Here is a 252,415-nt window from a genome sequence, read left to right on the forward strand (position 1 = left end):
GCAGTCCACCGACCACATCACCACCACTGCCACGGCAAACAACATAGAGAATTACATTCAGAACCACTGACTTCACTTGCACAATATAAAAACCAACATAAACACAAATATACGCTAGAATTCTTAATAGAGCACTGAATATACTTTAAATATATTTTATATATTTCAGTTTCACAATACAAAACCAACAAAAACACAATATAAACTCTATAATCCTGAACACAGCATTAAATATTCTTCAAATATATGTTTTATACACATAATATACGTTTCGAATCATGTATAAGAATGTAGAGTTTAAAATATATAGATGCCCTAATTTTACAACAACTTTCAAAATTTCTATCTCTACAGTCTTATTGTATGCAATAAGTGGACTGATTCGTTTAGGGATGTCTGTGTATTCGTCGACTTATCGATGAAATGTAGGTCATGGATTCCTATTGTTAATCCTTCGAGAGTCAGAGAAGCCAGACAATGGAAATAATATATTCTTATCGCGGAGCTTATATATTCTAAAATTCGAGTGCAACGTAGAAAGCAAAAGAGAGATAATAATCGTTGGACGAAGTAAAGACAATATCTTCTTTTCTCTGGATAGAGCTCGATGGGATTGTTTTCTGTATTTTCAGTATCATTATCATTTTTATCTTTAAAACTAATTATATTGATATTGGATACCAACTCCTTCCAATTTTATTTATCCATTAAAAATGATTGGATGAGACTTCGTTCTACATGCATGATTTTTGTTTAGATTTGTTACAATTTAAAACACTGCCTTAATTTTTTTTAACTTCAATTCATTAGTAAATATTTCAGTACTTATCAAAAGTTTCATTTATTCTTAAAATTATAATATACGGCTCATAATAATGTATAACGTGCATGTTTATCGATACTATTCCATCGACATCGTCCCCTCACTGGGTTCGTTATGAATGGAAAATTGTGGCGCAATCTGTGCACTGGATCCAGATGATATTCCTGTTATTGGATTTGCTGCCCTATATACCTACAAGTGAATTGACTTTGCTTTGTCCCTCGACTTTCCTTAATCTGTTTACAAGATTATTGTGGAGTAGATTCTACGGCAGGTTAAGCTATACGCTCTTAAGCAGTTGCAATAAGGGTTATTTTTCTTTAAAAATGTACAGTGTGATGAGCTGGTGGCTTAACCTTATTTTGCATGTAAAACGATATTAAATTTCATGATTCACATCACCATTCAAACTCAGTTCTTTTTCAGCCTATAATGGTAACCTACAAGAAAATTCCATCTCATATTGTTCAAGATCTACTTTACATTATACCTACATAATTATGTTAAACTAATAGTGGACTCCTACTAGGTGGACCGACGATCTGGTAAAGGTCGCGGGAAGAGCCTGGATGCGGGCAGCGCAGGACCATTCATTGTGGAAAACCTTGGCGGAGGCCTTTGTCCAGCAGTGGACGTCATTTGGCTGAAACGAACGAATAGTAAGTAACTCTGTATCTTTTCAATGATATATATTTTACCCGTATATAAAAAGAGATTAGAACCAGACACAGCAAATGTCACAGATGGCATCTATCCTGGTTTTTGTGCGAAATAAATATCAGTCCGGAATTAACGCAGGCGAAGCGGCAGGCAAAATAATTGAGACTTAAACAGGTCAGGACTCAGGAACATAGGTATTATAGGTACGGTATATATAGGTATTAAAGGTAGGTTGTCTATAATGTATTCTAGGAGTCTATTCCGAGCCTTATCAGTCACCAATGGTGTTTGATAACGGCTGACATGGCAGGTATAACAGCTTCAATGCACGCGATTTATAACTTCAGCATTTGATAGCTGTTATAGCTATAATAGTATTCCGATATGATCTATCTGCTTACTAATAAATCGTCTACGTAAAGCTATCATAGATAGCTAGATAGCTGCTATCTTCGGACGCAGCAGCACCGTGAAGACAGCTAGGATTTGAAGTGGTCGCCATGGTCGAAATCGATCGGATGAATAAATCAATATTATAAAAGGGTCTATAGGTGCATCTATTTTGTGCAGAGGCTTTAAAAAGCGCTTTCACAAGTTCCAGTATTACTTTAACCCATTTAGGTCACCTACGTACAAAATATAATTGAATCAACGGAAAGGTTTCGATTAGATAGGTAATTAGATTTATGAAAAAAAATGAAAAAATGAAATGTTTTATTCAGCGACACAATCTCAATTCTATGTTTGTTAGGTACTACTTCATGCATATCTGAACTGAATGGATTTTGATGAAACTTTAGAATCCTATAGCTTATATCAGAAAAGGCCTTAAGCTTCAATACGACTCATCGAAATCGACGCAGGCAAAGTCGCGGGCAGAAGGTAGAGTTTTTTCAATAACTCAGTCGACTGCAAACCAATTTAAACTGTCAATTATCTCCAGTGAACCACGAACGGGTTCCGCATATAGCCTCCCGATATGAACTTTAAAATGGGATTTCAATTTCGTCCCACTGATGAGTTGGGTTTCACATTCAGGCGACTTTAGCAGCGCGACAAACGAGCTCGATAATTCCATATTATGTATATGACAGCGCAGCGCAGGATGTCCACCCACAAGGTGGACCGACGATCTCATAAAGGCAGCAGGAAGGTGCTGGATGCAGGCCGCCACCAACCGGCCATTGTGGAAATCATTGGGGGAGGCCTATGTTCAGCAGTGGACGTCCTATGGCTGAAATGGTGACGATGATGGTGATATGACAGCGGATGCTTGCCTTCGCATTATAAAAACGCCGCTGCCGCGCTACAGTCGCGCTTCTGACGCCCTAATGTGAAAGCTGTCTTAGTTATAGTTCCAAAATACTGAACTGTCCTATCCCTGACATTGACAGTGGGGCGCCACCGTCAATACCGGATCGCTGGTTCCGATTTTTGCCATGTTGGAAACCATATAGTTGAACGATGGTAGCGCCCCTCTGTCATTGAGTTTGGTGGGACAGTTCAGCGTGGGTCATCTATATGTCACCGTAAAATTGTGAATTCCGTCAGATTATAATCTGACGTAGTTAAATTACAATCTAACCTAACCTAACCCACTGTTAGTTTACAATCTAACGCGTTATATTATAAACTGACAGAGTTCACAATTTCACGGTTACATATACATCGGTTATTGTCAATTTGCCACAAAGTTACACTTTATTTGTCACACATTTGAAAATTTTATGCATTGAAAGTAAATTCGTCATAAATGAGAACGTTAATTTGTCACGATGTAATATGACGTGTGACGAATTTACATTAAAAGTAATTTAGTTAGAGGTAAGCTAGCCAGTTCCTCCGTGGTTGAGGATTCCGGGTGAAGCTCGCTTTCACCTTCGGCCTGATCATCACTTACCATCAGGTAAAATCAAGCCAAGAGCTTCCTCGTTGTGGATAAAAAAAAATAAAAATTCGACATAAATTCTCATTTAAGTCAATTTGTCACGATGTATATTATTATTATGACGTGTGACGAATTTACACATAATTTTTCTTGTGACTAGTTGATTTTATGGCAAATTGGCAATAACTCGTTAGTTTTTGACGCTAAAAATATTCTAGTAAAAATAACTTGGAACAAACATATTAAAAGAATATTTTTTGTAAAAAAATCAAAATACGCTCTCCACTTCAACTAAGTACCCAACTTCTAACTTAGAATAATTAACTAATTCCCCGACCTCAAATTATTGGAAGCCGTTGTGGTTAAGGTTAACAAAGGGTAGTTATAATCAATACTAACCAAAATAGAATCAATCAAAAATGTAGAAATATTACTCAAGTTATTACAAAAATAGTAGAGGTCAAATACATTCTAAAAATAGGCATATCATTGAAGTTATTATGGAAAGAACCGTAATTTATATTTAATGGTGCGATTGTTTTGGAATATTCAATCGTTTTAATAGTTAATTATTTTAAGGGGTTGACATAATGTAGTGAAATTAATGGATTTTATTACTTGTCTTGTCTTCTTTCCAATAGATAAAAAACCCAATATTGAAAGTTACACGTTTAAACAACTTGTCGTATCAACTAGACTTGTCTGTTGAAAGTTGAACAAACGTGTAACTTAAGTTACAATATTATTCATATTTTATGTGTCAATTTGAAAACCAGATATTAAAAACTTAATCACTCACTTGTGTGGCTCTATGGTTATAGAGTAAAGCCACTCCAGCGCGTGTTTAGCTCTACAGAATCAACAACAACATGATGTCAACATTCAACATTTTTGTAGGAAATTTTGTTGAATGTTGAGATGTTGTTGATTGTGTAGAGCAAAACACGCGCTGGAGAGCGGGCGTTTTGTTCTCATTGTAACGAGTTAGTTTCACGCCCGTATTCACAAACATTATTATGAGGTCTCACAGTGCGCGTGGACGCACAGAGTGACACATGAACCAATCACAGCGCTCTATTCAATGCTGTGCGTTCGATTTGCTTCTTCACACAAGCAAGCATCGTTTGTAAATACGGGAGTCAGTCTCCAAAGACTACTAACATTAAAAACGTTTGTACAAACATGTTGACACACCTCTGAGACCGTTTGTACACTAAGTATAAAGACATAATCCAAGCATAGCAACCTAAAATTACCCGTTCTACCTAGACAGACTGAAACCCAGCTTAGGCACGTAGAAAGCTCATTAGCATGGGATTAGTATCTCACTGCGACATCATTCTTTTTCCAGTGTACAATTATCCCACATTTTATAGTTTTATTAGAAACAAAATAAGAAAGAAAGAAACTTAAGAAAAATTTTGAAAGAAAGAAAAAGAGGAAATATAATTTTGGCTTAAGTTTACAAAAGGTCAAAACACAATTTTAACGTAGATTTTTTTAGTAAAAGGAACCAAAGAGGCAAGACAGTAAACTGAAAACTAATTAGGCTGGGTTGCACCATCTTACTTTAACTTTGACAAACGTCAAAAATATGTATCCATACAAAAAACACCAGTTATCGTTATAGTTACGGTCAAAGATAGGTGGTGCAACTCAGCCTTAGCATTTCCAAGCTAAAACGGACAGATTTTTTGAGGATTTGTACCTTGTAAAGACTGTAAACCCTTGAAGAGGAGGCTGACTAGTGACTGAGTTTCTTGCGCTGCTTCTTCTCATCACTGAGGCCCATTTATTGTCCCGAAGCAGTGGTAGGGTTAATACTGGGACGTGTAAAAGGGCTTTTTAAAAGCCTATTTGCAATAATAAATGAGTTTTATGAGTTATATTGTAGGTCAATATCATCTACGAAACAATTTAGTTGATTTCGAATTAAAAGCACTCTAAAATAAATTTCAGCAAGCACTTAACTGCTTTCTAGAGCAGAATCTGTTATTTCTAGAATAAGACTATCCTAAATTGAAACCAACCGGCGAGTCAGCATTAACTCCGTAACGAGCGCGACACAACTACCCTCAACTAACTGGAGTCTAACTACCTACATCGAACTGTTTATGTAACTTCACTCAGAAGTTTGAAGGCAAGAAGGCTTTATGCCTATACCTAGGCTTTATAGCTTACGGTGGCCAAGGACGTAACACCAGTATTTGCAAACAACTATGAGATCTCACAGTGAGCGTTGGACGCACAGGGTCCCAAAAACCTATTCATAGACAATACTTGAGTGGCTGCTGCTCTATTCAACGTTGTGCGTTGCCACTTCAGTAGCAAGTATCGGTTATGAATGCGGGTGTTAGAGCTTACCCAGACAAATGTTTCGAGAACCCAGGAAAGACGTCCTGGCCAATCAGAACAAAGAGAGCCGACTTCAAATAATGGGGGAAAAGGCTAGGGAAAAGAAGGCTTTATAGTTTATAAGATCGTCATAAATTATAGCCTATATGTTATTCTGGGTTATAAACAATAATACTGTAAAGTTTCATCAAAATACGTTAAGTAGTTTTTGCGTGAAAGGGTAACAGACATCCAGACATCCAAACTTTCGCATTCATAATATTAAGTAGGATACGTAAGAGCTACACCTACTCCTTATGTTGCCTCGAAGAAAACTAATTAATATAGGGCTTTACCCATAAAACAAAAATCATAAGGACACGTTACGATTTTGATGAATAAAGTACTAGTTAGGGGGCGTCCTTAAATTACGTGAGGCTTTTAGGGGGGGGAGGGGGTCAACGAAAACCTCACTAAATCTCACGTGGGGGAGAGGGGGGGTCTCGGAAAATATCACGTAATTTTTCCCGCAAGAAATAGAGTAAAATTGCCAGAAAACTGGGTTATTGAAGTAAAAAAAAAATGATTTTTTTATGATGATAATGACAATTTATTCCAAACCGTCTAATCAAATTAAACTAAAAATGCCTCCATCTGCATTTGTGAACACTAAAGATGCAGAATAAATGTCGAAATTAAGAAAATTCGAAATTAAAAAAAAACGTCATCGGCATCGCTTTTGCGTAATAAATTGGCCAAGTGTGTGTCGTCCCACGCGCAGTGTAGGGTTCCGTAGTTGTCTGTCGTTACCACAATATATTTCAGAAGCAAGCAATTACTTCATCTAAAGTCACTTTTCATATTTTCTTCTAAGGAATTTTTACTGGTTAAGAAATTGTATAATACATGAGTCAAATGACTATTACTCTTAAACTAAGTAATGTATCTTAACCGTTATAGTTTCCTTGAAAAAAATCATCCCCACTTTACATGCAGGGGAGCTACCCTAGAATTTTTTTTTTTTCAAAATTTTATTTTACCTTACCAAAATTACCATACCTTCACAAAATTACAGCTCCCCAGTGCCAATAGTTTCCAAGCGAAACCTCGGACAAACAGACAGACATATCGAAACTATAAGGGTTCCTTGTCAGGACTACGGAACCCTAAAAAATGACATTACATACGTATGAAAATATTATGTATTCGTAGTTAAAGTAACCAATAGTCAAATTTGACAGATGTCAAATGACAAGTGGTTAAATAACAGAAAAAAATGTTTTTTTAACAATGTTTAACTAGACTTTTAGTACATTTTTTTACTATTTGTTTACATTTTATTAATATTTTACCATTAGTAGCAAAATTTAACAATTAGTTATTTTAACTATGAATCAAAAAATTGGTCCTAGGTTGAAGCAATTGCTTGTCTTACTAAACGACGGGAAGCTACGGAACCCTGCACTGCGCGTGGCACGACACTGGGTTACTGTTTTTTTTCATATAAATCTAATATACTCGAAGCATAGACATTGCAAAATAGTCATTTTATTAAATATCACGTGAGATTAGGGGGGTGGGGGNGGTCTTCAATTTGCTTGAAGCAACCGCCACACACTTTCCTGGTTTTAGGCATTTTTGGCGAATACTAATTAAAAACGTAAGCAAATAAAAACAAAAAAAAACAAAAAAAAAATTCTCTTTACTTGGATTCGAACTTGGTTCTCACGACATTACCCGGCAGATATACCGAGCACGCCGCGATTGCACTTGTGTAAGACGACGAATATAATTGTTAGGTTGGTGAAGTTTTTTGTTTGTTTTTTGTGCTGGGTAGCTATAGTCTATCCAATATAGCTTGATTAGAATGACAGCTGCCATCAAAAGTAACGACTTAACTTTGTAGTAGCGATCAATCAGAGCTAAATATTGGCGAACGTGAAATAATTCACGTCTGACCTACAAACAATATTTTCGACGACATTGCTTCCAATAAAAATGTTAATTTCGTGTAGGTAAATGCAGCGTTAAATTACACCAATAAGTAGTAATTCGAAATCATAAAAATCAAGCTAGATTTATTAACGACGTCTCTACAAGGTTATCTCGAGTTACAAAAATGTTAGTGATGGGACATATCTATCGACAAATGTCATATTAAAATTAACACTTATTTTTTAACATATTTAGCTAAGTCAAGTTATACGTTTTTCTGGCGTTTTTTTTTTCTGAGCGGCACAGGAGCGGTCTTTGTGGAAATCCTTGGGGGAGGCCTTTGTCCAGCAGTGGACGTCTTCCGGCTGAAACGAACGAACGAACGATACGTTTTTCTAAATGTTCACTATTAAAAACCAAAAAACATTTCATTCTTAAATAATCAAACATCGGAAATCAATCACCGGTAATTTTTTGGATATTCATGGCACCGTTGCTCTAGAAGAGATGCCCACCGCCCTCTAGCGAGAGGAAAAAACCACTGAAGAACACTGATGATGATGACTACGACTTAGGTTGTACACCCTTGACATAAATTTTAAATTTTACTGTCTTTAAATATAAATTTTAATTGTCATTTTTATGAATAAAGATATGAAGAAAAATTGGGTGTATTTTTTTATATCATTTTTTCGAAAACTTATCGATACATCTATGTGAACCGTACGAAACATACCCAGCACTAGTCACATTCGTTTGACAACTGTCATTCTAATCAAGCTATATTGGATAGACTATAGCTTGTGTATTGTTTTGCAAACACCAACACAACAAGTCATAATCCGTGGCACTGATGGAATTATTTGCGTTTTTCACTCACTAGGCAATTGCTATATTGTATATGTTTACACTGTTTGATGCTCCAAATCCGTGTGATTATAATGGTGTACAGTATATGTAGATTAGTGCACTATTTATATTTTTAAGAATAAAAAAATACGGAGACTAACGCTGTGTGTCCTGCTAGGTGCAGCGCCCCCTAGCGACCCTCTATCCCTGGCCTATATCAACCAAATGGAGGCCATTTGGTTGATATAGGCCAGGGATTTTCACAATCGACAGGTAGTATTCTACCCAGATCCATGTAATTAAATTAAACATTTAAAAAAATGCTAAAAATTAAAGTCACATCTGCAAGCAGAAACTTACCTCATGGAAGTTATTCTTATCAAACAGCGCGTTTCCTAAATGTAGCTTCTGGAAGACCATTTCATTCTTCGTGAGCGTCCCGGTCTTGTCTGCTAGCAGGTACTGTATCCTGCCCAGTTCTTCAGGTATGGTGGTAGACCTCATGACCGTGCCTTCTATCTGCTTGTCGCGCTGGATTGTCCACGAGTAGAAGGCTTTGCCCATATCCAGGTTTACTCGTAAGCTAAAATAAATTGAGATTTGAATTTACTTACTCATGAGATTTTTTACTCTGTCTTAAGTCGTTTATGTATCTTGAGAGAAAGGAGAGATTTGTTGACTGAAATGGTCAAGATATCGATTCTAGAACTGTTCCTGGACTTACTGGAATTATAATGATGAGAGATGAAAACATTTTGAATGTGCAATTTCGGAAAAGGCAAAAAATATGCGCATTTCTGTGATGTTCCTACTTTTTTCTTAGACCCTTAATTATTAGACATTTATTCTTGTTGATAGATCGTAGCTACGGTTTACAAAAAAATATGAAAATAACTTACCTGATAGGAATAATATACGAAAACAGTAGCACGAATCGGAACAAGAACCCAAACCAGGGTCCATTGAAGCCTTTCAGCACGATCAAAAGGACTGAGATCATGACTGTGGCCACAAACAGCACTTTGGTCAAGTTGTTCACTTGCAGGTCCAGTCTTCCCACTTTAGATCTGGGCGCTGCGTTGTTCATCACGCTGCGGGTCTCGCTGCCTGTGAGATAATAATAATAATACTGTGCTAAATAATTTATTAAATTCAGCTGGGCTAGTTTTCGTTTTACCTTGTAATATCTCTCTACTCACGAAATACTCATATAATAATACTGTGCTAAATTACAGTTAGTACCTAAATACGGAATAAGAATTCAGCTGGGCTAGTTTTCGTGTTTGGAAAAAACCTGTGCTTGTACCAGTATGTCTTTTTTTATTACCAGTAGGCCTAAGAAACGCGCCGTGATAACTTTTATCAACGTCAAAATGTATGGCCAAAATCGATAAAATAGCGTGATAACCGCTTATCGCGGCGCGCATCTTAGGCCTACAGGTAGTGCCTGTCTATTCACGAAATACTCATAAAGGAAAAATAAGTTTCAAGTGCTTCTCATACCATTAACATAATTCGAATATGTGACTTGTTCTTGCTCCATAATGTGCAGTTATGCACATACCAGTCAATACTGTAAGATCTTGTGCACATACCAGTCAATATTCCTCTAGTGTTGTGTATATGTGCCCGTGTACCACGGGCCGGAAGACATAGGAAGATGTAGGCAGATCCCTCACTAGGTGGACCGACAATCTGGTGAAAGTCGCGGAAGTGTCTGGATGCGGGTGGCGCAGGACCGGTCGTTGTGGAAATCCTTGGGGAGGCCTTTGTCTAAAGCCTGGTCCGTGAGCACGTAGAATCCCGTCCAATGACCCCAAGCTACCCATCCTTATCGCTCGCGCGTAATTATATTGCTGTCGCGACTGTGCGACGCGCGCCGGCAGTGAGTGTGCGAGCGCGACAGCGGACGGGATTCTACGTGCTCACGGACCAGGCTTTAGCAGTGGACGTCTTTGGGCTGAAACGAACGATGTACCTGTGTATATGATCAGTCCAGTAGCCTGTCCAGATGCCACCACACTGCCACTCCACAGAGTGTTCTCAATATCTAGCGAGTCCATCTCCTCTTCGTCCAGTCTTGTGCAAGTGCCGATAAACGAATGTATGTCTTTCTCTGGCTTCTCAACAAATATCTTAGCGTTGATGTCGAGTAGGTGAGCATCGGTGGGTAGCTTTTGTGTTGAAGGCAAGGGGATTCTGGAATTTAATTGATATATGTAATTATATTTGTTATAAAAGTAACATTGATTGAAGTACACAAATGGTATAAATGTGTAAAATGTTTATTTATTATTAATTCATAAACACATAAAAGTGTGTTATATAATTAAAAAGTTTACAGTTTTTGGGACAGGTAAAACAACTGGCTGACTTTAATGAGAAGCACTTGAATTGAAGGTCAAAGTCATATTAAACGAGTTGGCACATGTATTAAAAGGTCAATTTATAATTTGTGGAATGCAATACACCAAAATTACAGATGATTTTAAAGGTGTAGGTAATTTCAGATCATCACCTAGGCCAGTGACCGTGACAATTTATTATCAAATCAAACAGTAAACGGACAATTAATAATAAACAACACATAATTAAGATATAATTACAGCTATTTTCCCAGATAAAATTCATTCACATGAATCCTCATATCAATATGTTTATATTTGACTGTATTACTGGAGCTAGTTGTATGACTAATGTTGATACAAAATAGCAAACTGATAACAACTAGTTTCCTTATAGTTTTGTTGTTACAAGTATCTCCTATGTAAACACAGTATATAACTTTTAATTTAAAACATATTGCAATTCTGACGTCGTCCCTGATTTTATTTACAGGAAAAACCTCACATGTATTATTATCATTAATACAATAAGTATTAGGGTGTCCCAAAAAAATCAGTCTTTTTTTTTCAACGCATACCCTCTAAGTCTAACTATTAGCCTGGGACACCCTAATAAGTATCACTAAATACTTTTCTTTTTTAGGCTTTGTTTTAGTGTGCTGTCTTCTAAACCTATTTTTGTTGTATATTTTAGCTTCAACCTACCTCAATTTCCAATCAATTTCTCCATCAAGCTGGTCTGTGCGTATGAATACTGTGCCCATAGTTTCATTGGTTCTTAAAAGAATCATGTCCGCTGGCACACGTTGACCCTTGTGAAGCATTACTATATCTCCAACACGGAGGGCCGATGCAGACACCTGTTCTGTGATGAATGGCCTGTATCCGTCTACAGGTGAGTCTAGTACTATTCGTTCATAACGTTGTCTGTTGACTTCTCTGTCCCTCCTTAAATAAAATATAGCATTTTTAAAATTATCTTTGTAACATGCAAAGATAGGCAGGCTTATTATAATTTCTTAATAATACAGAAAAATAAGCATTCATTTTATAGCAACATTATTACAATAATGGCCATTGAAGCATCCATCACATGATGGATGCATGAAATTGCTTTCAAGTTAGTATAAAACAATTTACGACTATTGTTTCTTATCTCATAGTGACTAAGTAGCAATTTAATTCAATATATTTTTGTACATTACAAAAAGTTACTTTTGATAATAAATTAATAATGATAAAGCTTTTTTATTTCTGAAAATATAAACATTTTACAGTTATCACTTTCTAAAGATAAAGTAATAACACTGATAGAAAAACCACACATAAAAACTTTTACAGTCTCTTATTTCAGTCTACCTTCTGGCAAAGGCCTCCTCCAACTTCTTCCATGGCTTTTACATATCAATATTTACTAGGTAAATTACTGCTTACCTAAATCTTCTAAAGTCATCAACAGCCTCCCTAAACAGTGTAACAGCCAGTACAAAACACAGCGGACCCCAATATGTGTACAAATATCCAATACGGATGCTGGGAATAAACTGGCTCACTGCCATCACCAGGAAATACATATTGAGGAAGAACTTGAACTGTTCGTACAGCACCAGAGGCAGAAATGTGATGATGTTGTATTTCTAAAACAATATAATTTAATCTGTTCATTTTTATTCTCAATAATTAGGTCAGTCTTAGAATATACAACTGATTATTGTAAGAATGGTATGAAGAGTATATTAGCATAAATCTGACATCAAATAGATCGTAATCAGTATCAATTGAGGTCATAAATACTCACTTGATTACAGACATAGTTGGGAGGATACTCTTCTTCAGGAATCTGTCCTAAATAAATAATTCTAGAGCTCAACTCTTTAGTCCGGAATCTTGAGAATAATAACCTATAAAGAAAATATCTTTATCTTAGCAATTATTAATTAAACAAAGGAAAACATTCATCTGATACGTATTGATCATCCGTACCTTGACCATAAGGATTTCTTCTTAGGCCTTGTGATAAGCGGGGTAGTTTCCATTTTTACGCTGCAAACTTGGTCACTAACACACAATGTTTAGGCATTATACAAATCTATAGAAGATCTCTAAAATAATTAATTCATGCAATAAAAATAAACGGAAAAGTTTATAAACACGAAAAAAACACAAAGCAACGTAAAGTTCTCCTCTGTTTGACAGCAAAGCAGGGGAGGGGGAGGGAAGGTATCATAGACATTTTTTGAGCTATAAACCACTAGCTGTCATGGCACTAGTGGTAAAAAACCGGTGTTAATATGATAGCTCAATTAAACAATGTATTTTTTTTAATAATTTTTAAACCCTTTTTACGGGAGTTTTTCACGAGAAAAATTATTTCGTCACATTTTCTTACATTTTTAAGCTTAGTTATGTGGTATGAAACTTGTTTTTATTTAATTTAGCTGAATTTTAGCTTGTATTTTTTTCAAACAATACCGGTTTTTTGAAGTGACGTTTAAATTTTCAGCATTGGCAAGACTGAAATAGGTAAATAAATATGGCGGACAGACATTTTTGGGTGTGTAAAATGTATTTACTGTGTTTCAGTCGTGAATAACATAAATAATGGACTTTATGTGGTAATTAACACAATACAACAGTAATCTATACAAATATAAATGAGTGTTAACTAGTTGGTGTCACGTGAGCTTTTAAATCAATGAATGTGCCTGTTGTGACTGACGAGAGATAGGAATAAAACTCCGATGCGTCGTTTCTCTCCATCAGTTTGTTAAAAAGTAAGACGCGACTTAAAGCGATGTTGTAATGTTTATTGTGGTTGTACGCTGAGAATTAATGGTTGTGTGTGTAGTTGTGCTGCCAGGTGTAGCCGTAGTAATTACATTTGCAAGGGTCTTATTAGATTCTGATGCGCCGCGACCGGCGAAGGCGCTAGGCAGTGCGTCTGTCTCTGTCATAGCGACCGGGCACACCTCCGTTGACCTATTTTCTGGTTAATGCATTGAAGCTAACTATTTATGTCTAAGGGTGTAAAGTAGGGCGCCGCCGGTTCTGGTTGCAATTATTGAAATTTGGTGAAAATTAAATTTGAATTGTGCTGTGAGTGATAAGTTGGAAATAAACTTGTTTGTTTAGTGCCAGTGGCTGAGTGAGGTGGGGAAGTGGTTGTGTGTGGATTTTATTCATGTCTGATAAATGTATTATGGAGGTCTATGACCATCAGATCTTCTGATCATCTTCTGATATGGATTTTAGAATCCTTATTTATGTTTTGAGCAGTTCAAGGATTTTTGTCTGCTTTTATTCTATGAATATTATTGAATATGAGCTATTATTACCTACATTTAGTTATCAATGAATTTAAAACAGAATGAATTAATTTATCATGATTGAAAATATGATTTCCTACATATAGAGCTCATATAGATTTTTATTTGAATATTTTATAATGAAAAGTAATAGGAGAGCATTTAAATAATATAATAACAGATAGATCCCACAATTATACATAACACAATACATTATTCTCTCACAGGCAATAAATCGTTAACAATTAGAAGAGAAAATAGCAATAAATGCCTAACGTAGCTAGAACAATGCAATCAAGAAGTGCCGTCAAGAGTTTACAAATAAAACAGTGCGAGAAAACATCAGTATGATGGAATCAGACCTTCCGCCTGGTAGCTGTAACTCCACCGGACATCTGTCCACTATTGGCTATCACACCCTGCCTGGTAAGTTTGATTTTTATTTTGAATAACAAAATTAACCATGGTATTTTTTTAAACTATTATTAAAATTAATTTATTAAGTACCTACCTAATTATTTTATTTATTTTTCCTTTATTATTTTTCTATTATGTTTTTTTTCTGTAACTACAGAGAGGCTACACAGCTATACCTTTTAACATTATAACAACAAATATAACAATATCAATGGAAAAGTAATGTTGTTATTATTCTTCAAGGATGGAACACACAATAACTCTTCAAACTGAATATTGATACACTTAATATTGAGATGACAAACCAAGGTGTGTTAAAACTACTTTTTCTATACTATGCCTATTACCTATTTTAGCTAAAAAAGCAAGCTACAAGCTCACTATACTCAAGCTAAACCATTATGTAGCTGTACTTGTAAGCTAGAAATTGTTTTTTAACTTAATCATGCATAATTTAATTTTTGAAAAAGCAACATGTTTTTTTATACCATACATTACTTATCGGTGATTCATGTAAGGATGATGGTCCATACATTTTGACTCACTTCATTACAATGAAATTGATTGTGTTCAGGAAATTTTTAATACAATATAATTACAAAATATTACACATTTGACCTGCCTACTTTGATATCGAAATTTATTTTTATTTTACTTTATTATCTGTTGTTGTGGAAATAAATTTAAAATGAATTTTTAGCTTTAAAACTGTAGTATCAATTCCTTATCATGACAAGTATCCATGGATTTATTAATTAAATTATAAGTTATTTTCTGTGATTGGTTCAATATGGAAATCAACCAATTTGAGTGTCATTCATAATAACATACTCATGCCTAAACCAGAAGCAGATTTTGTATTTTATAAATTTGTATCTAAATGTAATAATGCTGGCTATTCAAGTAGATAGTGCCATTTATAGCAGCTACTTCCCATTTTTAAAAGTTAGATTATTTGGTTTGTCAAAATCTAGCTCTATCAACTTTTGCTGTTGACTATACCTAGTTGCATCATACCAATCACTTGGTTATCTGCTGATATCATTGAGTTTTCAGTGACACTAATGCACTACAGTGCACTTTGCTGAACTGCAGTTACCATTACCACTTAAATTACCATAAATACAGGTCACTAATGAATCCAACATGCATTTACATTTACATAATCTTGCTAGGTTAATTGTGTGATAATAAGATAATAAATTGTTTCATTGCATCGAAATCTGACCACCTAAATAACAGTAGGTTTTGTGTCGATTTCATTTGATAATACTATCAGTAACTTATAGAGATATCGCCTTCTTCATCCTGTTATTGTTCAGCTCTTAATAACCTGTTGATGATACGGAGACTAGTCTATAAAAGTATCATTAATGCGTGATAATATTTATGACAAGATTTAAAAGCTGATCCCAATGGTGTCAGTGTCTCGGATCCGAGGAACGCGGGTTCGATCCTCGCTACGCCGCTGGACTATTGTGATGAACCCAATCGTAACACAAGCATATTTAGCTTACCAAAAGAGGTTACCAGCCAGGCTAAGATGCGCGCCGTGATAAAACCTTATCGATTATTTTAGACGACAAATGTATGGGCTTATCGCGTAAAATCGATGGCGTGATAAACGCTTATCGCGGCGCGCATCCTAGACCTACTGGACTATTCATTAAAAAAACAGATATGTACCATCCTAGACTGCATCTCACTTAACACCAGGTGCGATTGCAGACAAATACCTGTCTTGTCTAGCATAAAAAAAAAACAGATGAATAATTAGGTCCATTTCCAGGTCGGATGCATCATTCCGCCAGCACGCCGGCCGGCGTGGATGGCGCCGGCGGCGGGTCACGCACGCCGCCGGCGACGCCGAAAAAGGGCGGCAAGATGCTCGCCGTCAGGGTGCAAATGCTGGATGACTCCATTTCCATGTTCCAGATACAGGTATGTGGGCGTTTGTTTGTGCCTCAAAGTTAGGCTAGTACTCGTGCCTATGTGCTTTACCAGTTAGGGCTTTCGCCCACGATGACTACAGTATCGCTACTAACGCGTGTTAGTCGCATTTGCAACGCACTACAGAAGAGATGCCAACGCGCTACTAACGCGCTACAGCAGCGCGACTGCATCGCTACATAAAGTCCTTAGGGCATCATTCGAGCCCGATCTTTTAAAATTTTATACAATTTCAGTATTTGCATCACACTATGAACTTGTAGTGTGATTTAACATTTCATTCATACACCTAAGAAAAGTTTAAGGATCTCCAGAACCTTATCTGATAAGTTTCTAAATTATAAAATGTAACGAAGACCACAAGCAATATTGAAACAGCGGTTACAGTCTCGCGAATCGGTTTGTTTACTATGTTGAAAATGCTCTCAGTGTACTCAAAATATAAGCATTATGATCTCACCTCCGAGTTTAGAGTCTAACCGAGCGATACAAAGGTTAATAGAGCTGTATGTATAACCAGGCCTGTTCATCTCCGCGAGTTTACATCGAAAACAAAACACGCACGATGGCCCACCTACAGGATACTATACGACAAGGCCTCACATACGAGCGAACATTGACTCACGCACGCGTATTCTTGTGTATGATGGAAGAAAATAAAGAAAATGGTGTACTAAATACTGTGCACTATTTAACTGCCTAAATAATAATAAAAACACAGAATGTACTTTTTTAAGTTGCCTCAAGACACTGAGAGGTAAATAAGTAGTTAATATTATTCATGCTAAATCATGTATTTCCTCCGCCATTTTCCGCGGTTTGGCACCTCACGTCACATCATTTTACCGAAGTCAGCCCTATAGCTTCGGCGCAGTGCCGATCACTGACGTTTGTCAACAAAATGGTGCTTGACTCTTGAGACAGGCTAAATTACACCATATTGTTAATGACATTGAGCATACATTTTTTTAAATACCTTCGCGAAGTAAAACTTCTGTACGTAGTACTTATTATTATTCTGTGGTATAACGGCGATGGTGACAATGTCTCTCACCTGTTGTTGGTTATTTGTCCTTTATGGGCTTGGGATTCATACTACTGTGAATAATGTATGACGTAAGCGCTATGATGTTGGAACGTCCTGTGACGTGCCTTATTTTATTGTTTTGGTCTTTTATTAAGGTGCCATTACGTCATCTAGGTATATCGCCTGTTTATGACTGTTGACGAATCTAGATTGAATGGCAGTGAGCTAAGCCAAGTTTGGTCACAAAAGTGGTGCGCCAGGTGTTTCGGAACCATTTCAGGATTTTCAGGCACCTTCTATTTCAGCCGGCCCGTAACTGTAAAATTTATTGAACCTCAAAGTTGTAATTTTCCGTGCTTGTAAGACTGCTCACTTATTATTCTAAAATCCTCACTTTAAATAAATTATACTTGTAAACTTCGGTTTGTGTATAACATAATAGTATTTTAGAATATTAGGATTTATAGATGACCCACGCTGAACTGTCCCACCAAACTCAATGACAGGGGGACGCTACCATCGTTCAACTATATGGTTTCCAACATGGCAAAAATCTGAACCAGCGATCCGGTATTGACGGTGGCGCCCCACTGTCAATGTCATCGACAGGACAGTCCAGTATTTTGGAACTATATTTACGTTACTTCAGCAAAACAAGTACACCCTTACCTTACTCTACTCTTAAATATTTTTAAAGTTTTTAAAGATCTCAAATAAATGGCGCAGAGTGAGTTTCTTGAATGATGTGCATACAAAAGAATTTAAGTAAGTCTTAATTGAATAAGACAATGGCACATAAAAGTAACTTGTGGCATATAATTTTATTTTATTTTATTTGGGATAACAAACAATTGCGCAATATTGCAAATACAACTGCTGAACATATAATGAACTGATAATGTCTTGTAATAGGTGCTATATTGTTACTATTACATAATACCTGCATATTTATCATGTAAAACATGTTTATTCGCGAATAGTTTCGCGAAAACAATGTGTTGTGCCGAAATATGCGGTGCAGGCAGCCCGATGGAATGCTAAGCAGCTCGAGTCCATTTCAGACGAGTGCCGAATGCTAAAGGCTACGTTACATGCCTCGCACTGTTTAGTTCACCGTTATTTAGTGCTAAACTGTTGTCTTATTTGTTTTAATTTGGTGTTTAACCCCTGATTAAAAAGAGGGAGTTACAAGCTAGAGCTTTTGTCTCAAAGAACCAATTTCTTGGCGAGGGCTTCTTTCTTTTCCTATCGAGTGAATAAAAACAACTCAGGTTACAAAATTAGTGTCTGACTAAATGAACTGCCTTGTGTAATGAATTTGTTATTTCGGCCACACATTGATATATCCACAGAAATACACGCAGCTTTTTCACATGTTACTGTATGTATAGTGATTTTAATAAACAAAATATACTTGGGATTCTTTTTCTTCTTTTGTTTATGGCTAGCTCTGGGATATTACGGCCCATAAAGTGACCTCTCACCTTCCCTTCCTAGGATTCTAATGGTGAAAGATTTTTTTGAAATCGGTCCCGTAGTTTCGGAACCTATTCAATACAAAAATCATATCTTTCCTCTTTTTAATATAGTTTAGACTAGCGGCCGCCCGCGATTTCGTACGCGTGGATTCCGTTTTACCCCCTTCATCTATCTTACGCGGTTTAGATTTTTTCATACAAATGTTTTTTCCCGCTAATTCCCGTTCCCGTGGGAATTCCTAAGTATACTATCACCTGCCCAGGAGTATGAAGAATGATTGTACCAAGTTTCGTTAAAATCAGTCGAGTTGTTTTTGTTTCTATAAGGAACATACAGACATTTTGGCATCAGTATCGATCACTAATCACCCCCTGATAGTTATTTTGAAAATATATTTCATGTACAGAATTGACCTCTCTACAGATTTATTATAAGTATAGATTACTTTAGATATCACACACTATACTGTCACTGCCAAGTTCAATATAGACCCTCTTGGATAATTTACAACTTTATTGTGTAGTTTCTTACAGAGTTTCACCCTATTAGTATTCTCACTCAGCTCAAAGCTTCGCTAACCAGTCGAATTAGTTGACTATTTACTTACAATACATTAGCACGTAATGGATAATTTGGAATTACATTATCGGAATGATGTAAGTGAAATCGGTAGGGGTTTTCCCTGACATAAATTTGGAAAATACTAATTATTCTAATTAAACTAATGAAGCGTTTGAATGTAAGCTTGAGTTGGATACATGTGCAAGGAACATGCGAAATTCCATCATTCACTCTCTCACGCACTAATGTGAAAAAATCAACAAAAATCTTAACTATTTTTGTTGGAAAAAAAAACTCATAACTAAACTACGGCATAAAATGCCACAGTGTTTACCATCATCTTTACCTCTGGCTTTCAGGCACCAACGATCGACTGTCTTGGTGCGTTACTCAGTTTAAAGCACAGACATCTAGGCGTTAAGCTATAAATACTGGTATCTTATTTATGTGCGATTTTGTAATAATAGTGAGGATATAAGTAAGTATTTACGACTCGAACTAAACGCCTGCATTTCCTTATTGACGTGACCAGCTGAGCTAACCTCTAAACCTACTGTAAATAACCAACATCGCTTCGAAACTGAGCACAACGAATGCTTCCAAGTCAGGCGGTAAATAAATTATCAGTCAATAATAGTGCTATATTCGGATATGTTCTGTATTTTCAATGGTAGGTACCTATATTTAGCTTCACCTTCGATTTGCCGTATTTTAAGGGGTACCGTGAGAACCTGCTATATTTAACTCCACTGTGATATCTTATCACCGAGCAAACGAAGTTGGATAGCCAACCAATCTGAATGTTGACTTAACTCTGTGAATTAATTTGTTATGTTTGAAATCTTGGTTAAGTTCTGGTTAAACTGCAACATATCACATGTAAACATTGGATATTTACACTGATTTAATAGAATAGTAGTCTTAGGAACTCTAAATTATGGTGATTTTGATTATAGGTAGACTTTTTTAGTCGAATACTAATTATTTATTTATTCGCCTAGCCTTAAAAAAGTCGAAACAGTTATCATCTGAATAGTATAGAGTCCATTATCGACCCTACAAGTGTAAATAAATATTAATCTCAGAATAAATCGTCAGTTTTTACATATTTCCCATACTGAAACAGTCAATGTGCCAGTTACACCAGGAGTTATTCTCGGATAAAAGTTTGGTCGAATCGGGCCTTAATATTCTGCTAGAATCTCTAATATACAATCTGTTTACGTGTTGATTAATCCACGAATATTGATTTTGCTCAGATTATAACTATCACTCATCGTCTTGAGATTGTCTGAAACTCGCAAGTCACTAATTGGCCGAACTAATTACAAGTCGTTCTAGCACGAGCGACATGCCCAAGATATTAGTCGCCACTTAAGGCCGGGTAGCAGAGAAAATGGCGAAAATGAGGTTTTCATTTTTCATTTTTGAGGTACTAAACAGTAAAATTAAAGGCTAAGATTTTTATTGGGCATAGTTGAGGATATTTTCTAGGGCTATTAACGGATGGAAACACGATTTGATGAAGTTGACTCGATAGAATAAATTCCCAAAGTTACCTCTATTCGTTTTCTATTTATGGTTTTCCTCTATTTTACTTAGCTTCTTTTTTCGTTCGTTTCAGCCGAAAGACGTCTACTGCTGGACAAAGGCCTCCCCCAAGGATTTCCACAAAGACCGGTCCTGGCCGTTCGCATCCAGTGTGCATCCAGGCACCTCCCGCGCCAGCTTCTATTTTATGTACCTACTTCGAAAAGATTAAGTTCTCATACAAGACACGTAAAGCAAACAAATAAAAGTTTGTCAGTCACAACCACGGAAAAACAATCAATCCTTAATAGGAAAGTTACATAAAAACAGACATTGGGGAAGCGAATTAGGCTTGTTTGGTGATAAAATTTTAATGTTACAAACAATAGATAAAAACACTTACATGAACTAAACACTTTAGATAAATATTTCACCAATCTTAGAAATAACACCCGCTACGTCAGCGTGACGTCATATCGTTCGATCCTGTTGTCTCTGTCTTAGAGAGGGAAGGCACGAGAAACCGGCCGCCCCGCGCGCCGCCACACTTTGCTCGAGTGCTTGGCTGTGACGGACGTTCTCTCGGTTCAGGGACTGTGATATTTGTGACCTAGATCATTATTTCTGCCATAGGCATATTTCTTTATTGCGTTAAATTGATTTGTGGAATTATTGGTTTCGGTTATGTAATAAATCGATATCTGCTGGTGCCGTACATCACTTTTAAAAAGCACTCTCACCTCTGATCCTTAAGATCAGAAGTGGGATTGACCACGCGTTCTAACCGTTTTTGCCATCTATTTTTGCCTTAGTTTGTGATTATCAGTGCAGTGTTAAAAGTTAAGATGACCAGGCGTTCGTCTAGATTAAAAAAAGAACGTGATTATTCTCGTAAACAGTGTCGTGATAAAAGTTAGTTAAACGTCGGGTTTGTTAGAATATCGAATGCCGCCGTTAAATGAACGTGTGCATCGATTGAGTATTGAGTATCGAGGTAGGTCACCTAGGCGATGTGTACGCACTCCGCGTCGTAGTCCTATTGGGAATCGTGAATATTCACGTAGCCCTCATAGTGATTTTTGTAGGCGCTGTGACAGGTCGTACGGCCGCCGCCATAGCTCGCGCGACGATGTGTTTGGGAAATTTTTGTCGCGAATTGACTCGTTTGAGGGTGTGGTGGATTGCAACCGTCAGTGACACCGTCCAATACAATTCTGGAGCTTGTTTGTGATGGAATTGTTACGTGTCTCATTTGCGGCAGTATGGGCCATAAAAAGAGTGGCGCTGCCCATAGGAAACTAAATACGGAGNACTTTGGCCGTTATAAAATATATTCTATATTTATTCGATTCTAAAATATATTCCCAAAAATTTTGAAAGTTGTTTTAATTTGTATCACTTGGATATGATTTGTATTAGAAAGTGCTGTGAGTGTGACGCTTGAACGGAAGGAAGTCAACCTAACCTAACCAACTGCGTATTTCTATACTATGTAGCCGCGAGAGCTCTTTGGCGCGCTGTCTTCGGCGAAGTATTGCGCGCGCAGATTTTGACAGCGCGAAATACCTACTTTAGCAGAAATACCAAGCCTTAAGTTCCATTAGTTTACTTGTCGGTGACTATTGACTGGCTTGATTGTTTTTAAAACTTGTGAGAGGCAATTTGCTCCTTTATTTGAGTTGGTTGTAATTGCAGGACCGGACCGTGATTTTACGGGACCCTGGGCTAATTCTACTTTTAGGGGCCCACCTAATTATTCAAAGTATAGAAAAAAATTAGACAGTAAATTTTTTTTTTGACTTAGCTGGTGGCGCCCCTTGAATCCACTGGGCCCTGGACTGGAACCCAAAGAGCTATAGGTATGAGTGCGTTATATTCGTCGTGTCAAAAATTATTTACGTCAGGGAAATACTATGTAGATAAAATAAAAACTTGTCTTGTACACTGTCTACTTTTATAGGTGTCTTCCTTTAAATGGTTCCATTATAAATGTTTATATTAATTTAAATAATGGTGTGACAAAAGTTATTTTTATGTGCAGAAATACCTGATTATTTACGCTTATTGTATGTATTGGCGTGAGTTAAATTTTTCACGCAACCTTAGTACGGCAAGAATATGGCTCTGATAACTTAAAAAAATTACATATGAATGAACATAAATACAAGTGAAGGATTTTAAAATAAATAATTTTTCAATTACAAGAATGAACTGCCTCAGATCTTATCAACTATTGTTTATTGGATATTCCAATATAACTCAGATTTTACGTCCCCGTAAAGTCAGGAAGATCTTTTAAAAAAGCCTTTATCGCTGACCTATAGCGATGGATTTCAAATGGCATCACGTCGGCTCACTGATTGTATTGTCTTGCACTCAGCATGTAGAAAACCACATAAGATAAAAAAGAGATTTAAAGATTATTTATTCACTGAGATAGTGTGGTACAATAAATGAGAACTGATAAAAGTCTAGACAGTATCTATAATCTGTCCTCTAATCGCGTAAAATTAAATACGAAATACCTGGGCTTTACGCCGGTATTCACAAACATTACTATTAGGTCTCACAGTTCGCGTGGAAGCACATGGTGATACGCAAACCAATCACAGAGCTCTATTCAACGCTGTGCGTTCGATTTCCTGCTTCACATAAGCAAGCATCGGGCGTTATTCTCATAGTCCGGGTGCCATATTTCCCCGAATGTTTTTGTTGCCCACCGCATCCATCTTAGACCTTGTCCCTTGGGAGACGCGTGATAAATCATACCCACGTTTACCTCTGCCTTCCCACTTGAAGCTATAATTACAAGGTTACGGGAACTTTGGTGGCGTTAGAAGTTAGAACAAATCGGAGCATTGTTTGTGATTCGCAAAAGAAAAATTCATTGGGTAAAAGCTAGTATTTTAAACGTTTGTTACATTTTCACGCAAAACGTACTGAAAGGATTTCATTAGAATAACGTAATTTATTTACAACCATAATATTGAGTATTCCAACCGGGCAACATGGAAAGCATTGGGGGAGGCCTATGTTCAGCAGTAGACGCGTCCTATGGCTGAGACGATGATGATGATGATTATTATTGACTATTCGCCAAATTATCACCTTAAGTGTCATATAAGTGTTTTTCTGTGGCAAACTGTATTTCAAACGGACAAAGCCACGAGAAAAAGCTCGTAAGTCTATATTATATCTCTATACCACTGAAGTGCCGTCGATTAATTGTAGCATGAGCTACAATGCTACAAAATAAATAAAATGAAACACCGCGGCCACCGTCAGAAGACAACCACCAAGTCACAAATACTAAGGGGGTTCTTGAACGTCTCTTGAATCATCAAAAGTGAATGAGACCTCTCGCTGTAGCCAGTGAGTCGTGAATATCGTGATCGTGGCTCTGTAGACTAAGGAAATGCGATTTCAATTTTCAGAACGATCTCTTTTACTCGTACGATTTTAGTACCTACTAAGTGATAGAGATAAGTAGAAAAATTGAAATCAATTTCAATACACAGTCTTAAAACTTAAAGAACGACTAACTGTTTGCAACTTATGAAATACCTAGGATTCGGTAGCAAATAATAGCATGTTAATTGAAAATATAGGTACCTAAGTGAGGAACTAAATAATGACGATCATAAGTTGATTTCGTGTTCTACTCGTTAGTTTCCACTGTTAATGGGTAAAATGAATAGTTATGACAACTTAAATTTTACTCGGAACTTGCATTTGCCGGTTTTTCAGTTTCCCAAGTAAAAAGTTTCAGTAGCAAGTGCAATATATTCCGCCCGAACAGTTGCATAAGAACGGTGCAGTTCCGTGCAATCTGTTACAGACACCGGAATCCTTTTGGACAGTGCCAAATAGTTCTGTGATTGTGGCACTCTGAAATTTTTTCCACATTACCATTTCAGGGGTAATTGGTGACGGTTTATTTCTTTAACTTTTCTTCCTTTAAATAATGTTTAATTTGGCTCTGGTAAATTAGATAGGGTTGTGCTCGTTCGTTTCAGCCGAATGACGTCCACCTCTGGACAAAGGCCTCCTCCAAGGTTTTCCACTATGAACGGTCCAGCGCTGCCCGCATCCAGGCTCTTCCCGCGACCTCCGCCAGATCGTCGGTCCACCCAGTAGGAGGCATTCCCGAGGGTTGTGCTCCTCAGTGGTAAATTACTCCATGATGGTGGTAATGGTAGATGTAATGATTTTCTTCAGGGATTTTATAGTTGTAAATATTCTGATTTGTATTACCTATAACTAACACAATAAATGATTATTTGATTTGATTTGATTTGATTTGATTCGTATAATCTAATTCTAAAGTTCAGACCGTTATGAATGACTGTCACGTGTTATTTTTGCAACGATGTGCATTTGTTGTGGCAACAGGCCAACATGATTGCTATTATCTTAATATATGTATTGTTAACTAATTGCGCTTATGACATGACATCATTATTTCTTACTGGCGAGAATTCTAAGCTCAGTCATAAATATCAGTAAAATACTGACCCGATATTAATTCTAAATGAACTGCTAGCAGCCTTGAGGACGTATTTGCATGTCGTCTAGATGATAAAATATGTAAGTGCTGAATTCGTCTGTATACATAAATAAATAAATTATGAGATATGAATAGTAACTGGTTCATTGCTTGCAACTTAGTATGTCAGCCATTTCTCATTTGTCAATAAATTACAGGGTTCGAAAATATCCGATATTTATTATAAATATCAAAATATCGGATATTTATGATATATATCCGATATATATCAACTTTGATATATATCAATTTTGTACGAAAACCATAGCATTATTTTATTGTATTATTCATGAATACTATTGCATATGTGTTACATAAACATGTTTTTAATGTTTTTAAAACTTAAAATCAGACAAATAAAGCAAAAACATAAAACATCTTTGAAATACGGCAAAATCAACTAAAAAAATAAAAATCTTATGTCAAAAAGTACAAATACAGTAACAAATTTTAAAAGTTGATATATATCGTCAAAACCGGCTTGATATATATCGGATATATATCCGATATATATCTTGATATATATCCGTTGATATATATCCTCGAACCCTGATAAATTATACTAGGATCTGCGTTATTGAGTCAATTCAAGACTGAACTTAAGCTTTCTGTAACTCAAGTAAGACTAGTTTAATTTGTCGAACTTGTAGACTAAAAAAGAAGACATACATCTTCAGTCTTCTTGAACTAGCTGAATCAAAGATGGAGCAGCGTTTTTGATTAAAATAGTTTCAGAACTTTTAATTTTAAAAGCATACCAAACCTCAATCTCAACACAAAATCTATTCTTGCAACGAGCATTCTAATCGAGTCCATTCTGCTATGTACAGTTGTAGAATCTGTGCATTCTACCGTGCACGTTTCAGCGTTTCAGTTACGTATACCGTTTCAGTTGCGGATCGGATGTTAATGCTGAATGCTGAGCTGATAAAAAGGGCTACGAAATTGCGAAATGGCATACTTTGTTACAGTTGCACAGAATATTGCGAGTTTTGTTCAGTTATTTTTTTTTGTCCTCTTTATTACGACATGAATGGGTTCCACATTCGTGTGATCAAAACAACACATTCTGTAAAATTACGATATTTTGTTAGCCTTATTAGGTACTTTTAGTTTTAGGGGTACCAGAGTGTGTTAATCCATCCTTCACATACGAGGTAAATTGAGTTGAACTTCTGAGTACCCAAAATTCCATCATCATTTTGGTCCGAAAAAAGGTTCCAGTATGTAGAGAATCCTCTATCCGTTAGAGCTTTCGTTACGGAGCTTTAGAGCACTAGAGGGCTTTCCGATAGGCTGTTCATTAGTTACAATACTTCGAATCCACGCGCCTTATCGTAGGCAATACGGAATGTACGCCTTTGTTCACTTTTCTAAAAAATACCGTGCAAGTTAAAGTTTACTCTATGATAAGATAAACGGACAGCCGAGTCACAGGTTGACTAATGTCTTTTTTAAATAAGCTTAAGTTTCTTAGTTTACTCTAGATAGTTGGCTTAGCATCAAATTTATGTTAACTTTAACTTACAGACCAAAAGACCTGCGCTTTTCAGCCAAGTCTGAATGTCGGTTTATGTATTCAGCTATTCACGTTTTGTTTAGCCACAATGTAAAGAATTTACTTTGTCCTCAGAAAGCATTACTACGAAAACAGAATTTAGTCCTCGTTGTTTCTGAGTCTTGTGTTCTGATTCTGGAATTCTTCGGTGTATTTATAGCCTGATGTTCTGTCGTTATGTAGCCTAAGGCCTTCCAAATCCTAGGGGATCATTAATTTGGCTTTCGACTGGAACCATTTAATATCGTTGCATAATTTACGTCCATAACTTACCTGTGTAGGTTGGAACAGATTAGCTTGAAAAGACCTTTTAAGTCTTTTTTCACATGACTTTTTAATCTGTTATCAAAAGCGCATTTAAAAGTGCTTTGTAGCAAAATTATATGCAAGAAAAAACTAAGCACGTTTTTTCTGAAAATGTCAGTCATTGCATTAGCAACTCCTGCGATTAGCGAAGTTATGAACTGTCTGAAAAAGTATTTTAGCTAATTGGACAATTCAATTTTGAATTAACTAGCCCTGTAACGTTTTAGGTTCAGTTTTGCAAGTCACGCTGCCTCAAAGCTTTAGATTAGCCCAACATCAGCTGAATTCTCTTACGCTTTCTATAAAATGTTGCCGATGTTGATTGTTATTAAAGCAGCTTTTAACATTTAATCTCCCGAAGAATTCATGAAGCATGTCCTCCATGTTTGCCTTTGAGTCAGTTTGTAATTTATCCTGTGTCGCACGCAAACACGGCAGCACCTGCAAGATTATCATATTTTCCGGGCAAGTTCCAGATTAATAACAACTGTATCAATATGCAATTTAGTAGCCAGTTAGTAGACATTACTAAGTCAAACGTAATAGGAGATAATAATGGTGGCAATATTTAGTGTTATTATTAATCAAAACTTTCAATCGAATATAATTGCTAAAATAAATACTGGGCTAAAATGTTGAATAGTTATGACCTTTTGTGTGCAAATACTTTTTATTGAAATAACTTGAAAAGGTAAAGGTTGAATTGAATTTGAAATTCAGATAGTTTTAGAACTAGTTTAGTTAGCATAATCTTTACGATACTTGTTTACGATTGTTTCTTGCGATTTACTGGTACTCGTATCGTATGTTGTGCGAGTAACGTGTAAATCTCTGAAATATTTACGAAGCATGCAATACACGTTTTCTTGAGCAGATTAGCAACTCATGCTGCGTCACGGCCTTCGATCATTGAGGGCGACATGAACCAAATTACCGCATTTTTGCGATTTTTATACCTATGTAATACGTTGCTTACTTATGGCGTTTCATATAGGTACGGGAAAATTTTTCATCATCATCACCATCATGATTTCAGTCATAGGATGTCCACTGCTGAACATAGGCCTCCCCCAATGCTTTCCATGTTGCCCGGTTGGTAGCGGCTTGCGTCTAGCGCCTTCCTGCCACCTCGTGGGAACAAGTTTGCTGTAACAATTATTTGTGGAATAAACACTGATGCACATATTCTATTTGTGATTGTATTGCTATTATCTTTTCATTATCGTAGTCCAAGTTTTTTCAAGTTATTATCGCTAGCGCTTACCGGTATACATTAAACGAACACCATAAAAGATACCAATCTCAGCCCACGCCCAGTTTATTCAATCGTAGTCCAAATAAATGCGGTATTCTGGCCAAACAGCGATCGCAAGAAAACATATTAAAGGAAGATAAGGAGCACCCGGAAACTGGAACAATTTAAACAATCTGGGGTGTCTCTGGAATGCGGAGGAGTACTGTATTACGTATAGCCATAGCGAGTTCAGTCTAATTGGATTCGGCTTGGAAATTAGCCGTTTACATCACAATTGAATTAAATTTTTATAGAGACGACAATAGCGCAACGGTGGAGGTATCAGGCCCTTTTCACATGTCCCGGTTGCCGGCTATACGGCGCCGGCCGGCGCCGGTTAGCCGGCAACCGGGACGTGTGAAAAGGGCCGAACGTTGGTTCAAACCCCGCCGGCGCTGGACTGGTGAACTTACTTGTGACACCAGCATAGTGTGTTTAGTCAACACGGAGAGGCTATAACGGGTCAATTAGTAATGTGCAATGCAAATTATCATTTAATTTGACTTTTAGCACATAATAATATTAAGTACTAAGTACAGAAGTTTTACTTCGCGAAGGTATTTAAAAAAAAATATGCTCAATGTCTAACAATATGGTGTAATTTAGCTTGTCTCAAGAGTCAAGCACCATTTTGTTGACAAACGTCAGTGATCGGCACTGCGCCGAAGCTATAGGGCTGACTTCGGTAAAATGATGTGACGTGAGGTGCCAAACTACGGAAAATGGCGGAGGAAATACATGATTTAGCACGAATTATCATGAATAATATTAACTACTTGTTTACCTCTCAGTGTCTTGAGGCAACTTAAAAAAGTACATTCTGTGTTTTTATTATTATTTAGGCAGTTAATTACTGCACAGTATTTAGTACACCATTTTCTTTATTTTCTTCCATCATACACAAGAATACGCGTGCGTGAGTCAATGTTCGCTCGTATGTGGGCCTTGTCGAATAGTATCCTGTAGGTGGGCCATCGTACGTGTTTTGTTTTCGATGTAAACTCGCGGAGATGAACAGGCCTGCTTTTAGCTACAAACGCTCCTTACTATTTTCGACTGAATCTTATTACGTGGTCGGTAATTTTTCTTCGTTAATTTCCGCCGTTTCGCTACACCCCAGCGATCTGTCTCTTGGAGATAACCCGAGTTATGCATTCGCCCTTACCGAGCGTGCCTGGCGTCGCGCCAGACCTCAGAAGCCTCGCCCGGTCAGTGCCTCACTGTGTTGTTGTGCTTATTGATTGCTTCTAAGATGCGAAACGTCAAGGGACAATTCTATATTATTCGGTTCTTCTAACCGGATGTAGACCAACCAAGTAAGATCGTTTCTAACGAAGAAGCGCTTTGGCTAAGATATTATCATCATATTTTTATGACGCATCTTCACATGTACTTGCGCATATTCCCCGCAGTGCCGCTGGACTATTGTGGGGAATCCACTTATAACACATAATTAACCAATAACTTGAATTTACTTTGCAGCTATGTTCTACCATTATTTCAGTCTCGAGATCGATGTTAAAAGTTTGATTTATGACTAACAACAACTTTTCAAGTTACCTTCATTTTGAATTCCATTCATCCAATAATTCCACTCCACTTAGGTATGTTGTTCAATTTGTGAGAAATACTTTTACTCCCAAGAAATTCTCGCAGATTAAAAATCCCACTGACAAAACATCCCGAGGGGCTTCTAAGTTCACCCTCGTCTTATCTGTCGCCTGATCGTGTAGATAAGCGACTTGTGCAGGCGGCCTTATCGCTGGCGCGTCGCCAGGGTTTGTAAAAAGCCTTAGCCGGTCAGTTTTGATTGCCTCAACGATGCTGTTGTTCTTTGCTGTCCCCCCACCGGTCAATTTGTCGCTACAGTAACGCAGGGTTGCCAATATTGACGTGCTAAGTACAGTTCTTGGTAAATAGAATCACAGAATATTACGTATCACCTCAGCTCAGACATCCAAAAAGCGGGTGAGTCGTTACAACAGATGTTGATAATGTGAATCTGCTGATTTACCAAAGATTGTGTAGAACTACAATATTGTACGATTATTTTTATGTTAGAGGAATGTCCATCAGAAGATCCTAGGAAATATTGTCGTCTAATTGGGAATTGAGTATTTTAATATACGCCCCAGTTTAGTTAAAAGAATCCTTCAAGAAATAAACCGCTATAAAAGCAATTGCGGTTCTATTCAGTACTTAATAACCAACAAATTATCACTACTGATCGTCCAGCTATGCCATTATAGCCCAGACCGAACTAGCATCCCTAATACCATTGCGAGTCGAGCTCCTAATGTTAATTCCCTGATTTATGCCCGCAACTTCGTCGGCCTAGCAATACACACTCGGTGTACTATTCGATGAGGTTATCTAGTACGTAATAAAAGTTTATCTTTATTGCCCTTGTCATAAAATGGGGGGGTCTTACGTGTTCTCTTTTGGGCTACGTGTGAGATAAGCTAAGAATGTCTCGAACTTAGTGTCTTTAATAGAGAATCAGTAATGATGTATTGAGTGTATTACTATTGGGGGTATTGTTATTTAAGTTTTGATTTGGTTAACAGTTTGAAGCGACGATATTCTAATGGTGTCGGTGTTGGACTCACAGAATCGAGGGTTCGACCCGCCGCTGGACTATAGTGGTGAACCCACTCGTTACACAAGCAATAAGTATTTAGCTTTAGCACGAAAGCGAAAGGGGTTTTCTTTAAAAAAATTGCTTAATATTGGAGACTTTTAACTTAAAAGTGGAAGTTATATTGGGCGGATTCTCGAAATAACTAAAATGGCTCAGATCCAGTTCACTCAGACCTGCAGTGTGCCATAAATATTCTAGCAGTAACTTCCACTTAATAAAGTCTATACTCAGTTTTCCGATATCCACCTCCCAGGTCACCTTGAGAACGACCGTAAATAGCTGTAAGCTAAAATAAAACCGTGCCCTAATTGTTTACTTAAGAACATAGGTTTTTATAACAAAGTGGCATTAAACACCTGTATCCCTACAGGTGTATAAAGGACCTTAGGGGAATGTATTATGCATAATCATGAACCATCTCGTGATGATGAGCATTTGACTTGGTCGTCGTAATCATACGGTTTTATGGAAGTTGATCCAAATGTTACAAATTCGCCAGTAAGTACGAACATAGATTTGATAAATTGAAATCCGATAATTTTGACGTAAAATCAATGGGACTGATGCGATCTTCTCGAAAGCTTCAGCTGATAGTGTCGTCAAATGTCCCGATGACTAATATGAATTTTGATTAGCGCACAAAGAGATATGTCCCGAATTTCAAATTCCACTGCTGATTTACGCAACGTAATCATCGTTTTTATTTATTAACTCTGTCAGTGTTTGCAAACCATTCAAAAATGAGTACCTACGCAGCGTTAGATCGATTCGCCAGATGAGGTAAACAAAATGAAAAGCTTTGCATAACATCGGAAAACAATACAAGGTCAGGTGGTTTATTATACGACCACTTAAGGTAGAAAGTCCGCTAAACCCGATATCATTATAAAATTGAAATTTTACACGGTGTTCCTATCAATTTGATGAGACGGCGACCATAATAAAATTGTGTTTATTTTACTTGTGATAATGTTTTTGTACGAAAAAGAGTAAAAAGTTATGACCCAAATTCCAGACTTCATTGGAATTTTAACAGTAGATTAATCATAAGGGGCTCACACCATAAAATATCATAATACCAGCAAGTAAAACTATGTGTCATTTGAAAACCTTGAAAAGTGCCTTGACTTATTGGAGAAAAGTCCCTTGATGTGTTGCTGTGTTGGAAAACTATAATGCAAACTATTTATTTATGTGATAACCGTGGTTGATGGTGTTTACCGATCATAATAATCATCATCGCCGAAAACACTTTACAAACTCGAATAGTGAAATAGTTAACCACAAAACCTATCTGTACGGTTAATCACGTTAAACTTCTTTATCTCTGAGAAAACATTTTCACTTTGCATACTTGACCTGAGATAACATCCTTGTGGTTTGGGAAAAACCATGGTCTTTATTGACGATTAGATTAAACTAATGTTTTTGAGAAGATCTCAGAAAACCGTCGATATGAAAAAATATAATAGAGTTTATATCATAATATTTATAACAGCGAGATAAGTAGGCGAAAAAACGTGAAAGATTTTTCCTTGCAGCATTACACACACACTGACCGCCGACAGTTTGACGTATCTATACAAAGCACACATTGATCTGATAAGGACGAACACATAAAAAAGATAAATAGCGAATGGAAGAGGGGTCTTCTCTTAGTTTGCGTCATATTACTATAAATATACATTTATATTGTGTATTGACCCACCTAAATCTTCCTAAATAGGTCGGTTGTCTACGGTAATCAACGCGCTCTAAAAATTCAGCCCACGTTCTCAAATCTGTGGGCCGAGTGACCAATCATGGACACTAATGATGGCCACACGATCAGTTGCACTTGATGACTTGATTTGGGCATGCATTATGATTATCTATTAATAAGGATGATAATAATCGGAACCTTCCTGTTGATCCAATACCATCCAAATAAAATTCTGCTGTTGTGCTTCCTACATTTTTGCTTGGTTCCGAATTAAGTTTGAGTCTAAAATGACTTTATTGGGCCCAAATCAAACTACATAACATTGATTCGCTTTACACAGGAATATGCGCTGTAAACTTTAGGTCTTACACAGATTCCATTTATTACCAGACCGGATCAAAATGCTCGCTGCATATGAAGCCTGTCCCAATTATCCGGGCCAGTGGAGTATTCCGACGATTCCAACATTCTATCATTCCTATACATGTACGGACGGCAGCAGATCAAGCTATACATTTTTGTTGCAAAATAGCCCGTATCACAACTACATAAGATGAAACAATGTAGCTTGATGTGCTTCGGTACATGCATGAAGCAGGGATTACGGACGTGTTACGATTGAAGTGATCCTCATAATGGACCGAGCTCCCCTCCGCGCGGATTGTTAGACCTGCAGTTATTCTCTATTAATTCAGGTTCTAGTCTAGATTTACCGATTTATTTACATGTACATATATGATGATATCATAGAGTTCGAAGACAGTGACAGACGGACAGGTAAATTGAGTTCTCTCCACGGTTTGATTAGAATTTGGGCTTGAGAATCAAGTAGGATTGTCCGAAAATAAACATGAATTCCTCCTTCTGAGACTTCGACTGCACTCAGCATTGTAACCTCATGAAAAAAGAAAACACATTTAAACTAAAACACAAACGTAACTATAACCATTATTTTTACTGACCGGATGCATTAAGATTTTTATCTTCCGCTATTTTGAAGTAACTTTGGTAATACACTGAACCATTTATCATGAAACTATTTTCAATTTTGCAGTCCAATATATTCATACCGCAAAATATAAATCACATTTTCATAAAAATAATAGCGAACTCAATAAAATGAGCTCAGTTTCTGGCGGTTGAAAGTTTTTGGCTCAATTTAAAGGATATTACGTGGTTGACCTATTTGCGGAGTCAGTGCCCTGATGCAGGCTCGGGTTCGCGCGTGCGTTTACATAATAGACAGTGTTGCCAAGTGTTTTAATTTTTAATGACATCACAGTTAAGGCTGTATTTCGTTTACCTTGCTGTGACAAAGGCAGGAGACCCTGACGCTTCTTCTGTCTGGTGGAGGATGAACTATGATTGCATCGTTCGAAACTGGATTTGGCAAATTTTTTCAATACCTTTTTGATGTGAACCCTGTGTTTGATAGCCAGTTTTCTAGCCTTGAATTGGGTGACAAGTTTTATCAAATGATTTTCGAATGTATCCAGTCCAATCTCCAGTGAGAAAGCTTTGTTTTTCATAGATTCTTCGTTTTAGCGTTAGTGCTACTGTTCACGCGTCTCTAAAGTATACGCTTGATGTACCGCCAGCTTGCAACTTACATACAAAACATCACATTGTTGTGTAGGAGCGCTTAGAGCACAAATCTAATTTAAAAGAAGTCAATATCACATTGCAGTGACATCACGGACCTTCGATGGAAACTCTTTGTGTTGTAAACTCTCGTTTTTTGTTTACACTGAGCTACGGACGCCTCACAGTCACATGCAAACGTAATTGCTTTCAACAAGTAAATTGTATTGTGGTCCATTTATAACGGCTTGCTCATCGCGGTGCATTCGTTCAGCGCAACGTAAAAACAAAAGAGTGGGCAATATTCCGAGTTTTGTTGCGGAATAATGGATACGCTAAATAGGGAAGCAAATTGAAACGTTAGTTGTGATTGGATTGATCATTTTGTATTTGTTTCTGCCATTCTGTATGTTTCATATCACTTTAATTTCGTTACGAGCTTCAATATAATTGCCAAAATGCAGAAATTCTCTCGTATCTCTTTCTAACTGAAAAATGCATTTTACTAAACCTTCGAGTAATGTCAATACACTTCTTCCGTGTTTTCCGAAGCATAAGATGACATATTTCTGACTTTTATCGTGATGGTCACCCATCTACTCCCAACCACAGCAACGTTTGCTTTACACCGATAAATTCTAGCTTGTTCACCGTGATGTTATTTTAACGCGACGAAAGTTAATGAGTTTAGTTAACTAGCCGTGAATTATGCAATTAAAAGTCCCCATCAACCCGAGCCCTGAAGGGACAAATGTTACATATAATGGCACTTTATGTTCTCACAGTATCCAACGAGAAGTTTAAATTACGGCATGCAATTACATACTGGTACGAACGTTGCTAAGTATTAGTTAACTTGTTTTATTACTTCATATTATGTATTTTTTTCGCATTTAATTTTTAATCGTACGGAAAAAATACTCGTAAAACAATTAGAAGGTGATGGTTGATTCCTCAAAACGTTATACATTTTCCAGCGAAAATGTACAGTCACGGAATGAAAAGGTTCGTCAGTTTTCAAATTGATTCCTTCAACGAATCGCGAGCACATGTTACCTTTTGAAACTATGTTACAGAATAATCTCGACTTAGAGAAAATAATCTTTAACTGTTCGTCAGTAAAGTTCAAAACTATTCAGATCAAAGCTGTTTGACGATTTAACTTGTCAAGAAGATTATCATCATTGATAAACTAAAACCTTCTTGTTGGTTCAACCTGTCATTATCTATTAAATAAAAAAAACTACATTTTGTAACATTGCACTGATGGGATAGAAAAATAAACAAGCAAAACCTTATTCGTTAGCAAACGTCATATTTATTTAAATGTTAGCAGCACTGTTTCTTGCACGGTTATGTTGGCAGGTTTGACTCTTACAGTACCTACTGCAAGCGAAAACCGACACTAAGGTGACGAACCTTTTCATTCCGCGACTGTACTTTCTGTAAAACACTAGATTTTTACATCTAGTTTTTTCTTCTTTCATTCCCTTTTATGTGTTCTTGGCACACATTTTTAATGTGTTGTATATTTAACCAAGACAGCTTGATTGGTATTAAATTAGTTTAATTCTACGTTTAAGTGTTACATTTTTCAAGGTACGTTAATAAACACATAATTGGCAGCAAGTAGAAACACAATGGCCTATTTCTACATACAATAGTTCTACATTGCTGTCGGTCGTTATTACTTGGAATTTGAGACAGCCTGCTCTACCATATTACTATAAGAAATTATGTCTATTGGTTTAAGTTGTTTGGTAAAAATAATGGTTTGCATTAGCTTATCATTCAAAAGGTTATACTGAAAAATGATGATGAAAACGGTGGTGATGATGAATGAGTGAGATGGTCGGTAGACATTACTTAACCGTATACGATGTAAAGGCTAGCACTGAAGGAATCTCTCTCCTTTTCCTCCCTTAGTGCTCCCAGTCCTACTGTGTCTAACAAAACGTTATAGAAACTACGCACTTCGTAATATTATTATTCTATGTGGCTCTTACAGGCTCACTGTAAGTCCATTTCATCTTTACAGAGCTCGCCTAATTTGTTGTACCGTTTCGAAGCGCTCTTTCTTGTTAATTACAAACGGTTTTCGATACTTCGACGATAAATAAATGATGTTTCGTGACCGGTTAAAATAATGTTCGTTTAATGCAATGTTACTGTTGAGCTCGGCTCGGAAAATGAGATACTTTTATCGGTCTAATTGGGCCACTTGCACATACCTAGTACATATTGGAATTTGAAGGCCACTAATGCTTCGACATTCCAAACAATCTAATATTTTTATTGTCCATCGGGACTAAATTCTTTTGCAAGCTTCATAAATCAGTTGATTCATCTTGTAACCTTGTTTGTAGGTTGCAATGGTGATGTAAACGAATAAACAATAATATACTTCCTCAATTTCAATATCACCTTCTATTCAATCATCTTTCCTCAAAGAAGTCTTTCATAAGACATCCAATTCAAAGTACACAAATGACTGTTTGTCTATGTTACAGGAAATGTATGAATTCTAGGAATTGTATACTATTCCTAGGAAATGTATACAATTCCGAAGCTATTTAGGAAATGTATAAAATATTGCTTCAGAGATTTTTTAATACGCACATATCCTAGGACATGTATACTTTTCCTAGGAATTTTATAGAATTCCAATATTGTATTAGGAAATGTATAAAACTAAGCGGCACAAGCGCGGTCGTGTGATCGGGTGCCCCTCAGTACGCCTAAAATTTCCATAAGCCAAACCACATTGGCCGATAGATACTTTTAACTCACAACTATATTGTTTAGCCTGAAAGTTGTTTTCGCACTATTATACTTTTTTATTATTAGTTTTTTTGTATTTGTACTATTTTGCACCGCCTACTTAAATTCTCTGTTTTGTCTAATTTTCTGGTTAGCTGGAAGAGAATGCCACATGGCATTAAGCTCGCCTGTTGTACCACTGTTTTTTATGTGTGCAATAAAGATTTTAAATAAAATAAATAAATATACTTTGGCTGAAAAAAATATTTGCCTATTGGCATACCTTTCTTTCGGCATCACGCATATTACGCTGAAGTATTGGAAAACCCTAATTTTAACATCTCTTTTATTAAACTATTATTGGCATGAAGGTTTTAGTACTCCTGTAGCTGGATAACAAAGTCTCGGTTAGGTTAGGTTAGACTTGCGACCTTACACATACACAGCGGCCGCGGCGCGGCATGTAGCGCCTTTAAGTTTCGGAGAAAAAAAAGAAATCTTAATTACATTTCCGATTGCTGTTTAGGAAATGTGTAAATTTCCTAGGCAATGTGTCTAATATAATTTACATCACACATTTCCGGGTGATTTTAGGACTTATACACAAATCCTAGGAATTGTATACAATGACGGATTTCATACATTTCCTGTAACATCTACATTTCGTTGTACTCCCTCCTCAAATGTCATGTCTTCATTTCAGCCACATCTTACATATCATAGAACTATCATTTAATTAATTTACATAGGAAATGGTAGTCATTAAACTTTTACAGGCCTAATACCCATCTTAACCTGTTCAGTCAAACAGGCATCCGTAGAACAAAATCGAGAGCTCTAACCTGTATCGTTACACACTCGACGCGGCTATTGTCATGTCAGCCGAATGGCCACTTGTCGTTCACGTGCCATTGTCATGCTTTGTTGCAGTCGAAGGTGCTTAGCCGCGAGATGCTCTTGAGTCTCCATACCCATCATCCTAACATTTTCTACCCGTTAAGTCAAATAACTGTAAAACAAGAAGCTCTAACCGGCCATTGACGTGTCAGTAGCTCGACATTTGTCGCTTGCGTGCCATTGACACGTCAGTCGCGAGGTATGGCATTTAACTCACGGGCCATTCTTTCATTGTTGCAGTCGAAAGCGCTGGGGCGAGTGCTGTTCGAGCAGGTCTGTCGACAGTTGCACCTGCTCGAGGCGGACTACTTCGGCCTGGAGTACCAGGACACCAACAACACCAGGGTGAGTTTCTGTAATTGCCAGTGAAAGATCTGATTCCGTATGCTTAATTGCCTGTATGTTTGGTTATAGACCTCCCTGTGAGTGCAAGTACATAATTATTCAGTTACTAAAATAATGTTATTAATTTTTTTACTCCTTACATTATACTAGTTACTTAAACATATCCTAATATAGCTTGCCCTACCGTCACTTTCTGAGAAAAAAGAGCAAGTTCCCCAAATAGAAGCCCTGGGCTAAAGTAAGCTTTATTTGTGGAGTCTCATTCTCATTGAGATTATTTGTCAAGTCAATCTCATCGTGAAACATTCGCAGTACTGGCTGGACGTGGAGAAGCCGATGTGCCGGCAGCTAGGCCTGACGATGCTGGAGCCGACGCTCCGCTTCTGCGTCAAGTTCTACACGCCCGACCCTGCGCGCCTGGAGGAGGAGTTCACGCGCTACCTGTTCTGCCTGCAGGTGAGTCGAGTCTCTCGCTGACATTGTGTTCAGTACTGGCTGGTGAGGAGCCGATGTGCCGCAGCTGGGGCTGACGATGCTGGAGCCTGGAGGAGTTCACGTGCTACCTGTTCTGCCTGCAGCTGAGCCGAGTCACTCGCTGACATTGTGTTCAGTACTGGCTGGTGAGAAGCCGATTTGCCGGCAGCTGGGGCTGACGATGCTGGAGCTTGGAGGAGTTCACGCGCTACCTGTTCTGCCTGCAGGTGAGCCAGTCACTCTCGCTGACATTGTGTTCAGTACTGGCTGGTGAAGAGCCGATGTGCCGCAGCTGGGCTGACGATGCTGGGGCTTGGAGGAGTTCACGCGCTACCTGTTCTGCCTGCAGGTGAGTCGAGTCACTCTCAGTGAGATACATTGTGTTCAGTACTGGCTGGTGAGGAGCCGATGTACCACAGCTGGGGCTGACGGTGCTGGAGCCTGGAGGAGTTCACGCGCTACCTGTTCTGCCTGCAGGTGAGCCGGTCACTCCCTGACATTGTGTTCAGTACTGGCTGGAGTGAGGAGCCGACGCTCCGCTTCTGCGTCAAGTTCTACACACCCGACCCCGCCAGAGCGTGGAAACAGGAGTATAGGTCAAATATCAAAACGTCTATTAGCATCTGATAAACTGGAGATTCGTGTTCCTACAGCGGAAACTTCATGACGCGATGATGATTAGTAAGTAGTAAGTCCTTTAGAGGCACTTGTTAACCTTCTTCTGCTTCCTCGGTCCCTCACTGATGAGGATCGCGACCACATAATAGTGTTCCTCCACAGACTGCGGTCTTAAGCTGTGTGGACCTCCCTTGTTGACCTGCACGTCCTAAATATGCTTAGCTTTAGCGTCCTAACATTTTGACCGTGAACTTGGACCATTTATGAGCCTTATTTCAACTGGTGTTTTGCCTAAGGGCGAATAGTCATCAAAATATGTATTACATTCCCTCAAATTGAACTAAATGTGTGTTATAAATCAATAATCTACTCTGTTTCCCTCGCAGGTGAAGCGTGATCTCGCGCAAGGCTGCATCCAGTGCAACGAGAATACCGCCGCGCTCATGGCCAGCTATATCGTGCAGGGTGAGTTTATATTTAGCCAACTTTAAAAATGGAGGAGGTTCTCAAGGTGGTTTATGTTTTAACAGCAAACAATGTCAAGTTATCAGCCTGTTATCAAGTTCAGATGACAAGAAAGAAATGTAATTGTTTAATTTGTCATACGGCTTACGCTAAGATTGTTTGTTTCCTTTATTATTATTTTAGATTATTAGACCATCTCTAATCGTCAAGAAATTGTCATTTTGGGCAATGTGTAACGTTCAAATATATTTTTTTCTGCTTCTAATTTAATTGTTAAATTTATTTTAGTCTTGAATATGTTTGCAAAAGCGTAGTAAAAAAAACGAGACAAATAATCTTGCTAACCGCAGACATGAAGCTATCCCATTGAAGAAAACAAATGACGTCCACGTGACAACGCTACCAAGTCGTAAGGGTTGCTACACATATAAGCGGGTCGACCTTAATGAGCACAGCTGGGCGTTGAAATCGAATATAATGTAGTTGGACTTGGCCGCACATTTACAATAGCCAATGTATCCGAACAAGTGTCGCAATCACCACTGTAGTCTAATGTAAGACCATCTGCTTCAGACTCAGAGATCTTGTTTTTGATTCCCAGTGCAGGCAAAATTTTCTGCTCATTGTTGGTAGAGCTTTGTTAGTCCGTCTAGTTAGCTACCACCATCTTACTTAATTCTGTCGTCATAGCAACAATGTTACGAGCATTGTTGTGTTTCGGCAGTTGGAGGGTGAAACTCACACCAGAAATCCTCACAAACACCTAGCCAATGTGTCCGTTAATTTAGCCGGGTCGACTTTTTTGTTCAACAAATACTGCCACACCGACTATGTCTGCCCGCTTATGTGTGTAGGAACCCTAATACACGGAGATGTATTATGTGCCGGTAATTCAGCGTATCAAGCGAATTGAATAAACAGCCACGCTCAGACGATATGCAATTTCGAAACGTGACACCTAACAAAGGGTTCTAACGACACGTCTGTGTTATTATTAGGATTTTGAATTTGTATTTGAATATAGAAAGTAGATTTGTTGTTCCAAAAAGAGAAAAAAAAAATGGTTTAGATAGTTTGAGTAGATTATGGATGATCAGGTTTTTGCCATCCCATTTCTCTCATACAGAATCAATGTTTATTATTATTTTCAGTAATGCATTTGTCAAAATAGCTTATATCCTTGAGACTCCCATCTCAGATCTTAATTTTACATAGCATTTGACTGTATAAAGTTTGTTTAAAGTATTGATCTTTCGAAGTTCTAAGTGAGTCAAGTCCACGTTAAAACTCTTATGAAACCCTTTGTATTCCACTATAGCCAGCTAATGTTAAGAATAAATGTAGTCTTATGTTACCTGAGTGCCTATTCCAGCCTTTGAAGATCTAGAACAAGCAATATTGCATCACGTCACACCTTGACCTTTCTAAGCAAACTTTATTAACTGGATCACTGCAGGCGCGCGTAAATATCTAACGGACCATTCATAACGGAGTGGGGTCCCAACGGACTCCCCTGTAAGTGCCCGCATAACTGGCTTGTGAACGATTGTTTTGGGGTGTTAGGCTGGGATATTGTTTCTGTTGTTTGCCGTTTCAAATTATTCGATGTAGTGAAATAGTGACACATTACAAAGTAAACATTATCATCTCAAATAAGCTTATTCGTCTTGTCACAAATAATAAATAAATAGCTAACTAGAAGGAAAGAAAATTCTTTTATTTGACGCTTTTATTTTTACACAAGAAGCCAAAACAAAAGGCAAGATTAGAATTACACAATCAAAAGTAAATCCAATTTGTTGAGAAACTTAACAATCTATTTAGTTCAAATTAATATGGTTTTCAAAATTACTACTTATTTCCGCATACCGTTTCCACTTTACCGATCAACCTCTATCACTTTGTAATCCGTACTGAAATAACTGAGTGCGGTGACTTCGTCCCGGAGGACTATCCGGACTACACCTAGCTGAGCTGATACAAGTTGTTCCCGTCTAACATTTTCCCGTTGTAGTTGCTACAAAAGGAAAAAAAAAAAGATTTTTACTTGACTCAATACTCAATTTCTTTACCTAGTTAGCGCATTCACATTAGGTCTTAAAATTCGGGCAGTTATAAAAATGTACCCAGTTAGGGCACAGCAAGTTTTGGAAGGAAGCAACACTTTACCCATCAATCTTTATCACTAAACTGTTGCCTGGTGGTTTCATATTTTAAAGTTTAGCGAGGTGACTACTATTTCCCGCGTAGTTTCCACTTTACCTGTCAATCTTTACTAAGCCTAGGCGCAGACCACTGATTTTATGCAGAATGGAGATGTATGAAAGTGCGCACATTACACCGATTTGGTATCGGCCGATTCTTCATACAAATTAAAATCGGGCCCAACTATCGGCCAACTAAAAGTACAGGTAGTCTGCGCCTAGGCTAAGCCTTTGTTCAAGTGGCAGAATTGATGCCGCCACATTTTGAACTTTAGTGCGATAAAATAAGATTCAAAATAACAATCATCCCACCGTTATCCGGCAGCGGAGTGCGGCGACTTCGTCCCGGAGGACTACCCGGACCACACGTACCTGAGCGGGTACAAGTTCTTCCCCGGGCAGGACTCGGAGTCCGAGCGCCGGATAATGGAGAACCACAAGAAACACACGTGAGTAATAAAATAATTATTATTTCAAATTCAAATCCAAATATTTTATTCAGTACATATTACATGTCCCAATAAGCTTGCCCTACCACCACTTCGCGACAACATAATATGGGCTGGTGCTGAGAAGAAGTGGCGGAAGAAACTCAGTCATTTTTATCAGGCCAGTCCTTTAGAGGCTTTTTTCAAACAGCTTTTAAAGTTGCATATAAATAATTTGAATTTTAAAGAATGCTGGGTAAATTACTGTACTCATTGACTTATTTGTTTTTTTTTTTGTTGTACAGGGGTCAAAGTCCAGCGGAAGCGGACTTGAATTTGTTGGAGACAGCACGAAGATGCGAGTTATATGGTATGTAAACAATATGCATGGTGTTCGTGAATAAGCAAAATACAGTAGTACCTAATCTTTTAATTTGTCAACCTGTTTAAATGCGGAAGAGTTTCTGCGCGTTGGAGAACTGGTGACCCTTTTTAGAGAATATCCCAAAAATAGCTTACCCTACTTCAATTTGGGACAATCGACATCGGCTTTTGCTCAGATAAAGATAAAAAGAAACTCGGTCACTTTAGTCGTGTTAGTTACTCCACTTATAACTCAAGAACGGCTGAACTGATTTAGCTGAAAATTGTCAGGGAGGTAGTTTAGAGCCAGGAGAAGGACATAGGATACTTTTTATCCCGTTCGAAATAAAAAAAAGTCTGCTTATTTATTGCCATTAAGGCGGAACAAAGTTCGCCGGGTCAGCTAGTCTACAATATATGCAATAAGCGCGAGCTACCAGCGAGTCACTACTAGGCATGGAAATGATTGCTATTTTTCATTCATTTTCATTATATGAAATGATGATTCTTTTTCATATGATTTCACATGCGAAATTTCACAGGCAATGATTTTTATTCGCAGTGTTATAATGTAGCTCTTTCATATAATGTGCTATTTATAATTAAGTATGAATTATGATGAACGATTGCTAATTAGCTAAAATATGAAACGTAACAATATCTGTTTCATTTTATGTCACACAACAAAAAACCATTGCAAAAAACAAACAGTTTCACAGAACAGTATGTATGCAATAATCAATAACCGCGCGACTAGTGAAAAATCATTAATTTCATCTGTCTGCTATCTAATGAAATCATACGAACCACGACAAGGAAATCTAAACCTTATACCTTTGAGTTTAAAGTTCATATTTAAAATGCCCAGTTTCGTCCGTCATCACATCTCTTGTCCTTTTCTAACACGCACATGATCAAATCATTCCTTCTTACTCGCTCGGTCGCTTCGCAGAGCTGCGCTCACGGACTTCGCTCGAATGAATGAATGAAATTCATGTGATTCGTGATTTCATTGACTGTGAAATTATAGCAGTCTATGTGAAGTAAAATAGCAGGTGTGATTAATGAAATTCATTTCACATGATTTTTCACCTGCTAATTCATGAAATGTTCCATGCCTAGTCACTACTAATTTTTATTGTTTTTAATGTTTGTATATCATTCTGATATTTACTTATGCAGGCGTCAAAATGCACCCGGCCAAAGACCACGACAACGTGCCCTTGAACCTGGCTGTCGCGCATATGGGCATCGTGGTGTTCCAGAACTTCACGAAAATCAACACCTTCAGCTGGGCCAAGATCAGGAAGATATCCTTCAAGAGGAAAAAGTTCCTCATCAAGTTGCATCCGGAGGGATATGTGAGTAGACTTTGGTGTCTAGAATAACAATACATGATTAATGCGCATTCTCATAGGAATTGGAAGACATCATGTCAAATTTTCTCAATAGATTTTGAACCATCAGCTCGGATACACTACTTGCGAAGTTGATCAACCTTGACCGAATACGATTGTGTAGAAACCAGAATAGTGTATTGGGAATTTATAGATACGCGCTTCGAACCTCGGCTAACTTTCTCGTAGGTTACCTCGAAGTGAGTAATGTATTGTTCTAATCCAGGGGTGGCCAACCGGTCTATCGCGATTATTAGTCCAGTCGATCGTGGCAAGGCAAAAAATACTAGGTACATGATTGAGTACTAAACTATGGTGTTTCTTTTAAGAATTCAAGAAGTATGTAGTGGTAGATAGCCCAGGGTTTCGTTAGTAAACAGTAGATCTTATGTCTAATCAAGTTGGCCACCCCTGTCTAATCCATCGGAGATTAGAATTGCATTTTACTTTTCGACCCTGGACCAAAATTATTTATATGAACTCCAATAGGTAGACTTGAAAATTCACTCCATTTATTTTATTTTCTAGGGAGCGTACAGAGACGTGGTGGAATTCTTCTTCGAAGGTCGCAACGAATGCAAGAACTTCTGGAAGAAATGCGTCGAGAACCACGGTTTCTTCCGGTGTACCAGCGTGCCCCGCCTGCCGAGGCATAAAACCAGGGTCATATCTAGGGGATCCTCATTTAGGTATGCTGTGCAGAACAAACCGAATTTATTTATTTACATTCTTGGAGAAACGACAGTGTATATTAGTAGCGCGATGTTCTACATTAGCCTTTGAATTACACCATAATTTGGTAGAATGGTTTATTTTTGCTATTAAAATATATTCAGTTGACAGGACAACCTTTTACCATTTTAGAATAGTAAAATAATAAGGGCCTTATTACAAACAGTTAAACGCGCATTGACCACTTGTTTTATTAATTGACATTTAATATGGAAATGTCGTTTGAACACAATAAGTGATCAATACGCATTCAACTTTTTTGTGTAATAAGGCCCTAACTGGTTAACATTTTGTACAGGTATAGCGGCAAAACGCAGAAACAAATCGTAGAGTTCGTGCGAGACAACTACGTGAAACGGCAAACATTCCAAAGGTACGTCACGCACGCCCCACGCATAGCCCCACGTTGCATGACAGACAGCTTACGTAGCGATATAGCCCTCATTATCATAGTGTAGATAGCCGCTTGTAGACGTATTGTAGACCTCTGTGTAGCTGAAATGTGACATAAATGTGATATAGGAATGTAGACACTGGGTAATCAAGTCTGATGCTTTAAATGTGTATGTAATAAGTACGCTGTTAAGAAAGACAGAATTACCCAGTCTAACCGATTGGGACCGTCAAAGGCACCCTAGCAGTTTTTCGCTAAACTGCAATGATGATACCTGTCAAAATTTAGCTCCGAAAACGTTGAGTTATCGGACATAAAAAAAAATCTGTTCGAATATTAACACAAACATTCAGTTTTTTTAGAAAATTATTTTATTTAAACAGACAAGAAATATCCTGATCTGTCCACACATCCATTGTCCGCAAGTTATCGTGAACACACGTAGTCCTAAGTCAGTGAAGGGATATTTATATTTTGCGAAACATAGGATGTCTGTAAAAGTATGGTGAGTGGTTAGCATGGGCTGGGGACACTAGCTTTTGGTTTTGTCTCGTGGGCGTTTGTGTGGGAGTAACCGTTACGCGACGCCGGCCAACTCTTGCATGATGTAACGTAAAAAGTCCCTAAAAACGACTAATCTCAACTGGTTAGTGAGGCTTCGAATAGTTTGTATATCGATGGTGACTAGCATTCTCGAGCATGCGCTGTATCCGTTGAGACTTCGCTTCTTCCAAGTTACCACGGTCGTGGCGGCGGCTGTGACAATCGGTCGGAGGATGGTGTGCTCGGTCAATTTTAGGGATTTTTTTAACTCTGGGTCTGCGCTCCACTGTTATCCGTTACCGACATTAACTTCTACCTATCTAGCGATTGTATCGCGCTTGTCGAAGCAACGAGTTTCACATAGCTCTCCGTCACTTTTTTATAGATTCACAAGCACTTTTGAAACCACCTATGTGTGTATAGACTCCGGTGATATTTTAATAAAAAAGTTTTTTTTTGTAAAATAAATGTAACCCTTCCTGCACTGCACATTGTGTCGAGTTGTCTGAATGCCCCATTAGATTTTTGTCTACTCTCAATTTGTAAAAATGTGCACACGATGTGGGCTCGATTTTGTTTATTTCAGAAGTTAAAGTTGCGTGTATGTAACGTGAACGTTATGTAAACGTGACGAAGTTTAACATTCGAAATGTAGTAATTTATTTTTTATTTTGGGTTTTATTGCGACGACTCAATGTCACAGTCGACGTGTCACCTTCGTTTGATTATGTTATCAGACAATAACTACGTCAGTTACTTGTGGCTTAGCTGGTGGTTTGTTTATAGGCCACGAACACCATAGATACAAGAATTTTGAATGATTTAAAATATAAAGAGTATGGCCCAAGACCTGTTGATTATTGGGAAATGAAATTGAATAGCGCAGGCCCGGTTGGTTTTCTTTCTGATAACCCACCAAAGTATGTAATACTTTATTTTGATCTAAGGGATAGCACAAGCACATCCATTAGACAGTAAAAACGCTGCTTCGGGTTTCAATGGCAGAAAATAAAATTGGTCGAAGCGCAGGATCTATTGTCTTTTTGTATTAATTCAAAAAGTATCGAACGGAGTGCAGGCCCGAGCAATGTCTGGTCAAACATCACAACCTATTTATGTTAGTGCGCAGGCCCGAAACATTTTCTTCTTGGGGTATCAAATGTCAGAGCGCTCTTTTGAATGCTGAGTGTAAATTAATATTGTATTGTATATTTCCTTTTCACCGGAAGGCACTCTAATTTCATGCGCAATTTAAATATTATAAAGGTATCGCGAAACCTTTCGCTCTTATAAATACGTGAATAAATAAATTCGTCATATTTAAAACAATAACGTAAAACGGATTTACACTCGGCGTTTTGAATAGCGCCTCAGGGAGAGGCATTTACAGATAGACGTCAACTTTATACTGTTGTGACTTTTTCAATGCATCCTACATACTTATTTATCATCCCATTGAATTCATAATGTAAGTTGGCCTGTACCGAAGTTCCTGTATAACAGAAATCAAGAATCGCTTTTGGATTGGAATTGTGGACGACAACACAGTCATAAGTGGGATGCAAAGGAAAGGTTCACGCGATCGGACGGATTACTAGCAAAAGTCCAACACATGTGCATATCGCTAAATGCGCACTTTTCTCAATAATTTAGAGGCTGAAGTGTATGTATTATAATAATATAGAAAAATGCGCATTTTGCGAAGTGCATATTCTGCGTCAGACCCGGCCAAACATGCATAAAAGGGCCAATGGTCATACTCATAAAGTCTACCCATAATGCAGGTGTGACTTGTCCTAGAAATCCGATCGGGCGTCTAGAACGTTGCGTTTACCCGTCCGGGAGTTAGTATAGTCGGGCTTGCTCACGGTTAGGCTAACCAAAAGCTGGTGTCACCATCCTCTGCCCGATGTCGGCAGGGCGGGGTCGTTCCGCGCGTCGCGCTCGGCGGGCGGCTCGCGCGCGTCCGTGGCGCCGCCGCCGCTGAACACCAGCGTGTCGGCGCACCCGCTGCTGCCGCTGCCGCCGGGCTCCGACGGTACGTACCGCTGGCTAGCTTGTGCTGTGGGGTTTGACGCAGTTCGTCCTATGAACATTCGCGGTTCCATAAAAGATACCTTTAGTCCCCCATCCAGATACATTTACGCCCGTTTCCTATATTCAATCCTTGTCCAAATCCGGATCACAACTGTCAAATTGAATTCAGTTTTAGATTATACTAGCTGACCCGGCGAACTTTGTTCCGCCTTAATGGCACTAAAAAAGCAGATTTTTTTTAAAAAAGTATCCTATGTCCTTCTCCTGACTCTAAACTACATCCCTGACAATTTTCAGCTAAATCGGTTCAGCCGTTCTTGAGTTATAAGTGGAGTAACTAACACGACTTTCTTTTATATATATAGATTTCCAAAATGTTCGATGCATTTACACTTTAAAATTGTTTAAATAGTCTTATAAACAATATAAAAATGTAAAAATATCAAAAACCGCAGATATTTTGGCCAAAAACATATTAAAATTTGACAGTTGACAATCCAAATCCGTCCAATTTGGATTAGGATTGAATATAGAAAATCCAGCATTAGTTGTTACATTTTTGACCTGCAAATTGAACTGTTGTAAGGTTATGATGACTAAAGTGGTCCCCCACTCTCAGATAAATGTAGTTGTAATTGTAACATTTTGACTTACCTGTTGACCATTTGCGAATGAGACCGAATGGTAATCGGACCACTTGCATCTGCGCGGACAAATTAATACGAATGGAACGAATTGCGTCAAACCCGTGCTTTTATAAGATCCCAATTGAATTTTGATTTTTGCAACAAAGCTTAGGTTAGTAGAGGCTGTCCGAGTCAAAGCAAATTACAGATTTTTGTCTTGTGAAAGTACGCACATTACACTGATTTTGGTATCGGCCGGTTCCCCATACAAATTAGAAGCCGACCAAACTATCAGCCGATAGAAGTCTGTAGTCTGCGGGGAATTAACCATCAATTGATTGGCGTCCCTACGCTTCAAAATGGTAACTTAAAATCGTTTGTCCAGCGATTTCCCTGGAGTGGGACAAGCAGCCTCACTACCTGGAGGCCTCTCTGATGATGAAGGGATACAGCGCGGAGGAAGCGCGCGCGGCGGCGGAGAGGGCGGCCCAGCGACGCACCTCGGAGGGCGCGACTCGCCCGCCTCTCGCAGCTACCGCCTATGCCACCACGAGGGACAAGGTATGTGTATGCTTATTTTTAACGCTATCACTTAACGGTCGATAGCGGACTAGAGCAAAATCTATTAGTAAGATGTCTGTGATAACTTATTTACTGTGTAATATTAGTTTGATCTAGCTACATAGTATTTAATGTTAGTAATGTGAAAATATGTGTTCTCAAAATTAGCATTATTTTTATGTTTGTATGAGTATGTAATACCACCTAAATGTACTCTTTAGTATGAGTCAAATATAATATGTCTTCATAATATTATGATTATCATTTGTGATAAAAGAAAAATACGGAAACAGACTGTACCTATATCTTTAGTCTGATAAATTGTAGAGAGCTCACACTATGTAGACCTACATAATGACTCTTCACTCTAGCCAAAGCTTAGCAATTTATTTCCAAGCACTTGACAATAGCATCTGTTTTTATTTGTTTCTTTCAGCTGTCAAAGCTGTACTGCAGCCAAATCGTAAGGCGCCGAATATATTGTCTTTTTTCTCTCGTCTCTAAACTCCATCGGTGCTCATTTCTGTCCTAACAATCTTTCCCTTATTTAATGTTGCCCAATCAAAAGTGTAACGTATGTCCTTACAGAAAATAGTGACGAAAGTTTGTCATAGACCAATTTAAAGGTGATGGTTCCGCTACCTGACGAGCAAATATTGATTGAAAAGATTAATTATGAAAAAAAAAGAATGTATTCATGGGACCGATAGAAATTAGTTGCTCGTTGGCGTTGCATATTTTCTTTCATTTTTTGTAAGGACACACTGAGCTTAGAAAATATACAGTCGTGGTCAACTAATTAGGGACGTTATATGACTAAAACACAAGACCGTCTCTCCAGTCCCAAAAAAAAAATCTTCACGAGGCTTTGTAGCTTGTGATTATTAATAACAAGTAATTTGGCTAGTAATCTAAATATTTAAAGGCCAGAAAAGAAACTAGCTAGTTGCTATCGATATTTTTAAAATAAATAAATCATTGCCACCTACACATTTATTGACATAGGGATGGACAACTAATTAGGGACACGTAACACTTTCACTGTAAATGTAAATAAATTGGAAATTATTTAAGTGTTTATTACATAAAAAGTTTTCATTAATAAATATAGAATACAAAACAAAATCATCAAACGTATTTTTATAACCAATATGGTTGGTTTTGTTGGTTATAACCATTTGACATCGGCGCGGCATGGATGCAATCAAATCATTACAGGTTTCTAAAGAAATATTATTCCAAATACCATTAAATGCCACGAAATGCTGATTTTTAGTGCCAGTACGTTGAGCTGCAACTTTTTCCTTCGTTTCATACCATAAGCTCTATAGGGCTTAAGTCTGAGTTGTTTTCGGGCCAATCTAGTACCGTCACTGACTGTTGCGCTAGGAATTATTAAACAGAGTACGCGGTATGTTTTGGGTCGTTATCGTGTTGAAATGTTCATGAGACTGGTAAGAATCCTTCAGCATACGATAGCATCGTTTTCTCCAATATTTATTTGTATTGGAATTGCTCAAGTTTAACTTCAGTTCTTTTTATAGGTTACACTCTATGTCCAGAAAAACAGTCCCAGATTTTTATTTTGCCACCTGTATGTTTCACCTGCTTCTTCGTTTACTTTGGTATCATTTCGGACTTTACAGGTCGTCGCACGTATTATCTGTCATCGGATGAAATAAGATTTATCTTGATTTCATCAGAAAACAGCACATTTATCCATTGAGCAAAAGCCTAATGCCTATCTTTCTTGCAAACGCCAATCTTGCTTCTTTGTGTTCCATCTTTAGTAGTGGAACTTTTCGAGGAACTCTTCCTACAAGCTTTGCCTCCACCAGTCGCCTTCCGACGGTCCTCGCAGATACTCCAGCAGTCGGTTCTGGTCCAAAAATCTCGCTCTTGATCAGAACGAAACCCTTAAAGGGGTCTCTCTTTGCGAGAGTGACCATTCTGCGATCCATCTTGTGGGGTTGTTTTTATTGGCCTCTTCCTTCTAGGCATACTTTCTGTGGTTTCATGATTTTGAAATAAGCCACTGCATCGTAGATTCATGTTTTTGGAACATTTCAGATGATCTGCAATTTACCGGTATGGCCATCCACACTGATAAAGATTGTTTATAACTTAGCGCATTGTTGCTTTTCTTTCAGTCCATTACCTTTAATAATTTGATGAGTTTTTAACTCGCAAGATAAGAATATCGCTTTTCAAATTGACGCCGAAATTACAAATGAACAGAATAAAAGTTATTACTTTTTATTTTTTTAATTTAGAAGGAAAAACTTAACCGTCCCTAATTAGGTGGCCAGACCGTCCGTACCATAATTACCGATTCATGTGATTTGATTAAGATTTTTTATTAAGTTAGTAAGTTTTTTTGTTGTTATTGTGTACTGTTAAATAGAGTACTTGATAGTGAATATGTTTACAAAGTAACAGCCAGTAATATTGAATGAAGCTCACAATAATAGGATATGAACACTTAGTATTGCTTAGTATTCTATCTGTCCCTAATTAGTTGACCACGACTGTATTTGATTACTGATGATACCAAAATATTGTCAACAGGTATTGGTAACTACTTCAAAATATTTGATTGTGCAACATTTTTCGGGTGAAACACGGTTCATGGGGCCATTAACGATCACGTCCATGGAAACACTTTTCTAAAATTTTATTCCACAAGTGATGAAAATGCCACATTAAATTTTCTAATACATTACTTATTTTTTCTATCTATTGAGGTGCCAATGACGATTCATATCGTAGACATAGAGACAAGATTCTATTTTATTGGTTGGTGTTGGTTTTGCCGCGCATTTAAAATAGTTATAATTATTTAGTGCCAATTAAGCGCTCATTATTTTGGGTAGTCTTATTTTCGTAGTTTCACGCTAGGTGTTAAAGGTGCTCCTTCATCGAGTGTGTTCGAGTGTAATGTAAGATTGGATTTTCATTACATCCTAAAGTCGATCGTACATTGTTACATTAGTCGTGTAAGGCGCACACCGTTGATTTTTCGTCGGCCGATAGTTTAGTCGGGCAGTTGATCAGTATGGGCATTAATGGGAGTGCGCACACTATGCAGATTCGATTTGGCCGATAGGCTAGTTTCCAAAAAAAATTTTTTTAGTCCGTCATGTTTAATTTAAAAAAATATTGGACACATATATTTTTATTTGTCAATCTAACAAATAATTACATAGTTATGGTGCGTTGCAGTTCCGCACGACGTCACAACGTGCGGCACTTTTATGCACGCATTGACGTCACGGGCCTCTACTTATGAACTTTGGCGCGCTTTATCTCTTTAAATTTTCATTAGTTTGAAAAAGTGAAAAATACGTGTAGAGTATTTTTTGATAAGTTAACTGACGGACTAATTAAAACTCTTGCTTTTTGACCCAGGAAACATCCCTATTCTTCATACAATTCAAAATCGGGCACAACTATCGGCCAACTAAAAATCAACAGTGTGCGCCTACTCTTAAGCGACAACAAATGAGCATCGTCATTAGCACCTCTGTATAAATGTTGTACGAGCACATCACCGCACGTGACGCGCACCGCCCTCTGTGTCGCCATGGCAACCGCCGCAGTGACTGACGCGTGACCTTCCGCAGGGTGCTCCCGAGCTGGTGACCCGTGTCGAGGTCAACCATCGTCCTACGGCGGATTCGCCTCCGCCTCATCAGATGACGACACCATCGGTGAGTTATAATATTGCAATTTAAATGTGAAAAATTATAACCTCATAAATCTGTCATAGCGGATAGTCATGCGTAATTTTTATATAAAAATAAAAAGGCGTTGTGCAAAAACGACGAAAAGCTTATCAGTTTGTTTTAAGAGCTTTTTATAACGATTTGAAATCAATGAATTCAGTTACATGAAACGGTCGTTTTTAAATCATTCCAGGGTTCTCCGGAGAATACATGGAACCTGCGGAGTTCGGTCGCGAGTGGCCGCGCGCGCGCGCCCACTCCGCCGCCGCGTGCCCCGCGCCCCCGCCCGCCGCCAGGTCAGAGCCCCACAGCCTCTCCCTGCCGCGCGCGCCCTGCCGCGCCCGCTGCCACGCGCCCTGCCGCGCCCGCCGCGCCCTCTAGCGCCTACCCCGACTTCGTGCTGCCCAAGCAGCGCTCCAGCTTCCGCGAGTCCTCCGAGCGCCTCGAGTACGAGCTCTCGCAGACCAACATGTACTCCGCCTGCCCCTCCGCGCGCTCCTCGCGCTCCGGCGGCTCGCTCGCCGCCGAGGACGGCTCCGCGGGCCCGCCGCCGCGCCGCCGCAGCGCCTCCTGCCGCAACCTGCGCGACTTCAGCTTCGACGACGCCGGCCGCGCCAAGCGCTCGCACGCGCGCAGCGCGCTCGCCTCGCTCGACTCCTACCACGCCACGCGCCGCGTCGACTCGCCCGTCACGCGCTACGACGACGCGCGCCTGCTCGCCTTCGCCTTCGGCCGCGGCTCGCTCGACTCGCAGCGCGAGCTCATCGGCCGCGCCTACTCGTCCTCGTTCCCCGGCGCCGGCGGCGAGCCGCGGCCCGAGCAGCCCGCCTTCCCGCGCGCCGGCTCGCAGGACGACGTCTCGCACGACAGCTACGAGGTCATCGAGCGCTCGGACGACGAGTCCGAGCACCGCCGCTACGCGCGCGTGCGGCCGCGCTCCGACGCGCTGCGCACGCGCTCGTGCTCGCTGGACTCGGGCAACGACCTGCCGTCCGACGACGACCGCTCGCTGTCGCACCTGTCCGAGTGCGACGACCGCGAGCCCGAGCCGGACGCCGGCGTGGGTAAGTACCGGAGCGACGACGACCTGCCGCTCGACCCGTTCCTCATCGACGACCCGCGCGTGTTGCCGCGCGAGAAGCTCTCGGTCCGCTCCGACGGCAGCTTCTACAAGGAGATCAAGCGAGCGCTCGGCTCGCGGACGTCCAGCCAGGAGTCGAGGAGCGAAATTTACGATTCGAAGTTATCGAAGAGCAGCGCGGAATCCAGCAAGAAATCTCGCGACAGCGTGTACCATACGGACAGTAAGAAATCTCGCGAAACGCTCAAAAGTAAGAGCTCCGACCGCTCCGGCTCGAGGACGTCGAGTCAAGACTCGAAATCGGATTACTACGATTGTAAAAAGAATTTATACGAACCCGACGAGATAGGGCTGCGTCGGCGTAGCATTACGAGTGTCCAGAACGCGTACATCGATCCGTTCGAGCCGATATCGCCGTCTTCTAGTCCCGATTCTGCTAAAGATTTCTATGACACGCAGTCTACGTTCATAGGCATGGAGAAACCCGAGTACGGTGAAAATGTTAGAACCTTATTTGATAAGTCGCACGAGGATTTGATAGCTAATCTCATTAACTCGCCTAATTACTATCACATACCTACTCCGTACTCGACGTTTCCCAGCAACACCAAGCATAAGGAACCAAGTCCGATGCATTCTGCTAGTTTGCAAAATGTGGAATTGGACTCGTACGCTCACTATTCAGACATAAGTCCTCCTAAGAAAGTAGATGAAATATCTACTGAGGAGGAGGAAATGCATCCACAAACTACACACATATGGCCCGAGAAAATAGCTGGCCTCGATACAGAAATCGAAAGTAGTAGAGCGGCAAAAATGCATAGCTATCAAAGACGTCGTTCTTCTGACACTGTGTTCAGTTTCGACAAAGAAAAGATAGAATCTCTCACACGTTCGACGAGCAAAGAGAATGCTCCAAATTCTCACCTCGTAAAGGAATCTTCTAATGAATCTGACGTGAACGTGCGTGTTCTACCCGCCATGGACAGTATCGAGTACACGAAAAACAAAGTGAATAAAGCCGCCTTACAGTCCGGCACTCCACCGATACTGCAGTCAGAGTTTGATAAAAATATGCGAGGGAAAGTCCACACTCACATTGTGCGGAAAGAAAGCTTGAAAGAGGAATTGATGGCAAAAACACACTTTGATGAATATAATCCGAAGCTTATTCTGGATACTAGCTCCAGTAGCCGTTTGGCGGACACCGCTGTTCCATACACCCACCCTACTGTGGAAAGGACTAAAAGTGATCCGAATAGTCTTGCCAATCGGCCGCGCTTCAGTAGTGTCAATTCACGTAGACACGTCTTGATGCATCAAAAGTCAATCGATTTAACTCCAGCAGAATCAAGTGACGAAGACTACATATTCCGTCAGATTCCTAGCGCTCCACCGATCGCAACTAAACGGTCTCACTTTGAGTTGCCTTCAAGGCTCCCAGATCATGTGCGTCCACCTTTCGATTTACCAAAGAATTACTTTAAAGAATTCGACGCGTTCAAAGCTGGATTCAAAGATAACAAAAAGGTTGTCGATGACGGTTATGACATACCATACGTATTGCATAAAAGGCACGTTATGAATGGAACGGCCCCGTCTCCAAACGACGACAAGAGACAGCCACCTGATATTATAATGCTTCCGCCTCAGAATGGCCGCCACATTGTCAGCGCGCACCCTAGGTGCAAGTATCACGATCATCCGAAGTCACCTCGGTCTCCAAAGTCACCGAAGTCGCCTAAATCTCCAAAATCACCAAAGTCGCCCAAATCTCCGAAATCGCCAAAGTCGCCCAAATCGCCAAAATCGCCAAGAAACAGTATCCAAGTTGAACATAGTTCCAAATTCTTGGAAGTTGAGAGTCGTGACTTCCTGTTCACGCAAAATATAGACTTGTCTAAGGTGGATCCGATTACATTAGAAGTCGATAAGAGTGGACAGATGCAACACATGCCGAGTCCTAAGCGGGATATCACTAAAAATCTTGATCCGGTTTTGCTTGAAACTCTGAATTCTAAACTCAGCCAGATAGAAAGCGACTCGGCTACGAGCTCCAAAACTGACAGCATCAGACAGGAACCTCAGTATCCACATGATATTAAGTTCACTATTAACGGTCGTAACGTGCAACAACCGCCAATAGGTAAAGAACAAAAGTCAATGACAGCTGCGGAAAAACTTCGCGCTGATATCAAATTGAAATCTGAAAAACTGCCTCCAAAGAGAGGTCCAAAAGGTCGAGGTACTGGGAAAAAAGGGACCGGTGGTAAAATAAAAACGAAGAATAGTAATAAGATTCGAATTACGTCTTTTTCATCTGACGATGAGAGTGTGGATTCAGATGATGTTTTCGGTACAACTGAAGCTGCTCCAAAATTGGAGTTTTCACCCCCGCAATCTCGAAAAGAGTTAGAACCTATACTTCAGCATGAGTATGATAAAATTACATCGGGAGCATGGCATCGTGGTCAAACTATGAGTTCGACTGAGATAGAAGGGTCACCGCCTCAGTGTCGTAAATTAGTAGAACTTGAAGCTAAATATAATCCTCAAATACTTGACAGTGTCAGTGGGAATGCGACCGAGTTGCGACGTATATCTGAACGTTCAATTTCAATTCCGAGCTCTGAAGATGATGTTGCAATTAAAAACGTTCCAGAAATTAAACAAGTCAGTAAAGAGAGTTCTACATGGGAGTATAACGATAACATCCCCTCTCCAATATTAGAGAGTACTGAATTTCTCAAATCAGATGACGAACATTTAGCTGACATGGAAATTCAGAAAGTTACTGGAATACGTATACAATCGGAGGAGAAGAGCGAAGCTTCAAAAGATGACAAGAAAGATAAGCTTGATATCAAAAAGAGTTTACGCGATGAATTGATTTCGCCGATGCTACGTAAGCCTGGCGGAACACCTATTCTTTTCGCACATGCTCGGTTGAACTTATCAGAGGGCTCAGTATTTTCTTTGCAAAGACAAAAAGCAACTCAGAATTCTCCAACAGCTAGTCGCAGAGCTAAAAGCTTGGACACGCCTGTCATTCAATTACACAGGCTCCCGCCTATGAACGCGTTTTCTTCTAAAGATGATACCGTTGAAGATATAAACGAAGAAGGTGAAATACTGGAAGAAAAACCTCTGATCGACGACAAAAACAAAATGCCAACTGTGAAAAAAGATACAATTGAAAAGATTGAAGAAGTTGAAGAAGAGTCTCAGCAAGCAGAGCAAGCTGAAGAAATGAAATCTGTTGTTATAGATCAGGAAGAGTTGCAACTGTTAGAAGATTTAGTAGCTCAGCGACGGCCGAGGTCTTTCAAACGTAGATATGATCTCACTAAATTGTCATCTCAAGCCAAGTCACCGTCTCGATCGCCAATGAGTAAATCGCCTTTATCGAGATCACCGATATCTAAATCGCCTTCAAGATCTCCAACGTCTTCTTTGAACTCACCTAGAGGAAGTATCAGGAAATTATCAGACCTTAGTGAAGATCAGATAGTGCCCGATATTGAGAGAATTAAGCGTAAAGAAAAGAAGAAACTTACTCTCAAGCCTAAACCAGATGAGAAATCTAAAGGCACAAGCAAATTAAATAAGGGAGGTTCACTAGATACTAATGCCACGAAAGTTAAAGCTTTACAAACGCAAAAATCTTTGCCTTCATCACTCAAAGAACGACCTGACTTTTTGACTGTGCCTCCTCTTGATATTGCGCGTGCCAAGAGTCAAGAGCTGGAACAAATCTCAAAGAAAGTTTCCAGAGAGAAATCGAAGTCGTTAGAAAAAATGGACATAAAACGAGGAGGTAGCAAAGAAAGAACTAAATCGCAAGAAGACAGCGATACTGAAATTGCCAAACGAAAGGAGAAGCAACAAATGCTCTTTGAAGCGGCTTTGAAACAGACAAAGACACTTATAAGTCCAGTTAAAGATACTATGCCGCCATTCCCACCACCAGAAGACAAAATTCTGGTTAAGACCGAAGGGGACAAAATAATAATTGAAACAAAAATTAATAGCAAGGCTGAAGACCACGTTTTTATTGCAAAATCACCTAAAAAGCTCGACAATAAATTAACTGGCAAGATCAGCAGAAGCTTTGAAGATCAAAAGACATCTAAAACTAATAACAAAATAAATAAGAGTATGGATGATAAATCAAGCCAATCTCTAGAAGATAAGTTTGATGATCTAGCTGCCTTGCAAAAATCACCGAAAACTTTATCTAAAAAGCAAGAAATAAAGCAACAAATTGAGGGTAAAGTTGTTTATCAGAAAATGTCACCGAGTGCCAAGTCTAAGAGCTTAGACAGAAAGGCTGAAATTCATCTCGATTCAAAGACAAAGTCGAAAAGTTTGGATAGAAATTATGTTACGCCTACATCGGCTTTGGCAGAAGGTTCAGACAAGCATTTCAAACAGGAAACTGTTAAAGTTGATGTTCATCCTGTAGTACAAGAAGAAGTTGAAAAAGAAAAGGCAATCGAGCAAGAAACTAAAGATGTTTCTCCGTCTCATAGCTACAAAGAAAGAACAGAAGATGATTCGTCTATGGAATGGATGACTAATTCGCAAAATACTGTTATTGAAAATGATACACAGACCGTTATTATAGAACGCCGTAAAATGGATATTTACAATAAGCAGAGAGAATTGCAGGAAAGTAGAAGTAATCAGGATGTTCATGAATTGGTCAAGTCAGAAAGAAAACCAGAAGTCGCTCGGTTGACCAGTGAAGAGGAATCGTTGACTGAGGTAAGCGAACTCAAAATGTCTGACGAAAGCAATATGTTAGGTATCTCTTTACCTTATATCGACGCTGATAGTTCGTCTGATCAAGATCAAGGATCGAAAAAGGATAAGAAAACTAAATTATCGCGCGGCCGCAGTGACGACACTGGGTCCTGGGTAGATTATGAGGAATATACTGTTGAAACTGATTTGGCTTTGTCTGACACAAGTAACAAAACCGGCAAAGGCCGAAAAGCTCTTGATACCCAAGGCACGTTTGATGAATCTTCCGCAAGCTTAGTGGAGTTCTTGAAACAAGAATCGATGTCACAAGTGTTTTCTGAAAGTGAAACCGACCGTGAAGGTAAAGTATACAGAGATCCATCAAAAACTACAGACCTGACTCTCAAATGGAAAAATAAAAATAAAATTATTGTCACTCCGCCGCAAGAAAACAGCCCTACTATTGAGAATATACCATTTATAGATTCGAGCACTTCAAAATCAACTAATAAATCTGAATCTGGTGAACATACTGGTAGTTCTGGTAGCGATAAGTCTCCCACTGAGCAAAAACCGGATCAGAAAGCTCTACTTACAGCTAAATTAAGGCGCAATGAGTTATTAAAACTAAGCGCTGAACGGTCAAGAAGCTCGGAGTCTACTTCTTGGACCAGTATTGAGAAAGACGTGAGTCCTTCCAGCGCAAATATTAAAGGAAGCTCCATTGATGATGAATCCAGTGTGAGCTGTTCTATTGCTAGACCGTTGGGCATATCACAAGATATAGAAAAATTAAATAAGAAAGACAGGGAATGCTTGGAAGAATTGAAACAAGCTATGGAATACGGCGAAGAACATTTACTGTCGCAACATACGTTATCCAGTGATCATTCCAAATCAAATTCAAAATCACCATCACCAATTCCAGAACTTACACGTATTGAAAGTCCTCGTAGCCCGTCTAAATATGGCGCAAGAAAATCGCCGACTCCTACCTTGGAAAAACAAGGGCAGGTTGATTCACAAAAGGCACCAACTGATTCAGATTCTAGTTCTGAGAGCATCGATAAAACTGTCGAACGATTATCTCGACCGAGAAAAAGTGGATTGGATAAAATAGGAAAGTGTGTAATTGAGGAATCTGAGTCAAGTCAGTCGGCTGCTTCTAAAACATCAGACTTGAAAAAAGAGTTACAAAAGACAGTAAAGAAAACTAAAATTGCCATCACAATATCACAAGAAGATCAAAACACAACTATCGACTTTGACGATGATGGTAATGTCATAACTTCGTCATTTGAACGCGAATTAATGAAGAAAAGATCCCTTAAAGATACTGATCAAAAAAGTTCATCTAAATCCAGTATGGATACGACGACAACGACAACTCCATCGAAAGGATCGCTGAGCGTTGATGACTCATCTTCGAGAAGAAGGCGACTTGATGATCAAAAAAGTTCTTCTAAATCTAGTATGGATTCAAGGGGCTCTCTCAGCGTGGAATCACGAGGATCGTTTGAAACTACAGAATCTACATCAGGTTCACTGGGCGAGGCTTATCGTCGTGGTGAAGAATTGAAACCAACATGGCGGCCATTCTTTGGTGCTTCGGGAAGTGAGAATAGTACAAGTATAGAAGAAGCATGGATACCGCAAGACCACGAAGGTTATGAAAGCATGGCTCTAAACAAAGAAGTATTCGATCAGAGGTTACTTGATGACTTCCAAACATTTTCGAAAAATCCGCCTCTATCGTCCAATACTTCTAAAGATTCTACAGAAGCTGATTTTACTGACGATCTTAATGATTTTCCAGTGAATTTCTTGTATCCTGCTACTTCTTCTACATCATCTGATGTAGTTATCGGGTATGGCCAAAACTTTGGTCGCACGTTATCCAGAATTTCTGAGCGTAGTACTGCGTCTGAAAAAACTAGTGCGGATGAAGATTCGACGAAAGCTTGCTCTCGGTCTGAAAGTATAAACGAGGAATCGCTGAATTCTAGCGACCATCAAGCTAGTTTGAGTTCTGATCCTCCAAGCAATGCTAATGTTGCGTATATCTCGGATACTGATAGAAGAACATCAGCAGAAATGCCTGACATTCCAATAGATCAAACGAAAATAAGTGAGATGTACGCTGAAACCAAGAAAGACGTAAATAGAGACTCTTTGGAGCCCAAAAAAGAGTCAAAAACTTCTCATAAACCGCCAACTAAGCAGTCATCTGCAAGTGAGAGTCAAGATTCAGAAGATTGGCCTCTCCCTGAGTTGCCTCCACAGGTTGCTATCAAGCACGGTAGTGATGGCAGGCGTGACTCCGGCAGTGAGCATTGGCCACCTCTGCCGCCGAACTTATTGGAGACACCTATTATTGAAAAAGTACATATTTATTACATGAGTAATGAACCAGAGCAGGCTACCAAGGTCACATTACAGTCTGAAAGCTCCAAGGGTCATATAGGATCTGATGATGATAGTGATACTTTGAATAACGATGATGATTTAGAAAAAGATATTCCGGAATCAAAATCTGAAAAGTCAACCGAACACAGTGATTTATCTTCACCGAAAAATATTAAAGTCATACCTTACGATCAGTCCAGTTACATGGTGGAACCTTTAGACAAGCATGATGAATCGGCGTGTCATAAAGGGGTAGTGCCAAGTTATGATAAGTCTTGCTTGAGTGGAACCATCAGCAAAGCAACTTGTCTTATGGGGGATATGGGGGCTTGTTGCACGCGTTCCGAGCATAAATCCTTCGCCATAAAGAGTAACTTGGAAGATAAAGTTATCATAAATCAACCACAAAAGTCTCCCACAAATCATAGTCCTGTTTTCGAAGACGATCATTTATATGCGGATGACGTTTTCGGAGGCGACAGTAAGTCGCTATCGCCCGATTTTGATAAAGGCTTCTCACAACTAGGTACTCAAAAGTACTCATATGGGTCAAATAATTCTGATACATCTATTGATGATTTGCTATCACAATCGCAAACGAATGCCGACGACACAGTACGGGCCGTGACTAAACTTAGTACTGGTAGCGCTGGCACCTGTAAAAGATGTAGTCATAGTAGTCATTCGGAGGAAGAAACCAGTTCGTTTGGTACTGATTTAGATGGGACTGTAAAAATAGGTTTGCCTCCAAAGAAATGCACTCATAGCTCCCATTCAGAAGATACTTCTATATGTCTAAGCATATCAGAGTGGTCCACTGGAACTAACACTGTTCGCCAATACGCGAATCTTTCAGCTTCAGAGAGTATTTCAGCTGTATCCGTTCCTAAAAGTGAGAAATCTGATAATGTTTCTGGGAAAGTGTACACATCTTCTCGTGCGAGCAAAAAATCTGAACAAAAGCCGAAAATCAGTTCTCAAGGTGAAATGAGTTCCAAAAGCAGCAGTTTAGATAAAAGCTCTGAAAACATAAAGTATGATAAATTGTGTAGCTCGGAAACAACTATATCAAGAAAAGGTATAGACAGTAGTTCAGGGACCAAGAGTGACAGCACTCTAACACTGGCTCAATCCATATCAGATTGGTCAGCTAGTACCAGTCATACACTTATCGCGACAGCTCGTGAAGATCAGCATGAAAATGATAACACTAAATCTGACCATACTATTATATCTGAAGTCGTGCCAAATATTGAGGAACCAGTCGACGAAGAAATCCCAGTAATTAAAGAGCCATCGCCAACGAAAGAAATGTTTGAAACGAAGGAACCAGTTCTTAGACTTACTGCTTCATACACCGGTAAGACTGAAAAATCTTCATCAATTAGTTACAGTGATAAGTCTGATAAATCAAGTTCAAGCTCACTGAGTAGTTTGCAGAAACATACAAACGGTGTGCTTCGCTTTGACCAAAGGCTCAAGGGTTTCCAGACAGGCCAAAATGGAGATCGTTATCAGAAAGCACCACCGAAAAGTATGAGCTACGAAGAACAGGGCCACAGATATATGAAACCAACAGTACGTTGTCAAAGTGAGGATAGTGGTTTCAAACCTTACGTAGTGGCTCCTCAACCTGAGCTCGACATCGACATGCCTTCTCAACTTTACAGCCAAGAAGAAAAGCACAGTGAACGGTATCAAAGTCAGGAATTTTCGAATATAATACGAGAAGATGGCAATCACTTCATGAGGTCAGACTATAAGCCGTTAGCCAAACATGCTAGTTATGATGATAAAACTTTATCGAAAAACCAAATAAAGGAATATAAGACCTCGGCACAATATCGCAGTAAGCCGAAGAGTTGGTCTTTCCATGAACATTACCTAGCATCGTCTGAGTTGCCAATGATATCAGTACCAGAGTTGCCTTCTATTCACAGGGAAGTACAAGAGAAAAAGTCGGGTGAAAGATCTGGGAAGACACCTCTTTCCCGCTGTTCGCCTTATTATTCTAGTAGCTTAAGTTCCGAGTCTCCTCCGATACAGCCTCTGAAAACACCAGTCAAGAAATCGCTTTTGGTCAGAAATATTTCCCTAAAAAGCCCTCCGAGTGGCAACGATACTGATAGCTCTTTAGATGTCATAAGAGATCCCAGAGAAAGAATGAGAACGTTCCGACGCAAGAAGCAGGTTACGAGTGCCAGGAAGAGACAGGAGAAAATACAAGATGTGTTGGAGGAAGATTCGACTAAAAGTCAATGTTCTTCGGAAAGTGACAAGTTCCACGGTGGACAGTATTTGGCAGTCGAAGATACACTACGGCGTATGGAGAGTTCCGAGTGTTCTGATAGCTATGTGCCAGAAGTGGAATCTGGTTCCTCAGAAGTTTCAAAAGATTCCAAGAACTATGATGTACAAGAATCTGTTAGTTATTCTGAAGATGAGGGCCAAGCCGAATACGCAAAATACAAAAGTGCCAACTATGAGGCTCAACAGTTTCCTATCAGTATAACGCCAGTTCAGTTCCAAGGTTTCGGTTCTTCGGCCGATGAGGATGAAATGGGTTTCCCGCGATTTGACAGATTGGGTCGCCTGCGTCATCCTTACCTCGATTCCCAGGAACCGCCTTACGTACCGGAGGATAGCCCGCCCAGAGTTTCTTATTCCAATAAAAGCAGCCGTCAGTCATCCCTGAAGAGGACCAAGTCAACCGGGTACCGTCAACCCGAAGAGTTGGGCGAACCTTCGGGTCAGCATCAACCCCGTGTTTACTACGATGAACAAAGCGACCGGGATGATTCTGACGATTACGCTTACCCGATCGATACGATAAAAAGAGCTCCGAAAATGTCTAAATCTGGCAGCTATCTCTTCGAGCGTGGAGAGTCTGTAGCGTATTCTGACTCGGAGTTGCCGCACGACAAAGACGAGTACGAGGAGTACCGCGGCAGCCCGTACCCGGAGCACTACGAGGAGGTGGACATGTTCCAGACGCAGGAGTGCTACCCGCAGTACGAGCACGAGCTGGAGCGCCGCGAGGGCGACGAGGAGCACTACACCCGAGACCTGGACCAACGTTTCAGTTTGAACAATGTTGAGAGGTTTTACTCTAGCCACTACGTAGACTCGCAAGCTTCCAGCGATAGCCCGGAGCAGAAGTTCGACGTGTCGACGCTGCCGCCGCCGCTCTGCTCCGACGACGAGCACGAATAAACGCACTGAAGCAATCTTAGCTTGATCGATTAGTTTGTCGATGTCACCCTCGTCTTGGATGATCGTATGTGTGCAAGCGTCCTACTTATGCGTTTCGATTTTGAATTCTAACTAACGCGTTTAATTGTTACATTGATATTATTAGGGTACCCATTAAATATTTACATTGTCATTTTGAATATTTAGATGAAAATTAATAAAAAAAATATTTAGTGCCAATCCCGATAGAGCAACCCTTTGACTAATCGTGTATAATGCGAACTTATACCTACCTACTTTTAGCTTATTAAGTATTTAGGTGTAGTTATGTGTACTGATTGAAATATCTTAATATTAGCATCTTATTCACGAACTTCTGGTCAATATTAATATTATAATACGATTTGAATTGTCTCTATTAAAATGTTATTCATCTTCGTTTTTTACCTTGCGGCTAAGCTGAAAGGTATGCACTAAATAATTATGCATTTATTATAAAAAATAAATTATGTTAGTTGAATTTATATTAACATAAATATATTATGTATACGGCTGTGAGTTAATTTGTGTGGTGGGATCCTAGATCAAAGTCTTATCAATGAGTATTATTGATTTATTGCTTTAGTCGACTTTCTAAATTCGAGTCAGTAATAAACTTATTCGCATAAAGTGGAATATGCCACTATTACTAAACAGGTTAAATAAATATTTTTTCGACCATATCGACAGTGTCAAAAGCACCCTTGTTGCTCTACATGCAAAAATTGATCTGTGATTCTAGTTAGAAATTACTGTCTCGAATCAGAAATCCGATGAAAATTAGTAATGGCAGGTCAGTTATTTTAAGACGCACAAAATTCTTAATTTTTGTTAAAACATCGGAGGGTAACAATATTTAAGAAAAATATGAAACAATATGAAAACAACTATGTATAAATTGGAATACTTTAGAAAAGGTCGCTAGACTTGCAATAACACATTCCCTTACGATTATACCGCTTGGAAATTAATTTAATCATCAATTAGACTAACGAAAACATAATGGGATCTGCAATCGTGCCAAATATGCTCAATTTTTTCCACCTTTATTATTATGATAATTTTTAAAGGGTTTTAACATATTTTTGTCTTACAATAAGGTAATGGTAATCGGAACTATGAACATTTCATGTTGTGCGAGTGCGTAGTGTAAATTGCCAGTCATCGAAATGAACGATTGGGTGTGGATTGTTTGTCGTTTCTTGATCTCTTAATTTAAGCTTCTTTATTTATAATGGAATAAATTACACAATATTACTTGCCTTTTTAGATTTGTTAAACTGAGCGAGTGTGCGGATGATGGATTTATCAAATAGTTTATTTTATTGATAAGCAAAATGTTGCGTACTTTGAGCGAAGCATCGATTGGTTAAATTTGGCTTAAAAGTAACGAAAAATTAGACGAAATTCTAGCTTAGAAGCTTATTTGTTTAAGCAAATAGATGTGACATCAGTTTGGAAACAAGTAACTTAAAAAACTTCGGTTTTTATTTAGAAGGGTGACACTAGTAAAATTACTATTGATGTATGCTGTTTTACTTTACATGGCTTCTGATTTACTAGTTATTTCAGGCCACTTTTTGAATAAATTATGGTTATGGCAATGCAACCACCAAAGCATGCTATTGTTGATGCCTGCAGGGCTACTACGAAACGCTGTTTATGTAGTTTCGAGTCTATCTGACACCGTCGCTCACACTGGCATCTCGCTTTGCGTGAGAGGGATGGCAACACTCGAAACTTCTGATAACGTTTTTCGGAGTAACCCCGCAGCTTCTCAAAAACATAAGTAATGTTCCCAACGCGTTATAGTGCCAAAGCTCTACACGACCGAGATCCTCTCCAATTGCTTCTCATCCTCACCCTAAATCATTAAGTATACAAACCTAGATAGACCTTGCGATGAAACTGCCATTGTAGCTATGTAATTCGGTTACTAAAACTGTTTCCTAAAATATTCTAGTTAGTCATATACCTAATAATATAATCCACCTCTTAGTTCGGACTTAAGAAGTAAATCAATGGGTAATGTTAGTATATCGATAAGTAATCTAAACTTGCTGCTCCTAATTCACAATAAATCAGCAATATGTAAATGTATAAAATATTAGTTAATCGCCCCTGATTTATTATTTCGCAGATAAAAGCTTGTCGCGACATCAATTTTCATTTATTTCAGCGAACTCATAAAATAATGTATACAAGATGGTCCATAAGGTGACCCGTCATTATTTTTGCTACAATAATTTGCCAATTTCATTATCCAAATGTTTTATTTCTATTTCAATTACCAAGGCATTCATTTCGACATAAAATACCAGCAATTTTCGGTACTAGTTCGAATTGGGTGTTGAATTGATAGACGTGACTTAAACATGAGTATTGTAGTAAAATAGCATAAATCAGATATATGAATGTAATATCTAGTTGATTTAGAATCGTAAATGATCAATTTATTCAATTGGCTGTAGACAATTTAGACGAATGCAATGTCGGTATAGTTTTAAAACGGAGTATTCTTTTCATCTTATACAGGGTTAGTTATAAATTAAAGATGAAAAATATTATAATTTGTTAGTCACCATTACCGACAAAGTGTTGTTTTATGTTGATTATTATGTAGTAGTTAATTTAAACTTATTTTATTGAAAACGGTGTTTGAAGTTTATTGAAAGAATTTATCCCTCTGAGTGCTTAACGTCAGCGTATGCTGCTAAAAGACAATGCCGGAAATTGGCGTCTTTTTTTTCGCGCGGCCATCGACCATACTTTGTTTTTTGCTCAGAATACAGAACAAACCAGAAGGAGTGTTCGATAACATTTCTACGCGGCAACTTGTGTCCAAAATACTTCCCCTCCCGCGCCCCTCTACCCCCTTTAGTGTTACTAGCGCCGTGTGACACCCCCATTTTTGGGGTAAAATTATGTAATTTTTTAAAGAGATGTTAAACAAGTAAAAAATAAGTAAGTGAAATAAGTACACACGGCCAGTGTTAACTATCCATTTCCGTTTTTGCTCTCGCTCTTATCAAATGGTGATTCTTTGCGATAGAACGAGACGACATGACTGGCCATAGGCATAGATAGTACCTACCTACCTATGAATTTAATTTTTACTCCGAAGTAACTAANTATACTATACCTTACAAAACTTGCGCACAAAAAGCAAATCTAGTATGAAAATAATCAAACTTCTAATGCTCGTAACTCAGTTCAGACTGAGTTTAGAGGTATACATGTTATTGTAAGTTTGGTTTATTACACTATTTTGTAATCAAAAAACAAAGTTTGGTCGATGGCCGCGCGAAAAAAAAAAGACGCCACTTTCCATACAAAATCTGGCATTGCCATTTCAACCTCGTCTTCCCGTTGAATTATTTTAATGTTTAATAAGAAATGTGTCTAGTCAAATACCTAGATAGTTGGAACGTGCACTAAATAAAATATATTTTATTTTAATTTTGTTATTAAAATGTCAATTGTACAAATGTTAAGTATTATTAAGCTTGTCTTTTTAATCTGCCTTTACGATTGATAGTAAGACAGGGAACATCCTTCTGTTACAATTACAATCAATTCACTATCGGATTTTGATCTATAAAAGTGAAGCTACTATTTATCGTTAAGGGCAGTATTCTAAATTATTATTGCAGATTTTAACTGTTGTTGGATTCGTTAGTAATTTTAAATCTTCTCATGTATAAAATCTCGAAATTTAATCGTGATGATCTAATGTTGTATTTCGCTCATAATATTCACAATGTGACCAAGCCGACGTTTAATCAAAAACATTTATTCGTATGAGCATCGAGTCATCATGATTGAACTTGCAATGTTGTTTTATAAGTTTTAAGGCTGCGTTCGATACCAAACCAATTTGTGCCAAATCATCGAAATTGTGATCCTAAACGCAGCCTTTCCTAAAATTGCAGATATAATTTTTGTTGTCTCGAATAGTAGTCGGTTTTCTTATGCACGTCAGTGGCGACTAGTTGTGTCTGTCTGCCACTGAGTGCAGTGTTCAATTAATGAAAATAAGCTAAATGTGAACGCGTGTGCACGAAGCAATTTTAGACTATTAGCTATAAGAGGTCGCGACCTCCCTAGTTAGCGCAATAACAATCGGTTTAAAGAATCATAGTGTATAAGAACTTCGACTTTTCGATTGAGATTGTACAATCCGAATAGACTGTAACGTTACGATTTCATTCATTGTTTTAATTTGTATTGTATATCACGTATTTGGATATTGTTTCAAGTGTTGAAATGTTACTTCCTTTTTTGAATTTATATGTGTAAGTGTACGGTATCCCTGCAATACACGACGCCGGCCCCCGCGGTCGGGAATAGTTAAATGAATAAATAAAAGTAAACTGATATCGAGATGTTTCAATGCAATGTTTTACATTTTTGTTCTTTAATTTCGGCCCAATTAATTATTCAAATTGTCAAGCTGCAAGGAATAATATGTAAGTTGTATGTAGCACAACACAATGCATGCTTATTATGATTTCTGTATTTTTTATTAATGCACTTATTTGTTATTACCAATAATGTTTTTATGCATGATTAAGATTTTTTTTCAGGTTTTTTAATTATTTTAGTTTTCTTTTCAGGTCTCGCTTTCCTTTCTTATTGTTTTTTCTTATTTATTCCCTTTTTTCATAGATGTTAATTATTTCACGTTGTATCCTTATATCTCTGTAGTCATAGATGGGATGGAGATTTAGTTATCTGCTACTTTATTAAAGATGCAGTATCAAATTTGTAAAAATATTAAATCCTTTACATTACCGTTGAGGTAGCGCGCTAATTTGTCCTGAAGATGAATTGCAAATACAGTTTTGTTCCCATAGTAAAAGTGGTTTATTTTTATGTGAATACCACTAACTTATTGCAGTGGGCGTAGTGTGAGTTTACGTCAAACGCATTTGATATCGACTGCGTAAAAAAGCGACATTAGATGTATGAAAGATTGTACAGCGCCCCTAGCGGAAACTTTAAAGAACTAAAATTTTCATACATTTTTTTAACGCAGTCTATATCGAATGCGTTTGATGTAAACTCACACTACGCCCCCAGGTATCTAAATCACCACACCCAGTAGTATATTATTATTATTATGTCAATTTATATTTCTCAATATTAAAGTGTATTTTTCTATCACAGACGAGATATCTCCGGACGAAACAGAAGAGAACACGATATCATCAGCGAGTCTGTGTATGTCGCCGACGCCGGCTGAGAGAACCGAGGCGCCGCTGTGTGCGTCAACGCCACTTGCGGTCAAGTCGGGCACAACGGGTGCCTTGACCAACGGCCATGATGCAGTGGACAAGGCCAGCTCGGACGTCATCAACGGGAATGTCAATGGTGAGTTTGAGAACACTATATCATCAGCGAGCCTGTGTATGTCGCCGACGCCGGCTGAGAGAACCGAGGCGCCGCTGTGTGCGTCCACGCCTCTGGTGGTTAAGACGAATACAATAAATGCCTTGACCAACGGCCATGATGCAGTGGACAAGGCCAGCTCGGACGTCATCAACGGGAATGTCAATGGTGAGTTTGAGAACACTATATCATCAGCGAGCCTGTGTATGTCGCCGACGCCGGCTGAGAGAACCGAGGCGCCGCTGTGTGCGTCCACGCCTCTGGTGGTTAAGACGAATACAATAAATGCCTTGACCAACGGCCATGATGCAGTGGACAAGGCCAGCTCGGACGTCATTAATGGGAATGTCAATGGTGAGTTTGGAAGACGGAGATTGGTGGATTTTAATGGGTAGCTTTCTCTCCTGGAGGAGAGAGCCTTACATCACCTGACGAAGCTCACAAGCCCAAGTGATTCGATCTCAAACACTATGACAGTTTATGTTCTTCGTTCGTTCATTCGTTTCATTAGTTCACCAAATGTTTCTTTTGTTAAATTCTACCCTTGTCGAAAACGTCCGTGTCTGTTGTCAATAGGGATGTTTCCTGGGTCAAAAAGCAAGAGTTTTAATTAGTCCGTCAGTTAACTTCAAAAAATACTCTATACGTATTTTTCACTTTTTCAAACTAATGAAAATTTAAAGAGATAAAACGCGCCAAAGTTCATAAGAAGATGCGTCAATGCGTGCATAAAACTTCAACGCACCATAACTATGTAATTATTTGTTAGATTGACAAATAAAAATATATGTGTCCAATATTTTTTGATATTAAACATGACGGACTAATAATATTTTTTAGGAAACTAGCCTATTGCTTAGGGTAACATCATGAAAAAAAGTTTATTTTGAATTGTTTCAGTAAACATAGTCTCAGAATCAACATACAGCATGGACGTTTTGAGCGGAGGTGAAAGCGACGCCGGTGACACGTTGCAAAGGCGGAATAACAACAACAATAGGTAAGAATTTCTTCAATAATTTATTGACACTGTATGTAAAAAAGATGTACAGTCACGGAATGAAAAGGTTCGTCAGTTTTCAAATTGATTCCTTCAACGAATCGCGAGCACATATTACCTTTTGAAACTATGTTACAGAATAATCTCGTGTTAGAGAAAATAATCTTTAACGTTCGTCAGTAAAGTTCAAAATTATTCAGATCAAAGTTGTTTGACGATTTATCTTATCAAGAAGATTATTATGATTGATAAACTAAAACCTTATTGATTGAACCTGCCATTATTATTTCTATTAAATAAAAAAAAACTATTGTCAATTGGTCAATGTCATCATTGCATTGCACTGATGAGATAGAAAAATAAACAAGCAAAACCTTATTCGTTAGCAAACGTCATATTTATTTAAATGTTAGCAGCACTGTTTCTTGCACTGCTATGTTGGCAGATTTGACTCTTACAGTACCTAGTGCAAGCGAAAATCGACACTAAGGTGACGAACCTTTTCATTCCGCGACTGTACAAATGTAAAAAACATTGGTTGCAATAATTCAATAATGATTTATTTTGTTTCTTTTTGTCAGCATATCATCAAACCTGACGGCGGCGGTGCGTGACGGCACGATAGACGCGGCGAAGCGTCGCGGCGCCGATTTGACATACTTCATAGCTAAAGAGCTGCTCATGACCGAGCGCACTTACAAGCGGGACCTGGAGCTCGTCACTGTGGTGAGTTCTGGAACGGTGACGTCACATTCACAGTGTTTAAATATTGTGTTAGTGCGTGTAATAACAACAGAGTACGATATGACCACTCTCAGTCTTTCTGGTGTCTTGTATTACAGGTTGTCTCAACCCATATCAAGCACCAGTCTTCACAATAAGTAATATTGTTTAAAAATGCGTTATATTGTTATGTACAATATGTAATTGAAAACTTACTTGTGAAGAAATTAATAAAGATTTATTTATTTATTCCGTGGATGTCGTAAGGGATGTCTAAAAGAATTTGCAAACAATAATCAAGTTTCCCTGCCAAAAGGGCAGGGCCTATCTACTAAAAGTCTGGCGGTGTCATGCGTTAGCCATATGAGTTGGGAAGGCAGATTTTACTACTTCTAGCATTCGGTTCGCTCCGTGCAGTCTTACCAAGTAAAAGGGGTCTAGAAATAAAGAAAGAAGAAATGTTTATTCAGTATCATCAACAATCAGTCTACGTCCCTTCTTGCGTCAGTTTTCGAAAGCCCCGGGAGGAGCAAGTTTCACTAACATGTTGGATATCAGGTTGGACTGTGTATCTGTGAGCACGTAGAATTTTGTCCAATGACCCCAAGCTACCCATTCTTATCGCTCGCGCGTAATTAAACCTAAAAAGGATTTAGGACGCTATTTGGATCAAATATGTAATTGCTCAATAATGAATAATAAATAAATAAAATAAATAAAAATAAATTATGTTGCTGTCGCGCTCGCACACTCACTGCGGGCGCCCGTCGCACAGTCGCGACAGCAATATAATTACGGGCGAGCGATAAGGATCAGTAGCTAGGGGTCATTGGACAAAATTCTACGTGCTCACAGACCAGACTATAGTGTGAGTTCACATCAAACGCGCTCACTCAAAAAATGACATTAAATGTATGACTGATTGTACGTACAGCGCCCGTAGCGGGAAACCAGGGTTCGAAAATATCCGATATTTATTATAAATATCAAAATATCGGATATTTATGATATATATCCGATATATATCAACTTTGATATATATCAATTTTGTATGAAAGCCATAGTATTATTTTATTGTATTATTCATGAATACTATTGCATATGTGTTACATAAACATGTTTTTAATGTTTTTAAACTTAAAATCAGACAAATAAAGCAAAAACATAAAATATTCTGTTAAATACGGCAAAATCAACTAAAAAAATAAAAATCTTATGTCAAAAAGTACAAATACAGTAACAAATTTTAAAAGTTGATATACATCATCAAAACCGGCTGGATATATATCGGATATATATCCGATATATATCTGATATATATCTTGATATATATCCCTTGATATATATCCTCGAACCCTGCGGGAAACGTCCAAAAACTAAAAAGTTCACTAGTGAGCGCGTTTGATTTAAACTCACATTCAGCCCACTGATATCTTAATACCTCTTACCTTTGCTTGCAGTCGTGGTCGCGTCGCGTATCATCTTTAGCGGCCCGCGGGAGCGCGAGCGCGGAAGCGGCGGGTGCCCTAGCACGCGCGTGCTTAGCGCTCGAGCCTCTAGCACTGGCTTGCGGTGCGCTGCTGGCGCGGCTGGACCGCACGCTCGCCGCCGCGCACGCGCCGCCGCACGACGAGCTGGGTACGCTGTTTATTTATTAACTTAGCGCGCGCGTCTATATAGTCTGGTCCTTGAGCACATAGAATTTTGTCCAATGACCCCAAGCTACCCACCCTTATCGCTTGCGCGTAATTATATTGCTGTCGCGACTGTGCGACGGGCGCCCGCAGTGAGTGTGCGAGCGCGATAGCAACATAATTACGCGCGAGCGATAAGGATGGGTAGCTTGGGGTCATTGGACAAAATTCTACGTGCTCACGGACCGGGCTTTAGCACTCGAGCCACTAGCGTTGGCGTGCGGCGCGCTGCTGGCGCGGCTGGACCGCACGCTCGCCGCCGCGCACGCGCCGCCGCACGACGAGCTGGGTGCGCTGTTTATTTAGTTACTAGCGGCCGCCCGCGACTTCGTAGTGCTTGTTCACGTAGGTACGCGCGGGCGCGGGGGCGGGTGCGGGCGCGGGTAACGTTGCGAGCTCGTGTTCACATTAACCACCAGGCGTTCGCGCGAGTGTGACGTGCGCGCGCGCACGCCGCCGCTAGTTTGACATGAACACACACAAACATCTTCACGCGTTGAAATTACCGCGAGCGCTCCGCGCGCGCCAGTCGCTAGCTTGCCCGCTAGTTAGACCGCACCTGCGTTTCGTACGTGAACACTTGGAATCACTACATACAGTCGTGGTCAACTAATTAGGGACGTTATATGACTAAAACACAAGACCGTCTCTCCAGTCCCAAAAAAAAATCTTCACGAGGCTTTGTAGCTTGTGCCTATTAATAACAAGTAATTTGGCTAGTATTCTAAATATTTAAAGGCCAGAAAAGAAACTAGCTAGTTGCGATCAATATTTTTGAAATAAATAAATCATTGCCACCTACACATTTATTGACCTAGGGATGGACAACTAATTAGGGACACGTAACATTTTTACTGTAAATGTAAATAAATTGGAAATTATTTAAGTGTTTATTACATAAAAAGTTTTCATTAATAAATATAGAATACAAAACAAAATCATCAAACGTATTTTTATAACCAATATGGTTGGTTTTGTTGGTTATAACCATTTGACATCGGCGCGGCATGGATGCAATCAAATCATTACAGGTTTCTAAAGAAATATTATTCCAAATACCATTAAATGCCACGAAATGCTGATTTTTAGTGCCAGTACGTTGAGCTGCAACTTTTTCCTTCGTTTCATACCATAAGCTCTATAGGGCTTAAGTCTGAGTTGTTTTCGGGCCAATCTAGTACCGTCACTGACTGTTGCGCTAGGAATTATTAAACAGAGTACGCGGTATGTTTTGGGTCGTTATCGTGTTGAAATGTTCATGAGACTGGTAAGACTTCTTCAGCATACGATAGCATCGTTTTCTCCAATATTTATTTGTATTGGAATTGCTCAAGTTTAACTTCAGTTCTTTTTATAGGTTACACTCTATGTCCAGAAAAACAGTCCCAGATTTTTATTTTGCCGCCTGTATGTTTCACCTGCTTCTTCGTTTACTTTGGTATCATTTCGGACTTTACAGGTCGTCGCACGTATTGTCTGTCATCGGATGAAATAAGATTTATCTTGATTTCATCAGAAAACAGCACATTTATCCATTGAGCAAAAGCCTAATGTCCATACTTTCTTGCAAACGCCAATCTTGCTTCTTTGTGTTCCATCTTCAGTAGTGGAACTTTTCGAGGAACTCTTCCTACAAGCTTTGCCTCCACCAGTCGCCTTCCGACGGTCCTCGCAGATACTCCAGCAGTCGGTTCTGGTCCAAAAATCTCGCTCTTGATCAGAACGAAACCCTTAAAGGGGTCTCTCTTTGCGAGAGTGACCATTCTGCGATCCATCTTGTGGGGTTGTTTTTATTGGCCTCTTCCTTCTAGGCATACTTTCTGTGGTTTCATGATTTTGAAATAAGCCACTGCATCGTAGATTCATGTTTTTGGAACATTTCAGATGATCTGCAATTTACCGGTATGGCCATCCACACTGATAAAGATTGATTATAACTTAGCGCATTGTTGCTTTTCTTTCAGCCCATTACCTTTCATAATTTGATGAGTTTTTAACTCGCAAGATAAGAATATCGCTTTTTAAATTGACGCCGAAATTACAAATGAACAGAATAAAAGTTATTACTTTTTATTTTTTTAATTTAGAAGGAAAAACTTAACCGTCCCTAATTAGGTGGCCAGGCCGTCCGTACCATAATTACCGATTCATGTGATTTGATTAAGATTTTTTATTAAGTTAATAAGTTTTTTTGTTGTTATTGTATTCTGTTAAATAGAGTACTTGATAGTCAATATGTTTACAAAGTAACAGCCAGTAATATTGAATGAAGCTCACAATAATAGGATATGAACACTTAGTATTGCTTAGTATTATATCTGTCCCTAATTAGTTGACCACGACTGTATGTTTGATATTTCGTCACCGCGCCCGCCACCGCGCCCGCGAGGCAACGTGAACAAGTACGTACGCCTTAGCGCGCGCGTGTTTAGCGCTCGAGCCACTCGCGCTGGCGTGCGGCGCGCTGCTGGCGCGGCTGGACCGCACGCTCGCCGCTGCGCACGCGCCGTCGCACGACGATCTGGGTATGCTGTTTGTTAACTACTTCGATAGCTTATCCGAATATGAGTTCCCCAGTGTCGTCCAGGCACAACACAATCAACAAAACACAGAAACAATCGAACAGGTACCTTGTCTGCCGCCGCGCTGCTGGTAGGTACTCTGTAGGATGCCGCCGGCCGGTGGTTAGGGCTTCGCCCGGTGTCTTCGGTGGTTCACTAACTTCAAGCAAAGTACGGTGGAGGCCTCACACACAAAACATTTCCAAAAAGTCACCAAATTTCACATTTCCGTTGGAGCACACAATAAGCGTGGCACTCGCGAAGCCGGCCCAGACGCGAGAGAGCGCGTTGCATAGTTTTCGTTCGTTTGCCGTCGTGGAGCGCGGCGCTGCTGGTAGTCGCGCGCGCTCGCCGTGTAAGTTTTGGCGGGACGGAGTTGGCGGCAGATTTAAATAGGTCCCGCGCAATCGTACCGTGCTCATTGAAAGCATGTGTGCCTGAACACTGTTTATTTAGTTATTTATAACAAAACCCCACTTCAAACGTGATTTTCAACCGACTTCAAAAAAAAGGAGGAGGTTCTCAATTCGACCCGTATGTTTTTTTTTTTCTATGTTTGTTACGCGATAACTCCGCCAATTATGAACCGATTTAAACCATTCCTTTTTTCGGCGTATAGGTAATACCTCAAGGGTGGTCCCATTTAAATTTAATAATAGAAAAAACAACCCCCAAGGGTGGAAAATTGGGGATGAACTTTTTTATACGCAATATCTCCGCCGATTATAAAAGGGTTTTATTTTTTAAAAAAGTTATTACAGATATACAGATCCTCGGACTTGCTTGTTACGGCGCTTCTACTCAGCACTTGCCAAAAGTTTGTCTCAAAGCGCTGGTAGGGCAAAAAAGAATGAGACATGTATAGGCTCCTTAAGAGCATTTGACGATTTGTGAGCACTAATTTAATTAGTCTATGCAAATAAAGATAATTTAGATTTTTGATTTTGATCTACAGCCATTTGTATTTGCAGTAACATATTTTACAACTAGCATTAATTAACTTCCCTACATTAGCAATGTGGATGTGTGTGATCGATTTGAACGAAATAATAATATTGTTCACAGATAACGAGGAACCGGAATACAGAAAAATTGATGAGTTACTACTAGAATACCTTTCGAATACGTATGATGTAAGTACCTTTTGAAATCAGTCACAGTATAATTTCATAGAGTAGTGACAGGATGGATTATTAAGGGCCTCCGCTAAAACTAGCGGGTGTACGGACGAAACGGTACGCATCCGACGCGTGCGCAGTCTAATTTTCGGTACAGAAATGAGCGCGGGGGCGCCCGCGCAAGTTTTGGCGGAGGCCTTAAGATCTTTTATGATGTAAATGACCTTTAAGCTTCTTGTACATGCTAAGGAATTTCACCGTGTCTGCTGCAGACAAGACTAGAATTTCGTCGGACCTAGCTACGAAAAATTGTCACACAGTGTCCGCCACGTGCTGTATCTCGCGCAGACAAGAATTATTTCTTGGTCAGCGCCGGAGCAATGTGCACGGTTCGTGTGTAGAAACGACACGAATTTTTGCGTAGGCCCAGCGACATTTCTTAAGGTTCAGCCAAACCAACGCGATCACACGCGATCAGCCGGCGCGCAGCGATGGCGATCAATACATTTAAGTCTGATCACCATCGCTGCACGCCGGCTGTTCGCGTGTGATCGCGGTGGTTTGATTGAACTTTTAGCATGTATAAGCGGCCTTTTTGATTTAAATTCCCTTCCAGGCCTACACGCAGTACACGGAACGAGTGGGCACGCTAGTGGGTCTCGTGGAGAGCGTGCGGCGAGTGGACGCCGCCGCCCGGCAGGAGTGCGCGGCGTTCGAGGCGCAGTCGCCGCTGCCGCTCGCCTGCCTGCTGCTGCGGCCGCCGCACCGCGCGCTGCGTCTGTACACCGTCGCCGCCGGTACGTGCGGTCTTAACTCCTACCACAGAATAATAATAAGTACTACGTATAGCTACACGCAGTACACGGAGCGCGTCGGCACACTAGTGGGTCTGGTGGAGAGCGAGCGTCTATACACCGTCGCCGCGGGTACGTGTGGTCTTAACTCTTAACACAGAATAATATCTTCTAAATATTAAAAGGAGAAACTGACTGACTGACTGACATATCAACGCACAGCCTAAACGGCTTAACGTAGGCACTTGAAATTTGGAAGGGACGTAGCTTAGGTACCGTAGAGGTGCACTAAGAAAGGAAATTCCCGAAATTCCCACGGGTACGGGAATTACCGGGAAAATCCTTTTGTATGAAAAATCTAAACCGCTTAAGTTAGACGCTTGAAATTTGGCATGCAGGTACCTTAGTAAACTGAAAGCTTAGTTATAACAGGATATTGCAAAATTCCCACTGGAACGGGAGTTAGCGGGAAAATCCTTTTGTATGAAAAATCTAAACCGCTTTAGTTAGACGCTTGAAATTTGGCATGCAGGTACCTTAGTAAACTTAAAGCTTAGTTACAACATAATATTGCAAAATTCCCACTGGAACGGGAGTTAGCGGGAAAAAACTTTTGTATGAAAAAATCTAAACCGCGTAAGATAGATGAAGGGGCTAAAACGGGATCTACGCGTACGAAGTCGCGGGCGGCCGCTAGTAAGTACTACGTATAGCTACGCTCAGTACACGGAACGCGTGGGCACACTAGTGGGTCTCGTAGAGAGCGTGCGGCGAGTGGACGCCGCCGGTACGTGTGGTCTTAATATCACACTAATATCATGGTATCACCGTCATAGCACACTTATCAACCCGGAAAGGGATCAACACTGTTGCCTTTCGCCGCACAGTAAACCGAGGCGAGGCGTTTACTCTATTGTATTTATTTATTGTTTTACCAACAGGGTGCAGATGAGTGTGTGTTACAGTACGGAATTTCATACAAAGAACACTGACCGCCTCGAGTTAATACAGTTACGATCCGTTTTCGGGTTGATAAGTCCTTTAACAGTTGACACCACTGGCGAGTGACAGGACCTTACTCTATAGTGGCGATGGTTTGGTGAGAGTAAATGCGATAGTCCTCCTACCGCTTCAAATCTTACCAGTTGGCGCCAATTTTTAAGTCACGGGACATGACCTTACTCTACGGTGACTCCAACTGGTTAGGCCAAACAAGATAGCCCTCAGTCTCACCGTCTCAAGGGGGAAGCAGTCGGCTTATAAAAGTTCAGTCGCCTCTGCCCTTCATTCAAGTGTTTACAGTCGAGGCCATCACTGAGTGCGAAATATCGAATGAATGAATCGAATGAAGCAGTTGACAGTTGCTTCAAATATTGGCTTGTGTTTGTGTGAGTTTTATTAATCTAAGCAGTAAATAGTATTACGAGCCTTTTTGTTTGCAGAACTGTACGCAGCCGTGGGTACGGCGGCGGCGGCGCAGGCGTTGGATTTAGCAAAACGCGCGGGAGCGGCGGCGCGCTCGCAGTTACGTCACGCAGAGAACCACGCCGCACTCTGCCAGCTGCAGCGCGACATAGTGGGTATGGCTCGACGCTACTGACTCTTGGACATGTTCCTTAGGCTTGTATCACTCGCAACTGACCACTGAATACGGCAGTTGGTATCTTTAGCTCGCGTTATCGCTACTTACCGCTAAATATTGCAATCGATATCGCCACTCAATTGATATACTTATTAGACTTGTGCTAAAGCAGTTGACATGTACTGCATAAGCTTGCTCTACTGACGCCGATTGTGGCAGTTCATCATACCACCGTCCATTTTCATCTCATTATCATCATCATCTCAGCCATAGGATGTCCACTGCTGAACATAGGCCTCCCCCAATGCTTTCCATGTTGTCCGATTGGTAGTGGCCTGCGTCCAGAGCCTTCCTGCTACCTTTATCCACCTTATGGGTGGACGTCCCACGCTTCCATCCCACCCGTCCATTTTACTTTCTGAATATCCTGCATACTAACAAAGTGCATGGAATATAATTACATAATTCTGTCCACTTGGATTTTGATTTTTCATAATCAATACTTACATAGATTTTTGATTTTGTTTTGCAGGTTACGATAAACTGCTAGTAGCTGATAGAGAATTCGTCAGATTAGGCTGCGTGTACAAACATTCCACACGGGGACTGCAGCAAAGAATGTTATTTTTGGTAAGTTACTTAACCATAGTCATAGTTATTCACATTGTTTATTACTCACGTATGGAAGTGTATTTTATGTTTCTTGTTGGCCCAAACTATACAATTGATTTTATGGCTGATGATTAGAACTACATCAGTATTAAAGCTCGATGCTGCTCGAGCAAAAATAGCTTTATTTTTCAAGTCATTAAAGAACACATTGGCAAGATAATGTTTAATGATGAATAAGAACTACATCAGTATTAAAGTTCGATGCTGCTCGAGTAAAAATAGCTTTATTTTTCAAGTCATTAAAGAACACATTGGCAAGATAATGTTTTGTTTCAGTTCAGTGATATCTTAGTAGTGGCGTCTCGAGCGGGCGGCGGCCATTTTCGAGCGCACTCCGCCATCCCTCTGCACATGCTAGTGCTCAAACATGCCGACTTGCCGCATTCCTTCGTGCTTGAAGGTATGGGCACATTTAATGTTTGTAATTTGACCTTTACGGCCCGGTTTCTGAATTGATTTTAGCTTGAGCGTGCTCATTTGATACTAAGGTTTTAATTTTTTATATTACGTTCATGCTTAAGTAGAGTACGTGCAAGCTAAAAATCTATTCAGTAACCGGGGGCAAGTATCTGAAACTTTACTAAAATATGAACTCAGAAGTTATTTTGAAAGATATTTAGTGGTTGGTTTGTTACTTTCAGGGGAAGATGTTCAACTATTGATTAGTACGAGTAATGACCAAGAGTACGCTGGGTGGACGCGGGCGTTCGATGAAACTATAGCAAATGCGCATGAAAACCCTACGGAAATAGACACGGAGTTAACGCCTTATGAGCACGATATGGGTAAGTGTAGACAAGAATATTGTTGTTATTCAATTCAATATTAAATTTACTAATTAAAAAGTTGGATACGTGGTCACAGTAATAAGATAGTAGGTAAAAACGTGTTTTAGGCAATTTAGAAAAATTGCTGAGGACCTGGAGCAGCTTTATGGCTTTATGGACGTCTATGATATACCTATGCACTACATTAATGACTTGGAAATTTGATACCATCAATCAACTTCATAGATTTTATAGATCAAACGACATCATTTATTATTAAAAATGCACTATATGCCACAGTTCTATCTACCCATTTTTGGTCGTCTCGTTCTAAAGCAAAGAATTTCCATTTGGCAAGAGCGAGAGAAAAACGGAAATGGGTAGCTGGAACTGTTGGCCACTGTACTACCTCTTTGATACTATTATCAGAGTAAATACAAATGAGTAGGTCATCTTCATAAAAACGCCCGAGCGCGGTTTGTATGTGAGCGCGCCAATACGTATGCGGCGCGCACGCACACACTGACAAAATTTAGCGTTGATTAGCGGGGAGTTGCCCCGAATTTTGTCAGTGTGTGCGTGCGCGCNTTGATTAGCGGGGAGTTGCCCCGAATTTTGTCAGTGTGTGCGTGCGCGCCGCATACGTATTGGCGCGCTCACATACAAACCGCGCTCGGTGCGTTTCTATGAAGATGACCTACTTATTTGTATCTACTCTGCTATTACTTGCGCACGAGTTATGCATAGCTTATTTTTATTGCTATATGACCTAGAAATAAGAATAACAACAAAAAATTGTTCTGAATTTGCTTAATTGTGTAAAAAATAGAAAAATTCATATCAATGAATGTATGAAACATGAACATAGAGATGATTCAATTTGTTGCCAAATATATTTTTTTCTTTCTTTCTTTCATTCTTTCTAATTATTAAAACATACCAAACATCCGTTTAAGATTCATTCTCACAAGAGAAAATTTAAAATAGAGTCCAAATATTTATTAAAAATGAAAAGTTCTAATTTCCTGACATGTTCCATAGAAGATTGTTCGCATAAAAATCTAACCCTATCATGCTTTCAGGTTACTGGCCTTGGTAACGTCGTCTCTCAAATCTCACTATATTTTGATAAAAGCGTGCCCCTTGTTCTTGCGAATAAGCCCCCATAATTATTTATAAATAGATATATCCCAATGAGAATGGGACGTGCATCTTTAGAGACATTCTACTATGAAGATGGAAAATTCAAATCCCTATAACTTCTTAAAAAGCAAATATTTTCGATTTGTAATCGCACTTTTTTATATAAATTTGCTTATATAATCAGAATATAATAAGTAAAATCCATGCGCAAAAAAAATTTTTTTTTTGTTTACCGGTATTATTTACGTGTTCATTGCAGCGGAGGAATCGTTGAGCGCAGGCGGCGCGGGCGGCGGCCTGGCGCACGTGTGCTGGCATCGCGCCACGTCTCTCGCGCGGGATCAGCTGCACCTGGCTATGCGGGTAAGTAAACCATTGTTCAGAGACGACAATGGGCTTCTATTTTCAGTTGAATTGTGTCAAAAGCAGAAAGTTCAATTCTAACTTCTAATGATTACATTTTCAAGGTAAAAGTTGAAGTTTTCATTTATTTCAATTAGGTTTTTAAAAAAGCAGTGAAGACACCTGAAAACGTAGAATTTGGAGCGTTATTATTATTAAGCCGTGTATTTGCTATGTTTACCTAAATTCGCATTCACAATGAAGTATGATTTTAATTCTTAAAAGACGTGATCTTGTAGGTCAGTATCGACGAGAAGCTTATAAATAGCTTTTTTCTTATAATTGTCTCTTATTTTTTACCCAACTGCGCCAGAAGGAGGGTTATTTATTTTCTAAAAAGGTACTACTAAAGTCCGGTTGCCGAGCACATAGAAATTCGTCCAATGACCCCAAGCTACCCACGAGACGGTGCGACGCGCGGCCGCAGTGAGTGCGCGAGCGCGACAGCAATATAATTACGCGCGAGCAATGAGGAGCTTGGGTTCATTAGACGAAATTCTGTCTGTACGGCGACCGGACTTTACCTACTTTGGTACAAAAAACATTAGTATTTATTTATGTTCCCTCCCTGCGCAGACGCAGCTGTCGGGCTACCTGCTGCGCAAGTTCAAGAAGTCGCCGGGCTGGCAGAAGTTGTGGGTGGTGTTCGCGCAGTTCACGCTGTTCTTCTACAAGGCCTGGCTCGACGACGCGCCGCTCGCCTCGCTGCCGCTGCTCGGGTAAGTTACAGCTTTTGAACATACTCAATACAAAAGGTCTTACAGAATATAATTAGATCACCGTGAACCTACTAACTACTACTGTCTGAATATCACCTGCTTAGTGAATGTAGGACTATTTTCAAGGAATGCGGGTTTTCGCGAATGAACAATCCGCCAGATGGCAATACGTAGACACGAGGTCCAAATGCTGCATGATTGGTTATTTTTGACATGACATTGATAGATATGTCAAAATCCATCAATCACGCAGCAGTCAGACCCCACAGCCACGTTCCGCCATCTAGCGGATCTTTCATTCGCGAAAACCCTCATTGTGAAGAGCGGATTCAGGATCATGGACTAGAATACACGTTTTTCCCGCACTTTCATACATTTTCTGGGTTGTCCACGTCCGGCTCTGGTCACGATTCTGGCCGCAGTGGCAGGCAATTAACTAGTAACGTAACGTAACGTAACGATTAAAAATAGTTAAGTAATGTTGCCCAAATACGGCTTATAAGTTGTTTTACAGTTTCCGTACCTAAAAAAAATCATCATTGCAATTCACTGATGAAAAGAAACAGTAGGTACCTACTACCTACAATACTTATTACATACAATTCGTCACATTTAGCTTGACTTATAAACACGACTTATGCAATTTCATTGTATATGTTACGGTTAATGTGATAAATTGAAAATTATTAATAATAACCGGTTATTATGAATAATTCCCGAGAGTCGCGGTAAAAGTGATAAATTAATCACATTTAACAGTGATTATTTAATAATTCAACCTTAGTACTAACAAATTTCATAAAAGAGAACAACATCTTGTGTACGTCTTCGTGTACAGCCAAACTTTTGAACGTTTTGATATCATATATTAATATAATTTGGCATAATGAGTTTGGAATGTTTCTTGCATAATATTACTTTTCCATGATGCCTATAACATAATGTTTTGATTTAAAGTGAAAAATAGGTTAAGGTGCGGCGGGGGTGGCCCTTGGGCCGCCTAAGCCGCCTATTTAGTTTTATACACACATAAATGACCTCATATTAATCACATTTACCAAATCATGCGGTAATTATTCATAATAACCGGCGATTATTCATAATTTTCACATTTATCACTTTGACCGTAACATATACGGTGATTTGTTACTAATAGTCCTGCATTTATTTGTTGGTCTTTTCTGGTTCTGCAGTCTTGTTCATCTTTGAACAATATTCCTACAAATAAAACATTTCTCTTCACAGATACGGCGTGAGCGCACCGAGCGCGGGCGACGGCATCGACAAAGACTTCGTGTTCAAGCTGCAGTTCAAGAACCACGTGTATTTCTTCCGGGCAGACAGCATGTTCACGTACAACAGGTAGGTAACTTATTAAATTTGTTGTATGTAGAAGACAACTCACAACAACAGGTAGTTGTTGTGAGTTGTCTTCTACATCGTCACGTTATCATACAATAGGTAACAAACTTCTTAGGGGTCGACTATTTCAGCTCCAGTCAATAATTCTAATTCGTTCGAATTCAGATCGTTACCATATCAAATCGCGTTTAGGAGACAATCATTACCCTTATATTAACATTATTTTATTATTACTTGATGTTTGTTATTTATTTATATGAATAAACCAAAAGATACAATTTGTTTCCGCAGATGGGTTGAAGTCTTGCAAACATCGATGGTGCAATCGGATCACAATTAGTTTTAATATCGTAAAATAGTATTATTCAATGTAAATGTTTTGTCACATTCTAATTATTTTAAATGTTCGCCAATAAATTATTAATATACAAAGACAATACAAAATATTGGTGCCATAGCGATATATTATTCAAATGTCTATCAAAATATTTTATTAGATCAATATTATGCATATAAATCTTGCCCCCTTTTATAGATTTTACGAAATTCTTGAATAAAATCTTGATGTATTGAATTAATATATTCACATGAAAGTGCCTTTATAGCATTATTTAGTCCAGATATTACTTTGTTGTATTTATATTTATTTAAGTTCGTATATTAGCACTAGTTTGATTCCAGCTAGTACCTTATTTAGATGAATTTACTGAAACGTGATGTCACACATTAGGTCTAAGTGTATGTGTTCCATTTAAAGGAATTTGTCTTCGTGTAGCAGCTGTGGGAGTTTATATTTTTTCATTCGGGTTTTATCTTGTTGACTATATTGCAATAAAAAAAAAATTTAAGTTGGTACATAAATCGCCCACCAAATGAACTTGGCAGTGCTACAAATGAGTATTTTAGGGGTAGTAAAGGTATACAGTACAATTTCGTGTTAAGAAAAGTGTGTAATGAACACAGACGAAAAGGTATAAAAATAAATTGAGTTGAGAGAGTATAGCAATGCCCAATGCTGTCATGTCATATTCTTGTTCATACATTTTAATATTCCGGAACTGTTGAGATAAAAGAAAAAAGAGTATTGGAAAAAATCCATTACATCGATATACATCGTGCGTTTGAAGTATTTTTGAGTTCATTTTATGATATTAGCAGCATAATTTGTGATATTTAACGGCAATAAGGTCACATGACACGTGCCAATGTTTTTGATATTTTTGATGACGGAAGAATGAGTGTGGGTATATTTTACCCGACACCTACTTTATGTTTATTTAAAAGACTATGATGAATTGATAGAATAAGCAATAATAAATGTATTTAAATACTGGAGCTAATTTGGGGATTTTAATCGTAGCATTTGTTTCTAAAACGTTTTTGGAATTGTGTAGCGCTTGGGAAATAGCAATCTCTATAAATTAATACATAAATATGTGATGCTTAACAGTAATACACGTACCTTAGTAGATGAGTGGTAATATTTTTATAAATTATATTCTCCGTCTCGGTGCGGTTAGATTCGCGGGCCAAATCTTTGCAACTGTAATAATATTATTATCATGTGATATATGTTTCCAGCTAGATCCACATTAGACTAGTGTATGTTGTTCATCTCAACAAGTGATAGCGATTTATTAATTTTATCAATCAAGGATGTGACGTATTTCCAAAGCTATATTAATTAGTTTTATATTACGAATTATTTATAATTATACCCGTAAGTTTCATATTTGTATTCCAACAGTGTTTATAAAACGATTGGATGAATGAAACGAATAAAATGCTGCGTTCGAATTCCATGTTTTATTTCATAAACGTCAGTTTGAAGAAATCTTTAGTTTAATACCTATAAAATAATTTGGCTTTGGTAACATTAATGTATATATTTTACTTATCGCTACAACGGATGATATAATTAAAACAACTATTACATGTTCACATAAACTTTCCAGATCTGAAAATAATACTATGTACAATATGCAATGTAAATACAGCGTATTATACACGCACTGATAAAATATGCTTGAGATCATTTTATCTTTGGCATCGCTTACTACTTTTGGCTAAATACTACTTACAATTATATCTTTCATACTCATATCCACAACTTGTATTCATTCTGTACATTGTTCTTTGTGTATTCGAGTTTCTGTAGAAGCTTTGTGCGATTTATGTGTTATACAAAGATAAGGTAATTGCACACGATGCGTTGCGGCGCCCAACGGAAATATGTTGCTACATTGGCGGTCAAAAGCATGACACTGAAGTTACACCAATCATAGATTTGGATCTGTGTTATACACCTTGCGTCATTGTGACGTGTGTATAGTAATAGATTGCATCAATCCTTGGTGATTGGCTACTACAAGACTGGTTTGCATATTTGAAATCTATAGCTATCAGAACTGGCCAAATCTTACCTTTATACTCTCGAGTGTCGGCCACAGCACAGGCCGCTAACATAATTCATCATCTCTTTTTGGTCCCTAACATCTAAGGGTTCACAAGTTCTGACCGTAACACATTAAGCTCTAACAGTAGATAAGCATAAAGCAATATAATATAAACAGCGTCGAACATAACGTCGACGAAATGTTATAAAAATAGACAAAAGCCAAAAATGCTTAAAATATTTACAATAGTGTCTTCTTTTAGAAGAGTTTAGTTAGCGTTTTCCTTTGCATCCCCTTTAATAAAATAGTACATACAACTTAATATCGAGTACGTAATTATATTACCGACATAGATTTTACAATTTATTTACAACATGGTACATACGATTGTACTTTTATCTACATATATTAAATGCATATTTTGTGCTTAATTCTAAATACATTTCGAAAACTAAAATTATTTTGTGCAAACACAAATCTTATATAAATATTCTCAAATAAAAAATATAAGGTTTATCTTTGGGAACGTTCCATACTCTGCAACATTAATATTAATCGGTGTACATAGAAGAATCATGTCATATATGTATCTGTTAAGATATTTTCGTCTTTAATTAAAATAGTTCACATCCTCGTGGTGACAGCGTCCCCGTTTTCCTTGTGTTCGTCATCCAGCTGTTCCTTGCTCCGCTTGTCCTTGTTCCGGCTGCGGAAGAAGGACGCGGTGGTGACGGAGCGGAAGCGGAACGAGCCCGGCGCTCCGTTAGCGACGGAGTTCACGGAGCCCTCTTTGGAATACTGCTCGCGAATCTTCGGAGATTTGTCTCGCGGCCGCGTGCGGTAGGAAAAGCTGGCCGCTTTGAGTCTTGCACCTGGAGACAATGGAATGTATTAAGGCTCTGTTCAAGTAATAAAGTTAATGTCAAAGTGAACCATTGTTAATGGAAGCTGCAATAGGCGCTCAATAGAGCCCACGCTAGCGTCTATGGTATCTCTTATAAGTTCTGAGGCTCAGAATAGTGCAGTGCACGATGCTTGTATGCTAAAGACACGCAGATGGAGCTCCTTCCCTCTCTCAGTAGGAAGTAGCCAGACAAGTTATAGCGATGTTTTACATATAGCCTCAGCTTGGCCAGTTGTGTGCACAATGGCTGCTGGTTGTTGGATAATGTATGGCGTGAAGAGGACGATGGAGCTCCTCCCTTGTAGTTCCACTGCAAATATCTAGGTGAGGTTACTAAATCTTTGTTTTGTCATCTGTTATCCGCTTCCGGGAAGTCGAACCTTAACTTCTAACTCCTCTTATGTTCTTTTGATTAATTTCATTGCGAGTCCAATAACTGTTAAGTTTCCCCCGAGACAAACTTGACTTTCAAATACCCAACCCGTTTTTATTGGCGGTCAAGCTGTAGATCCTGGCTGTACAGGAGTTGCAGCAGTCGGAACGACACGTGGGACGTAAGTCCCATACTAAGATCCAATTTATTTTGTAACTTATTATTGGTATCGTTGGATAGAGCTCGTTAAGCACTTTCAGGATCCAGTTTTTGGACATCTTGTATAGTTTAGAAATAATCGAGTGAGATCACTTATCCTTTCCACCCTGTAGAAGAGGTATGTGTTTAGAGCTCGCACGAGCGCACGCGCAAGCTTAGCCTAGGTCTTACCTAGCCCCAGCTTGGGCGGCTGCGCGGCGGGGGCATTTTTGCAGACGAGAGACACTGTATGGCGATGAAGTTCTTTCCACAATATAGTTCCACTGTGAGTAGCTAGAAGAGTATGTGTTAGAGTCTCGCAAATTTCTCCGTGTGCATCGAAAAATGAGCAGCGCATGCCTCCGTCACCCGGAGGTGATTGCGATTTCAAGACGATAGGCACTATATGGCGATGAATCATATAATTCCACAGTGAGTAGGTGGACCGACGATCTGGTGAAGGTCGCGGGAGGTGCCTGGATGTGAGCGGCGCAGGATCGGTCTTCGTGGAAATCCTTGGGGGAGGCCTTTGTCCAGCAGTGAACGTCTTTTGGCTAAAACGAACGAACGAGTAGCTAGAAGAGGTAGGCCTGCTCCATATTATTATAGTTCCACTGTGAGTATGTGTTACCTAGCCTACCTACCTACCTTTTCCTTAACATAGCTCCACGGTGAGTAGCTAGAAGAGGTATGTGTTTAGAGCTCGCACGAGCTAGCCTAGGTCTTACCTAGCCCCAGCTTGGGCGGCTGCGCGGCGGGCAGGGGGGGCAGGGCGCGTATTTGAAGACGAGGGGCACTGTATGGTGATGAAGCTCTTTCCACAACATAGAATAGGTATTACAACTATTCCCACCTCTCGTTCCCACCACTGCAACTCCTGTGTAGCCAGGATCTACAGCTTGACCGCCATAAAAACCCAACCAATGAAGGTCAAGTTTGTCCAGGGGGAAAGTTAAACTGTCATTGGACCCGCAACGAAATTAATCAGAAGAACATAGGAGGAGTTCGATAGAAGAGGTATGTGTTTTGAGCTCGCACGAGTGTACGAGCAAACTTAGCCTAGGTGTTACCTAGCCCCAGCTTGGGCGGCTGCGCGGCGGGCAAGCCGGGCAGGGCGGGTAACGCGGGCGCGTGCGGCGCGGTGGGCGTGTGCGGCGCCGAGATGCTGCTGACGAGCGGCGGCGCCATGTCCGGCCGCCGCACCACCATGCTGCTGGCGTGAGGACGGATGCCCAGCTCGATGTCGCTGGGGGAACGAGAAGTAAGTAACCACTAGATTCTGATGTCTTCTTAATTTGTTCATAAAACTGATTCCCAAAGATAATTTAACGAATTTAGAATACGAATTTGTTGCATCTGATAGCAAGATATTGAAATACAAACAGGATCGAAGGACCAAAAACACGTGTCAATGGGCCTAAAAGTATTATTCATCCATATTCCAACATTAAATAATATACACCACTAAATATTTATCACCGAAAAAATAATTCTGGGTAATGAGTTATTGATACTGATCCCATTTGTGCAAAAAAAAAGTTAAATAAAGTGACTCAAAATTTCCTTCTAAAATTGGTAATTTATGGACACCGCGTCGCTAGCACTATTTACGTGCGATACTGTAACACTTATTAAAATTGTCTAAGTTACCTAAGTATGTAATAATAACACTGGAAGCGTGGTCGAGGCGTGAGCGAGATGGACAGATCGATGCAACGTGCGAGCGCGTACGACTACTCTAGCGAGCAGCGGAGTGACAAAGCTGTGACGCGTAAAATACGGATTAAAGAAAATTTAATAAAAAAATTAACTTTATGAAAAACATTTCTTATTCTTTTGCTTTAAATTTTTCACACGTTTCTACATAACCTGTTAAAATTTTTTCGGTGATAAAAATTTAGTGTTGTATTCTAGTCTATCATCATGTTTCCGTCTCCAAAATTCACTTGATTAACAAACTGGTTTAATTATTTTTAAATAGTATTAACCAGAAAAATTGAGGCTAGATGATTTTTTCAAAAGTATACGATAAGAATTCAAAAATTACAACATCTTTGTTCTAAAATATCTGTGCTCCTGAATTTCACTTATTTTATTTAGACATGTTAAAGAAAATTAAGTAAAATCAACTGAATGAGGTTCAAACTATGCTTTGCACTTACCCAGTGTGCGGCCCGTGTCTCGTGCGCGCGCGGCGCAGCTCGGAGCGGTGTCGCGGCGCGCTGCGCGTGGAGCCGGCGGCGCGAACGCTGCCCGCGCGGCTTGTTGCTGGGAGAATACAGGCAAGTTCATTTGCATTGTTTTTTGACCGGCTGGGTTGCTGCACCATCTTACTTCAACTTTAACAAACGTCATCATCATCATCATCATCATCATCTCAGCCATAGGACGTCCACTGCTGAACCGTTTCAGCTCGTAATGACAACTTCTCAAAATGACAACCGGGGCGCAAAATGTCCACTTCTCGAAATGACAACTTCTTAAAATGTCAACTTCGCTCAAGTCTCAGTCAACTACTTGTTGATATTTTATTTTCATTATTTCTAGAGTCTGTTATAGTTCTTCTAGAGTTGTCGTTATGTGAAGTTGACCAAATGCGAATTTGTCATTGTGAGAAATAGACATTATGAGTTGTCTTTTAGCGAAGTTGTCTTTTTTTAAGAAGTTGTCATTTCGAGAAGTGGACATTTTGCGCCTCGGTTGTCATTTTGAGAAGTTGTCATTCCGAGCTGAAACGTGCTGAACATAGGCCTCCCCCAATGCTTTCCATGTTACCCGGTTGGTAGCGGCCTGCGTCCAGCGCTTTCCTGCTACCTTTATGATTTTATGCTACAAACGTCAAACTCCATACAAAATACATCGGTCACGTTGTAGTTACGGTTAAGGTTGGGTGGTGCAACTCAGCCGAAAAATGGGGAATAAAGTTCTGAATAATGTGGTAACTACATAGTTAGACAAGAGGAACATTCTTCTGCCTGGGAAAGGTGAGTGATGCGCTTGCGCATCTGTACTGTAGCATGTTGTAGGTAGATGTTGGCGGCGGCTCGCGTACCACTCTCCAATCTATGTCAGTATACCAGATGCAGTAAGCGAATGAGAGGAATAGAAGCTTTGTCGACGCTAGGGAAAGTTGTCTGTGGCTGTCCACTTACACATACATAGTCGTTGCAGCTACTGCATCCAGCGGGTGCGTGTATATCCTCTTGTGAGCCTGTAGCATAATATAGATAGACGATGGAAGGGAGAGAGCGCGGCGGTACTTACAAGTAGTAGTAGCAGCGGCAGCATCCAGCGGGTGCGTGTATATTCTCTTGCGCGCTTGCAGCATGGTATACACGATGGCAGCGAGCGAGCGTGGCTACCGGTACTACCCACCACGTGTGCATGCGGCCTAGGGACGCTAGGGGACAGTCCTGTCTGTAGCTGTCCACTTACAAGTAGTAGTGGCAGCGGCAGCGTCCAGCGGGTGCGTGTATATCCTCTTGCGCGCTTGCAGCATAGTATACACGATGGCGGCGAGCGAGCGCGGCGGGGCTGACGCGGCGGCGGGGCGGCGGCCCGCGCGGCCCTGTACTACCCACCACGTATGCATGCGGCCTAGGGACGCTAGGGACAGGTAGTTGTCTACTTACATGTAGTAGTGGCAGCGGCTGCATCCAGCGGGTGCGTGTATATCCTCTTGCGCGCTTGTAGCATAGTATACACGATGGCGGCGAGCGAGCGCGGCTACCGGTACTACCCACCACGTGTGCATGCGGCCTAGGGGCGCTAGATACAGTGCTATGTCTGTTGTAGTTGAGCAATGATCCACTTACAAGTAGTTGTAGCAGCGGCAGCGACCATCGGGTGCGTGTATATCCTCTTGTGCGCCTGCAGCATGGTGTAGACGATGGCGGCGAGCGAGTACCCACCACGTGTGCATGCGGCCTAGGGACGCTAGGGAAGATTCTATGTCTGTTGTACTTGAACAATGATCCACTTACAAGTAGTAGTGGCAGCGGCAGCGCCCAGCGGGTGCGTGTATATCCTCTTGCACGCCTGTAGGACGCTAGGGAAGATTATATGTCTGTAGTTGGACACCTAGTGGACACTCACAAGTAGTCGTAGCAGCGGCAGCGTCTAGCGGGTGCGTGTATATTCTCTTGCGCGCTTGTAGCATAGTATACACGATGGCAGCGAGCGAGCGCGGAGGCTGATGCGGCAGCCGGTCCTACCCACCACGTGTGCATGCGGCCTAGGGACGCTAGGGATAGTTCCATGTCGTGATCCACTTACAAGTAGTAGTGGCAGCGGGTGCGTGTATATCCTCTTGCGCGCTTGTAGCATAGTATACACGATGGCGGCGAGCGAGCGCGGCGGGGCTGACGCGGCGGCGGGGCGGCGGCCCGCGCGGCCTCTGACTACCCACCACGTGTGCATGCGGCCTAGGGACGCTAGGGACAGTGCTATGTCTGTTGTAGTTAAGCAATGATCCACTTACAAGTAGTAGTAGCAGCGGCTGCGTCCAGCGGGTGCGTGTATATCCTCTTGCGCGCCTGCAGCATAGTATACACGCGGCGGCGAGCGAGCGCGGACACACAAGGTGCAGGAGTCGAATGAGAAGAAGCTTTATGGACGCTAGGGAAGATTCTATGTCTGTAGTTGTCCACTTACAAGTAGTCGTAGCAGCGGCTGCGTCCAGCGGGTGTGTGTATATTCTCTTGCGCGCTTGTAGCATAGTATACACGATGGCGGCGAGCGGGCGCAGTGACCCGCGCGTCCTCGCACTACCCACCACGGTCTGTAACTGTCTACTTACAAGTAGTCGTAGCAGCGGCTGCGTCCAGCGGATGCGTGTATATTCTTTTGCGCGCTTGTAGCATAGTATACACGATGGCGGCGAGCGAGCGCGGCGGGGCTGACGCGGCGGCGGGGCGGCGGCCCGCGCGGCCTCGGACTACCCACCACGTGTGCATGCGGCCTTTGCCTTTCACTTCTACCCCGCCGCGGCTTTCTAGCTCGAAGCCGCGGACTTCTAGCAGCTGGGGAGGTGAGAAACAAAATCATTTTATGTTAGAGTCTTCGAAGCCACGATAGCCGAACGGTGAAGGGGTCGGACTGGCCGACTCGTGATTTAGCTTAGTACGAGGAGCTAACGGGACTAATAAATCTTAAAAAAAAAAGAGTACAACCACCTTGGTAGGTGTTCACTCCTTTATGTACTGAAATTACCAGGTGGTAACATGTAAGTGTTACCGTATTTACGCTTACTAGATGGCGACATTATCGAGTGGCTAAGAAAATGATGTCTGATGAACTAGAGAGTATACAACATGGAAATGACTATTTAAGTGCACATGACATAGTTCTAGTTACTACCGTTTCAGTTTCAGTGCTCACATTATGGCGCCACTGTCATGCCTACTAGCCAGTGAATGAGCTCTAATTCGGTAGCAAAAAAGAGGAACAAATGGGCAAAAAAGAGAGAGAGAGTTGTGGACTGCTACAACAAAGCTGGCTCTCAGAAGTCAGAAGGCCTTTTGGAGAAATGGGATGCGGTGATTACAAAATCGCAATTATGTTACCTGCTTGGTGTACTTGGTGACCTGGATGCGGTCCATGAGGCCGGTGCTCTCCATGCGCGAGGCCTCGTTGACGGTGTTGCCCCAGATGTCGTACACCGGCTTGCGCGCGCCGATCACGCCGCCCACCAGCGGCCCGCAGCTTATGCCTGCACGAGTATACAGGGTGTTAGGTAAATGGGTATATGAGCCGACACTAGCCCATGTTAACATGGGTATATAAATGGTATGGTGAAGTCAGAAATTTGATATCATCATTTTAAATTTTTTAATATTCATACAAAATAAATTTTATAAAATCCGATTTGTATGAAAATTAAAATAATAAAAATGAAGATATCAATTTTCTGACTTCACCATACCATTCATATGACCATGTTAACATGGGCTAGTGTCGGCTCATATACCCATTTACCTAAGACCCTGTAGAGTAAAATAGAGATGAATGCCGCCACGTGTTATGAACTCATTCAAAACAAGATATTTTGGATTCATGAATTTTGAATAGAGATGATGCCGCATTAGTATACCCTATCAGTAGGCATTCAAAATTACCAAAAGAACTTGACATACATTTTGATAAAAAATTAAAGTGCGTCGCGATGAGCGTTATCACGCCGTTTTATCGATTTGGCCCATACATTTTGACGTCGATAAAGTATATCACGGCGCGCATCCTAGCGCGCGGCATGTCCAGAAGTGGAGGATTTTCTCTAAGAAAACGAAAAAGAAAAGAAAGAAAAATTCTAAGATTGCATTGTTTATTCACTGAGATAATGTGGTACATTAAATGTGGTCTTAGGTCACAGAGAAGTGCAGCTTATCTCACCAGCGTACTTAACTGGCATGTGAATTTGTGCAATGAAGAATGAATGAAAGAATTGTAATCTTTGCTCAACACAACTTTTTCGATCTACTTGAATGGAAAAGTTGCCTTTTACCGTGATGTAATAACGTTGGCACATCTGAAGAGAGCTCACATTATAAACATGCTACTTTTGTTAGTTTAAGTTGAATACTGACCGACTCGGAGGCGGAACTTGTTGAAGCTGTGCTTGTTGATGTCCTCGAGCGCCTCGCGGATCGCGAACGCGTAGTCCACCAGCGCGCACAGGTGCTCGCTGTCGTCGTCGCCGTTCTAGAAGCAAAGAAAGTGTACGTCCCACTGTAGCAAACCTTTGTTTGTCACCTGTCATCCGCTTTGCAATGGAGGGAAGACGAACCTTAATTTCGAACTCCTCCTATGTTCTTCTGATTAATTTCGTTGCGGGTCCAATGACAGTTTAACTTTCCCCCGGGACAAACTTGACCTTCATTGGTTGGGTTTTTGTGGCGGTCAAGCTGTAGATCCTGGCTACACAGGAGTTGTAGTGGTGGGAACGAGAGGTGGGTATAGTCCCGTCCCACTGTAGGACATATGACTCATCCCAACTGTGGGATGACTCAGGCATACTCCGCCACGCCCTAAGGCCTACTAAGTAGTCAAGAAAGAGCAAGCGTAAAAGCCGAGACCAACTTATAACGCCCCTTGCGCAGTAAGCAGACGCTTGTTGTGCCTATGAGCACGTCACGGTTTACATATTCTTTATTTACTTTATTGTAATTTTATCTGTTCAACCGTATCTGATTTTTAGTGTTCCGTACCTCAAAAGGAAAAAACGGAACCCTTATAGGATCACTTTGTTGTCCTTCTGTCCGTCCGTCTGTCAAGACCCTTTTTCTCAGAAACGCGTGGAGGTATGAAGCTGAAATTTATATCAATTACTCAGGTCTACTGTCCCTTGAAGCTGTGAAAAAATCAAACTTCTAAGCCAACGCAATCAAAAGATACAGCCGTTTATGCCGCAAATTTTCGACACTTGCAAGGGAATCAAAACCTACAGGGTGCTTCCCGTGAACTCAGAATCTTGAAATTTGGTACGAAGCAACGTCTTATAGCATAGATAAAGGAAAAATTACGAAAACCATAAATTTTTAGTTACATCACATAATATATTTTTTTAAAATAATTTTAAACTTACTACCCATTTCCTCATAAACGCGTAGAGGTATTAAATTGAAATTCATACCAAATACTCAGGTCTATAATACCTTTAAGCTGTAACAAAATCAAACTTCTATGTCAACGCAATCAAAAGAAACAGCAATTTAAGCTGCATATTTTGAAACTCGCAAGTACTCGCAAGGGAATCAAAACCTAAAGGGTACTTCCAGTCGACCTAGAATCTTGAAATTTGGCATGAAGCAACGTTTTATAGCACACATAAAGGAAAAATTCCGAAAACCTTAAATTTTTAGTTACATTACAAAATATATATTTTTTAATAAATATAAACTTATTACTTTTTTCCTCATGAACGCGTAGAGCTATCAAGTTGAAATTCATATCAAATACTATAAAATAAAGGATTACTTAAACGATAAAGAGATCCAGGCGCGGATCCAGCCCTCAAAAAAGGTTGTGGGCACAGCCACCAAAAATGAGCAAAGTAAGAGTTGGATTACTAAATGCCCGGACATACATACATGCCTATCGATCTTATCAATAGATCATAATAAAACAAGCAAATTAGGGTTGTGGGCATGCCCACAGTGCCCACAACGGTGGATCCGCGCCTGAAGAGATCTTTGTCTTAAATTTATGCTCCTCCATCTTTCCCCATTGTAATGTTATGAATTTCATTTTGCAATAAAAATACCATAGTTATGACTCGATTGTCGTAATGAACGAACTTTGTAAACCTTGCAGGTTTGTACGGAACCCTCGGTGCGCGAGTCCGACTCGCACTTGGCCGGTTTTTAAAAAATGATGTAGAGCGCTTCGTATTTCCTGCCTTAACCGTTTTTGGATAGGATTATGAATATTTTGTGATATTTACCTTATGATTGGGATTCAATCCTGAAGCTGCCATATACGTGGCTCCAATGGTTTTGATCTTCTCTATGCTTTTGAACCTCGGCTGCATCAGCAACTTGTCGAAATCAACTGAACCAAAATATTTAAGGAATAAGTAATGAACGAACTAGGTATTTCAAAACAAATGATGCAAATTAATGATCCAAAGGAAAATTTATGTCCGGAAAAGAATGCCTCCAAATGTACGACAGCACATCAACCTACACCCAGCGGCGTCTTATCTCGTTGTAATACATGCTATTTTGCAACAAAAAATGTATAGGTTGATGTGCTGTCGACTCATCGACTGTACCTATTTCAAGAGAAATACAGTAAAGTTCAGACGGCGGCATATCAAGATGAAGATGGCATCTTACATACCTGCTTCTAATAGGTACTAGTTTGTAAGAGCAGGGCTACTCCGAAACGCTGTTTACGTAGTTTTGGGTCTATCTTTCACGGTCGCTCATGTCTGCACCTTGCTTTGCGTGAAAGGGATGGCAAGATTCGAAACCTCTGATAAAATTTTTCGGAATAACCCCGCTGAACTGTATAGCCTACGTTGATTTTGCTGTAGAAGACGAAAATAATGTAAAGAGTGTAGTAATAGAAGAGTTGCGATTGGTACATTACAAATAATCTCGTTGAGCAGCCGCATGCAGTCCACGGCCTTCTGCTCGGAGTAGAACTCGTGGAAGTTCGGGATTCCCGCGAACATTACGCCCACCTCGTCGCGCCACTGCGAGTATAGCTCCTAAGGAACAATCACACATTATGGTCTGACTACAGCAGGAATACTACCCTACAGGAGCACTTTTCTTTCTGCAAGAATACTGTCCTTTTTGCAAGAACACGACTGCAAAATTTATCAGAGCAAATGGACGATTTGGTCTGCTCTCCCCATGCTGGGCTACTAGGGCCTGATATAGCATATATCTCACATAGTTTTCAATCACGGAATCCGGGAAGAGGCGGTTCTATTCTTCTACTCTGCTGAAACTACACGGCCATGGACATTAAACAATTGGTTGAAGTTGAAACATGGGTTAAAGTTTATTAGTTACTACATAGTTTCTAACATGATAAAACAAAATTTAGCTCACGAGAGTCACAAGTTTGAGATTTTTTCAGGGCAAACAGAAAAAACATCCTACACCGATGAAATTGAAAAAGTCACCAACATCAATAGAACCACTTACATCTGGCGCAGACTCCTTGCTCAGAAAGTGGTTGACCACGTGATCTGGAAGGATATGCTTCAGCAGATGCTTGTTGGTCTTCTGCGTGTCCTCCATCTCGTCCAGGTCGGTCTCGGCCTGCAGCTTCCAAAGGAAGTCCAGCCGTGACGTCACCTCGATCAGCCGCGCGTGGTACACCACCATCACCAGGAACATCACCATTAGGATCAGCATTTGCACGTAGAATTTGAGCGGCCTGGAATAAGTTGCGTTCATAAATCAAGCTTTTTCTTCAAAAGACTGAAACCTCTACCAAAAGGACTAGTGCCTAGTATTGCGTTTACTCTAAAGCTAGTGAACATTATGTACACGTGCTACCATACTATTATAATCTAAACTGAGTTCTAGTAATTGTAAAGGATAATGATGGTAGGCTTCTGCTAATCTTTTCATGCTACCAGTGTCAACCATCTTAAATCTCACATGAAGTGATTGTTTTCACGAAATATCTACTTGTGATGCAATAATGATTGCCCATCACCAGACTGAAATAATTTTCATGGCTAATGGATGGTGATTCAACAGCTGTTTCTAAAAGTGACTGTTGCAGCAGTATATTACTTACGCTTTGATATAAACTATTCCGCTGATATAAATACGTCGGTGTAATGCAGCCGGAGCCCACAGAGTACATGGGAAAGAAAGAGAGAAAGAAAAACATTTATTAGACAGACACGAATCACAAAACAAAACAAGGAACAAAAATGGAGAACAAAAATTTAAAAACAAATAATGATAAAATAGTGACTTAAAAACAATACAACCAAATGATGAACAAAAATATAAAAGGTGGGTGTGGTGAAATATACTTTCTATGTTCCGACTTCCGGTAGCACCACTTAATATGACCGATTGGTGATTGTGCAATTTAGCAGAGAGTGATAAAGTAAAAACACTGTTTCTGACCCAGGTTCTGCTTTACAGTCCATTGAGCGAATGATTGGATTTCAAATCAAAGGAATTTAATATTGCCCGATCCCCTATTTGTTGGTCAAGACTTACGTGGCAGTGTTTTCGCTGCTGATGTAATACACGTCGTAATAGTACAGCAGGAGGCCGGAGTACATGGCCACGTTGACGATGGCCAGGCAGGTCTTGATGAGGTAGTATAGCTTGAGGATTGAAGTCAGAGCCACGAGGCAGAGGATCCAAGTGAACACCACATATTCGGGTCTGTAGCATTCGCCCGGCACCTCGCGGTATTCGGACAAGAGCGTTGGAGTCGTCGCGTTGGACTCGTTGAGGATTTCGTTCGTGTAATTCACGCTTTGCGGGAACGATGAAGGGCACACGTAGAGCTTTACTGTGCTGGAAATAAAGTAAAATGTTGTATTTAAAGCAACTGTCATGTTTTACTAGCATGGCAAAGAAATCGTCTTGAGGTGTTGAATGAAATTGTATTAATGTATTTCTTCTATCCCAGTCAACAATAGTGGATGATGATGACAAAAAATATATTTTTATTTGTAAATATTTAGTCTATGTGGGTTAATTATTTGTATTATTCTTAATTTCCTCTCGCATTATGTTGAAATGTTTATGAAATTTATTGAGTTAATTGAGAAACTAAATGGTTTGTCAGTAGGTATACTTAATTACTGGATTCAGAGAGAATCACCATCTGGCATGTGCCATTGATCATCGTTGTTGCCGAATATAGAGAGAAGTCGCCATCTTTGGGTACAGCTGTTGATCATCGCCCCATCATGGCGCCAGGACTGTGGTCCTGTAGGACTCACCTAGATATCCTGGTGTGGGCACTAGACTCACCTGGATATGGACATGATGGTGACGAACAGGCAGATGTGTATGTCGCGGCGCAGGCGGGAGCCCCCGAGCGCGGCCGGCGGGTTACCTACGCCATATCGAATGACAAATGATCGAAAATCAAAATATCGAACACGTTTCATCGAACGATCAGAATATCGAACGATCAAAATATCGAATGATCAAAATATCGAACGTTCAAAATATCGAATTTACAAATGATCGAACGATCAAAATATCGAAAACCAATTAGGTTTTAATTAAATTTCACATGATTAATGTAAATAAAACATCATTAATATACACATATTTTTTATTCTCCACTATAGGGTACCATAGTCAACAAGGAACCCTTACCTCCATCTTCCTATTATACTATGCAGCATAAGATCGACTTTCGATATTTTGATCGTTCGATATTCTGATCGTTCGATGAAACGTGTTCGATATTTTGATTTTCGATCATTTGTCATTCGATATGGCGTAGGTAACCCGCGGCCGACACGCTCGCAAGGCGCGGGCAGGCGCCCGGGAACTCTTCTGCCATTACTGATACGAACGCAGCGCTCAGTGGTATCATCATCGCGCCAGGACTACAGGACTCATTTTGGTTATTCTTACCGTTAGATAATTCCTGGCAATTAGTGGTGATTGAGTTTGTTCCGGCGTTTCTTCTCAGCACTTGCCATATGTTTGTCTCGAAGCGTTGGTAGGGCCCAAAAGATAAGGTGACATGTAAAGTGCCCCATAAGGGCTACCCTTTCTTTTTTATATTTGACGTTCATAAGTGCCACTTGTGGTCTAAACTGAATAAATAATTCTGATTTTTTTTATATTTTTGATCACCTGGAGATGGACATGATGGTGACGAACAGGCAGATGTGTATGTCGCGGCGCAGGCGGGAGCCCCCGAGCGCGGCCGATACGCTCGCCAGGCGCGGGCAGGCGCCCGGGAACTCTTCTGCCATCACTGATACGAACGCAGCGCTCAGTGGAATCGTCATCGCCGCCAAGATTATCACGATCTCCATGCAGCTGGACGGATAAAACACTCCTTTAGGGCTAGTTTTACTGACAAGGTTATTCCGAAAAACGATATCAGAAGTTTCGAATGTTATCATCCCTCTCAAGCAAAGTGAAATACCAGCATGAGTGACGGTGATAGTAGACCCGAAACTACGTAAAAAGCGTTTCAGAGTAGCCCTGTAGATCTTGAGTTTTAGATAGTTAATTGGGATTTGGGAGATATGAGAGTAAGTGACTATGTTCCATTTCATGGATGGTGGTGAACACTTTATGAATCAGTTTTTGTGACCTCTGAGCTTGTTATGATCCCAAATCCTAATGGATTCTAGGATAAGGATAAGTTTGTTCTATAAAAATGCAATAAGTGGTTGACTTAAACCGTCGATTCAACAACTCATTTGCTCACGAAGCTGGACACCTAATGTATATTGCAGTCAATCACAAAGCTATTTTAATGTACTTATTGATTTCAAAAAACAGCACTAACTTAAAGTGCATGACGCACTGCACGGCGACGATGAACAGCCATAGTACGAGGCAGCACATGACGTTGGACTTGAAGGTGCGCTCGTCGAGTCTCGCGAACCTTTGCTCCAGCTCCGCGCGCCTGAAGTGTAATGTCCACGCCTGCATGTTCGCCACGCGCATGCGCCGGTTGCTGCTCACCTCGATCGAGTGGTTGATTATGTCGTCCTCCTGTAGAATGTCGTCGAGGAATGTTGTTGTGACAGTTAAGAGTACATTAAGAATGGATATCAACTGGAGGAGATACCTCCTGGCTGGTCAGCATAGAAAGATGTATTTATTAACGGTATAAATCGTATGATCCATTCGATCTTAAACTACGCAACGGAGTAGAGTGGTTCAAGATGAAGGTTTGGTTGTATACCTAATCGGTTAAGGTTTATTCAAGGTGTAAAAAAAAATACAAATTCAGGGTCGAAAAAAATCTAAATGGAAGAGACCTCCCCCATCCCTGTCTGTCCAGGGTGGCCAAAATTTCCATCTGCATTTGGTAAATTAAGGTGGGAAGTGCTTTAATATGCAGTTCTATTTTTTAGCCTCCACTAATACTTGATGATGAAGTACTTAAGAAAATTTCAGGTTTAAAGAACGAAGAAAAAATATAAAATATATTTGGTGGTCTTGTAAGATAGGTCTTCCGCTTCCGCTGATGTAGGCATCAGCAGACTCACCTCAGCATCAGAGAGCGAGGGCACGTCTCCGTTGTCTTTATCCTGGCTGAGCTCGTCACTGTCGCGCCGCTTTCTACAGCGGACCACTCCCGCGGCGGTTGTCGTGTAGTACTGTGGATAAATACAATATGTAGGTATAGAGCTCTTAGGTAATACCTAGCCAAATGGCCAAGCGTATACAACAAGAATGTTTAGGGAAATGAAAAATGGCTTACGTTTTGGAAAGGCATCTCTGGCGTCCAATCGGTGGTCATTTCGTCGTCTATGCCGCTGCTAGGACGTCGCGAGGGTTCACACAGTTGTTGGCTTTGTTGGCTCCTAGGACACGATATGTAATTTAATTTAATTTCTTTTTATCCATTAGATACGAAGGATTTTCGAGCTGATTACGCGTATTGCTTACTAACGCATCTAGCGCGGTGCCTAGAGTGAAATTGACTTATTTAACTTCGATTCAGCAGTCTTCCCACTACCCTCTATGCGTATGATGTTGTGTAAGTCGTAAGCTCACTCAGACTACGCAGTCTGGAGGGAGGGAAGTAGTTTAGTGCTTTATTTCCTAGCTAGATTATAAAACCTTTTTGACTAACAAGGACAATCTTTTTGGAATATTCATGAGGGTTCTGGCTATGCGCTATGAATGGACTCACCCAGCCTTTGACCTGTTTCTGGTCCGTCGCGGCTGTTCCGAGCTCTTGATGAGGAAGGTGGTGAAGTCGTGCTCCTTGAGGTAGGGGTCGCGCGAGCCGCCGTCGCCCGGCTCCACCTCGAAGGCGCCGTTCAGGCATTCCAGGGTGGCCGACGATATGTGGACTCGACTGGGTGAAAGAAGAATACGTAACATACGATAAACAGAATTGTGATAAGCTGTCAAAATGCAATTTCGCATTAGAGACACTATACAGGGTGGAAACGTTAAGTGATCTCACTCGATTATTTTTAAACTACTTATACAAGAAATCGAAAAAAATACACTTTATACTGTGTTTGGTGGTTGGCTTAAATTTAGTATGGAAGCTGGAAACATTGAATTTTCGGATAGATCCAGTTTATTTTGTAACCTATTATTGGTACCGTTTGATAGAGCTCGTGAAGCACTTTCAGGATCAGTAATTAGTTTTTTGATATCTTGCATAGTTTAGAAATAATGGAGTGAGATCACTTATCGTTTCCACCTTGTATAGCGTCTTTCAAGCGTTGTCGTCTTGCCAGAACCCGCGCCGCTTCGACCGTTTCGTGCCGCAAAGCCAATGCTGAGCGATTGCCAAAAGCTGCCAAAGGAAGACTTGGTGCGCCACATCAACGCTGCACAGATGCGGGTGAGACGACGTCGTTAGAAAGACGCTAGTTTATCAACATGAAACTATGACGTCATGATTTGCTTCGTCAGTTGACCATTAACAAGTATTTAGGATTTTAAATATTGATATTATGAAATACAGGCTAAAGAAGTGTTAATACATACCCAGGTAGTCCTCCACTCTCCATGTGATTGGCGACGGTGACGTCATGCGACCACAGGTCGAACTGCCACTTCAGCAGACCCAGCACGCCGCACAGCACGGTCCCGCTGTGGATGCCTATCCGCATGTCCAGGTCCACCTACAAGTAAGACTTGCAGGTACCAAGACATCATTCGCAGTTATAGCTTGGAACATAAAGCAGCGGTTACACGTGCTATCGTATCGGTATACTACAGCAGGTCCTGCGCATGACTGAATCTGAGGTATGGGAGTGGCACGGGAGGGTGTTTCGTGACGTCAATCAAACGTCAGCGAAACTTTAGATGTGCTTCAGACTGTATGCGTTAGACGTCATATTATGTCACCCCACCCGTGCAGCCGTGTACCTCATGCATTCAGTTATGCACGAGACCTGTAGCACTACGTGCCACAACCAAAGAACCCGCTCATTCAGAAGCATCAGTAGCCCAGCAACTAGCTGCGCCACCATGAGTGTACCCAGCTTCTAAGCCAGGGAAGGGGTAGCCTGACTCAGGGTCGGGCAATGAATTTGCTGGTTTTTAAGGACATACCATTTCCATGGGGAAGGGGCAGATGCCTTCGAGCCTTGCTTACCTGTGCGTTGTACCGCACGTCGCGTATGGCGCGGATCATGTGCAGCCCCATGTTAACGCAGCAATGCGCGTGGTCTTCGCGCGTCTCCGGGAGACCGCTCACGCAGAAGTAGCAGTCGCCCAGTAATTTGATCCTCAGGCAATTGTTTTCCTACAAAACGAGGGCGTTTTTAGTTGATTTTTCTCTCAGAGCTGTCTAGACATCGATTTAAGGAAGAATATCAATTATAAGATGTTTAAAAATTAAACTCACCGACGCCAATCGATCAAAACGAGCGAAAAGCTCGTTTAACAATTTCACTAATTCTTGAGCACTGCATTTGCTTGATAATTCTGAAACCAATAAAGGAGTTTCAAAAACATTGAATTAGATACAAAATAGGGTATATTATAATGAATTATGATTAAAAATGACTTGTTTAAGAATCCTACCAGTAAATCCTTTGATATCGGCATAAAGAATGGAGACATCTTGATGCCTCTGTATGTATAAATTGTTGAACTGCTGCTCTTGAAATTCACCCCTCACTCGAGAAACGTGATTGTATATTTCCCGAGCCAGAAAGTCTGGTATCACTGCAAATAGGGAAATAAATCTTAGTGGATTATAAAATGAAATAATATCATTGAGTTTCAGTAATTTCTTATTTGAAACTTGTTTTCATTGAAGTTTTGCTTACCACTTTGGAACAATTTCCACTGCCGGTCACTTTCCCTCTTCGTTCTTTGTCTGGTGACCATGGATCGGTGGGTTTCCAGAAATGCTTTCCTCTGGCCCCAATCGGCGAGGTACTTAGCGTACATGCCAGCAAAGTTAACAGCACTGTATAACAGTGCATTGCTGACAAGCAGTCTCATGCCGCAGGAATGTGCCTGATAAAAATCAGAAAAACATACAAGTTTAGAAAAAGAGTTTAATCATACCTCTCGTTCCCACCGCTCTGCAACTTACAGAAGCTACATACGTAGCTAAGATCTACTTGACGGATAATACGAAAAAAAAAACGAAATTAATCAGAAGAATATAGGAGGAGTTCGAAATGTGACAAACAAAGATTTAAGTAAACTTTAAGATATATGAATATGTAGTAGAAAAAGCTGGAAAAGGTACCTAAAACCCCAAAATACTATAGGACTGTCATCCATCTTAAAGAGTGTGTTTGTGAGTCTTTTACGTAAGATTTAATATCATCATCAGGAACCTACCGCCAAAGTATTTTTATCCATAATCTCCTTTATCTCCACGGCGGTGGCCAGGACATGAGCCACCGAAGACAGGACCCCGATGACGATGCACCATCCAAGAGACAGAGGCAGCATCGCGTACGGCACGAACACGATGAACAGCATGTACCATACTTGGCTTTCTGGCGCGTCGAAGCCGATGCCCTGCCCGCCCAGGCCTGGAAATACCAAGGGAACATTGGAAAATTGGGGAAAGTTGTTACAGCAAGTAAAATTGAAACAGCAAGTAGCAACTATGACGGTACAACCATAGTATAATAATAAGTACAGTAGTCCTGGTGTTCATATTGAAATATACCAGAAGACTTATCATAAATAAAAAACTTAAGTGAATTAACAGTATCTTAACGGTTAAAAAAGCAACAGACCTGTAGTACCTGTATGCTCAAGTTTCGGTTAAATCTTAATTTGTATATGAAAGATGGTATAAGTTTAATAACTGTAGTTGCTTATAAAGTAAATCTACCAGTGTCAAATGTGGACTAGACCAGTGTTCCGCAAAATTTTTGTGTTCAAGGTATATCTAGGAAAAGGAAATTTTTTGGAGGTACTTAGACCACACATGAAAAATCAATTTTTAATTAATTACCTAATTAGTTCTTACCCTTACTTACTAAAAATAAGTGATAATCTTATTTTTCCGAGGCACACCATCTTAAGACCACGGTACACCATTTGCGGAACACTGGACAGCAAGTAAACAGATACGTGCATTAGATCAAGTAGGTATCATATTATCTATCTAGGCCCTCTTACCTTGTGCGATGAGCAGTATCCAGGTGGCGGCGGCGGCCCAGTGCAGGTAGTTGTTGGCGAAACAACGCCACCAGCCCAGCAGACATACGCCCACGTTCAGCCACGAAAACGCCACCGTCCATGCTATCCGGTATGCGTCTACTATAGATTCTGCTGCTGGAATATAACTCTAAATCAAAATCCCTTATTGCATAACAGCAGTATTTGCGCCTCATGATCACATCCGTAGGAGAACCAGAGTGACTGACATAGCCCGCAGAATCGCTAAAATCAAGTGGCAGTGGGCGGGGCACATAGCTCGAAGAGCTGATGGCCGCTGGGGCAGGAAAGTTCTTGAGTGGCGACCACGAGCTGGAAGACGTAGCGTGGGCAGGCCTCCCACTAGGTGGACCGACGATCTGGTGAAGGTCGCGGGAAGTACCTGGATGCAAGCGGCGCAGGACCGGTCTTTGTGGAAATCCTTGGGGGAGGCCTTTGTCCAGCAGTGGACGTCTTTCGGCTGAAACGAACGAACGAACGAACGATCACATCAAAGTTCAAACTAAGTTGATTATTGCTTACTGACCTGAGAACACCATCGCAAGTCCCAGCAGATGACAAACTTTTATTCGGCAATAGTTTAGTCGGGCTTTTTGTATGCGTAATCAACCGATACCAAATCGGTGTATCATACACCGATATATAATACGAATTTTACAGTTGATAGTGATTTACGGTATGATCAAACTATCGGCCGACAAAAAGTTTGTAGTCTGCGGGTTGTGATAGTGTTTTCAGCTTTAAGTAAGCAATAGGTAGTCAACTTAATTTGTAGTGTAGAAGGGAAAAATATTCCCCACGACACTACTGGTGGTTTGGTAATGGGGTGGTCAGAAGGGGATGTGATCATGATGTGCGTCTCAACGCAAAATAATGATGTTCAGAGTTAAATAAAATTAAAGAAATGAAATATTTTATTATGTTTAGCTTCGAGGACCATTAATCCTTGATTAACGTCTAAAACCTATTTCTGTTTTCTTTAATAAAAAGACAAATCAACAAGGTGAAATTATAAAATAATAATAGAACTGACTAAACTTACCGTTTCCTCTATTGCTTAACGTGTAAATTATAGAGAGAGATATCTGAAACAAAAGCACCCCCGTAATTAAATGTACACAAATCGTACATAACTTTATGGTTAATGTTTATACATACATACTTTGAGAGCTAGGTCCACCACGTTGACCATGATGAGGGACTTCTGTCTTTGGCGTCTGGAATACCTTTGGTATGATGACTCCACTGCTTCGTCCTGAAAATTTATTGCTTTTTTACTTGTAATAATCACACTAATATTATAAAGATGAAAGTTTGCGAGTCTGTATGTTTGTTACTTCTTCACGTCTAAATGGATGGAGCGATTTTAATAAAATTTGGTATGGAGTTAGCTGACACCCTGGATTAACACAACGGCTACGTTTTACCGCGGGTAACACCGCGGGGCACAGCTAGTCTCATCATAAAAAGGAGCTGCTTAAGTTGCTCAATTAGGTATATCTTAAATAACCACGAAAATATAGAACAAATTCTTTTTAGATGCTTTGCGTATAAGGAGGAATAGACGGCAAACCTACAACCAGAATAAATTACCTACGCCAGTGGATATTTGCTCAAAAAATATACGATTTTTGGATAACTTTTCCTTACGCAAAGATTTCTTACCTTAAAACTATTTGTGAGAGAAGGCCAATATATTCCTTTATAGTATCGCCCCGTCCGTAGAATGCCTTCCGTTGATACTAAAACAATATTACAATGTTATTAAATTATTACATCAAAACTTTTTTAAGCATCGCAAAAACCCCCTTTTTAAAAATCTAATTAGTTTCTAATCTTTTCTTTTCCATAATTTGCTTTTTAAATCACAATATTACTCTATACCACTGTGCGGCTATTTTTTTGAAAAATTAATTAGCAAAAAAAGTAATTAAGAACAGAGTTGTTTAAAATTTATGACGTCTTTTTTATTTCCCGCGAGATTCGTTTGTTACACAGATTAGAGAAACAAATGACTGTCGGTAATAATTTGTGTGTAAAAAAAACAAAGTGATGTGGCCAGTTACATACCAACAAAAAGTTCTCGCATGTTTTTTATTATTGCTGCCAGGAATAAATTATCTTTAAATACTTTTGGTCATCTGTTACTACTACAGCCCTATTTATTTCCTATGTTTATTTCTGAGAAGAGATTGCTTGCTCATGTTTTGAGCTAGCATTTTTAGTACTGTAAGTGATGGAATAAGATGGGAAATAAGCATACATTACCTGGATCTTTATCTGTACCAAATGTGCGTATCCCGTTCGACGAATCATCGTCGCTAATGCGGTGCTGGAAAAGAAGAACATCCATTATGAATATTATGATAGGTTCTTACTTGTATTGCTTGTATTCAAAGTTCAGAAGAAAATGTGGAAAATATTTTGTAATAATATAAAAAGTACATAATGTAGAGATACTCGCGACAATTTTCTTTTACTTACTAGGTATATGTAATTTTTGTTTGATTTTACTTCAAGAATTATTTGGCCAGGCGACTTATAAAAACAATGTTAATTTACACTCGTAGGTGACATTAATCGTGTGTATTTTCTTTATGTGGAAAAACGCGACATATCATCCTACAATAGCCCAGCAGCGGCGGGATTTAAACCAGCAGTGGTCCTCGGATCTCCACTATTGTCTACTGTCACTATCAAGTATACCTATACCACCTGTTTGGAGACGCGTCAACTTTTATTCACATCTAATCCGTTAAATAACAGTCAAGTTTGGATCTGTGGGCTGAGTGTGAGTTTTCATCAAACTAGTGAGCGCGTTTAAAAAATGTATGAAAAATGTAGTTTTTGAACGTTTCCTACTAGGGGCGCTGTACGATCCGTCATACATTTAGGCTGAGTTGCACTAACTTACTTTGACTTTTTTATTTGTGGCAATCAAACCTCTCTGGGAGGTTTATTTCTGCCAATGTCGAGTGAAAAATATTGACATAGTTATCAATAGAACGTGGGTGTTTCAGTTCTATTGATTTTTCATGGATTCCGTGGAGTTAAGTATGCCCGTAAGCAGGTTTCGAGACGCCACCGGGTCCAAAGCGGGTTGTTCATACGACAACCCACTCGACACTCGATGCGCGCTCAAATTCGAAGTATTTCAATGTTTTTTATAATTTATCACTTCACTGCACTTTAGAACACAAAATAACACCAAATTTGTACACTAAAGTCCATTAAATAATAAATTGAAACCATTAAAACAGATCGACCATGCTTCCCGTTCAACTACCCTCCACGGAATCCAACTTTAACAATAACCGGTGCGTTTTGTATGGACTTTGACAGATTTTTGACGTTTGTCAAAGATAAAGTAAGATGGTGCAACCCACCCTTTACTCTGAGTTGCATTACCGAACTTTGACAGTAAATTTAACGATAACCGGTGCGTTTTGTATGGAGTTTCACAGATTATTGACGTTTGTCAAAGGTAAAGTAAGATGGTGCAACCCACCCTTAATGACGCGCGTTTGATGAAAACTCACACTAGGCCTGCTGATTACCTGGTCGTCGGGCGCGGAGCAGCTGGCTCCGTCCCCGGGGAGCCGCTCTCCGTCGGGGGGGCGCGCCTCCTCTCCCTCCCCCTCCCGCGTGCCCTCGCCGCACCCCCGCGTCTGTTGACAAACAAGTGACGGTCAAAATATGTTTTTTAAAACAAACTTTTTTTATCTGGCCAGTAAACTTTCATTCATTTATTAGACTTGCTCTATGATACCATGATATTGTGTACATTTAAATCGGTCAGAGTACAACAATAGTGTTTAATCTTATTTTTTTAATCCAGTCTGTTTAGGATAACGGATAATGCACCAAATATGTACCAATTCCACCCATAAATGCCTATGGAAGATCCTCATTACCTAATTACTGATTTTGTAATGAAATAAAAGTAACTTTTATTATTTAAAACAGAAGAAAGTGAATTTTAATTTAAGTTAGATCATGGTGTGCTACGACGCTTTCTCGTAGTTCCGTAGACGTTGAGTCGTAGCGTAGCTCGTACTCGTAGTTTCGTAGACATTGCGTGGGCTACGATCCTCGTAGCCGTACCCGTAGCTGTCATAATAAGTTTTATTTCCTTTTTATGTTGGCCTGGTAATAAATCACATACATCGTATTATGTGCAGGAATACAGTGGGTATAATGAATTGATATACAGGATGTCCCAAAAAGTAGTGTCAAGCCGAAGCCCAGAGGTAGAGCATCACTAGGGCTACTCAAATCACCGTGACTTTGGTAGTTTTCGAGTTATGATTTTTATTTACAACATACAGGATTTTAGTTTACATTAGTGTTATGGATGTAAATATTTCTGAATCAGCTAGGCCTAGTATTCATCTAATAATAATAAAAAAATCAGGCATGTAACTTGACTATTCGCGCCACATTGACCAAAAAAGTGCCTAAGCACAGAAATTTAAAACAATCATAACTCGAAAACTATCAAAAATCGTGGAACATACATGTGGGTGATTTGGATAGCCCTAGTATGGATGCTTCGGCTTGACACGACTTTTTGGGATACCCTGTATTGTTCAGACGATGGCCTCTGGCGACGCCCACGGGTTTGATAATCGCATCGCTATCTGTGTAAACGCATTAGAGCGATGTCACCGCGTTATCGCCTCGTATCTGAGTACAGGGACGGACTGGCAACACATGTACATTGTCAGGTTTATTTAATAGCATCATAATAAATAACCAATCTCGGTACATCCATTAGTGGAACGATTTTGAAACGTCATCTGGCAAAAATCGGTATTGATAGTTATGGCGCATTTTCATTAGTCGATAACTCGTTCGGTATATACAGCATGCGGGGATTCCCCCAATTGCAGGCCCTGTGGCATGCGTTCCAGAAATCTCCCGCACGCCGCATGCGGACCCTATCGACTAGTGAAATTGCGCCATTACGTTGGTTATGCCTGTAATATTGAACACTTAAGCGTTGTCCAACTTTACACATAACGTTGTATCTTAACAACACTGTTTAAAGTCTGTTATATTGTTTTAAATTAAAAAAGAAGCCGATCCACCCCATGTGATTGCCATCAAAAGCAATATTATCTTCGAAGATATATGTATAATTCCGTGCTTATAAAAACTACTAGCTGTGCCCGCGACTTCGTACGCGTGAAAACCCGTTTTCGCAACATTTTTCATTGTTGCTCTGCTCCTATTGATCGTAGCGTGATGTAAGTATAGTCTATAGCCTTCCTCGATAAATGAGCTATCTAAAACTGAAAGAATTTTTCAAATCAGACCAGTAGTTCCGGAGATTAGCGCGTTCAAGTAAACAAACAAACAAACTCTTCAGCTTTATAATATTAGTATAGATATTTCATTTCAATATGGTCATCCGCAAAGTTCAACTTTATGCAGAACAAGCCATAGGGTGTAAATATAGGTAAATCTTACTTGACTGCGAATTAGCATTTCAATATTTGCCCTCCATTAGATAACACCTGATTGCGGCCCTGCCCACATGTTCTGTCTGATCCAGCTTGATAAACCTTTGCCGAGTCTCGTTTATTTACTCGGAAAATCAAGAGCACCATCAAGTGGCGACATCTCGCTACAAATTATGTACCACAGTCAATTATGGTTATCTTTTACTAGTTAAATACGTTAGGATAACATGAATAATCTATGTTTGAATTAACTACAATGATTCCGCATTTCTTTACTAATATTGTAAATGGGAATTTTGTATCTTTAATGTCACGGGACTCTTCCCACCACTGCAATTCCTGTGTAGGATCTACAACTTGACCGCCAATAAAACCCAACCAGTGAAGGTCAAGTACTTTAATCAGTCGGCCGTTTGGTGTAGTGGTTCGAATCGGACTACTATTCCGGAGGTTGCGGGTTCGATTCCCGCACAGTACAAACATTTGTGTGCATGAACATATTTGTTTGTATTGGACTGGGTGTTTTCTATGTATAATATGTATGTATTTACAAAAAAAAAGTATTTAAGTATGTTTATATCCGTTGTCTAGTACCCATAGTACAAGCTTTGCTTAGTTTGGGGCTAGCGGCGTAGTGTAAAATGTCCAAGGATATTTATTATTTATTATTATTATTTATTTAATGTCAGTCTTTAATATGATGGTACTTCAAAGGAGGACCGAACGAACCACTTTGGATGAATTTTGCTACAAGCTCTACTCGTCGTGAAAGTATAAACTCGAGATTCTTGCTCAAAATAAAACTAAGAACCTCTAATAAACATACATGTCACACCTGAAAGCTCGTACGTAGGTACTAGATGGAGGTGAGACATGTAATGCTTGTCTGAGACGTGATTGATGTTCCAAAGATCACACTTTTGAGAAAGTATTTGTAAAAATACGAGTATATCAAACAGGTAACATATTTTATCACTTTCCGAGCATTTAGGTGTATACCTTACATTACTTATTATAACCTTGTTGCAAATGTTTCGCATCATAATTTATTTGATACTTACCTACTTACTTTTTGTTAATTAATTATGTTAATTTCATTTATTTCCAAAAATGGATAAAGTTAAGTCATTAAGAGGGACGACAGCACGTCAAGCTAAGCACTGTGCCTTCATGAAGTTGTAATAAGAGCGAGTTTGCAACAAAAATAGTTTGATGTGCTGTTGACTGTACAAAAACAAAGGGTCCCCCAAGTAACAGAGCAAGCCATTTAGTTACTGCAAGCTACAATAAAGCTTAATTAAGGAAAACGGCACGAAAACTTTTATTTGCTATCGGCCAGACAAAAAAGGACATCGGGAGGAATCTCGCTAAACAAACAAACCTTACTGACCAGAGATACACATAAGGGTGTGACTACACAACTCAGTCGATAATGAACAAAGCACAACTACGTATTTCTTAAATCGTACTTACAAAAAACTCACAAAACTCATTTATTTTTGCAAATAGGCTTTTAAAAAGCACCTTTACACGTCCCAACGTTAATGGACCGACGATCTGGTGAAGGTCGCGGGAAGTACCTGGATGCAAGCGGCGCAGGACCGGTCTTTGTGGAAATCCTTGGGGGAGGCCTTTGTCCAGCAGTGGACGTCTTTCGGCTGAAACGAACGAACGAACGAACACGTCCCAATATTAATCCTACCACTGCTTCGGGACAATAAATGGGCCAGTGCTGAGAAGAAGAAGCAGCGCAAGAAACTCAGTCACTATTGTCAGCCTCCTTTTCAAACATACATAAAGGTAACAGGATGGCACTGGACGCAGGCCGCTACCAACCGGGCAACATGGAAAGCATTGGGGGAGGCCTATGTTCAGCAGTGGACGTCCTATGGCTGAGATGATTGATTGAAACATACATAAATTTTATGTAGAGGCGGAAAAAATATTATACATTCCTAAACTTTTATAATTGTTTGCCTACTTATTAGAAAAATGCGTTTTGTTGCACGTCAATTGATTGGTGTTAACTGCCCAAAGCCTTCTAACTGGGTATTTCTCATCGCCACGGTTCTCATCGTCACCTTCGTGGCAAATTTTATTTTTAACTTATTTCAACTTTTTGTAAACAGAAATTGTAGCGCTTGATGTAAAGAGTGTATTCTCAATAAATCAGTCAAATAGTGAGTCTCGTTTGGAAACTTTAACCAATCCCATATGAGCCCAAAGTGAGGTCTTTTTTCAAGTCACATTTATTGTATATGTTAATCGTATATTAAGAAATTAAATGTGTTTTTCTTTAAGGATATTTATTGGGCTTTCAAATAACACCAATATTGTTGGGGCACCATGATCTGACTTCACCATACCATTTATATGCCGCTGTTAACATGGGCTAGTGTCGGCTCATATACCCATTTACCTAACACCCTGTAGTTATTTTATTACATTTATGTAGTCTTTCTTCTAGACTAGACGAATAGTCGTCATACAAAGTGAGGCAAAAATCATGTCAATCAAAGTCATCTACATACGATTTCACTAACGTTTGACTTTGTTTACTGTGAAAACTTATGGGAAAAGCGAAGCCAGTGATCTAGTTTGAAGTGCCTCACTTTGTTGCGCTTACTATCTGTCTAGACTAGACTTTATTAATCTAGGCACGTAGTCGTCAATAAGTACTCGGTGTAAACCCATCCTAACCGACAGAAGCGATTCCGTAAACGGTCCCTAAAGGTGGTCGTTGGAGCCTGCCGAAGTGCCGATCCTCCGAACCGCCGCCGGCGGAGCCTCGCATTTTCCGCCTCCTTAGCTTTAGTAAAAGATTCGTTGTGTGGGTCGAGGAAAAGACAAAGACTTTCCATTATTGAAACTGTGGGTATTTATTCGAAACTCAAATATATGTATAACCATTTTTACCCTGTTTCACATTAAATGTGCTTCCCAAGCAATAAAGTGAATTAAAAAAAAATAGAATTACTTGATATTATTATTGATATAATATGCTGTGATTAAATATTTCAGTAGGAAAAAAAATTAGAATTAATTAAAAGAATAAAAATAATTAGGTACAGAATTTCAATTAACATTTATAATGAAGCATGTTATTTTTGTTTTCTCGAAGAAGAGACAGAATGGTTAAATTATTCGTAACGGCTACGAATATCTTCATACTACGAAGATACTTATTTAAACAGACTACGATGCTACGATCGAGTCTACGTCCGCTACGAGTCGTAGTTCTCGTAGAACACTTTGTTTTTTTCTTTGAGTTTTACTTTTACTATTAAAAAACAAACATTTGTCGGTTTTTAGGTCATAGTCATGTAAACCCGTTGGGGACTCGTCCATTGAGCACGAATTTGAATTTAAATGACATTGCACTTTCACAAAATTTAGTTAATTAGAGGCATGGAACTAATATAAATTGGCTTGAACTAAACCTGGTCGGCAACTAATTTAGCTTTAACATTGTTAGGCTTTGTTCACTCCGACATTATTCTAGAGCATTTTAAGCTCTATTGATTTGTAAGGAATGGCATGATCTTTTTAAGCTTGCCGAGTTTTCTATGTACTCGTACCTATTTATTTGGCTTTTTTTCGCTTGAGCTGTCTTTTTATATTTTTTCTTGAGTAGGTACCTACAACCGCGTTAAATCATGACAAACGATCGAAAATAGAGAACCCATCCCATATCAAAGTGTCGCACTAGCCCGAGACTTTTGGTGTGTTTAAATCACACGCTTGAATAAGCCTCTCCATCGCTTTTGGCCTTTATCTTTACAACAAAGTTTTTCGTGCAACTTGTGCAAATGTTTATGTACAATATTCAGAACTCGAGTTTGTGTACAATTTTATAATAAAGAGCTGATATTCATTTCGTTATTAGTAACTTAACTTTTATAAAGCTCTAACTTTTTGGGAATAAATAAAGCATACTTGTAAGTAACGTCCGTATTCACAAACGATGCTTGCTTAAGTGAAGCAGCAAATCGAACTCACAGCGTTGAATTCAGCTCTGTGATTGGTTCGTGTGCCACCCTGTGCGTACACGCGGACTGTGAGACCTCATAGTAATGTTTGTGAATAAGTACGGGCGTAAGACAACAAGAAGTATTTCTCATTGATTTCTGGTTGACAACAGATTCCAAAAACAATACTTAGCTTCTAAAAAACTGAAAAATTGTGGTCACGATTCGATGCAGTCGCATAATAGGTATATTCTGTTTTATAAAATCTTAGCAACAAAATGCTCACGATATCGAATCAGTGCCATTTAGCGATCTATTGCTCGTGTGTGAACGCTCGCGAAATATTCTCAGTGCGAACACACCTCAGATCATAGAAGATGTGAAACGGGGGCGTGGCGCGTGTCTCCGCGATATGCCCAGAAACGAACATCGGCCGCGTAGCTAGGTTAGTCGCGATTCAGTCGTACTAAGGAAATGTTCTCCGATATTTTGGATAATGCGTCGTTACGTGCAATAAAACAAGTGAAACGAAGAACTACAGGAACAATGGAGTCATTTACTACATGTAAGTATTGCAAATCCATTGGTATTTTGCTTATAAATAAAAAAAACTAAAAATTTTTACGAACGAATTCAGTGCCGTAACAGTTACTGCGACATCGAAATCAGTGGTGATAAAAATTCTAACACACTTGTACATTGACGATTTAGTTAGCAACCACTTTATGTCATGCTCAACTACTGCGCAATGTATTTAATTTCTTCCGATATCCACTGTCGTGTGAAAATACACAGTACGGCCGCATGTGCCGGTCGTAACATAGTGCCGTGCTCGTGTTCTAATGCGGTTTCCTATTATCGTTAAATAGAAGTAAATTATAATTTTCTATTTTGTAATTTAAAAAAAAAATGATGTGTTACTTGCGATTATAAGATTTTACAAAAAAAATAATAACAGCAGAAGTAATTAGTAACTGTCAACTATGTAATTATTATAAGAGCTAGTTGAAAGCCTAATTTGCATTTTGTGAAACCAGTTTCGAGCCTTGCCCCTAGCGATTTAAAGTATCGATATCTTGTCGACTCCATTTTATCTTTGTTCTCTCACTAGCATTTTCTTAGTGTGCGTCACGTAACGCGGCCATTGATTGGCCATAAGGCACGCCTTCTGGCCAATCACAGCACTTTTAAGCCGGTTGCACATGTTGTCGTAGACTCACAGTCGCTTTGTTTTTACACAGTTGAATGTGTGTGTGGGAGCTGTGGTGGGGGAAATTTGGGGACACTGGTTCTCGTTGTAGTTACGCGCGACTTCATATCTATTCTCTTTCTATGATCTGAGGAACACACCGTAACATCGCGGGGGCCTACTGGGATTTACATAAAGTTCATTATCGGCTTACTGTTTGGATAGTTGCATATCCAAACACGTTATGACGCACGTGATAAACGTATTGGGTTGGAATCCTTTTAGGGCCGTATTACAGAACGAAGCTCGAAACTCGGTTCAATCTTGAGTATAGATTGAGACTTTTAGTTATTAATTATAACTCATATCATGAGATGTGACATCCTGTAATACCCATGTTTATGAATGAATAAATGATTATGGTTATGATAGAATATTACTGAGATGGAATTGAGTTTTTAACCGACTTAAAAAAGTAAAAGGTTCTCAATTCGAGTGTATGTTTTTTTTTCAGCACTATTTTGTAACAAGGACCATAATGTATCTATCTACCTACTACGAGTATAACCTTTGAGTGGGGTGGTTTTCGATTATATTTAATTTGAAATTGGTATGAAAGAGTCTATAATTAACTTTGAATGATTTGAAAAATGTTTTTAAAAACTTATTTAATACGTTTCAGCATAAAATTTTGTACAACACTAATGAAATCCCAAGTAATAAGACCCTTTACACAGAATTACGTACATTTATACATGTACACGTATATTCTGGCTAAACGAAGGATTTGGCACGAAGATTATGGCGTCTCCCAGTGATCTCGAAAACGAATCCTATTTAACTAGGGTATCCACAAAACAAGCGAGCTTTAAAAACAAAAGCCCGCGCTTTATTTTGCTTTTTGGATCTTTTGCACCTTTTGGATTGAAAGGATTAAACGAATATCAAGAATATCACAAAAAATAAATGGTCGATGTCCTCTTTCCTTTAATATCTCGCAAAAGATGATGAAAATAAGCACCATCAATGTATTGTATATGAAAGTCTTGCAGATATCATAGACATACTACAAGCACAGATCAGGAACTGGCTGCGTTCCAAAACAGAAGAAAAACACCACACAGAATGGAAAATAGCGAAGGATGCAGGCAAACAAAAGATGCGGTTCCGGACATATCGAAAAAGTTCTCCCGCAGCCTCACCAGACTAAACAGGGACAGCATCCGCAAGGTCCTGAGTGTCATAACCGGACACTGCATGCTAAACAAGCACCTACACAACATAGGTGTTACAGACAGCCCACTGTGCAGGGGGTGCATGGAGGCAGAGGAAACACCGCAGCATGTGCTCATGGAGTGCAGTAGCGTGGAAGAACAACGGGCTCAATTTCTTCGATCACCATCGTCGCTACAGGAGGCCTGCAGCAGCCTAGACGGGCTGCTCGCCTTCTGGGGGGATCTGGGGTGGTTGGAGTAGGAAGATAAACCACAAATCGCGCACAATGGCCCAATCATGAGGCTAAGTGCGGTATTCGATTGCCCTGCAAAACTAACTAACTAACTATCATAGACATAATGTTATCGATTATTATTTAAGTAAGTTCTATGAATATTAACCCTGATCCGAATTAATTTATATCATTTTGACGTACATCCTGAAATATAGCAAAATTTTGGTCGCCCCACCCCCTACCATGCCGTCTCCTAATCACGCCAATTAAGCAGTTGGATTAGTAACTTAAATTATAGTATGTTTACATTTTACGCGAGGTGGGTACAGTCGACAGCATATCAGACTAAATTTTTGTTGAAAAGTCGCATCTATTGCCACTATACAAGGTGCAACCTTTAAAGGAGGTGTTTACCTTAATGTGATATCTTCTATACCTAAGAGACACGTTACTGGCTTAATGACTAAAAGAACAATTAGCAAAATGCCAGGACATTTTGCTAATTGTTAATTAATTTTATTAAGTACTTACAAAATTCGCATAACGTTTTACACATTTTCAAAGTATAACCACAGAATATTATTTGACAAATCTTTTTATAATTTAATTGAATATTTTAATGTAATGTAATGAATAATTTTATAATAACTGACATTGCAAAATAATAATCCAATTAATAATTAATTATGTTTTTGACAATTTATATTGTACGTCCGAAATGGATAAATTGTGTACTTTAGCATTATGTGCCTTTTATGTAACACCACTGTATCAACACAATTAACAATAAATGCTTATCTTATCTTATCTTAATAATAATAAGTACTGTATAACATAACTTAATTATTTATAATTATAATTTTTAGAACGCATTACAAAGTAACAGTTAAGTTTAGTTATTAGGTATACATGTATCAACAAATAGTTAAGTTATCTAGGGTTAATTAATTCGGGTGGCGTCTATTGTTGTTTTGGCAAAGCCAATACTAAAATACTGTAAGTCTCATACTTTTTAAAATATCTTGATGCAAAGTGGAGAAATTTTTTTTACAGTGTTTAATAAACACCCCGTATGAGAGGCGTACTTTGGTTTCCAAGAGCCCGTAGGGAAAGGGTTAATGTTAGTAATGAAAGTAGCTACCTACGTACTTCTTAGGTAGGTATCCATCCTAGATCTATATGTATATTAATGTAGGTAACAATTACCTACTTATTACCTACAATAATAAACAGATAAACACATTAACGAGCTGATTGATTGTATAGGCCATAATTTTTCGGTTATTGCACATTATCACAGAACATTAAATTCCCCGGCCTAGCACAATTAGCCGCCATTCACGTCACGGGCAGATGACAAACGTCAATAACACAAACTGGCCGAAGGCTTGGAAAGAATGAAGCTAGGCTACAATACCAATTGGAGCAGATTCATGAAATCTAGGTTAGTCTTAAATGGAACGCAGAATCTTGGAATGGCATTCGCTTTTGTTGTGCTATTCTTTAAATTTTAACGTTATTTTATCATATCGCGACTTCGTACGCGTGGATCCCGTTTTACTCCCTTAAGGGTGGAGTTTCGTAAAATCCTTTCTTAGCGGATGCCTACATTATAACATCTACCTGCATGTTTGAGCCCGATCCGTCCAGTGGTTTGGACTGTGCGTTGATAGATCACTATGTCAGTCAGTCAGTCACCTTTGAGTTATACATGTATATTTAGACTAGTGATAGGAAACTGGAAATACTAGACTTAAACTTAAACATTTAAAGTTTAAACACTTAAATCAGAATGATGACAACAAATTACACTACACGGTGAACTCTACCGATAGGTAAACAATATTCATTAATTCTCTGATTCACACTTTATGTATAAAGTGTGATCATTATTCAGTTCTCTGATTCACGTTGATACGTGTGCCACATGTCAATAACTCGATTACTTTCCCCTTCATCATCAAAATATGGATGTGGTTTGACGTAATTTATACAAAACAAACAAGTTAGTGGGTTATCCGTAATGACAAATAATGTTGACTATTCCCGAAAACACTATGGATCGCGCGGGAACTGGCGCCGTAGATAAAGTTATTTTCCGGCTTTCCGCAGTATTTATATGACCGAATGTATGGATGGACATTTTCGTTCGGATTTTGCGAGTGTCCATGGACGCAGATAAAATATTTTATTGTTACCATTGTGTGTTTTTATTGCCGTAGATAGTAGGTATTTAGTCAACTTTACTTGTAAAATACAATAGTAATACTCATTGCACTGGAATCTCTGTCTAACCGCAACTCTATAAGCGCCAATAAAGATTGACCTTTATTAAGGGATTCCAATCAAATCATTCGGCTTTCTTCTAATAGAACAATCCGATCTCAGGTTGAGAATAAGCGGGTATTCGTGGAATTCCCGTTATACCAGAACAAAAGCCCACGTCAAATATCTGTTCGATTCCCGTTTTTGTCTTTTGTGGGAGCTTTTATAAAGACGGGAACAAACCATTCAATACTTGTTTCGGGTTTATTTTTCGCTCCGAACTGAGCGGAGCTTATGTAAATAATAGAGGCTTAAATGTATTGAGGTTTATCTTACGACTTTACTCGCTTAAAAATAACTACTTTTCGTGACAAAGGAAATAGGGTTTTACCACTTATACCTACGGTTTTATGAACGGATGAGATTTATTAATAGGCTCGATTAGTTTTTTCCAAATTGTACCCATGAATGAAGATCTTCATTCATTCTAATGTAGGTAAATATTATATGTTCTGTGTAAACACGAGTTTTCTTTTTTCGGCCCAGGAGAGTATATTTTTCTATAGAATTTCAATTATTTAACCCAGTTCCTGAAATTAAAGAGGCAGATAGAATGAATAACAGAATTTTTTACCATATTTTATTTACATTGCTTGAGTCGTATGGCGTCCCCTATAATATATATATTTTTTTTTTATAAAGACGGAATATACGGAAAAGCTACCTCTATTTGCATCGCAGAAATAACCCCCCATCGGGGTAGTCGATTAAAAAGTGGGTTGTGTACATTCATTGATTGATGACGGGGCGCGTCTGTATAGAAATAAGTCTGTGTGCTTTGGGGTCTCTGTAATTAGCCGCATATACTGCAGAAATGGGTTTGCTTTATAAAGATGCTATTACTCACCCTTGGACATGTGCATACATTAGGTCATGTTATATTAACCACGCCATGTCTTTTTTATGCAAGTCTGAATCACATACCTTCCTAGACAAAGTACCTAACATACATTAGAGGTAAATGTTTCATCCCTGCATTTTTTGTAAATCAACTTCGCTCTAAAGCGAAAGCGAATTAATGCATCTGTTATTAATGCTACTTGGTAGATGGCAGGTAGATCCTGACGGTAAAAATATCTTTGGACAGTGGTGCATAAGTTTCTCAAAGATGTATCTATCTTTGTCATTCCCATTTTCTTGGCACAGAGGGAAAGTCGATGCTGAACTTTCATTTCCTATTTTCTTCCTGATTGTGTGTTGGGTCCAAGAACAGCTTATAACTTTTCCCGGGACCAACTTTACCTGACACTACTAGAATTTATTGACGGTCAAGATGTAGATCTTGACTACGCAGGACAGAAGTAGGTGGGAACGACAGTGGGAATACAACCGTGTCGAGCAATTTGTACCATGGCGTTGTGGATAAAAAAAAAAAAAAAAAAAATTCACGATTGTGGAAACCTGTGGGCGAGGTCTTTGTCTAGGAGAGGACGGCATTTGGTTAAAATAAACGAAAATGCTTGCCAACCAATACTAAAATGTCTGATCTACATAAAATATTGTCATCACTATCAAACAAGAAAGTAAGTAGTAACTTTTTTTTGTCCTACAGCTACTTACTACTTCATATTTTTTCACTTGACCTTCTTTATCAGTAAATAAATCCACGCAAATGAGTCTAGAAAACTCCAGCAAGTTTATCAAGCGCTTTGACGAAGCTTTCCCTCGAGAGGCCGGCCCTTCGTTATTGCGGCTGGAGCTTAAACGAGAGCTTTGACAATGCAAATTGATCGACGCGATTCCTTTGGTTTTACATATTGCGGGGTTTGGGAATATCATTATGTTGGATCTGTGATTTTTGGGAGAAAGATATTCTGACTACTGGGATTTTTTTCAAGCGCCGTTTATATTAAAAAATTTATGAGACGCGTCTTCGAGAAAAAAGTATAAGAATTTCTATTTTAAAAGTTGTTAAAGAGCGATTTTTTTAAGCTGTACTTGGGTTCATTTCCAAGTTTTAAAAATTGTTTCAAATTGAGAAATCATTATTTGTAAGTGTTCCCTTAATTTATGTTTGACTAGCTGACCCGGCGAACTTTGTTCCGCCTTAATGGCAATAAATAACGGGATAAAAAGTATCCTATGTCCTTCTCCTGGCTCTAAACTACCTCCCTGACAATTTTCAGCTAAATCGGTTCAGCCGTTCTTGAGTTATAAGTGGAGTAACTAACACGACTTTCTTTTATATAATACTAGCTGACCCGGCGAACTTTGTTCCGCCTTAATGGCAATAAATAACGGGATAAAAAGTATCCTATGTCCTTCTCCTGGCTCTAAACTACCTCCCTGACAATTTTCAGCTAAATCGGTTCAGCCGTTCTTGAGTTATAAGTGGAGTAACTAACACGACTTTCTTTTATATATATAGAAGATAGATAATGCTTTGTGATTTCATCAACCTTACTGTCAGAGCGAAAAGATATGATTTAGTAGTTACGTACCTTCACTTTTGATGTCGTTAGTGTCCGATTGAGCCTACTTACCTCAGTTGCTACAGCTCACACAATGAAAAGAAGCTTCGGTGTCAGATTTCATAAGTCGCCATAAGTCGTCCAAATCATCTTTCCCCTTCGAGAAAAATCATGGCTATTTTCATGGTGCCGAGAGGACAGAACCCACAATGGCGGATATAAATCTTATCAGGGACTTAATCTTGCCCGGAACCGATATACGTAGGGGCATGTCAAGGTAAACATGGTACCTTATTCGGTTGTAAGAGATGCTATTTTGCAACCAAAATTTTATGTGCTGTCGACTGTATTCGAAAAGACTATCATTGTACATAGTATTTCCCTTTGTATTTTATTTAACACTCTTTCTGATTACACTACAATATTTGCATTCATACGTATTTAATTTAAGCACTGTCTACCTGGCAATGGGGATGTTGCCTGGGTCAAAAAGCAAGAGTTTTAATTAGTCCGTCAGTTAACTTATCAAAAAATACTCTACACGTATTTTTCACTTTTTCAAACAAATGAAAATTTATAGAGATAAAGCGCCCCAAAGTTCATAAGAAGAGGCCCTTGACGTCAACGCTTGCTTAAAAATGCCGCACGTTGTGACGTCGTGCGCAACTTCAACGCACCATAACTATGTAATTATTTGTTAGATTGACAAATAAAAATATATGTGTCCAATATTTTTTGATATTAAACATTACGGACTAAAAAAAATTTTTTAGGCAACTAGCCTATTACTGATTGTATTTGTAGTTACTATAATGTAAGTACCTATTTTCTACTGAAACTAACTTAAAAAAGTTTGAAGAAAGTAGGTAACAGTCGAGATCACTTTAATGATGTGAACAATGTAAAGAAAATAGGTATAGGCGTAGGAATTTCTAAAATTAGCCAGCGATATTATGTTTATTGAGTTTGAAGTTACAAATTGAAGACAAGGGTACTTCTTTGCTGTCAAAGATCCTTACAGAGAGTCTTTCAGAGGCATAAATGTTACTATGTCGAATTTAGTTTATCAGAAAGTGATAAGAATGTCGATGTAAAATTCTCAGACGTTCTCAATATGTAGAGCACACTATAAATGCTAACGCCCGTATTCACAAACATTACTAAGAGGTCTTACAGTGCTCGTGGACGCACAGGGTCACGCATGAACCAATAACAGAGCTCTATTCAACGCTGTGCGTTCGATTTGCTGCTTCACTTAAGCAAGCATTGTTTGTGAATACGGGTGTAAGACGTTTCAAATTCGTATCTGGTAGATGTCATTGTAAATTATAAAGCTTATACAGGGTGACTTATTTGCCAACTCACCGGGCAAATAGTGGGCAAGAGAGTGGAAATGGGCGGACTTGAAAGGGAACTATACGGTCCGCTCGTCCATGAGTAATGACCGAGTATAGGCACAAAAAATGAGTAAGTACGCAAAATAGGTCATTGGTAAGCAGACATTGTTCTAAAAAGGTCCCGTTACAATCAAATGGAAAATTGATATTCTTTTTATCCGACTACGGCGAAGCCAAATGGAAAGGTTATGAGTTTAGTAGTAGATATGTTATTATGTATGTTTTTATATTTATGTATATTGCTCTATAGCCGGCCGTTTGGTGTAGTGGTTCGAAACGGACTACTATTCCGGAGGTTGCAGGTTCGATTCCCGCACACAGTACAAACATTTGTGTGCATGAACATATTTGTTTGTATTTGACTGGGTGTTTTCTATGTATAATAAGTATGTATTTACAAAAAAAGAAAAAAAGTATTTAAGTGTGTTTATATCCGTTCTCTAGTACCCATAGTACAAGCTTTGCTTAGTTTGTGACTAGAAGCGCAGTGTGAAATGTCCAAGGATATTAATATTTATTTATATTTATATTTATATTATAGCGACTAAATATTCATCCGATTTCGATTAACGTTATTATGGCCAGGGTAACAGCCGAATGAGTCGAAATAAAGGATTTTTTATGTTAATAATGTATAATTATGTTTTATCTAATTTATCCGTGTCGAAAAGCTATTTTATGCTTCTTTGTTTGTATGTTTACTGGCATTCTAATTTTCCAACAGTAGCTTGTCAGCTTATTCAAAAGTTAAAGTTAATGCCTGTTTAAACTCTGATGTCTCTGTTTTCTTATTAAGACTGCTATTAGAGTCGTCTAGTTTCAAAACCCGCTAAAACGCTCCTGCAACTAATTTCTGTTTATATCTCTAAATGATGNCGAATGCCGCCGTTAAATAAATGAACGTGTGCATCGATTGAGTATTGAGTATCGAGGTAGGTCACCTAGGCGATGTGTACGCACTCCGCGTCGTAGTCCTATTGGGAATCGTGAATATTCACGTAGCGCTCATAGTGATTTTTGTAGGCGCTGTGACAGTTTGTACGGCCGCCGCCATAGCTCGCGCGACGCGACGATGTGTTTGGGAAAATTTTGTCGCGAATTGACTCGTTTGAGGGTGGATTGCAACCGTCAGTGACACCGTCCAATGTTTTTCTGGAGCTTGTTTGTGATGGAATCGTTACGTGTGTCTCATTTGCGGCAGTATGGGCAATAAAAAGGGTGGCACTGCCCAAAGGAAACTAAATACGGTGAGTGCGGTCCTACAGCGCGACGCGACTGCGAAACCGTCAACGTCGACACCGGATGATGGGAGGAGTAATAAATAGGCTTGTGTAGTACATGTACTATGTACTAATAGGAAGCAATTTCTTTAGTTCACTTTAGTACAGCCGATCACGAATAAATAGGTGTGAACGAGACGTTAAATTGGTGACAAGCGCGCGCGTGCGAGATGGATCCGGCTCTGTGAGTGTGTTGCGAGTATTTTGCGACATTGTACTTAAAGGAAGAAGCCGTGGCTGATGGGGAGCAGGCAGCGGTCGAGGACGCCGCACGATCAGGAACGGCCGTCTTAGAAATAACACCCGCTACGTCAGCGTGACGTCATATCGTTCGATCCTGTTGTCTCTGTCTTAGAGAGGGAAGGCACGAGAAACCGGCCGCCCCGCGCGCCGCCACACTTTGCTCGAGTGCTTGGCTGTGACGGACGTTCTCTCGGTTCAGGGACTGTGATATTTGTGACCTAGATCATTATTTCTGCCATAGGCATATTTCTTTATTGCGTTAAATTGATTTGTGGAATTATTGGTTTCGGTTATGTAATAAATCGATATCTGCTGGTGCCGTACATCACTTTTAAAAAGCACTCTCACCTCTGATCCTTAAGACCAAATATATTAGATAGATTTGATCTATAAACGATCAGTGAGATAGATTTGTTTGGAATAATCTATGTGTTTGACTTTTTTTACTTCGTTTGTTACCACGATTTCACACACAAGCAGTTTTAGTGAATTTTCATACAAAGTTAATTTGCACCTTCAACTTAACATTTCATTTGCGTCTGTTTGCTGAATTGGATACCCACTGAAGTAAATGAACCAATTTATTTTGGGACGGTTTCATATTTACCTACATAGCTCATGTAAGGAAATTTACGTTGTTTGCTACGTGATTACATTATTGTTTAAGATTAAAAGAAAAAGTTAAACTTTGTGATGTAGGTACGCATGAGTTTACACATGACAAGATAATAAAAAACACATGTTAAATGTAAACAGTGTGTATGATAAATAGTCAACTACATTCCCCTACAATAAATCGAGGCATTACCTACATCTGCCCCAAACCTCCCCAGCTTTACCCCTGATCGTGCGTGCCTCTTTACATTCATATCTGGTAAATAAATCCACTTTGCTAGCCGGGTAAGAGGTTTATAAAACCTTTTAGCAAGCGTACCCTGAATAAAGTTCCAGAAAATGCGTACAGCCAATTTGATACAGTCTTGTATATTATGAGCTCATTAAGCGAAGCTTGATTTTTGCTTTGTATTTATCTGTGTATATGGCGGTATGTAAGTAGAGTTGATTTTCCATTTTTATAGTTACTAAGGAATCCGAAATTGATCATTATGACTGCTTTAAGCTATCAGCAATGTCCGTCCGAAAAAAAGCTGCCAACTGCCGTCGTAGTTCATCACCAAGAGACAGCGCTATTTTCGACTTTCATGAAAATTAAATTTTTTAGCAATACCTACTCAAAAATAAATGATATAGTGTACATTTTAAATATAGGACATGAACTGATACTGATCTACCATCATGACCATCCTAGACTGCATCTCACTTAACACCAGGTGCGATTGCGGTCAAATACCTGCCTTGTCTTGCATTTAAAAAAATCTGCAAGCCTGAAGCAGAAACAATGACTACATAATAATTATCACAAAACACAATAACAAAGAAAAGCGTTAATGAAAAAGCTAAGCCTGGTCTATAATTACGGCTCTAGCGTCTAGTTTCACTCGCCTCTAATTAGTCACATGTGTAACCCGAGCCAGGAACTGGGACTGTTCTCAGCTATAGCACATAAAACTATACATTTCTGTTCGAAATTAGCTCCTAATCCAACTCCATAAGGTACACAAGCTAAGCTTGATGTTTCTACATAATTCAGCTGCAAACTGTGAGGTGATTGAAGAGCTCTTCAGTTTTATGCGCACGAAGGCAATTTTGCAGACCTTTCTGAAGTGGTACAGGTGTGGAATATTTATTGACACTCGTACGTTAGGCAGCGGGCACACAATGCATTTTAAATGGTATTCGTTTACTCTAGTTTAAATACGGAAGTAGTGTCAAATTCAGTGATGTGACATAGATAAATGCATTAAAATAATAGTTATGTTCGTTTGTTTCAGCCAAATGACGTTTACCAACTGCTGGACAAAAGTAACTCCCAAGGATTTTCACAAAGACCGGTCCTACGCTGCCCGCACACTCATGTATTTATTTAATTTAACATATTCTTACTTGATTTTCGATGTCACAAAAATGTTGGTGTAACAATTTAAATTTCAGATAACATGCGCTGCTGTAGGTATAAATAAGTGCTGTTTATAAAAAATATTATGTAAAATCTATGAAGATGTTTTTCTATTGTTTTTGATAGCTCAATGTTTTTTCCTTTAATCTTCCTAATTGGTAGCACTTTAATACCACCTGTATTTTTCATGATTCTTCCATGAAATATTTTTCAGAAACAAGGATTACAGAGGATTTAGTACAACGTTCCCTCTAATTAGCATCCTTAGAAAATAACAATTTGAAGTAGTTGGCTGAGCACGTTTCTATTTTTACCGTGACCTTAACCCTCAGACGGTCCATGGGGGTGTTTTCGTAAACATCCCTCTCCAAGTAAATCACAGAAATAATAACAGATCGATACTCGTTTTGAACAATCGAGTATTCGTACCTGTGTCGTATAGTGGAGATTTAAGCCAGTGGCATCATCACAATCATAATATTAACTTTTAATTCAACTAAATTACATAATAAATGGATTCGTAGGAAAAACATTATTGTCTAGGTACATTACATTATTTTGATAAAAATAGTTTTTTTTTCTATTTATGTAATACGTGCAGCGGAGGCTTGAGTTATTGAATAAAAGACGATTAATGATTTTTATTGCAAATAATTAAGTTAATGTATGTACTTATATACTTCCTTATAAGAGCTTCCTTTATTCTCATTTATTGCTTTTAGCCTAGGCGCAGACCACCGACTTTTAGTCGGCCGATAGTTGGGCCCGATTGTAATTTGTATAAAGAATCGGCCGATACCAAATCGTTGTAATGTGCGTACTTTCATACAGCTCCATGCTGATTAACAGCCGGACCCAACTATTGGTCAACTAAAAGTCGGTGGTCTGCGCCTAGGCTTAGCACAATATCGTCGTAAGCCTACTGATTATAATTTTGTGTTTATTATGTATGGCCCATTCGAATTTGCGTGCTTCAGCAATTCCAACCACAAGGGGCAGAATGGTCAATAAGTCGCTAGTCGGTGGATTGTCTTTGATCGAGTTAAGATCTTGGAAAGGCAAAGTTAAGTGAGTATATTTATGCGTGTGTGTCACGGGCAAATATTTATGTATTTATTGAAGTAATAGATTAGAGACGTTGTGCAATGAATTGTTATTGGGTTTTATAAACTACTTCAGACCTTTTTAACCTGCCTTCATTAGAACGTACTCAATTGAACGGGCGTTCGTAAACATACACTTATGAAATGACGTAGTTACTATATGTATGTATGTAGGTACTAGCAAATTGTAGCATCTGCACATATATGTATAGTTCCGCATGGTAACCATGTCCTAACCACCTAATCCTAACGGTATACGAGTATTCGTTATGTAACCATACGGTTACCATACGGAACAAAGGTTGAATGGTTAAGCTGTATTTAGTTCATACATGCATACTATCCCGTTTTTCCGCAGTAAGTAAGTGGATAATGTCATCCATTTCTAAAGTTTTATCGCAAAAGTCATGCTTATCAAAAAGCTACACTTTTAACTGCCCACTATCTGGTTTATGAGTAGTAAGCAAGGCTGTAAGAAAAGGGCTGAAATGTTAAAGTAGGCATCACGGAAGAACAATAGACTGGCGTTAGCTATCTCTTGAGCTAAATCATGCTCAAGTGGCCCAGGGCCAGGGTTACCATATTTCTGATATTTCCCGGAAAATCGGGAATTTCAGAAATAGAATGTACCTACTCGTAAGTCGGTATTTGTATGGTCTAAGGCTGAGTTGGAACACCTAACTTTGACGATAACGGTGAAGTTTGACAGATTTTTGACGTTTGTCAAAGTTAAAGTAAGATGGTGCAGCCCAGCCTAAGATGCAAATATAATAGTGTATGATTATTTGCTTATCATTTCATTAATTAAAAGAGCATTACTATAATGGCTGATTTTATACACTTAATTCTGGCATTTAATGCCAAAGTGGTCAGTTTATGCTATACGAGTATTATTATTGTTATTGTTTTCTTATATCTAAGAATTAGAAGGAGCTAAGGGAACTAATGTCAAGAAGTATCTTATAGTCGACCACTCTATTCGAAAATTACAAGTACCTATGTGTCCAACGTTCTAAATTAATATTATTATGCTGGTCACCCGAAAGGCCGTAACCAAAGACAAAGCGAATAAAACCCCAGATGTGAAACATCGTGATAAACGGTGCCTTTTTATGATGTTCCCTTTTTGCTGACTACGATCTAGTTCGCCCTATAAACATGAATGGCATTTTTTGCATACTTTTGCGGCTATGAACTTTTAATTTTGCAACGAAACCCGGGACAGTCCGTTCTTTTTAATATGGAAAGGGTTTCTGAAGATTTTCTGGCCACATTAATGTTTTTCTCAATGACAAAGCTAAATTTTATTTCAGATTAATTTTCTATCGAATTTTACATTTACACAATACATTATCGAGTATGAAATTCCATTAAAAATACCTACTGGAACAATGTTCTGGAGTTATACTTATTACACGCGCAAAACTGAACTGAACTATTAATAGGAATTGATACAATATTAGGACAATATTCTGGAGTTATACTTATTACACGCGCAAACACTGAACTGAACTGAACTATAAATAGGAATTGACACAATATTGTTAATGCATTACGGCCATAATGTTGATAGAAGCTAATATGGGAACACCATTATCAACTAGCGCTGTATAACAGCCACTTAGAAACCGCTTTAACCAGCTACTATGGCCCCACTTCAATAAAATTGCGCTTACGTTCAACACATGATCTATTTTAGTTTTACCACAGAATAATAATGTGGGTATTACCAGGCCTGTTCATCTCCGCGAGTTTACATCGAAAACAAAACACACACGATGGCCCACCTACAGGATACTATTCGACAAGGCCTCACATACGAGCGAACATTGACTCACGCACGCGTATTCTTGTGTATGATAGAAGAAATGGTAAAGAGAATGGTGTACTAAATACTGTGCAGTATTTAACTGCCTAAATAATAATAAACTTCTTTAAGTTGCCTTAAGACACTGAGAGGTAAATAAGTAGTTAATATTTTTCCTCCGCCATTTTCCGCAGTTTGGCACCTCACTTCACATCATTTAACCGAAGTCAGCCCTATAGCTTCGGCGCAGTGCCGATCACTGACGTTTGTCAACAAAATGGTGCGTGACTCTTGAGACAGGCTAAATTACACCCCCCACCATGGGAGTTGGCGGCTGGGGTCCTGACCGCCGTCTACAAATGGAGGGCGGATCAGAGAGCGCGAGATGAGCGTCCAGCCCCGGAGGAGATAAACGCCGTAAGGCGTGAAGCTCGCGAGGCCATGTTCCGTCTGTGGAGAGAGGATATGGCCACAGCAGAGTTCGGGCGCTGATCATTGNAGTAATATTTAATATCTTAACTGTAGAGTTATTCACTTCATTATTTTCTTAATGGCTCTTGGCATTCTAGTTGTAGTGGATGTCAAATTGACAATAGCTGTCAGTTCTGTTAATTCCTTCACAAAACACTAGCTACTGGCTTAAATACCCAAAACTGGCAAGAATTAGGCATGGGCCTAATAGACCCAAAGGGTCGAATATACTTGAAACTCGAGATAAAATAACTCGTTTTGTTACATTATTTGGTATAGGTTGCAAGTTAATTGAATAATTCAAATTGTCGTTTTGGTTTGACCATTGAAGTCCTAATATTTTGTGCAAGCTATCCCCTGGTTGTCCGAGTTGGACGCTTTGTGATGTTGTGCTTTCTGTTTGTGTAGGTAGTGCTGAGTTGCTTACGTAGATGAAAGTTGGCTGTGCGCAGGACTCTGTCTACCTCCAGGGCGACCTGCGTGATTCTGTGCTCATCGTCACCTGAGAGAAGTAGGTCATCAGCGCAGAACTGCTCCTCGATCGCTGCGGCCGCTGCGGCTGCCACCGGCAACTCGGCTGACGACCGTGCTGCATCTGGAAGTTGTTGCAAAGCAGTGCGAGTTTCTTGTGCCAAATGCAGTAAGCAGCGTGTTGCAATTGCAATGTGCGGCGCAGGTTTCAGCCCAAAGCTGAGTGTTGTTAATTTGAAAGTTTGAAGCTCATGGTGAGGCTCCTCCCTCCACAGAATGCATTGCAGAGGTTGTTGATCAGCATTTATGTGTATGCAACAAACACATAAATCCCACCAAAAACATTCTGTAAAAAACTAGCCAAGTCTCGATGGAGCTGCTTGTTTATCTCTAAAAAGTAATGAAATCTAGACAAAGTCGTGCCAAGTCTATGGTTCCTTACTGCGAATTCTTTATTATTATAGTTAATGTTGTGTGACTTGGCCGTATGGCTTATCGCACGGTAGCACACGCTGCAGCATGTGCTATTGCCGGAACCCCTCCATGGGAGTTGGAGGCTGGGGTCGTGACCGCCTTCTACAAATGGACGGCGGATCAGAGAGCGCGAGATGAACGCCCAGCCCCGGATGAGATAAACGCCGTAAGGCGTGAAGCTCGCGAGGCGATGTTCCGTCTGTGGAGAGAGGACATGGCCACAGCTGAGTTCGGGCGCCGATCATTGGACGCTCTGGGTCCGGTGATCAACCAGTGGGTAGAGCGGCCGCACGGTTTCCTCACTTACCGTATGGTGCAGGTATTATCCGGGCACGGTTGCTTCGGATCGTACCTGCATCGCATCGGGAGAGAGGAGACCCCGTCATGCCACAAGTGTGGCGCGGCGGCGGACACGGTGGAGCACACCCTCGCAGTCTGTCTAGGCTGGGAGGAGCAGCGCCGTGTCCTTTGTGCGGTGGTTGGCCAGGACCTCTCACTCCCGAGAATGGTTACCGCTATGCTCGGTGGCGACGAGGCCTGGGAGGCCGTTGCCTCTTTCTGTGAAGATGTCATTTCGCAGAAGGAGGCGGCGGAGCGGGAACGCGAGGACGACCCCTCTGCACCCCCGCTTCGCAGACGGAGGAGGGAAGTTAGAAGGCGGTTGTATGACCGTTCGCTTCTTCCTCCCCTTGGTGGTGGCCAGCCGGCTGGAGACGCGGGGGCGCCTCCTCCTGCATTGCACAGGCTACCACCGCCGTCGGACGGGATTGGCCTCGTGGTCCCGGCTAATCCTGTCGGCCCCCCATTAAGTGGGGGCGTGTTGGGTCCCGCCGTGTAGGGCGGGACGTCCGCGGAAGGCGCCTTGGTCGTTTCTAGTACCCAAGGCGCCGACCACTATGCGGCAGAGGGAACACCCCAGGTTTTTAGTGGGTTCGAGCCCCACATAACCTGCCGTCCCCCGGCGGTAGGTATGGATAGGCCATTTTCCTGGGTAAAAAAAAAAAAAATGTATGCAACAAAACATTTTACGTATGTCGGCGTTAATTACATATTTGTGCAATTGAAAACGTAATAAAATGTGATTTAGTGTATCCTGTTTGATTGTGCCCTTGTGCTATGATTGATATGTTTGGTAATCTTGTCCCACTTATTGTTGAGGGAAAAGGCCCTTGACAACTAACACTGTCTCCAGCACTCCATCCCATGATATATGCTGCAGCTACCATCAAGTAACATACGGATAGGAATATAATAGGTCTTTCTGGATATCTAAATCTATCTATGTCAATTAAAAAAGTTAGAACAGTAAATAAACAGCTCACAGTGCATAGTGTTGCCTAAATACCAATCCACAATCTTGAAAAGATTTTTTCATCCTGACTGAAAAACATGCCATTACATGGTGCACCACAATCATGTTCAATCTTATCTCCAACCTTCAGAGAATATTCCAAATCCAAACTCTTGGGTACTTTAAAATGTACAGGACAAACAAATCCATAATCTTTTGCACTATGCAGTTTAGTAGGATCCCTTTCAATATTCGATTTTAAATCTACTTTAGGTAGCTTGGTTTCTGTAGGTTTCTTTGATTTATGTGTAACATTATTATCACCAACACATATGACATTTTCATCTGTAGCAACCGGGAACCTTGAACATTCCAGATTCTCTGGCCATGGGAAGCCGTAGTCTATCATCAGTTGGTCGCAATTGTGTTTCGCGGATTCACATAAATGACGTCATGGCAGTATAGGAGTATCCAAAATTGTGCAAACAGGTGCATACACTGAACACAAGAAGAATTTGAGGTCTGGAGAACAATTTATTTTGATTAATGGTGTGAACTGATGTACTTCAGGTCCAGCATCTTCTTGTTTAGCATGATNGGGAACGCGAGGACGACCCCTCTGCACCCCCGCTTCGCAGACGGAGGAGGGGAGTTAGAAGGCGGTTGTATGACCGTTCGCTTCTTCCTCCCCTTGGTGGTGGCCAGCAGGCTGGAGACGCGGGGGCGCCTCCTCCTGCATTGCACAGGCTACCACCGCCGTCGGACGGGATTGGCCTCGTGGTCCCGCCTAATCCTGTCGGCCCCCCACTAGGTGGGGGCGTGTTGGGTCCCGCCGTGTAGGGCGGGACGTCCGCGGAGGGCGCCTTGGTCGTTTCTAGTACCCAAGGCGCCGACCACTATGCGGCAGAGGGAACACCCCAGGTTTTTAGTGGGTTCAAGCCCCACATAACCTGCCGTTCCCCGGCGGTAGGTATGGATAGGCCATTTTCCTGGGTAAAAAAAAGGCTAAATTACACCATATTGTTAATGACAATGAGCATTCATTTTTTTAAATACCTTCGCGAAGTAAAACTTCTGTACGTAGTACTTATTATTATTCTGTGGTATTACTGTTATTCTCTGAATCCATATCTAATGCAAATTGAACCATAATTGTAAGAGCATAATAATTTTATCGACCATGTGGATAAATCTACTTAGGTTTGAACAAAGTAAATGCTGTAGTGGAATCCCTTAAATGGTACTAAAGTAAAAGGTTTTTATTACTTTTCATAAGTTGAATATATCTTAACGTTTATGGGATGAGATAGGAAAAAATTTAAGATACCTACTTATTGTTTTCATAAATTCAATCTAAGGTTAACCTCGTGGCAATCATAATTAATATTGTCGACCACACTAGAAAATAGAGTACCTACACAAAAAGAAGCCAATGTTTATTTAAGTATAGCTTTGTACAAACATATCCCCAAACGCAAATTCGCGAAAAAAATGGTTTTTAATAGCGGGACTACTCCATAACGCGATTTCCATATTTCAGTCGGATCTAATTTGTTGTGGTTACTTATCCCGGAATTCCCTTTGAATGAACGGGATGGACAGCCCCAAAGCAATTATATTCGGGTACGGTTCAAAGATCAAGATTTGCAGAACATGTTTGCAAAGACCAGAGTAATAAATATCATGGCGGTGCAATCAGGGGAAAAAGTCAGTTCCCCGAAGTCAATAGGAAAAAGTAAAAAGAGTAAAATCCTGGGGCCCAATAGGTACTCACCGTCTCGTACCCTTCGACTGAGCAAACAATTGCAGGTCAATTGTAACTCGCGCCTACAAACCTCCCTTCCTCTTTGATAACCCAGGACAAAAACTACAGTTAACTCATTTTCATGAGAAACGATGCTAGTCATTTCACCAGCCACCACGTCACGACTAGGTATAAATGTAGGTTTTACTTCTGAAGTCAAATCTACAATGTAGATGTTTGCTTATTGATTGCTCACTGCGATTAGGTACCTTATCCTTTCTTGAAATACTTGAATATTCTTAACTTATGAGTAAGTTATACTCGTTTTAGAATAAATAAAATCATCATTTTCCGTTTGTGGAACCAAAAAAATCTATACTAATATTATAAATGCGAAAGTAACTCTGTCTGTCTCGCTTTCACGCCACCACTGAACCGATTTTGATGAAATTTGGCATAGAGATAGTTTGAGACCCGGGAAAGGACATAGGATAGTTTTTATCCCGGTTTTTGAAACAGGGACGCGCGCGATAAAGTTTTTCTGTGACAGACAAAATTCCACGCGGGTGAAGCCGCGGGCGGAAAGCTAGTATTTTAATATTATCGTTGCAAGATACGACGATTCGTATAAGTAGGTATCTTACGAAATTACTTTTGAGTGTGATTTTGTCTTGGCTCCAGCGATTCATAATATTAGACGCTGTTATTATTGTACTTACCTATTTATGTACATATGAAGATAAATATTGAACATGAATTACAGAGTTACCTACTCAATAGGTCTGTCTACCTAAGTATAGAGCTTTTGTCTTTTTCTGAGAAAGCCAGTTTCTACGAATATTCAGGTATTTAGGTGGGTTATTCTGTGGGCTGGCTGTTGTATTGCAATGTTTGAGTTGGCCCATCGGAGCGAGGACAAGTTTGGTTTGTTTAGTTACGCTCGGGGTGGACAATGTACTATACAATGTAAGTACACGTGTAGCCGCCATTGTGTTAACGAATGTCGCAGATAGCCTGATTTGTATCGGAAAGTGAAGGTCCACGTAAAGCTTGAGGCAAAGCTATAGATGTCGTAAAATCTTGTTTGGTTTTATTTCAATTGCAGAAAGCTGACATTTTAAGGCCCGATTCGACCAAATTTTTATCCGAGAATAACTCCTGTGGGTCTAGACAAAGTGCAAATTATAATCGCAAACCAGTCGAAAAGTGGTCGAAAAGCCCCTTTTTTGTATGGAGTTTTGACGGATTCGATTTTCGATTCGATCAAAAATTGCGTTTTGTCTAGGGGGGCTGGTATAACTGGCACATTGACAGTTTCAGTATGGGAAATATGTCTAAACTGACGATTTATTCTGAGATGAATATTTACTCTTGTTGGGTCGAATCCACCCTAAGGCATATAATACGGAATCAATTCCACCCACATTTTGCTTTATATTTCATGTCTAAATTTTCGTGTACATCAATCAGGATTCAAAGTTTTATACTTTTTACGTATACCTTAGGTAGATCTTAGTTTATTTTCGAATCGCGGTTACACTAGCTTAAGTGACAGGTTGTATAACTTTTGACTGTTGTTAAAGACTCACGTGTTCAGTGGTGACATCTTCCTCGCCGATTCCCGACGGCAGTTCCACCATCGTCTCCAGCCAGTTGCGGCCTGAAACAAATCATCTACATTAAAAATGCCTTCATCCGGTTTACATAATGTACATCATATACAGTGCGAGCGGCGCAGGACTGGTCTGTGGAAATCCTTGGGGGGAGGCCTTTGTCCAGCCCAGCAGTGGACGTTTTTCGGCTGAAACGAACGATTCAGTGTATATTTAGTAAACGTTCATAATTTATGGGATTAAAGGTACGATTTCGTAGCTGACTGCACGCAGTAGCAGCAGACGACATGTCGCCGCGACACGTTACTTTCTATGAAATACTTTCAGACGACGTCTCGCTAGCAACGAATGCTTTTCATAAAAATACATAGAAACTAGTAGTGTCACGACGACACGTCGTCTGCTGCTGCTGTGTGCAGTCGGCTTCGAAATCATACCTTATGAGTCATCACCAATGACAGCATGTAATCTAGTTACCAAAGTAAAGTGAACTTCCTGTAAATACTTTGTGCTCTTAAGTGAATTGTGCACACAAATTACTTTTCAGAATTATTTGCCACGCAATTTCCTTATTGCTGTGGCACTTCCCTTTTACCCTTTGATGCGGAAATTCCTTGAGATTTCCGAGAAAAGTTTTCGTAGAGTCGATCTATTACAACACTCAGGAACTTTGAGAGTTGTAACACAATGGTGCTTGATAGAAAAGGTCTGCAGTGAACAAACTTCTAGTTTTAAAAGCACTTTTACACGTCCCAATATTAACCCTACCACTGCTTCGGGACAATAAATGGGCCAGTGCTGAGAAGAAGCAGCGCAAGAAACTCAGTCACTATTATTACTAGGCTAAATTCTAAAGTAACACTGTTTGTCTGCTGATACCTTTTCACGCTGAAGCCTCTGAATCGATTTTGCAAACATAGTTTGGGACCCAGGAAAAACATATGCTAGTTTTTACCTCTATTCACGCGGGTAAAACCCTGGGCAAAAACTATTTTAGAATAAAAGATACTTACCTATATCACAGTTAGTTGAAACAATTTTATCTGAATCATTTTGAAACAACGCTTTTTCCCTAGTTAAGAGTAGGTAGTTGTTCCAAAGGCATTTAGTCAAAACCTAGTTTTAACTTGTTTTCACTAAAACGGGTTTTAACTGTGACACCTATACTATGTAGTCATAGTCATAATGAAACATGTGCCAAAAAGCGTATCCTCAGTATTAATCGTGACAGGCTAAAAGGCATTGTCGCTCAGAGTCAGTTTCAGCGTGTCCTGTCCATTCATTACGGTTAATGCATTCCATATGAAAAATGTTGGCAGACAATGATACGTCAGAATGGACGAAATAAAAGCGTGGATTTGTCGGGCTTTCAAGTTGAGGTGTAACGAGTGACATGGTGTTATATTATATCGTGCTACGAAAACTAGGACAACTATGGCAATTGGATCATTCGATGCGCTGGCAACATATGTAGAGACCGCGCGTGTTATAATAAAAAGTATTCAATATATTTTGCGATATGTTTTTTATTAGGATGTGGCCCTTAGGCCCAGAAAAGACGGTGAAACGCAACTGGAACGAAACTGCAACTGCTAGTTACTTTTGAGTTGCATCTAAGTTTCTGCCATAGCGTCCGTTGAGAGACCACACATGACGCGACCAGTTTGAAACTTTCAGTTTCAGTTTCATTCATCAGAATCATCACAAAGTTGCAGTTTCGTTGCAGTTGCGTTTCACCGTCTGTTCTGGGCCTTAGTCTACAATCCATGGAACCATGATATTACATAAATGTTCGATGCATTAATAGGCTTTATTGGTAGAGTTTAGATACGATGGATCCTTGGGGTAAAATCGCGCCGTTCTTATGTTAGCGATGGATTTCCAACAAAGTAATGATGACATGTTATTTTTCGAGTAGCCTGAAATACATGAAATAGTCTAACTAGGTTTATCACCCGCCCCAGTGGTAAAGATAAACACTCCCACACCCTCCATTGTACGCTAAACTGCAATTTTACAACTTTCGTTTTAATATTAACTTGGTACTTCTTTGAAGGCAGACGACGCGACGCAATGTTGAAATGTAGTTATGAAACTTTGAATGCAAACACGTGTTTACACTCAAACTTTACATTTTGTTTTGTAGAGTAAAGCAACAGTAGTACGAGTATTAGGTCCGGCATTTATAATGTGTTTTCAAAATATTTATCTAGACAATTTTGATGACGAAACTTCAGTTTTCCCCACAGTGTGTTTTTACCGTAATAGGCTAGTTGCCTAAAAAAATTTTTTTAGTCCGTAATGTTTAATATCAAAAAATATTGGACACATATATTTTTGATTGTCAATCTAACAAATAATTACATAGTTATGGTGCGTTGAAGTTGCGCACGACGTCACAACGTGCGGCATTTTTAAGCAAGCGTTGACGTCACGGGCCTCTTCTTATGAACTTTGGGGCGCTTTATCTCTTTAAATTTTCATTAGTTTGAAAAAGTGAAAAATACGTGTAGATTATTTTTTGATAAGTTAACTGACGGACTAATTAAAACTCTTGCTTTTTGACCCAGGCAACATCCCCATTTCCTAATTCGAAAAGGCAATATGATATCGCCTAGAAATACAATGCATTGACGATTTTTCATAAATATGTTATCCCCGACAAAGGGAAAATTCCGCTTCTTTCAAATTATATCAAAACATATGCTGTGCACACATATGGTAATGTCTCTCGAAAATCGCGATATTGATTTTTACGACATCACATTTCTTTGTAGCAAGTGGCACATAAATATTGGTTTCCGAAATCGCACCGGCATTCACTGGTACGGTCACAATCGATTAGGGCATTGCGGTGAACCTCACCACATCTGAACTAACATTTCGGCACAGTTTACCTAATTTAGTTACTATTTAGGTAGCCTCCATAACCACAGCTAAACACCGTTTGTTCTGTTTGTGTACTGCGGTTGTGCTTAGTGAGCATTAGGCTTTATATTTATATTTTTTAGGGATAGTACATTAGTAGAGCTACCTCCCCTAGCAGTTTGATTCACCCATTCTGGGACACCTTGTATGTCCAACAGCAAACTGTTATTTGAACTTGTTAAAAGCAACATTTGTCAAACATTAAAATTTATTTTAACGTTTTGCAGAAGTTGTGAAAAGTAGAGTATTTTCCATTAAGATAAATCCCTCGCTGCACTCAGGATTCAGTTTTTAACCTAGAATCCTACGCTACATTAAACTCGGAATTCAAGATGGCACCTGTAACCTAATTATACCCTTAATGCACAAAGCACAATCTACTTAAGGTACAGTAGATACAGGTATACGTACAAACGTTGTGCTCATAGTACTTAGAAAATTCATTGTTATTTATTAGGACTTAAGCTTCTTATTGGTGTGGACCAATGCGTGCAAATCGCCATCGCCGCCGGCGCGATCAAAGGCGAATGACAGGTCGCGCGACCCATGACAGTTCACGCGACCTGTCATTTCCCTGTGATCGCGCCGGCGATGGCGATCAGTGTGCCTACCATGAGTTTACGTTAGGTGTGCTCGCTAGCGACTGCGTAAAAAAATGACATTTAAATGTATGACATTTTGTGCAGCGCCCCTAGCGACTACTTTCAAGAAATAAAATCTTCATAGAATTTTTTGACGTATTCGCTAGCGAGCTCACCTAACGTAAACTCATGGTAGGCACACTGCACACGTTGGTTGGTGTGATTGAAGCATTAGGCACTTGCATAGTTTGATATGAGGAAAATGTTATACTCGATGCGTTATTTTACGTCAATTCAAAATGCGTCAATATTGTTATTCTATTTTATTAAACAAACTATACCTATAGCAGTTGTTAATATTGGACAGGATTACAGCCTGAACTTTCCCGTCGATAGCTGTTAGCTGTCTCTATGTACCTAACAAAATATTGTCTTTTTCCTTATGAAAAGATAACAAACAAGGAAGGAACAACAAACTAGGAACTGATAACAGAGATCTCACTAATTAAAAGACATAGCCACTAATTAAGGAACTATCTATACCTTAAAATATGTACCTACCACCTTTACGTGAGAATTTTTTTAGCATTTTTGTACAATTTGCTCGTATATTATGTTAAAATTCAATGTTCTATTCTACGTTACTAATAGTACCTCATTAAGTGGTAATAATTAACATAAACTAAAACTATTATTATACATATGTACGAGTATATGCTATATTCCGGCAACCCAGCGTGTCACGGCGACTCTTCCTCTGTGTACCTTACTACAAAACCCTAAAACAACTTGGTTGTTTGTTTCCAAAGACTAATAAAACCGAACATAAAAACAGAAATGGCTGTAAAAACACTTATTTTGCAACAATTCATCGGCATTACCGCGGTTATACAACGATTTAGTCGCCATAAACCGATTCGACCGCACAAAAAATAATATTGGCCACCAGATATTTATGGTGTTTGTCTGTTTTCGCGTAAACCGAGTGAAACATTACGCTTTTATAGGTTGATTGATGTCCGACAACTCGATTTACAATGTTGTAAAAGCTGTAAAATCATGTATGGTTTCATAATGGATTTTCGGTTGCTACAACAGCAGATTTTACATCCGTTTGTTGGTAAAATATGAACATTCTAGTGTTATAAGTATCTAAGTTTCAAGTAATAATTGAAATAAGGAAAAAGCTAATTTTAACTTTCTCCTTAATCCTGTTTTCACCGGTTGTTTTTTGTGTAACGTAAAACAAATATAATTAATGCTAAATATAGACAGAGCGATCAAGAACAGAGCGATTTATATCCAAATACTTTTAAATCCATCCGCTTTGTATCAATTCAAAGGGCATCCAAATTTAAACTTGGTGGAAACGAGTCTCGAATTCTTTTCGCCTTTTATAAAAAAATATACGATTCATTTTTAATTACTTAACTACGTTTTACCAATTCGGACGTTAATTTTACCTTAAGATTTAAGATAAATATTACAATTAGATTAATATTACCATTTGTTATTTCCTTGTGTACGTGTTTGTCTTGTTATTTGTACAAATAAATGAGAAATTTCCAAAAAAATTTTGTAGTATGATGTGCAGTACATCTGATCAGACAAATAGCTTTTAAAATAACTCAACAGAATAATTTGTTGCCGAACGAAAACCCAATCAGCCCGGTTAATGAATCTACTATCCGAACGATTTGTCATGGTTACTGGTTACTATACAATACTATACCATGCTAAGGCTGGCTACACAATTTGGCCCCAATGTTGGTCTCAAGTTCACTTTTCCAACGTGTAGATTTAGAAAATAGTATTGGCACGAAAGATCCACACTTTATACCGGCGTCACACATTGGATATTATAGTCTAGGATCCAATAGGTACACCAATGTAGAGTCTTGGCCTTACGTTTTAAGGGCGAAACACACTTATCAACTCGGAAAGGGACCGTAAGTAACCTCGGTCAGTATAATTATTCTTTATATGAAACTCCGTACTGAAACATTCACTTATCCACACCGTTAACGTAAACGCCTCGCTTCGCGACGAAAGGCGATACGTGTACGGTGTTGATCCCTTTCCGGGTTGAGAAGTGTGCCTTTATGTCCAAAGACTAATTTACACATTTGGAGCCAATTCACGTATAGTCAATGTGTGGCGCCGGCATTAGACCAGTGGCATCAGGACCAACGTTGGGGCCAAAGTGTGGGGCCAGCCTAACGTTAGTCAGTTCGTCTCATGGTAACCAATCAAGGCGCTTGTTCAGCCGCTTACAAACCATTCACTGGCTTTATTTCATTGGGAATGAAAATGAAAACTATCACGAAGGCTTTCGTGCTACATCGAGTACTTAGTATGTCTATATCTCTTATGTGAGAAATAAAAAGCTTATTTGGTTAACAATACAAAACACAAGTAAAATATTCTATGTAATAAGTATAGATATTTTCTTCAGTGAAATACGAGTAAAAACGAAGAAAATGCAAGCTTCTAGGATTTTCTGTGCCCCTAACAAGCAAAATACACCATATACAGAAACTAAGCTATTAAAAGTAGGTTAGCAACGCGTTTCAAAGGTCTGCCTGCCTCAAAAGGTTCATTAATTCAATTAAATAATTCACATACTTCAAACGTTTATTCGCTCCGTTCATTTTGTTAATCACGAAGAAACGCTCTCGTCGTTACCTGATTTATTATTGAGTGACGTCACACGTGAAAACTTTGGAATGTTACTCGTAAATTCGTAACAAATTAAAATTCTTCACTAAACAAAAGGGAAATAACTTACTATTTATAGTATTATACCTAACAATAAGTGTAGACTTTCATAAAGTTTCAAGAGTTAACCCTTAGCTAAGGTTAACCTTAAAACTTTCAGTCTTTACACGTTATCCTAACACGTTTACGGTCTGAAAAGTCTTAAATTGTAGAGAACTCTTATCTCTAAGAGTCCATAAAGGTTCTAATTTTAGCCTCACAAAAAACACATTTAGAATAGATATAAGATGTCTAAACTTCTTGCAATTGTATTTGTTTTTAGAATAAGTAAGTTCAATATAAGAGACTCGCCACACAGCAAGCGCTTCTTACTTTCTCTAATGTTTACCTTTTATTAAAATAAATGGGTGTAAATATGTATAATATGTATGTATTTAATAAAAAAAAAGTATATAAGTAGTAAATCCGTTAAGCTAGCACCCATAACACAAGCATTGAGTTGCTTACTTTGGGGCTAGCTGGCGCTGTGTGAAATTGTCCAAAGATTTATTTATTTATTTATTAAAAAACTATAAGCTTAAATCGTAAAATATGTTTTCTTTTTCTATGACTGCGCGCGTTTACGGATAGTGAACAACCTTGTTAAGCCGCCGTGCGCACGCTGAATGGTCCATTTGCTTCGTTCGATTAATTGATCTCATTATAGAGCAGACTTTTAACTTCATAGCACCATAAAGTATTGTTCTATTAAGAGCGTTTACGCGAAGCGCGGCGTTTCAAGGGGCATCATTGGAAATGATTCGCGCGCGGCGTTTTTTAATAGTTTTCAAATGTATATAGCAAAACAATAACAATGAATTATATATCGTTTTAAAGTAAATATTTTAAAGAAGATGTTATTTTATTATATTAAGCTATTTTTATGTTGAATTAAAAAAGAATAATGGTGTAAAAAACACTTTGATTTTTGGGTATTTCACGTTCTTTGAATTTGTGATTTCTTATTGTAAAATGCTTAAATCTAAGAATTTTCTCAACTAACTAGGTTGCCTAAGGACCTATGCTATAGGATAAAAATGTTTGTTATATCGTTTTCACAGTATTTTTATAAAAATTTCAGCTTGTAAACTGACGCTAAAGTGGAAATTTAAAAACCTGTGTGGACTTATCTTGATAGAATTCTTAAATACTATACTAATCGAAATATTTTCTCAACTAACTATTAAGACGACGAAATTGCCTAATTATTTATGCCTATAACATATTTGTAATGTAACTGGTTAATGATTGTAACGGGTTGAAAAAGTACTGTTTTTGCACCAAACGGCGTAAACGGTCTTAAGTTAAACCACATCTCTTCTTTCTTCATCGTCGCTAGAGGAGACCGAAGTGAGTTGTACAGAGGAGAGTAATTGTGTGGGGAAATGTATTACCATATTTAACAAAATACCACACAACCTTGTCGAATTGCCAACAAACAAATTTATGATACATATAAAAAATACCCTTATGTCCAAAAGGTACTACAAGGTTCGAGACTATATTGATGACAAGGATGCGTGGTCAGTTCAGTCTGCACATATTTGATGTACTTAAATTTGACTATTCTTACCGTTAGATAATTCCTGGCAATAAGTGGTGACTGAGTTTGTTCCGGCGTTTCTTCTCAGCACTTGCCATATGTTTGTCTCGAAGCGCTGGTAGGGCCCAAAAGATAAGGAGACATGTAAAGTGCCCCATAAGGGCTACCTTTTCTTTTTTTATTATTTTCTATTGACGTTCATAAGTGCCACTTGTGGTCTAAACTGAATAAATATNGGGGCTCACAGTTTGAGCAGGACTTAAAATAATGTACCTAGATAAAATTAGGTGATACAATTATTATTAAAATACTAAGTTTTCATTCATTGAGACCCAAGAACAGTTGTTAGTGTGACTTTTTTATTTATTTATTTTTTTATGAAAGTATCTTACTAGACGTTTAAATTCAAATAAAAAAATAATTATGTATTGTTTGTTAAACACCTGTACCTTTTTGAATAGCTAATGAATCAAGGAACTAAATTCTGTAATTTGTACACAACATTCCATACATTTTTTCTTGGAAATTCTTCGTTTAAGTACCTAAAACATATTTTTTTTTGCAAAATAATACATGGTTTTTTAGCTTTTACTTGAGTAATGATGATTCTTTCTTGCAAATTCTAATTTAAAATGACAATCTTATTATTTAGCTATCCGAATACAACAAAAAAGTTAACATTATTCCGTATTCTTCATTGCAAGGGTATATTTTAACATAAAAACTGGAGATTTTTAAAAAAATACTTAAATCTCGAATAACTTGGAAATGAACAAGTTTCGGACATGGTGTCATATGACTTAAATGACTGCAAATAAGCTCTACTTTAACCCCTTTCAAGGAATGTATCGCTTTACCTGTCACCCTGTATTTAAACACGTAGAACGTTACGGTCATAGTAATTAATTAACTAGTAATTCTTAACTATCAATTAGTAGAATGGTATGAACACTGGCAGGTGTTGAAGCCGATAAAAAACGTTTACCGTACCAATACAAATAAATTCAATAAGTTAATATTATCTAAGTAACGGCAACCACTCGACCGTACAAAGCCAAACATAAATTATTGCACAGTTTTTGCTGCACTTATTTATGAGAAACTGCACGTAATAGAGCTTAGAGTTATTATCTCTTTTAACTATCTAGGCGTCAAAAATTCAAGGAGAATGCAAAAAATAATGCTACATTAAACAACAGTCATAAATTATTATTACTATGTGTTTTAGTATAGTAGATACTACATACCTACGCCTAAACCATGATTTATTGAAGTTAATCTTAGAATGTTATAAGTGTATACTTTGCACATAAATAAATCATTAGCGAACATTATGCTCCATGTTTTGGATTTGATTGTGTTTTTACATAAGTCAAACGCCTTGTAATTTTTTACAACGAATGTGTCCATAGGTCACTTAAAAATGGTGCGAGTGTCGTTCCATTACTGTAAGGAGTAGAATGAACCAGCAAACCCGTGGGCGTAGGGTAGTTCATAAAGTTTTGACAGTCCTACAATAAAAGGATAGATCGAAGTTGCTATCGAATTTGCTCAATCTTGTGAAGTTGAAAATGTTTACCGAGCTACAAACAAAAAGGAGAGCAACCTTTGAGGTGCTTTGAGTATCTAATGCCCTTTTTCACTATCAATACCTAATTTTAAGTGACCCCTTTGAAAACAAAATTCATGTTATGTGTTACCATAGGGGTCACTTAAAAATTAGGGATTGATGGTGAAAACAGGCATGCGATCAATATCCATCTTAGGCAATCGGTTATTTGTGTCAACAGATTCAATAAATTATTGTATTGTCAACCAACTACTCTATCCATTAATCCAAGTCTTGAAACATTTGTGTTGGATAGTATTTCAAACAGTAGTTAACATCAGAATTGCGGGGCATGGTCAAATAAACAAGTGAGATTCAGAACCAAAAGTACGCGAGTCCGACTCGCACTTGGCGTTGGCTTAGCACAGTTTTATATTACATTTTCCTTTGATACAACACCTTCCTTGCATCCTACGGGAATTCCGTGCACATAAATTCCCGGTATAAAAGTAGGCTGTGTCGTGCCTCGCGGGAATTATGTGGCTTTCTTAACGTGACATATTACTTAGCACCGGACACGTTTTATAATTCCAGAGATTGCCCCTGCAAACATTTATGTTGGTATACGCCTACGAGTATACAAGTAGGTAAAAATATTTAAAAAAATACTATTATTATCCAATGTCCAACAGTGGACGTCATTCGGCTGAAACGAACGAACTAAATCTACGAAAGTGTAGTAGCCTACTACAATCAAATAATTCCTCATTAGTGTAGTTACTACAATTTGATTGTATTGATTAAGCTAAACTACTGGAATAATTTGAATAATTTGTCATGCCCTGAGTGCCCAAGCAACTGCACTCAGGAGGATTTGATGAGTGCTACTGACAACGCCACTCTTGTGGCGGAGTTTTGGGCTGACACTGTGTAGGTTTGTTGTCGACACAAAAAGAAGAAGATTTGAAAAATTCTTTCACCATTAGAATCCTACATTACCTGATGCACAAAGGCTATAGAATATTTTCAAAAAGGGCGGTACGAAATTTGCCGGGTCAGGTAGTGTGTAGGAACTTATTCCTATAAGCGAATTATATTTTAATGGTCTATGGGATTTTACATTCTTTCAGGTTTATCCAACTTTTCTCTTCGTCAATTTTCCTCGGACTAAGTAACACATTGAAATTACTTCTTCTTAATACCGAACTACGAGAGAGTAAGAAAGCTATCTATTAAAATTAGTGTCATTAGTAGTTATTCAGTTAAATAATAATAGTCTTAATCTGATCCAACAAAGATAAAGGTAAGTTTTTCTGTTCCCGCCAAGTTTCGCCGAGTAAATTCAGAGTCTGCTAGTTCGTAAGTGAATGTAAATTGTTTCTTTCATCAGCCAGGTTGTTGGACAGCATAATTTGAAAGTTTGTTCATCACTTTGCGGATTATGGAGACTGTTTTACAATAACAGCGCGAACGGCTTAGCTCTTAGCTCACCGCACGGAACGAGTTTCGCTGAATTTTATGGAAATCCGTAACGTGGACATTTGAAAATTAATAACAGTAATGGATACCGTTTTTTAACAAATAGGAATTTTACTATTGCGCTTCAGAATACCCAGTATATAAATACTGAGGCTGGGTTGCTGCACCATCTTACTTTAACTTTGACAAACGTCAAAAATCTGTCAAACTCCATACAAAAAGCAGCGGTTATCGTTATAGTTACGGTCAAAGTTAGGTGGTGCTGCACCACCTAACTTTGACCGTAACTATAACGATAACTGGTGCAACTCAGCATTAGTAAACAATAAAAGCTATGTCACTGTAAATAGTTGGCCCCAGGCATAGTTGTGCTAAGGGGAATGGTAACGGATGAACGAACATACTATTATAATAAATAGACTTTCGTGTTTATATTTTAACTGAAATATAATTACAAGGTTATCATCATCTATTGAGGTCAGTAAACAATTTTTGTAATTTTTCCGCAACACTTTTATTTTTAAGCCTTTTCAGGCTGGATAAAGAGGCAATTTACTCTGCTAAAGCCGGGGACCCTCCCGTTCCAGTTATTAGCGGAATTAATAAGCGGGAAGGGCAGGAGGCAGGAAACTGGCTTATTAACTGACAAAACGAATTTTAATTTAATCACCGTAAAGTTGAAAGTCTTTTGTAATTACCTTGTTTGCGGTTGTCCGGAGACGGCATGCTCACGGGCGATGCCTCGACCTGGAAAGATAATGTGATTTTGAAAAACTGCGACGTTTTAAAAGATTTTTTACGTGTTCATAACAAAGAGATACCTTTATATTACTGTCCTATGTAAATCATCAAAATGAATGTAATGCCAACTCAACTGTTCAATGAGAATGGATGAGGGAACCTAAAATTTAAGTTCCATTAAACGTACGAGTATACGAGTACGTGGGACACTATTTAAGTTGTGAGCCTAACTATGAAAACAAAGTAGTTTATTATTAAAATGGTATTGATTGCGTTTATTGGTATTGTCTTTCATGATTTATGTACTTTTTAATGTGTCCGAAACACTTTTCATAGCATTTTTTCCACTCAACTTGAGGCACCTCCAAAGCATGGTTTTTGACCGCACCGACAGTTGCTTCTGGCTACATAAATCGCTGTTCACGCATTTAATTTTAATATTTGGGTACCAAAAGAAGTGTTTAGATTCCAAGCAAGAATTTTGTAGCGTTGGACCTGTTTATTTCATATTTTAAGTGTTCAAACAGTGGCGTAGCTTGGGGGGGGGCAGGGGGGGCCATGGCCCCGGGCGGCATATGAAAGGGGGCGGCGGATAAGAAAAAAAACATTGCATGAACAAGAAAAAAAAGGTCGACTATGTCTACGTTGAGACTAACAAATCTAGCTATACAGGCAATTGAAAATGAGATACAATTTGATATCGACGATTGTGTAAAAGATTTTGCTTTGAAAAAAGCACGAAGAGTACATTTTTAATCTATTGTTTTAAGTAATAGTAACAAAAATATTTAAGGAGCTTACTTACCCCTCTAAAACTTGCGCCACAGATAATCTTTCGTGATTTCTTTTGTTACAAACCGAAATAAAAAAGTAGTTTGTAAATAGTTAAAGGCATATCTAAGCTACTTTTAAAACCGTGTATTTATTATATTCTGCAAGTTCGAAATTCAAAATTAGCTAAAATGGTAACTTTTAGCAGTAATTAAATCTGTAACTTGCTGCAAATATCTAATGAATTCAAACAAATTATTTTAAAAAATAGCTTCGATACATATTATAAATTTTTCAAACCACTTTTTTAATTTCGGTCTATAACAAAAGTAATCAAGAAAAAATATGGTGGCGCTGGTTAGCTAGGGTACAACCCTTAATAATATTAAGCACATAATTATGTTATTCCTTCTAAGTTCAATGAGCACTATAAGCTTTTTAAACGTATTTATCAAACATTTCCAAGGACTAAACGACACAAGCGTCCTATTGAGCGTTTGAAAAATTTTGTGACATCCAGCGAGAAAAAAACGTATTAACCATAATATGGTCATACAATAGATTATTACTGCTAGTGGAATTAATGCCTAGGATTATCTCAATCATACGATATATCACATGACGAGGTTTCTCTTCCATTTTTCTGACAACATCAATGTTTTCCGCCACTATTAGTCATTTTGGACGACTTTCGCAAAGTTCACTGGTGAGCCAATGACATACAATATTATACTTCTTAAACTAGCGTTTTACAATGGTAAAGAACAGATCTTTATCACCAAAAGTGAAATTTAGCTGACCGCTTCAGTTTTGTATTGATTAACCACGTCGAAAGTCATAATAAATCTTCGCGCGAAAATTTCCGCAAGTCAATTCCATGTTTTTGTAGTCAAGATAATTTTCAATTCAATGTTAATAGTACAAAACGTGCTCAAATGATAAAAAGTTTTGAATAAGGTTGTAGTCAAAAATGTCAAACTTTTCATTAAAAGTATCAGATGTTGTCTAACAACACGTTATGTTGTCGAGGCTCACAACTTAAATAGTGCCCTAGTAAGTACCTAATATGATTTATGATTTTTCAAAACTGTTTCCCTGAATTTTCGTTAAAATATAAAACCCACGACCATACATAACAATTTTTAACCATTTCCTATATTTCAAGAAATAGCGTTTTTCTGTAGAATAAGTAGAGGAGACCTACAAAGAAAGAATTTTTCATGGGTATCATTAGCTAAGCATTAGCTTTACAAGTATTTACATAACTTAGCTACCACATAACGTAGCTTCTTTTAAGATAGGCACAAGTAAAATGACTACATTTGTTTGGACTTCCACTATTTTAATATTTAAAACTGTGTAAGTAACGCTTAGATAAATGAATTTTTACTAAGTAGGTAAAATAATTACCATTTTTCTTCACGTTTTAACTAGACATTTTGAAAATTAAAGGTCTTTTAAATTATTTGTATAAAGTGGTTTCGTGTCTTCTTAAGGTCACAACAAACCACCTTTAGCTCATTAGATTTAATAGCTCAGTAAGTTCAAATTATTCATTCTTTGGACTTTAAGAATAAGATTAAAATGGGGTGGGAAATATATTCCCCCTGCCATGTCAAAACTTAATATTAGATTCACAAAAGGACTGCTGTGGTATGATGTGCTTGACTTGAGACGTGCTACTGTACCTCTCTCAACTGTGTACAAACTATTCAGATTTATTCTACTTAACTATGTACTAAGTAACCACGAGGGAAATCATTTGGTCCGCTTTTAGTAAAACAGAAAATTCATCTACCTACAGTTTTGATGAACAAAGTTAGGCACTTAAACTCCAAATGTATGTAAAATAAATTCAGAGCTCGAGACAATTAATAGTTAACATGTACGCGTTAAACTTCAATGTAAAATTATTTAAATGTTTGCCGATAATAATTGAAAAGGCTTAATATTTAATAACCCCAGGGATTTTAATTATAAACTATGACGTGTGTATTATTAAACTAGCTTTTGTCCGCGGCTTCACCCGCGTGAAATTTAGTGTCACAAATCGGCATAAATTATAGCCTATATGTTAATCTGGATTACAAACAAGAATACTGTAAAGTTTCTACAAAATCCGTTGAGTAGTTTTTGCGTGGAAGTGTAACAAACATGTTAACATCCAAACATCCATACCTACAAACTTTCGCGTTTATTAGATTGATGAAGATGGCAACTTGAGCTTTACAGCACGGTTAGAGCAAACAACACATCCTCCTTATTAATGACTGACCGGCGAACTTCGTACCGCTTATTTATTTATTTATTTACACTTTTGCACATACAACTGTACAGTGGCGGACTTAATGCCAGGTGGCATTATCTGTCAGTCAACCACAGGTCGAGTTTAAAGTTAAAAGTTTAATCTTTAAAATGGTGCCACTTTTATGTTACTAACAAATTAGTTAGTACACAAGATCGCGTGGAAACAATTTCATGTAAGTGATTCCATACTTTTGCTCGCGAGTGTAGGGTTAATTATACCGCACTTCATTAAAGCTGTCGATCGTGGTCGAAACAAATGAACTTATTAGCAATCGTTAAAAATAGAGCGATCAAGACAATAACTGTCACTTAACACTAACGAAGTCGTAATTTAGACAGCATAAACAATTTAAATTAAATTAAAACACCACAAAAAAATGATATTATTGTATGACTAGCTGTGCCCGCGACTTCGTCCGCGTGGACTAATGACTTTGGGTAGGCACTTTTAATAATTTAGTCTAATCCTATTTTACAAAGGCCTATGTTCAGCAGTGGACGTCCTATGGCTGAAATGATGATGATGATGATGATGATTCTACAAATAGCTTTTGCCCGCGACTTTGTCCGTGTAGAAGTCGAAAAAGTTCTCATAGGATTTTTAAATGGTTTTTAACGTTATTATCTAAATGTTTGAATACTATTTGATCGTTTAAACACAGTGAATGATTCAATTACATAAATTTTTAATGATACCTTTTCACGGCTTCGCTCTCAAGAATGTTAACGACCGTCAAAAGCACGTCGATAGATGGCGGTCACTAATTTAGACTTTGATTTGCTCGTTTAAACACAGTGAATTATTCAATTACATAAAATATCTTTATTGACTAAATTTTAAATATTATGAACAGGTTCTATAAATGTAATATTTAGTTCCTAATTAGGACTAATGATACGTTTCACGGCTTCGCTCTCATGAATGTTTACGACCGTCAAAAGCACGTCGATAGATGGCGTTTTTAAAGATATTTCTCACCTCTTAACTATTTATTGAAATTTAGTTTGTCACATATCGTCATAAATTGTAGCGTATATGTTAGCCTGGGTTATAAATAATAATACTGTAAAGTTTCAACAAAATCCGTTTATTAGTTTTTGCGTGAAAGAGGAACAAACATCCAGACACCCAGACAAAAAGGTTACAGTGAGCCAACCATAAAAGATAGACATATGCTGTCGCGGACTTTTTTGTAGAACTTTTAAAGGGGAAAATCCTATCATACATAATTTATGCGAAACTTTAACCGTTTACGCAGCGTCAGCTCTCAAAAGGAAAAAAATCACTGATTTGAAACATTCTTCATTGGTGCTCCGCTCCTAGTGGTCTTAGCGTGATGATATATAGCCTAAAGCCTTCAGGGATTAACGGACTATCCAACACAAAAAGAATTTTTCAAATTGGTCCAGTAGTTCCTGAGATTAGCGCGTTCAACCAAATAAACAAACTGTGATTAATAAATTGCGCCACTACAAACCGTACCAACAGATGGCGCTGTTACGATCTTACTATGGCAAACTCCACCGCGCATACAATCCTGCATCGCGGTGACGAAGTTTTTTACCCTGCCCAGTATATATAGACAAACCAAGATAGTGTAAAATAGATGCACTAACACCATAGCTTCCTTATGGTGGTTGAGCGTCATGTTCCACAACTTCAGCTTTATAATATTAGTATAGACAAGTAGATTATTCCGTTAAAGATATCTAAAAATAATTGTGCTGATATTGAAGGTTACCTAAATTTACAACCTGAATACATTTTAATACTAAGCGTGCCAGTTCATCATGGTGAGATGATGACTACCTGATGCAAACACTTGAATAACTTTAGAAACTATACGTATCTATACAATTTAAAGAATTATCCTACAACTCCTAAGCATTAAAGAGTTTTACCTTCTATCATCAGCTCATCAATATGAGATGATAATTTCCGGGGGCAAATACTTGAATAATAATAAAAAAAATATGAAAAATGAGCCCTCGATTTCCCTAGGATCCCATCATCAGACCCTGACTTGGTGACAATGGACCACCTCGGGAGTCCACTGCTGAGACGGAGACCTTTGCTGCCGCAACTCTGCTCACATTATTTCATTTCTAATTGTTATTTTTCTTTATTTTTTACTAGCGGCCGCCCGCGACTTCGTGCGCGTGGATCTCGTTTTACCCCCCTTCATCTATCTTACGCGGTTCAGATTTTTTCATACAAATGTTTTTTCCCGCTAACTCCCGTCCCCGTGAGATTTTTGCAATATCCTGTTGTAACTAAGCTTTAAGTTTACAAAGGTACCTGCATGCCAAATTTCAAGAGTCTATCTTACGCGGTTTAGATTTTTTCATACAAATGTTTTTTCCCACTAACTCCCGTTCCCATGGGAATTTTGCAATATCCTGTTGTAACTAAGCTTTAAGTTTACTAAGGTACCTGCATGCCAAATTTCAAGCGTCTAACTTAAGCGGTTTAGATTTTTCGTACAAAAGGATTTTCCCGCTAATTCCCGTTCCCGTGGGAATTCCTAAGTATCCTATAACCTGCCCAGGAGTATGAAGAATAATTGTACCAAGTTTCGTTAAAATCCGTCAAGTGGTTTTTGTTTCTATAAGGAACATACAGACAGACAGACAGACAGACAGACAGACAGACAGACAGACAGACAGACAGACAAAAATTTTACTGATTGCATTTTTGGCATCAGTATCGATCACTAATCACCCCCTGATAGTTATTTTGAAAATATATTTCATGTACAGAATTGACCTCTCTACAGATTTATTATAAGTATAGATTTTGAATGTGCATATTAAATATTGAATTATGTAATCTTATTGAACAATGTAGGTATGTGACTTTGTGTGCAGCAAATAAATGTTATTCCTATCGAACAAAAAGATTTCGGAAATCGGTTCATAAAATTGACATAGTTCTACGGTAACATACTTTTACTTACATAAAAAAAAAACATGCACTGTAATTGAGAAAATTCTCCTTTTTTTAAGTCGGTTAAAGTATAAATTCAGAGATAAAGCTAGTCTAGTATGTAGGTAGGTACTACGTTATCACAAAGACAACAAAAGGCTCTTCATTCCTAATAGCTTTTATAAACATTCCTCCACATGCCAGGGCGAGGTGAAAGGAAGACATTATATCACGTTAGTTCTTTTATCTTATCGCCCCCACTTTTTAGCTTTCAAGCAAGTTCAATTAGAACATCGTGAAAGCTCTTTGTAGAGCTTTTAGTGGTGTGCGATTGAATTACGATAGTAGATCCGGTATCGATGTAAGTAAATAGATTTGTTATTTAGACGAGAATTAAGCTGCTGTAAGTTATGACGGAATAGTTCATAGTGATTGTAATTTACAGTGATTTCAGAGAACTGAAGAAAATCTGTGCTGAAATCAATACAATTTTGGGTATATTTTTAACAAGCTTCAAAAAAAGGAAGAGGTTCTATCTTCGACTGCCGAATATCAGCTACATTTAAATAGAGAACGGTTTCATCCACCAAAAAGTTAACATAAGTAATAAGCGTTAATTTATATTTACATTCATCTATATTTTACTAGCTGACCCGGCGAACTTTGTTCCGCCTTAATGGCAATAAATAAGCAGACTTTTTTAATTTCGAACGGGATAAAAAGTATCCTATGTCCTTCTCCTGGCTCTAAACTACCTCCCTGACAATTTTCAGCTAAATCGGTTCAGCCGTTCTTGAGTTATAAGCGAAGTAACTAACACGACTTTCTTTTATATATATAGATTAATTATCTCTATACGAGTAGCACTACCTCTGGTAACGCAGCATCGCATTGGCTTTTACCCCTTGTAGATAGTTGACTAAAATTTATCGATACTGTAAGGCATCACGTCACTAGTTGGCGTCATCTATGTCTTGGAATGTTATTGGAAACGTCCACTTACACGTGGCTAATGCACGGGACATATAGCCTGACCAGGAACATAAAAACCCTCGCCATGTTGCGGAAAACTAATGGTACTAATTTCTTTTAATGGCAACAGTAACTGAAAACTTCATTGACATNTGGACAAATAAAGTTATTATTATTATTATTATTAAAATAACTGCGGTTTTTGATGTTTTTACATTTTTATATTGTTTATAAGACTATTTAAACAATATTAAAGTGTAAATGCATCGAAAATTTTGGAAATATAATCTAAAACTGAATTAAATTTGACAGTTGTAATCCGGATTTGGACAAGGATTGAATATGGGAATCGGGCGTAAGAGCGCTTTCACATTTAGGCGATTTAGCAGCGCGACAAACGCGTGACAGACGCGCTGCTGAAAATTTTATACTATGTGACAGCGGATGCTCACATTATAAAAACGCCGCTGTCGCGCTGCAGTCGCGCTACTAACGCCCTAATGTGAAAGCGCTCTAAGCTAAAGCAGGCCTGTTCATCTCCGCGAGTTTACATCGAAAACAAAACACGCACGATGGCCCACCTACAGGATACTATTCGACAAGGCCTCACATACGAGCGAACATTGACTCACGCACGCGTATTCTTGTGTATGATGGAAGAAAATAAAGAAAATGGTGTACTAAATACTGTGCAGTATTTAACTGCCTAAATAATAATAAAAACACAGAATGTACTTTTTTAAGTTGCCTCAAGACACTGAGAGGTAAATAAGTAGTTAATAGTGCTAAATCATGTATTTCCTCCGCCATTTTCCGCAGTTTGGCACCTCACGTCACATCATTTTACCGAAGTCAGCCCTATACATATAGCTTCGGCGCAGTGCCGATCACTGACGTTTGTCAACAAAATGGTGCTTGACTCTTGAGACAGGCTAAATTACACCATATTGTTAATGATATTGAGCATACATTTTTTTAAATACTTTCGCGAAGTAAAACTTCTGTACGTAGTAAAGTCCCATCAAGATCAATCAAGCTTACAGTTTAGGTGTAAATATTATTTTAACATTACAATCTTATGCTTCAATTTTAGGAATTATTTAGATTGTCAATCTTCACAAATATCATTATTTAGTCGCATATTCAAACCTCCTAATTATAACTCCAAATAATTGAATTCCTACAAACCAATTTTACAGTTTGCCTACCAAATTGCTAGCTCTCGCAAATATGGCTTTATTTGCCCATGTTCCTTATAACTCGGTTATTTTAACATAATTTGGGGGAATAACTATATTTGGTAACAAGGGAACATAATTAATGATTAAACGAACTTACCAAGTGAAGTTCTATCATAATTATACGAAGCACCTCGTCCGAAGAGATAAGTATCCTGAAATTAATATATTATTATTCACAACATGTAGTAACGCATATTAGTTACCGATCTTGCACTATGGTTGAGAGATAAATAAAAAAAAAAAAAAAAAGAACTAATTTTCCGCTATGGTCACCCCGGCCTCACCAATCCGCCATCTTATATTGTCATTTAGTTTAGAGATGTTGTGATATTACCGAAGCCCGTATTTTTGGNAACTTTCTACCCCTTTTTAACATAGTTATTGTGTGCATTAAAATAATAATATAGTGCATTGAAATGCACCCCCTAACTATGTTAAAAAGGGGTAGAAAGTTATTACTAAATGAATTTAAATACCTAATAATAAGTAAAATAATAATAAATATCCTTGGACATTTTACACTGCGCTTCTAGTCCCAAACTAAGCAAAGCTTGTACTATGGGTACTAGACAACGGATTGTATAAACATACTTAAATAGTTTTTTTGTTTAAATACCAATTTTAAGTTAATTTTAAATACCTAAATACATAATATACATAGAAAACACCCAGTCCAATGCAAACAAATATGTTTATGCTCACAAATGTTTGTACAGTGAGGGAATCGAACCCGCAACCTCCGGAATGGTAGTCCGTTTCGAACCACTACACCAAACAGCCGACAAATGAAATGAAAATGTAGGCATACACATTATTTTGTTCATCACCTGCCATAAATCCAAGTGCTGCTCCAACAGATTTACTGAAGACCTGAGTGCAATTCTTCACCCGCATTTTAGGTATCAAGTCGGGCATAACATGTTGAGCCGTTAATTTTGGTACTAATTTTACGCCTTGATATGCAGGTGACTTATTATATAATGCCACAATATGGCTCCATTTCGCAGTGCGTTCTTTCCCATGCAAAGAGTATTTTAGGTTTTTTGTTATTAAATTGTTCCTAATACCCTTGATTAAGTGTGGTGGGTCATATATGGGAAAAATTTGAGCATTTCCAATTTCAAATGTCCCCTCTAAATTAATTTCATTTTTTCTCAAATAACTTTCTTTAGTTTGTTTAATTAGGGCATTGATGGCTGCCACATTTGAAGTGCCTTGGTCACACACTGTGGCCACGACTTTTAAGCCAGTCTCTTGGAGTTTAATTATTAATTTTTCAATTTGCTCTTTTAATACTAACGTTTTCGTGCTTCCACTGCAAAAATAGTAGGCCAAGTGCTGTTTATATTTTTTAAATATACCTCGCACCATAAAAACTAGCACATGGTCGCAAAAATCTTTTTCAGTGCTTGTGCCATTGTCAACAAATCCAGATAATTTGTCTTCTGTTTTGTTAAAGGAAACACCTGGTCCAATCGCCATTTCGTCAAACAACAGAGAGCAATATTTAATGATTAAACGAACTTACCAAGTGAAGTTCTATCATAATTATACGAAGCACCTCGTCCGAAGAGATAAGTATCCTGAAATTAATATATTATTATTCACAACATGTAGTAACGCATATTAGTTACCGATCTTGCACTATGGTTGAGAGATAAATAAAAAAAAAAGAACAAATTTTCCGCTATGGTCACCCCGGCCTCACCAATCCGCCATCTTATATTGTCATTTTGTTTAGAGATGTTGTGATATTACCGAAGCCCGTATTTTTGGGTCGGGTTTCGGGAGGGTGATGGATACTTATCTCTTCGGACGAGGTGCTTCGTATAANACTGTACTCAGTGTTGCACTATCAAATGCAATTGACGCGCCTCTATGTCAGGGTTTTTATGTTCCTGGTCAGGCTATACCTACTTTTAATTGAATTGTTATTATGTGTTTCATTTAATTACTTAAAGTGGGCAGTCATAGTGAGTTAAAATGATCCGTTGAACTGACGCACATCAAAAAAACTGTCAGAGTACAATTAATTTTAACTTAACGATCAGCTTTTGGATGTAGTCTACATCAGTTTAACTGCTCGTGAATTGTATTATTTTTTTCATTTGTGAATTACGAAATTGAATAATATTTTTTTAAATTATAACTTAAATCCAGGTCTACTAACAGATGTCATTCAGATTTAGTGTTTATTGACAGAATGAAATCTGTTACCAACCGGGTAACATGGAAAGCATTGGGGGAGGCCTATGTATGTTCAGCAGTGGACGTCCTGTGGCTGAGATGATGATGATGATGAATGAAATCTGATTGGTTATTTAAAACATTTCTCCGCTCCGCCTTGGTAGAAACAGGACTTTAAGGTGTCCAAAGTGTTGTTTGAAATGCAAGAAACGATTTTCAGTAAATATCTTATTACAATTTTAAGAAAATTGAATATTTTTTGGAATTGTACATTTAAACCATTTCTGCGGAAGTCGAATATTCGAATTAACATGTGCGACGAGTCGCCAAATTGGGCTATTACGAATTCGCGGCGTAACCCCGCTCGCGACTCCTGTAAACGAAAATTAGGAATGGCGGAAAACCTCAATCACGTTAACATTTCGTATGTTGGCGGATGTAAATGAAGGTGTCCTAAGAAACACACTTATTGACTGTATAATTTTTGAAACCATAATTTTCTAGGGAAGGATCATAACTGTTTGTTTGCTTGATTTAGATTTTACGATGTGTTAAATTTAACTGATTTTATTTGGGTAAGTTGTATAGTTTTTTACAATTAGAAACGAACTTGATATCATTAATCTCAGGGTTAAATTCTAATAGCTTTTTTCAGCGTTTTACTAAGTATTTGCTAAAAGATTCAAATTTTACGCATATAAGTAAGTAAGATAGTTACTTAAGTATTTTCTGTTTCTTGCAATATTCAAGAATAAAGATTTCTGAAAGAGAAAGAATTTACAAAAATGTGAGAACATACTTAATATGCTATGAATAACAAACTAGTTCTCGCTCAAACATAAATGTTTTTATCTCAAATAACGACAAAAATAAAGTTGAACAACATGACAAACATGAAATAATATAAAAGTTTTGCTTTCTACTTCAGTACATAAGTAACTTATTATTATTGTGTATGCCGAATCCATCTAAAGACGAACTATAACTTCTCACAAAGATAGGTAACTACATTTCCACGAATAAAACGGTTCGATGCCGACAAAAAAGATTCACACAACTATTGAAATAAGAAAATAACTGATAAAGTATTCAACCAAGCATTCGTGTTAACATACAAAATTGTATCGCTCCACATCCACACGTCGACATTGGACGGAATGTATTGGTAATTATTTTTACGAGCTCTAATTGCGTAGTTACAGAAACAATAAAGTTGTTTATTAGGCAAATAAACGGCACTTACGTATGTCTTCCTGGGACGTACCACAAGTGATGGGAACATAGTAAACTCAGTCCAGTTTTATTTAACTAGACTTTCTGTAGCCTGTACCGGACAGGTAATGATGGATTAAAAAAATGCTATGATATTATATTTCATAGTTCCATAAGCATTTAAAAAATATACATGTAACTCATATCAGATTCTATGAAACCATCTGCATCATCATGAGTAACTGCAATGTCGCATCCGCTATCTTCAACTAAGTCACTAGGTACCTAATGCCTATGCCTAACTCCCGTCGTCCAAGGAGCCTGACTGAACCGGCTTAAATACAAACCTTCTGTATTCAACTTTATTGTGGAGGTATCATTACACAAATGTTCTTGTGATCTAAGTTAATTGCTGACTAGATGTGTGAGTAGACCATTGTTATTGGAAAAATATTTGTTTCTCAAATCTCCAAATATCTATACCTGAAAAGTGCGAATTTCCCGGCAGCAAAAGTTGCGTGACATCAATCGGTAGTACCACAGTAGTACTAAAAGATATACATAGTTAGAATGTATACGAGACTTTTGCGAGTGTATTTGACTGAAAAATATGATTGTTAAGCTAGCTAGTTATTCATAGCTTCATTCAGTATGAAATATTCATAGAACAAAATGTACTCGTTGAACAAACGCTCCGGCAGGATCCTCGTCGCAAAGTGAAGTAATGATGAGTGTACCAGTGCAAGGAATATTAACGTCATGAATTACGTGTTCCAGAGAAATGGAATTTGCTTTTGAAATGCGAACTTCATAGTGACAATAACTTTTCATCCAAAGAGAGATCCAAAAATCTGACCGGTGCCGGTGCCATTATGGTACAGAGTATACACACAAACTTTATTTATTTATTCAGGAAAAAGGTAAAAGCGTGAGCCATAGTCAACAAGACTCTACATATACGGACCAAGCCGCGGCGGCGTTTGAGAATAGGTACAATAAAAATCACTTTCGTGTCACTTTTTGTTTCTAGCTCTCAGCACAGCTCTCAGCCACAAGTGAGAACAAGGAACAGAATCTAAAGGCAATCAAGGATAGTACAATTAAGTTTTACTAAGAGAATATGCAATTAAAACAAGCTAGGTATCCGTTTCTCCGTTCAATATTCTTACAACTTAGTAGAAGCCTCGCAATTTTTGCTCTGAATTTTTAATTTAATGTACCAAGGCTTTCATAAGTGAGTATAAAACGAGTTTATTTAACAGGGTTTACGATACAGAAAATAGCCCCCAAGTTTTATCAGATGCTTTTAGAGTACACAATAATACTGGCGCAAGGAAAAAATTTCCCAGGTGCTTACTTTTGAAGTTGTTGTTTGAAGAAAATTCAATTTTTACAAGATTTTTGCCTTGCCTAATGAGTTTATTAAATTGTGTTTTACATGAGTTTCGGTCGGTTTTTCTACCGACATCAAAATTGATAGCATGAAAAGATTTTGCTATAAGTAAAAATTAGGGTTTTATACTGCTGATATCTCCAACTCCAATATTTTGCTGTTAAAAAACTCCTGTCAGCTCATCTGAAATATACACTCGACATCAAATAAATCACACCTCCCGCGACAAGCACTTTTAAACGTATGCATCCCCACTTCCCACCAATATTGGCACCATTTAAAAGCCTAGTTCTAAACTTCATTTCATTAAAGGAACCCCAAAAATGTGTCTGTAGAAGAATCCAGAGTCACTTCTTCAAAAAATAGGTAGTTACGCTTGAGCCAACTTTTATGGCTATAAAAATGTTAAGTTGGAATTAATCGCTATCTATCTGTTAAAGAGGACACGTGTGTTCATTATTTGGTTTTATAACCAAAAAAATTGGTCTAATTGATCCCAGAGGTGAGCCCAAAGTAAGGTCTTTTTTCAAGTCACATTTATGATATACTAGTTGACCCGGCGAACTTTGTTCCGCCTTAATGGCAATAAATAAGCAGACTTTTTTTTATTTCGAACGGGATAAAAAGTATCCTATGTCCTTCTCCTGGCTCTAAACTACCTCCCTGACAATTTTCAGCTAAATCGGTTCAGCCGTTCTTGAGTTATAAGTGGAGTAACTAACACGACTTTCTTTTATATATATAGATGTTAACCATTTATTAAGAAATTAAATGTGTTTACCTTTAAGGATATTTATTGAGCTTTCAAATAACACCAATATTGTTGGGGCACCATGATTATGTCAGTAGAAAATCTTTGAAGTTCGCGTCGCGGAAGGTGCGGTTTATTTGATGTTGAGTGTAGCTCATTATAGTTTTGCCAAAAATAGACTTACTGCTGATAACACTAGCACAGCAGTAGGTATCTATCTCCTGTAAATGTTATGTTTTTTCCTAAGTCATCTACAATTTTCATATTTATGTAGTCTCTTCGGTGTCAAAATCCTTTGTAAATGTAAATAAAAAGTAATGGGAAACATCACTGTTACAAAGAAAGCAAACAAAGGTGTCAATTATTTTTTACCTTTTGATATTTACAAACACATTCACAATTTGAGCTGATACGAAACAATACGAGAAGAAATACGAGTATTTCGGTGTCAATTATATTTAACCTTAGCGCTCATGCACAGCGATTTTTTTAAGCGCAATGTTTTCCCTTTCAAAATAACATGCATCAAATCAATATAATTTCCCAGCATAGCAAACGCGTAACGGCACGTTTAAAAAAGCGTGGTGTGTATAGTTCATTATTTTCTTTTGTAGATATTTGAAGTCTATTTTAATAGTAAATAGGGTATAGCTTCAGATCAGGTATAGTAGATGTTACTTTAAGTTACCGCGATTAAAATTACGACTCGTTAATGTTTATAGATCGTCATCCACGAAGATGCGCCCCACCACTTTTTGGTCGAGGGAAGCGCGGGGTGCGGCGAGTTTGATCTGAGCAATCCGAGCGTCATTATTGTAGTGTAATGATCTACCTATCTATATCTGTCGCGTTTTGGAAATCGATTGAATAGCTCATAATTTATCAATTCTATTGCGATTCAACGACTGATTGTGTTGAAAGCTTCCGTAAAACGACTGGCTTTTTTATGTAACTTTGTAGAGTATTTTATCGCTAGCAAAAGACACTGTATCGCTGGTTGCAGATAAAAGAAAAACAAGTCTGTATCCTTCCTTACTGTCACTGCAAGTAAAACTTATTGTTAAGATAAAATATAAGAATATTTTCAATAACGGCTCACTGAACCCCGAAGAGCTTTCATTGCTAATGGTGTTGGAGAAATATAAAAGTTGAGAGTGCTTCACTGAAACAAAATAGACGAATGATAGTTATTGAAAAGTTTTTGTTGACTGTTTGCTTTTATCGTACCCCAATGTTGTTATTATAATTGTCGCATGAGTGTAGGGGCATAACGAGTGACTTGTCTTCCTACTTTGAAATGGCGCCAAGATAAACGACAGTACATAAAGAAAACCCATTAAACAAAAAACCTTTGAAATACGGATATTTTGTTACACATATAACTTAACTTTAACGTATTTCGAGTTTTGAGAATTATTGATTGCAATTAAAGCGACGAAACATGACTTGTTTGAGATCAGTTCGTATCCTGGAACTTCTTTGAATTCGACGAACGTGATCTTTGTTTCCAGTAGCTTATTTAAAGCACTCGTCCACTTGGCAAAAGACCCGGATTTTAATACCGCCGTAAGCTTTACTTATATTATAAAGCTGAAGAGTTTGTTTGTTTGCTAGAACGCGCTAATCATAGAAACTTCTAATCCGATCTGAAAAATTCTTCCTGTGTTGAATAGCCTATATTTATCGATGAAGGCTTTACAACATCATCCTACAGCTTATAGGGGTAGAGCAATAAAAAAAAATGTAAACGGGTAATATTATTCGAACTATTTTCGCGGTTACGAAGTCGCGGGCACAGCTAGTTATACTAATAAATGAACTGTTTAGAATTTTTGTCATTACTTATGTAGTATTTCCAACACTATTAGCCACAATGCAGCAATGGTCAAATATAAGGGTGTTTGTTAATTTCTTTCATTGACTCCATTGACACGTTGTGCTCTGTAGCCTGTTAAATTGCACCTCGTTCCCAAGGATTTAACTTCAAATAAGTTTATCGGCTGATGTAGGTAAGTTAGTAATCGATAAAATGCAAGAAGTTTAACTCGATACGATGGGCAGTCACCGCTCACGATAATGGTTTTAGCTCAAGTGGTTCTAACTCGTTTACTGATAGTTAGGACGTGCATGCCAAGCGGTTCTGTGAACACATACCGACGCCCGTATTCACAAACGATGCTTGCTTAAGTGAAGCAACAAATCGAAAGCACAGCGTTGAATAGAGCTCTGTGATTGGTTCGTGTGTCACCCTGTGAGACCTCATAGTAATGTTTGTGAAAACGGGCGTTACCTACTTATATTATGGAGGATAATTAATGATTAAACGAACTTACCAAGTGAAGTTCTATCATAATTATACGAAGCACCTCGTCCGAAGAGATAAGTATCCTGAAATTAATATATTATTATTCACAACATGTAGTAACGCATATTAGTTACCGATCTTGCACTATGGTTGAGAGATAAATAAAAAAAAAAAGAACTAATTTTCCGCTATGGTCACCCCGGCCTCACCAATCCGCCATCATTGTCATTTAGTTTAGAGATGTTGTGATATTACCGAAGCCCGTATTTTTGGGTCGGGTTTCGGGAGGGTGATGGATACTTATCTCTTCGGACGAGGTGCTTCGTATAATTATGATAGAACTTCACTTGGTAAGTTCGTTTAATCATTAATTATACTCGCACCTCGTCCTCGAGATAAGTATCCTGAAATTAATATATTATTCACAACATGTAGAGGTTGAGAGTATTTGTGTTTCGGTAATATCACAAAGAGTAGTCGTTGTAAATAAAAGTTAATTGATTTAATCAATATTGTTGTTTTATTTACCAAAAATAACAAAGAATGGACTTATCTCATAATTATATTTTTATATAGTCAGTAGAAAATCTCATTACACATATGTAAATTATGTAAATAATAGGTTTATCTTGTATATTAATAGAATCAGTACATTGTAACTTATGTTAAATCAAAATCATCAATCCTCTATTTAATCCTGATTAAGGACAGCTCTGGCTAAAGGAGTCTGATCCTCGTTTCTTATTATTCTTTGATAGAATTTACCGAATGTAGTGGAAGTACCAATTAATGATTAAACGAACTTACCAAGTGAAGTTCTATCATAATTATACGAAGCACCTCGTCCGAAGAGATAAGTATCCTGAAATTAATATATTATTATTCACAACATGTAGTAACGCATATTAGTTACCGATCTTGCACTATGGTTGAGAGATAATTAAAAAAAAAAAAGAACTAATTTTCCGCTATGGTCACCCCGGCCTCACCAGTCCGCCATCTTATATTGTCATTTAGTTTAGAGATGTTGTGATATTACCGAAGCCCATATTTTTGGGTCGGGTTTCGGGAGGGTGATGGATACTTATCTCTTCGGACGAGGTGCTTCGTATAATTATGATAGAACTTCACTTGGTAAGTTCGTTTAATCATTAATTATACTCGCACCTCGTCCTCGAGATAAGTATCCTGAAATTAATATATTATTATTCACAACATGTAGAGGTTGAGAGTATTTGTGTTTCGGTAATATCACAAAAAGTAGTCGTTGTAAATAAAAGTTAATTGATTAAATCAATATTGTTGTTTTATTTACCAAAATTAACAAAGAATGGACTTATCTCATAATTATATTTTTATATAATCAGTAGAAAATCTCATTACAGATATGTAAATATGTAAATAATAGGTTTAGCTTGTATGATAATAGAATCAGTACATTGTAACTTATGTTAAATCAAAATCATCGCCTCTATTTAATCCTGATTAAGGACAGCTCTGGCTAAAGGAGTCTGATCCTCGTTTCTTATTATTCTTTGATAGAATTTACCAAATGTAGTGGAAGTACCACTCCATCCCGCAGTCTTTCGGATGACATCTATACTGACACCCTTTTGGTAAGCTTTAGAAGTGGCAGCGTGCCGGGTACTGTGTGCCGTGAATATGGAGATATCAATTCCACAATCTTTGAGAGTGTTCTTGATCCATCGACTGATGGTTTGAGTAGTGACTGCTTTATAGGGTTTTTTAAAAGTTATTAATAAGTTTTCTGTTTGGCGAAGTGAAGCTGTCTTTTTAATGTAGCACAGTAGCGTGGTAGCTGGGCATATGCTGAGTTTTTCAGTGAAGAATGGTATGCAAATAATAGGTTGATTGGTACCTGGCTTCGATGTTTTAATTAAGTCTGGTATTTTAATGCTAATATGGTCTGTAGAAGATTCTATATTACTTATGTTTATTTTATGAAATGTTTGTGATCTATGCGCCGTTGTTATGGCCAGTAAGGTAACGCATTTTTTGGTGAGTTTCTGCAGAGAGAGAGCTTCATTAGGGTACCACTCACTTAAAGCATCTAGCACTTTAGAGGTGTCCCACGTGACATTGTATTTAGGGGCTGGGGGTCTGAGTCTAAAAACCCCTTTAAAGAACCTTTTGATTCTATCATCTGTGGATATGTGTGAACCTACTATAAGAGAAAGAGCACCTCTGTAACTATTTAATGTGCCATATTGCACGCCAGACTGATAAAGTTGGGTAAAAAAATAGATGATTGTTGGAATTGAAGCTTGAAAGATATTCCGGTTATTGTGAACACAAAATTCGTGCCATCTTCTAAGACAAACGTTGTACTGCTTGATGGAGTTGTCGCTTAGTGACGCCAGCATGATATCTATAGATGAAGGTGGTACACTACGTCTCAGCAACGCCGTCCGCACAAGATTCCGGCAGCCAGGGTAAGGTTGGAGTGAATCTTGCCTTTGCTGGAATGGGAGATAACCACATTGTCATTCGGTTTAAAAATTATTAAGTCAGATATCAAAAGACTCGTGAATATTGGGTACCAAGCTTGTGTAGGCCACATTGGGACCACCACGATGCCTTTAGCTTGGTCTGATATTACTTTTCGGAGGGTTTTCAATATAATTGAAAACGGAGGAAAGGCATAGAAGAAAAAATTGGCCCAATTGATAGTAAACGCATCAATAGCGAGTGCATCAGGATCCTTTTTCCATGACACATAAACGTCACATTTTTTATTAATGCGACTAGAAAATAAATCGATTTCAGGGAAACCAAATTTGTCTGTAATAGCTTTAAAGGCAGAGTTTTTTAATTCCCACTCAATGTCTGGATGAGTTCGTCGTGACTCCCCATCCGCGATGTCATTGTCACTAGATTTTATGTATGAAGCAACTACAAAAATACTACGTTGTTCACACCATTGCCATATAGATTTTGTTATGGCCGTTAAGTGGGGGAATTGTATGCCCCCCATGCGATTAATGTAACTAATCGCAGTGGAATTATCTAGACGCATTAGTATTTGACAATTGGTGCAGTTTTTAGCAAATATTTTAAGAGCTATAGACGCGGCTAAAAGTTCTAATTGGTTAATGTGATATTGGCGCTCTTTGTTGGACCACGGACCACTGGCAGTATCAGATCCGCAGGCAGCCCCCCACCCCGTTGTTGAGGCGTCAGAGAAGATCTCTAGTTCATGGTGGTCGTCTCTTATTCGTTTTACGGAATGAGGGACAGCCTGTAACCACCATTCCAAGTCCTCATGTAGGGAAGGCGGAAGTATCATGGTTTTGTTGTAATCACCATGCCCTTGAAGATTCAAATATTTACAACGTTCTAGTTGTTTTGTGTAGAGCCAGCCATATTCTATCGCAGGGCAGGCCGAAACTAACAGTCCAACAAATTGTGCGAAATATCTGATTTTGCATTGGTTTAGTTCTATAACTTTTTTGGTTTCATTGACTATTCGAATTCGTTTATCGGAAGGTAGTTGAATATTCATTTCATTTGTGTCAATTACAAAGCCCAAATATTTGCATGTTGTTGAGGGAGTCAAAACGCTCTTTTTCAAATTTATTATGAACCCGAGACTAGTGAGCAGTTTTTGCGTTGTTTCTACGTTATTCAGGCAGCCGTGATACGAGGCGGACAGTAAACATAAATCATCTAGATATATAGATGATAAAAAACCTGCTGATCGTAGCAATTTTACTACCGGTTTCATCACTTTGGTAAAGATGTAAGGTGCCGTGTTAAGACCAAATGGTAAGGCGTTGAATTCGTAAAGGATATTATTAAATGTAAATCTCAGATATTTTCGGGAAGTTTCGTCTATTTTTAATAAAAGGTACGCGTCTTTTAAGTCTAAAGTAGCCATTAGCGAATCTTTTTCTATGATTTTTAGGACTGTACGTATGTCTTCTAACTTGAAATGATAAGTGTCAATGTGTTTATTTAAGTTTTTTAGGTTTAGTATTAACCGCATCTTACCATTTGGTTTTGGCCTTAGAAAAATACTTGATATAAATTGGTTGGGACAAGGTTTACATTTAGAAATAGCTCCAATATTGTAAAGTTCTGATATAGCTTCCTCAAATTGTGTAAACTCTTTAGGAGAGAGTACAGGTGGTTTCGGAATAGAACATTGTTTTACAGTGCTATTAAACTCAATTTTGTAGCCCTGGATCCAAGACAGGACGGTCTGATTGTCTGTGATCCGTAACCATTGGGAGTAATATTTAGATAAGCGTCCCGCGTAGTTTACCTCTTCTAACGTCGATAGTTGGTCGTCTTCTGCCGTTGCGATGACGTCTTGGATGATCCGGCGGGCCGATTCTGGTGATAGACAGGTGGTTGGGTCTTCCTCGTGGTCGCAGGTGGTCTCTGAGGCTGAGCCACCTGGGCTTTCACGTTTAAAGTACCGGCTTTAGATGTTGAGGGTTGGGGTTTTTTGACGTCCTTTCTAGTATTCGTGTATTTTATTTCAGCACCGGACTTAGACACGGCTTTAGCTGTTTTTAGTGTATCAGCAAGATTTTCACTAAATAGAAATTTGTCAATTTTGGAGTTCATTATTTGGGATTTGACGTCTTTTTTCAGTACTGACGTACTAAACATTCGCCTGGTCACTGAATCGGAATGCTGTATGTCGCACAAAAGTCTATTTGCGTCCATAAGTTTCTTCAATAACTCCTTGTTTTGATTTTGGGGTTCCAGCAAAAATGAAGTAGCTGATGCTACGCAGGAGATGGCCGATGCCAGGAGTTTTTGTTTAGATTCTATGGCTTTGTCGCGATTGGCTAACGTTTCAGGCAAAGCTGCTTTAATCTCCGGATTCAATGCGGGAGCGCCTAAAAGAATTGCATTTGACGGAAGCAGGTATTTTTGTTGCAATTCTTTTCTAGTTTCTTTGGTTAAGCCAGAGGCTGTAATATGTTGTAACCGGGTTGCGAGTTCCTTATGGATTTCTTCTCCGTACTGTACAGTAGTGGAAGGGTCGTCTCCAAGGACCTCTAAAATGTCTTTGTCCAACTGTGTGTTTTCACATTCTTTATTGGCAGTCTCGCCCGAGATATGTTCTAGATTGACTAGGTCACTTTCGGGTTCTATTTCTGCGTTGGGCAAAACTGGGGTTGTATTCGTGATTTCGGCCAAGTTTTGGTTGGATTGAGAAACGTTAGTACTATTTTCGAGATCGATTATTGGTTCTTCTATTAGCCCATTATCTGAAAATAATGGTTTATAATTGTAAACAATACCTGTGATGAGTAATTATTTACATTCTGATTTGTAATTAACTTGATTTTTATCGTAATAAAATTATTAGAATATTGTTTACACAATATTTGCAGAATGTAGTGGAGCAGTCCAAAGATCAGTCCGGTTACATTCTTATGTAAAAGAGATTTAAGCATAAATGCAGTGAAACAGACCACAGTACAGTTCGAGTTGCATTTTTTGCTTTTTTCGTAAAAATTACAATATTTAATGTAATATTATTTTTAGCATAGATACGATCAGTAAATGCGTTGAGACAGTCCGATGATCAGCTCGAATGCATTGTGTCGTATAATAATTTAAATCACCAAGTAAACCCGTACAATTTCTAATTGAGGGTAACCGAACATTTATTATGTGCTGTGGGACAGTCCAAAGATCAGCCCGATTGCACCTAATGTGAATATTAACGGATGCTTTTCATATAATTTGTTAACACTTAATAAAAGGTAACAGTGGGTACGTACCGTTATAGCTATTTTTAGATTCAGAATCACTATCCGAAGAAATTGTGTTTTGTTTCCGTGCTCGCTTTAATTNTGCACATATTCTGCACACATGTCCTCTTATTCAGCCAGGTATAACCGCGAGGACGAATGACGTCATTTGACCGAAACGATGATAACCGCAAGGTGGGGTATGCCCAAGGGTAAGGATGTCTCTGGTAGCCTTATTCTCTGAAGCGGTCGCAGCCCTTTTTTCCAATGAGTTAATTTACTACTGTACGCATAAACAAAACATATTATTATTCTTTAAGCTACTTGACTATAATGTATACTTACATTCGTGATGGAATAAAAGTCTTGACAAAGCCCAGACGGTACGTGTGACATAGGCACTACTTCCTTTTGTAGCTCGTTGAAATCTGTAAGTAATAGGTGCCGATGCAAGATTATACCTACATAATAATTGTAGTATATCATAAAACAAAAACTTACAAATAAAATTAATACTTACCAGAATTAAACTTCACGACATAGAATTCTGGGTCGCGCAGCAAATCCGGGGGTGGGCAAAGGGGCCTTATAGCACTCACTGAAATAAAACATGCAATATTATTATGAAAGTATCAAAGCCTTACGTTACCATATGCATAAAACTGATTCTATTATGAGTCTACGTAACACGTCAGACAAATATAAATCCAGCTTTACTTCGTTTGCTACTTACGGGACTATTCCCACCTCTCTTTCCCACCACTGCAACTCCTGTGTAGCCAGGATCTACAGCTTGACCACCAATAAAAACCCAACCAGTGAAGATCAAGTTTGTCCCGGGGGAAAGTTAAACGGTTAAACTGTCATTGGACCCTCAGAAGAACATAGGAGGAGTTCGAAGTTAAGGTTCGACTTCCCTCCGTTGTTTGCTACTTGTATAAAGGAGCTGGAATTAGTTGTCAGTGCTTGCAGCCCAGGTAGCTCACTCGCCGCGTCTCAGTAGGTCCTCGGATGCAGAACGAAGTTGCTCACGTCAGCTTAGGTATGCAGAACGTAGTTGCTCACGCGGTGCTTCACTCGCTCTTAAACGTGCTTGCAGTCCAGGTAGCTCACCGTCTCTCACTGGATCCTTGAGCTCCGGTATTCAGTCTGTCCATTCTCGTACTCGGATGCAGAACGTAGCCACTCGCTCTTATCGACGTCAAAATGTATGATAAAATGGCGTGATAATAACCGCTTGCGCATCCTAGTACTGACTGGTAGCTCACTCACCGTCTCTCACTGGATCCTTGAGTTGCACGAGCGCGACGGTGTTCAACGTCTGTCCGTTTTATTATTCAGGGGGAAGAACGAAGTTGCTCACGCGGCGCTTCACCCGCTCTTATTAAAGAAGCACTTGCAGCCCAGCCGGGCTAGGATCCGCATAAGACAAAAATCGATAAAATGGCGTGATAACCGCTTATCCAGGCAGTCCTCCCACTAGGTGGACCGACGATCTGGTGAAGGTCGCGGGAGGCGCCTGGATGCGAGCGGCGCAGGACCGGTCTTTGTGGAAATCCTTGGGGGAGGCCTTTGTCCAGCAGTGGACGTCTTTCGGCTGAAACGAACGAACGAACCGCTTATCGCGGCGCGCATCCTAGGCCTACTGACTGGTAGCCCACTCACCGTCTCTCACTGGATCCTTGAGTTGCACGAGCGCGACGGTGTTCAACGTCTGTCCGTTTTANTTTTAATTTCTTTTTTAACTTCTTGATTTGATCACTGATGTAGTCAAAATCCTTTTCACGTTTACGTTTCGGCATTTTAACTGCTTAATTTTGAATGTAAAGAAAAAAGTGCAGAACGGTTAAGCACTAAAATGCGAATGACAATATAAGATGGCGGACTGGTGAGGCCGGGGTGACCATAGCGGAAAATTAGTTCTTTTTTTTTTTAAATTATCTCTCAACCATAGTGCAAGATCGGTAACTAATATGCGTTACTACATGTTGTGAATAATAATATATTAATTTCAGGATACTTATCTCGAGGACGAGGTGCGAGTATAATGATATCAANTGATGGCGGATTGGTGAGGCCGGGGTGACCATAGCGGAAAATTAGTTCTTTTTTTTTTATTTATCTCTCAACCATAGTGCAAGATCGGTAACTAATATGCGTTACTACATGTTGTGAATAATAATATATTAATTTCAGGATACTTATCTCGAGGACGAGGTGCGAGTATAATTTCTAAGTGACTTTAATAAGGGACATAGTTACTTATAAAAAAGTGAAACAAAATATGCTGAGACTATGAGAGAGATGAGATGAGCATAAATTAATGACGGCCTCTTCACCAGTTCAAGGATCATTGAAAAGTAAGAAACAGAAAATTAATGGGGGAACTTGTTAATTAACACGAGTATATTATTAAATATTTTCCGCTCCCATAATCACCAATTACCAACTCCAAATTAATCAAGGATAGCAATGATGTATGACTACTTAGATGTAAAAAAAGACGCATAAATAAATTTCATTTTAGTAAAGTCGTCCATATAGATATTAAGCTCATATCACTATTTGTCTTTCATGGGATTTGAACTCGCAAACTCAACTGGAAAATAAAAATACGTTTTTCCCACGGTATCTGGCCCCATCATCAGACCAGCTCCATGGCGAATTTTCAACCGATGATAATTAAGATTTTGCCACAGGTAATAAATTCATAAAATTCATCTATTTTTGCAAATAGGCTTTTAAAAAGCACTTTTGCACGTCCCAATATTAACCCTACCACTGCTTCGGGGCAATAAATGGGCCAGTGCTGAGAAGAAGCAGCGCAAGAAACTCAGTCACTATTGTCAGCCTCCTTTTCAAGGGTTTACAGTCTTTAAAATATACAAATTATAGTCATAAATAAGTATTGATGCGAGCTAGGTAGTTAAACATTTTTATCTATACTTATAATAAATCCGTAGAAAGGTCAATTCTGTACATGAAATATATTTTCAAAATAACTATCAGGGGGTGATTAATGATCGATACTGATGCCAAAAATGCAATCAGTAAAATTTTTGTCTGTCTGTCTGTCTGTCTGTCTGTCTGTCTGTCTGTCTGTCTGTATGTTCCTTATAGAAACAAAAACTACTTGACGGATTTTAACGAAACTTGGTACAATTATTCTTCATACTCCTGGGCAGGTTGTAGGATACTTAGGAATTCCCACGGGAACGGGAATTAGCGGGAAAATCCTTTTGTACAAAAAATCTAAACCGCTTGAGTTAGACGCTTGAAATTTGGCATGCAGGTACCTTAGTAAACTTAAAGCTTAGTTACAACAGGATATTGCAAAATTCCCACGGGAACGGGAGTTAGTGGGAAAAAACATTTGTATGAAAAAATCTAAACCGTGTAAGATAGACTCTTGAAATTTGTCATGCAGGTACTTTAGTAAACTTAAAGCTTAGTTACAACAGGATATTGCAAAATTCTCACGGGAACGGGAGTTAGCGGGAAAAAGCATTTGTATGAAAAAATCTAAACCGCGTAAGATAGACTCTTGAAATTTGGCATGCAGGTACCTTAGTAAACTTAAAGCTTAGTTACAACAGTATATTGCAAAATTCTCACGGGAACGGGAGTTAGCGGGAAAAAACATTTGTATCAAAAAATCTGAACCGCGTAAGATACATAGATGAAAGGGGGGTAAAACGAGATCCACGCGCACGAAGTCGCGGGCGGCCGCTAGTCTTTTATATAATCATGAACTTTATAGTAGCCCTTGCTTTAAATTTATGAATGGGCATGGGATTCTACAACATATTAAACATACATTTCAAATTAAATTACTAGACTGTCATGTAGGCATCTCAAAAGTATTATTCGAAGTGCTTTATCTACTTAATATTCTGTTCGCTTACTCACGATTCACCATAAATAACAACTTTGATTGTTTGATGAGGCCAATTTAGCTATTTAAATAGCAGTTAACTTAACAATGCTGAAACTGATAACTTCGTCTTCGATCCTAGAACCCAGAAGTTTGGCAGTTGTACATAATTTAATTATCTATACAGTGTGTCCGGGCTTGTAGTGATCAAACTTTAATAAGGGCGTAATCTATGGACAATTTTATCGATGAACCGCTGGGAAGGGGTATCTTTGTTCAACAATTACGTCGAAACTAATAGACGTAGACTAATAAATTTACATTCGTTTTGTAGAATAGCTCAAATACTAATAATACAATGCAAATAAAACATACCTTAACGACCTGGTTTTTCTTGTGTTGGAAAATAACTGAAAAAGAAGTGAAAAAAGTCATGTTTTTTTCTAATTAAATCCATTCTTACTCCCTGAAAATGTATGAAACTTGTATCTGTTTTCTACTTTTGCTAATAGATAATTTTATTGGCTATCGCATGATATAAAATATTTGCTTATTAATGTTAAGCTACCCACGCTTTCACTTGTTTTTGAAGGAAGAGGTGAAAACTAAAAATTAAAAACTTAAATCCTTGTAATTTTGCGAGAAATGGGTCAAGCCCCAAATTTGAAGTATTTTCATCGATAAAATTGTCCATAGATTACGCCCTTAANATAAAATGGCGTGATATCCGCTTATCGCGCATCCTAGGCCTACTGACTGGTAGCCCACTCACCGTCTCTCACTGGATCCTTGAGTTGCACGAGCGCGACGGTGTTCATCGTCTGCCCGTTCTCGTACTCGGAGAACGTAATTTCTCACGCGGCGCTTCACCCACTCTTATTATAGAAGCGCTTGCAGCCCAGCCAGGCTAGGATCCGCATAAGACAAAAATCGATAAAATGGCGTGATAACCGCTTATAGCGGCGCGCTTCATAGATCTACCGGTAGCTCGCTCACCGTCTCTCACTGGATCCTTGAGCTGCACGAGCGCGACGGTGTTCAGCGTCTGCCCGTCTTCATACTCGGGGTGCAACACGTAGTTGCTCACGCGGCGCTTCACCCGCACTTGTGTGATTATACTTACAGTGAGCTACCTGGGCTGCAAGGTGCTCGCACTCACTCATCATCATCATCTCAGCCGTAGGACGTCCACTGCTGAACATAGGCCTCCCCAATGCTTTCCATGCTGCCCGGTTGGTAGCGGCCTGCGTCCAGCGCCTTCCTGATGATGTCGTCGGTCAACCTTGTGGGTAGTCCGTACCTAAATAAAGATACAAGTGCTGCAGCCCAGGTAGCTCACTCACCGTCTCTCACTGGATCCTTGAGTTGCACGAGCGCNCATGTTGTGAATAATAATATATTAATTTCAGGATACTTATCTCGAGGACGAGGTGCGAGTATAATATTATCTTGTTTTGTTTCCTGTAATGAAGGACTTAAGGTGAATGAGTTACTTCCGCAGAAGTGTATAAGAGCCCTGAAAAGAACATAGAGATATCTACTACTAATATTATAAAGCTTGTTTGTTTGGTTGCACGCACTAATCTCAAGAACTGCTGGTCCGATTTAAAAAAATATGTTTGTGGTCGATAGCCCATTTATCGTGAAAGGCTTTAATAACATCACCCTGCAGACAATAGGGGCGAAGATTATAGAAAAATGTTGCAAAACGGGAAATATTATTCCAACTGTTTTCACGCGTACGAAGTCGCGGCCTACCTACATAGAAATAAATAGAATTCGCCCATCATTAAAGTACTGTTTTCTGCAAAATAGGCTTTTTACTAAACGCATTTACCACCCAGTATAACAATGTATACAGTGCTGAAAAGAAGCAACGCAATTGATCTAACATGCATTGCCATTCATAAAATATTTTTCTTGTTTCAGATTTTTCAACGCCGGTCAGCGAGAGGCAAAACGTCGTTATTCACAGGTAAGTTTTCTTAATAATGCATTTATTTTGATTGACTTTTGATGTCAACTAGGTATCTACGGTCAAATGCGGTCAATACATCGGTTTGTAAAACCTAAAAAGTTGGCTTAATGTGGCTTAACTTTTGGCATAGGCTCTTTCCTACTCTCTTTACTAACTGTATATTAATATACAAAGCTAATGTGCCTAACAAAAGCCTGTATAAAAGAACAATCACACAAATAGACGCCCAGAACATAGCTAACCTCATCTAATGCTTTTAAAGTAAGTAAGATGAAAGGGATTATGTAGAACAACCCGAGCGTCTTACTGCAATGTATTATTAAGGACCTGTAGCTGACTGGTATGGGAAGCCTGGTACGGCCGCGGCCTGACTGAGAGCGGGGAAATTTGACTGATAATTTTGTTTGTTAGAATCAATCGGAAATGGTCAGGCTGTTTGTTAGCGTCTTACTGCAATGTATTATTAAGGACCTGTAGCTGACTGGTATGGGAAGCCTGGTACGGCCGCGGCCTGACTGAGAGCGGGGAAATTTGACTGATAATTTTGTTTGTTAGAATCGGTTGGAAATGCTTAGGCTGCTTGTTAGTCAATGCAGAACTCTACATTGAATATCTCTTAGGCTCAGTTTTTTGATCTGTTATAACCAATAGTCAAATTTGACAGCTGTCAAATGACAAGTGGTTAAATATCAGAAAAAATGTTTTTGAACAAAAAATGGTTAGCTTGATTTTTAACCGACTTCAAAAAAGGAGGAGGTTCTATGTTCGGCTGTATTTAGTACATTTTTTAACTATTAGTAGCAAAATTTGACAAATAGTTATTTTAACTACGAAAAACTGGGCCTAAAGTTAATATGCAACTTTAGTTCCGTAGAGGTCACGCATAATCTCATTCCCTTGGAAAGTTAAAAGTGACAGTGGTCTTATCAGTTTCATCATCTTCATCAATTAGCCACATAACGTCCACTGCTGTACATAGGCCTCCCCCAATGCTTTTCATGTTGCCCGGTTGGTAGCGGCCTGCGTCCAGCGCCTTCCTGCTACCTTTATGATGTCCTCAGTCCACCTTGTGATAAAAGAGAGACCTAAAGTTCGAAAGTCGTGCCTTGGACCTGATGATGCCTGTCGTCCAAAAAATCGGGTTACAACTATCCTATATTTTTTCCCCTTAGTCTCAAACTACCTATCTTGGATACAAACTAGGCTATTTCTCGCTGTCAGTCATGCCGTGGCTCTACCCAGGCGTGAGGTGGAGGGTAAGCGAGCACTCTACGTTATTGCCCGCCGCATCCGTCCGCTTTGTGCGGCGCTAGTCTCGCGTAGGGCCGGTGATGCCTGCCATAGCTTATTAGAAAGGCGCTGATACCTTTGTTGGCTCGCCTATTGTCTATGCATGATGCTTTTGGTGATATTAATTTAGGTATGAGCGATTCTGCTAGTCAATCGATCCGTTGTTTTATGATGAAGTGTATGAAATAGTTGCTGGTAAAATAAACTGTATTTAACGATAAACATAATGTAAACAGTGTTAAAAATATAATCATTTTAAAAACGGAGGGTCAATATTATAAAAGTGATCTTATTTTAACAACTATTTAAAGGAGTTATACACGAGTAAACCATAGGTTACTTGTTTTTTTTTTACTAAAAACAAAAACATTATGTTCTCGTAGTTTTTATTGTAACAGATTTCTTTCATTTTCACCAAACTGCAAAATATGTTTCTAATTTCCTCTCTTTGACCTATTTGAACTTTTATTTTGTTCAACCCATTAAGTATAGTATACATCTAAATAGATTTCAGTATATTAAAAGAACAAACAACATTGACACACTTCGTTAAATGTGATTCATTAATATTAAACAAACAACAAAAACACTCAATTTCCTCTTTTCACGTTTACTTCGTATATTACAAACTTGATTGATGTGACGGAATATATAGGGTGGATACTGGATACAATCAAATCAAAATCAAAAAATATTTATTCAGTTTAGACCACAAGTGGCACTTATGAACGTCAATAGAAAATAATAAAAAAAGAAAAAGGTAGCCCTTATGGGGCACTTTACATGTCTNAACGGTGTTCAACGTCTGTCCGTTTTATTACTCAGGGGGAAGAACGAAGTTGCTCACGCGGCGCTTCACCCGCTCTTATTATAGAAGCGCTTGCAGCCCAGCCGGGCTAGCAACCGCATAAGACAAAAATCGATAAAATGGCGTGATAACCGCTTATCCAGGCAGTCCTCCCACTAGGTGGACCGACGATCTGGTGAAGGTCGCGGGAGGCGCCTGGATGCGAGCGGCGCAGGACCGGTCTTTGTGGAAATCCTTGGGGGAGGCCTTTGTGCAGCAGTGGACGTCTTTCAGCTGAAACGAACAAACGAACCGCTTATCGCGGCGCGCTTCATAGGTCTACCGGTAGCTCGCTCACCGTCTCTCACTGGATCCTTGAGTTGCACGAGCGCGACGGTATTCAGAGTCTGTCCGTTCTCGTACTCGGGGTGGAGAACGTAATTGCTCACGCACGCGGCGCTTCACCCGCTCTTATTATAAAAGCGCTTGCAGCCCAGCCGGGCTAGCAACCGCATAAGACAAAAATCTATTCTATTCTATAAAATGGCATGATAACCGCTTATCCAGGCAGTCCTCCCACTAGGTGGACCGACGATCTGGTGAAGGTCGCGGGAGGCGCCTGGTTGCGAGCGGCGCAGGACCGGTCTTTGTGGAAATCCTTGGGGGAGGCCTTTGTCCAGCAGTGGACGTCTTTCGGCTGAAACGAACGAACGAACGAACCGCTTATTGCGGCGCGCTTCATAAGTCTACCGGTAGCTCGCTCACCGTCTCTCACTGGATCCTTGAGTTGCACGAGCGCGACGGTGTTCAGCGTCTGCCCGTCTTCATACTCGGGGTGCAACACATAGTTGCTCACGCGGCGCCCCACTCGCTCCCAACCCTCGCCGAGCAACACGCGAGTACTTGACCTAAGGGTTGTATTACAAGATTTTAAACTTCCCCTATGTTGTGTTTCTCTTGCTACTGGTTCCATTACAACGGGACTATTCCCATCGCACCTCTCGTTCCCACCGCTGCAACTCCTGTGTAAATCTATGTATACAGCTTGAACGCCAATAAAAACCCAACCAGAGCCCCGATTACGGTAACTTTTAACGTCTACAATCCAGACGCGCTTCATCATTACGCTGTTTTGATCATTACGCTGACCAATCGTATCGCAGAATCGATGAAACGCGTCTGGACTGGAAACGTTAAAAATTACCGTAATCGGGGCTCAGTGAAGGTCAAGTTTGTCCCGGGGGAAAGTTAAACTGTCATTGGAGTTCGAAGTTAAGGTTCGACTTCCCATTCGCGTTCCATTACAGTTAAAGTAGAGAACTATGGGTCCGAACGCGACATTTTTTCATTAAGACCATGAGAACCGGAATCCTTGGGAGAGGCCTTTGTCCAGTTTTTACTGAAACGCACAATTATCTAACTTATCTACAGCTTGACGTGTCGGCTATGGCTACAACCAATAAATTCTGATACAGGGCCCGATTAAAGCTTCAACCACACCAACGCGTGCAGATCGCCATCGCCGGCGCTATGAAAGGCCAATGACAGGTCGCGCGACCTATGACAGTTCACGCGATCTGTCATTGGCCTGTGATCGCGCCAGCGATGGTGATCTGCACGAGTTGGTGTGGTTGAAGCATAAGGCCACCACTGATGGCCTTCTTACTAACCTGAAGTCGTGTTTGGGCATACGGCCGATGTCGGAAGATGGCGCTATCACGAACTCCCGGTGCACTAGAGCCACCGTGGTCACTGCGCGTACGTCACCGCGCGCGAACGTTACTAGAACCACAGAACCCAGAAATACATTCGCGGGTAGTCAAACAAAAAGGATTGATTCCACTGCTCAGGAATTTAAGTAATACAGGAATAAAAATTCTATAAAAAACCGACACTTTTCCGCTCGATCCATTTCCACCGAAGCGGAGCGGAGCAGAGGGGAGGAAGGCAAATAATGGAATCTGATTGGTTATTCACAAAACTTCTCTGCTCCATTCCGCACAGTGTGTTATGGGACTGTATAAACGGACATTCTCATTGATTTGATGAAACGTATAGAGCTCAGTTATACAAACATGATAGTAAAACTCCCGTTTGAAAATTCCACGTAGTTTTCGCGGTATAAACATTCAAAGTTACCTATTTTTTTACTTCAAAATTATGCAAAAATATTCTCACTCGTTAACTAATAACATTTAATTCAGAATTGTTATAATACTTCATAGAGTTCTTAAAACTACACGTAATAAGCGTGTTAAGTGCTTCGTAAACGCATTCAGTTAATTAGGAAAAATGATTTTAGTGATTTTTGTTTTTATTTTTTTTCTCAATTATACCTTAATATATGCAAACATTTTTAAATGCAAGATATAGTCTGATATTTAATCTAATTGTATTAATAAAATCAGCTTTAATTAATTAATTTTCAAACGGGAGTTTTACTATCATGTTTGTATAACTGAGCTCTATACGGTTCATCAAATAAATGAGAATGTCCGATTATACAGTCTCATAACATACTGTGCTCCGCCTTACCTAGTGGAAACCGAGCATCATATGTGCCAATTTTGTGTAAAACTTACACATAGCTCAACGGATTAGCAAGTTGAAGTGGCAATGAGCAGGGCACATAACACGCAGAACTGACGGCCGACGGGGCAGCGAGGTTCTGGAGTGGAGGTCACCTACTGGAAAACTCAGCGTAGGACGTCCACCTACAAGGTGGACCGACGACCTCAAAAAGGTAGCAGGAAGGCGCTGGATGCAGGCCGCTACCAACCGGCCTTTGGGAAATCATTGGGGGAGGCCTATGTTCAGCAGTGGACGTCTTGGCTGAAATAATTATGATGATGTTAATGAGTATAAATTTTAACTCACAGCTTGCGTAAAAAAGCACTCCAAGCCAGGGGTATTTCTCGATGGGGACTTGTCCCACCATGACGTCGGGCTCGTCGTCGACGCCGCAGTTCAACGGGTCGATCTCCACCCCGATCAGAATCGGGACTGAAGCGGGAAAATATTCAAAATTATTAACTGCCACCTAAGTTCATCAAAAATGATGTATGATTCTATAGATCATTTCATCTATGAAGACGCGCCCCACCATTATTTGGTCGAGGGTAGCGCGGGGTGTGGGGAGTTTGATCCGAGTGCGTGTGCACCTGTGTGCACTCATGGATAAATTTAGCGTGTAGGTACTTTAATTAATAATTTAATAGTGTAATTTAATATTCGTGGATGAAACGATCTACCCACATACATAATGGTGAAATATTTTTTCAAATCGGTCCAGTACCTAGTTCCGGAGCCTATTCAATACAAATAAACAAATCTTTCCTCTATAAAAACAAGTATCAAATACTTTGAAAGATGCAACGGGGCGTCTTAGCTAGCTCAGTCCGACACCCCGCTGTTTAGTACTAAGTCCCAGTTCGCCTTCTGCGATGAGGGATGTGTACCTATCCAGGATGCCTACAGGGATATTGACCAAGGAAACGCACAATCAACAACACAATGACACTTTGTATTTCTAGTTCCACAATAGTTCCTTATTCTAACTTCACTGACTCTAAATTACTATCGTTTAATAATGAGCAAGTTTACAAGTACTTTACAAGTTATATCACAATTTACTAATCTATTACAACGAGAGGAATAGCGACGCGCCCGGTTCGCGTCCCGTTAACTAGCTTTCGTATCCGCGAGAGGGGCGGCGCCCTGTGCGAGGTTTAGCGAGTGTTAGTTTGGACACTTATAACTAGGGGGGTAGGACGTGGTTCAATAGCTCGAGCCAGAGACCAAAGTCCTGTGATGAGTATGATACCACTGGGAAAGGGCGTCGGACCTACGTGGCGAGGGGGTATGAAGTTCAGGAGGGGTGGCAGCAGGATTGCTACCGCAGGTCGGGAATGAGCATCGCATGCACTACTCGGTAAGGACGAGAACCGGTAGGCTATCAACGATAGAACGTCTCGAATCGACAATTAGATCACCGACCGAGTTATCGAGGTATCGAATCAAGCCAGAGTCGAACAGTCAAGGTTAGTGGGAACAATGTGGATAGCTATTCGCTAGGGACTCTGTGCAATGCAGCCGAGGGAACAATAGACGCGGGCGCGAACGTCTGGCTGTTGCAATGGCTCCCGAGCGAATGCTTGGCGCCCTTTTTTTTTTTTTTGAAGGGACGCGCGCTGGTAGCTTGAGGAGCTTTTCCAGCTTCACCGGGCAGAGTGGCGAGTACAGAAGGTACTCTAGCCGTTTGGCGATCGTCGGTACGCGTTCCGACGAGGCCGAGCGTGGGCTTCGCGAAGCGAAGCCCAGGCTCGTCCACGTCGGTCGCAGACCGACGTTCGCGATCGGGCCGTATCGAGCGCATAAGGCGCCCGATCAGTGGCGAACCCAATTAGAGGGTTGCCCACCGCGGTGTTGGACCAAAGTCCAGCCTAGGGGACTACGGACGCGGCCTGAGGGCGCCACGGTAGGCTCGGACCTCGGCTCAGACCGTGTCCGGGGGACGGATAGGGGGCTTGGCGCCCGCGGTCGCCGCCGTCTCTTATGGTACGTTTACACGCTTGCCAAGCCTTCGCAAGCGGCAAACAGCTCCAAGCCTCCACAAATCTCGTTTGGCGTTTGAAAGGAGTTTACACGCTTGGGAACGCGTCAGTCTGCAAGATAGATCCAAGCATGGCGGACACCGAACTTGTAACGGCTATTGCATTTGGTTTATCGTACTTTTATTTNTGGGGCAGAAAAGTTCTCGACTGGCGATCACGAGCCGGAAGACGTAGTGTGGGCAGGCCTTCCACTAGGTGGACCGACGATCTGGTGAAGGCCAAGTGTGAAGGCTGGGTTGCACCATCTTCCTTTAACTTTAACAAACGTCAAAAATCAAACTATACAAAACACACCGGTCGTTATAATTACTGTAGTTAGGTTGTGCAACTCAGCCTTAGGTACTTAAGATTTTGACGAGACATAGGTCCGAGGTCCTATCTATCTCAGGTAGAAACCGACCGCCTAGAAAAAAACCACGTAACAAAATAAAACCTTTCATTGCATAAAGTAAATGATAAGGTAAATCGGGAACTCTATGTGTGTTATAGAATGCTGTTTGTTTTCCTAACTTTATGGCTATGCAACAAGTAGGGAAATTATTTCAAAAATTAAAAGTCTCACTGTCATCAAAATATAGTTTATTATTAGTAAAATTAAACGTCAAAAGACCTTAACCTAGACAAGGGAATGTATCACCCATTGTAGTCCTTATTACTAAACTGTAGAGATCAATTTCACTATACTCAACCGCCACGCATGCCAGTCACTTTTCTGTACGCACTGAAATGTTCGAGGTACTGGTATATGGTGTCAATGGGGGTGTATATTTCGTTCATTCGGCTCAGCAGGTGCTGGGGCGGCTGGATGGTGACCGTGGGGCCTAAGAGGCCTTGGAGAAACTCCCGGAGCAGACCCCACACGGCGTTGGCCATTACACATGGACGATACTCCACCTGCAGGGTAAAGAAAACAGATTTTTTTAATTTACAACTTAATAAAGTATTGTTTTGGTCAAACAAGGCCTTGTTAGGTACAGGTGAAAAATAAGATCTCAGAAAAGCATCAGAATAAATTATAAAGTGTTAACGCTTACAATTTATTATAACTACATACTATTAGACTTACTTGGTGTAAATTTTCTGGGACAGACCACAGTATACCTCAGGTGATACACAATTTTTCTATTTACAAAATGAAATCAAGATTAAATAGTCAAATTAATTTGTTTCCTCACAGGGTTCATCATAGAAGCATGTTTTATAATTAGAGGAAAAAATCATTATTTTCAAGCGTGAATATTAGCTTGCTCATTCTAGCAAATAATACGAACCTCAATGAGTATTCCTTTAAAACTTTGGTTCATAGTCACAGAGCCCAATTTCACGCAGAAATCACCAAGCTCGAACCTGGGGCCTTTGCTTTCGATCTTGGTCTGTTTCTTCGATGTGTAATGCTGTGAGAGCTTCATCATGAGAAGATCGAATAGCCCATCGGCTATCACGTGAATGTTCTTCGTACCGCTCTCAAGGATAGAGAACACGGATGCAGGTTGCTCCGAATTGTGGAGAATGTGCACAGTCTTTGTTGTTCCTGAGGATGCAAGCAAAATTTTGAATTAAAATAAAAAGATAAAAACAAGAAAACTTCACAAATGCAGTCGGAGGCATCAATGACTAATTCTTTTATTAGTGATATGTACCTATTTGATGCCTCCGAAATTTTACGAAACTCCTCCCCAAAGGCCGGCGCCATACTTGACGCTTTCTGCTACACGTATTTTTGTGTAAGTGTATAATGACTCACCCATCTGAGGATGAGAAAGATAACTTTCACAGTCCACCAAGAACTGGCCTTGCTGAGTCGCGCCTAGTGCCAAAATCCGCTTCGTGAGCAGCTCAATCACGTAAGTTCCATTCTTATTTTCCGGCACAGGATACTGTTGTAAACTGCAAAAAAATATAAATATCAGTAACCGTGTCTTACATAGGGTATATGAGACAAGCGTTGGTTTAAAACTTACACTGTAACCCCCATGTTAATGCAAAAAAAACTTTGGTAGAGGTTAGACTTGAGAATTAAGTTTTTTGTACTATTTCACACATAAATCTTCAGGTTTTTTGGCTGGAATTCAAATATTGTAGATTGGCGGTAGAATTATAGAATGACTTGGAAAATTAAAGTGTTATTAATGTTCAAAAATGGGGTAAAAATTAATAACAAAACAATTTAAACACCACCGCTTCTTTGATATTTCCGNGATACAATGCTTTTTTTTTTTAAGAATCTTAGACGTTTCCGAAATTTCCGATTCCGTCCAAAATTGTTTTTTCAAAGAACTATAAAAATCGAAAGTTAATGTATTTTTGAAAATCCGATGTATTAAATTAAGCATTTATTTTCAGAATTTTATTATAAAAACATGTAAGTAATCATAAAAGATAAATAGTATGATTTTAACACAATCATTGCAACCTTCAACGCCATTGGCCCTTGTATGACATAACCGTAAGTCAGCCAATAGAACGAAATCGTTTGAAAAACATTGGTAAATCAGCTAATCAACGATAAAGGACTCTGTAAATGATAACAAAAATATGACGTCATTAATCATCGTTGGACCAATGAAAAATCGACAAATAATATTTTCAATGGCAAATTGACAAGTGCTGGGGCTCCCTATTTTACGGAGTATTTATTTACTTAGTAAAAGCATTTTAATTTGTTCAGTATTCTTCCGGCAATGAGACTGATTACATAAAAAAGTTTGCGAAGTGGTTGCATCAGCCAAGTGTTTAGTTTTGTGTGTATTTTTTCGTTTCGTTTTATCTTTTTGGTGTATTTATTTAGAGGTGTGATTCACTGGTCTAATCACGAGTGTTTCTTTGGCGACTATTGAATGATTTCAAAATGATACCGGATAACGTGACGCTGATTGTGAAGGCTCCTAATCAGCAAGTGGAGGATCAAAACGTCGAGTGCCAGTCGTCGTGGACGGTGCGACAACTGAAAGGGCATCTTTCAGAGGTGTACCCTAGCAAACCGGTAAGTGGCAGTAAAATAGTGCGTAGTTATGTTCCAGCACACCATAGCTATCCTCTGGACACAAGAAAATCATGCAGTACCAATAATATACCTTTGTGTAGGAATGGAATGATAAAAATCGTAGTCAAAATACTCCCATGAATGTAACTTAGTAGTGTGTTTTTTTTCCACCTAAGCCTAAGTAATTCTGCAGAAACNCTTATTTAATTTAATGTAAAAAATAAGAGTTGTGTTGTGCTTACATCACAAGCCACCTAGTCAGGAGATTTATCATTAGCTTAATTTGTAATCCAATTTCAATTATGTAATTAACTGAAACCTCCTTAGAAAATATCTAAGGAGGTTTCAGTTAATTACATTTTTTTTCAATTACAAGCATTAAGTACATTTTCAAATCTAATTAATTATTATGTGTCTATCATCTTTTTACCTTATTTTATTTATGTACCCTATCATTTAACTATTCAAATAATAATAATCAAGTATATTAATTATTATCTTAGGTATATTCTTGTTGCCCTATAAACAGACAAACTCTATCAATTGAAATATTTTCTGAAGAATTCCGAAGCAAAATACCTACCACATACTTTGACAGACGTATTTTTGTTCAGAAATGCTAGTTATCGCATACCTAGTTAGTTTGTGTGCGATTGATAAGAGTTTTTAACGACATGCACCAATCAAAACACTGAAATTACAATTAACAACTGCTGATGTGAACATTCTTGAATTAGCTTTGGTAGAATTTACATGGTTTTATAATAAAACAATTTGTAAGTTTTAGATAACTTTGAGGCTTATGTAGGTATCAGCCTATCTAGAGAACTAGTGGTGGTTTGAAGTTGACTTACTGATGGCACTTTAACTAAACAATTAACTGAATTGTCAATGTGATAATGATAATAATATCTTTCTTTCATAATTTCCCAGTCATTTCTTTACTTACTTTTCTTATCAATCAGTTATTCATTATCTTATGATCTTATCAAAAAAAAACCTTTCTTACAAATAAATTGTTATCTTTTTGGTAAAGTATACTCAAAACTATTTTCAGAGGACAGAGGAACAGAAAATCATATACTCTGGACAGTTATTAGATGACAACATAATACTGAAAGATGTTCTGAGGACATACGAAAGTCAGATTGCACATACTATGCACTTGGTCTGCACTCCGACAAGGAAGATGCCTGAGCCTACACCAACCGAGGTCCCCAGCACAGACGGACTGAGACAACGTAACGTTACCACAACGGTAACAGCCACAGCAACACCGGCAGAGCCTACAAGGCCGGAGATGAGGCAGAACGACCAGAATCATAATGTAGAAATGCAAAACTATTTGACGTCGTTTGCCAACAACTATGGAAGGGTGCCTCCATATCCGAATTACAATTTTCGAGAAGGTTACCTACCAGTGCCGAATGACCCAGCACTTATGGCCAACCATATTATGATGATGCAGCAAGCGTACCTGCAATATATGCAACAGTATGCTAACATGTATGTATTACTTATCTAAGATAGATAAAGCATCATAGCTCCTTATTTCCTTCCTTCATTCAATATACCTACCTATTCTATCTATTGTATTGCGATAGCATGTATACTTGCCCCTTTTTTACCTTGAAGTTCCAAAGTTCAAGTTGAATGTTTTATACTCATTATTTTCTTGTTGGGAGTTAAATTTTCTTTTTAAATGTACATAATCAAGGTACATTAACTTTGCATTGTGGCACCTGTGTTTAAATAATTAGCCATATCAATTTGCATGTATATTCGCACTGTTTAATCAGCTTCTTAAGGAAGGTCACAATAGTAAAGATATCAATTTTGTTTGGTTTGGATTACAAACTCAAATTACTCAAATTCTTTTACAATGCGAATAAAATTTCGAACTTGCTTTCAAATGACGCAAATAGCGAATTTGATCTAATAGGAAGAAGACAACCACAGTATACCTATAGGGAACCAATTTAGAAAACTGAAAAGACCGAATTAAAAAGATCGTCGAACTTAGTATTGACCGTAGGAAGTACGGTAAATTCGATTTACCGCTTCACTGCGCCACCGCAGTCAATGAGGAAGTGCCGCGCTATTAGATCAAATGTATGGAAGAGAGCTTGCTTAAATTATGCTGATCTCTCTAATGGCTCAATTTCATTGGTTATCCTTTGTCCTGCCCCGCATTTGTGGCGTGGAAAATCTGAAATTTCTGTTCCGCATATTATAGGTACCACCCGCGACCTTCACCAGATCGTCGGTCCACCTAGTGGGAGGCCTGCCCACGCTACGTTTTCCAGCTCGGCTGGGGCAAGTACTTTCCTGCCCTGCTATGTGCCCCGCCCACTGCTACTGCGACGATCTGGTGAAGGTCGCGGGAGGGGCCTGAATGCGACCGGCGCAGGACCGGTCTTTGTGGAAATCCTTGGGGGAGGCCTGTGTCCAGCAGTGGATGTCTTTCGGCTGAAACGAACAGCTACGCCGACCGCTGATTTCCATTGGTCAATCATCATCATCATCATAATTTCAGCCAAGAGATTATTCAGACACATCCTCCTCCTTTCCTTTTTGGTGAAAACCGGCATTCGTGGACTCTTCAGTCAGTCTTGAGCTTCGCGTTTGATCTCGCTCCAGGTCTCGCAGATTCGTGGAGGGATATGATTTTTTTTAAAGATTATTAGCAATTTGTATTGCACAAATTACTAATAGTCCCGTTAGCCTCTCGTGTTAAGCTAAATAAGCTTGTGTTACGAGTTGGCTCACCACAATAGTCGAGCGGCGGTGGGATTCGGACCCGCGTTCCTCGGATCTCGAGTCGGCCAGTCCGACGACTTCACCGTTGGGCTATCGTGGCTATAAATAAAGGCCTATTCAAACCTGAGCGATATTCGCTGCCGCTGTGGGTAGAGGTACATACCGCGCGGGTTTCGCTTAGGTATTNCAGGTATTTAGTATCAAGTATCGCGGCTAAAGCGACCTGAGCGATATTCGCTGCCGCTGTGGGTAGAGGTACATACCACGCGGGTTTCGCTCAGGTATTTAGTATCAATTACCGCGGCTAGAGCGTTTTCTCTGCCGCAGACGGTAGCGAATACCGCTTAGGTCTGAACAGTATTATTACCGCATACCCACTGGGTTTTCTCTGCCGCAGACGGTAGCGAATACCGCTTAGGTCTGAATAGGCCTTTAATTTGGTCGTAAATCGCTTGCAGGTGGCAAGCCACGGCAACGGCGCCGGCCGCGCCCGCGCCGCCGGCGGAGGCGCCTCCACAGGTGCCCCCGCCGGCGCCTCCCGCCGACGAAGAAGATGGAATGGGCCACGATTGGCTGGATCACATGTACGCGGCCTCGCGCTTGGGAATACTGTTCTCGCTGGTGTATCTGTACGGCAGCCCGGCCAGGTTGCTGCTAGTCGTGTTGCTGGCTATGGCTGGTTACCTGTGAGTAGCTTTACATGTATACTTAATATTATAAAGCTGAAGTTTCTTTTTTGTTGAACGCGCTTTTTGTGTTAGATAGCCCATTTATCGAGGAAGACTAGGCTATAGCGGCAAATAGGAGAGGAGCATTAAAGAGAAATGTTGCAAAAACGGGAAATATTATTCAACTATTTTCACGCGTACGAATTCGCGGGCACAGCTAGTTATTTAAACTTTTATGACTGAGACTTGCCTTTTGCATGAATGTTTATACTCTTGAGAGCTCATTAGCACACTCACTCGGAAGATACTCGCATGAGGCCGATTGTTTTGGTTGGTTATTATTATAATTTAGTAATGGAATTAGCTACAGTCCAGTACCGACAGACAAACAATATTTTTAACCCTATCTATTAATATACCTACTTAAATGCATCGTATTGTATTTGTTGTGTACAAATACATAATGCAGGTGGCATATTACGAATTTTCATTGAATGCAAATCACATGTATTCTCTTATTGTTTTTTCTACCGAACCAGCTGCATATTAATCACTGTTTTACTACAGCGTTTATTACAGACACCACGTGGGCTTCTTCCGCGAGCTCCATCTCCAACCGCCCAACGAAGGGAACCGTCGCAACGAGGAAGCCAACGCCCCGGAGAGGCCCCAGAACCCCAACGCCCCGCCGCCCGCCGGCGACGACGCCCCGCCGGCGCCCGACGCCCCGCCGCCTCCCACAAACAACGACAACCAGTCCCTACTAGCGGTAACGTGGATGATAGTCACCTCATTCTTTGCGTCGCTCATACCAGACGCTAACTAATGTGATATTTACGATAACTCAATATTTAGATTGATACAAAGTCGAGCATGGGACCGCCGATACGATTTTGAGATCGTCAAGGCTATATTTAGTGACGATAACAACCTATTTGAGGTCACTATTCGTTTTCGGCAGTGTAGACTAAACGAGGATAACGCTAAAATCGTGACTATTATAACAAGATAGTAGTGTACTAAAATTTTCTAGTAAATTATAAAAAGATCTAGGTACTCCAAATGAACTCTTAAGTGTTTTAAACCATTTACAATTAAAATTACAATATATTTTAGTGAGATACTCCAGATATAGTATATTTAATTTAAATGTTCAAATTTTTACATTAGCAAAAATATGGATGTATTTTAACATTAAGGTCGCATAATCAATTGGTAAATAATTATATTTGTTGACCTACATCTAGTTCTTATCTGGCTATGACTGTATAAAATATGGTAAATCCGACCACATTAGTGAAAAATGGTTTAATTAAACCTAAAAGAATTTTTACTACTTTCTTGCCTATAATATGTTAACTATGTAAGAGCAGCCGAGTACAGATTAACTAGCAAAATCGGCGCATTTCGTGCCATGTGGTTGCTTACTAGTGTGTTTGAGTAAAATTCCCCATCTCTCATGTACAAAATACCTACGGCTACCTAGTTACTTGAAAATGGAGTCGCAAAGTTTGATATTAATAATGCAATTAATTCATTAATATCAAAGGTGAATGTTTGTTTCAAACTAGAAAATAGAATGCGGATGTTATTTTTATTTTGCTATGATTGGTTTAGAAATAAAATTGTGTGTCTTATGAGCATAGAAAATTTTGCTCTTGCAATAACTTGTTTAAAAACCTCACACACCAATATGAAGTACATATACATAAGTTTGGTGAAATTTTATAAAAATTTAAGTGTTTTATTACTTTGTTTTTCCTAGTAAGTATTATGTTTTTGTGTAGAATATTACCCGGCTATTGTAACACATTATGCTCCTGGTTATCCAATAAGGCTTTCAAGTTTCATGTGATGCTACATTGTAGGGAACAACGACGTTATAATTATAATGTCATCTACATTATGATGTTTTTGCTTCACAATTAATTCCTATGAGAAACCAGGAGCTAGTGTTGTAGTTATAAAAATTGTGGTGTTAGCATCTTATAGTGGTTGATTTTTGTCACGATATTTTAAAATTTAACCAGTTGAGATAGGGTTTAAAACAATTGAAAGATAATGTTGTTTATAATGGTTAAAGGGTTTAACAATCTGTATGTTTATTGAAAATTGTAAATATAAAAACATGGTGGAATAAGTCCGGTCAGTTTAGTTGACTAAACGAGGGAGAAATTGATTTTAATGGAACCTAAAATAGCCTTTCTTCATACCAGTTGGTTTCTCAAGTTATTTTTATAATTTGAATATTATGGGTAGCTCAGATTCCAAACGATGCTAAAAGCTGGGCAGGCTACGAATTCTGGCTATTTATACAAAGCCTTTGGCATTGATTTGTTTTAAAATTTTCGTTGTACTGACGTAAAACCAAAAACTAATTGTACATATTTATTCTTTATAGTTTTAGGATTTAAAATAATAAATTAGTGCTATTCTATGTGGCTATGTAAAATGCTATCAGTGTGATCATTATATTATAATTATGATCATTTAGTTAAAGTAATTGATAAATATGAAGTTTTTGAACGGCTCTTACGAATTAACTAACTAGTTCCGAATCACAGTGATCAAATGTTGCCTTTTCTTAAATTAATAAGAATTTGAGTTGTCACTATGGCTCAAGGCTACACCAATAAATAAAAAAGAAGTCAATGAAAAATTGAATAATTTTTCTTATCACCGGGCAAACTAAACTCCACCGTCCACGGTCTCTTTAAACACTCGACATTGGCGAAACCAGTGTGCTTCAAATACGCATCATTTAAGCCATTAATAAAGGATAGAAATAAATTGATACAGTCCGATGATTACAACATCTTACAAACCAGACAAGTAGTACGCGTGTTGTTTGTAATATCAAATGTGTAATTTGAAACCAGATACTTGTTTAAATATTAACGAACCACGCCTCTGTTTCGGTTATTATCCGGTCAAGAAACATTTCACTGCTCAGTGTGTATGCCAGTGGATTTCGTAAATATTTGTAACTTTTCACCCAGAAATGACATAAGTACCTACACAAAAATTGAATCTTTAAGTATAATGTGTACTGTAATGCCAGTTACCAGATTTGAATTTGATGTAATGCAGAACATGTTTCTACCTTGGTTTCCTAAAACTATTTTGATTTATTGTTTTGTTTATACAAATACCACATAGAGCTAAACACCGTGGCATCTTATGCAGTCGTAATACGTGCTATTTGCAACAAATTGTGTAGTCTGATGTGCTGTCGATTGTAAATAGGACTTGAGCTCGATTCAAAATAGACCATTGAAACCTTCGATCAACAATACCAACTAGATATCGGGTCAGCGCAAAAATGTTGTCTCGGGAATAAGTGCGCACTTGAGGAGTGAGTTAATGTATTGATTTGTAATTACATAATCTCTATTTTCGTCTGGCTTCAATTTAATTTAATATTTTATATTCTTTAAAATCATATGCCCAAATGGCTATGGTGTACATACACTCCGCTAACAGTGAGTTGGCGTTGATTAAATAAGAGCTTACTCGTGGCTTACTTCTCAAATGCGCTGTTATTTCGTACGGAACGTAGTTTTTGCGCTGACCCGATATCTAATTATTTGTATTGTTGATCGAAGATTGAGACCATTGAGAATATGAATATCTCAGCCTTAAGTTTAAATAGATCATACTGAAGTGTCATTTCATAAATGGGCCTACTAAACTATTGAGTTTTGAAGTCAAGTAGTGTGTATTTTAAAAATGTAACTTCTTATTTTAATTGTATAGAGCCTTACTCAGCTTGATATTTTAAACAAATTGTTTGCTTTACTATAAGAATTCTTGCCTTCTTTTATTATTTTGGTCGATTTATAAATTGACGAACGTTAATACAAAGATTACCTGCATTTTGATGTAAAGATAAGCTATTATGTTTTATAACGTAAGGTCGTGTAAAATCTAGCTCGCGGGTCACAAACAATTTTATTACTCTCGTTAACTGACCCACAAGCGTTAAACGTTTGTTACATAACTTGACGGCAACTTTTAAATGTCGCGTTAGAAGTATAAACTATGATTGAATCGTTAAGTACTGTGATAAGACCTTGTTTGCACCCTCGTAAATAAAACTTCAAATGTATAACCAGTAGTTTTATTACTTACCTAGAAGTCGTCCGTGAAATCAACGTCCATTACATCTTCTAAAACATCCTTATCAATTGTTGCAGTAGTTTCATTACTTATCTTTGAATCTACATTATCTGTATTAGATAATTCTCCAGCATTGTTAGGTATATCTGAATTAACATATTCTTTGTTTTGAATCAATTCATTCTCATCTAATCTTATATCACTATTGCGATCGGACATGGTTTCCGCATTATCTAATTTATTTTCAGTACCTGAATTGTTTTGTTCAGTATTTTTGATGGTATCACCAATAGAAGTATCTAATTTCTTATCAGAATTATTTATTGTATTGATGTGACTCAAGTCTTTGTCATTAACTTTATTGTCTTGATTTGTGTCAGTTAATTGATCTATTTTATCAACTTTATTGTTTACATCGGCCACCGACTGATTAACGATTGCATCATCTTCATCATCAGAACTATCAATAACATTCGATTTGTTACATTTTCGTGAAACCACTTCAGTATCTGCTTCCATACTGTTATCAGGCTCTGTTATAACTTCAGTATTATTCTTTTTATCAATTATGTTCTCTTCATCATTATCATTTATATCATCTTCCATTTCATCAACTTTACTGTGTACATCAACTGTTATAGATTGATTGACTGTTGAATCATCTTCATCGGAACTATCAATAACATTAGATCTATTATGTTTTCGTGTCACTACTTCATCAATAACTTCTATGCTGGGAATAGGGTCAGGCGTAGCTTTATGACTAGGATTTTCAGCTACGGAATTGTCATTTTTTAGTTTGGCAAGCCTCCTTTCTTCGGCTAAACGTCTGTTTCGTAACATACGTTCCCGTTGCTCGTCGCTGATGGAAGGAGATGAAGTTGCTTTCGGCATCATGAGTGACCTGTGGAGCCAGATACGTAAAGATTAGCTCTAGTGAATAGGTCTTAATTATGTTATTAAGTTAAGTGTTAGGCCGGCAATACACGGACCGCTTGAAGCAGTCAGGGTCGACAGCTTCAAGCTGTCGACCGCCCGAATCAGTTGCAACTGCTCGAGCGGTTCGTGTATGTGCGTTCATAGAACTGCAGTTCACTGTGCAGTCGACAGCTTGAAGCTGTCGACCCTGAGTGCTTCAAGCAGTCCGTGTATTGCCGCTCTTAGTATGCCTAGTACCATCACTTCAGGAAACCATATTTGCTGATGCTGAGAAGTGTTGGTCAAAACTCAGTCTCCTTTGTCAGCCTCTTATTTATTACAGGAAATACATTTATTTATTTAAACATTAATGCCAAAATAAATTTTTACACAAGGCGAACTTAATGAACTAAAGCATTCTCGACCAGTTTACCAAGATTATGTAAAAATTTCAAGCCTGTGGCTGGATTAATTCCAATGTTCTGATCAGTCACAGGATAGAAAGAATCTTGACTTAAATAGTAGATTAAGGGCTGATTTTTCAATTATCAAATAACTTTTAACTGGCGAATAAATTTGTCATTTTGACATATTTCCCATACTGAAACTGTCAATATGCCAAACTTATTCTTCAGTTAAAAGTTATCCAACGATTGAAAAATCAGCCCTAAGGGGCACAGTGTCAAGGCGAGAGTGAATACATCTCACTTGACACCAGGGGCGATTGCAGTCAAATGCCTGCCTTGTTATGCATAAAAATAAGGGTTCCTTGTCAGGACTACGGAACAGGGTTCGAAAATATCGGATATCTATATATATAAAAATGAAACCCGTTTCGCGTTGTCACGGCATCACGTGTGAACGGCTGAACCGATTTCGACAATTCTTTTTTTTAAATGTTTGTGGAAGTCCAAGGATGGTTCTTACAGAAAAAAATATTAAGAAAATCTCTACGCTAAGGCGGTACGAAGTTCGCCGGGTCAGCTAGTTTATGATATATATCAGATATATATCAACTTTGATATATATCAATTTTGTATGAAAACCAAACTATTATTTTATTGTATTATTCATGAATACTATTGCGTAAGTGTTACATAAACATGTTTTTAATGTTTTTATAACTTATAATCAGACAAATAAACCAAAAACATAAAATTTCTTTTAAATCCGGCAAAATCAACTAAAAAAATAAAAATGTTATGTCAAAAAGTACAAATACAGTAACAAATTTTAAAAGTTGATATATATCATTAAAACCGGCTTGATATATATCGGATATATATCCGATATATATCTTGATATATATCCCTTGATATATATCCTCGAACCCTGCTACGGAACCCTAAAAAGGATGCTTAGTAAGTCTGATAGCTTACCTATCCACACTGGGTGTTTGAGGCGCTTTGCGAGCCGAGGCAGGCGCGGGCGTGGCCCTCGCGATGTCTATCTGCTGCTGAAGCAGCTTGTCGAACTCGTCTTCCTCCTGTGGAGCCCCGGCCTCGTCGTCACTGGAGTCCCGCTGTGTGACCGGCTCCTCTGAGGTAATCTGATCCGACCTTATTTTGTGGAGGTGGACCTGGGAAATTAAACAAGGGAGATGAAAATATTATTTTTAATGTAATGACATGTAGAGAATAAGCCAATTCCAATTGGAATTTGGAAGCATACACCAATAAAAGTCAACACACATTGCTGCTACAGGTAGAGGGCATTATTTTTACTACAGTAGTGGTGCAGTTTGCCAAATCGCACTTGCCAAATGTTTGTCTCGAAGCGCTGGTAGGGCAAAAAAATAATGAGACATGTATAGGCTCCTTAAGAGCATTTGACGATTTGTAAATTAATTAGTTATTATTACTAATTTAATTAGTCTAAACAAATAAAAATATTTTTGATTTTGAGTGAAAACACCCTTAAACACCACTCCATTGCTAAGAACTAGGGTCTAAATTTATTAGGTGCCATAATTTATCCAGATACTACATTATTTTCATTAACAACAGGTAGTAAAGAACCATGGATTTCATTACCATAACAGCTTTTTTCTTGCCAAGAGTCTCAATCTTCTTCAAGCAGTCGTGGAATCCAAATTTGGGGTACAGTCTGTATGCCCAGTGCTCCAGTTTTTTGAGGACCATATCCAGGTCTTCTTTTTCATGTCCTTTGCCTAAAATTAAAAGTAGTAGAGTAATAATTTTACGATTAAATGTCAACGATTAATAAATAAAAAGTTTACCCTTGAATTTGAAGTCTTTAAAATGATCGGGTATGACTTGAATTCCCCTGGGGCCTGTCAGGCGAGCAGGATTTAAAATGAACCTAGGATTTTTCACAATACGCTTCGCTTTTGCTTGTGTTGGATCAACTCTTCTTTTATCTTCCTCTGTAAATAATGTTGATAAAGGTAAGTTCCTACTACTTATAAAAAAATATCGGTATATTCTCTATACCGATTAAATTTTTCACACACAGAATCTTACAGTTTAACAATTTGATATTCAAGTAAAGCCTTGTTTGCCTATTAAGTAAATCTAATTTTCTCTTGTTATAAGTTGCTGAGTAAATATTGTTTTTACTAAGGTACCCAAGGTAGGTAAGGTATTTTTTACTTCCTTCAAAGTAAGAGGTTATAAAGGTACAAAATCTATTACAATTTACTTAATTGCTAGTAACTGTCGAGTTTAAGCGAAATATTAAGATTATACGAACCAGCTTCATCTTCTTTTTCTTCACTATCATCGCTATTTGGAGACTGCGGCCTTTCATCATATTCGTCACCTTCGATCACTCGCTCTAACTCCTGTGCTTCACCAGCCTCGTCTTCAAGGAACACATCTTCTAGTAATGACATTTTAATTGTAATTACCTACATTTACATTAGTAGGAAGGAACGAATAAATTAAGCCTAGATCAAACAAATCGACAAAAAGCAAATATTTTCCACTTTTGTCTGACATTAATTTTAGCGCGAAAAATTTTATTTACACGTTCGGAAAATATTTGTATAAAAAATAATTGAAATCTAAAATTTTAATTTATGCGTCATTAAATTATTGAATTTCTAATTAAATAATAATAATATTAAATTACATAATTAAAAGATAGATTTAGTTCAAATTGTAATATATTTTTTGAGGTTAGTCTTTTATTTTTCGAACGTATTGGCTAAAATGTCTCTGAGCTAAAGCCATAACTTTATTTTAAAACTATAAGTTGTGTTTGTAAAAACCGATTTTAATATAAAAATACTGAGAAAAATACCGATTCATAAAATAACACAGAATCTGAAAAAAAAAACCAATAAAAAGTCTTCTTGGCAAACTTTTTATTGAGTTGAAACATCAGACATAAAATTGAATAATCAATTCAAACTTCACAGTTCTGTTATCTTTACGCTAAAATGCTAAGTAACGTTTATGTGGCTGATTAACCGTTTCTAAGAAATTTTTAAAAAACTTAAATAAAAAGTAACTAAAAAAATACGAAGATGGATGGATTGATACTTTTCTATGCAAAAACTACTATATGGATTTCAATTAACCATATAGTAGCGCAGTGAAAGTTAAAGAAATCACCTATACCTATTTATCACACTGGTAAAAAGAACAAAATACAATAGGTACATAACGAATTGGTAAACAGTAAACACAAGCCTCATAACCTCGCTCTTGCTAAATATCTAACAGCAAGCATTATTTTGTCTACACTAAGCAAGATATCAGCACGGCGAGCAACGGATCTACGATTGTTTTTTATCACCGGGGCAATTTTTTTTCTGTGGCGCCCATTTGTGATATAAAATATAAAAAAAAGTAAATGCGCTCAAAAAACTGGGCATTTCAAATCAAATTAATTAATGATAGAGTAACGTGCGCTTTGTACGAGGTTTCGATTAGCCCCCTTCTTTCCTCTTGGCGCTCTTATAAGACTGCCACCCGGGGCAGGAATATTTAAAAAAGCCTTCCCAAAGTCCCAACTTTAAAAAACATAATCCTCCTTCTGGCACAGTCGGATAAAAATATAGATTTTTAGTTAGTTATTTTTTAAAACCTGGGCCAGCAGGCTATAAAAATATTTAATAATATTTTATAACAACATTACTTATGTAATAATTAGTTAATTTATTGCCAAAAATTTTTGGCAATAAAACTGGCCATTCTTCAAACCGTAACAGTATGGCACATCACTAGATGGTCACGTGACCAGCTTGCGTTTGAGAGCGCATTCACAGGTATGGTAATCAGTAATTTTTACTAAAAATTCAATTATATTTCGGTTATTAGCGTAGAAATAAGGTAATAATCAAAGTTGAGTTCATAAAATGTGTTGATGTGCGCGTTAACGAGGTGTGAACTTGTGTCGTGCGCGGTTATTTCACCAACAAAGACTCATTTTGATACCAAGAATGGTGCTCAAAGAATGGCGTCCCCCACATGTGCCGCTGGCCTATACAATTTCGTCTTGGATGTGCTAAAATCTGATGACGTGAGCTGTTGAAATGGCGTAAAGAAGTGAACATGTCTCAATTTTTCATGTGTTCCGGTTGAAATCAGTGCGCTTCATCCACTTTCTGACAATGCCCTTGCGGTCCACTTACAATGATTCATTGTCCTGATTTCTTCGAAAACTGGCTAAAGATTTCCTGTATTTCGCCGACCTAGGCACGGAGAAGCCGCGATCGTCGTTTTAGTCTAATTTCAGTGTGTTTTGGTGGTAAAAACTTGTCTTATCAATCGAGATCCGCCCTAATGTTTTGTTTACCAAATTTACCGCTTTTTCGAATTTGCCTTGTTGAAGTATTATTGATGGTGCTATTCCTCTACGAGTTTCCTTGACCGAGAGAATTATTACTACCCACATTTATATGCATTGTTATATCCAGTGGGATATTTACCTGTCCTGGAGTAAGTAAATAGGAGTGATAATAACCTCACAAAAAGCAGATTTAAAGCTTTGATTCATCAGCATTTCTTAGTAGATAAAGTGCTGAGTTCCAGCTAGTTTTGATGAATATTGCATGAATACAGAGTTCAATGAACTTTATGCTCTTGATACTTTGGGAAACTATTGTTTGTTTATTGAAAAGTTTGATGTTGCAAAATTAAATTACCCTGCTAAGTCAGTAGCAAATATTTCAATTTTTCCTCAATGCATCATAGTTAAAATTAGATTAACTGCCCAAAATGCAAATTACAATGATCACAATGCAATCTCACACACAACATACTAATTAGGGTCTTTTCTTATGATAACTTTAAAGTTTGATATATTTTAAATTGGAACAAAACACTTTGATACTAAAGAAAACATCTGTGTATGAAAAAATTAACTATCCATTGTATTTCATACTAATCTTGTACTAAAACTACCTACAACTATATTGCATATTAATTTGTGTGTGTGTTACTGCCCACACAGATTTTTATTATTATTCAAATAAGATGTAATGTGGTTCTAATTCTGAAACTGATTATAATTATTTATAGTTTAATTTACATGAAATTCTAACTGGTTAATGAAAAGTAAGAATCCTTCACGATGAAGAAACTTTGATAAGTTAGATCAGAAAAAAAATACTAACAATTTTGTTTATAACACATATTTAACTCTAACTTGCTGTTGGCTAATAGTAGTAATATGATTGTACTTTTCTGATAGATTATTATATGAATAAAACAACAAAAATTGATTCTACCATGGATTAGTAGAATCCTAAATCTCTTGATATGAGAAAGACATTGTTGTATAATCTATTCTAGTTGAAAGGTATTCCTTGCAATTTGCAATATGAAACTTAATTTTAGCTGTCATATTTTCATGATAGAAATCTAAACTTCGACGAGCAAGAGGCTTCTTAGTAAAAAAAAAACTAATCTAATTAAAATAATTCAGCAGCTACGCATTCAAAATTTAGTAAACGGACAGATTATTATGGTGTTTATTAGATTATGTATCATTAACAGTCATAGTAGTCTACCTGATAGCTTCTGTTTTGGCAGATAGCGAAAACTAATAACAATTTTATTTATTAGTCATTTCCTTTTACAGTCACATTCATATACAAATTCAAATCACCTTAGTGGCAGACCATTAATTGGTGGATCCTCCCACATTGCATTTGTTTTTGGATAAACCAGAAAGGTCATAGAGGAAATATAAATAGCTGTTACCATGTCTTATGAAATGCACTTTCTATTCTTGATGACATTAACAAATCAAATTGTCTTGAATAATTAGCAAGAACAGGTTTTCGATAAATAAATATTATGTCATTACTTTTGACTAAGAGACAGCAGTTAATTTCAAGTAGGTAGCATGATGCAACTGTAAATTTTTATCAGTCTCGAATAAAATGTATGGAAAAGCATTAGTCACAGCAAAAACCAATTCATTTGTGTGATTATGCTCAATAATGAAATACCAGTGTTATTATTAGGTCTTATAACCATAATCTTTGTTAATGAGCTATGAGGTCATTGTCAGATACATTTCATCCGTACAAAATGTTATCTGCTTTGTTTTGTTGCTTATCAGGCTGCACATACAATAGACCGATTGACTGTGATAAAGATGTTAATTACATAAACATTGGGCTTTTTCCTTTGTCTTGCCATGCCAATAAAAGTTGCTTGGTGTTGCCATGCAGAATTAAAATAATTTCTTGAATTTTTAACTCAATATTTAATTTTATAAGAATTGACAGCAACTGCATAAGCTTTATTTTGTATTGTTATATTAGACGAAATATTTAGATTTCTATCCTCAAAATAAGCTGTGCTTATACTATAGATTTTATTCTTAACTGGGTATAACGCTCTTGCTAATCTTACTAATATTTGCACCTCGCGCGATTCGAACCTTCGGCTGTCAAAGAACTAAGAAGCACGCTACGCGTCCACTCGGCTGTTAGCCCAAAATTCAAGGGCAGTATATAACTTCTAGGTTAGAGTGTTATTAGGACGACTTTATGGTAATACCTGCCTTATGCTTTGACTATACAAAGTCAAAGAAATCTTCACAGACTAAACTCCCCTCGTATGCATAAACGCTAACCGTCGAGTGCACTTTGATTGCACAAGTGCTTTATCATTGGCCCTCTGTAGATCTAGATTGGCACAATAGGCTCGAACATGCGTTATGTATGTACAGAGCACATGACACTATACACTTTAGTTGCAAAATCGCCCCTATTACGCTCAAATAAGATGCCAGTATTTACCTTGATGCGCCTTCGTCATTAACCGTTTATCTGAAGTGACGACCGGCGACTGGTTTGAACTTGTAAACTTATATCTCTTGACGTGTGAGGTAATAAATTATACCCGTTAGTTATTTATTATTATTAGTGATATGTTTCTATGTTCAGTTTTTTCCCGCGCTTTATTTTGGTTTAAGTATTATAGGATTGAAAGAAAAAGCCATAACCATCCTATATGGCTCATTCGAATGTCGGCTTTAAGTGCCCTCCTGAGTATGAAACCTCCTATTTTAAATTTGCTTAGTCCTTCCTTCTCTATTATCCTCTTAGTCCTTGTACACTGACAATATCCAATACTAGTATCCAATATGAGAGTACATTCTGCAGTTCCGATATTTTTTTTTGCAATACCGGAACTGCTCATTGCTAGTAAGATAGTCTTTATTTTGCGATTCTACAGAAATATGTGGGCTTTCTTTGGATTGAATTGTACAATGAGAATTAAACATTCTAAGGCTCTACCAAGGTCGTTCTCGCTCAAGCATGACAGCTACTAAGGGTGATAAACCCAAAAACAATTACCTAAATTCTTTTTGTAGACTTCTTCTTTGAATGTATCGATCTGTCTTAAAAAACAAAATGCAACCGGCTGTTTGATATTTAAAACAAGTATGCCGATGACGTCACCGTGATTACGCTGCGCCAGCGCATTTGTGACGATAACGGACCTAGTATTACGTATCGGCTTACACGGTACCGATTGGATACGCCATTTTTAGCACCATTATTGGGAAATTTTCAATTAAAATTGTGACATAATCACAGCGTTGGTTAAATGACTGTCTTTTTCGACAACCGGAGATCCCCGTTGATAAAAGATCAATAACTTTAGCTTTAAAGCCACCCGCATCTTATGGCGCAAGTACACTATGCGGGAAAGTGGCCGAGACGTAATAGTGTGAACATCATCTCGATTACTTTCTCCTTACCTGAGCGTCGCCCATACTTCGGTGTGCGATCTAGCGCTTCATCTCGATCAATTTTCCGCATAGTGTACCTGCACCATTAAAGTGGAAATTCGCGCGGTTTAAAAGTTATGCGCATCTATTATAAGTATAGTATAAGGTGATAAGGGCGACCGGAACTACAAACTAAATGGGACTAATATAAACTTCATTTAGGTTTTTTTATAATTGGAAAGTTGCAATATTCCTATCTGCACAAAACTTCTTAATTTATTTCGTCTTTTTTTCTCCAAGTTTTTCCGTTAAGTAGTAACTGCCTGTGACCGAACAGACAAGTGAGTGACCTTTGGTTTCCATTCACAAAGATGGAATTTTTCAGCAAATCTATGATGTAGAATACCTTCTAACTGACATGACATTACCTAAGCTAATTGTACCTAAAAATGGATTTCGTTTATTTGTGTTTGAAAGCCGGTTTCGGCAGAGTTAATAGAACGAACCCCACTCTTCCTGTGGATGTCGTAAAGTAATAGACTACCAAGGTATGAAGGTACCCATATGGGAACATAAGACCTCAACTTGCTTGGCCTCTTTAGAGGTCCATTCAAATCTTTCATTTGTCTCTGGAAAATAAGAGAACTCCTGCAGTGACTATACCTGATGGAAATTAGGTTTTGATACTTCACCCTGGAAATGCAATTTATATGGCAACCCTATATACTCACGTGGCTTACTAAACTCCTGACGCATCGATGACCAGATCTCAGTGTATGTAATATCAGGTTTTGAATTGCTAATCCAGACGCGCGTCAGTCCTGCATTAATTTGATTGACATTTGGATAAGTGACTGTTTCAGTTTTGTGAAGTGTGGTCATATTGCAACTTAAAAACGGTTGAGAGAAAAGGTGTTGTGGTCTTATTCTGAATTCATATAGTTCTTAGATAAATAAGTAATATCAATTGAATTGAATGTTTGGATTCGGAGCTAGACTTCCCTAAAAGTTACCAGCACATCTTGTGACATTTCACAATTAATATTGTACTTTACACTTGAAGTAATTGTGAATTCTGTCAGATTATAATTTGACGTAATTAGATTACAATCTAAGCCTAGGCGCAAACTACCGATTTTTGTCGGCCGATAGTTAAGTCGGGCAGTTAATCAGTATGGACATGTATGAAAGTGCGCACACACCGATTCTTCATACAAATTAAAATCGGGCCCAACTATCGGGTTCGAGTTAACAATTTCACGTTGACATATAAAATTCAACTGGAACTGGACTGGGGCTGGAAGACGTAGCGTGGGCAGGCCTCCTACTAGGTGGACCGACGATCTGGTAAAGGTCGCGGGAAGAGCCTGGATGCGGGCAGCGCAGGACCGTTCATTATGGAAAACCTTGGGGGAGGCCTTTGTCCAGTAGTGGACGTCATTTGGCTGAAACGAACGATACAATTCAACATCCTTTATAAACTAACTCTTCTTTGTTTTCTTCCAGCTGCTTGTAAATAGAGGCTGTAAATATAATTATAGCAAGTAAAGATGAGTTTGGGTGCACGCGCCACCAAGGGTGGTGCGAAGGCAGGCAAGGAGGGCAAGCACGCGCCAGAGAAAGGCAAGGGCACAGACAAACCACAGCCCAAGGAGAAGGTCAAGCCACAGGTCAGTCTATTCACTGTACAGGTCATTAATCACTTAAGGCTTCCACAGACCTAACGCGGGTCAGGAGCAGTGCGGGTAAATTGCAGCGCGGCAGTAGGCACACTGAAGGCAGCGCTGTTTGAAAGCAGTTGCAACGCGGGCGGTTGTCAAAAAATTCAATATTCGAAAACCGCTTTCAACGCGCTGCTACCGCCCTGCCTCCGGTGAGTCATGCTAATATGGCCGCCATAGTAATACAACAGAGCGGGCCCGCGCTCGCGCCGCTTCTGTCCCGCTCCCGCGCCGCCTGGTTTGTCGTTCGGCAGTTGCAGTGCGGCGCGGTTGGAGCGCGGGCCCGCGTTCATATTTGGTGTGACACACTTCAAATATTTTCTTGTATTATAACTTGCGCGGGCCCGCATTCAAACTGCGCTGCTACTGCCCTGCGTTTGGTCTGCCGAAGCCTTTAAAGGTTCAGCCAAACCAACGCGATTATACGCGATCAGCCGGCGCGCAGCGATGGCGATCAGACTAAATGCATTGATCGCCATGGCTGCACGCCGGCTAATCGCGTGTGATCGCGTTGGTTTGGATGAACCTTCAGGTCGGAACGCATTGGAACAGCGCAAGTCGCAACATATGCTAAACACACCTTATAAGAATTTTATGAAGTTTTGTGCCGCTCAAGTTTGGCCCGACTTTTCATAACCACATAGGTTGCTGCAGCTTCTTGCGGTTAACTTAAAAGAGGCTTAAAATTAGAGAAAAATGTTCAGTGAGAGACAGGAGGATGAAGCCAAAAATATATTGTTTCACTGACTCAATATTCAGATTTGATTTCGTGCTTCGTTTCTTAATTCGGACCTATCTGTCTCACTGTGGCCACCCTCTAAAGATCCTATTGTCGACCTAAACGTGAGTAATTCCAGGCCTGTTCATCTCCGCGAGTTTACATAGAAAACAAAACACGCACGATGGCCCACCTACAGGATACTATTCGACAAGGCCTCACATACGAGCGAACATTGACTCACGCACGCGTATTCTTGTGTATAATGGAAGAAAATAAAGAAAATCGTGTACTAAATACTGTGCAGTATTTAACTGCCTAAATAATAATAAAAACACAGAATGTACTTTTTTAAGTTGCCTCAAGACACTGAGAGGTAAATAAGTAGTNGGCTCTTCTACCAAGGTCGTTCTCGCTCAAGCATGACAGCTAATAAACCCAAAAACAATTAAATTCTTTTTGTAGACTTCTTCTTTGAATGTATCGATCTGTCTTAAAAAACAAAATGCAACCGGCTGTTTGATATTTGAAACAAATATGCCGATGACGTCATCGTGATTACGCTGCGCCAGCGCATTTGTGACGAAAACGGACCTAGAATTACGTATCGGCTTACACGGTACCGATTGGATACGCCATTTTTTAGCACCATTATTGGCAATTTTCAATAAAATTGTGACATAATCACAGCGTTGGTTAAATGACTGTCTTTTTCGACAACCGGAGATCCCCGTTGATAAAAGATCAGAACGTTAGCTTTAAGGCCACCCGCATCTTATGGCGCAAGTACACTATGCGGGAAAGAGGCCGAGACGTAATAGTGTGAACATCATCTCGATTACTTTCTCCTTACCCGAGCGTCGCCCATACTTCGGTGTGCGATCTAGCGCTTCGTCTCGATCAATTTTCCGCATAGTGTACCTGCACCATTAAAGTGGAAATTCGCGCGGTTTCAAAGTTATGCGCATCTATTATGATAAGTATAGTAGGTATAAGGTGATAAGGGCGACCGGAACTACAAACTAGATGGGACCAATATAAACTTAATTGAGGATTTTTTTTCCAATTGGAAAGTTGCAATATTCCCTGAACAAAACTTCTTAATTTCTTTCGTTTTTTTTTCGCCAAGTTTCTCTGTTAAGTAGGAACTGCCTGTGACCGACCGACAGACAAGACCTTTGGGTTCCATTCACAAAGATGGAATTTTCCAGCAAATCTATGATGTAGAATACCTTCTAACTGACATGACATTACCTAAGTTAATTGTACCTAAAATGGATTTCGTTTATTTGCATTTAAAAGCCGGTTTAGGCAGAGTATAATAGTACCACCCCCACTCTTCCTGTAGATGTCGTAAAAGACAACAAGGTACCCATGTGGGAACATTAGACCTCAACTTGCTTGGCCTCTTTAGAGGTCCATTCAAATCTTTCATTTGTCTCTGGGAAATAAGAGAACTCCTGCAGTGAATATACCTGATGGAAATTAGGTTTTGATACTTCACCCTGGAAATGCAATTTATATGGCAACCCTATCCACTCACGTGGCTTACTAAACTCCTGACGCATCGATGACCAGATCTCAGTGTATGTAATGCATCCAGGTTTTAAATTGCTAATATGGACGCGCGTCAGTCCTGCATTAATTTGATTGACACTTGGATAAGTGACTGTTTCAGTTTTGTGATGTGTGGTCATATTGCAACTTAAAAACGGTTGAGAGAAAAGGTGTTGTGGTCTTATTCTGAATTCATATAGTTCTTAGATAAATAAGTAATATCAATTGAATGGAATGTTTGGATTCGGAGCTAGACTTCCCTAAAAGTTACCAGCATATCTTGTGACATTTCACAATTAATATTGTACTTTACACTTGAAGTAATTGTGAATTCTGTCAGATTATAATTTGACGTAGTTAGATTACAATCTAAGCCTAGGCGCAAACTACCGATTTTTGTCGGCCGATAGTTAAGTCGGGCAGTTAATCAGTATGGACATGTATGAAAGTGCGCACACACCGATTCTTCATACAAATTAAAATCGGGCCCAACTATCGGCCAACTTAGGCCCAGAACAGACGGTGAAACGCAACTGCAACGAAACTGCAACTGCTAGTTACTTTTGAGTTGCATTTAAGTTTCTGCCATAGCGTCCGTTGAGAGACCATACACACATGACGCGACCAGTTTGAAACTTTCAGTTTCATTCATCAGAATCATCAGTTAGGCGGTTATCACACAGCGTGGGGCGACAGATTTAATCATTGTATGCTAGTACCTCAGTTTGTATAGAAAACACGCGCGGCACTTCACACTGACAACGCGTCCGCGCGCGTAATTTTTTATATGAAAACGCGGCGCAGTGTGATAACCGCATAAGTTGCAGTTGCGTTTCGCCGTCTGTTCTGGGCCTAAAAGTCGGTGGTCTGCGCTTAGGCTTAGGCTTACCTAAACCACAGTTATATTATAAATTGACAGAGTACAATTTTACCACTAATTTTATTACAACTTGTCTTTTTTGTTCCAGCTGCTTGTAAATAGAGGCTGTAAATATAATTATAGCAAGTAAAGATGAGTTTGGGTGCACGCGCCACCAAGGGTGGTGCGAAGGCAGGCAAGGAGGGCAAGCACGCGCCAGAGAAAGGCAAGGGCACAGACAAACCACAGCCCAAGGAGAAGGTCAAGCCACAGGTCAGTCTATTATTCAATGATCAATCTAACTAACACCTGATTTCCACCAAGGCGGAGCGGAACAGAGAATCAGAGAAGTGTTTGGAATAACCAATCAGATATCATTATTTTTACATCTCTCCGCTCCGCTTTGGTGGAAGGAAATGGATCGCGCGGAAAAGAGAGCGTGGACTCATTTTTCTTTAGAAATAGCGGCCGCCTGTGACTTCGTACGCGTGAATTTGATTTGATTTTTTTCAAAATCCCGTCTTAATGAGCACCTACGTTCTAAAAGGATGCATGCAAAATTTGAGACACCAGTTTCTGAGATTTCGTGATGAGTGTGAGTGAGTCAGTCAGTGACCTTTTGCTTTTATAAATATAAGATTTGACAGCGGTGGCGGCGCGGTGTGGAGCGGAACAGAGCGGTGCAGAGTGTGTTTTCCTTTCATTGACAGCAATAGACTGACAGAAATAAAGCCCGGTCCGTGAGCACGTAGAATTTTGTCCAATGACCCCTTGCTACCCATCCTTATCGCTCGCGCATAATTATATTGCTGTCGCGACTGTGCGACGGGCGCCCGCAGTGAGGGTGCGAGTGCGACAGCAACATAATTACGCGCGAGCGATAAGGGTGGGTAGCTAGGGGTCATTGGACAAAATTCTACGTGCTCACGGACCAGACTATAGTCATAGGAGTGAATATTGCTTATCAACACACTATCTTTTTGTTTCGCAGGCAACCACAGAACAGCTCCGGATGGCTCACATGATAGACCGTAAAAGCGAAGACGCTTCCGACGTCCGCAGAATGGTAAGTGTGTTTGTACTTAATTTTTTGGGTAGTAAAGATAGCTGGATGTAGGCCACTAATAACCGCGCGATGTGGAAATCATTAGGGAAGGCCTATGTTCAGCAGTGGACGTCCTGTGGCTGAAATAATGATGATGGAAGTAACTTTTATAATTTCTTATTTATCACTGTTTGGTTCCACTGACCCGATGACTGATGCCTTATAAAACTTTTTCTTTTATTATTTTTTTTGTCTTAGAGAACAGAGGTATCGGCAACAAAATCGACAAGCAAAACTGTCTCTAGTTACAAATTCTCTAGCCTAAGGATTTTAGACAAAATAAAAAAAATCTTTCTTTCAAATTGAAAATAAAAATCGCACGTCAAATTAACAGTTGATCTACAAAATTCGTGCTTATTTGATTTCAAATAACGATTGATGTACTGTTTCTTGTGTACTATCTCTGTATAATGAGAACATTACTCAATCCGCCACTCCATAACCACCTGTGGCGCGTACAATGTACATGAATGTGTTAATGTGAGAACATCAGACAATAGGGGTCGCTCCGATCGCTACTCGATTGTGGAAGGGACCATTACGGAGAAATGACCCGTTAATGTTGTGTATTTCACACATGGCTCTGGTGGAAGTGGGAAATTCTGTTTTGATTGTAACCTTAGTAGTGAAAATTTGCATTAAATTACAGTTAAAATTTGTAGTACATGTGCTAAGCAGCGAGTGTAAAGAAGTTCTATTGCCATCTATATTGAGATATATCATCTATAGAGTGGCTTCTTCTAGTCTTCTGTCATTTGGTCAGACTTAATAAGCACTTAAAGTTCCTGTCCTATAGGGCACTTTCGCTTTTGTTAGAAGCCCTGCTTATAAGCAGGGCCTTCAAAGTATGGAATCATATCCATTTATTTCACATGTAATGTAAGCTTGCAGTAAGGGCCTTGCCGGACTGGAGGATTGCAAGTGTTTTCTGTGGGGAGCAACGCCGCGGCATTTTGCAAGCATTTTGGCGACCGAAGTGTGCCCGCCGCTCCGGTTGCAATCCGCCAGTGTGGCAAGGCCCTTACTGATTTCAGATCGTTATTTACTTGCGCCCGGAGATATTGTAAAGCCTAGTCCGTGAGCACGTAGAATCCCGTCCGTATAATTACGCGCGAGCGATAAGGATGGGTAGCTTGAGGTCATTGGACGGGAGTCTACGTGCTCACGGACCAGGCTTTAGACGTTGCAAGAATCTTCATCGCGCATTTCTTACACCCTACAAGAATTTGAACTTTATGCTTCTAAGATACGGTTGAAAACTATTTATCCTTCGTGCCAGGTCCTTGAGTTGATGGAGATGACGTGTCGCACGGAGGAAGAGGTGTGTTCGGCGCTGCACGACTCCGACAACGACATGGTGGCCGCCTGCAACCTGCTGCTCGAGGAGAGCCCCAGGATACAGGTATAAAGGCAATGGGCAGGGCACATAGTACGCAGAACTGACGGCTGATGGGGCAGCAAGGTTCTGGAGTGGTGGCCGCGACCAGGTGGACCGATGACATCATAAAGGTAGCAGGAAGGCGCTGGACGCAGGCCGCTACCAACCGGGCAACATGGATAGCATTGGGGGAGGCCTATGTTCAGCAGTGGACGTCCTATGGCTGAGATGATGATGATGATGAGCTGCCTGCGCAGACATAAGAGGCGATTGTGGCGTGAAATAGCTAGCTATAGAACTACCTGTCTGGAAATCACGAGAAGTATAAAATATGAGCTCTCCAGGTGCTCAGATAGAGGTGATTTTAGCATATAAAGTAATGGAACTACCTCTCTGGCAAGTATGAGGAATGTTGGTCAAATTGAGTAAATGTAATNAAACTTCGCACACAAATTCACGCTTATAACTATGCTTATCTTAAAATAGTTACGTCAATTACAATAATTTAACCGCTTACAAAAGGGCGAAACACAAAATGGCGGAAATGGCAAAATGTGGGCATAATTGGCGAATGAAGGTGTTGCACGTAGCGTCGGTTTTCACGTGGTGCGGCAGATGGAACGAATGTTTTGCACAAACCATGAACAAAGTTGAACGAACGTGTTGTTAAAGTTCTCGCCGTCCTGCTTGCACTCGGTCTCGTTGCAAGTTTTGTGTCCTTTTCTTTCTTCGGCGATGGTCGACACCACAATCGGCACGAATCGGGTTTGCGGTTACAGCGCCACCTGGTTGCGATTTGTTGCGTGCTGCTTGAGTGGATGCTGAGTGAATTGCGACCCAAACGACGAATGAACGAAGAAAATGGCGTCCTTGCTCTTCCCAAAATTGCGAATACTTGCGTCTCCTCCAAGTGGCTTCTGGTCAACTCACAGATCTTCTTATATATCTCGAAGGACCATGAGGCGCGGCCGCGCGCGTATTTGTGTATAATAGGGCTGGATACTGCGGGTTTCTTGATTAAAACACAATCTTCAGATAATACACTTGTGTATTCGTGGGAGCCGAGACGAGAGAGAGAAAAAACATTGCCATTACACAAAAATTAAATTCCACAGCTTAGTGTTGCCATGCAACAGGTATACAACTTTTAATTGCTTACACTGGTTCTATAGTCTGGTCTCCGAGCACGTAGAATTTTGTCCAATGACCCCAAGCTACCCATCCTTATCGCTCGCGCGTAATTATATTGTCACGAGAAATAATTTCCATGGATCGATTTTGTTGCATACCACCCTTCTTTTATTTCAAGTCCGATTAGTCGGACGAAGCGGAATTGCGATTCCTTGTAGTCCGATTAATGGAACCAACAGGAAAAAAAAGTTCACGTGGTCCGATTAATCGGACAAAACAGTCGGACCACGTGTTCAGAGGGATATTTTTCGCATTTCTTTGTAAGCTTTTCAATTTGTTCTTTAAGTTTTCTTTGTACAATTTTGACCGATTAGTTTTCACTTTTTTTCTTCCTTTTTCCGCGAATCGGGGTTATGCATTAAAATCTGAGGAACTGGCGAAACGTGTGGTGTATGATTTTGTTCTTGTAAGATAGGAGAACTTGGGGATGTAACTTCTAAAACCCTCTGCAAATTTTTATTTTTTTGTCTTAGGTTTCTCTTTTTTAATTTCCATATCACTAGCATTATACTTTTCTTTGTGTGATAAATCATTTACAAGTCTCTGATAACTGATAATGTTCTCTCTTTTCTTTCTTATACTCTTCGTATTTCTCTGTATTTTGTTTTAATTTTTCTTTATATCGTTTTTGCTTTTCGGCTGGAGTTAAGGGCGCCATATTTTCTGTAACAAATGATTATTTACTAAGATTTTTTTAATGCAAAATAATAACCTTTGGCAATACGAAAAATTTACAAACTATTTTAGAAGCACACAAAAAATCAAAATAAAACCTTAGTAAGATATTGAATGTACTATTACTAGAATTCACTTAAAGTACTTTATGGGATAGCAAACTTTATGGCTCATTCCACCGTTTCGTCTGAATTTGTATAATTCCACGGATTTTATTTTTTTACAATGGTTTCGAAAATTGATATGCTAAATAGATGCGTATATCTTCTAGATGTACTCGTAGTATGCTAGTTTAGACGTATACTAAAATGTTATAATTTTTGAGGAAATCGTTGGAGTGTAATGAAGCGGTGGAATGCAATGAAATATCGTGAGAGTGTAATGATTTAGTATGGAAGGTAATGAAAAAATATTAATCAGAAATATAATATAAATAATAAAAAATAACACTTTCTTTTATTATATTTGCTCTTTTTAAAGATTTTATGAGAAGATTTATGTTGGCAATGTTGGCATGATGCTTGCACTGGCAAGTAGCTCTTTTTCCTAAAGGGTGATCTACCCATTTTGGTCTATATTTACAAAATACAGAATATGCAAAATACGACCCCATTTTGCACAGTATTTCATATGTATTTTTTTTACTGCCGTCAGCACAGGCCGTTATTGCTGCTATCTCCGTCGGCCTGGTCGCTTCCGTGACCTTGTTCTGCCAATCTATCCAGGTCGGTTACGGAGGTCCGTGGCCGCCAGGACTGCTTGTACCGCCGGGGTAGATGCCTGTTCCACATTATCTGCAATGTGGCGTCCGGTATCTTGTTGCTTGCCAGGTCCTTCATCGCCTAAGGAGCTGAGAAGGATTTTGATTACCCAACTCCATTTCGTCCAACAGTTCCTGGAACTGGCGGGTTTCAGACTCCTCAAAAACCTGCAGGAGTCTAGCTTTCAGGGCCTGATATTTATTGGTAGCCGGCGGGGATATGACTTAATCACTGACCTGCTGTATAGCTGTCTTACTCAGCTTGGTCACTACCAGATTTTGCTTCGCGTTGTCGCCCGATCAGTGTTGCCAACAAGTCGGGACCTTATGTCGCCCGTTTTCAAAGCTTGAGTAGCCTAAAGGATTTAGTTCCAACGGGACACATTTTCAATCAGACACATTCCCACGTGGACACAGTTGCAAACTGACACAATACAGTCAGTCGAATAAATGAAAGTGAAATGAAAAATATGAACATTAAAATAACTATATTTTATTACAATTAAAAACAAAATTAAATAAAAATAAGCATCTTCGCGTACTTTCCTTAAATCAATAAAATAACCTAAACATAACATAGACCTGGCTTTTATGAGGGGTTACAACTAGCGGCCGCCCGCGACTTCGTACGCGTGGATCCCGTTTTATTACCCCCTACATCTATCTTACGCGGTTTAGATTTTTTCATACAAATGTTTTTTCCCGCTAACTCTAATTTTGCAATATCCTGTTGTCTAAGCTTTAAGTTTACTAAGGTACCTGCATGCCAAATTTCAAGCGTCTAACTTAAGCGGTTTAGAAGATACCGCGTGTCAAATAAATAGAAAAGAAAGTATGAAAACGAGCGTGTCGTTTTTTAAACGTCATCCACATCTGTCCTTCAACGAGCTCGAAACTAAACATCGTAAGCGCCATTCACATTTTTATCAGAAAGTTAATAAAAATATTTAGTTTTCTTGAAATCTAAAACAGTCAGGAAATCGAAGAGGTAAATACTGATGTCTTTGTAATTTTATAGGATATTTTATTGTAATTTATTGTAAAACACGGTCGTATTGAGGTTTTATAGAAAAATTGAGAGGTAACTTTAAGATTTTTTCAATCGAGCAAATTTTTTCTTGTCGTGTATTCGAAACAGTCTTCATCCCATCATACGTTCTATAATACATATTGAAAATTTCAGTGCGAAATATCGCCAATTCTTTAAGTAACGCTAATAGACAACAGTCAATATGGCCGTTTTCACCTATAACCTTACTTAATTGTCAATAGAAATTAAGCGTTTCAAGCATTCCCTAGCCGTCACCTCTCCCTTAAAACTAAATCTTCTAGAATCTGCTGCTCCTGTTGATTTCTCCTAATGTCTTTTTTCCTGCGTTTTTTGGCTGGCTCATGCAATTGATATTTTTTTATTTTTGCATCTTGGAATGCTCCTTCCTTTTTCAATCTTTCTAAGAGTTGCAACAGTGATGGTTTTCTATTTAAAGAACATTTTGCATTAAATCTATTGTGCCAGCCTTCAATGGCATTAGTAGTTCGCTGGACGGCTCCATAGCAACTAAATATAGAGGTTGTGATGATTTGTATCCAAAAGTTCGTATAATATTTGTGAAATTTTGAAAAGCACTCCAGGTCTGGCATTTCTTCATGGAGGCTTAAATAAGCCTCAGGGATGTAAGACGAAGGAAGTAGGGAAAGTTTGCAGCAACTGTCAATTATAATTTTCCCGATTGCCGAATCATTTAATTTTAATTCCTTTGCCTTCGCCTTGATGGCTTTTTGATAATGGAAGAAACATCCCATCACCTGTACCCCCTGAAACACGTATTGTATTGCCTTAATCGTAGCGAGCTCGAAATCACATGCAAATTTTTTAATGTTCATTCCCAATTTGTCTCTAAATACTTCAAACAACTCAACATATGTAGTTTATGTTTTATCTGGCAATAGTGCGTAAATTAATGGCAAGTAATGAGTCGTTTCTGATGATTTTGACAAATTTGCATGAATTGTGTAAATTTGGGAATACCCTACAGGTATTATTTTGAATGTACCATCGCCGCTAACCGTCGTTATATTTTTTAAAATCTCGCGGGCATCATTTGTGGCAAAAACAAGCATTTTACTGTCGGGATTCTGGTAAACTAAAAAGTTATCAGTCAGTGCTTTAGGTAGAGTTGAATTACTTCCTCGTTCTATACCCAAATATTTGTATCTGCATCGATATAGTGTATTCTTTACACTATCCAAATCTGGAAAATTACTTCCACCTTGTTTCTTCCACTCTATCATTTTACTTTCGAAGATTTTTGGAATTGGATCCATTGAAAGGCACACCTCTATTTTACACTCACCAGTAAAAACTTCTATTTCATTTCTCTTAAAATCTGTTGAGCAGCTGTGTTTTGCCTCTCTTATAATTCGGTTCGATTCACTGTCTAGGGTAATGGAAGTGCTACATTCCGACTTATTACCGCACCTCCAATTAGTATTTCCATTATCACTTTTTTTTCTCAAATTGTAGGCATAACCGCCCAATAAAAGTCTTTTTCCATCGTTTCCAAAATAAAAGGATTCATGATCCATAGTAGGATCTATTATACTGATTTCATTACACAATGAAAAAAATCAAATTTTCACAAAACTTAGCATCGAGAACTACATTGACACTGACAAGTATTTGAACTCTTGATTCATCATCATCATCATCATTTCAGCCACAGGACGTCCACTGCTGAACATAGGCCTCCCCCAATGCTTTCCATGTTGATCGATTGGTAGCGGCCTGCGTCCAGCGCTTCCCTGCTACCTTTACGAACTCTTGATTGATAACTATCAATAATGAATTATTTGTGGTCAGTTAGCAATGAGAACACAGAGCATGGAGTATTTAATAGCTTAACTTAAGATATTATAAAGGAGGTTTATTTATTTATGGATAAAAGCTACACAGCTAGGAAAGTAGACAGCTAAAAATCCATTGCAATAACTAAGCTTTAAGTTTACTAAGGTACCTGCATGCCAAATTTTAAGCGTCTAACTTAAGCGGTTTAGATTTTTCATACAAAAGGATTTTCCCGCTAATTCCCGTTCCCGTGGGATACTCCTAAGTATACTATAACCTGCCCAGGAGTATGAAAAATAATTGTACCAAGTTTCGTTAAAATCCGTCGAGTAGTTTTTGTTTCTATAAGGAATATACAGACAGACAGACAAAAATTTTACTGATTGCATTTTTGGCATCAGTATCGATCTCTAATCACCCCCTGATAGTTATTTTGAAAATATATTTCATGTACAGAATTGACCTCTCAGATTTATTATAAGTATAGATAGTCTAACGACCGGTCACAGAAATTAAAATGCATCATTTCAATTTCTGCCCGGCCGAGAATCGAACCCGGGACCTCTCGGCATAGTAGTCCGTTCTGAACCACTACACCAAACGGCAGACGAATATACAGTGTGAGTCACGTTAAAGTGTACATATGAAAATAGATGAAACTAGACCTATTTTTATCGACAAAAAAGAGGTCAAAAAATTTTTGAGATTTTTTTTTATATAATTTTTTTTCTTCCAATTACTTATTGTAAAGAAAACTTAATTACTTTTAAACTAAGCGGTATATCCTGATAAAATAAAAACAGTAATAATGCTAAATAACAGGCGATATTAAAAAAATACATAAAATACACGAAAAATGCCAACAAATAATAAAAAATTATACTTTTTGAAAAAAATCTGCTTTTAAATTCGTGTTTTTTGGTTATTTGATAAATTTCTCCAAAAAATGCCCCTATAACAGGTAGTTTTTATTACTTATTTTAGTTAAAATTAAAATTGTCTCTACCTGTAGCAAACGTTGTGATAGGGATAGAGACATGCGATTTTTGGTTTTACAAAGGTAATACGACAGAGAATAATACTAAGTAATAAAAACCACCTGTTATAGGGGCATTTTTTTTTTTCGATAAAAATAGGTCTAGTTTCATCTATTTTCATATGTACACTTTAACGTGACTCACACTGTATACCCATGACAATTAACACATTTTATTTTTTTCATTAAAACATTTAACTAATGATACAATAATTGATGTGTCCACGTGGGAATGTGTCTGATTGAAAATGTGTCCCGTTGAAATTGTGTCTCGTTGAAACCAAATCGCCTAAAGTAGCCCAAATGCCGAAAGTAAAATAAACCATTTTTTTTAACAATTTACTTATGTATTTATATTATAACTTTCGGTACATATAATGAAATCAGTACTTTTAAAACACTTATTACCTACAAGTCTTTTAAACTAAAACATTATTTAAATGCACTCCGATTCTTCATCTGCTGCGAGTAATTGCAAAGCATCCACGATAATTTCGCCGTCGTCAACATTTACTGTGGGTGCTGTGGTGCTAGAGCTGGGGCAAGCTCTGCTGGAATCGTACATTTTTCTTCCAGCATGTAAACTTGGTTCGTTTACGGATCTCCTCATTTCTGATTCGATCTCGCAAAGAAACACCAAGCATAGCCCTCTCCATAGCATTTGTTATACACTCTAGTCTTCAGGCATTGAGGTGTTTTGGACGAAAAGATGTTGCGTAGTTTCCCGAACGCTGCCCAGCCGAGTTGGATTCGACGATTGACCTCCTTTTTTGTACTTTGTTCTTCAGTCTTATTAGTTTTCTTTTTCTCTTTACTTTGTTTTTCAGTCTTATTTCTCTTTGAATTTGACTCTCTGGTCTTTTTTTCTTGTTAGATATATCTTTGTTCGACTTTTTTTATTCTGTGACGTAATCAGCTATTGATTCATCATTAGGTATGCTGCCGCCGTTGCCGAAACTTATACCGTTCGGCCAATACTGACGGTTTTGGCTGAAGATGAGCAGATAATAGTCCCACTGCTAGTCTAAAGGTCAACTCAGATGGTTTCTGAGGACTGGCCAATGTAGATAACAAGACGTAAGCTTCTTCTCCCATAACTGAAATTTACGTCGGTATTTTAAATTCATCCATCACTTTGTTGATAATAAAGTACATTTCGAGTCTCTCCACGTAACTTGACGCAGTTACCCGATCTCACATCAAACTCGCGCATTTGTCCAACCGACATTTTTATGCACTAGGTTACTGCGATCCGTCCAAAACAAAGTTTTTCGTATTTATTGTCCTTGGGCGGTGAAATAATGATATCCTTGACTTCGGCGGCGTATTGTTGGTCGAGTTTCGCGATCACGTGGTAAAATTTTGTAGAATCCGAGGTTATTTCGGCTATACTGAACTGCCCCTCAATTTGGGCAAACCATAGTGCCAGTTCTGAGCCCGGAATGGAGGCATCTTCAATCCAACCTTGCATAATCCTTCTGGATCAGCCGTTGCAGCCCCTGCGTTCTTGCCGTCCTCCATATTGTTCTCAAACGACGAACGTAGGACGCGAAGCCAGGCGCATGTAAAGGTAGGTATGCGGAAATGTTATTCGATATTCACAGTTAGTAACTAACTGTGAATAACTGTTATTCGCGTGCTTCTAACTTGGGGTTAACAGGAATGGGATTTTGTCACCATATTAATTACACGGACCAGTTTTTACTAATTAGTTTATTTTTGCACACCGTGACATGATGACAAGGAAGGATTGCTAATAAAAAGCGAGATTAAATACATTTTCAGTTTATTCTTCGTAAGTGACACAGAGAATGACAATAAAGAAAAGAAGAAACAATTTTCTTTTTAAACCATCATCGTTCATCGTTTCAGCCAAATGACGTCCACTGCTGGACAAAGGCCTCCCCCAAGGTTTTCCACAATGAACGGTCCTGCGCTGCCCGCATCCAGGCTCTTCCCGCGACCTTTACCAGATCGTCGGTCCACCTAGTAGGAGGCCTGCCCACCATTTTAAACCATAGACGATACTAATGCGATCCAATTGCTACATCCTCCCCTGAACGCATGACCATTTCAGTTATACATAGCAAGCGTTTTTCTACAGTAACACCTTTGGTTAAAATATCTGATACATTTTAGATCCACATTTATAACTTTTATAATTTTCATAAAAATATAAACATTATCCCCCTTACTAATAAATTTACCCGCTCGTTGAATAGAGTTTTAAAGTGACGTTTAGTATGGAAATGTCATTTAAAGCAGTGTTCAACAACTGTGTACCTAACTTTTTTATTAGTAAGGGGGCTTGACAAGCGATCGTAGGTCATGCCAGCGGAGAACTTAAGGATTCTGAAAATGTCATTTGCCACGCTCCAGTACTCTTCTAAACGGGATTTTACAACCCCAGTTGCCAGAATAATAGCAAAATATGTACATATAGCTCGTCTGCTGACGTGTCTATTTCGTAATTCTACTGTTCGGAGCAATTCCCTGCAGCATCATTACGTTCGCTATTTGTTGAGTGTATTTAAAGAAAGAAAGAAAGAAAGAAACATTTATTGCCATGGACATCACAAAAGACAAAAGAGGTATTATTTGTTAGTCTCATACGCAACGTACTCCATGATTGGGTGATCCCATATAGCAATGAATTTTTCATATGGGCTGCCGCATGGAGCAGTAGGACCACTGTTCTGGGAGAACACTTTCCTCCTTAATTCAGGCTGAATTTGAGGACTCGGGAATTGCCTCCAAAGAAAATCAAACCTGTTTGGAACATTATAAGCTGCAGATTCGTTGAGCGCTGCAGGTACCATGGGTGCCATGGGCGTTGGAGACTCGACGAATTCTGCAGGCTCAATGGATGCTATGCAATTGAGGGTCACTGGGCGAGGCCACGATTGGTCGACCACAAGTGCCAGTGACTCTTCGTCGGCCTCCGTGCTGTAATAGGGCCGCAACCCCCTCGGCACCACCATTTTTATATCTTTGCATTAGTGAACTTATAAAACCTGTTCTGGAAGTTAACAGGATAGGAACAAAAATACTTGTATAATTCAAATGTGTAATTTGACATAAGGTGCATATTCCCCTTCATGAACATTATTAACATGTTGAAGTTTTCGTCTGAAAGCGAGGCTCGTTTTGATGTTAAAATATCTTTACCTATGGAAAACAGACGTTCGTGAAAAATAAATTCATAGATATGATAAAATAGTTATTATATCTTAATGAAGTCTTCGAAATGATTCATGACAGTTTGAAACAAACAATTAATTTATCAATTTAAAAAATATATATACAAAGATGTAGTACACTTTTTCTACCCGACTAAATCATACTGCACTCTTCTTTATCAACACGCAAATGATCACTGACAGTAATGATCAGTAATGTTGGTATAATAATAACAAACAAAACACTTGTCACTCTAAGCACAAGCAAGGTCACAACAAACAGAAGGGAATAAGCCTTCTGGTCCAAAATGACCACTTCCCAAAACGTTAGCTCCCAAAATGTCCCTTTCTCGAATCGTCCACTTTCCCAAAACGACCATTTCCCAAATAGTCTATTTCCTCTATAATAAGCCTACTCCCAAAATGACTACTTCCCAAATGGTAACAAGATAGGAACAAAATAAAATACTTGTATAATTCAAATGTGTAATTTGATCGTCGGACATAAGGTGCATATTCCCCTTCATGAACATTAACACGTTGAAGTTCTCGTCTGAAAGCGAGGCTCGTTTTGGTGTTAAAATATCTTTACCTGTAGAAAACAGACGTTCAACTGCAGATAAGCGTTGGTTCGAGGATCAATAATATTTTATGAAAAAAAAATCATAGATATAATAAAATAATTATTATATATCTTAATAATGACGACTTCAAAATGATTCATGACAGTTTGAAACAAAAAAATAATTTATCAATTAAAAAAAATATATACAAAGATAATTATAGTACACTTTTTCTACCTGACTAAATCATACTGCACTCTTCTTTATCAACACGCAAATGATCACTGACAGTAATTTATAATAACAACAAACAAAACACTCGTCACTCTAAGCACAAGCAAGGTCACAACAAACGAATAAGCCTTCTGCTCCAAAATGACTACTTCCCATAATGACCACTGTCCCAAATCGTCCACTTCCCAAAACGTTAACTCCCAAAATGTCCCTTTCCCAAATCTTCCACTTTCCCAAAACGACCTTTTACCAAATAGTCTATTTCCCAATAAGCCTACTCCCAAAATGTCTACTTCCCATGGTACACTACCTATTTTTTCACATAAAAAAACCACTTACCTTTTTATGGTAGCAAATCTTTTGAACTGCTCCTATGTTTTCGTACTGACTGTATGAAAATTACCTGAAAACTGTATTGCACAGTTGATAATAAACAGATGATATTAGATTTGTATCTTTTGCAAATTCATCCTCGGTCCAACAATAACTAAATACATTTTGGCTTGTCATGTTGTATTCTTCGCTCTGCGCAGGTTTTTCCACATCATCGATAGTTTCCCAGAGGTCTTCGTGAATGAGTATCATTTTCATGACAAACTTCCATGTTTAATAATTTTCAGCCCCTTTGAGTTATTCAATGTTTGGCGGTAATTTACATATTTCCGGCCATTAATTAAATCTTTAACGCTCTGTCTAATTTGTGGGTCAATACAATACGGTTGTTTTGGACCAATTTTATCACCCCGGGCGAAATATTCGTTGTTTTTGGGTTTTTTTCTTCATATATGGTGGTGAGCCCTTGTGTTACCCACAATGGCTTTGCTGGTGGTTAGGTATTCTTCATCACTCATAATGAAAGCTCATAGAGGCTTCAGTACCGCACAAAACTGTTTCAGGTGTCGCCATTCCTCTAATGCAGTGGTTCCCAATTAGTTTTTACTGCGTACCACTTCGAAAAAGGCCTCAAACCTGCGTACCCCATATTGTTGTAGCAATGATAAATGAAAAATAAGTCAGTGAAAATAACATTTATTATCTTCAAATTACAGTACAATAGTGAAAATCGGAATAATATGATGTATCGGCGAAGACGCTAATGTGACAAATGTGCACGTTTTTCTTTGCTCTACAGCATTGTACAGCTCTTGAAAATCTGGTTGTCCTTCAGTCTTAAATCTTGTTCAAGTTGAAGTCTGTGACGAAGCTGAGTTTTAAGTTCGTCATGGCCGAAAATTCGCTTTCGCAAAGGTAGGTCGTGCAAAATGGCAGTAAATATTTTATTGCTGATTTGCTGATATGATAAATATCTTTTAAATTAGACCAAAAGTCACCTAAAACAACTCCTGAGTTTGCTGTTGCATGAGATGGCTATTTTCAGCGGGGCGAAATATTCGTTGTTTTAAGTTTTTTTTTTTATATAAAATATGGTGGTGAGTTCTAGTGTTACCAAAATGGCTTTGCTGGTGGTTAGGTATTCTTCATCACTCATCATTAACATGGCCTCATATAGAGGCTTCAGTACCGCACAATACTGTTCCAGGTGTCGCCATTCCTCTAGTGCAGGGTTTCTCAAACTTCTGGCACCACGTACCCCTGTTAAAATTTCCAGGTGACAGCGTACCCCTAACTCATTAATTGCCTCCCCCCCCCCCCCGTACCGACCAGACACCGGGCCCGCAGGTGTGTACCGACCAGACACCGGGCCCGCAGGTGGGTACCGACCAGACAACGGGCCCGCAGGTGTGTACCGACCAGACACCGGGCCCGCAGGTGTGTACCGACCAGACACCGGGCCCGCAGGTGGGTACCGACCAGACAACGGGCCCGCAGGTGTGTACCGACCAGACACCGGGCCCGCAGGTGTGTACCGACCAGACACCGGGCCCGCAGGTGGGTACCGACCAGACAACGGGCCCGCAGGTGTGTACCGACCAGACACCGGGCCCGCAGGTGTGTACCGACCAGACACCGGGCCCGCAGGTGGGTACCGACCAGACAACGGGCCCGCAGGTGTGTACCGACCAGACACCGGGCCCGCAGGTGTGTACCGACCAGACACCGGGCCCGCAGGTGGGTACCGACCAGACAACGGGCCCGCAGGTGTGTACCGACCAGACACCGGGCCCGCAGGTGTGTACCGACCAGACACCGGGCCCGCAGGTGGGTACCGACCAGACAACGGGCCCGCAGGTGTGTACCGACCAGACACCGGGCCCGCAGGTGTGTACCGACCAGACACCGGGCCCGCAGGTGGGTACCGACCAGACAACGGGCCCGCAGGTGTGTACCGACCAGACACCGGGCCCGCAGGTGTGTACCGACCAGACACCGGGCCCGCAGGTGGGTACCGACCAGACAACGGGCCCGCAGGTGTGTACCGACCAGACACCGGGCCCGCAGGTGTGTACCGACCAGACACCGGGCCCGCAGGTGGGTACCGACCAGACAACGGGCCCGCAGGTGTGTACCGACCAGACACCGGGCCCGCAGGTGTGTACCGACCAGACACCGGGCCCGCAGGTGGGTACCGACCAGACAACGGGCCCGCAGGTGTGTACCGACCAGACACCGGGCCCGCAGGTGTGTACCGACCAGACACCGGGCCCGCAGGTGGGTACCGACCAGACAACGGGCCCGCAGGTGTGTACCGACCAGACACCGGGCCCGCAGGTGTGTACCGACCAGACAACGGGCCCGCAGGTGTGTACCGACCAGACACCGGGCCCGCAGGTGGGTACCGACCAGACTTAGGCGCGGCCCGACCACGACACCTGGCCCGACACCGGGCCCGCAGGTACTGACTGTCATATCATGTTGGCGCAGCCTTTCCCAAAGGGGGCAACCCACCACCACCTGGTCATTCCAACCTTCCGGTTGTAGCTGGCCGAATCGCGGGAGATGCGTGCGGAACTGCGTCTGCCGTGTGGCAGGTTGCACTCTGCCGCGCGCAATGAAAGAAAGAAAGAAACATTTATTGCCATGGACATCACAAATGACAAAAGAGGTAAAAAAAAAAATAAGACAGAGGTGACATAAAACATACAATGAATGAGCAAATAAACTAAGCAGTGCCACCCTGTCGCACAGCGATGCCCATCGCAATGGGACCCCACTCAGCATATGCCGTGGCCCCCGGTGAGGGAAGCCACGACGCTGGTTTTCAGTGTGCCCCATGCCGAGTGAGTCACGGACACTAACTTATACTGCATAAAATATACATACATAAATAATAATAATAGTGCGCGTATAAATTTTAAGTGTAAATACAGACGTAGTAGAAAAGATGTGATAAGATATTTATAAATAAAAAGATAATATTTAAAAAACAAAACTGTGTGTGTGTACATAATAATAATAATAAGTGTAAATATCAACACGGACCCATAATAATTTTACACTATTGAAATTATTAGCTTTAACCAGATATCACTTGGCTTTGGCCCGTGCTATCCGGAACACCAGCTTAAAAGCTGAGATAAAAATATTTAAGAGAAATAAAAATAATAAGTTGTAATGTATTAAAGTGCGTTTGTGTATACTGTGATTGTGTGTGTCTCGACGTCCGCAAAACAGTCTCGATCGATCGAATCATTCTGCGTGGTTGTGGCTATTCATAGCATCAGTTAAATCAGTTTGTCCAATGCTTGACTCCCTACAAGTACTTGCCCCAAGAGGGGCAATAACGCTCCCTTGTGGGCGCTGCAGGACTAAGTCTGCGGGCACGAATCCAATGACGTCTGAGCGATGGCTTACGTCAGGAAATGCTTCGCGCATACCCATTGGTCGATGGGGACGGCCAGTGGGTTATTTGGGACTTCATAAAGGCGGAACCTACCCACTAAAACCCGACGGTTTCCACCAGAGTCCAAAGAGACGGAGCCTCGAGTTATTGTCCTAGTTGGACATTGGTCCGCAACTCCGCCTCAGGCTCCGACTTCGAGGGAACCCCCAATCCCCTCCTCCAATTGTTTTTTTTTTTATATAAAGGTTTTCTCCTCGCGGCCCTAGTACGACAGGACCCCCGGCCCGCCGTAGTAGTATAAGATCCCGCTTTACAACGACCTTCACCGAGATGCTTNAAAGACGCACGTAAATATTCAGAGTTAGTAGCCAAAACGGTTTTCATAGTCTTTTTCGAAGAATCCAACTCTTTCTTTTTTCGAACAAAAAAATCTATAGGTTTGTCTACATACTGCGGATGTTTTGTTTCCAAATGTCTTCGCAGCAATGATGGCTTCATCACGCTATTTGCGAGAACTTCTGAACATATTACACACTGTGGCTCTGGGTACTGAGATTCTTCTTTGCACGTAAATCCAATTTTCAGATAATCTTCGTCATATTTCCTTTTTTTTGTCGATGATGTTGTGTTTTCTTGTTCTCTCGATGTCGCAGGATTTTCGTTTAAAACTGAACTTTCAGCAGAAGTAGACGCAGTTGGAGTAAATGTACTTTGTGCAGGTTGCGAACTGGATGTATTACTTGGACATTTTCTGCGTAATGACCCAGTTTTTAACCACTCATTCATTTTGAAAACTAGCTAACCGCGTGAATGTATTGAAAGTACTTTGTTTTTATTTTACTGTCAACGAAAAAAGCGCATATGCTCACACATTAAAGTAAAACAAATGAATCAAAAACGGAGTACAGTGTAAGTACTCGTAAACGGCGGGGGAGGGCGGCGTGGCGCGCGAGTCGCGCGAGAGCGAGCGAGCTACGAATTCAGTCAGTCGCGCGCGCGCCGCTATGCATGTCGGTCATGCGCGCCTTCCAGTTATAGAGCCGCCATTACGTAAATGTTGTCGCGTACCCCTTGCCCTCGAATGGCGTACCCCTAGGGGTACGCGTACCCCTGTTTGAGAAACCCTGCTATAGCGCATAACTTCAAAGGTCTTGCCTCTATAACTGGCGTGTCGAGAGGGAAATGTACGAGTAAATCTTTATAAATAGCTCTCAGTAAATGCATCATTGCGGCAGACTTGGATGATGAACTGCACAATTTAAATGGAGAATTTAAAGTAACTACGTAAATGTACCTACTAATTTAGGTATGTTGTTTGCCAAAAACTCTGTAGATGTAATATTTAACAACACATAAACGATTATAAAATTGGGTATTTTATACCAAAGACCAACTCAATTCGAATAAAAGTTTACGTGCAAGAATCCAGTGAAGCGTCTGATCCCTTTAACCCAAAATTGGAGAAAGATCAACCGACTCGACCAAGTACGTCATACCAAAGATAGAAGCTTTTAATCTTTCGGTAAACAAACCGAATTCTATTTGGCCCGTACAAACTGAACAGCGGGACGCGCTTTAAAACATAAATTGAAAAGAAATTAGTTGTGCGGACATTTCGTAGCACTCGTAGCATCCGTAGTTATTTGTTTGCGAGTTCTTTTAGGGGCAAAACAGAATGAATAACATTAAAAACGTTTCGATTATCTCTTTGTACAAACTAATACTGAATGTTAAATAGGAAAGAGGAAATCGTCTTTTTAGCTAACAACTATTTAAATAGTCTAAAAACTATTCACTTTATTGGTTAAATGTGTCATTTCTTTCTGACCTCTGTCTCATACTGTGTAGGTAAGTGAGAGCTCTTGATCAAAAGTTAGGAAAGATGACCACTTTAAGCTGCACATATCAGTAATACTTAGGTGCTGTTTTGCAACAAAAATAGAGATAGGTAAAGATAGTCTAGGTACCTACTGAGACTTGTAAATGCGAGCTTACTTAATTTTGAGCTAGCCAACATTAATTATTTATGTGTAGGTACTTTCCACATAATCAGACCTTATTTCTGTAAAATATACAATAACAGTAGTTTGCTGTGGTTTTCATAAATAAGTTATTTGAAGGTATCTTCCTTACGCTTGCTTGCTGGTAGATTTTTTGTTTGTACCGAGGAAAAATCTCTACATATTGTTGAATATCGTTTCTGATGCCCAAGAGAATTTAAATTTTCCCATTAATAAGAAATCTATTACTTCGCATCGAGGTCAGAGAATACACAATATCGGTGAAATATTGGTAGTATGGAAAAACAAATCTTTTTATTTATGACTCACGGTAATAGCATGGAAATATGCGGTTATTAGCTTGTGTAGTGGCCATAAATATTAAAAATTTTAATTTTTATTCCCTCTTTGGCATAGTAGTGCTCAGGGTAGGTATTGCGTTTTGTTTTATTTCTTTAGGTCATACATAGGTACATGACATACCACTCTTATCGAAAGGCGATAGTTCGTACAAACTATTTTTTTGTTTACAGTTACGATATTAACGCTTATATCTATGAAGTACCTATAGATAGAGTTTGCTTTTATACTGTTAGCCGTAGCACTTTTATAGCAAATAGCATTCACTCATTTTTGGAGGGACTTGTAGACAGTATGGAATCTCAAACGGAACCCTCTACTGTCTCTACAGTGGATTGCGTTTACCTCAGTGTGTGAAAATCTTGCCGGAAAATACTTTTAATAAACTATTTTTAAGGATTTAGTCACAAAAGAACTTATTATTATGTTTTGACGAACGCGAACGGCTTAAAACTATGTTAATTATCTAGACTAGCATCTCTTCTCTTCAATTGAATCTTTAACACGTACTCGTACGTGCATGCATATCGAATACTTTTGCGAAAACGTGGATTTATCTTTGTTATTATCACGTTCATTATTAATAACCGAATGATTATAACTAAATGCTGACGGTAGAAAACACGCACGAGGAAGTAACGTGTGCGTAAAATGACAGCAATATACGTAAAAGGAAAGTATACTCGTACCTATATTAATATTATTCAAATATCCAGGTCAACCTTTAAAGGAAAATAAATATTATGCGTTTTTTATCAAAATTGTTTATTGGAATTCATAAGCGTCAGGATTGATTGATTACGATTAATTATTTGGAATGAAAATTGGCTTTGATTCGGGCAACGGATATATGGGTACGAAGGTGTATAATTTAAATTATTCCATACAAATATTTTTTCCTTTCAAAGAGCACCTATAAAAAAGTTCTTTATACAAACACAACATACAACTCCAATTGAGTTGCTTTTGAAGTAATAGCACGGAAAAATAATTGGAAGACAATAGATTTTCACATGAAGGAAGACATACTCGTACATGAATTCGGAGAAAAATAATCACATTTGTTTTGTAAACGAGATACTACCTAGTTATTTTATTTTTTATTTTATCTATTTAGCTTATTTTAGGAACAACAGTGTGACAGTACACTTCTGAAAAAGTAATGCTAAAACACGTATTTTGTAGAGACTAGTTTTTGAAATGTTCAATCAGATTTTGCATAAAATATTGATATAGAAATTAGTAGACGATTTATTTTTATTTTATCGGTCAAAATTACCCACTAAATGCTCTACGTCACACGTGATACGGTAGGTTTAGAGTAGCTAGTACTAGTATTAATTTACTTTGGATTGAGAATCGAAATCAAGAGACTACTGCCTGCTCTACCATTTTGTGAAATGTGTTTGATTATTGCAGTGTGTAAAACTACTGCAATTTATACTTACCAGATATGTTTGTTTTCTTAGTTTTATACTGTATTTACTTTGATAACTGTATTTTGTGTGTAGTTTTAGTTAGTTTTGAAGAAATGGGGAACGAATAGACTACGGTTTCTGGGGATTAAGGATCATAAGTCCTTTATAAAGGACAAGTTGATTTGCCATGACGACTCAAATTAGTTTTTTAGTTATAGAATTACCTATGTATGTGTGTGTTTCAATACAAGCGTTATCTAATACCTACATTTAGCACGATTTTATCCGCTCTAAGTTAAATAAATCAGTTTAAAGGTTCAACAAACTAACTAACACGATAAAAAATTAAAACAATGACGTTCAGACCGATAAAAGACCAGGCGATTATTTTAATAGTTAAATAATAACTTGTTTTTTTGTTAGTACCTACTTGTAAATCATCAGTGAATGTTGTCAATTTATAAACTTCCTTCTTGTGAGGTCTTGACCTATCCTAACTAACAGCTATCAGTCACTTAAATGTTAAATTGGTAAAGATCTATTCCCTGCGTCATCTCTAAATTGGTTATGACCTATTCCTAATTTGGTTTCGGCGCCAAATCAAATTTTTGGTAGAAAATACCCAAAACTACAATTATTCTTTATCATACTTTGACTCAATTATTTACTTTAAAATGTAGAGCCCTAAATTGATGGAGTAATACAAGTATTAAGTACAAATTATTTGCTAATAACTTATACTTCTATACTTATTTGCTCTTGAGTTTTACAATTCGCTTTTAATCCTTATTCATTCTTATCACCCGAATATAATTAGGTTTTACATTATATTCAACATAATGGGTTCATTTGCTCAACATAAATCTCTACATCTGTGAACCGTTTTAATTAAAGTCCATGTATGAAATCCATTGTTTTCGATATAATATTAACTCATGAATATTGTTTCATGTTGCGTGTGTGTGAAATGTGTTTCCTGCTTTCTAATTTCAGTCGCGAGGTGAGGTTTGCGGAGCATTAGAAAATTAATTATTTTTGTCTTTATTTGCAGAGTCGTTGAACGGCTAGGATGCTTTGTTACACTTCCATATGAACTTCAAAAAGAGATGCTGATTTAATGTATTTTCAGGTAAGTTAGTGTTTTATATTGTATCAGTCAAATTAAACTCTCAAATCAACACACAAAGTAGGGTTTACTTGACTACGTAGCGTCATCCATTACTTAAATGTTAGAAATTTGATAGTGTTGTGTAACCCAAACTTTGTCATACCCTTTCGTGAATCACGGAAGGGAACAGATAGCTATTATCTCGTTAACGATACTTGTCAACAGACACCAAAGTGAAGAATTTAAACATCAACAACATGTTCAAAACAAATTGTACGATGACCAAGAACAATCGGTGATTCTACACTTGAATGAACATACACAAAGGTAAAATGCAATCCACAAATACCACTAGGAGGGGTCCATTGCGCAGTTAAAATTGCACTGACTCATTTTAGTAATCAAGGTTCTTTCAGAACTGCCTGATAGAGGAACTCTATATTTTGTCACATTATCATACTAAACAAAAAATAACAAAAAAACATAGAATAAATACCGCAATCAGTGTAGAACTTCGCCTGAGCACTGGCCAGAAGCACAGAAACGGTTAAGTAAAACAACATTTTGGTGTTTGAAAAGAGAATCGCGCGCTAACGTTGTTTCGACTCGCGCGTCGGTGACAGACTGACCAATCGGATGGACTGAGTGCCTTGTCGACCTTTATTGCTTTATAATAGGCGCGGGCGCAGGGCAAAGAGTAATGTACGTGCAGATGTTGCATTTAAAGATACGTAGATAGAATAATTATGATTTTATCTAAGTTTTACAATAGTGTCAATCCTTATAATAAGAACATTATGCGGGCAACGCACGAAACTGAAACAAAAAAGTTATTTAAAAAGAATACTATGTCAGACATTACTTAGTTAATGAATCATAAGTTAGTTAAATAACATAGGACAATAAAAAAAAACATTCCATCTTACTACAAGCCGGTGGTCACTTGCTCGGAAAATTGAAAAGGAAATTGTGTTACCTAGCTCTGGTAATTAATTCTTTCTACAACTGCTTTAATTACACATAATTTAGTTGGGTAGAGAAAAACATGAAAACAAAAATCTTGGGGTATTTAAATAATAATGAAAATATGAATCGAAGTAGGGAAAAGGAATAATATTTAAAACTTTGAACGCTTACTTAGTTACTTGAACGTTAACTGAATAGGTCCAGTCTACAAAATATCTGATGCATAATCTCTGACATAAATAGACCGGATGTATGTTCTCTACGCTACGTGTATTTCGGGAAAACGTGCCAATAAGTACTGATAAATCTGTTCATGCTTAATATTATGAATAAATAAGAGTGCTTGTAAATTAGGTAAGTACCTACCTAAATTGTGTTTTAGTAAGAGGATTAGGTACCTAACTTGTACAAATTTTTGTAAGTTTGTATTTCTTGTTTACCAATATCAATCACAGATTTATATTGACTCAAGAATATAGGTAATGCATAAAGGTTATTAACAGAGTTGGAGATACATAACAAATCTATGTTTCCAACTATCTTAGAATTAGAGTACTCTTTTTACATGTTCATTACCTAAATATTACCTATCTCCTCACTCAGCAAATGACTATGGTAAGGTAACTAATAGGTATGTAGTTTCTTCTACATTTGAAATTAAGTTAATTCACACTATTTAAGATTAAATTGGACTTTTCCTTTTTAAGAACGAAAGCCATTAAAAATTAAATCCATTAATAAAGATAACAAACTGAATTTTCCTTGTTCTTCCAATTTGTACATTCAGCCACTTAAGATTACGGTTTCAAATCTTGCTATGAGTAATTTTAGAGTAATCGTACGACGGTGGCGATTATGTGTCAGAACTTCAAAGAAGTGTGCGCACAGGCATGAGTGGGACAGCGTGGTACGACATGCGATTGATCCACTAGTGTGGTCCAAGATTTCAAAAATAGGAATTGTACAATCCTGTTAATTCTGAACAACAATGGCCTAGGAGAATTTTTTTTTAATTCGGATCCTTTGTAAATTGCTTTCTTTTTTTTAAATTCGTATAACAGTCCCAATAATTTCTTGAAAGTATGCTAAAATTAACGTAATTAATATCGGAATCAAAATTAGGATTTAAAATTCATTAATTAAAATTTTCAACAAGTACGCGCTACGCTACGGGCTTTAGGTTCAACGCTACGCGCTACGAGTTTCAAATTCAGGCTCAAAACCAAGATACGCTACGATACGCTACGTGACTTCAGTTCTAGGCGATGCTACGATACGCTACGAAGCTTCACCTCTAGCTCTAGGTCCAAATTTTCGATACGCTACGAACGTTACGCCCGTATTCACAAACGATGCTTGCTTAAGTGAAGCAGCAAATCGAACGCACAGCGTCGAATGCAGCTCTGTGTCGTGTGTTACCCTGCTTGCTTTCACGCGCACTGTGAGACCTCACTCATAGTAATGTTTGTGAATACGGGCGTTACTCTGCCAATGCTGCCATTATGTATTTTTTAGGAGTCCAATTAACGTAGTTACTTATGCTACAAAGTCTCGAGCACAATACGATGTACCGTGCGAGAGTTGTTTGCTAGAAATATACACAAATATAAGTATGTTTTAGTATTGTACATAATCTTGACCCAATTTAAAAACAACATAGCTAAAGTTTCTATCTTAGACCCGGAGTATGAAGGAAGCCAGCGTTTAGCGTCCATCCTGTGACAAATCGGCCATTGTATACATTGTAACGTGTTCAAGAGTTCTTAGTGAAACAGAAACCTCTATTCCCGAGGATTATGGTTGAAAATGGATAGGTATTTCGGGGATGAACGAATGTGAATGCATGAATGAGCGAATACGAGAATCACTGGATTAGACCTGAGAAAGTGAGCTAACCTTGTGACGACCGCATTTTAGTTCTACATTCATAAATAAGTGGATATTGAAATTATTTTAAAGGTGCAACACCGATATATTTTTTAAATATTGCATTTAATGTACCAGAGTCTTAATGTTCCACAGAATACGGGCATCACGGTTTTAACACCATCAAAAATAAACTGGAAGTTACTGACGTCGAGAAGTACTGTTTACTATTTGTATCTAGTAGTAACTACCTATTTACATGGTTAAAAACCTGATTAATAATAAAAACTACAACAAAAACACCTTTCCAATATCACGACGAAAACTCACTGTGTTTAAACGAGCAAATCAAAGTCTAAATTAGTGACCGCCATCTATCGACGTGCTTTTGACGGTCGTTAACATTCATGAGAGCGAAGCCGTGAAAAGTATCATTAAAATTTTATGTAATTGAATCATTCACTGTGTTTAAACGATCAAATAGTATTCAAACATTTAGATAATAACGTTAAAAACCATTTAAAAATCCTATGAGAACTTTTTCGACTTCTACACGGACGAAGTCGCGGGCAAAAGCTATTTGTAAAATCATCATCATCATCATTTCAGCCATAGGACGTCCACTGCTGAACATAGGCCTTTGTAAAATAATTAGACTAAATTATTAAAAGTGCCTACCCAAAGTCATTAGTCCACGCGGACGAAGTCGCGGGCACAGCTAGTAAAATATATCCTGGTATCACACTAACACGATCTCCAGTCGGGCCGCACTGCATCACGTCCTAAGAAAACAACTATCCACCTTTACGACTCGTAAGCGCATTACCTTGGCTCTTCCTGTGACGATGAGTAAGGAGAAAACAGGATAATATAGGTACAGGAAAACCGGGCTGACCCCTACGACCCCGTTCATGTAAGTTGCTTACAATGAGCTGACGCGTAGGCCAAATACCTAAACGATACTTCGGTTTCCGCAAAAAGGGAGCTTTTTTTTCAGGTAGTCGTATAGGTACGCCTAATAAAAAAGATAGGGTTTCTTTTTGATATATGCGCCTTGCAAGCAGATTTCAGTTACTCTGAATTTCTTAAGTTCAGTAAATAGTCTGTCACGGCTACATTTTGAATGATAATTATAATAGTTCATAATACTGAAAAGAAAAGTTGAGAACTCTGAGAAGAAAATTGCGATTGTACAGAATCTTTCATGACATGTGTTGTTCGACTCGTAAAGTAACCGCTTTTTAAAAATACCTTATATAATTAATAAGTATTAGGAAAAATCTTTATCTTGTATTTTTATCTTAATAAACTCATCAAAAACCGTCTACCGTGCGCTGGCAATTTGTAATTACATTATCATTATAAGCTACTTCAAAACTAATTACCGAATCAACTTACTGACAGCCGTTTAGCTAATTTATAATGGTAATGTTGTTTTAATAACTTTGTGAAAGACGTCTATTTTAAACAAAATACTTAGGTTAGCGACTAAAAGGTTTGTCTAAGCTAAGCCAGAACTTTGCTATTGAAGGTAATTTTACATATCAAAAAAATCAAAATTCTGTTGCATTTTTCACTATAAAGTGTCTTGTTGCCGAATCCCGTAAAAGTGATAATTTATAAAAAATATAATTACCTACAAACGTTACATCAGCATCGGATGGACAATATGGACATGCAGCATTCGGAAAAGTTTTAAGATCTTGGCACTGTAACATCTTTGTCCTGAATTTCCCCAAAAAAATATCCACCTTATACATTTACTGTATGCTTCTTCAGGCGCGGATCCACCATTGTGGGCACTGTGGGCATGCCCACAACCCTAATTTGCTTGTTTTAATTATGATCTATTGATAAGATCGATAGGCATGTATGTATGTCCGGGCATGTAGTGATCCAACTCTCACTTTGCAAATTTTTGGTGGTTTTGCCCACAACCTTTTTTGAGGGCTGGATCCGCGCCTGTGCTTCTTTATCATATAGTTTATAACAAGGTATCCAGGCTTAAGAGGCGTTCGGGCGGATTATCCTGGCGATTCACTGACCGAGGGTAGAGTTCAATATTCATTATAGACTATACAATAACTATTATATTATCTGTGCAATAACTTACATAATATAATATGTATGTAATAATCTTACCTAAGTACGTATTCACGTGTTCCTGAAGTACAAAGAAGGGTTTTTTGGTGTTGATTTTGGGTGATATAGGTGTTGACAATACTTCATTATACAATGGAATAAATATTACATGTATTATAAAATAGCATTATTTGTAAATCAAATCATGGGTCATCGAAAGCAGATTCAATTACTGGGTGTATAATTTACTTGGCTTGACACGCTACCTCATGTCTAGATGATGACTTTAGTGTCTAATTTTTTAATTCCTACCTTACCCCATTGTTGCAGATTTTGAAAATCCATTGAGGATCTAGGATTTATATGTAGAGTCCAATCAGTATTTTTACAAGTAATAACATAAACAAATGAAAAATACCTGATTCCTAGGAAGCTTACCTTAATTAGTTTTCTCGCTATGTAGTAAATATTTTCCGAGAAGCACCTAACACGGTCGTTACGGTGGGCAAACATGACCTAACGCACCTTGCGTCACGCAGACATTATTTCGGCTTCGTCATCATTTCTACAACGATGCCTTGACCACACATTATCCTGTCAGTTTTTAATGCCCTACCAATAAGTATTGAGTAGTAGGTACTAAATTAATGTTCACATTCATAAGATAGCGTTGTGTAAAATAATACATTTGTCTTTGAATAGAGTCACCACAATTATTCGTTGGCATTGGATGAAGACAGATTAATCTGGAAATCATCAGGGGAGGCATATGTTCAGCAGTGGACGTTCTGTGGCTGAAATGATGATGATGAACACAATTATTCATTTAGGAGTTTACAAAGTTAGTTAAAGGGTCTACAAAAGTATTTCTAATTCTAGTATGGCGTTGATGGAATGAGTAACGCGGAAGGCAAAGAAAGTCACGTTCTTCCAAGACAACGTTTCTTACCTATGAACTGGTAACTGATCAAATGGCTTTTCAGTCGGGCAGTTTAAAATGTAGGCAAGGTAGGTATTTCTAGTGGTTCATAAATACTCCTCCAGCTCTCAATTATCATTCTAGAAACAGTCAACCATAATGCATGGTTGTTTACCTCGTTCGCCCACGCGACTCCGATCGAACCACCAAAACAGCCGAAATGGCTGAGCCATTCAGTGGCTATTACGATGATTGTGCCCAATGAGGATGTGTGCTTCTGTCTATCGGCTATTGAAGGAAATTGACGGCAATTGAACACGATCTTAATGGTTACCTAACCCACGTACGTTGTAAGAAGAGTATGACAAAAATAATTGCATCATTCAGTCATAGGTTTTTGATGTTACTAAAATGTATTTTTTATGCAAGTATTTAACTCAATGGAATTAAAATAGGTGTTATAGATCTATATAGCACTTAAGGCTTGGTATTTCTGCTAAAGTAGGTATTTCACGCTGTCAAAATCTGCGCGCGCAATACTTCGCCGAAGACAGCGCGCCAAAGAGCTCTCGCGGCTACACAGTATAGAAATACGCAGTTTAGAAATACGCAGTTGCAACCGTGGACAAACTGGGCATAGGCGGAAATCGGGTCAAGGCCTCGCTACACCGGTACTTCCTCTATGCCCAGAGAGATGGACATTCGTGGTTATTTTAGTGGGTAGGCCCCGCCCTTCTGGCGGGGAGAGCCCCACATAACCCGTCGCCATGACCACAGCGGCGGGTATGCAGTTTTATGCATTTTTTCCACGTAAAAAAATAAAAAAAAGGTTGACTTCCTTCCGTTCAAGTGTCACACTCACAGCACTTTCTAATACAAATCATATCCAAGTGATACAAATTAAAACAAATTTCAAAATTTTTGGGAATATATTTTAGAATCGAATAAAAATAGAATATAACTGCCAAAGTAAACACGGTTCAAAGAGGCGTGGCGTCACCCGACCTTCCGGAAGTTCCGCGCCGGCTAAAAGAATTTCAAGATTACGTCACCCGACCTATCGNGCTCTAGTGCAGTGGTTCCCAATTAGTTTTTACTGCGTACCATTTCGAAAAAGGCCTCAAACCTGCGTACCCCTTATTGTTGTAGCTATGATAAATAAAAAAATAAGTCATTTTAAAGAACATTTATTATCTTTAAGTTACAGTACAATATTGAAAATCAGAATAATATGATGTATCGGCGAAGACGCTAATGTGACAAATGTGCACGTTTTTCTTTGCTCTACAGCTTTGTACAGCTCTTGAAAATCTGGCTGTCCTTCAGTCTTAAATCTTGTTCAAGTTGAAGTCTGTGACGAAATTCAGTTTTAAGTTCGTCATGGCCGAAAATTCGCTTTCGCAAAGGTAGGTCGTGCAAAATGGCAGTAAATATTTTATTGCTGATTTGCTGATATGATAAATCTTTTAAATTAGCCCAAAAGTCACCTAAAACAACTCCTGAGTTTGCTGTTGCATGAGATAGCTATTTTCAGCGAGGCGAAACATTCGTTGTTTTAAGTTTTTTTTTTCATATAAAATATGGTGGTGAATTCTAGTGTTATCAAAATGGCTTTGCTGGTGGTTAGGTATTCTTCATCACTCATCATTAACATGGCCTCATATAGAGGCTTCAGTACCGCACAATACTGTTCCAGGTGTCGCCATTCCTCTAGTGCAATGGTTCCCAATTAAGTCATTTTAAAGTTTATTATCTTCAAGTTACAGTACAATAGTGAAAATCAGAATAATATGATGTATCGGCGAAGACGCTAATGTGACAAATGTGCACGTTTTTCTTTGCACACCTATGAAAATCTGGTTATCCTTCAGTCAGTTTCAGTCTTAAGTCTTGTTCAAGTTGAAGTCTGTGACGATGTTCAGTTTTAAGTTTGTCATGGCCGAAAATTCGCTTTCGCAAAGGTAGGTCGTGCAAAATGGCAGTAAATATTTTATTGCTGATTTTCTGATATGATAAATATCTTTAAAATTATGATGATGATGCAGCCAAAAAAGTTGATTAAAAAGCCTTATCAATAGAGATGTCAAACTATTTCTTAAGCAAAATATCCACAATACAGGGTGGAAACGTTAAGTGATCTCACTCGATTATTTCTAAACTATACAAGATATTGAAAAACTGGTTACTGATGCTGAAAGTGCTTCATGAGCTCTTTCAAATAGTACCAATAAATAGGTTACAGAATAAACTGGATCTATCTGAAAATTCAATGTTTCCAGCTTCCATACTAAATGTATGCCAGACACACATTATTAGAAGTGTAATTTTTTTATTTATTAATAAACTCTTTAAATAAACACATAAATTGTATTCTTATTTAAAATTATTCATGGAAAACATTGGTTTTAGGCTTTACTTGCTATAATATTGTCAAGAGATGAGTTGTCATGACTGTGGTAGTACTAAATGTATGGAAGAAGGAAATATTGAATTTTTGGATAGATCCAGTTTATTCTGTAACCTATTATTGATACCATTGGATAGAGCTTGTGAAGCACTTTTAGAATCAGTAATCAGTTTTACGAGATCATGTGTAGTTTTTAAAATAATGTGATTTTACCAAATGTATGGAAGCTGGAAACATTAAATTTTCGGATAGATCCAGTTAATTCTGTAACCTTTTATTAATACCATTTGATAGAGCTCATGAAGCACTTTCAGGATCAGTAACTAGTTTATTGATATCTTGTATAGTTTAAAAATAATCGAGTGAGATCACTTATCGTTTCCACCCTGTATATTCCATATTTTCAATGGTTTGTAGCCAATTTTTTAGTCTGGGTACAGAAGCTGTTCTTATTGTTAAATCTTTTTCATACTATTTAAAATTTTCTTGAAGTCATAATTTTCATAGCTTCCGTTGAGCGAATCAAATAAATTATCAAAAAATATGATGACGTCAGCAGTTTTTTAGTTAGCATAAATAAAGAGATCCTGGGGAAGGAGCGGGCGTATCTGTTTACCGGGATTCCGTGTCCCCGGTGCCTCCTCGAAAAATTCCCTTCCGATGTGGGAAGCAATGTGCGGCTAAGTTAGGCTTTTTTTCCTGGTTGTCCACTTACGTAAATGGCGAAAATTTCATGTTAATTTTTTTAATTACAAAACAGATTAATTAGCTAATTTGAACTAATTGACATGATGTTGCTAACATTAATCTTGATTCTCCTTGACGTCGCTAACATCGTCACTATGTTCATCTTCAAAAAAAGGTTAATACCGTAACATGAGGTGAATAGTATAGTTTCCCAACTTTGTTGTAGAGGTAATCCACGTTTGTAACGTTCGTTAATACAGAAAACACAAATTGTTTGACAAAATGGCACAAGTTTTCAATATGGCAATGTTAGCTTAAAAATCAGTCAATACGTGACGGCTTCGTACGGCTTACTGTCTCTAAAGCCTGGTCCGTGAGCACGTAGAAATAGAAGCTATAAGGATGGGTAGCTTGGGGTCATTGGACAAAATTCTACGTGCTCACGGACCAGGCTTTAACAAATCGAACAATGGGAGCGTCGAGAGAGGGGGCGCGCAGAGCGCGGTCCGATGCCGACGCGTAGGCGGGACACGCTCCTATTGGCCGTGGCCGTGTCGGTGCAGACAACATAATAGGAGCGAATCGCTGGCGTTTAGCCAACCTAACGGAATACACCTCCTCCAAGTCATGACGTCGACCCGACGATGATTTGGCAAAACTAAGAGCGCGCCTGCTCTAGGACATTAGTCACTGTTCACGCAGAACTACTTAATAAAATGCATTCTTGAGTTTGAGAATTTATTGTACTTTTGGACAATATTACATTGAAATAAATTGCGAGTTTACGTGCCGGCCGGCACGTCAAGCCGGTTCGGTGGCTGATAGGCGAGAGAGGGATACAGTGAATGGAAGAGTGAACGCGCGCGCGGACCGAATGAGATTGAACGATAGTGATGTGAAGCTGTCTGTCATAGACAGTCACATTGTCACAAATAAGACCCGTAAGATTGGAGACGTGAAAGCGACCCAAGAACTGACCCTGGTTTAACTGGTTATCGTCCAATTCATAGGCTGTAGGGCTAACGACTCTTGACAGTATACGGTCCATCTCTCTGAGGCATAAACTTACGCGTTAAGCCCTTGGAGGCATTGCTAAGGGCATGGGTGGTCAACAATACTGTGTCACCAACCTGGAAAACAGGAGACGGCCTCCTGGATGAGTCAGCATACTCCTTCTTTGGTACTAGGAGAACTGGTGCGGCCCACGCTGATTCGCACTCTTCGATCACCCCATCCTTCACCATCTTTTCGATCTCCGCCTCCATTACTGACCGGTTAGCGGGTGTGATGCGGTATGGCGGCACGGCGATAGTAAGTGATCGCCTGTATCGATGTGGTGCTCGGCGAAGCGAGTGGCCTCTCCTCCTAGTTGGAAGACATCTTCATGACGCTGAAGTACTTGTACGAGTTGCTGGCGTTGGTCCTGCTGGGTAAGCGACAAGCCTTCATCGGCCCTTAACGTCATCGAGGACACCGGAATGGTGTTATGCTGTGGCGTTAGATATCCTTCGTACTCGAGTGGGTAAGTCTGCGGGCATCCCGAAAAGCGCCAAGTCGATGCAGCAAAATCAACCACCGTGTGTGTGTCGTTATTATCAGTGGTCTCGAACGTCAATGAGCGAAATCGGTAGAGTTGCCAACTAAAAATCGGTACATATGTATCTACCTAAAATCGGTATATGAATAAAAATACAGTTTTCAATCCAATTGCTTTATTTACCAAAAAGTTCACTTATTATTATAATATAACACCATAAAAATCAACTTATAACAGAAAAAGAGAAGGTTTAACATAAAAATCTACTCACAACATAAAAATTAGAGTAGAGATTTGATTGGACACAAAAAACGGAAATCTTACAAATTGAATTATTTATCATAATGTTTCGGATCGTACCAATATTCTTTGGCCATAGCCGCAGTCATTTTTAAATTAATTTCTAAGTCATAACAATTAGCATCCATGAAAAGTCGTTTTGAATGCAGTAGGTTAGTGATTGACTCAGTAGACAGCCTATTTCTTTCTCTGTTTTGTTTTCATTCATTCTTGCTGTAAGGTAATTCCCCGTAACATTAAACGTAAATAAAAAGGGTTGCCAGCACAATTTTGTGAAATCGGTAGAAAAATCTGGTTAATTTCCATGTATTTTCTGAAATCGTGGTAAAATCATTGCATTTCGGTATTTCTGTAAAACGGAGTCCATTTCGGTAGAAATACCGAAAAATCGGTAGGTTCAAAGTCAAAGTCAAAATTTCTTTATTTGTTTAGACTAATAAATAGTTCTTACAAATCGTCATTTTGCTCTTAAGGAGCCTCTACATGTCTCATAATCTTTTTACCCTACCAGCGCTTCGAGACCAACATTTGGCAAGTGCTGAGAAGAAGCGCCGCAACAAACTCACGTTCGAGACCAGGAATTATCGGCATCAGGAAAAATCATGAAGTCTACTTTAACAGTTTTATCCACCGTTATTGTGACGTCAACACTAGCCACCAGGACCTCACGAAGATGCACGACACCATCAGCAAAATTCACGTTTACCTGTTTGGATACAAAGGTAACCCCTTTCTCCTTGAATATTTTATAAAGTTTATGTCACGCTACCGAGCATTTGGCGGCGGTATCAACGCCATGCCCCGCAATCTAAGAATCCTAATACTAAGCATCGGCCTCTGCTGCGTAATGCTTGCGGTTGTCGTCTGCCAGACGCCAGACGCAAAAAGGGAAGCCGCAGGTAAAGCATCACCCGAAAAAGAAAAAATAGAGCTTGTCGTAGTGTCGGATGGCGTGGTCAGTTGATTGTTATCGTAACAGTACAACCCATGAGTCGGATCAATAGCAGGTACGCTTACCCTACCAGATGGTCGGTTTATATTGGGACCGACAATGGGCACTTTCAACCTACCAGTTGCATCTGTTATCATCAATCTCTTATCACAATTATCCTTTGAACGCACCTCATGACTAGTTTAACAAGAATACATAATTACCGTATGTAGTTTTACTAATCGCATCATGACTTGGAGATAGATCGCTCACCAAATCCGGCGGATGTTTTTTGATTGAAATAGAAGCGAAAGCTACACTACTGTTACAAGTAGAACGGTGATGAAAGAAAAGTGAAGGGTGAAAATATATCATCTATGAACTGTGCAAGTGATACTAAATGGTCTTGATACCTCATCCAGCTAAGGTACCATATTATCGACATGATATGGGCGCAGCTGCCTACAGTTCGTCTGCCTACAATGCAGTTACAATAATGTTTTAGTATTGCTTCCCTTCCTCTTCGAGAGATTTCGACTAAAATATAAATAAAATATGTTTTTCGGCTAATATGTCTGGACTGAATTCGTCCTCGAAGTAGTCACGATGTATTCGAAGCTGGCAGCTCTCGAAGTAGGCTGCTGCTGACCTTCCTGCACACTTCTATCACAAAACCATCACTTCCTCGTACATGTTCACCATATAGGAGCGTGCCTGCTTTATTTGATGTGCCCAAAGAAATTAGTATAAGTTGACTGTGAGTGAGCTGGGGAAAATCATTCAAGTTGTCATTTTGTACAGTAATCGTTTCAAAGTTGGCTCGACGGCTATTATAATTAATTGTTTGTTATAATAAAATCTGCCAATTCGTTTTCAATATTCATGAAATTATTTATTTGCTCAATTATTTCCCCAGCATCTACACGATCCACTATGGGAGGGTGAAACATATTTAAAAGAGAAGCAAAATCTTTCATAAAACTTCTATTCGCTATTTTAAAATAGTTTTGACGTAATAACTTAAAATCTCTTTTTAATCTCCCGTTAACAACCTCAACAGCCCAACGGTATATGGTGACTGCTCTCGACTTATATGCATCAGCTGTAGAAAGCTGAGTTGCACCCTCCTGTAATGATGCAAGCACGTAAGACCTANAACAAAATATTGCGCTGATTCTGCTCCATACTGATGTCTGGAGCCTATAATGGGTGGTATTGTTTGTTTACACATACAATGTCACTATTTTGTTGCAATTTCTTACAAAACTTGCGCGCAAAAAGCAAATCTAGTATGAAAATCATCAAACTTCTAATGCTCGTAACTCACTTCAGACTGAGTTTAGAGGTATACATGCCATAGTAAGTTTGGTTTATTACACTATTTTGTAATCAAAAAACAAAGTATGGTCGATGGCCGCGCGAAAAAAAAAAGACGCCACTTTCCATACAAAATCTGGCATTGCCATTTATTGCAAAATATCACCTATCACAATGCTATAGCGTTGAACTTGGTATGCTGTCTGTACCATAATGGCGGCACGGTGCCGCGCCCGGTTCGCGCATGCGCAGTGCAGACCGCCGGTCCCAGGACTCGTGTTTTACGACTACGATTACGAAATGTCATGTCTGCAGTCTGCCCAGTCTAATTTATAAGGCTGAGTTGCAACATCTTACTTTAGCTATAAGAAACGTCAAGTCTGTCGAACTCCATACAAAAACACCGGTTAAAGTTATAGTTTAATCGTAACTATAATTTAACATGTTGCAACTCTGCCTTGGACAACTTAATAGAATCATGCCCATTTATGAAATTAATTTATTAAAATGAAATTAGTGGCTTCAGTTATGAAATTTATTTCGTCACAGCACAGAAGGACAGAATTACATGACACTCAAATTATACTCTGTACTTATATTATACTGAGTATACCTCAAAACAACAGTAGGACCTACCATAAAGTTTTATCAAAATCCGTTCAGCAGTTTTTACGTGACAGTGGAACAAACATCCATCATCACAAACGTCTATCAATTAATATGATAAAATATTAGTAAGACTTTCGACACATTAATAACAAGTACCTCATATCTACTTTTTATTTCATCTATTTATAACTAAACTATGTGTGTGGTATCACACACGAGTACATAAACACGGAAAACTAATGTACAGTCGCGTTAAAAAACATTAATTATATTGTTACTCTTTATTACTTGAGTCATAAATATAGAAAACCTAAAACCTTTACGATATCGACTGTACGGCTTTCCCTTCATAAATATTCATACGATGAAAAATTGTAAGTGTAGAGTGGTGCAATACTTGGAAACCTGTACATTGAGTAACATTAGAATTATTTTCAACTAGCGGCCGCCCGCGACTTCGTGCGTGGATCCCGTTTTACCCCCTTAGGGGTGGAGTTTCGTAAAATCCTTTCTTAGCGGATACCTACGTCATAGCATAATATACCTGCATGCAAATTTCAGCCCGATCCGTCCAGTGGTTTGAGCTGTGCGTTGATAATAGATTTAGGTACAGGTCTATTTAAAATCTGAAATTAATTAAAGAGTACTGTCCTCCCAGTAAAGTAGTTTGATCAGTTTAAAATGTACCCGAATACAGCAATTTCGTTAAAAGGTGTACCCCGTTAAAGTGGTTCAAACAGTTCTGAGTATGTGACTACGCACGACAATGTTATTCAGAACAAAATACAACTGTCAAAAAGTAGGATCATAATTTGAAATATTCCGAATCGCAATTCCATTTTGAAGGTTTAATTCGTTCACGCACCTTTCAAGTCGAGGTATAGCCGCTTCATTAGATGCGCTTCGAGAAATACCTCCATAAATTACCTAGGTCATCACATCATTATGCCAAAATGCCTAAAAGGTTCATAATAGGATGAGTTTACCTCAATGCTACATCTGGGAACCGAATGCTGTAAATACAACTCTGACAGTTGCCTCTATCTACCAATGGCAGTTTTAAAGCGACTGTTCGGAAGCAAACGCAACAACGTAAACAAGTTCGCATTTCCGAGGAAACGACGTTACTGAGAAAAACAATAATTGGTGCAGTGCAATGATTTTCCCAGATCAAATTCCCGGGCTGCGCCTCGAATAATAAAACTGCACTGGATATACGGCGCGTGCGCCCTTTCCGAGAAATTATCGGAGTAACGATTTTTATGATTCGGTACGATGCAACGTGGAAGTTTTTGATATCACATGTAGATTGTTTCGATAATAGTTGAGTAGTTGTCTTCATTATAAGAACCCCCTAAGGTACAACTTGTCTAAAAAAATAATTTTAGCCCTGATAACCCCATTAGTTATGCCAACTCAGTTACTTTATTATAGTTTTCTTACTTTGATATCAATAAACGCAAGTTGCATTGGCGAACAAGTGTCGTCATCGGTCTATGGTATATTAACTAAAGCGATGCAATAGGGGCGTAGGTCTTACAAATGTCAATCAATAACCTAACTTTATGGTGTACGAAAAGTTAAAAATAAATGCTCAGTACCTTTGTAAATTCTAAACAATATTTTATCCTTTCTACATAGTTTTTCTCATACCAAATCCTTGACATTACAACCGACTTCCGAATGGCCGACCCAAATATGTTAATCGTGTACCCGCGGGTAGGCTTGATAGGCCTCGGAGATAACTGAGCCTTGGAAGCTGGCGGGTCCATCAATCTCCCTGGATCACGTTAAGCTTACACATGATTCTTTGTCGGATACCCTGATTCCCTGATACCTCACCCGGATCCAACGTCTTTAATCTAGTGCGGTAGTAGGTAGTATGTCATACGCGGCGAAATGGCTGGGTTTATAAAGGATGGGGATGCGAGTGTTTTATGACAGGCTTTGAACAAAGTAAGGGCTCATTCCCACTGCAATCCAGTTTTGCGGAATTCAGTAATGCAGGATAATAATAATAAATAAATAAATCATTTATTTCCCCTCACAAACTTAGGTTAAATTACATTTGGTAAAAAAATACATTACGCTATAGGTACTTAATACTAAGTTTGTGTGGGACTGGTGCCTGAAATAGGTTTTGTTTAAAACCTGTTCTACAGGTCACCAGGCCCCCACCCGTGGGATATTATATGGTAGTATGGGGCCGTCCATATATTACGTCATTCTAAATTAGGGAACATAAACTTAAGATTAGCCGGCTAAACTTAAGTTTATCTTCGACGAGGTGTAAATGTTAGTTTCTTCTATCTTTAGCCGGCTAAACTTAAGTGTAACCGCAGGCCCTTGGCTAAAAATATAGAAGGAAATGGAAAAGGAAACAACGTAATAATGTTTACTATTTATACACGAAAACTTTATTAAAAAATAATCGCTTTCATTACACATACTTTTGTACCTATGTAGTAGGTATTCAAAATTACAATTATTACAATAAAAAAATATCAATTATTTAAAACAATATCTACCTAATCATTAAAATAAAATAGTAAGGAACCATTTGGTCATTACAGAATCTTCTGTAGGTATTTAAATTTACAAAATAAAACTGCGCGCACGTTGTCTCCCCACCGCCCCCTCAAGCCCTCCGCCGGCCTGGCGCGCTCATCGAATACATTTTTAGCCATTTCGTTTTGGCTAATGTGCACATTAGCCGGCTAAAGATGGAATATCACGACGCAAACTAACATGTTATCGAACTTTAGCTGCTTCTCGAAGATAAACTTAAGTTTAGCCGGCTAATCTTAAGTTTATGTTCACAACTATCTTTAGCCGTAACATATATATCCAATAATACGCGGGCAGTGCCGCAGGAAAAAGCTGGTAACAAAAATAAATTAAAAATACATGCGGTAACAAAAATTAAATGAATGAGTGTGAAAATATGACTGTGAGTGTGAAAGTGTGAGTGTGCTAGTGGATGTGTAAGGATCCCGCAAACTGGACTGTCGTGTGAACACACATCATCATCATCATCATCTCAGCCATAGGACGTCCTCTGCCTCCCCCAATGCTTTCCATGCTGCCCGGTTGGTAATGCCACATGTGCGTTTGGAATTTGAAACCCTTTCTGAATGAATAAATATCAAAGTAAAAATACAAATTACTTTCAGTATCCAAAAACGGAACAGATTTTTCCATTTAGCTCTCAACGTAATGGATGGATCTTATTTTCGTACAGACGGAGTCAATAGAGTGACGCGACTGAATTGCGTCGAGTATATTATTTTCTTTATTCTCAAATGAATGAATATAAGTACAGTTCCAGCAGTATATTGTCTAGAAAAGGGCGTTTCACTTACAATCTCAAAGTCATCATCATTATCATTTCAGCCATAGGACCTCCACTGCTGAACATAGGCCTCCCCCGATGCTTTCCTTGTTGATCGATTGGTTGGCTTCCCTGATATCTTTATGATATCGTCGGTCCACCTTGTGGGTGGACGTCCCACGCTGCGTTTTCCGGTACCTTGCTGCCCCATCTCTTAAAGCATTCAATGCAAATATTATAGCGCAGGCTATTTATAAACTGTCCATCAATGGCGCTTTGTAATTTCCCGCGAGCTATGGCGGGTTAATGAATAAATGAAATGTACGCACGCATGCCCATCGATCGGACGCCGCCTGCAACGCACGGGTGAATCTTTCACCAGGCACATCGGACTATGCATGGTTATTGCAAAATGCAACTTATTGCTAGCGCCATAAGGTGCCAGAGTTAAACTTGATGTGCTGATGGCCGTACGTAACTGCATCTTTTATTTCGTTTTCATATCAGTTTGAATTTATTGTGCCCCGCCCTATTTGGACTGTGGTAGATAAATACCTAACTTACTAGGGATAGGCATACCACGATATAATATGGCATTTAAAGAACTTGTTTTGTTCTAGCAAAATAAGTTCTTCAAGTACAAATTCAGTTAATGTGTAAAAGTAATTGAAATATTTCATGTTACATTGAAAATCATATTGATTGTTGATAGGTTCTTCTTCAACTTTTATTCTTTGTTATCCACGACAACTATCATTAGATAAGAAAACAGTTAAAGTAATCCTGGAAATATTAAGATACATAATTTATGTAGTGGCTAAGAAAATAATGAATTGATATTAAGAGCGTTTACGTCTAGGGTGGCATGTCAAGTTTAGGTAATTTCGATGCTAGTTTTATTCACACTAAAATAATTATGACTGTGTGCGTGTTCTCACGCTCTATAGTCAAACCAAAATACTTTGATCCACCATCGTAAAAGTATGCCAGGCTGTCAAGTGACAGCTCAAGGAAACTATAAAATCTTCAAATCTTCCAACACCGACTCCATAATTATAAATAATGGTATACATTAGTCCTAATCAATAATAAATACGTAAATTCTTTATCAAATAGTAAATTATCAAAGGTTTTTTACTATTTTGAGAATATTTTATACAGCCTATGTTCAGCAGAAAAATTTTTGAATTTTAATTGTGAGAGATTTTTTCAAATCGGTTCTATTCAAAACAAACTTTTCCTGTTTACTATTCTTTTTTTATCCGGAAAATGCATAACATTTCATACCCACCAGCTGCGGGGGCAGCTAGTGGGTTATTTGGGGTTCTTCCTACCAGAAGGTGGGTAGCCCCTACACCCACTAAAAACCTGACTGTTTCTGCCATGATCCATATAAGTGATATGAGGGAACGCGGGACATCGCCATTGGCTGTTGCCTGTAGCATTCGTCCTTAGCCGCCACCAGACACCTCCATGTCTAGCGACCGAGGCCTGTTAGGAAGGGACAGTTGGAGACCATAAGCTGTCCTCTTGCGCCCAGGGTGTCGGCGGCGGATAACCGGAGTGTCGGCTGAGGCCTCTCGCTCCCCCTTTCCACTGCTTCTTTCTGTGAAAGAACACTTTCACAGAAAGTAAGCACACTATACCATAAGATTATTTGTCTCATCATATATTTTATACTAATGTAGATATTGTTTCCGAAAGCGAGCGGGTTCATTCCGTACCTGTACGCTTCATGCGTTCTCTAGCAAAAGCTGAAAATCAGTGTTCTGCCCTTTTGAGGGTAGTGTTTATACTGAGCTCTTTGCTTTTTGCATCGCTGCGGCACACATCACTCTGACGCAGGGAACTATTTGAAACGCTAGTCATCTTTATCTTATGTTGTTTTGTCACTTTTGTTATGTTGCAACTGTTGAAATTATTACTAACCTGTGTAACAAAATACCAGTGGTGTCACCTAGTGTGTTTCTTGACTAACTAACTTTATTTCGATATTGAATTGAATTTCAATAGCAACTATACATAATGTGTGTGTTAAAAGCATTAAAAAAAGTGTGTTACAACAAATAAACAGTTTATCTATCTATCTCACGCCTCTTCCCGATTGGTAGGGAGAGGTCATTTCCAACCGCCGCTCGTTCGCTTAGGCTGGGCACTGTTGGAGCGTGTCAGTCTGCTGCGGTGACTCACGTGCCAAGACTGCAGTGTTAACTGACAACCATCTACAGGCTCTCGGCCTATACGGTGGAGGAATGGCCCGAAGCACCCATGGCCCGGTAGAACCTGGGTCGCCCTTTGTGTGAGGCGATCATGCCGTCGCACCCACTCCTCTAATACAGGCAGAACTGCCTCTATGGTGCGACGTAAAATTTGGCTGACGGCCAGGCGTACCCTTCAGCACTCTAGGGCCTAGATCCTCAAGCCTCTACCTTTTGGTTTCCACCTCTCGTGGTGCACGTACACGTACATTTCCCCTTGGGACCTATGGTCACCTCGCAACTGGCGTCTATTCTCGGTTGTCGACACTAGCTTTGTCGCCACTGAGGATAAATGGCATAAATAATATCGATTGTCACCAGTGGTGACACATACTTTCCCAGTTGTAGCTACAGGCTTTCTCACAACTTATGACAAATTAGAAAAATACATCCCAATTATGCCTAGTGGGGACGTACACAAATATTGACACAAATGTCATCGTGCATGACATACGTAAAGTAAAAGTCAAGTAAGACCAGATGAATACAAATATTATTAATTTTATTAATAATTCGTACGCGTGGACCTCGTTTTACTCCTTAGTTCGTAAAATCTGTTGTTTGATATCATGTTGATAGATGGCGTTTCACGGCTTCCCCCGCATGAATATTTACGAACGTCAAAAACAGTAGTTTGTCCAGCGCTGTAGATTTTAACCAATGACGATAGATTGCGCTTTTTAGACACGTCTTATTTATTTCGTTCGTTTCAGCCAAATGACGTCCACTGCTGGACAAAGGCCTCCCCCAAGGTTTTCCACAATTAACGGTCCTGTGCTGCCCGCATCCAGGCTATTGTTATTTATTTATTGAAATTTATTTGTCACNAAATCGTGTTTCCATCCGTTAATAGCCCTAGAAAATATCCTCAACTATGCCCAATAAAAATCTTAGAATTTAATTTTACTGTTTAGTACCTCAAAAATGAAAAATGAAAACCTCATTTTCGCCATTTTCTCTGCTACCCGGCCTTAACTCAGTGAGTACCTGATGTATGGGATCGGCACAGGAGGGGTGACATTGACATATTATTATCACAGTAGATAAATCAAACAGTACGGAAGCTTCATACAAACGCTCGAAATCAGACTCACGCACACAGACGCACGCTTTACACGAGCTCTAAGCGAACCTCGCAGTCCATCCGTCGCGAGTGTCGCGCGCGATGTTTTTAATAGTAATTTTATTGCATGCACTGTCCGCTGTATTTTTAAAAACATGCCACGAGTGTATTGCATAGTATACGGCTGCTTGAACTCGGCGTCTTCAAAACCAGAACTTTCATTTTTTAAACTTCGTAATAATTCTGAATTGTAAAAATGATTAAATATTACTTTTTAAATAAAGTGCTTACATCTGATTTAGTAATAGTTCTTTTTAAATTACGTAATTACGCTTTTTAACAATTTATGTGTTCTATTTGATAAAGTAATTTGCTCCGCGCGCTTTTGTACTAAGTGGTGAACTGTATTTAAAATGAGGCAATAGTTATGTGAAAGTAAGTATCCGGTATTTTATTTATGAGAATAGAATATCTTCTACCGGCCTCTAATAGTACTTAATCAATTTATTCGATTATGTATTCGATTATGTATTCGATCATTATAGAACCTAATTAACGTTTTATTTTTTTGTTAACTACTTAGTCAATTAATTTATTCCATTAGGTATTTGATAATTAAAAAACCTAAATAAACGTTTTAATGAAGAAGTAAGTCAGAACCTTATTAATTTTATAAAGATTAAGAGTGCCAACCCTAACACTCCGTTGAAGTGTAGGTATTTAACTCGCCGAAAGGGCTAAGTTTCCGTACTGCTTTAGCTCATATATCTACTGTGTTATTATGTCGATACAGAGCTTACAAATCTGAAGGACATTTGAAGTTTTACTGACGTTTCCACGCTCCCATATCTCAGGCACTAACTTAGTTAAGCACTAATAGACCTTAAAGTGCTATTATCTTACTTCCAACGCGTGTACGTTTGAAGCCTGAATTGCTAAATCATTGTTTCAGCCGCAGCAGTCCACAACTGGACATTAACCTCCCCATGTAGCGCCAACATTTAAGCCCGAGTAAAAAATCTCATTTATTTGTATAAAAATATGTTTTGTATCTTTTTCGAATGTCATTAGCCAAGTAATTTGTGCAACTTTATGGGTTTTAAGTATCTAATGGTAGTTGGACAATGGAATTGTTATGACGAGGAAACACGGCGTTCGCTTCCATAAAAATGTTTTAACTCATAATGAGCTACAAGTATCATAATGTAAAAATAGATCGGCATAGAATTCATTAATAAATATTATTACTATGGTGTATCTACTTACCAGAATCATTATGCGCAACAATATCATTTTCATTCTTCGTTTTAATGAGTTGCATAAACTGGCAAACACTGCAGACGTCATCTTTAATGAATGGTTGTTGAATTTAAAGTTTTATGCAACTTTGAACGTTCTAGGAGTTCATTCAAGTCCTGCGGTCTGTTTTCACATATTTTCTAAATCGTGACGTCACACTTTAAGTTCTAAGGAATTGTGGGTAGGCGTAACTACGCATTAGTGGGTGTACAATTTGTGCGCGTGAATGCCCATCGTCCCTTGTAAATATCTAATAAGCAATTCGGGATTATTACCTCTATATGTCATGGGCTGGATTAGTTCACCAATCTCTGGTAATTAATGACGTTGTCAGGACTGGATGACATTAAGTAAAGTTAATAGGTCAAAATAATACTGAGAATGCTAGAGAACGTGAAGAGAAAAAATGCTAAGAATGCTCCTTTGCAAACTTATGAAGTTAATCATCTGAAGTTTTCTCAGAATCTGATGTTTTTGCAAGCTTGAGATGGGCTACTTTTGTTAGCAGACTGTAGATTGTAATAGGTATTTTTTTCACTTTGAAAGTAGACTATAGTAAATAATACCTAGATATTAAGGTGTTCATAATGTTATCAGGTAAACATTTCTATGAAATATTAAACATTAAAGTAGTCACAGTAAGCCATAAGATTTGAACCTACAACCTGTAGAAGAAATACCACGTGGTTGTCAACTGTGATCGGTTTCTACATATCGATATGCAGTAGGTAACTGTGTAATGTGTCTAAAGTTCGTCTTTAACTCTGTAATATGTAACTTTCTTTTCATTAAGTACTTAATTAAAGGTAACAAAAATCTAAACCATTGTTTATGTTGACTAACGTGACATATTAATGAATAGGATGATTCATGTCGTGTATCACAACTGGATATTGCATTTATACAATGAACGCCTTATAACAAAACCACCATAAATATAATTGTGGTTTTGTGTATGCTTTGTTGGTTTCAAATTAATTGACGGTCACCTTCTTAAGAATTATTTTGCCTATCCGTCAAGGATCTAAGCTAATTTCAGAAACATTTCAATTAGATATTCAGGTTTGCATTTAATAGTAGGCTCTACTTTTTGTGTAAAGAGACAAAATAGATCTGAGAGGCTTTGAATCTTCCATTCGGCTACCTAACATAATAATTGCATTCGTTAAAAAATGCATTGAAAGTGTGTTCCAAAAATCTTTGTCCCCATTTGTTTCATTTAGTCAGTGATTAGGTGTGTGTGAACAGAATAGAGAATTTACTTGTGAGATTATTTTCCTTGTAACTAATACCTAGTCATTTCCTCATCATCGGCTATAGCAACGATACAACTAACATTAATGTGTTTTATGCAAACTTTTCGCATAAAGAGCCTATTGAAACAACTTAGTTTGGTTCGGGTATACGGGGTGGAAACGATAAGTGATCTCACTCGATTATTTCTAAACTATACAATATATCCAAAAATTGGTTACTGATCCTGAAAGTGCTTCACGAGCTTTATCATAGGTTACAAAATAAACTGGATCTATCCGAAAATTTAATGTTTCCAGCTTCGCCCAGCTCAGCTCGTGAAGCACTTTCAGGATCAGTAACCAGTTTTTCGATATCTTGTATAGTTTAGAAATCATCAAGTGAGATCACTTACCGTTTCCACCCTGTATAGTTATAGAGTTGCCTTAAATGAAATAAAATAATAAAATAAATGAAATAAAACTCGTCAGCATTGTAATATGTATCATTACTTCCACAAATATTTGCGATTATTAATTAAAGACACTTA

At 38.9% G+C, this 252,415-nt stretch overlaps 11 protein-coding genes across 27 annotated transcripts in view; 5 read left to right on the plus strand and 6 right to left on the minus strand.

Annotated features, from left to right (window-relative positions):
- The window catches only part of LOC114355371 (uncharacterized), a 15,820-nt gene extending 15,713 nt beyond the window's left edge, over positions 1-107 (minus strand). The window contains exon 1 of the mRNA XM_028308177.1: positions 1-107. This exon is cut by the window's left edge and continues 84 nt beyond it. Within this exon, the coding sequence (XP_028163978.1) occupies positions 1-45 (45 nt within the window). The 5' untranslated portion in view covers positions 46-107.
- An 8,644-nt stretch (positions 108-8,751) lies between these two features.
- Positions 8,752-13,044, minus strand: LOC114355365 (probable phospholipid-transporting ATPase IIB). The gene is made up of 7 exons (XM_028308165.1): positions 12,818-13,044; positions 12,633-12,735; positions 12,269-12,471; positions 11,540-11,782; positions 10,468-10,688; positions 9,389-9,596; positions 8,752-9,072 (listed from the first exon to the last, which is right to left on the minus strand). The coding sequence occupies exons 1-7, from the start codon at positions 12,868-12,870 to the stop codon at positions 8,826-8,828; spliced, it is 1,278 nt and encodes a 425-aa protein (XP_028163966.1). The 5' UTR covers positions 12,871-13,044; the 3' UTR covers positions 8,752-8,825.
- A 308-nt stretch (positions 13,045-13,352) lies between these two features.
- On the plus strand, positions 13,353-86,489 carry Cdep (Chondrocyte-derived ezrin-like domain containing protein). Of its 14 annotated transcripts, none has more exons than XR_003656100.1 (31): positions 13,354-14,028; positions 14,367-14,565; positions 16,346-16,497; positions 38,629-38,733; positions 39,046-39,189; positions 40,212-40,290; positions 42,820-42,943; positions 43,228-43,292; positions 44,468-44,646; positions 45,211-45,371; positions 45,713-45,787; positions 48,271-48,389; positions 49,400-49,575; positions 50,012-50,038; positions 53,199-53,285; positions 53,494-53,596; positions 69,934-70,137; positions 71,056-71,155; positions 71,737-71,881; positions 73,339-73,516; positions 77,199-77,266; positions 77,868-78,048; positions 79,488-79,625; positions 80,160-80,257; positions 80,576-80,699; positions 80,941-81,084; positions 82,469-82,572; positions 83,188-83,330; positions 84,576-84,692; positions 84,984-85,684; positions 85,730-86,489. XR_003656100.1 is itself a non-coding variant. In XM_028308189.1 (31 exons), the coding sequence occupies exons 3-31, from the start codon at positions 14,853-14,855 to the stop codon at positions 85,030-85,032; spliced, it is 3,402 nt and encodes a 1,133-aa protein (XP_028163990.1). In that variant the 5' UTR covers positions 13,354-13,608; positions 14,367-14,565; positions 14,714-14,852; the 3' UTR covers positions 85,033-86,489. The 14 variants fall into 14 exon arrangements, 10 of the variants coding, with proteins under 10 accessions (XP_028163984.1, XP_028163990.1, XP_028163983.1 ...); XR_003656099.1 differs by having other exon boundaries at positions 13,354-13,608; XM_028308189.1 differs by adding an exon at positions 14,714-14,865 and having other exon boundaries at positions 13,354-13,608; positions 84,984-86,489.
- On the plus strand, positions 54,372-67,505 carry LOC114355373 (uncharacterized). Its single transcript, XM_028308180.1, has one exon. The coding sequence runs from the start codon at positions 54,856-54,858 to the stop codon at positions 64,744-64,746; it is 9,891 nt and encodes a 3,296-aa protein (XP_028163981.1). The 5' UTR covers positions 54,372-54,855; the 3' UTR covers positions 64,747-67,505.
- On the minus strand, positions 86,480-148,663 carry LOC114355374 (adenylyl cyclase 78C). The gene is made up of 30 exons (XM_028308181.1): positions 148,619-148,663; positions 137,060-137,130; positions 109,922-110,032; positions 108,633-108,696; positions 108,030-108,106; positions 107,527-107,619; positions 107,407-107,449; positions 106,326-106,481; positions 105,531-105,727; positions 105,005-105,197; positions 104,757-104,900; positions 104,578-104,657; positions 104,326-104,475; positions 103,713-103,849; positions 102,898-103,065; positions 102,463-102,565; positions 102,248-102,358; positions 101,539-101,747; positions 100,872-101,060; positions 99,261-99,566; positions 98,824-98,844; positions 98,220-98,454; positions 97,654-97,774; positions 97,004-97,110; positions 95,148-95,262; positions 94,128-94,273; positions 93,362-93,584; positions 90,726-90,831; positions 89,634-89,809; positions 86,480-87,960 (listed from the first exon to the last, which is right to left on the minus strand). Exons 1-30 carry the CDS (start codon positions 148,644-148,646, stop codon positions 87,713-87,715), a joined length of 4,128 nt encoding a protein of 1,375 aa, XP_028163982.1. The 5' UTR covers positions 148,647-148,663; the 3' UTR covers positions 86,480-87,712.
- Positions 148,664-166,174: 17,511 nt separating this feature from the next.
- Positions 166,175-172,492, minus strand: LOC114355385 (uncharacterized). Of its 3 annotated transcripts, none has more exons than XM_028308206.1 (4): positions 172,189-172,492; positions 170,492-170,555; positions 169,012-169,972; positions 166,175-167,206 (listed from the first exon to the last, which is right to left on the minus strand). In XM_028308206.1, exons 1-3 carry the CDS (start codon positions 172,261-172,263, stop codon positions 169,017-169,019), a joined length of 1,095 nt encoding a protein of 364 aa, XP_028164007.1. In that variant the 5' UTR covers positions 172,264-172,492; the 3' UTR covers positions 166,175-167,206; positions 169,012-169,016. The 3 variants fall into 3 exon arrangements, with proteins under 3 accessions (XP_028164007.1, XP_028164006.1, XP_028164008.1); XM_028308207.1 differs by lacking the exon at positions 166,175-167,206 and having other exon boundaries at positions 169,382-169,455; positions 169,532-169,972; XM_028308205.1 differs by lacking the exon at positions 166,175-167,206 and having other exon boundaries at positions 168,845-169,972.
- Positions 172,493-183,565: 11,073 nt separating this feature from the next.
- MED20 (Mediator complex subunit 20) lies at positions 183,566-185,200 on the minus strand. The gene is made up of 4 exons (XM_028308155.1): positions 184,965-185,200; positions 184,748-184,890; positions 184,275-184,534; positions 183,566-183,897 (listed from the first exon to the last, which is right to left on the minus strand). Exons 1-4 carry the CDS (start codon positions 184,976-184,978, stop codon positions 183,688-183,690), a joined length of 627 nt encoding a protein of 208 aa, XP_028163956.1. The 5' UTR covers positions 184,979-185,200; the 3' UTR covers positions 183,566-183,687.
- A 260-nt stretch (positions 185,201-185,460) lies between these two features.
- On the plus strand, positions 185,461-193,296 carry Herp (Homocysteine-induced endoplasmic reticulum protein). Of its 2 annotated transcripts, none has more exons than XM_028308154.1 (4): positions 185,461-185,986; positions 187,044-187,492; positions 189,205-189,432; positions 189,994-193,296. In XM_028308154.1, exons 1-4 carry the CDS (start codon positions 185,852-185,854, stop codon positions 190,238-190,240), a joined length of 1,059 nt encoding a protein of 352 aa, XP_028163955.1. In that variant the 5' UTR covers positions 185,461-185,851; the 3' UTR covers positions 190,241-193,296. The 2 variants fall into 2 exon arrangements, with proteins under 2 accessions (XP_028163955.1, XP_028163954.1); XM_028308153.1 differs by having other exon boundaries at positions 185,572-185,986; positions 189,982-193,296.
- On the minus strand, positions 192,944-197,423 carry LOC114355354 (dentin sialophosphoprotein). The gene is made up of 5 exons (XM_028308152.1): positions 197,164-197,423; positions 196,691-196,837; positions 196,485-196,621; positions 195,831-196,030; positions 192,944-194,437 (listed from the first exon to the last, which is right to left on the minus strand). The coding sequence occupies exons 1-5, from the start codon at positions 197,303-197,305 to the stop codon at positions 193,546-193,548; spliced, it is 1,518 nt and encodes a 505-aa protein (XP_028163953.1). The 5' UTR covers positions 197,306-197,423; the 3' UTR covers positions 192,944-193,545.
- Positions 197,424-207,544: 10,121 nt separating this feature from the next.
- LOC114355377 (protein lingerer-like) lies at positions 207,545-209,985 on the plus strand. The gene is made up of 3 exons (XM_028308194.1): positions 207,545-207,739; positions 208,458-208,532; positions 209,851-209,985. Exons 1-3 carry the CDS (start codon positions 207,620-207,622, stop codon positions 209,977-209,979), a joined length of 324 nt encoding a protein of 107 aa, XP_028163995.1. The 5' UTR covers positions 207,545-207,619; the 3' UTR covers positions 209,980-209,985.
- Positions 209,986-221,883: 11,898 nt separating this feature from the next.
- LOC114355383 (basic proline-rich protein-like) lies at positions 221,884-223,233 on the plus strand. Its single transcript, XM_028308201.1, has 2 exons — positions 221,884-221,898; positions 222,049-223,233. Exons 1-2 carry the CDS (start codon positions 221,884-221,886, stop codon positions 223,231-223,233), a joined length of 1,200 nt encoding a protein of 399 aa, XP_028164002.1.
- The last annotated feature ends 29,182 nt before the right edge of the window (positions 223,234-252,415 follow it).

Source organism: Ostrinia furnacalis, unplaced genomic scaffold (genome assembly GCF_004193835.3).
Source record: "Ostrinia furnacalis isolate ACB-3 unplaced genomic scaffold, ASM419383v2 OfSCF2395, whole genome shotgun sequence".
Classification (NCBI taxonomy): Eukaryota; Metazoa; Arthropoda; class Insecta; order Lepidoptera; family Crambidae; genus Ostrinia; species Ostrinia furnacalis.

Coding starts and splice junctions, on each gene's coding strand:
- Cdep (XM_028308183.1), top strand. CDS start 14,487: ATGATGGAATCAGACCTTCCGCCTGGTAGCTGTAACTCCACCGGACAT. Junction 16,498..38,628: donor TTTCCATGTTCCAGATACAG/GTATGTGGGCGT, acceptor TCATTGTTGCAG/TCGAAAGCGCTGGGGCGAGT. Junction 73,517..77,198: donor GCCGCCGCACGACGAGCTGG/GTACGCTGTTTA, acceptor TATTGTTCACAG/ATAACGAGGAACCGGAATAC.
- LOC114355377 (XM_028308194.1), top strand. CDS start 207,620: ATGAGTTTGGGTGCACGCGCCACCAAGGGTGGTGCGAAGGCAGGCAAG. Junction 207,740..208,457: donor AGGAGAAGGTCAAGCCACAG/GTCAGTCTATTA, acceptor TTTGTTTCGCAG/GCAACCACAGAACAGCTCCG. Junction 208,533..209,850: donor CTTCCGACGTCCGCAGAATG/GTAAGTGTGTTT, acceptor CCTTCGTGCCAG/GTCCTTGAGTTGATGGAGAT.
- LOC114355365 (XM_028308165.1), bottom strand. CDS start 12,870: ATGGAAACTACCCCGCTTATCACAAGGCCTAAGAAGAAATCCTTATGG. Junction 11,783..12,268: donor GATGACTTTAGAAGATTTAG/GTAAGCAGTAAT, acceptor ATTTTATTTAAG/GAGGGACAGAGAAGTCAACA. Junction 9,597..10,467: donor TGGACTGATCATATACACAG/GTACATCGTTCG, acceptor ATTATCTCACAG/GCAGCGAGACCCGCAGCGTG.
- LOC114355385 (XM_028308206.1), bottom strand. CDS start 172,263: ATGCCGAAACGTAAACGTGAAAAGGATTTTGACTACATCAGTGATCAA. Junction 169,973..170,491: donor ATCTAAAAATAGCTATAACG/GTACGTACCCAC, acceptor CATTATTTTCAG/ATAATGGGCTAATAGAAGAA.
- LOC114355373 (XM_028308180.1), top strand. CDS start 54,856: ATGGAGAAACCCGAGTACGGTGAAAATGTTAGAACCTTATTTGATAAG.
- Herp (XM_028308153.1), top strand. CDS start 185,852: ATGATACCGGATAACGTGACGCTGATTGTGAAGGCTCCTAATCAGCAA. Junction 185,987..187,043: donor AGGTGTACCCTAGCAAACCG/GTAAGTGGCAGT, acceptor AACTATTTTCAG/AGGACAGAGGAACAGAAAAT. Junction 189,433..189,981: donor CTGGCTATGGCTGGTTACCT/GTGAGTAGCTTT, acceptor GTTTTACTACAG/CGTTTATTACAGACACCACG.
- LOC114355374 (XM_028308181.1), bottom strand. CDS start 148,646: ATGCCGTCTCCGGACAACCGCAAACAAG. Junction 107,620..108,029: donor CTCTCACAAATAGTTTTAAG/GTAAGAAATCTT, acceptor ATAAATTTTCAG/GACGAAGCAGTGGAGTCATC. Junction 103,850..104,325: donor ACGTGCGGTACAACGCACAG/GTAAGCAAGGCT, acceptor TCTTACTTGTAG/GTGGACCTGGACATGCGGAT.
- LOC114355354 (XM_028308152.1), bottom strand. CDS start 197,305: ATGTCATTACTAGAAGATGTGTTCCTTGAAGACGAGGCTGGTGAAGCA. Junction 196,838..197,163: donor AGAAAAAGAAGATGAAGCTG/GTTCGTATAATC, acceptor CATTATTTACAG/AGGAAGATAAAAGAAGAGTT. Junction 196,622..196,690: donor TAAAGACTTCAAATTCAAGG/GTAAACTTTTTA, acceptor TTTTAATTTTAG/GCAAAGGACATGAAAAAGAA.
- MED20 (XM_028308155.1), bottom strand. Junction 184,535..184,747: donor TCTTTCTCATCCTCAGATGG/GTGAGTCATTAT, acceptor TTGCATCCTCAG/GAACAACAAAGACTGTGCAC. Junction 183,898..184,274: donor TTAAAGGAATACTCATTGAG/GTTCGTATTATT, acceptor TTTACCCTGCAG/GTGGAGTATCGTCCATGTGT.